The 242,886-nt window shown below is 42.7% G+C and overlaps 2 protein-coding genes and 1 pseudogene across 4 annotated transcripts; 1 reads left to right on the forward strand and 2 right to left on the reverse strand.

Annotated features, from left to right (window-relative positions):
• Positions 1 to 46,908: 46,908 nt before the first annotated feature.
• Positions 46,909 to 149,267, reverse strand: LOC148016666 (methyltransferase C9orf114 protein). Of its 3 annotated transcripts, none has more exons than XM_087664413.1 (12): positions 148,250 to 149,267; positions 148,117 to 148,164; positions 103,696 to 103,872; positions 103,518 to 103,584; positions 84,617 to 84,678; positions 51,039 to 51,108; positions 49,676 to 49,746; positions 49,476 to 49,555; positions 49,300 to 49,369; positions 49,021 to 49,098; positions 48,270 to 48,405; positions 46,909 to 48,174 (listed from the first exon to the last, which is right to left on the reverse strand). In XM_087664413.1, the coding sequence occupies exons 1-11, from the start codon at positions 149,210 to 149,212 to the stop codon at positions 48,340 to 48,342; spliced, it is 1,752 nt and encodes a 583-aa protein (XP_087520539.1). In that variant the 5' UTR covers positions 149,213 to 149,267; the 3' UTR covers positions 46,909 to 48,174; positions 48,270 to 48,339. The 3 variants fall into 3 exon arrangements, with proteins under 3 accessions (XP_087520539.1, XP_087520538.1, XP_087520537.1); XM_087664412.1 differs by having other exon boundaries at positions 49,676 to 49,791; positions 84,617 to 84,672; positions 148,250 to 149,266; XM_087664411.1 differs by having other exon boundaries at positions 49,676 to 49,791; positions 148,250 to 149,265.
• On the reverse strand, positions 86,786 to 98,352 carry LOC148016667 (uncharacterized; annotated as a pseudogene).
• A 68,002-nt stretch (positions 149,268 to 217,269) lies between the features above and the next one.
• Positions 217,270 to 237,358, forward strand: LOC148016668 (membrin-11-like). Its single transcript, XM_087663996.1, has 4 exons — positions 217,270 to 217,906; positions 236,293 to 236,413; positions 236,552 to 236,710; positions 236,817 to 237,358. The coding sequence occupies exons 1-4, from the start codon at positions 217,626 to 217,628 to the stop codon at positions 236,976 to 236,978; spliced, it is 723 nt and encodes a 240-aa protein (XP_087520122.1). The 5' UTR covers positions 217,270 to 217,625; the 3' UTR covers positions 236,979 to 237,358.
• The last annotated feature ends 5,528 nt before the right edge of the window (positions 237,359 to 242,886 follow it).

The raw sequence follows: 242,886 nt of genomic DNA on the forward strand, positions 1-242,886 counted from the left end.
TTAGGTAACATGGTTCGTTCACGTAATCTTATGGCACTGATATGCAAACAATTTTAGACAAGTTCCTTGGAAGTTAACTTAATATTAGCGTTTTAACTGAGATACAAGTCTTGTTCAAAAGGAACAATATCTGAAATCCGTGAGGATGCACCTTATTTCCTCCAAGATTCTGTCCCTTGCACTAGTAAAACAGGCGCCCTCGAGAATCTATCTCAAGTCATACAGATCCTTTGAGTAGGACTCGAAGGCAGGGAATTTATAGCTACAGCCCCCCTTGCCATCCAAGCATCCTCCTACATTCAAACCAACCCACAGAAGGACCTCTCGTCGTGAGCTCGGTCCATGTTCCCATCACAGCTATTTAGAACCCCCCTGGCTAGGGTTGGTGGCCAACTGGGGGTACGTTGGCGTGCCCTTCAAAAAGTTCAACCTAAATTATTATTCCCATTTTCTTATGAGTTTGTGGCCACACAATATTTTTACAAGCGGTGCTCCTAAATTTACAAGCACAAACAATGGTGAAGGCGAGTGCTCGGGACATCTGCTAAGGTGGAGTCCCTATCTTTGACGCTTAGCATTTTTCCTTCTCACCTTGGCATCGATTTCCAATAACCTCTGAGGTTGTTTTGGCTTTGTTGCGGCTAGATGTAGGATAGAGACCCATGAGTGATTCACTTGTCTCAAGGGTCACCCATGAATGTAACAATAGTTTGACTCATTTACTTTCAAACCCTAAATAAGTTGAGTTAAGCCCTAGCCTTATGTATCATATAGGAACTGAACTGCCTTGAGCAATTAAGTTTAGCACTTCATATGCACATCTTATATCTATCTTTTAGATGAATCCCTAGCAATGCAACAGAAACTATCCATGATGCCATGCAATGCGGAGCTTCTACTCCTGGAAATTCATTTCAATACACTTATGCAAATTATAAATAAAGACTTGTATTTCCCTTTTGTGCGAGGAACATGAAGTCTATAGGCCTAATGCAAAATGTAGGCTACTTCTCTTTAAAGGTTTATAGGAGCCTAAAACTCGGCTTAGTATTGCAATGACCCAAACATACTTAACCGTTTTTGTGGCAACTCATGATCATCGTGGACTTGATTCAAGCCTTTACACCTACCTTTCCAATTTTGCAAATTTTTTTATTTAAAAAGTATGATTTCTTCCTGATGATGACTATGCTTTATCGTCTCGATAACCCATTTTTCAATTTCTTTTACCTCTCAAGCATGCCAATGCTAGTGCATAAATCTAATGTACTACAAACACAATCATTCAAGTCCTTAATTTTAGTGTCTACCAATCCGAATCTTTTATGCAAGTTGTTTGTTCTAAAACATGCCAAAGTGCAATAAAACACAATGCTGAACATGATTTTTATAATACAGCCTAGTTGGTGGTTGGCTATCGTAGATTTTCACATGGAAGCTCCTCCGAATATAGTCGAACTACATTTTTCAAAGATTCCTACCACATTTAAGATTTATGGAATGCACCTGGTTACCAAGTGTCGCAATTCCTTGACCTACATCTCCATTGGTTGAAGTGGGACTCGCGCTCGATTGGACCTTACTTCGCTTGGGAGGCATCCTATAGTTCGGCTTTTTCTTCGTGGCTACACACTCGGGTTACAAGGGAATTGACTCCTTGTGGAAGAAAGTAGACCATGAGAACCCTCTCAAAGAGGGGGAAAAAAAGAGGGGAAGCCTGAAAGCCTCCAAGGGAAATTGCCCTTTCACTCTCTCCTTTCTCACTCTCTCTCGCCATGTCTCTCTTTTCTCTCACTCACTCTTCTCTAGACCGAACAGCAAGGGAGGGTAGTAGTAGTAATCCCCTTCCTTCTCACGCCTAAGGGGGATTTTTATAGGGATATTGGGGGGTAAATAGTATGGCATGGAGGCCTCCCCTTATCTCTTTCTAGGCGGTCCGGTGGTTGGGTGTTGAGAGTGTAAAAAGACTGAATATTTGACTGCTTTTTGTTGTTTTTGAGGTCTGAATGATTGATTTTTGCTGGATTTAGAGTGATATATGGTTGTTAATGGAAGTGTTTGAGAGTGCTTTGGATGATATTGATTATGTTTTGGAAGTTCATGATGATGTTTAGTGGAAATATAAAGCTTTGTGATGTTCTTATAGGTTGTGTTGAGGTTCTGATTGGTTTTGATTCCTTCTGTATAGCTTCTGTTTTGTGCTGATTTTCTTCTGTATGAAGTATAGATTGATGATTGATGAAGGTTGAAACATTTTGAAAGCTTATTGAATAGTTTTTGATAGTTTGTAATGGTTTTAGTATGAGTTATGAGGATTTGATGTTCTCTGATGACCTTCTGTAACCCTCTGTAAACCTTCTGTAGAGCCTCTGTCTTTGTTCTGTCTCTGCTCTATCTCTGCTCTATTCCTGTTCTGTTATGTTCTGTAGATCTCTTTTGTAAGTGTTCTGTAGAATGTATGTGTGACTTTGGGAAAGTTTTCTAACTTTTGGTAAGGATGAATCTAAGTTCAAAAGAGCTAAAACAAATGGAAGAAGTAGTTGTTGAAGATTGAAGAGAAGACTGAAGTGACAGTGATAGTAGTGAGCTATGAAGAGACACTGTAGTGGCTCTCGTGCCTCTTCACATCAGACATACCTCTTGGGAGGTGCATATATGACCTAAGAAGGATTATTGAGAGTCATTATTGAGTATTGTAATGAGGAGATGATGTACTATTGAGAGAGAGAGAGAGAGAGAGAGAGAGTCAGAGATAGCCAATTCTATCAAAATAGTATATCTGTATATAAGAGATTGAGAGAGAATTATGAAGAAATTGAAGATGAATACTATTGAGATGACAAGCTCAACACATGCGGACATTGATGATGGACCGCCTGGTTAGATGGGTCCACACGTCTACACTTAGCACGTCAGTGGTCATTATGCATCTCACATGGCCACTGACTCATTACTTATTATATTCAGGTTGTTACACCTATTTACAGCTGGCATAGTTATAGTGCCAGTCGACTAATGTAGTTGGTTAGTCATTGTTTGACTTAGTAGGCCACTTTCCTTTTATGTTGTATCTTATCTATACTTTGTGTATATTGTAAAGTGTGTGAAGAAGAAGAAGAAATCAGTAAGAAAACGTTTTGGCCTCCATCTCTCTTCTTGTCTCTTGAGTGAGCTTCTCCTTGTGCATTCTCTGTGTGTTCGGCGCAGCATCTTGAGCAACTCCCCCCACCACGCGATTCTTGACATGGTATCAGAGCCGCGCCATTGAGAGAGGCTGATTTCGAAGGTTGAAGCAAAGGAGAAGAAGCAAGGTTCGAGCAAGCAAGCCACGGGTAAGAAGCTCTCCCATCCTTCAACTCTTTCTCTTGGATAGTGCCTGTGGAGACACCGGAAGCAGGGCAGAGCAAAAATCTCAGATTGCAGTGAGATTTGGTGTGTGCGAAGAGCACAGTTATTTTGGGCATCTGAGGCCATTTCAGGGCCCGTTTTAGAGCCACAAGGTTGCGGACAGCAATTTCAGGGTACGCTGTGACTTCAACTGTATTGACTGAAAGTGGGTGCGCAGGTTACAAATTTTAGATCTGTAAGTTCAAAGGTGTTTACCAGTGAGTAAACACAAGGTTTATCTGCAAACAGGTTGCAGATTGCATGTATTGTTGAGCAGACAGTGAAAAAGGCTGTCTGGTGTATTGCTGTGTACTACAGGTCCAGCGTTGCAGAAGATTTGCTTGCTGTTGGTATTAATTTTGTGATAATGGCAGAGAACAGTGGAAGCCCCATCATTGAGAAGCTCGACAAGAACAACTACCCTTCATGGAAGTTCCGTGTCATGAACTTCCTTATTGGAAAAGGCCTCTACGAGTTCGTTTCAGGTGAAGAAAAGGAGCCGGAGATGAGTGATCCTCCAACTGCGGAAGAGACAAAGGCATGGAAAGAATGGAATACAAAGGATAAAAAGGTCATGTATTGGTTGTCTGCAGTAATTGACAATAATATGCTGGGACACATTAGAAATGCAAAGAATTCATATGCAGCTTGGACCATACTTGAAAGTATGTTTTCTATAAATACAAAGGCACGAAAGATTCAACTCAAGCAAGAGTTGAATACATTAAAGAAAGGGAAGATGTCTATCAATGAGTATGCACTGAAGGTAAGAAGCATTGCAGATGCATTGGCAGCGATTGATGCAATACCCGATGATGATGATTTGGTGTCGTCTACCTTGGGTGGACTTAACAATGAAAAGGCTTGGAAGTTTTTTGTAACTTCCGTATATGTTAGAAAGCCATTTCCAGATTTCGATGAATTGGTCTCCCTTATGATCACTGAAGAGATCAACATGCAGAGTGAGACATCTGAAAGAAGTGGTGAACAGGTACAAGCTTTCTACTCCAGTTCTGGAAGGGGATGTGGCAGGTTCTCTTCAAGAGGCCGTGGTACAGGACGTGGTAGTGACAACCAGCAAAACAGATTGAATCAGCAATTTGGCGATATGCAGGTTTCAAGAGGTCGTGGTAACTTTAGAGACAGGGGGAGCTTTAGAGGAAGAGGTGGATGGCAGAACAGAGGTTCTAACAACTCTGGTATTGTGTGCCACTACTGTGGCAAAACAGGTCATATTGCAGCCCAATGTTATGCTAAGAGAGATGATATCCGCAGTGGTAAGTTGCAGCAAGGAAACTATGCATCGTCTTCACGACAGAATGAAGACAAAAATGAACGTTTGTTCGTTATGCAGCATATGCTGAATGCTGTTATAGGAAAGGGAACACATGAAGATGTTTGGTATGTTGATTCAGGTGCATCCAATCATATGACCAGCCATGCAGAATGGTTTGAAGAGATGCAGGATTTGCAGAATGCAGGTTATGTGCAGACGGGTGATGACTCATGCCACCCAATTTCACACATTGGAAAACTTCCCTTGTCCTTGCATGATGGTAAGACAAAGAGTCTTTCAGATGTATTACATGTGCCATCTATTACAAAGAACTTGGTGTCAGTCGGTCAAATGGTAGAGCAAGGGCTGCAAGTCAGATTTAATGCAAAGGGCTACTTTGTAGAAGACTTCAATGACAAGTGCAGGTTGGTAGCAAAGGGAAGTAGAGTTGGACGTATGTTCACTCTAGATGCTGGAATTCCTACTATGAATGCTGCTATGTATGCCAAAGGAAAAGGTGTTGTTGCAGACATTGAAATTTGGCACAAACGCATTGGACATGCAAATGTACAAAGGCTGAAATTAATGCAGTCCAAAGGGTTGGTTACAGGTTTGCCTACATTTAAAGTTGCAGAATTTCAGAAGGTATGTGAAGCATGTCAGTTTGGTAAGCAGGCAAGACAACCCTTCTCACATGACAGAGATGTAAGCAGAAATATCCTTGATGTTGTGCATACAGACATTTGGGGGCCTACACAAAATGTATCTCTTGGAGGTAGTTCATACTTCGTCACATTCATTGATGATTGTTCTAGAAAGCTGTGGGTATATTTTATGAAGGAAAAGAGTGAAGCGTTTGAGCACTTTAGAACTCTCAAGGCTGCAGTTGAAAGAGAAACAGGCTTGAAAGTAAAGTGCCTGAGGTCAGATGGAGGGGGAGAGTACCTCTCAAATGAGTTCAGTGATTTTCTGAGGTCTCATGGGATAAAGAGACAGTTCACATGTAGGTATACCCCATAGCAAAATGGGGTTGCAGAAAGGAAAAACAGGCATATTGCAGAAGTTGCACGTGCCTTGATGGCTGAAAAGAATATGCCTAAGCATTTTTTGTCTGAGGCTGTTCATACTGCTGTTTATATTATGAACAGAACTCCCACAGCTGCAGTTCATGGTATGCCCCCGAAGAATGTTTTACAGGTAAGAAGCCTAATGTTTCACACTTGAAAGTATTTGGCTGCATTGCGTATGTTCATGTGCCAGATGAGTTGCGGAAAAAACTGGATCCAAAGGCTAAAAAGTGTGTCTTTATTGGATACTCTTTAGAGCAGAAAGGGTATCGCTGTTACAACCCTGTCACATGTAAGTTCAGAGTGAGCAGGGATGTCATCTTTGATGAAATGAGCAGTTGGTATGCATCTAGTGGTGATGCATTGGATTATGATGATGATCATGACACTCATGTGCAGGCTGAAAAGCAAGAATCACGAACTCTTAGCGGACCAGAGACATCATCTGGTAGTCCTTGGTCTGGGAGACTAAGGAGTACCTCTACATCTTCGGGTGCATCTAGTAGCACTACAGGTAAAGACAAAGGAAATAATAAAGTGTCAGAAGGCATTGATGCAGTTCTTGATGGAGACTCCAGTGGCTCAGAGAGCTTGGATGATGAGCTTGGCATTCCTTCAGTGAGGACTCCAGGTGTGCAGAGAGCAGGCGTTAATGCAAAGACTCCATTGAGTGATCCAGTGGTACGCAGGTCTAGCAGGGTGAGATACCCTGTTAAAAGATTTGGTTTTGAAGGTTATGCAGCTCACCATTATGCTTATATGGTGAAACTAATTGAGGATGTTGAGCCCACATGTTTTGAGGAGGTTGTTGGTCATGCTCATTGGGATGCAGCAATGGATGAGGAGATGGCTGCATTAGAGGCCAATAAGACTTGGGATCTAGTATCATTGCCAAAGGGAAAGAAAGCTATTGGATGTAAGTGGGTTTATAAGATTAAGCAAAATGCAGATGGTTCTATTAGCAGGTACAAAGCTAGGCTGGTTGCAAAAGGCTATGCTCAGACATATGGCATAGATTATAATGAAACCTTCAGTCCAGTTGCTAGGATGACAACTGTCAGATATGTGATTGCTTTGGCAGCAGCCAAAGGTTGGAGGTTGTAGAAAATGGATGTGAAGAATGCCTTCTTGCATGGTGATTTGCAGGAAGAAGTGTATATGGATCAGCCAGCACGTTATGAAGATTTAGAGCATCCCATGTATGTGTGCAGGTTGAAGAAGGCGCTCTATGGGCTCAAGCAAGCACCTAGAGCATGGTCTGACAAGATCAGAGAGTATCTTGTTAATATTGGCTTTTATGTTTCTGATGCTGATCACTCACTTTATGTGAGAAAGGGAGATGCAGGTTTGGTCATCATAGTCATCTATGTGGATGACTTGATTATTACAGGTGATAGTGATAGTGGGATTGCTGAAGTCAAGGGCTGTTTGAAGATGAAGTTTGAGATGAAGGATTTAGGTGAGCTAAGGTACTTCCTTGGCATTGAGGTGATCAGATGTGATGATGGTATATGGCTGTCCCAAAGACAGTATGGCTTGGATATGTTGTCCAAGTATGGTATGACTGCATGCAAACCACTTTCAGTCCCGTTGGAGCAGAATGTAAAGCTGAGTGCTGATGTTGGGGATGAGATAGAAGACCCTACTATGTTCAGGAGGATAGTGGGGAGTTTGATCTACATGACCATTACAAGGCCAGACTTGAGCTACGATGTTGGTCTTGTGAGTCAGTTTATGCAAGTACCTAGAAAGCCACATTTGGATGCAGTCAGACGCATATTGAGATATGTGAAGTCCACATTACATTATGGACTTTTCTATGAGGCAGGTACAGATGTACAGGTGTTTGGATACACAGATGCAGATTGGGCTGGTAGTATGTCTGATAGAAGATCTACCAGCGGATACATGTTCTCTCTTGGTAGTGCAGCAGTTACATGGAGCAGCAAAAAGCAATCTACAGTTGCTTTGTCGAGTACAGAGGCTGAGTATAGAGGTGCTGCTGTTGCAGCATGTGAGGTAGTATGGATGAAAGCTATTGGCTGATTTGGATGTGCAGGTGGAAGGTCCAGTTGTCATTTATTGTGACAACATGAGCAGTATACAGTTGGCTAGGAACCCTGTGTTCCATGCCAGGACAAAACATATTGAGGTACACTACCACTTTGTGAGAGAGAAGGTACTAGCAGGTGATATTGACTTGGTGTATGTCAGCACACAGGATCAGATAGCTGACATCTTCACGAAGGCATTGGGTACAGAGAAGCTTCAAAAGTTTCGAAGCTTACTTGGAGTTGCAGAGATACAGTTGAGCTTGAGGGGGAGTGTTGAGATGACAAGCTCAACACATGCGGACATTGATGATGGACCGCCTGGTTAGATGGGTCCACACGTCTACACTTAGCACGTCAGTGGTCATTATGCATCTCACATGGCCACTGACTCATTACTTATTATATTCAGGTTGTTACACCTATTTACAGCTGGCATAGTTATAGTGCTAGTCGACTAGTATAGTCGGTTAGTCATTGTTTGAATTAGTAGGCCACTTTCCTTTTATGTTGTATCTTATCTATACTTTGTGTACATTGTAAAGTGTGTGAAGAAGAAGAAGAAATCAGCAAGAAAACGTTTTGGCCTCCATCTCTCTTCTTGTCTCTTGAGTGAGCGTCTCCTTGTGCATTCTCTGTGTGTTCGGCGCAGCATCTTGAGCAACTCCCCCCACCACGCGATTCTTGACAAATACTATGTGATTTATTTCAATTCAAAAGTGGTGTATTATTTTATGTTCATTGTTCTATTGATGGATTCTATGAAGATGTTGAAGATTACGGTTGATTCTATCAAATCCGTGGGAGATATCTACTATGATGCTGCGTGAAGATTTGATGTTTTCTTTGTTTTGGTCATCAAAAGAATGAAATAAAAGCTTGTTGATGTTACAAGATAGATTTTCTTGCAGTAGAATCCTTTTTCCTTGGTGTTCCTCTTAGGGCTCCATGTTTTTGGTGCGCAGTCGGGGAAACTTGCCATCAACAAGCATCAGAAGAGGCTAAAAATGAAGGAAGTGGCATTGCCAAGAAGAGGAGAATTCAATGGATGTTTGCAAAGTTCCTTATTCCATTGAAGAGTTGAAGATTCTTATTGCCAAAGCCACTTTTCACAAGAATTTCATCCCACAATGGCGGAAACATATTACCATCATGATGCAAGTTCTATGCAGTGGATTGTTTCCTCTTCCTGTTGAAGTAGCAGAAACTTGCATCTTGGTGGCAAATTGTTTGGGAATAAACTGAAGAGCAGAAGCAGAGAGAATGACTATCTATGGAAGATTTGGTATTCATTGAAAAGTTTCCAGACATCATCAAGTGGGAGATCGTGAAGAAGCTTCAGGAGTCGTGGGGTCAGTGGAGGTTCATGAAAACAAGAAGGAAAAGAGTTGGAATTTGTTCGTGGATGCTCAACAGCAAGATACATGGGATGCTTGGTGTTCTGACAATCTTCTGTTTGTCCAATTAGCAACCCACTAGAAGTTGGTAGACAGAGTGTTTTTCACAACAAACACGGTTGAAACCCTCAGAAGCTGGCATTATTATAATGTTGGCACAACAACGATCCTAAGAAGAATGAGTTTTGATACTTTCAAAATGGAATATCTCCCCCTCTGTACTGGTTTGAAAGCTGAATTCAGAGATGTTGAAAAGAAGAAAGTAGAGGAGATGTTGGCCAGAGAATTCCCCAGAGACTGAAGCCCCTCTCTGATTCTATTCTATTGAGTACTGAACAATTGGTTAGAGCCAAGCCCCTGATGAATGACGCAATCAAGAGGCAAGTGTTAGAACGAGTCCAAAGGTACATAAGAAGAGAGAAGGCAAGAATCAAGGCTGAGAATGAGCTCGCAGCAGAAGCCTCCTTTGACTCCCTAAAAGCACTCTTTACAGAAGTCCCCATGGCAACTCAAGGTCCCCTTCCTAGTCAAATTCATCCTAAAAATATTAATGACAGGCCAGCAAATGTAATCCCATTGCTAACTTTTAAGGGGGAGTACAATGAAGACCCTGATCTTCATGTAGCAGAGTTTATGGTAGCATGTGTGGCTAACAATGCCAGGACCCTTGAGCATTGGTTAGCAATATTCCCCGCCACTTTCAAGGGCACATCGTTTCAGTGGTATGAGAGACAAGTAGCAGGAACTTTTGGCACATGGGGTGACCTGAAGTTTGCCTTCCTCACTAAATTCAGGGGTGAAGGTTTTGAAGAGCAGATGCAAGAGGAGTTCATGAACCTAAGTCAGTCCTCTGGAGAAAGCGTAGAAGCTTATGTCTCACGAATGGAATCCATCCTGAAGAGATGGACTAACCATCATTTGGACGAAGGCATTCAGAAAGGAGTGTTCCTCACAGACCTACAACCAGAAGTTTGCAAGTTCGTGGAATTGAGAAGACCAATCAATCTGCAAGCTACAGTGGAAGGTGCAAGATTGTATGACGAAGTTGAAGCAAGGTTGTCAATGACTCTAAGAAGAGGATTCTTACCTCCTCTCATGCTAGGAATGGTATACCCACCAAATGTAATCCTAGGGACAGTTTCCTACCCCTATCCCTAGATGCAAATAGTGCCGCAGTATAGTGCACCTAATCCACTATGGTCACCACAGACGATAGTGCCTCAAATGATGGTTCAACCACAACAACAGTGGCCTCAAACAGTTCCTCCAATGGCAACTCAATAACAGTGGAACCCTACTAACAACTGGAATCAACAACCCCAAGTCTCAACAGGAGCTTTGAATCAGAACCAGAACAGAGGACCCTCTGGATCAACCCAACCAGTGTATGCAGTAATCATAGAAGCTTCCCAAAACCCTACTACAAGTACTTTAGGAGGTGAAAATATGAAGGACTACTTATCCAACTCAGTTGCAAGTATCAAGAAAGAGCTTATGGATGTGATTACAAAGCATCTACAGATGTTGAAGGTGAATACCGCCAATATATCCACTCCTACGGGAGTTGGGAGAGATGCAATATGTTCTAATACATGGTGCGGAAAGTGCCATCAAGTGGGACATTTAGCCACTGAATGTACCCGAAAACCAACCATTCCTGGAGCCTTTTGTTCCTACTATTTGAGGAAGAACCATACAGAGGATATTTGCTCTCTGAAAGAGATGCACAAGCAAAGACGGAAGGATGAAAATGCAAGATTCAACTTGCTAGAGTCCAAAATGACAACACAAGATATTGGACCAAAGCCTAGGGATTTTGTTCGGTCCAAGGAGGTTTCCCTCTCAAAGTTACAAAGGACGACAATTTGGCGGTGTGGAGAAAAGAGTCATATCTCCCCGAATTGTCCAAACCCTAGACGATCTATGGATTACAAGCCCTTATGCAGTTGATACAAAGGAGAAGGCCACACTACAAAGGACTGTCCAAGTCCAGCCCCTGTAAAGGCCAAAGGCACTGATAGCCAACAGAAGGTACAAGAGCCTGCCTCCAATTTGGTAGAGTTGGAAGTTGGAAGTTGTCACACATGCCAAGAAGGAGCCTGTTGTTCAGAACGAAAATAATTCTCCTGCTAAGACTATGAAGTTCAACTTGTCAACAGAGGGATAGAGTAGTACAAGACAGAACAGTGTAGTACAGAGCGTTGTAGTGCCATAGAGAGTCACAAAGATAGTCCCAGGAACAGGTCCAGATGTCCAAGAGATAGATGATACAGAAGCACTTTCAAAAACACAGGAAATGTCAATGTTGCCATTGCTAGAAGAAAAAAGAAAGATGAAAATGGGTATAGCCCAATTCCCCAGCTTGCTGGAGAAGCTCGTGGATCCTATCAAAGAATATGACTTGGTAAAAGACCTAGACACTTTTAAACCAAACTTAACATTCCGGCAGTTGGTGATGCTGTCTCCCAGCTGCCGAAAGAAATTCAAAAGCATCTTGACAAGCCTACGAAGGAAGTAGATGTGACTAACGCCTTCCTAGATCCTGGAAAGCCAGAGATTAGTGTATGGATTGAAGGATGCTTTATCTCAGATGCATTAATTGATGGAGGTTCATCAATAAACATAATGACAAATGTGACAATGAAAGTGTTGGGGGTAAAGGCACCTCTGCCTAGCCGCCCGTGTATTACTATACTGATAGTCATCGCCACTGCACACTGCAGGTGGCGGGTGCCCGTCACCGTCACTTTATTCTTCATTCTTTTAGTGACAGTTTGAATAAAGGAAGGCCCGGTCACACATTGTGACTGTTGGAGTTCCCATTTCTAGTCTCTCTCTTTCTTGCTCTTGCTCTCTCGCCATAGCTCTCGAGTCCAAGCTTCAATCCGTCTCTCCCTTTCAACTAGTATTAGAGCTTGGCTTCCCAACTCTTGAGCTTGGTTTGTGGCATTCTCAGCTTCCCATCGACTTCCCACTCGCATTGGGTCTCCTTCCCAGTAGCCATATCCGACTCCTTCGAGCTCCCATCACTCCGCGGTTTCCCGAGCACCTTCCCGGCCCCTTTAGACACCCTCAAGGTATTCACACAGAGGTATTGCTTCACTCTTTACAGGGTTTACCTCAGTTTTCAGTCCTCTTGAAACAAGGTAGCCATTACACTCCCATCTCTCATTTCATATGTGGGCTGCTCTCCCCTTTTGTTGGAGCTTGTTTGAGGCCTTCCTTGGCTTTAATCAGACCCCTCCAAAGCTTGGCCACCATTTTTTGCAGCCCCGTGACCAGCATTTACAGTTGGCGGAATCATGCAGCCCTCCCGTATGTGTCTTTAGCATTGACAGTCACAACAGCAGCTCTCCCCCTCCATTGGCACTTGGAAAGGCTCCATTTCGGGCATATGAACATGCTTTGATGCTTGGTTTTGATGATTGATGTGTTGGCATAGCATTTGGACTGATTTAACACTATTTTGGGACTGTCATAACAGTCCACAGGCAGTTTATGACAGTATTACACTGACATTTGATGCTACAGCTTGTTTGGCATTGTCATTTGATGCCTAGTTGGTCCCGTTTGATGCCCGAATGTTAGGGGAATGTATGCCTATTGTTTGGAAACCATTTGGAGCTGATTTTGGTGCTGAAATTCTCAGTTTTGAATAATAAATCACTACTGTACACAGTTGGGCTGAAGTCATTTTACTCATGTATGCTTATGCCTATGCTTTTCGGGCTATGTTTTGGGCATATATGGTGATGTATTGACACTTGGGACTCGACATAGAGCTTGGTTTTGATTCGGGATCATTGGTTGAGCTTGAGCTCTCTTTGCAAAGCATTTGGATGCTCCATCTTGGTTGTACTTATGGCATGTATGTTGCTTATGTCTGACCGGTCTTGACATGCTTAGCCTATGCCATTACGACATGCTAGTTACATTGTTTGGAGCCTATTGCTACTGGAGCTCGATCTTGGCTTGACCTTGGATTCCCGGAGCTTACTTGTGCTATTTATTGGCTTGCCAGAGTTGTATCTTGGGATGTACTTGATGTCTTACATGCTTATGGATGCTACATACGAATGCTCTACCGCCTACATGTTCGGGATGTACTATTGATACATTGTCTTGGACTTATGTCATTGGCACTGTGTCTTGCCTTGGTTTGAGCTCTTGAGCTCGTACATATGGCTTTTGTGCCAGTGGGAGCATTCTTGAATGCTTATCAGACATTGAGCAGGCGGTGCCTTTATGTATTGAGCAGTTGCATGCTATTGAGCAGTTACAGACACTTAAGACTTTGGGATTTCTTACCATTTGGGATGATACAATATATGTCTTGGTTCACTGTATTCTTATGAGCTAAGTCTCATATTTGGATCCGTATCTTTGTGAGATGACACCTACTTCTGTCAAGTTTTGGTAGTGGTAGGAATACTTTGCTCGTTAACTGGGAGTGTGCCTACTCATAAGCAAATGTTTGTATGACATGGTTGGGTGTTGGATTCATTCTTATCGACCGTCATATGCTTATGTTATGCCCACATGATGCCGGCTTTGGTCTTGGCAGTATCTGATTGCCTTGGGATCCGATTTTGGCACTGTTAGCTCTCTTTTATTGAAATTTGTAATTTATTACAGCAAGCATATATGTATGGACTGACATGGATTTTTCATACTGAGACACTATGAAATGATGTACTTTCACTGGTACTTGGTGGGCAGCATCTTTGGTTCCACTTTTCTCGCCATTTTCCCTTGATTTTGGTGATTTTTTTGTTATTTTCTGCAGTAAACAGCAAGCAGTTTTGAACTGTCTACAATCTTCCAACTTGCATTATGGCGAGTTCGTCCATTGATCATGCTATTTTCAACATCACTAAGCTTGATGGTACGAATTAATCTTATTTGGAAGAGCCAGATTTGGCAGATGTTGGTGCAAAAATTGCATATCAAACCTTTGAGGTTGAGCAGGCATCCGCCTGCAGCTATGCCAGATGAGGAATGGCTTGAGCTTGATGAGTTATGCAAGTCCACTATTGTAGTCTCTCATAGAACAGGTTCATTACAATGTCTTTGAGGAAGAACAGAGTGCATGGCAGTTGTGGGATAAAATCAAGAATCTCTATGACAAGAAAAGTCCAACGAGTCAGATGTATTGGCTGAAGCAGCTTATGGATCTGTGCATGAAGGAGAATATGACCATGTCTGCTCACTTCAGCCAGTTCCATCCTATACTCAAGAACTTGACTTCATAGGATATCACTTTTGCAGAGGATGTCACTCCTCTTTTCTTACTTGGTACTCTTAATGAGTCATGGGATGTATTCCGCACTGCATTATGTGCCTCTACTCCTACCTTGAAATTATCTGATATTGAGAGTGCTCTTCTGTAGGAAGAGGATAATCGTAAGAATTTGGATGCCTCTCGTGTGTGACATGCTATGACAGTTAGAGGCAGGAATGATGGATATGGAAAGCATGGTAGTGGTAGTGGCCATGGATGGGATTCTCAGAAATCTCGGTCCAAGTCTCGTGGGAAGTCACATAGCAAATCCCGTGGCAAGAATGCACATGTTACTTGTCACCATTGTGGGAAAAAGGGCCATATTAGGCCACAATGCCATGAATTGCACAATGAAAGGCACAAAGATAAGGGGAAAGACAAAGTGCAAGATAAGTCTTCTGATCGCAGCATAGTACCTGCAAAGTCCAGTGTTAAAATTAAAGAGATCAATGTTATGCAGCCTAAGAATGTTGATGATGATGATTATATCTTAGCAGCCTCTTCTAGTGCTTCGCAGATGACAGCGATACACTCTATGTATGCACAGTGTTGGCTCTTGGACTCAGGTGCGTCCTTTCATGTGGCACCTTGCCAAGAGTGGTTTCATTCATACCGTACTGTTTCGGGTTCTATGCGCTTGGGTGATGACAGCTCTCTTGATATTGTGGGCATTGGTGATGTTAGGCTGCTACAGTTTCCTTCTGGCAGCAGTTTTGTTATGCAGGATGTATGTCATGTACCTGCTTTGACACGCAGTCTCATGTCAACTGGACAGCTTGATGACGTAGGTTATCATGTATCTTTTGGAGACTCTGCATGGAAGATCACTCGTGGCAGACCTGTGATTGCGAGAGGTGCCAAGGCTCACAGTCTCTACCCCTTGATTGTATCAGCTTCTTCCCTTGATCATGTTTTTTCTGTGGGTTCTATCCCACATGTATCTCTTTGGAATGCCCGTTTGGGCCATATGTCTGAAGAGAATGAAAATGCTTTCTAGTTTGCAGTACTTACCGCCCCTTGATTATGCATGTTTTGATTCATGTGAGCATTCTCTTTATGGCAAGCATACTAGGTCTATGCATAAGAAGTCTGGTAGGCCACGCATGAGTGAACCCTTGGCATTAGTACATTCGGATGTCTGTGGGCCCATGCCTTGTCAGTCTATGGGTGGTGCAAAGTATTTTGTTACGTTCATAGATGATTTTTCATGGAAAGTTTGGGCTTATCCCATTAAGCTGAAATCCGATGTCTTGGCCATATTTCAGAGATGGCTTGCATTGGTTGAGAACCAATCTGGGTATAGGCTAAAATCCCTAAGGACAGATAATGGGGGTGAGTATGTCTCACGTGCTTTTGAGCAGTTATGTGATGAGAGGGGTATTAAGCGTCAGTTGACCGCCCCCTACACCCCCCCTCCGAATGGTTTGGCTGAGCAGATGAATAGAACCATCCAGGAGCATGTATGTAGTATGCTTAGTCACGCAGGCCTACCATAGAGCTTTTGGGCTAAGGCAGTTAGTACAGCTGTGCATGTCATAAACAGATCACCTTCTAGTGGTTTGGATTTCCAGGTTGCAGAGGAGGTATGGACTGGAAAACCTCCCTCTTATGTGCATCTCCGTGTCTTTGGATATGAGGCATTTTGCCATGTGCCCAAGGACAAGAGAAGTAAGCTGGATCCCAAGAGTGTCAAATCACATTGACCTAGAGCTCAATGCCAAACCTGTAAGGCAAAGACAAAGGCGTATGAATCCTAATTATTTTGCTCTAGTGAAGGCTGAATTGTTGAAACTTCTTGAAGCCGAGTTCATTTATCCCATGGCTAACAGTGAATGGGTTTTGCCCATTGTGGTTGTACCCAAGAAGAACGGGAAACTTCAAATATGTGTGGACTTTCAAAAGCTCAATTCAAAGACGAAGAAGGATCATTTTTCTATCCCTTTTACAGACCAACTGTTGGATAGAGTGGCAGGCCGTGAGCTCTATTCCCTCTTGGATGGATTCAGCAGATATAACCAAGTCCAAATTGCAGAAGAGGACCAATCCAAAACAACCTTCACCACAGAATGGGGGACCTATGCCTATAGAGTGATGCCGTTTGGGTTCTGTAATGCTCCTACTACCTTCCAATGAGTAATGATGATTGCCTTCCAGAATCATCTTCATGATTTCATTGAGGTGTATCTTGATGACTTTTGTGTCTATAGCTTAATCAGTGAGCACTAGGGACACCTAGAGCAATGTTTTGACAGATGCTGAGAGTATGGGATTTCTCTCAACCCCAACAAATGTGTCTTTGGCATCTCCTTAGGAGTTCTTTTAGGACATATTGTCTATGTACAAGGGATTGCAACAGACTCCGCGAAGATTGCCGCCTTGACAGTACCAACAAACCTCAAGCAATTGAGAGGATTTCTTGGCCATGTGGGCTACTACTACAGAAGATTTATTACACATTTTGTAACCAAGGTAGCCCCTCTGCACAAGCTCCTAAGGAAATATGCAGATTTTCTTTGGACTGATGACTGTGAAGAAGCCTTTAATACCCTAAAATAGTACCTTATACAAGCACCTATCTTGCAGCCTCCTGATTGGACGAAGGAGTTTCATGTGCACACAGATGCATCAGTTGAAGGGCTAGGTGTTGTCTTATGTCAAAAGGGCCCCTCTAAATTAGATCAACAAATATATTATGCAAGCCGAAAGGTCACTGATAGGGAACAAAACTATACAGTGATAGATCTTGAGTGCTTGGCAATGGTGTTTGCACTGGAGAAGTTTTGACACTATTTATTATCAACGCATTTTAAGTTCTATGTGGATCATGAAGCCTTGTCCTTCCTGATGAACAAAGCATATGTTAAAGGACGACTGATGAGATGGTTGATCCTATTCCAAGAGTTTGATTTTGAAGTGGTCACTAAGCTTGGCAATTCCCATGTCCTAGCCAATCATCTATCACGGATCCCTCAAACTGCAAAAGAGGAACAGGATGATCCAGACCTTCTTGATACTTCATTGTTTCTAGTTGAAACAGTTACTCCCTGGTATGCAAACATAGCCAACCTCCTGGCAACTCAACAGTATCCTCCTGGCATCTCAAGTGATGAGAAGAAGAAGCTTCTGTTAGAATTAGCCCCCTACACTTTGCTAGGCGGTGCACTATACAGGAGAGGCAAAGATGAAGTGCTGTGAAGATGTGTTGCAGGAGATGAAATCGGCATAGTATTGAAAGCATGCCATGACAAACCATGTGGTGGACACTTCGCAGGAGAAGCGACAGCCAGGAAGGCTTTGTTAGCAGGATACTGGTGGCCGACCCTCCACAAGGATGCATATGACTATTGTAAGAGATGTGATGCTTGTCAACAGTGAATGGGGAAACCCACCAAAACAACTGCCATGCCATTGCAACCCATTCTTCCCCTAAAGCCATTCGAGAAGTGGGGGATTCATTTTGTGGGTCCCATTGATCCACCCACCAGACGGAAGCAGAACTGATACATCTTAGTATATATGGATTATGTCGCAAAGTGGTGTGAAGCTAAAGCTCTGAAGCGGGATGATGGTAGTAGCATAGCCTTATTCATGTATGAGAATATGATCACCCATTTTGACAGTCCCCTCGACCTGGTAAGTGACAGAGGTACTCATTTTCTTAACAAAATCATGGAGGAGCTGACAAAGCTGTATAAGATTCGCCATCGCAAGTCAACTCCCTATTACCCCAGAGCCAATGGCCAAGTTGAAGTCACCAATCGCATCCTCTGCTCGATCCTGACAAGAACGATTGCCACACATCGTCACTACTGGGACGATCAACTTACAGAGGCTCTCTCTAGGCATACAGAACCTCCCATAAGGCAGCTACAGGACAGACCCCTTTCTAGCTAGTGTATGATACAGAAGTTGTTGAACTGGAATTGCCCTCTTTGCGAGTGGCAGTTAAAGAACGCTTGGGAGATGATGAGTTACTACAACGCCACCTCCTACACTTGGAATGTTTGGATGAGATACAGCGGATGGCTCTACAGTGTATGGAAACCACTCAAGCGCGACGCAAGGCCTATCATGACAGTTTCATCAAGCACAAGGAGTTCAAAGAAGGTGATCATGCTATTTTCCAGCTTGCATTATGGCGAGTGATCATGCTATTTTCAACATCACTAAGCTTGATGGTACGAATTACTCTTATTGAAAGAGCCAGATTTGGCAAGTGTTGATGTAGAAACCGCAGATCAAACATTTGAGGTTAAGTGGGCATTCGCCTGCAACTATGCCAGATGAGGAATGGCTTGAGCTTGATGAGTTATGCAAGTCCACTATTGTATTATCTCTCACAGAACAGGTTCATCACAATGTATTTGAGGAAGAACACATTGCATGGAAATTGTGGGATAAAATCAAGAATCTCTATGACAACAAAAGTCCAACGTGTCAGATGTATTGGCTGAAGCAGCTTATGGATCTGCGCATGAAGGAGAATGTGGCTATGTCTGCTCACTTGAGTCAGTTCTATGCTATACTCAAGAACTTGACTTCGCAGGACACTACTTTTGCAGAGAATGTCACTCCTCTTTTCTTGCTTGGTACTCTTAATGAGTCATGGGATGTATTCCGCACTGCATTATGTGCCTCTACTGCTACCTTGAAATTATCTGATGTTGAGAGTGCTCTTCTATAGGAAGAGGATAATCGTAAGAATTTGGATGCCTCTCGTGTGTCGCATGCTATGATAGCTAGAGGCAGGAATGATGGATATGGAAAGCATGGCAATGGCAGTGGCCGTGGACGAGACTCTCAGAAATCTCAGTCCAAGTCTCGTGGGAAGTCACGTAGCAAATCCCGTGGCAGGAATGCAAATGTTACTTGTCACCATTGTGGGAAAAAGGGCCATATTCGGCCACAATAACATGAACTACACAATGAAATGCGCAAAGATAAGGGGAAAGACAAAGTGCAGGATAAGTCTTCTAATCGCAGCATAGTGCCTGCAAAGTCCAGTGTTAAAATTGAAGAGATCAATGTTATGCAGCCTAAGGATGTTGATGATGATGATTATATCCTTGCAGCTTCTTCTAGTGCTTCGCAGATGATATAGATACACTCTATGTATGCACAGTGTTGGCTCTTGGACTCAGGTGCGTCCTTTCATGTGACACCTTGCCGAGAGTGGTTTCATTCATATCGTACTGTTTCAGGTTCTATGCGCTTGGGTGATGACAGCTCTCTTGATATTGTGGGCATTGGTGATGTTAGGTTGCAGTTTTCTTCTGGCAGCAGTTTTGTTATGCAAGATGTACATCATGTAGCTGCTTTGACATGCAATCTCTTATCAGTTGGATAACTTGATGATGCAGGTTATCATATATCTTTTGAAGACTCTGCATGGAAGATCACTCGTGGCAGACTTGTGATTACGAGAGGTGCCAAGGCTGGCAGCCTCTATCCCTTGATTGTATCCACTTCTTCCCTTGATCATGTTTTGTTTGTGGATTCTATCCCACATGTATCTCTTTGGCATGCCCGTTTGAGCCATATGTCTTTGAAGGAAACGAAAATGCTTTCTAGTTTGCAGTACTTACCGCCCCTTGATTATGCATGTTTTGATTCATGTGAGCATTGTCTTTATGGCTGGCAGACTAGTCTACGCATAAGAAGTCTGGTAGGCCATGCATGAGTGAGCCCTTGGCATTGGTACATTCGGATGTCTGTGGGCCCATGCCTTGATATTCTATGGGTGGTGCAAAGTATTTTGTTATGTTCATAGATGATTTTTCACGAAAATTTTGGGCTTATCCCATTAAGCTAAAATCCGATGTCTTGGTTGGTTTTCACAGATGGCTTGCATTGGTTGAGAACCAGTCTAGGTATTGGCTAAAATACCTAAGGACAGATAATGGAGGTGAGTATGTCTCACGTGCTTTTGAGCAGTTATGTGATGAGAGGGGTATTAAGTGTCAGTTGACCGCCCCCTACACCCCCCCTAGAATGGTTTGGCTGAGTGGATGAATCGAACCATCCAGGAGCATGTACGTAGTATACTTAACCATGAAAGCCTACCACAGAGCTTTTGGGTTGAGGCAATTAGTACAGCTAAGCATATCATAAACAGATCACCTTCTAGTGGTTTGGATTTCTAGGTTGCAGAGGAGGTATGGACTGGAAAACCTCCCTCTTATGCGCATCTACGTGTCTTTGGATGTGAGGCATTTTTCCATGTGCCTAGGGACAAGAGAAGTAAGTTGGATCCTAAGAGTGTCAAATGCATTTTCCTTGGTTATGGGGATGCAGGCGAGATGGGTTACCATCTCTGGGATCCGCAAGTGCGAAAAGTCATCCGCAGTCATGATATAGTCTTCCATGAAGTCAAGATGCATAGGTAGCCTGAGAGAGTTGTTGAGATCCGCAGGGTCATATTTCAGGAGGAGCCGAGAGCTCCCACATAGCCAGTTGGACAGCCTATAGCTGCAGCAAATGCTCATGGTCAGGGTGTTGGACAGGCAACTGGGTAGGCAACAGAGCCTGCCGTGAGACGATCTACTAGAGACAGATGTCCACCTGATAGATTTCAGCCCTCGATGCATTATGTCTTGGTTACAGATGCAAGAGAGCCTTTCACTTATGATGAGGCTATGCGCAGGGGTGACAGTCACTCCTAGGAGAGGGCTATACAATCTGAGATAGACTCATTGCATAAGAATGAGACTTGGGATTTGGTTTCCTTGCCTAAGGGCAAGAAGGCTTTGCCACACAAGTGGGTGTACAAGCTGAAACGTACCCTTGGACACCACAAGCCGGCCTACAAAGTCTAGACTCATAGCAAATGGTTTTAAGCAGGAGCATGGTGTGGACTTTGATGAGGTCTTTTCTCATGTGGTTAAGATGACCACCCTGCGCTTAGTCTTGGCTTTGGTTGCTCAGCTTGACTTGGATTTATACCAAATGGATGTCAAGACGGCTTTCTTACATGGGGACTTGCATGATGAGATTTATATGAAGCAGCATAAGGGCTTTGTAGAACCTGGCAGGGAGCACCTAGTGTGCAAATTGAAGAAAAGTTTTTATGGCTTGAAGCAGGCACCTAGGGAGTGGTATCATAAGTTTGATGCCTTTATGCAATCACAGGGCTATAGCAGGAGTGCTATGGATCCATGTCTTTACACGAAGAAAGCCCGTGATGGTTCTTTATTGATTTTGGTACTCTATGTGGATGATATGTTGATAGCAGGGAAAGCTCATGATGAGCTAGATACTCTTAAGGCTCGGCTCAAGAAGAGCTTTGAGATGAAAGATCTGGGATAGGCCGCTCACATACTTTGGATGCGCATTAGACGCGACAAGCATCAGGGACTTCTCTACTTGTCACAGAGGGAGTACATCCATAAAGTCCTTGAGCGCTTCCGCATGTAGGACGTAAAGCCTATTGGTTGTCCATTGCCTTCTTATGTGAAGGTATCACAGGCTGATTGTCCGCAGACAGATGAGCAAAGGGCCGAGATGGCCAAGATTCCCTATGCATCCGCAGTGGGCAGTCTTATGTATGCCATGATCACCACTCATCCAGATATTACCTTTCCAGTTGGTGTTGTGGCACACTATATGGCTACACCTGGCAAGAAGCATTGGGATGCCGTGAAAGGTATCATGAGGTACCTGAAGGGCACTGCAGATATGTGCATATGCTATGGCAGCCAGGATACAAGAGTCATGGGGTACACTGACTCTGAGTATGTTGCAGCCACCACTGAGGCTTGCAAGGAGGCCATTTGGTTGGGTCATTTAGTTGCTGACCTTGGTATTGATGCTATCCCTACACTGCATTCGGATTCTATGAGTGATATTCAGTTAGCCAAGAATCTGGTCTTCCATGCGAAGACAAAACACATTGAGGTGAGGTATCACTTCATACGTGGGGTCGTTGAGGACAAGTCTGTTGATCTTGTCAAGATCTCTCTGACCAGAATCCTGCAGATCTGCTTACGAAAGCCTCTCTACAGAGCGCTTTGCCTTTCTCAGGAGGTTGATGGGTGTAAGATGAGATGACGTCTTTCCTCATCCTGTTGTACATGTGTACATGTTGTACTACCCTTTTTTGTTTTTCTTTTCACTCCTCACTAGGGTCATTTCGCCTTTAAGTGGGAGGTTTTTGGGGGTAAAGGCACCTCTGCCTAGCCGCCCGTATAATACTACACTCACACTCACCGCCACTGCACACTGCAGGTAGCGAGCGCCCGTCACCGTCACTTTATTCTTTATTCTTTTAGTGACAATTTGAATAAAGGAAGGCCCAGTCACACATTGTGAATGTTGGAGTTCCCATTTATTGTCTCTCTCTTTCTTGCTCTTGCTCTCCTGCCATAGCTCTCGGGTGCAAGCTTTGATCCTTCTCACCTTTCAACTTCATTGGTTCAATCAGCCTATAGCACAATGCTCCCAAGACAAGCGCATCATTGTTGCCATAGACTACCTCACCAAGTGGGTGAAAGCTTGAGCAACTCGCAAAAACGATGCTACAACCACAATCAAGTTCCTTTGGGAGCAAGAAATCTCACGGTTTGGTTGCCCCATAAAGTTGATTAGTGACCAAGGCACACACTTCATCAATGAATTGATCACTCACTTGTTATCCACCTTCTTAATAATCCATAGAAAGTCCTCACCATATTATCCTCAAGCCAACGGTCAAGCCAAATCCACGAACAAGATCTCAGTGAGTGTTCTAATAAAAGTAGTCCCTGGTGGTCACTTCCTCTAGGATACCTTTAGCGATATGGGAAAAATTTCAAATGTATGAGGCTCCCTCGACCATGCATCCTCCAGCAAATGAAGTTTGAGCTAAAGGATACTATCCAATCATTCTTGCTTCAAGTTACACAGCCAAAGGATATTATCCAATCATTCCCACTTCATGTTGCACAGGTACATGATCTGCTTCATCACATGCAATCCACCCTTCCCAAGGCTCATCTTGGGGGGATTGTGCTCTACAAGGTCCCTCCAGAGTTCGATGGAGTAGCCAATGCTTTGCAACCCTCGATGTTGCTTGGCAATAGAGACCTCAGAAGGGTGGAAGTTGCCCTTAATCCAAAAAATGTGGAGAAAGCCCTAGGATTAGAAGCCAGAGAAGAGGCCAAAGAGGGACGTCTATGGGATATTGGGAATGGATAAAAAGAAGGTCTACACAAATGATGGGATCAACCTGGTTGACATTCCTAAACCCACTATTTGATTGTAAGCAAAAATGGTCCATACCCTCTTCTCAAGCTAGAGATATAATGCTCTCATGAACAGAATAGGAGTACCATTGCTAGAGAGTCTTGCAGTGAATGCCCTAGACGAGGTAAATTAGAACGCCTATGTCGTCCCAAAAACAATACAGGCATCAGCAAAGGTACCAACCACAACACCAAGGGTAGTAGGAGGGGAGTCTCTGGCTACCACAGCAGAGTCAAAAAGGAAAAACCTGCTTCTAAGGATTCAACCATGGATTTGGAATACCCATAATCTAGGAGGCATTGCACCTTACATGTTCACATGTTTGATTCCATCTTGCCCCAGAATCCTTCCTACATTAAGGTCTGAGGGGTCAAGGACATTCAACGCTGGCTTACGGTGGTTCACTTCTGCGTGAGCTAATCATAGAAGTCTGGATTATATTCGAGATTAGCATAGTGGTCCATGTCAAAAGGATGGATGCCTACTTGAGTGATGTAGGTGAGAACATCCGTGAGGAAGTCATCAGAGTCAATCCTGCTAGCAATGTGTAACTCTTACCTCAATTAGAATTCGATTTAAGCATGGGTGGCTCATGACATGATCTTCTAATGAGATCGATTGTGAGTGATGGCCAATACCCTAAAAGAGGTAGGAGCTATGTAAGTGGGATCATACTCGGATGTCTTAATGGCGCATCACTACTCAGCATTAGTCATGATTTGGAAGCCTTCTTGTTCCCACTGGAGTCTAAGAGCATACCACTTCCTCAAGAATAATGAGTCATTATCTGCTAGCTTGCAGAGGCTAATGGCAGTGACTCTGCTCTTGCTGTAGGAGGTGATCAGTCATTGTTTGAGGGCTTGATCTCGAGATATCTTGGCATCATTGATCAATTCCTCTATGACAGTGGGAGTTTTTATCATCATGAATTTGTATTCCTCCGAGGTGCATAGCATGGAGCGGACATCCAACGCTAAGGATGGATCAAGCAGGCCTAGGTCCAAACTCTCATAGCTCTTAGAAAGTAAAGTGAATGTGGTATCCAAGCACTTGATGCACGTGATTAGGTCATCTCATGTGTTCTTAGCCAGGTCTTTAGCCAATGTGAGGATCGATCGTCGTTCGTAGGATGGCTTAAGACCTGCGGGTTGGTAAGGCTTGACCAAACTAGAGAATTTGGCAGCTAATGGCTGCTGCTTTGGTTGTTCTCGAGGGTGTGGTTGGTCTCCTTGTGTGATAGGCTTGATTAGAGTCGAGGGTGCCACGCTACTAGACACTAGTGAGATCTTAGGGGCACTAGTAGGACACGGTTGAGGCAGTGTGTTAGTGAAAGGTTGGGGCTTTGGTCGATAGACTTGTTGAGTCTTCGCCAGCTTCTACATTTGAGGCTCTATGGGTTTTTGCACTTTGAGTCGTTTGTGGCATTGGTACCTTGTCTATCACGTGCCTTGGTGTGGTCAATGTTGCGGGTGGCATTTGAGTAGTGCTCTTGGCCATCTTGGTTTTAGGTACCCATATCCAAGAGTTACCCTTGTAATAACCTTGCACTCGCAATAAGATCTTGGGGACCCATTGTTGATTGACTGTTCATTGATGCCTATAGTTCCTTCTCGGCCTCCTAGGTTTCAAATACAAGTTTCTAGCCTTGCGGGGTCGTGATTATGCGCTTTTGGGTGGTGGCCCTTGTTGTTTAGGCATCCATTTGAACTGTGGTGGTGCATGGGCCTTAGCTTTGATTTCAACGGTTTGTTGGCTTTGAGGTTTGGCAAGTTGTGATGAGTTACCACCCCCCTCCTTAGGCTTAGTGGTGGGTTGCTCTACCGGTGGCTTTGCAGGCTTTGATGGAGTTGCGTTGCTTGTTGAAAGTAGTGACTATTCATACATTGTTGATAGCAAGGTAAATACACTGTGAGTCATAGTCAACATTGCAAAGTGTCTCCTTTTTAAACGTACATCCTAATAGCAATTCCGTACTTGCATCCTTCTCATTCAGCAACACAGAAGATCATTGGCATGCTTTTAGACTTAAGACTACAACCTTGCACTTTCTTAGAACTGCATATGATCGACCCCCAAATGGGCTGAGTTTGGCGTCAATAGGCTGCAATTGTGGTCTGTTGATTTGAGTCCAATGATCGTGAATCAAGATATTGAAGTCAGCACGCTCATTAATCAATGCATCAATGACATGTCTTTGCTTAGTAGTGACAGTCATGTGCATGTAAGCCGGAGCTACTGCTTCCTCATCTTCATCTTCAATTTTCACGATAATGACCACTTGTACGTTGACAGGGTTAGGTTGACTATGCAAGCTCCTAGACATCATGTAGAGTGGTACTGAGGGCATGTCACTAGGCTTACCAATTGCCTTAGAGGCTTGCTCATACTCCTCATCATCTGAGAATGGTAGATCAATCGTGGCTAGCACATGCATCCAATCTTGCTCATCCTCAGGACAACGGATATACCTAGTCAGTGGCTCGTAAGATTTTCTAATTTTTGTGTCACCTTTCAGCATGGTGGAGATGGCATCCAGGTCGACTAGTATGGTCTTCCATGTAACCATCTCTACCCTTACTGCCCCTGCTCAATTTCCTAAGAAGATCAAATCATTGCCCCAGCCTTCTATGACCTGTGCATTGCGCATCCAGGGTCGATCTAGCAGGATGTCATAATCCACTCCCTTCATGACTATGAAGTTAATAAAGAAATTTGGATCCTTGCAATCTTCAATGGCCAGTTCTTCAATACTCCAAATGGCTGCACTTTCATTCCATTGGCTAGGGTGACATTGAACCTAGCACTCTCAATAGGTGGGCTACCCAAGTCCTAGAGTACCGTGTGGTTCAGCACACTAACTCCTACTTCCGTATCCACAATTCCCTTTCTCATGGTGTCTCCTAGAGCTAGGGCTGGTAAGAGTGTATGCCTTTGGGTGCCTTCCCAAGAAGCATTGATGTGTAAGGACTTGGGCATCGAGTGCAGCATCATGCTAGGTATCTAAGTTACTGTGTTGTGATCCTGTAGATTACTTGTCCCTTATTCTAGTGGTCCTTCAACCCACTCCTTCAGTTCTTGCCATAGTGTCAAATACTGCCTAAGCAAATCTCCTAGGCTTAGAGTTAGTGGGGTGGTTACTAGCATGGTGAGAAGGTTGTTAGCTTCTTGCCTCTCTCCTAACTCTGCATTTCTTGGCCATCCTTGACTGGTTTGTTGTTCCATAGTGTGTAAGCTCTGTTTAAGTGGCACTACTTGTGTATAGTCGTGTTCCTCAACTTTGGTCGTGGAGGCGAGACTGGTATGCTTACACTTGAGAGATCATCTAGCTCATCTTCCAATATGGGCTCAGCATCCTTTAGGTGCTCCTGGGCTTCTTTTACCTAGTTCTTGACATTTTCAATGGCCTTGAATTGGCGCTTTGGGTTGGGGTACTCCCCGACCTTTGCATTCCCCTTCTCGACCATCTTTGGAGCAGATGTTTCTACCTTCACGTCTGTCACCTTTTCTCTGGTAGGTAGCGTCTTAACACTCTCGATTATTAGCGTGACCTTTGTATTAGCTTTCTTTCTCCTTCGCCTTTGACTTTTCTTTCCAATTGAGGCTGCATCTAAGTTGCTGTCACAACTCTATAGAAACAGAATTTGTATCCTTTTTCATTAATTTGTCTATATAATGATTTATTAAATTTATTTCCTTTGCACTAATTAGATATAAAGAAAAGTGCATTGGAGCTGGCCACTGATGAGTGGTCACAGGTTATGGTGACCCATGCGGTGGGTTAGAGAAAAGATAGTTCACACTTCCACCTATATGGCCGATTGGGTGCCTGTGACCAAAACTCACGCATATCAGGGTTAGACTCGCACACAGAAAAGATTGATGCCTTGAAGTGTGGGCTAGATTCACCAGAATAGACAGTTACAATCAACAAGATGGCATGGTCATGAAATGCTTGTATAATGTGCATGTGTGGGCTGAAAGCTTGAAATGCACATTTCTTTGCATAGGAAAGTCACATGATGATTCTGATACTGTTTTTGCGATGTACACGGAAAAAGCTTTCATATGACACCCATATTGGGGGGGGTCCCTAAATTTTAGGAGATCCCTAAATTTTAGGAGGTCCCTACATTTTAGGAGCCTCGAATTAGCCTAAAAATGCTAGTCCTAAAAAATAGGGATATCATTCTAAAAATAGTAAGTTATGTACTCTGATTGTGCTTACTAAATTTGATTGTTCCTATTCTTGACAGTATTCAGCCCAAAAAGGAAGGCCATAGAGAAGAGACAAGTGTCAAGACACTTGTCACACAAGTTTCCAAGTGTCCCACCACTTGTCACATCTCATGACATGTGGCTAGACACTTGTCTTGTGCTACTCCACTTTTCCCTTTTGTACTAGCTCTTCCCTCTCCTATAAATAAGAGCTCGTTTTTCTTCATTCAGCATTATTTTTCTTTGCTATAAACTCATGTACAGCACCCCCAGATAGCCAGAAACTGGCCCCATCCATCCCCATCATCATTCCCCACTTCTCCATTATCAAATTCCTCCATATTCTCTCTTCTATCACTGCTGTTTTACAGGACAACAAGCCTATAAATTCATTACAGCACCTCCTTCTCAAGCTCTTTCTTCCATTTTAGCAACAAGAAGCAAGCCCTATCCATGTACTACTATTCAATGATGGAGAAAGGCTGATTTTCCCTCTTTCTTCTCTCATACTGTAAAGAAATCAGTTCTTATCATTGCATAATAGATAATGCATGTGTGTTTGTACATCTTTGCATGATCTTGTGAGAGTGAGAATTACTTCTCCTCACTCTCAGGTTGATTGTAGCTCTTCCCTAAGGGACTTGGGTTGAGCAGAAATACATTCCTTCGGGGGGGGTTGCCCATCTTCAACCCTCAATCTTGTCTCCATTACTTTTACATTTTCATGGCTGTAATTTTGTGAGTACTTTGCATTTTCAGCTTTAAGTGTTCATTCTCTTTTATATTAAATCTCGAAAACAAGCGAATATCATAATTGTTAAGCATACTACGTTGTTCGGGGCGTTTACAGTTGTTGGGTTCAAGAAGTGATATTCCGACCTGCCTTGTCTGCGCGTGGGTCATGACATATGCAATGGGATGGCTGTGTCCTCTCCGTTGAATGTCTCAACTCCAAACAGCCCCAATGATACAGAGGCCTCATTTGCTGCACCAGAGGGTGGTCTTCGTTTAGGGCATTTGGCAAACAAGTGGGTGATATCACACTCTGGACATCTAAGATTGGCATTTTCCTGCTTAGCCTGCTCCCGTTTGGGGCACCATGAGGAGATATGTCCTAAGTCACAAGTCCAACACGAGATTGGTTCTTGGGTCTACTCTCCAAAGCCTCTACCTCTACCTCTACCTCTACCTCTACCTCTACCTCTACCTCTACCTCTAATGCCATAATCGGTACAGGTCCGTAATCCATAAGGATTGCATTGCCCTCTTTGTCATACAATACATAAGGGTGCACATAAGGCTTTTGTCATTCCGCTCCTCCATGTAGTAGACTAGAGCATCACTCGGTGGATCGGTTACGTAGGGTCTAGGTGGTCTAGGTATGCATGTGGGGTTTATCTCCATCCTAGGAATGGATGGTTTGGTATCATTAGGTGCCTAAAGAACCAATGGAGCTCCCCTTTCAAAGAAGTTTTGTAGCTTATTCGCTAGGTAAGGATGTCCGTATGGTTGTGAGTACAGGAGTCTCCTCGGTAGTCGACAATGCATGACATCATGACCAAATCTACTACAATTGGCGCAAGGTAGGGACCTTGGGTCTTGACACTTGGCTGGCAGGTGGTTTCCGCCACAATACACGCATTGGACATGAGGGCATGTTGGTCATCTCCTCATTTCTTGTGATTTGGCTAGCTTCATCTTCATCTCCGCTAGCTCTCGTTCGTGCCCTTTCCTTTATCTTGAGAACTTGGGCTTGAACTTTCACTTGGCGTCGAAACTCTCTTAGAGTTTCTAGCATTTGTCTCCTCTTGGGTCGATCTCTTGGAGCTTCTCTCTTTGAGCTAGTCATCCACTCTAATTGCCTCGTCAAAGACCCTAGCTAGCGCGTCTTGTTGCAAGCTTGAATTGCCTCCCAAGGTCTTGTAGAGTTTCTCACTTCGTATCCCATTGATGAAGAATGTGGAGACAGCTCTTTCAATGGGTCACTCACCAATTGGGATCCTCTTGAAAAGACTCAGCACGTGGGTGATGTGTACTCTATTATGTCCTCCTTGTCTTTGTGCTTGATGTTCATCAACCGCACTAGAAGGTTGTCGGAGTAACCATGCTCAGAGAATCTCTTAATGAAGAGACTCTTGAGGTTATTGAAGTCAATTCGCTCTTCGGCAGCTTCTAGACTCGTGTACCAAGTCCTACCCTTATCTCCTAAGCATAGACCGAAAGCTTGTGAGCACTAAGGAAGATCAATGAGGCCATTGGCCTCGCAGACTTGCTCAAAGTGCTCTAGGAAGTTATATGGGTCATCATTTGGCTAGTACTTGTCTAGTTGCTTAGCCACGACAGGGATTCTTGATTGGCTCTTAGGGCCCTGGTTAACTTCTAAACGTGCAAGCAACAAGGTTGCCATTGTTGTGGTGCTCTACTCTGCTGACAAGTTGTCTAGCAATCGCTTCGTAAGAAGCTCACTCAATGTGAGGTCGCCTTCTAGCATTCTTTTCCTCTTTGCGTCTGGTCCTATCCTATTTTTGCTTACTAGGGCTAGCACTCGCCGAATCTCGTGCATTTCCATGTTCTGTCTTCTGGCTTGCTGTTCTTGATTGTAGGCCATTATGCCCTGCAAAGCTTCCCACGCTAGTCTCCTCTTCTCTTCGAGGTCCGCTATGATATCCTTGGACATCCTACCGTGGTGGTCTGTTCGGGTTTGTAAACCATAGTTGGTGACTAGCTATTGGATTTCCATCGAGAAACCACCTAGGTCAAGCTCTTCGTCACGTCCATGGTTAGTGCTTGCCTCTGCCATGGTTGCAGTCTCACATTCCACTGGGTTGTCGATGAGATTGATCAGGTCCCACAGATCCACTCCTCTAATGGTGTTGGTCCTTGCTTGGTCCTACGCTTGGCGTTCTTGATCACCCGACTACGTTTCATGGTCTTCTCCTACTAGTGGGTTCGTTCAGATTGTTAGGTCTGAGTAAGTCCCTTATTATTTACAAAAAGTCCTCAACTTACACTCACTTTGTGTATGTGTGTGTGTGTGTGTGTGTGTGTGTGTGTGTGTGTGTGTGTGTGTGTGTGTGTGTGTGTGTGTGTGTGTGTGTGTGTGTGTGTGTGCATGCGCGTGCGCGCGCATGCTTTTTTCCATGCACCATACGAAATTAGGCTTTCAGCTTTTCTTAAGTGCACTTCAAGTGTTGAAAATCAACATGGGTGTGAATACAAAGTGATAGTTACAGTTCTCGCACTCTCCTCTACATACTCGGCCTAATGGGGTGCTAGGCTCGATTATTGGCTGCTTCCTATGGTCTCTAGGGTATGTGCTACGACGTTTAGCTTGCTTAGGGTCAAATGGGGTCTACTAGTTAGCCTACGGCTCTAAGTGTGTTGAATATGCTTATATGAGTGTCAGCATTCTGCCTGGCCGTTTGGCTACGATTTCGAGGGTTAAAGTAGCCTATAAGGCTTTCGGGGAACTCTCCTGTTGTTGGTTGTACTTTCTATCATCCTGGACGTGCTAATCTTGTTAATTTTGATGTGTGAAAATCTAGTTCGATTCTACAGAGTCCGATTTTTGGAATCGGACGTCCAATTTGACAGGTGTCCGATTCTAACATGTCCAATTTTCGTGTCCAATTCTAGGCTGTCCAATTCTGGGAATCGGACAAGGTGTGTCCAATTGGATGGTCTGATTCCGAGTGGTCCAATTATAGGCCGATTATAGGCTATTTGATTCTCAGAATCTGACGAATCTAAGGTATTCGAGTATCCGATTGTCCAAGTGTCCAAATCGGACGAGTCCCGTGTGTCCGATAGAATGGGTTTTTAGGATATCCAAGTTCAAAAATCAAACCGTTTGATTCTGGGAATCGGACCCCGTCTAAGTCCGGTTCTGGGAATTGGACTCTGGTAACAATGTCCAATTCTTACAGGACAAGTTTCTAGGGATGATGAAAATCAACTCAATTCTAATGATTTTGGTTATCAGGGATCACACAAACTTCCAAAATCTAAGAATAGACCGTAATGAAGGATTGTATATACCTGGAATAGCAAATAAACTCCAAAATAAACAAATCAAACCCTCTTGCCCTATTAGGACAACAAAAATCCTAATGCTTGTATTTCTTTTCTTCTGTTTTTTCCTACCCTAATGTATCCAAAAATCACAAAGCAAACAGTTACACTACAACCTACTTTTCCAAATCCAAAAAACCAAAAGCTTACTTGCTAAGGAGATCGAATACCTCTTCAAACTCCCTTGCTTCCTACCTATCTATCTCAAGCACCTATTCAGGGAAAACCCTACATCAATGCTCGATTCTGAGTGCATAAGCACTCAAGGCTCAAATTCATTGGTCCCAACAACGGAACCAAAATGTAGAGGCGAGCTACCGCCAAGACACATAGACCACTTATTCTTTCAAGCATTTCAAGTCGAGCATTAATGGCTACCTCTTACATAGCCGATGCGATATCTCTCTCTACGAGTGTAATGAGCTTATCTCTATGCTCGATTGAGTTGCCTCCCCTCCCGACTCGAGCACTCTGGTAGCTCCATGATCTAAGTTCAAGCTTCAAGTGAGCTCAATTCTCAAGCTCCACACTCCAAGCTCCATTGCTGTGAGCAAGAGAAGAGAAGAGAAGAGAAGAGAAGAGAAGAGAAGAAAAGAAAAGAAAAGAAAATAGAGGAGAAGATGGAGAGCTTCTCCACCACGGTCCCTCACCCTCACACACTCACTCCCTCACACTGTCACACTCCCTCTCTCAAGCAAAAGCTCAAGCAAGCAAGAAGAAGAAGAAGAAGAATAGGAGAGCTACTTTTGGCCATATACAAGAATGAGCTCCTCATTCACTTTTCAACTTTATATACAAAACCCTAAATCCCTTTTGGGTGGTCATGCCCTTATCCCCTTTTTTACATGGATGGTCCTTTTTCCCATTGTCCTCTTATCTTCTTAGCTTTTTTTCTACCGTCGATCCACCTTTACAATTTACACAAGAGGGAGCCTGGTGCTCTTTTACAAAAAATTTTAGGGGCACCTTGCATTAAAAAATGTGCTTTTGCCTTTGACTTAGCTTTTGAGGTCGCCCTTGCGCTTTCGACCATTTCCCTTCCTGCTTCTTTCATTGTGTCTAATTTCCTTTTGGGTCACCTCTTTTAGGTCCCGACTTTCGCTTTTTCACTTTTTTCGCTTTCTTCTTGTGTTGAGGTTAATAGGAAACATGCAAGCAAATTGTTTACTCTTGATGTAAGTGTGGCTGAAATTGATGTTGCCATATTTACACAAGGGTCAAGTGTTGTCGTCGCTTATATTAAAATTTGGCATAAGAGAATTGGTCATGTGAATATATAGCGCTTGAAAGACATGCACTCAAAAAAGATTGTGGATGACTCACCCAAGTTTAGGGTTGATGGGATGCATAAAGTATGTGAAGTATATCAATTTGGAAAGCAAGCAAGACACACATTTCCACATAAAAATCATGTATGCAAGAGTCCACCTGAATTGATACATTTTGATGATGTGTCGGCTCCTACAGAGATTGCAACTTTGAGTGGTTGTATATTATATTTCCTTCATTGATTATCATACTCGCAAAGTATGGGTTTATTTTATGCATGAAGAAATTGAGGTGTTCACTTTCTTTAAAAGCTTTAAGGCTTTACTTGAGAAGGAGACAAAGTTGCATATTAAATGCCTAAGGTAAAATGGAGAGGAAGAATATCTCTCCAATGAGTTTTTTTATTTTTTGTAGAAAAATAGTAAACACTTCACAGCAAAATGGAGTTATTGAGTGTAAAAAAAAGGCATATTGCAAATGTGGCTCTACACTAATGTCAGCAGAAAGAAATTGCCTCGTTATATTGGGCTAAAGCAGTTGCTACTAATATGTACATTAGGAAGGACACCCACTACTATTGTACATGGTATGACACCTAAAGAGAAGTTTATTTGGAAGTATTTGGATGTATTGCTTATGTGCATATCTTGATGAGTTACACAATAAATTGCATGCCAAAGTAGAAAAATGTATATTTGTTGGATATTCTCTTGAGCAGAAGGGATATAGATGTTATAGCCTTGTTACACGTGAGCTAAGAGTTAGCAGGGATGTTGATTTTTTTATGAAATGAGTAGCTAGTATAGTAATGTACAAAATATAGTCGAGGTTGATGACCATAAAAGTGTGACTATGCAAAAAACAGATCAGCAGTCATAGACATTGAGTGGATTGCAAGAGTCTCCTAGTCATGGTTCTATTGATAGACCTTGGAGTGGTAGATTGAGGTCATAGGTTGCTTCACCAAGTACATCACAAATGTCAAGAAAAGGTAAAGAGAAAGCTAGGGACTCACCTATTGTGATAGATGTATCATCAAGTTTCTCTCATGTTGATGCTGATCTAGATGGCTCTAAGGAGAGCTTAGATGAGGAGTTTGGGATTCCATATATTAAAAGACTTGGTGTGCAAAAGGCAGAAGAGGATACTAAAGTACTTGTTAGTGATCTAGGTCCACCCAAGTCAAGTAGAGTGAGAAAGCCAATGCAGCGATTGACATATGATAGCTATGTAGCTCTCACTATGCATACACATCGCCAAGGTTGTGTAGGATATGGAACCCACTTATTTTGAGGATGCAGTGGGTAATGAGGATTGGGATTATGCTATGGAGAAAGAAATGGTTGCAATTATGGATAATGGCACATGGGAGTTGGTGTCCTTATCTTCTCAAGGGCAAGAAAGCTGTTGGTTGCAAATGGGTTTACAAGATCAAGCATAAGTTAGATGGATCTATTGAGTGCTATAAGGCACGATTGGTTGCGAAAGGATATTCGCAGACTCATGGTATTCATTATGAAGACATTTACTCCAGTGACTAACATGGCTAACATAAGGGCAATCATACCAATGGTTGTATCAAAAGGTTGGATCATGCATCAAATGGATGTTAAGAATGCCTTCTTGCATGAGGAGTTATGGAGCAGCTAGCTGGTTATGTGAATGAGAATCATCTAGATTAAGTATGCAAGCTTTGTAAGGCCTTGTATGGGCTGAAGCAAGCACCTAGGGCATGGCGTGACAAGGTTGTAGAATACCTTATCAGCATTGAATTTCATAGAGCATAGCCTAATCACTCACTCTATGTATGTGAGAGTGATACAAGTACTATGGTCATTACTATAGATGTGGATGATTTGATGATCATTGTGGATGATACTGAGATAAAGATTGATAATGCGAAGAGTCTTCTCAAGGGTAAATTTGAGATAAAGGATTTAGGAGAGACGTGCTATTTTCTTAGCATAGAGATAATTCCAAAGGATCTATGGTTATCATAGAGACAATATCCATTGGATATATTAAATAAGTATGGTATGGCTGATATATTGAAGAACTATGGTATGACTGATTGTAAGCCTATTTCTATACCTTTGGAAGTTAATGCTAAGCTTAGTTCACATGAGGGTGATTGGATTTAGGATGTCACTATATATCGAAAGATTGTGGGTAGACTTATCTATTTGTGACGATCATCACTAGGCTAGACCTAAACTACATAGTTGGTTTGGAAAGTCAGTTTATGTAGCTTCCACGGAGGCCACATTTGGATACAATGTGGTGCACATTACACTATGTCAAGTCCACATTGGACTATGCCTTATTCTACGGTGTAGATTAGGGTGGTAGTATTTCAAACATGAGATCTACGAGTGATTTTATGTTTTTCTTTGGAAGTGCTACTATTACGTGGAGTAGTAAGAAACAGCCGATAGTTGCCTTATCTAGCACAGAGGTAGAGTATAGAGTTGTTGCAATTGTAGCATGTGAGGTAGCTTGGTTATGCAAGCTACTTGGTGATTTGGGGATGTAGATGGATAAGAAGGTTGTCATATATTTTGATAACCTTTGTAGCATTCGATTTGCAAAGAACCTAGTGTATCATGCACAGACAAAACATATAAAGGTCTATTACCATTTCATTTGGGGATCAAGTTCTAGCAAGTTATATTGACTTGATTTATGTCAACATCATAGAGGATCAAGCTACTAACATTTTCACCAAGGCCTCGGGAGCTGAGAAGCTTCAATACTTTAGGATTGTGCTTGGAGTTCACAAGCTCATGTTGAGCTCAAGGAAGAGTGTTGTGATGCTGAGCTCTACATGAGCTAGCATCTACACTGTGTCTTGGTGATGTGGCACGATATTATTCACTAGTGTGTTAGGGGATCAACGTGAGGATATGCCAGTGACTCTGCAGTTGAACTACACCCATGTAGTCCTTGGTTATGGCACATTTATTATGCCACCTCTTCTTTCCTAGCGGGCTCACACTTAGTGATGACTGCATATGCATACATTGTGATACTTTCTAATTAGTCTTTCATCATGTTGTAAACTTAGTTCTTTTTTAAAGAATAAGAATAAGAATTCAGTCCTATCTCCCGATGTTCTCAAGTCTCCATTTCTTTTGTGTGTGTGTGCTCTTGGTTGCTTTATCTCTCTCCCCTCTCATCAATTTTCAAAACCCCCTCCCCCCACTAGTTCACTTATAACATTTGTCACCTTCTTGAGTCTAACACTCCATAATTAACCTTGCACCAACTGGGTCCAACACTTTGGGCTTGCTTGGGGTTGTACCCACCTCCAAATTGCACTCTCTCAATACACCTTTCACTACACTATAAGTTAGTCACACCCTCAGGAAGTGGATGTAGTTTATAGGTAGCCTCAAAGAGTGTGAAGAAGTTCCATGAACATCAATGGCCCTTGTAGACTCACCCTCTACCTCTTCTATGATGGTACCATTCCTTGTAGGCATGGATGTCACACCCAAGACAAGAAACATCATCCATCAAGTGTTGAAGGTAGATTCCAATCTCCCTATCCAAGACAATAATCACTCCTCTAGCTACAATTGTCATGTATGTCCCAATAAATGGCATCTATGGTACATGCTCCAGCATGGTACCATTTATGCTAAGTGCCAGGGGACCATCAGTGCTTAGAACTTAATTTAGAAAGGTATTATTATCCCTGGCACCATCCATCCATTACACGCAATTCAAATATTTCTATATGATTGTTGTAAATATTTATGTGAGAGCTTAGCTCACTCCCTTGCAAATTGTAGAACCTCTTGATGGCAAAATACAAAAATCCATTCACCTTAGGTTAGATTAACCTAACACGTACTCATGGAATGTTAAAAATGACCAATCAAAAGCTTTAAAATTGGATAGAGTGCCCAACCTTTGGGGGAAACCCTAATTCTAACCTTGACATAGGAAAATCAAAGTAAATTGAAGAGCTCATTCTTGTGTGCGCCATTTTGTGAGATCAAATTCTCTTCATTCCTTGCTTCTCCATTGCTCTTATACGTGTGTGTGAGAGAAAGGGAGGGAGTTTGAGGGACCAAGAGAGTGAAGTACAATACTCTATTGCATCTACCCTTGTCTTCTACTTCTTTCTCCTCTTGCAACACATTTTACTCAAGCTTGGGGGGAGGCTCAAATGCGTTGGATGAAAGGCTTGGCTTGCAAATGGGTACCATTGAAGACAATCTACATACCCTGTAGATAACCAATCTACATCACCATGACTAAATCTAGAATCCTAGAGATCACCATGACTTTAGGTCTTGAGCTCCTTGAGTGTCTATCATACCATCTTGATTACATATTATCCTTGGTGACACACACAATCACCATCCAAATGAAAAAACACAATGGTTATATCATTCTAGACCTCGTTGCACATTCACTCCTCACTACCATGATTAACTTGAAAGGTGGTCCACACTAGTGTGACCAATCTGAAAGGTACATGAAACCACCTTGACTAATCCAAAGATTGCCTCCATATGCAAGAATTACCATCTCCATTTAGTATGATTATCTCTTGTATACGTATACACAACCTCTAATTTAAGTGTTAGTTTAACCACCATAAATGCTAGACATCTCAACACCAAGGACCACCAACCTAAGTCATATTCTAGTATCTTGTGTCCACCTTGACTACTTTTTCTAAGTGTAATTTAACCTATGAACCTCCACACAATACCATGAGTACTTTTGATTGATCATACCCATGAGAAAATTCCCAAGAGTTGCTATAAGTATGTTCTATTGATCACCATGGATAAGAATAAGACCACTATGACTGACCCAAATCATCATGATTATAGCTTGCATTACCGTGACTAACATAGTTCCCCTCTCCTACAAATTTGGACTCATTCAAATCGATATGCATGACCTTGGCATGTAATATCCGAACCTAGTTTGCACTATATACTCAAACTAAGACCATCTAAGCATCCAATAAGTCAATAGAAGTGAGAAAGTCCGTCAAAGTCTAGTGTTAGTAATCCATCAAGTGATGTATTCAACTCTTATGCTTGACATTGAACTTTGTAGAAGAATCTTAGTGTTGAATTGCAAAGGAGTTGTAATTGAATCTTAAGTAACACTATGTTTAAGATAATTTTAAGTAGAAGTCTTAATAATAACTTTCTTAAAAGGCTAGATTCCTGGAATACATTCACTAGATTATGTGTACCTTGAGGCAAATCCCATCTTGCCGAAGAAGTTTAAGAGACTAAGCTATTTGAAGATCTACCCATTTTCAATGGTATACAAGTAACATCAAATACAAAAGAGCAAGCCGATATTTTAAATGTCATTCCATCCCACTATGTGGAGGGACCACTGGAGGAATAAATATACACGAATCCCTACGTCTCTTACAATGAAGAGGGCAATATAGTAGCCCTTAGGACTATGTAACAATTCCAATGATGGTCCTTGGATGAGAAAGACGTGGTGGTATTATTCAATCGCAAAAAGAAATATCTTCTTGGCATTGCAATCAACCAAGGCACATATTTTATCGATGTTCTAAGAAGTAGGAGCCCAATAAGAATAATAAACTAGAGAAAGGATGCCTTATATGCAACATCACACACCCTTTTCCATATTGCCCTAAGAAGACACGGTTCATCAATTAGACAGTCATACCTTTAGTGCCATTAAGCTTGTTTGGGTTCAATTCTTTTGGTGAGGATTATGGATCTATAACATGGAATGAAATGAGCAAAGCTCAAGCCAAACATGTAGCAATCATCCTCCCTAAACCTTTACTAGATTATTCATCAATTGGGAGAAACTGTTAAGGCTTCAAGCTCGATCTACTATCTTTGGTATGACCATACCCGACACTTAAGTTGTCCAGCTGTACCACACTATGCGGACATTAAATAAGTCGGTGCTTAGGACATAACTGCTTTGGTGTGAATGGTCCTTTGTGACCTTAGGTTGTACATTCACTAAGTAGTGTGTGGAATGATAATAAAAGTGAGAGAGCACTCTGCTCTGACTATTGCTTCTTCACTCTTGTCTCTGTCTCTGATTGTTAACATGGTATCAGAGCACCCATGACTGGGCTCTGTGGAGTGCATACGGGAAGAAGACCTGAAGATTGAACTGTCAGGGTTAAAGAGAACAAAGGATTGACTGTCATTTTCCTATACTACAAGGTAGGCATTATCATTGTGAATTGTCATTGCTTGAAGAAGGACCTGTGACTTGTTTGGAGCCTTATAAAGGCTTGGTTGATCATCATTGAGTGGATATACATTGAAGTGATCATCAGTGTGAAGAAGGAGAAGCCCAAATCTATCCACGCAAACTATGCCAGGTTGCTGATCTACATATGCTGGCTGGATAAGCATATTGGAAGGGAATGGAACACTTAAATGCTTGCTAAATCGTCATTGGAAGATGGATTATTGTCCTGGAATGCTAACCCTTGATGTAGAGCTCATCTATGAGCTGTGACAGTTGACCACAAATCTGAAAACAGTGAAGACCTGCTGTAATCAGGGTGTATACAACATACACTTGATTCTACTCAAGAGCTTTGAGCTTCTTGGCATGCTCATGAGAACTTGTTGAAGCATATATATGCTCTGGAAACCATATGTATTGACTGACATGGTTGTGGACTGAAGTTATTGACTGATATGCTCAGTTTTGGGAAGTCATTGGCAAGCTGAAATCTGTCATGAGCAGTGCGGGCTACATGTATCACTACACTCTGAAGTGTATCAGTCACTCTAGTTAGCTCCAGGTACACGGTGACTTGCATATGTCTCTCAAATGCTATGAGCATTGAAAAGGGAGTTGAAGCAAATGTATGGAGCTGAAGCAAGATGCTTTGACATGGTTCTTGAATGTCATGAACAGTAAATAATCAGTAAATGCCATCATTGCTACTGACTCTTGGAGACAGATCATTCTTAGATGAGTTCAAGATCATGTATTGAGTTCTATGCATGGTAGCATAAGGTTATGGCATTTTGCAAAGTCTTTGGGACTAAAATATCTTGACAGTGACTCTCTTTTTTAGTGGCTGAAATATACAACAGGTATATCTTGTTTTGTACTTGCAACAAATGCCATACTCTATGTCAAAATGACTTGACTGGGAACTCATATGCAGAGATAAATCTCTGAACTGCTGCAAGCGTTATGGGACATGTATGACATGTATACTCAATGTTTTTTGCCTTAAAATTACAGCTGGTTACTCACAGTTTACAGTTTACAGACTGTATGTATTTACCCTGGCAGTGAGGTTGCAAGAGTTTACGCTGAAGCAACTTCATAGCATATGTATTGACTGTTATACCTATGGGTTAGACCACTTGTTTGTGGACTGTGTTGAGCTATCATTGGGCTGAAACACCCTGGTTTTTTACTGCAATTAATTGCAAAAAACTGTCATAAATAGTTGAGGATTGAACTTTGTCAATCATACTTGTTGGCTTGCAGGAAGTCAGGCGCAGTGACTAAATATTGTCTGGTACAATATGGCTAATGCAGAGAGGACTAACAACATAACCCAGATAGTGGGGGAAAAGCTTGGCAGTAACAATTATGCCATATGGAAGTTTCGCATGGAAAACTTCTTAATAGGGAAAGGCTACTGGGAGTTGGTTGATTGGAGCGGAAGCTGAACTTGAGCTCCCAGATCGACCTACGGCTGACTAAAGACGATTCCATCGAGCTTGGACAGAAAGAGCTCATAGAGTCTTGCACTGGCTCTCTTTATGTATCTCAGATGCCATGGTAATGCAGATAATGAACTGCAACTAGCTCTCCTAAGAATGCCTGGGACATTTTGGTCAAGTACTATGGTACAACCACAAGTGCCAGGAAGATACAGTTGAAGCAGAAGTTCAACATAGAGAGAAAAAGCAGATCTATACAGGATTATGTCACGGAGGTTAAGACCATTGCAGATCAGCTGGCATCTATTGGTTCACAGGTTGAAGATGAAGACATGGTTGTTGTGACTTTGAATGGCTTGGGACCTGAGTATAAGTCTTTTGACACTTCTGTGTCTGTGAGGGCTGAAATGCCTGATTTTAATGAGCTAGTTGCATTGCTTATACATGAGGACGTTAAACTTAGCTTGGCTACAGGGTCAAACAGTTCTAAAAACAAGGATGCAGTTTTCTATTCCAATCAACGCGGTCGTGGCAACCATAGTAGAGGCTATGAATCTAGCAGAGGAGGCCAGCAGAATGCATCATATGGCAATAACAACCAGCAAGTATCAAACACAAGAGGTGGTGGAAACTTTAGAGGCAGGGGGAGATCTAGCCCTAGAGGCAGAGGCTCCAGGCAACAGCAACGTCCATCTGACAATAGGATAAGGATTGTCACTACTGCGGGAAGTATGGGCATATTGCCAAGGACTGCTGGAAGAAGCAGGGCAATCAGAAGGGCAAACAGCATGGACATTTTGCTACGTCTAGTCAGGAAGATAATTTCTCAGGTGATAGACTGTTTGCCATGCAGTATGTAAAAGACAAGGCTGCTGAAAAATGCACCGATGATGCAGTTTGGTACATTGATTCAGGGGCATCGAACCACATGACCCCTCACAGTGATTGGTTTACTGATATGGTGGCTGAAAAACATGGCTATGTCTGTACAGGTGATGACACGCAGCATAGCATTGAGCATAAAGGCAAAGTGCCTCTTATGGTTCATGATGGCAGAAAGAAAAATTTGCATGATGCATTGCATGTTTCTTCGACTACGAAGAACTTACTGTCTGTCGGTCAAATGACGGAGCAAAACTTGCAGGTTAGATTCAATAAGCATGACTGCTTTATTGAAAAGTTTGGCAATGGATGCAAGTTGATAGCTCGCGGTCACAAGAATGGCAGAATGTTTACTCTTGATGCTACCTTGCCAGAGCTAAATTCAGCTATGTTTGCCCATGGTTCTGGCACTATCAGAGATTTGAAAATTGGCACAAGAGAGTGGGGCATGTGAATTTGCAAAGGCTGCAAATTATGCAGAAAAAACAGCTTGTTACAAGTTTACCCAAGTTTCAATATTTAGATATTGGTCATGTATGCGATGCTTGCCAGTTGGGTAAGCAATCAAGGTTGCCATTTGTCAGGCATGTAAGGCAGAGTACACATCCATTGCAGTTAGTGCACCCTGATGCTTAGGGGCCAGCCCATAATGCATCTATGGGAGACTCGAAGCATTATGTGACATTCATTGATGATTACAGCCGCTATACTTGGATTTACATTCTGAAGACAAAGGATGAGGTGTTTGCTATTTTTCAGCAGTTCAAAAAGCACGTTGAAATGAATTTGACTGTTATATCTCTTGCTTGAGATCAGATAGTGGTGGGGAGTATGTGTCAAATGAGTTTGACAACTTTATGGCTGAAAATGGTATACGTAGACATCTTACCTGCAGCTACACTCCTCAGTAGAATGGAGTAGCTGAAAGAAAGAACATGGTCTTGATGGAAGCTGCTCGTGCCATGATGAATGAGAAGAAGATGCAGCTCTATTATTGGGCTGAGACTGTTACGACAGCCATGTATATCTTGAATCGGACTCCCACTGCAGCTATTCATGAGATGGCACCGTTTGAGAAGCTGTATGGCTATAAGCCGGATGTAAGTCACATGAAAGTCTTTGGCTGTCTTGCTTATGTGCACATTCCAGATGAGAAAATGAAGAAGCTGGATCCAAAAGCGCATAAGTGTGTTTTCATTGGATATTCACAGGAGAAAAAAGCATACAAATGTTATGATCCCTCTATCAGGGAGACTTTGGTGAGAGCAGGGATATTATTTTTTATGAGATGGGTTCTTGGTATGTATCACCGGCTACAATGCCATCGGATATGCCTTCCACTCATGTATCTACAGTTGATTTGCAGCAGAGCACTGCTATGACAGGACCTAGTAGTCAGACAGTATCTCCATGGACAAGGAGATTGAGAAGCTCACCATCCACTGACACCAGTATATCAATGAGGGGAAGATATGATGTCTTGGACAGCAAAGGAAAAGAGAAAGCTACTGAGGATGCATCTAGTATGATGACACTTGGTAGAATGACTTCTAGATATGAGTCTACTGACACTTTAGACAGTGAACTTGGTATTCCAACTGTCTATACGCCTGGCACAAGGTAGAGCAGGTACATTCCACCTCATGAGAGAGGGAAATCGAGAGTGCACCATAGCCTAAATGCTCATAGAGGGTCAGATACCCTATTGACAGGTTGACATACAGTGGCTACTCTGCAAAGCATTATGCTTACATGACAAGTGATGGAGATCAAAAAACCCAGTACATATGCTGAAACAGTGAAAGATGAAAACTGGTGTGCAGCTATGGATGAAGAAATGAACGCCTTGGCTGAAAATAAGACATGGAATCTTGTGCCACTGCCTGAAGGGAAAAAGACCATTGGCTGCAAATGGGTCTACAAAATCAAATGCAAGTCAGATGACAGTGTGGAAAGATACAAAGCCACGATGGTCGCAAAGAGGTATGCCCAACAGTATGGACTTGATTATGAGAAAACATTCAACCCTGTTACCAAGATGGCAACCATACGCACCGTGATTGCTTTAACTGCTGCTAGAGGCTGAAAATTGCAGCAGATGGACGTGAAGAATGTCTTTCTTAATGGTGACTTAGTAGAGGATGTCCATATGGTTTAGCCTGAAGGGTATGTTCACCCTGATTTTCAACATTATGTATGTAAGCTGAAAAAGGCATTGTACGGACTAAAGCAAGCTCCGAGAGCTTGGCATGCTAAGATCAGTAATTACTTGCAGAGTTTGGGATTTGTTGTTGACACGGCTTATCACAGTCTGTTTACGAAAAAGACAGACAAAGGCTTGGTAGTACTAGTCATCTATGTTGATGACCTGATAATCACAGGTGATGATGATTTGGAGATAAAGCATGTTATACAGATGCTGAAATCTGAATTTGGCATGGACCTAAGGAAACTGAAGTATTTCTTGGGCATTGAGGTAGTTCTAACTGAAAATGGTTTATAACTGATGCAAAAATATTATGCCATAGAAATGCTAAATAAATATGGCATGGCTGATTGCAAATCATTGAATAGACCTCTTGATCAGAATATCAAGCTAGACATGAGCACTGGAGCTGAAGTAGAGGATATGACTATGTACATACAGATGGTTGGCAATCTGATTTACTTGACCATCACTAGGCCTGACTTAAGCTATGTTGTAGGGCTCATAAGCCAATTTATACAGAAGCCCAAAAAGCCGCACTTGAATGCAATTAGACGTATTATAAGATATGTTGAGTCCACTGTAGAGTATGGGTTGTTTTATATCAAAGATAAGCTCTTGAAACTCATTGGATACATGGATGCAGATTGGGCAGGATGCTCATATGACAGTAGATCTACGAGTGGATATGCTTTTGAATTTGGTAGCGCCGTGATTAGCTGGAGCAGCAAGAAGCAGTCTACGATTGCTTTATCGAGTACTAAGGCAGAGTACAAGGATGCTGCATTGGCAACATGCGAGATTTCATGGCTGCTCAAGCTTATGGCTGATTTGGACATACAGGTAGATGCTCCAGTGAAGTTACTATGCGATAATCTGAGTAGTGTACTCTTGGCCATGAATCTAGTATATCATGCTAGAACGAAATACATAGAGGTACACTATCACTTCATCAGAGAGATGGTTCTTGTAGGATGAGTTGATCTCATGTATATAAAGACTGATGAGCAGGCTGCGGATATATTTACCAAGTCCTTGGGTAAAGATAAGTTCAGTGTTTTTAGACAACTGCTTAGTGTGCAAATGATGTCTTGAGCTTGAGGGGGAGTGTTAAGACTTCAAGCTCGATCTACTATCTTTGGTATGACCATACCCAACACTTAAGTTGTCCAGCTGTACCATACTATGCGGACATTAAATAAGTCGGTGCTTAGGACTTAACTGCTTTGGTGTGAATGGTCCTTTGTGACTTTCGATTGTACATTCACTAAGTAGTGTGTGGAATGATAATAAAAGTGAGAGCACTCTGCTCTGACTGTTGCTTCTTCACTCTTGTCTCTATCTCTGATTGTTAACAAAAACAATCCTCAAAAGAGGTAAAAAAGTCAAGTTGGCAATGTTACCCTAAAAATTGAGAGCATTACAATGAAAACACATGGCAACCCTGATATCAAAGTCAAAATTGCTGCCATTATAGTTGAAACAGAAAATCTCGAAAATGAAAAAATAGGTGAGTATACTAATACAAAGCATTGAGATAAAGTCATTGAAAATCTCAATGTGTTAAGGATACTCAAGAGCAATTTCAAGACCAAGAGGTAGATCTAACTTGAAGTCGCAAGGCATGATAAGCATTGGATTATAATCAGTCCCTCAAGGCATGATACAATTGGGAGATCTTTTGTCTAATCCACAAGTCAATCCAAAGCTGCCAATAATATCTACTCGAGCACTAAGTTGGATTATTTGAAAACCCAAACAAATAGGTTTGAAGACATGAATCCAAAAAACCATGAGCATGTATCTATTGAGGTAGAATTATAAGAGTTACACACGTGTATGTAATCTAGACATAATGCCAAGTAAAACATAAAAAGCACTAGGAGTTAATGCCATTTAGAAAGGAATCGAGAATGATGTATACATTGAGTAGTTACCTTAGGTCATGTAACAACACGAGGAATCATTGATATGGTGTGAAATAAATTCAATGTGGAAAAAAATGTATCATGCAAATCTCATGAACCAACATCACAACCAAGAAAATCTCCAAAACACTCTCAACCTTGCTTATTAAAAAGACTTTTACCCACAAAATCACAGATTGCATATATGATTTACGTATGAAAGTTAGAAACAATTCAAAAATCTATTTCCTGCCACACCAAGGCCTAGACACAAAGACTAGTGACGCATGGTCCATCTAAATATGCTCAATTTACAAATCATTCAAGCAAGCTAATGTCAATAATGGCATTATGCTACGGGTGCGAGAGAACTTCAGTGTCAAGGGTAGAACTTTTATTTAAAAAAATTTCACATACAAATCTTATCACACTTTTTAAGACCCATTCAAAGTCAACGAGGATGATACTCTCCACCCATATTATACACATAATGAGCATAAGCATGTTGACACCAAAGCAAAATTTTATCCCTATCTCCTCTAAAATCTCAACTTACTCCAATTTCCTAAGTTAAACTCTTAACCAAGTCTTCACTTGGATATCACAAATACTCAAATACTAAGGGTGGTAGTTGCATATGCAAATGTTGCACCTCACTATTGTACATTTGCCCTTGAATATGAGACCAACACTCAACTTCCTCAAGGTTTGAACTCAATGATGAGGGTTTTCTTCCTTTTCAAGTTTTACACCCCATTTGCAAAAATGATGTAAGCCAATTTCATAATAATCAAGCATTTCAAGTTGTCTACTAACCTTATAGTATTAAGATTCCTTGAGTTCCTTTGTGTTCATAGTATTAATAGTTCAAATCAATTTATCTCATTGTTAACTTATTGTTTAAGATTTAATCTACTTTAGACTTGTCCAAACAATATATTTTGCACAACTATCTCCAACTTGGCGAAAGGTTTGCTTCATTGTGGATGCACAAGTTTGACTGAATTTAAACTCTATGGCACATTTATCCCTTACAATTTAGTTGATGATATCCCACAAATACATGTTTTTGGATAGTTTGGGCGGTAAGTGCCATCGACATACGCATACATTTTAGCCATTTCTATTTTAATTACAACGTTTTACAAAGGCAGGGTCCTCTTTTGATGTTTAGGCATACTAGTCCACAATCCAAAATTTAATAAATAGGCAAGAAGGGGTGTTCTATGCTTGGATGATAATTGAAATTTAGTTGTTTTGGATATGCTATGTTTTAGGAAAGTTTTCTGTGATTTGGGCTGTGAAATTTGGATTACTATTTTCCAAGGACGAAGTGGCCTAGGATTTAAAAACTAATGTTGGGTTTAGTTTAGGGTTGGTAATTGAGTTTAGACATCTAGGCTTGTTACATGGATCACTTTTCAAGAAGGGAACAAGGCTTACATTTTAACACCCACATTTGGATCTCTATTTAAGGGGAATACGAGCCATTCCTTTTGCCTCTGATTGTTGCAAGTCTTTTCTCAAGTGTCGAACCAGTATGAATGTGGGCACTGAAAAATACCAACAAGCAACTACTGTAGTGAGGATGGGACCTTTGTTTCCTGTTTTCATGGAGCCCAGGAAACACCTTACCCAGTCTCTCTACCGAGGATTTTTTGCACATTCCATAAGCCTATACTGGCCCCTACCCCTTCCCCTAGGGCTTTACCAGAGTCCGTTCTACCAGATACATATAAGGAGAATACTTGGCATGGGCAGGTCCCCACCAAAGATATCATGTTGACTTTGTGTCGACTCTTGAGCTAAGCCTTGGCCTCTACAAACAGAGACTTTGATTTCAGCTCACCATGAAATTCCTTATTTCCGTTTCAAAGCTACCTCTTAAATCTGTATCACTTGGGTGATAGATTTTGAAGGAACATTGAGCCTCTGCAATTCGTCCGAACCCTTACCGCCTGGGCACCTAAAAGTATCTAAAAGCCTCTGCCAGAACTGGACCATTAGAGAAGAGGCTATGAAGGTGAAATGTTGTTAGAGTCCGAATTCATCACCTTCAGCTGAGAGATGAAGCTAAGCTGAAGCACTCTTTGACCTGAATACTTCTGTCTGCATTGTAGCCACAAACGTGCCAGCAAGCACTCTGCATCATCTCAAGGGCCTTGAACCACTTCAATTCATAGTTGTATACCCTTGGAATGCTTGAACAGCCCACAATCATGCACTTCATTCAGGCATACTGCTTCAAAAAACTTTTTTCGCTGCGTTGCCTGCAAAGCTTCAATTACAGTCGAGTAAGGGAGAGCTTGAATGAAGGCACTTGATGCACTTGAAATAAGAACAACCTTTAAGACTGTTAACTTACACTGCTCGAGAGCATGCAAAGGTCCTTGTGGAAGTGGAAGTCTGACAAATATTTGACAAGCAAAATGATCTTATGAAGAACTTAAGGTTCGTTGAATGGCTGTTTGAAGATATTGAAGAGAGATCAAGATTGCCTCCTGCCAACATACCATCAAACCTTACAGAATGCTAAACAGAAAAGCTTAAGTGAACATAGAAAAAGGTATTGCCTACAGAAATGAACAACGCTCTGGTGGTGAGATGATGTGAGAGCTTTCAGTTTCATATCCAAAATATAAACAATTGACCACATCGTTGTTTAAGCAACGCCAACACCAGAAAAAGTGAAAATATGCTCTGCTCACATTCAATATTATCAACTAGAAGGTCAAGAGTACATGATGCAAATGCCAATGGAAGAATGTGAGACTTGAAGCTTTTCCCCTCCACAATGCAACAATGATTTATTTATGATCTCTCTTCATGTCTGAGGTATGGCCTGTACAACTTGGAGTGCCACCTCTACCCATCGGATGTGATGGTATTTTGGCTTTGACCCTTTTTAAGGTTTCTGTAGGAATCTATTTAGTCCACTAAATTACAAAATGAGTAAGTTAGCCAAACAAAAACCATGGCTAGAAAGCTCAAAATGAAACTCCCTATGTGTGACAGTAACTCCTTTGAAGTTCAAGCATTCAAAGGATTCACTCAAAGAAGCTTCATTATACATTCTTTTTGAATTGGCTTTTGGCAAGTAAACAATTGACACATACCTCTGTTCGTATGGTTCTGCTACCTTGATCTGGACACGTGTTCAGATACCGGTGAAACAGACTCCCGATGCTCTTTCTCTGTGGAAGAAAGGTATGCCTCAGCCGAGGAAACAAAAACTCATCGAATATGTGTTAACACACAATAATGCATATAGCCAGAAAACTTATGAGTGCACAGGCTCTGCAAACTTGTGATAAAGTTATTAGAAATTTTATTTCTACTGAAACCAAAAAAAGTGCTGCATAACATACAGAAGCATGGCCAATATTCAAACATACCTTTAATTTGTTGTCAAGCTCCAAGCTCTCTTCCAGCCCAGCAAGGCCTCCAAAAGCTACTAGCAGATGTCTGATACAGCAGAAAGCTATCTCACTTGGCCTGCTTGTGATATGTGATATTGAAACCAACAGGAAACAGCAGCATCCCCATGAAACAAATACAAAATATAACTCACTTAGACTTCGGGATAATGAACTCTGTGGGCCCAATTTTTTCACCATGTTCAGAAGTTCCAATGCAGTAGTCATATTTTCCCTGCATAAGTCAAATGTACACTTTAAGAGCAACGCTCATTTCAAAACATACAAGCAATACAAGAGAGCTAATTAAAATAACTTATCAAAACCATAAATCTGTGGAGGGCAACCAGGGTACCTCAAAAGGGCATTCCTCAAATACTGCACTTAGGCATTTTGCATATCGCACTCTGTAGCCCCAATATATGCCTGCCTGCCGTACAGCCCCATGCTCAACTATGTGCAGTGCTCTTTCTACAGAAAATTCAGACCTTAATTCTCAACAGAACGTGTTTCTGTGTGTGCTTTACATTTCTGATACAAACTAAAAAGAAAAACTGCTAACTCCCCTGTAAAAGAGTTTTTTACGCATCCAAATCACAATCAGCCGAGATATTATGTCCAGCTCCATTTTGATCATGTCCGCTTTAGTTCTGGGCATGCCCCTTATTATCTTAACATATTCATTGACTTATCGCACAATAAGGTTCACTACACATAGATATGTTTGGAGTGAAGGCAGTGACAAACTATAGCCATAAACAACCAGTACGTTTTTCTTCATTTATCAATCACAATTGCTAGTGGAGCATTGTCTAGCTCAAGTTTGAGTCCATTTTAGTTTTGGACATTCTCATCATTACCTTAGCATATCCATTCACTTATTGTATGGTTCACTACACATAGATATGTTTGGGGTGAAGGCAGTTGCCAGTGACCAACTACAGCCATCAACAACCAGTGAATTTTACTTCACTTATCAGTCACAATTGTTAGTGGAGCATTACTTCCAATAATTGTACATCCATTGCACAAATCTCCAGACACAAAAGGATCCTACAAAGACCTATTACAGCCACCTTGAATTGTCAATCACCCAAGTCAGCTTTGGCCCACATGCAAACTTCAAAATAGTGGACTGGAAATCATGGAGAGAAAAACTCCCTCTCAAACAATGCCTATTATTTTACCAATCAGCTTTGCATTGCAGGAGATGTGAAACAAACAGGAAACTTGGAAGGTATGTTGTAGAAGTTGTGAACTTGTCCAAGATATTGTTGCCTGCTGGATTGTTGGTCCTCACACCCAAGGAAAATTCTCAACACTGCATTAGGAAAGAACTCATGGCTATTTGGAAGATATATTGCTGGACACACAAAGATCCTACTTTACCTGGATTAGATTTTGAGCTTTATGGAAAATTTGGACAGAGAAAACCATGCTCTCTTTGCCAACTCTTCCTTTCAAGCTTTCATCTTTCTTTTAGGATCTTTGCAGTGACTGCTTTATGTTTGTGCTTCCCTTGGAAATGTGAATCCCTCAATGTTTTAATGTTCTCCCAGTGTCTTTCCGATACTAGTCCCTCTGACCTTAACATAGACTTTACACACGGTAATGGTTTTACCCACAGAACAAGTGTGTAGGGGGACTTGATCACAAGACTTTCTTCTTTATGTTATCAAATAGTAAGAATATAAAGGGTTTTCGTTCAGGATGCTAACCAGTTTTAGCACGAGTCATGCCAACTGTCACACGAGTTCCAGGCTTTAAAGACTGACCAACCAGCACTACCTGTGATGATCAAACGCCTCAATTAAGAAATACTAGGCTCTTTTAAGTCAGATTTAGCTATATGAAATATTTTGGAGACAGGCAATAGAAAAAAGAATCAGTCAAGCCTAGCAGCAACAAACCCAAAGATCCGGTACATTCCAAGCACTTTAGCTACACAAATAAAAAACACCCAGAAGATTTTATGCTAATACTACTGAAGGGCCAAGTACAAACATCACAGTTGTGACCAAAGCATGCAATGACTTGCCAAGGTTGTATACAACCTATCTTTACACGATTTTTGAAAATACTTTTATTTTTATATTATTTAAAAATAAAAATAAGAAGAAAACTCTCTGCAAAAAAAGAGTCTGCAAAGTTTTAAAGAAGTATAGAGAGTTGGTATGACATTCGCAATGAGTGAAAGAATCTTTCTCAGCTAAACAAAGCAGTTTTTTAATCATGACACAAGGTTAGGCCTGTCCTAAGTTATGTAGAAAGATCAATTCAACACATTTGTAATGGGCAAAAAAGTAACCTACATCCCAAACATGACCTTGAGGTGAATCTCAGGTACAAGCATGCGAATACAAATGGTCAAGTAAATTTGAGCATGTGATATCATAGCAACAAAGTCTTCCTAGTTTAATCAGCAGGTTGGTCAAGTGGCGAATGTCAAATCTCTCAAGGTGTGTAGCCAACTAAGTAAACTATGATCTTGTAAGCCCAGTATGATGGGTGACCCACTAAAATGCACAAAGTTGTTAGTTATACAGAGTCTCATTAAAGATGTCAGAAGTACTCGGTACCCAAATCACCTTGTGTTGGAAGCAGCAACGTAGACAATTAAAGATCAAATTATCACATTACGATTGATTCACATTATAAAAGGACAGATAAAAAGTTATGCTTCAGTCAAGTTCTTTTGAGGGGAATGAACCACCCAGGAAAGAAGATCAGTAAAAGAGATATATGCAGCCCTTCATAGAGACAAGTACCCCAGCAATGAGGGATCACAAAATAGATGTGCACAAATGGGCCTTGAGTTCTATTTATAGTACTTGGCTTCCCTAACCCTAAAGTTCGCACTAAGTCACCCATGACGTAGTCATGTATTTATGAAATGGGGTTTGCGAACATGTATGGAATGGAACACCCATAAAAATACATTGCTCCATACATGGATTAAAATTTACATATAAAATCCACTTTAATAACAATGTACATTACAAATACATAAACACATGTTCTAAAGATAGAAAGTTCTATTATCATGAATAGAAATCAGTTACAAGACTAAAAATGTAAGAATCCAATCCTAAGAGTCATATCATAAACTACAAAACAGGTACAAGGCTTGTTGGAAATAAAGGCTCACTGTGCCTTTCACAGTGTTCAAGTGTGAACGCACCCCTTACACACTTGTACCTTATATATTATCTAGACCTAAAAGTGGTACACCCATTATTGTACCGTATACTGATAGTGTCGTGCTCTCACTACTGCTGCTCACTCTTTTCTATGCTTCTTCCTGCACTCAGTTTGCAGTCTCAATCCTAGCTCACTCAGTCTCGATCCTAGCAAGGCTATCAAATTGGTATCAGAGCAGGTGACAGGCGTGAGCAGACAAGCGAGCAGCTGACACTTCGACACGAGGCGTGCAAGACCAATGGGAGACGACAAACCTGGTCTGGCACAGGTGACAAGTCATAGGTCGCAGGTCGATGCCACAGGTGGCAGGTCGAGAGGCAGCAGGTTAGTCGGGGCAACAGGTGGCATGCCTGTCAACAAGCAGCAGGCTAGTCGGGGCGACATGTCGTAGGCCAGGAAGCAGGTTTGACGGGCATAGGCGGCGCCAGGCAAGCGACACTAAGCAGGTCTAACCACCGCGAGATGGGTCCTGGTCAAGACCAGGACAGGCCCATTCTCCTTTTTCTCAATTTTCCTTAATTTCTGTCATTTTTCAATCTACTCTTTGCCAGGCATTCACACGCACAAGCACAGTGTGCAATTTTGCTCAAGAAAATTGGCGCTTTTCTTGGATTTGGGAACTTCAACGTAGGACAAGACAATCCAACTCAAAAATTGCACGTTTGGTGCACGTTTGCCCGAGATATTTTGGGGCCTTTCACATTTTAGTGAAATTTCTTCAATTTCACTGAAATTTGTGCACTTTGAACCCAAGAAAATTGGGGCTTTTGCAAAATCCCTTCAATTTGTGCAACAACTCTTTGGTATATGTACATGTATCGATGCAATCTTGACGGATTACCTTCTAAAAATCTGGGGTTTTTTATCAAAATTGTCAAATTGGTGCCCGAGATGCTTTTGGACCAGAAATTGCATTGAAATTTTGGGGATCAGTAATTGCTTGAGTCATACAACAATGCACACTTTTTAATTCTAAAAATCTATTTGCAAATCTAAAATTTCTACAATCTCGGGATTTTCATTGCCGGTTGGTACTTGCAGTGTATTGTGGTTACTTGTGTGACATGTGGGCTTGCCTTTGGTGACTGCTTAGTTAATTTGGTACGGCAAATTATGGCTGGAAACAGTGACATCAGCAATCTTTTGCACATCAAGAAGCTTGAGCGTGGACATAACTTTGCAATATGGCAAACACAATGCTACAATATCTTGGTGTAGAAGAAACAGGTGAAGCCATCAAAACAAAGGGAATAAAACTAGCAAACATGGAACAAGACGAGTGGGATGACTTAGATGAGCTTGTCTGCTCTACCATTGAGCTCTTAGTGTCAAATAACTTAACATTGAGAAGCTGAATTCAGCATACGCAATGTGGCAAAGGCTTGAAGAATTGTATGCTCAAATAAATGCAGCCAACAAGGTTTCTTGGCTGAAAAAAATTAATGCGCTTTCGCATGAAAGAAGGTACATCCATGTCTATACATTTGAACGAGTTCAACTCAATTTTTAGTCAGCTGATTGCTTTGGATTTCCATATTGATGATAAGTTCAATGCTACTTTCTTGCTATGCACTTTGCCTAAAAGTTGGGATACTTTTAGGACAGCTTTGAGTAACTCAAATGCTCAGCTGTTATATTCTAATGTGGAGATTTCTTTGCTGATGAATGAACTCAATAGGCAAAATAATGCAACAAACAAGTCTTCTAATACATTGCACACTAGAGGCTGATTTCAGCAAAAGGGCAGTTCTGAAAATAGAGCACATAGCAAGTCTCATGGCAAAAATGTGGAGTGTCATCATTGTGGCAAAAAAGGGCACTACAAACGAGACTATTTTTAATTGAAGAAAGAGAAAGACAAAAACGAAAACACTTAAGACAACAAGACTGAGAAAAAGGACAGCCAGCCTACAAAGAAGAGCAATGTGAAAATAGAAGAGGTTAATGTAGTCACTCATGAGAATGAGAGTGACAGAGATGTACTTCTTACTTCTTTTTTGAGTGCACATGCATTGATTGTAGATTTTGAGGATAACACAAACACTTGGATACTTGATTCAGGTGCATCCTTTCATGTCACACCACATCATGAGTGGTTTTCTCACTGCAATGGTGGTGTACGTGGTGTTCTCCACTTTGGAGATAACTATGCATGTAAAATTGCAAGCATTGGCAGTGTGAAATTGGAATTTCAGCATGGCTCCGTGTTTGTTTTGCATAATGTGAGACATGTACCTCAGCTCAAGAAGAGCTTGATAAGCACAGGGCAGCTAGATGATGAAGGCTATCACACCACCTTCGGGGATAGCAAATGGAAAATTTGTAAGGGCTCTCGTATTATTGCAAAGGCTCCAAAAGTGATACTTTGTATCCTTTGCATGTATCTAGTGTGCAAAACCATGTAGTCGCCATAATCGAGCAGGCAAGTGTTTCTTTGTGGCATAGCCGGTTGGGACACATGAGTCAAACTAGAACAAAAGTGCTTTCTCGCTTGGGTTATTTGTTGTCTTTGAGGTATGCTGATTTTGAATAGTGTGATCATTGTATTTATGGTAAATATGCTAAAACGTCACATAAAAATTTTCTTTCTCTAAAGTCTTCACCCGTAGAGTTGGTACATTCAGATGTATGTCAAATGCTAGGATTATCTCAAGGGGGGAAGAAGTATTTAATTACCTTTATTGATGATGCCACATGCAAAGTATGGGTTTATCCAATCCGTTGAAAAGAGAGGCATTGAATAAATTTAAAAAATTCTTGGCACTTGCTGAAAATCAAACTAGCAAGACATTAAAGTGCCTTCGCTTTGACAATGGGAGGGAATATGTATCCAAAGCCTTTCAGGACTTTTGTGACAACAAAGGGATTAAAAGGGAACTTATCACTCCTCATAATCCACCCTAAAATGGTGTTGCAGAGTGTATGAACAGGACCATTCAAGACAAGGTCCGTACAATACTGTCACATGTTGCTTTACCTTATGGATTTTGGGTAGAGGCTATTATGACAACCGTACGCTTGATTAATTGATCACCAAACAGGTCTTTTGGGGGGGAGGCCCCTCAAGAAGCATGGTTAGGCAAGCCACCTTTGTATACTCACTTAAGTGCCTTTGGCTGCGAGGCATTTGTACACATTCGCAAAGAAGAACCCAGCAAACTTGAGCCAAAGTCCTGTAAATGTATTTTCCTAGGATATGCTGATGAAGGTGAGATGGGGTATCGATTATGGGATCCCGAGAAAAGAAAAGTAGTACGCAACAATGATGTTATCTTCCGGGAAGATCCCATGCACAAACAGCCCGAAAAGAAAGAGGATGTCAAAAGGGATGTATTCCAAGAGGATGTACCGGTAGGACAACAAAGAATGCCTATCAGACAGCAGTAGGTCTCGCAAGGAATAACGCAGCAAACTTGAGCCAAAGTCCTGTAAATATATTTTCCTAGGATATGGTGATGAAGGTGAGATGGGATATCGATTATGGGATCCCGAGAAAAGAAAAGTAGTACGCAACAATGATGTTATCTTCCGGGAAGATCCCATGTACAAACAGCCCGAAAAGATAGAGGAGGTCAGAAGGGTTGTATTCCAAGAGGACATACCGGTAGGACAACAAAGAATGCCCATTAGACAGCAGCAAATACCTGCTGTAAATGTCCCTGAAAATGTAGGGAATGATACTAAAAATGATTAGCAAGATCTTGCCCATGATGTACCACAAATTCAGTAATAACACGTGCCTTTCGAGCAACCAGAACTAGTTATAGAGCATGCTGAACTTGCAAAACAACAAGCTGTTAATGCAGATTTGCAAGCTGAACAGCCAGCAAATCTTGATCATTGGGTCCGTAGCCTGACCAGAATGCAAAGACAGCCAAATAGGTTCGTTCCTTGTGTTAACTATGTGGCTAATTATATGATGTTGACAAATTGCAATAGCCGCCGTGCTTCCAAGAAGCAATGGATAGAAAAGATAGTAAGAAATGGCATAAAGCAATGCTATCAGAGATGGAATCTCTCATGAAAAATGGCACTTGAGATTTGATGCATTTTTCTAAAGGGCAAAAAGTGCTACCATGCAAATGGGTTTACAAAATGAAAGTCACTTCTGGTTCTTTGCCAAAGTACAAGGCATGCCTGGTTGCTAAAGGATACAAGTAAGAACATGGAATTGATTTTGATGAAATCTTATCTCCTGTAGTCAAAATGACTACTTTGCAAACCATCTTCTTGGGCTTGGTTGCATCTGAAGATATGGAACTCATATAGATGGATGTAAAAACCACTTTCTTACATGGTGATTTGCATGAGATCTATATGCAACAACTTGAGGGTTTTACTACATCGGAAAAAGAGCACATGATATGTACACTCAACAAGAGTTTGTATGGGCTGAAGTAGGTACCAAGAGAATGGTATCATAAATTTGATACATTTACACAATCTCAAGGATTTCATCATTCTCAAGTTGATCACTGCTTATACACCAAGAAGGCAGCAGATGGCAATCTTATTCTCTTGGTTTCGTATGTGGATGACATGTTGATTGTAGGCAAGGATGTTCATGCCTTGGACTCGAAGCAGAGTTTACACAATAGCTTCGATATGAAGAAACTTGGTGAGGCCAATCACATTCTTGGCATGCATATACTCAGAGATAGATCAAAGGGTCTTCTTTATCTATCACAACAGAAGTATGTCACTAAGGTTTTGCAACGTTTCAATATGGAGAGAAGGAAAGCCATTAGTGTACCATTGCCCCCATATGTGAAACTTAGTGCAAATGAAAGCCCTACATTTGATTATGGAAAGACTAAAATGCCCAAGATACCTTCTGCTTCAGCTATTGGTAGCTTGATGTATGCTATGGTTGCTACATGTCCTGACATTGCATTTGCGGTGGGAGTGGTTCGCAGATACATGGCATATCCTCGCAAAAAGCATTGGGAAGCAGTGAAGGATATCATGAGATACCTTAAGAGCACAAAGGATTTGTGTATCTACTTTGGTAAGCACAAGTCATCCATTGTTGGATTCGTGAATGCAAACTATGTTGGCCACCCTAACTACAGAAAGTCTACTTCAAGATATGTGTCCACGTTCATAGATGGAGCAGTCTCTTGGATATCCAAGCTGCAAAAGTGTGTTGCATTGTCTACTACAGAGGCAAAGTATGTGGTTGCCACTAAGGCATGCAAAGAGACTTTATGGCTTTCACGTCTCGTGAGAGAGCTTGGTATTACAAAGATTCCTATCCTCCATTGTGACAGTCAGAGTGCTATCATGCTGGCACAGAATCCAGTCTTTCACACAAAGACAAAGCACATACAGGTGAAGTATCACTTTATCACGGATGTACTTGACAACAAGAGCATTGAGCTTGTCAAGGTACATACAGATGATAACGCTACAAACCTTCTAACGAAGGGTCTTCCAATAGAGCGGTTTACTCATTGCCGCCAGATGATGGAAATTGGATAGTATATGTGTATTTCAGCTTTGTATATACATAGTCTTAGTTGATTCTTTTCTCTACCTTCAGGCACGTTGCCTTTAGATGGGAGGTTATTGGAAATAAAGGCTCACCATGCCTTTCACAGTGTTTAGGTGTGAACGCACCCTTTACACTCTTGTAGCTTATATATTATCTAAACCTAAAAGTGGTACACGTGTTATTGTACCATATACTAATTGTGTCATGCTCTCACTATTACCCCACTCTTTTCTATGCTTCTTCTCGCACTCAGTCTACAATCTCGATCCTAGCTCACTTAGTCTCAATCCTAGCAAGGCTATCAAAGGCTATGACTATAAGAGTCCAATTCCAAGAATATTCCATTGCAAAAAGCTCATATGAAAAGGCAAGTTTCACCTTCCATGTTAAGGGAGACACCTCCTCGCCTTAGCCATGCTTGAAGATACATCCTCAATTTCATTCGACATGGAAAATTACTTATTCCTTATCTCATTTGCTCATAGTGACATGGAATGGCCATTTTCTAGCTTCCTGTCCCAGTTCCAACCTATACTCAAACCATTCCAATCTGTCCCCTTGTTAGTGCCCCCTCTAATGGTGACGGGGAATGGCAATACTAGTCCCCGTACCCGTTCCCATTCCCCTTCTCATTCCCAAAACCCATCCCATGTCACTATCCACTAGTTAGTCTTTGAGGGATTTTGGGACATGGGTAGAATTGTCTACCCATCTTGGACAAGTGAATAAAAATCCTAGTCATACTACTAGTGTAGGACTTCCCGTGAAACTTGCAAGCCCATTGATAACAATCAAACTTGCTAGACACCTTCTCAACGTTTGTGCTATAGACTCCAAAAGCCTAAGGTGTTAGAAATGCGGGATCTAGAGCATGACATAACCGGAAGCTATGGAGGATGGAAGGAGAAGTGTAGACTCATGATGGAATGGACACTGTTTGTTACACAAGTGAATTAGGTTCCAAGATTGAGACTTGGACTCATAAACACAATCTTGTGTATGTGGACAATGACATTGACACTTTACTGAAATGAAAAGAGTACTATCATTGCTTTAAGAAAGGAAGCAAGTACAATGCTTTATAGGAAAGTAGGAAACTGCAGTAGGCACTATTGTGCATATGGGATAAGTTAGCCTGCATATCCTTGACCCTGAGACTCCATACAAAGAGGCTGTTTGAGTGTGATTGCTGATTCTCAACACCCCTCCTCAATCACAACTAGGAAAGGCACAAAGTGTGTAGAGGCTGTAATGAGAACAACCTGCAAAGTGTGGGCATACCACAGACATGGCAAAACACCAGAGGCTGTTGCAGAAAAAGCTAAGTGTGGGTACCATAAACATGGTGGACATCCAGAGGCTGTAACAGGGGCCTCACAAAGTGTACAGGGACTGTAATGCCAAGTTACATAAGGAGTTTACAAAGCTTATGGCAGGAAGCATTAGGGCAAGGAAAATACAAGGCTATTAAAACAGTCTATCAGAATTATGAGAGTACAAGGACTGATGAGTCTTGTCCTTCCGATCCTGGTGGTCTTCATCTTCATCTTCTTCTTCCTTTGCTCCATTTTCTTCTTCTTCTTTGACTGCGACTAGATAGGCCTTTTGGGATCTCTTTCTTGCGTGGCAGAACTTCTCGGTGTGTCCGGTCCTTTTGCAGAAGTCACAAAAGAGCTGATCTTTCTTGCCTTTGTACCTGTTGCCAACATATAATGCATGCTCATCTCTAGAGGTACTTGGTTCTTCTTTAGTTTTTAGCTTCTTTTCTTCTTCTAACAGTGATGCCTGGATATCAACAAGTTCAGGATTTGGCATGTTGATTAAAGTTGTTGATACGTTATTATATTCAGGAGGCAAGCTCTTAAGTAGAACACCGATGCAAACATCTTCATCCATTTTAATGTTTATTCCTGCAAGTTGGGTTAGGAGTCCTTCCATGTAATTAAGATGTGTGGCAAGTGATGTGCTGGACTTCATTTCAAGCCTGAAGAACTCAATCAGGAGACCATACTTTGATGATTTAGATTGTGCACCGAACAGGGTGTCAAGTCTTTTCCATGTATCCTGTGAGGTCTCACACTTATCCACATGATGGATATAACTGTCATCTAGCTCCAATTTGATAATGGCCTGGGCTCTGTCATCATTCTTTTGCCAAGTAGTTGCAAGGTCCGCGTCCCACGGTTTCTTCTCTTTGCCATTTGTGATGGCCCAGAGACCCTTCTTCATCAGGATGAGCTTGATGCGGGTTTGCCAAGTGTGGAATCCGACTCCTTTGAATCGAGCATTTGGCGAGTCTTTGCCCATGTTGGATTTACGGGAACAGTAGCAAATCAACTTCAGACTTTATTAGATTTGAGCAACAGAAGAATTGATTGAGAGACACAAGTGCTAAAAAGCACTAACTGAGTGTCAATGAATACCAAATCTGCAAAAGTCTTTTACTCCAAGTGATCTTCCCCTTCTTGATTTGATGCTGATGCCTTCAGATCTGAGTGACAGTACTTTAACGAACTTCAGAGAGTATTGCTCAGTGATTAAAATCACTGTTGATAACTTCAGTGAGAGAAACAGTGAAAAATGTCAAGATTTTTAAGCTTTTGGCTATGGTGGAATTAGGGTTTCTGAGACAGGGGCCTGGTTTTTTGCTGATTGCAGGAGCTACAGTGCATCATTTTCAAAACTTTTTACATATCTAGGAAGCTTATGTCATGGGCTACCAAAGCCCCATGGAGATCATCAACAGCGTGGTCAGTATGCAGCGCGCAGGTGCCGCGAACAGAATCGGCGCAGATCTGGACAGCGAGGTCGAATTTGAGCAATGCTGGAGCTGTAGATCATCAATGTTGGTGTTTAAAGTGACAGGAAGCTGCGCCCTGAGCCAAGGAACATTTCTCCAGAAGAAATCGTGTTGAAATTCTGCCTGGTTGAAGAGTTATGGAAGCTCCAAGCAAGGTAGGTCCTGTCTGGCTATGGCAGACACAGAACAGAGATTGGGGATTTTCACAATGCTGAGCTCCAGATGGTCCAATGTCCTGGATTGATGTGATACAGGGAAGCTTTATGAGTTGGGGAATACTTTTCCAGAAGGAATCTCCAAGAGATTTGACCTGTGGAGTGAGATATAAGCAGTTCAATCTGACAGGGTGCTGCTGGCTATGGCTGCCATGGAAGCTTCAGTGAGAGTAGAGTTGAGAAAAGAAGTCATACACTGACACTGAGCTGGATGGAGGTTCAGAAGAATCAAGAGAGGCTGGAGAAGCAATGCCATGCCCAACTGGGCTCTGATACCATGTTAGAAATGCGGGATCTAGAGCATGACATAACCGGAAGCTATGGAGGATGGAAGGAGAAGTGTAGACTCATGATGAAATGGACACTGTTTGTTACACAAGTGAATTAGGTTCCAAGATTGAGACTTGGACTCATAAACACAATCTTGTGTATGTGGACAATGACATTGACACTTTACTGAAATGAAAAGAGTACTATCATTGCTTTAAGAAAGGAAGCAAGTACAATGCTTTATAGGAAAGTAGGAAACTGCAGTAGGCACTATTGTGCATATGGGATAAGTTAGCCTGCATATCCTTGACCCTGAGACTCCATACAAAGAGGCTGTTTGAGTGTGATTGCTGATTCTCAACATAAGGGACGAAGTAGAAAACCAATTGTCAAATTGGCTGATATTTATGCAATTTTGGACTTGAAATTTTGGAGATTTGCGCAGAATTTGATGAATTTCTGCATTTTTGCCCGTGTGGTGGCTGGTTCATGTACAAACAGAAGAGACTTATTCCTAGTTGAGAAAGAAGAGCACTGTATTTTGCTAGTTCAGCTTGTGTTTCTGCAATTTAGTGCATTTAATCTTGTGTTCGTGATAAAATGACTGCAACTTCTCCCAGTTCAAACATCAAGAGTTTGACGGAGATCAAACGGTTTGATGGTCATGGCTTTGACCTTTGGAAAGACCATAAGCAAGGCATCTTGTTCCTAAAGGATTATGAGGATGCTTTGCAGGAAGATAAGCCTGCACTAATGTTTGATGCAGATTGGGCCAGAGTAAATAAAAAGGCTCTAGCTCACATAAAGATGGGTGTCACTGATGACATCTTGATAGACATTAAGGTTTTAGATACAGGTTATGCAATATGGGAGAAGCTGAAAACTACCTATGAGATCACCACACCTGTTAATCAGGTGCATTTAATGCGCAAGTTGGTGAACATGCGACTGGATGAGTCAAACCCTACAGCTGAGCACTTGAGTGCATGCACATGAGTGCATTTACAAGGATTCTAAACCAGCTTAAAGATGAAAATTTGGACTTTGATGATAAGTTGAGGGCGATCTTTTTGACGTGACACTGCCTGACTCTTGGGAGACCTTGGTGGTTTCACTCAGTAATAACCCCAATCTCTCATATGATAGGGTGAGGGGTTCTATCTTGAATGAAGAAATTAGAGGTATGTCTAGTGGAGAAGGCAACAACTTAGCTTATAATGTAAGAGGCAGGGCTGAAAAGAAAAACGCAAATGCAAGACAAAGAAACAGGAGCAAGAGCAAAGAAAAGGAAAAGAGTGAATTTACTTACTATCACTGTGGTCGGAAGGGCCACAAGAAACCTTATTGCAGATATTACAAGAAGGAACAAGAGAGAAAGAAGAATGCAGGAGATAAAAAGAAGAAGAAAGATAAGACAGATGCATCTGAGGCAACCAAAGGCAAAGAAAAGACCAATGTGGCCTCTGGTGTGGTCATAGAGGAGCTTTCAAATACAGAGGCTGATATATTATGTGCAGTTGATTATGATGTCCTTGTATGTCACATGTAGGATATGCAGATTACCAAGGCTGATGTGATTGATGCACTCTTGTCACTTGATGATGGTGTCACTCAAACTTGGATTGTAGACTTTGGTGCCTCTTTCCATGTGACTCCTTGCTTGGAGTGTTTTGATATGTTCAATAATGCAAGCAATTATGGAAAGGTGTATCTTGGAAATAGCCATGCTTGCAGCATTGATGGGATTGGCACTGTACACTTGTCTTTAGACAATGCTCAAGAGCTTGTGTTGAAAGATGTCAGATATGTGCCTGCATTAAAAAGAATTTACAATCTATTGGTCAGCTTGACTTGTATGGCTACACTACACTGTTTGGTGGTAGTTTGTGGAAAGTGAAAAAGGGTTCCATGCTGATTGCAAAACAAACCAAGAAGAGAACTTTGCATTGTTTACACTGTAAAGCCTTGAATGGCCAGTTTCTTGCAGTTGCTGAAATTTACAGCCACTTGGAGTTATGGCATAAGAGATTAGGCCATATGAGCCAAAAAGGACTTGATGTCCTTACCTCTCTGAAGAGGGTTGATGGAAAAGGCTCTAAACTTGACTTTTGTAATGAGTGTTAGTTTGGAAAGTAAATAAAAATTTCATTTTACTCTGATGTCTCTCATAACTTCAATGTCTTGGACTTAGTGCATTCTGATGTATGTAGTATGCCCGTGAAATCGTTGGGTGGTACTGCATATTTTGTCTTCTTTATTGATGACTGTTCCAAGAAGATTTGGGTATACATGCTGAAAAAGAAAAGTGAAGTGTTTGCTAATTTAAAACTTTTCATGCATTTGTGACCATTCAGACAGGTTGAAAGCTGAAATGCTTGAGAACTGATAATGCGGGTGAGTTCGCATCGACTGAATTCAAGTCCTTTTGTGACTTGCATGGTATTAAGAGGAAGCTTACAACCCCTTACAGCCATAGTTATCAAGTACAAAAGGTACGATACGGTACAGTACGATAAAATTGTTAGATATGATCAATGCCCCACCCTCATTAGGTGCTACCAATGATCCATGGTGCTCAAAGTTGTAAGGCCCCCATTATGAGGAGAAGCCAAATGTGAGCCCGGACATTGGTTGAGTCCTGACTTGTATATCAGATGAGGTCTATGTGACCGGATGGCAAAAAGGTGACTGTTGTGGGTCTAATCTTTGGGTTAGACGGAGTGGTTAAGCTGGTAGCAACTCGAGGCACATTGCATTGAGTTGCGTGGTAAGGGAGTTAAAAGGGGCCCCTATTGTGGGGTCCGGGGGCCGCGGAAGCGGCCCCTGGCTGGGGGGTCCCAGGGGGGCCAGCGGCCCCCCTGGCGGGGGTCCGGGGGCAGCGCCCCCGGCCCGATGGTAAAGGGAATATTCCCTGGAATATTCCCTGGCCGACTAGTGGAGGCTCATATGGTAGGTCGGTCAGCAGGCCGACCTAACGACCTTCGCGGGCTATAAAAGCTAAACCCCTTCGCAGCCATCTCACACTCATCTTTCACCCAGTCAGAGTTGTTGTTCCAGCTAGCCTTAAGCTCTTCACCTATCTTCTGTCTAGATCGCCATCTAAGCTTCATTCATTGGAAGCGCACGGGTGGACAGAGCCATCTTTGTATCAGTTGTTTGGAGTTAAAGAATTTTACTGATTCTCCTCTTATCTGTTGTGTACTCTCTATCTCTTTCTCAGATTCTGTTCGCTGCGCCGTGTAATATTTTACAAAAATACGATACTAAATGGTACCTTAAGATTTTATCAGGTACGGTTCTATATTAGTATGACAAAAAAAATAACTTGATTATTTTGGACTAAAGATAATATAATAGATACTTCAAGTCTAAATAGCAATGCTATTAGAGTATATAAGATGAGTACTTGAGGGTAACATGCCAAAACCTAATGCGGAATGCACAACATATGCTACTGCTACCTACAACTTATAACTACATAGATGGGAGTGGATACATCATACATGCATGATCATACAAATAAGAGAAGTGTGAGCTTGAGAGAGAGAAGGTTGAGAGAAATTGTTTGAATCTCAAATAACCTAATCTCATGGGAGAATCATATTAATATAAGGAGCATTTAGATCGTCCCAAAGTATAGTTCGAATGGGAAAGATGGATCCATTAAGTTGGTACCTTATGGTACTAATACATAAGCTACGGTACCTAAAGTATGGTATAATATCAAATCTTTTATACGTAGTACTAGTGCAACTAGAGAGAGAAAGAGGCTAGAGAGAGAGAGAGAGAGAGAGAGAAGGCTTGAGAGAGGATAGGCAATTTCCCAACTACACAGAGAGAGAGAGAGAGAAGAGAGAGAGAGAGAGAAATCGCGATGGAGGACCGTCGTGCCCTGTCCGTGACCTACCTGTGGACGCCCGTTTCCTGAGCCGCCGACGTTGCTGCTTCCTGCCGCGGACGTTGACCTAAGCCGCCGCGCTATCGTCTCCTGCTGCCGAACGTTGACCTCAGGCGCCGCGTTTTCGACTCCTGCTGCCGGACGACGACCTGAGCCGCCGCGTTCTCGCCTCCTGCTGCCGGACGTCGACCTGCTCGCGGGCGCCTACCTGTGGCTGGTTCCAAGTCGCTGCGGACGCCCGTACCTGTACGTTCTGCCTCGTTTCTGCTTCGACGCCCGTACCTTCACGTTCTGCCTCGTTTCTGCTTCGTTTCCTGCCTTCCCGCCTTCTGCCTTGGCCATTCGCCGTCTGCCCAGATCGGAACCCTACTGTGCAAGCGTGCCTCACTGCTCTGCGTCTTGTCTGACGTCCCCCCTTAGCCTCGTGCACAGGTCGTTCTACCCTGCCGTTGTCTGTCCTCTCGACCCGTGCTGCCTCCCTGCGTGCGACCTTCCGTCTCTGTTCCGCGCGCGAGAGAGAGAAGAGAGAGAGAGAGAGAGAGAGAGAGAGAGAGCGAGAGAGCGGGCAACGCCAGAAGACAGCAGTATGGCTGGCCTGGATATGGATTTTCTCGACCGGACGGTGGCAGCCCTTGGCCCTGATTCCGATACCGAGGAGCCGGAGGATATGGTGCCCTGCACGGAGGAGATGCCTCCGGGCTCTGAACTGCCGCCTGCGGGCAAACGTTCCAAGCATACTCCTGACGAGCCAATGGGTCCTCAGGACCGTTCCTATGCGCAGGTTGCTTCTAATCCTGTGGATTCGCAGGAGATAGATTGGGAGCATTTGCTGGACTTCGCCAATACTCTGCTTGGCGACTATGTCCAGCACAACAATGAAACTTTCTCGGATGCGGGAACTGATGATGTGCTGGAAGCCACGGTGGACCCGAAATCAGTCTTGCGGTCCTTCTCAGTCTTTTATGACCGTGTAGTCATACTTTTCTTCACTGGCAGAATCCCCGTGCTTTCACATATTCGCCAGTGGCTGCATCATCTATTGCAAGGGGAATGTGTTGAGGAGATCTTCCTTGGACCTCGCGGCTTTTATGAGGTACTGTTGAAATCAGAAACCCATCGCGCTGAACTCCTGTCCAAGCTGCCATTATTCTTTGATCGCCGCTTGGTTCATGTTGTACCATGGCGCCCGATGGCCGATTTCCAGCGTCTGCTTCAACGCGAATGCCCGGTATGGGTGGAAGTGGAAAATTGTCCGGCAGTTTATTGGCCATTGTTGAAGGATGCGATGGCCATTGTGGGCACAGTGCTGGTGCCCCCAAGCCTCAGGGCTATGAATCGCAACCGTCTATGCATGTTATGGGACACAGCCAGGAAGAGGCCTGCGTGGCTTCGCCTCAATTGTTCTGGCATGCATCCCTTGCATTTTCGCTTGAAGTGGGGCAATTTTGCAGGCCACTGCTTTTCATGTGGTAAATTGGGGCATTTCATGGCCGAATGCCCTGAACGGCAATCGTCTTCCGAGGATGCACAGGCTGTGCTGCCAAAGGATGACATGGTCCTTGATGCCCCGACACAGGAGGCCCTTCAGCCGCCAAATGCTGTGGATAAAGGCAAGCAACAGGTCCTGGGTTTGGACTCTCGCAGCACTGATTGGATTGAGGCCCGTTCAAAAAAAGGTAAAAAGTTGGATGCAGGCATGGCCGATCCTGGGCCTACTGCTTCACAGGACTCCGTGCGCACGTATATGCGCAGGAGAGAAATGTTCACCTCACAGCCGGCTGCGCGTACTATCGCCCCGTCTGGCCCCCGTAATCAGTCTACAAGGAAAGCCTATACAGACGGCCCCAAGGGCCCACCTGCTAAGCTGGCGTTTGATACAAAAGGTAATGTGATTACACCCTGGGATCGGCGCTATCCCCGCCCTGCTTCCAAGGCAGTGGATTTTCCTTCTACCTCTAAAGCAGGTCGCCCGAATTCGTATGTAGTATTGGCTGATTTTCTGGATGAGGGTGTCCTAGATGCTCTCGCGGAAAAGGTACAATCGAGGCAACAGCCGCCTCGTTCCTGACTCCCTTTTTTGAAAGATATATGAAGATAGCCACCTGGAATGTGCAAGGCATTTGCTCTCGCCATAAGCAACATGCCATGTGGACGGTCTTGCATGAGAATAAGTGGGATGTATTGTGTGCAGTTGAGCACAAAAGTCACGCTGAAGCAGGCAAAATTGTGGATTGTCAGGGATTCCGTCTGTTTTATGCAGGGACACATGCTACGCACTATTCGAGCGTGCTGATGATTGTCCATGGAAAATACCAGCCTGTTCTTGTCAAAAATGATGTGCAGGGCCGCTTTCTGGTAATCGAAGTCTTATTTGAAGGAGAAATTTTATGGTTGCTGGGCCTCTATGCTCCCAACAATCCTGCCTCCCGACGGGATCTTTGGTCGACTTTGCAGGACTCCATGTCACTTGGCCGAAGGGGATTTTTGATGGGAGATTTCAATATGTGTGTTGACTCTTCTCAGTCCACTTCGGGGCATTCGGTAATGGATACGCCGGAAAGCCGGGTGTGGAATTCCTTTGCTTTGCGCGTGCTTAAACAAGATCTTTGGTCCTGGCTTCACCCTTCTTTTTCAGGCTTTACTTTTCATTCCGCACAATATGCCACTACTTGGTCGCGGCTGGACCGAATGTATATCATGCAGGGGGATGATTTTCTTCCCGAAATGCTGGAAATGAAGGTCTTGCAGCAATATGCGTTGTCGGACCATTTCCCCCTCCAGTTTGAGATGCAGGCACACTCCATTGCACCTTTTACGCTGTTGCTGGATAGGCTCCCTTTACGTTTCAACTCCTCTTATTTGACGCATCCAATTTTTCAGGGCTATATGCAGCAATTGATTGAGAGATTCTTATTGGACTTCGCCTCTGCCGGCCTGGCAGCATTTGCGCACCTGCTTTCTAATGTGCAGCGGGTTGCTCGGCAGTATGGGATTCATCGTGCCTCTTTGTCGGCGACGTCGACAGGCAGCACAGGACTTACTGGCTTTGGTCCGTCACTTGCTCGTGGATTCCCCAGATGATGATTTTCTGTTGTCACTAGAAAGGCGTTTGGCCCATCTTATTCAAGTTTTTCAGTTGAAATCTTATCAGCAGGCCAAGCTGCATAATTTGACTGACACATTGCAAGACAGTGCCTGCCAGTCTCATAAGTTCTTTCGCGCCTTGCATGCTTCTCCGGCTCGCGAAAATATGACCAGGCTCCAGGATTCGGACGGTCGCATGGTCACTGATCCGCAGACCATTGTCACCATGTGCAGGAATTATTTTATGGAACTTCTTGGCTCTTCTCCCTCGCCTTCTAGCCAGGTTACGCATGCCCGCTCGGCCTTCTATCATCTGGTCCGTCAGCAGGTTCCACTTGACATGCAAGCCACTTTGGAGGCGGATATTTGCGAGGAGGAGGTTATGGATGTTTTGTTGCATCTGCCTAAGGATAAAAGTCCTGGTTGGGATGGTATCACTAATGAATTCTTTGAGCACTCGGCCGCGCAGTTGGTGAAGCCATTGACGGTCATGTGTCAGCAGGTTTGGGAAACAGGGGTCATGCCTTCCTCATGGAAAGAAGGCGTTATCAAACTGATTCCCAAGGTCCCTTCGCCGTCAAAACTGCAACACTGGAGACCAATTTCTTTGATGGGCTCGATGTACAAAATCTTCTCCAAAGTGCTGGCGAATCGGCTTCACAAGCATCTTCCAGCTATTGTGCATCCCCTCCAATATGGTTTCATCAAGGGTCGCAACATTCTCCATAATATCTTGAATGTACAAATGGCTATTGACTATGCACGGCATTCCAGTCAGGAAGTGGTCTTGATTCAACTGGACTTGGAAAAGGCCTTTGACTATGTGGACTGGTCTTTCATTGCAGATCTCATGTCTGCTATGGGCTTTGGTACACGGATGTCCCAATTGATCTACACCATTAGTGCTGCGGCTTCTTCAAGAGTTATGCTCAATGGTGGGGTTACAGAGCCATTTGTCCTTGCTCGCTCGGTCCGACAAGGTTGCCCTTTGAGTCCTCTCTTCTTTGCCCTGGCAACTCACCCGGTCCTTTCAATGTTATCCTCAATGGCGGCTTCGGCTCAACTGGCCGGATTGTCTCTTCCTTTGGGGCAGCACTTCATTAGCCAATCTCTGGCTGATGATACTTTTATGATTTTGCGGGCAGACAAGGACAACATTCGAAAGGCATTAGATGTTTGGACACTCTTTGGTCAGGCCTCGGGTCTTCGCATCAATGCCTTTAAGTCGGCCATTCTCAGTTGCACGGAGCCTGATTTACAGTCATTAGGCTGGCAGGGTCAGGTGGTTTCCCGTGGATCCATTGTCAGGCATCTTGGCTACCCGTTGGGAGTGGATGTAAGGCCAAAGGACCTACTGGACTGGATTTCACAAAAGCTGGCAACGAAGTTTATGTATTGGAAGTCGCAAGCGTGGCCATTCCATGTGCGCCTCAAAGTGGCTCAGACCATTATGCTACCCATGCTAACGTATTTTTTGCCATTCCTGCCATGGACGCCTACTACTTTGAAGGCTCTTACTCATCCTGTTCGTTTCATGCTATGGAAGAAGGACTCCCTGCAATCAGGCATTTCATGGATTTCATGGCCGCATACATGTACCCCTAAACGCATGGGTGGCGGCGCGATTTTGGATGCAGAAACTCATATGGTGGCTCTTCGTTGGTCTCTTTTTCGTGCCATGTGTGTCGATCATCACCCGTGGACCATCATAGCCCGTTATTTTCTTGAGGACAGCGGGCTACGACATGGTAACACACGACTTCGGGCCTCCTGGTGGCATGTCCTTAATTCTGACTCTCGCTTTTCCAGTCCCTCTTCCTCTTTGTTATTGCACTTGGTCGGCTCGTGGAAAGTGGTGCTCCAAAAGGCCCGTTGGCATCCAGTAGGGGACCGTGTGCAGTCTAACTCCTTTCAGCTGGAATTGCTGGCAGTTTCCAGATTACTCTCGTGGGAAGACAAACATCAGCTCAGACCGAGATTTAACCGCATGGCCCGTTTAGGTCTGACGTCGATTGCGGATGCTACCCTTGCCACTCGCAACGTCCTTGCATCGTTTCGGACTGCTCGGAGACTCTTCAGGATCCCGCGCGGATACCGTGGTCTATGGGACAAGCTTTTATTGGAGCTTCACGATCGGCAACCCTTTCCTGCCCTGGCTGTGGATCGTCCTTGGCAGGACTGGGACCTTGCGGGCAGGTTGAGTCTGGAAAAGGCCTCTACCAATCAGATGTATCATCTTCTCATTCGAGATCACCACAAGCTGGGTGTGAAAGCTAATGCTGTTTGGGGACTGCGGAAATCGCGGACATGGTGGCAGGCAACCTTGATGGAAGGCTGGCTGAATAAGGCACCTTTCAAATGCAAGGTCTTCCTTTGGCGGGTAATGATTGGTGGTCTTCCTCTTGCCTCGGCCCTTTCCAAGCGTCGAATCTCGAATGGCAACTGTTTCTTCTGTACCACTACCGTGGAATCGGCCAGACATCGTTTTCTCTCTTGCCCGCTCGCCAAGAATATCCGGTTTCTCTTGTCGCAAATCTGGCAAGCGGTGGTGGGGTCCTCACTGACTCCTTTCGATTGGGTTTTTGTGCGCCCAAAGTACCCCACGCCGCCACAATTACATATGAAGATTTTATTTCTCTTTTTCAGATACTGGGGGTGCTGGCACATTTGGACCACGCGCAATGCTTTTCTTTTTGATTCGGCCTCTAATGTACCGAGACATATTGCCAGGCTTAAAGGGCTTTTGCATTGGCAGCTAGATCTCATTCGACATTCCGACTTGCTCCCTCAGGAGGATTTGCATCCCTGGCATATGGCAATAGCCTCTGGGTCGTTGCCATGATTGGTGTAACCTTTGTAGTACATTAGTACGCGGATTTCCCACACGTTGGGCTAGGGCCCTCGTGTCTATTGTAATCATGTCATCATGTAATCTTGTACTTTTTTCGTAATTAATACAATTACCTTTTACGAAAAAAAAAAGAAGGCTTGAGAGAAAAGAGGGTGTGAGAAGCTTGAGAGAGACAGAGAGAGAGAGGCTTGGGGGAGAAATAAGAAAGAAAGAAGAAAAAAAAAGGAAGGAGAAAGAAAAAAATAAAGTTGTAGACTTAAGGAGAGTGGCCAAGAAGTGCCCCATTTTTCGTATTAAATCGTACGGATACGTACCGTATGGATCGTACCATACAGATAAGTCCATACTATGTACGGAGACAACCCTGCTTATAGCCCTTCTTCAAATGGGGTGGTTGAAAGATATAACAAGACTTTATGTGAAAGAGTGTGGTGCATGCTGTCTACTGCTAATCTCCCTCATGAATTTAGGGGGCGAGGCACTCAAAACCACGGTTCACATTTGCAACCGCTCTCCAAATAGGTCCTTAAATAATGGCATCCCTGAGGAGGTTTGGTCTGGCAAATCAGCCTCATATGACCATTTACGAATATTTGGCGATAATGCTTTTGTGCATGTTAGGGATGAGTTGAGGAACAAACTTGACCCGAAATCCACCAAGGGCATTTTCATGGGCAATGGTAATGAGGGTGAATTTGGCTACAAAGTGTGGTTACCTCAGTCCAAGAAAATTATTCACAACCGTAATGTTGTGTTTAATGAGGCAAATTTGCTTAAAGAAGGCACTTTAGCCTCTAATGAAGATCTGAAAAATGTGAAGTTTCAAAGTTTGCAGTCACCTATTACTTCAGAAAATGAGCCTCATGGTGCTGTACCACAGGTTGAAAACAATGATCAGCCGGTTATTTTTGAGCCAGATGATGATCGATAGCAAATAGTAGCACAAGGAGATCACAAACAGCAAGATAGGCTTGCTGATTATGAAAATGCAGGTGCTGGAAACGAAAATGAAGGTGTTGTACAGCATGAACAGCATGCTGAAAATGACTTACAGCAGCCAATAAATGCTGAAAATAATCTACCTCCAGATGTAGACCCAATTCCTAAAAATTTTGATCATTGGGTATGCAAGTTTACACGCGTAAGAAGGAAACCACATAGGTTTGACCCCTCCTTGCATTATGTGATGTTTACAGATGAGGGTGAGTCTCTTACATACAAAGAGGCCAAGTCATGTGAATTCAGCACTAAGTGGGAGCTAGCTATGCAGGAAGAGATTAAATCTCTATATGCAAATGATACTTGGGAACTTGTATCATTGCCCAAGGGAAGGAAGCCACTTCCAAATAAATGGGTGTACAAAGTAAAGATAGTTGATGGAAAACCCAAGTACAAATCAAGGTTGGTTGCCAAAGGTTATGCACAAAAGGAAGGGATTGACTTCCAAGAGGTCTTTTCACCTGTTGTGAAGATGGCCACTCTACGAGTGCTTTTTGCTCTCACTGCTATCTTGGACTTAGAGCTATATCAAATGGATGTAAAAACAGCTTTCTTGCATGGTGACATTGACGAGGAAATCTACATGAAACAGCCCGAAGACATTGTAGTTCCTGGAAAAGAGCAGATGGTGTGTAAACTAAAATGCAACTGTATGTGCTGAAGCAAGCACCACCGTAGTGGTACAAAAAGTTTGACACCTTTATGCTGTCTCATGAGTTTACACGCAACCATGCAGATCATTGCTTGTACACGAAAAAGGATACAGATGGCAGCCCCATCATATTTGTTTTGTATACGGATGATATGTTGCTAGCTGGGAAAAGAAAGACTAGCTTGGATGCTCTCAAAAATCAGTTGAAATCAGCCTTCTCCATGAAAGATTTGGGAAATGCATAGCATATTTTGGGCATGAGGATTCGTAGAGATAGAATGCAGAAATTGTTGTTTTTATCTCAAGAAAAGTACATTGAAAAGGTACTGGACAGATTTAACATGGCTGAAGCCAACCCTTTTGGGGTGCCCTTACCTCCTTATCTCAAGCTTAGCAAAGCCAACAGCCCAAAAGATGACGTGGAAGTAAATGCTATGAAAGGAGTCCCTTATGCATCAGCTTGTGGCTCTCTTATGTATGCTATGGTTGCTACTCATCCAAACATTGCTCATGCACAAGGAGATCATGGACAGCAAGATAGACTTGTTAATTATGAAACTACAGGTACTGGTAATGAAAATGAAGGTGTTGTACAACATGAAAAGCATGCTGAAAATGGCTTACAACAGCCAATAAATGCTGAAAATAACATACATCCAGATATAGACCCAATTCCTAAAAATGTAGATCATTGGGTACCCAAGACTACACGCTTAACAAGGCAGCCACATAGGTTTGACCCCTCCTTGCATTATGTGATGCTTACAGAAGAGGGTGAGCCTCTTACATATAATGAGGCCAAGTCATGCAAATTCAGCAGTAAGTGGGAGCTAGCTATGCACGAAGAGATTAAATCTCTATATGCTAATCATACTTGGGACCTTGTGTCGTTGCCCAAAGGAAGGAAGCCTCTTCCAAACAAATGGGTTTACAAAGCAAAGACACTTGATGGGAAACCCAAGTACAAGGCAAGACTAGTTGCCAAACGGTATGCACAGAAGGAAGGGATTGACTTCCAAGAGGTCTTCTCAACTGTTGTGAAGATGACCACTCCACGCGTGCTTTTTGCTCTCACTCCTGTATTGGACTTAGAGCTATACCAAATGGATGTGAAAACAGTTTTTTTTGCATGATGACATTGATGAGGAAATCTACATGAAACACACCGAGGGCTTTGTAATTCCTGGAAAAGAGCAGATGGTGTGTAAACTAAAACGCACCTTGTATCGGCTAAAGCAAGCACCACGGCAGTGGTACAAAAAGTTTAATACGTTTATGCTCTCTCATGGGTTTACACGCAGTCATGCATATCATTGTTTTGTCAACAAGTTATGTCAAATCCTGGCAAAACACATTGGGAAGTTGTCAAGTGTATTCTTTGATACCTAAAGGGTAAACAAAGAAAGTGTATTTGCTATGGGCAGGGTGCACTTAGTTTGAAGGGTTATTGTGATACAAACATGGTAGGTGACTTGGACACTCGTAGGTCCACCAACGGATATGTCTTCATAGTTGCTGGTGGGACTGTGTCTTGGTGCTCTAGGTTACAAAACATCGTTGCACTCAATACCACTGAAGCTGAATACATATCAGCTACTGAAGCTTCTAAGGAAGCTATATGGTTGAGTAGACTCGCAGAGGATCTCGGCATGTCTATGGATACTGCAGTGTTGGGATGTGATAGCCAGAGTGTTGTGTATCTCGCTAAAAATGCAATGTATCATTCACGCACAAAGCATATAGATGTGCGATATCACTTCATTAGACAGATTCTGGAAGATAGTCAAATCACATTGACCAAGATCAAAACACAAGACAACCCTACAGATGTTCTCACTAAAAGTGTTACATTAATAAATGTAACTTATGGGAGACAGGCGCCAGGGATGACCGTCCGGGGGCCTTGGGCACCCGAACGGGGTCAAGGGGAGCCTAGAAAGTACGTGAGTTCCAAAAAATAGAATAGCTCACCTCAAGTTGACAGCTGGCAATCGAGTCACAATAGAGTTGGGGGGCCAGCAACTTTCTAGGCATGGTTGGGTGGTGAGACAGAGGTATCTCTCGTTTTTTTTTTGGGAACTGAGGAAGAGCGGGGCACCTTATGAGAAGTCTCCTGCACTTAATACTAGTATCAGAGGCGGGTCACGTCAGTCGTCGTCTTCTCGGGAACTGCAGCCGGGTCACGTCAGTCGTCGTCTTCTGTGTTGGCGATGGCGACCACGTTGTTCTCTGTGTTAGCGATGGCGACCACGATGGGATCTGCAGTTGCGCTACATTAATCGTTATATCTTGTGTTGGCGACCACGACGGACAGGTGCAAACCAAGCCATGCTAATCGTCAACGTTCGCGCTGGCGATCACGGTGGGACTAAGTCCCGCCTTAATATTTCTGGTCACAGCCTATGTTCCCACACGACCTATCGAGGGTGATTAATTACACCCATACCCAGCACTCCTACCGACAGGCCGTGTTCCCAGCTGCTCCGTTCTTCGCACCATCTCTACCTTACAGGGATCATTAACTTCTGTTTTATCTTTGTAATCAAGGAAGTACCTCAACTTTGTACGCAAATTTTTTATATTTGTTTTCAAATTCCAGTGTATTGATGGAGGGGAAAGAGAGAGAGGGGGTAATCGAAGGCTCCCCATGAAACGGAAATACAAGAAGAACAATGGGAAGAATTTTTTGCCACACGAGAAGAATTTGATGATCTAACTGCTCGTGTGCAAGCACAGGGGGTTCAAATGGAGTTGCTAACTCAAGCACTCACAAAAATAAAATCTCAATTAGCCTTGTTACTAGAAAGGGATAAAAATAAGGTAGAAACCTCGGACATTCCGTCTTCATCGAAAGATCTAGATGTGACTATGCGAGATCCTAGGAAACCCCACCAAAAGCTGAGGGATAACCCAGGTTAAAAGATATGAAACCCCCTCAGTTTCACGGGGTGGAAAAAGACAAAAATAAAGATACTATCTTTAATTTTCTCCAAAAATGGGAGGATTTGCACAAACTTAAGAATACTCCACCACATCTCCAAGCGCTGGAGGCCAATCTAACCTTGGAGCCAAAGGCATATAAATGGTGGAGAACTTTAAAGGAGGCAAACAAAATACCCGAAACTTGGGCTTAATTTGAATCGGTCTTTTTGAAAGAATTCCTTCCTAAAAATGAAATGAAAAGAAATTGGGAAGATTGGGATTATGTCAGACAAAAGGGAAGACCCCTGCTGACATATTTGGAGGAGTATCGTGAGATAATCCTCAAATTGGAAGGAATAGATGAATTTCAAAAGACAAGAGGATTCATAAGGGGACTAGATAAGGCCTATAAAAAGGAAGTGAAAAGGAGTTCACCTAAGACGCTTGAAGAGGCAATTAAATTTGCATTAATCAATGAAGATAATACTACTAGATATAGTATTTATTGTGATGTATGGTAATGAGCTGAAACCACCAATTTTCATTGAGCTCAAGATGATGATAATGCAGAACATGGTCAACTTTTTGCACACTATGCAAGACATGTTGAGATTTGCGAAAAAAAGCATTGAGATAACTCACGATTGTGCTACATTTTATCACCGAAATCAATACCCTTGAGAGCTCCATGAGGGCGTATGGTTTTACCTTAAAGTCCCAAAGGACTTTGATTCAATAAGTACAAGAAAATATTGTAAGTTATCTTCAAGATATTGTGGTCCTTTCCAAATTACTAGGACAATAAGCAACGTATTTTATGAGCTTGCTTTACCTTCAAAAATCCAAGTTCAACTAGTGTTTCACCTGACTCCTTGGTAAGAGCAACTAGAACAAGGTGAATTGATAGTTCCAATTGAGAAAGTTTCACAGCTTCAGGATATTACCCGCTATCCTCTACCCGAATTCGAATTGATTCTTAATCATAGGGCTAAATAAACCCATTAGATTAATTGTTTATCTCAAGTATTCAATCAACTAAAAGAATTGCTTGGAGATGAAGGCTACTTGGGAGTCAATACATTCATTGAAAAGTCGCATTTTCCACTTCATTCTTGAGGATATTGCTAAGGAAAATTATCAAGTGGATGTCTAATTTCAATACTTTGCTTAGCATTGGAATGATTGTCAAATGCAAAAGTTGTAATAAGTTATATTAGTCTAGGGAATTTAATTGGTCAATAAATGTTAGTGGTGACATTAAAACTAAGCATTAATTAATAGATTAATGCCAATTCAAGGAACAATAAATGTACAAGACCACTTGGGGTTTAAAATGGCCTAGCCAATTAAACTATGGATGGACATTTTTCTTTGCAAGGATAAAGGGCTAAATTAATTTTCAGGATTATTGATTCTGAAAATTAATTTAAAATGGCTTAAAATTCATTTGAAAGGATACCACTTGGTAGAATCTTCCCATGCAAGAGAAAGAGGTTGGTTGGAGCTAGAGAGCCTATTCTGCATTATGTAGGAGAGAAGACGAGTAGGCTGGTTGCTGCCGCCAGCGATTTTGAAGAATTTCCAATAAATTGAGCACTCATTCATTGCCAACAGCCAATCCTAGATCCTTCCTGACATCACGTGACAGCCTAGGAGGGCTGGATTCAGCAGTGCAACAGCATTTGAATCAAGCAATAGCATCCTTGTGGTCCCACGTTGCAAGTGACATTCATTTTTGGCTTTATTCTGAGTGCTGGGTGCCATCTCAATAAAATTTCTAGCAGCAAAGTAGAGACCTTTCTCTCTGCTCAGCATTCTCTTCCATACTCCAGCCAATTCTCAGCAATTTTCAGCAATTCTTCCCAACCATTCTCAGGCCCAAGTGAAGAGCAGCTGTGTCTTTCCTATTGTAAACCCCAATTTGCAGCAGAATTTAGGGTTTACCAACATTCTCAAGTCTTGTGCTCAAGAATTGTAGGCTTAGGACTTGAAATCAGCTGCTGGAAATTGGATATTTTTAAGCATTCTATAAGGTCAGCCCATCCCAATAGAATTTGGGGCTGGATTTGACTGGTCAAGGGACAATTGAAGGCCAATCCCCTATCAAATCAAAGGGCAAATTGGTTTAAAGGCTTGCTAGTCATTTATGATAGCAAGAGGAATTGGATTTCGAATAAGATTAGAGGAATATCAATGTAATTCCTCCCATTGCAGTATAAGTTAAAGAAATACCGCAAGGGCAGCTAGTTTTTGGGGCAATCGGGAGTCTATTTCCAAGATTAATCAATGACATTTGTATTTCAAATCATTTAGCACCCATCCAGTGAAAGGAGGCTGGTTTCATGATTCAAACACTAGATCTTCCCCTTGACATCCTTGTAATCATCCCCAATTGCACTACAATGTGTCAAAAGCAAAAGATACTACACTAAAATTTTTAGAAGGTATCATAGTAAAACGACATCGGCCACTATTGTTTAACCATGCTACTACCAAACACTTCTGAACATTTCCAGCCAGCATAACCAAAACACAAAAAGAATCCAAAACTACTGCCAGAACCTCATGGAATGCATCCATTACCAAAATATCATATAACCAATCAACCATTAGAACATATAGACTAAGCATAGACCATGGCTGAACTATCAATAGCATCTTATATCACATTGTTGTCTACAAGAACCAACTGAACACCATTCAGAACTTATAATCACCAACTAAAAACCAGTGCAACTAATAATCAAACTCTAATGATCAATGATTGATGGTCCATAATTGATGATCATAGTTTGATGCACAAGTACATGTGAAAAACCATACCAATTTACATACTATATATCTACAATCACTAGTATATTGAATAGTGATCCCATGGCAAACATACTACCAACAAACAATACCTTGGATGTATGCTAAAATACGTCCGAGATCCACTATACACTAGAGATGTCAATCACTAGGGGAGTGGAACTTCTAACCCCCCCCCCTTCACCATTAGCAAATGCTATGGACCTCTACTCTCTTAAGCCTGAATGAGCAATCAACTCTAGCTGAAGAGCATCAAGGTAGAACTTCAACAAGTGAGGATGGTTTGCCAAGTAGCTCTCTTCCATTCATTTAGCACCCATTGGTGAATAGTTCTAGAACTTCACAAATATCTTCTAGAAGCTCTACCTCTGATCTTTCTTTCCTTTTAAGCCAAAATTTGCTTGGGCACCAAAATCTCATCCGGTTCCTCAATCTCAAGCTGAATTTCAGCATTCATATCCTCACATACATCACCATGAAAATACCTCAATAAGTTCACATGAAAGGCATTATGTATTTGTCAATGTGGAGGCAATTTCAGCCTATATGTGACATCACTGATCTTATTCAATACCTAGAAAGGCCCATAGCAACTCATATTCAGCTTCAAATACAATCTCATCTTTGTCCTTTATTTTATTCAACCATGCCTTTTCAAAATTCAGCAATACATAATTGCCCTCTTCAAACTGCAAAACTCATCAATGGCCATCAATACCCTCTTTTGCTTCTCTTGCGATCTCTAAAGGGGTTGTTTTACCTTCTGATAAGCCACATCCATGTTCTCAACACACCAACCAGCATCAAAGATCTTACCTTTGGTGTGCAAAATAGGGGGATGATTCCTTGTCACCCTCCACAACCTCATATGGAGCCTTACCAATGAAACTATGCATTGTATTATTATATGCAAACTCAACCAAAGGCAAATAATGCTCCCACAATGTCTTATGCTTTGATACATAGCATCTAAAGAGATCCGCGACAGTGGAATTTGCATCTTTGAACTATCCATCTATCTATGGATGAAATGACAAAGAAAATTTTCTCTATCCATGCTCTGCAAAGATCAATAGCAAGCACATTAGCCTCACCACTAAGCACATCAAGGACCCAGCTGATGTTTTGGGTCTTTTACCCTTCAGATCCTCTTTGCTATCAGCCTTTGACACTTGCTATTTACTACAACTTGCCATATGCCCCTCCTACTCACAAATGAAGCACTTATTTGTAGCCCTCAATTCTTTACATGAGGCAGTATTCTTCCATATCCTTTGCTATTCTATCTATTTTTTAATTTATCTACAAGTCTTCCTCTTTTCTCAGCCTTAGAAGTCTTCTTCAATGACTTATCATCATCACCCTTGAAGCCCCTCGGCCTCCCACGTGGCAAAGCATCAGCAATCCATGTTGTTTCTATAAGTCTTGACATGCCCCTCACGATAGTCTTGATGCAAAAATCACCAATATTTTTGACAAACCCACAACGATAATATCTAATCTACTCGAAAAGAGGAACAACACGATCAGAAGTGATGGGCAACCACACCTCCCAAAACTTATTATTATATTGTTCCAAGTTTTTACTTTGCGATGCATTCAAGTTACGCCGCACAATCATTACATCGACTTTGAAGGTACTCCTCAACCATGAAGCAAATAATTGTTGGAACTGAACCCCCGAGTTGATGATGCTCTACCTTGCATCAAAAGTAATGACCACCACTACAGTGCATTCCCTTACAAAAACGTGGTTGTCTTTCATATTCTTGACAACTCAATGAAGTTTTCTCTTAGGTAGGCTGCATCAAACTGTTGAATGAAAGTCAACGCTTTCAATCTATCCTATTCGTTGTCATGAGGACAAGTATTTTTGAAACCTCACCTAACATGTGGATTAATTTTTAATCACATGATTAAGTAAATGTTGCACATGTGAGGTGCAATTGAGATTAGAGTAAATATACGAGCCCGAGACCCGAGGAAATCATAGGATATCAAAGGCAAAAGTTGCTATAAGTTATACCGCACAGGTACTTGGTGGTATCTGGTACCAATTGTTAGCCTGGGTCATTCATTTGGCCATAAGTATTAGTTGGTGACACTAGAGAAGTGGCGTTTAATGGTACCTAACGCCAATCCGATGGTCAAAGATGGCGCAAAGATAGTCGGGAATGGAAGTTGCCTAGCCAATTTAATTATTGGTCAGTCAAATTATTTTTCAGGGCACCAAAATAATTATTAGATTAATTTTCAGTATTTAAAGGCTGAAAATTAATATTTAATTATGGATAATGCTGGAAAAACCATTTGGGAAGGCTACCACTTGTCAAAAAAGCCCATACAAGTCTGAAAAACGTCTTTAGAGACTGGAGAGATGCATTTTTATAAATTCAATCTGCAAGAGAGAGAGAGAGAGGAGAGGCTGCTGGTTTTATTTGCAGCCATTGGAGGACCTTCTAAGGCTGCCAAGGGCAGGAGAAGACTAATCAACAGCAAGAGACAGCATCTACAAACTGTTGAGACAAGGCGGCATCAGTAAATGACTAATTTTCTTCAATTCTTTGCATCTACAAGCTGTTGTGGCAAGGCAGCAACTGCATTTCACTGATTTTCAGTCCTTCGTGCCTGAATTTTCTCTCTACAGCTTTCCTTCTCATCTCCCAGCCATTTCACAGCTTTGCTCCGAAGATCTCAGCATTTGGACCCTTGGAGGCTGGGAAATTTCAAATTTCTTTGCTGTAAACCCTAATCTATAGCAGCAATTAGGGTTTAGCAGTAGCCTCGGAAACGTGCTAGAAATTGGAAGCTCCAAGACTTGGATTCAACAGGGCTGAAGTTGTTTTTAGCCTATTTAAGTGGAGGAAGCAGCAAATAATTGAATTTGGGGCATTTTCCATCTCCATCAAAGTGGATGAAGGCCAATTGATTGCCCGAATCAAGGGGCAAATTGGTTTAAAGACTTACTAGTAATTCATCACAGCAAGAGGAGTTGGAATACTAAAAGGGATTGAGAGAATCCCATTGTAAATCAACTTCTTCTTCAATAAAGCTAAAGAAATACCGAAAGGGGCGCCAATTTTGGAGCCAATCGGGTGTGCGTTGTCCAAGATCAGTAGGTAAATTTGTATTTTCAGATTTGCATTAACTGTTTATTGTTGTAATTAAGTTGTAATCAAGGATTTACCACCCATCCACGGAAGGAAGGCTGGTTACATTCGCCAATGAAAACCTCAAACTTCACTATACTACTCTTATCATAGTCTTTTGCTTTGCCTTTTGATGGCAAATTATCAAAGACCAATCACTACAAAAAGATTACACTTGCTGTAGCAACAGTCTAACCAGCATTAAATGGTGGCTCCATAGATGCACTACTAAATGTACAACTTTATACCCCAGGCCTCATACCAACATTGCTATACGTTTGAGATTTGCATTCCCCTTGCAATATACAAATGCGTTGGGCCTTGCATACCCTACGTAGGTGGCTACACATTATATACATTTGCTCCCTGTATTTCCATGGCTGAAGCATTGCTATCCATTCATTGCTTGGAAAATTGATCCACCTCCAAAGTACCTCACGTGACTCACATTAGTATGCATAACTTGCTGTCCAAAAACCATTGGATTGCCACTTCCAAGTTGGGCTTGCATTTGCATCGATTGCTCCACTGGCATTGTTTGCTTTTCTTCATTCCCCACATTTGAAATATCACGAGGCCACATTGCCTCTTCTTAAGTATATCTTGTTGTCGCAAAGCTCTAGAAGACGACTTCGTCTTCCTACCTTTGCTATTCTTTGCAAAATTCCAAAAGCACATGAACCAAGTTCTTTTGCCGATTGCACTAATATATCAGTTGATGTCCTCAATTGATCTTTGAACTAGTCATCAAATTCCTCATCTTCTTGCTAATCATCAAAATCAAGAGGCCTTGAAGGACCTGCATTTTGCTCTAAACCAACATTCACAGCTTGCAACCCATGCTGAGTGTCTTGTTCAAGATCAAACAATGCATTTTCCCCAACATTTCATGAATTTTCAGACTTAAAAGGCATCATCATTGCTTGATCCCACCTCCCTATATGAAGACAAGCTTGCTATAGCACTTGGCTGATCACAAATTCATCTCATATACAATGCTTCTAACTTCCAATCAAGTGCCACGAGCCCACCAATTCAAGGGAGTCAATAGTATCCCAACAATGGAAACTGAAACCAATCTTCCTTTTCTAAAGGGTGATCAATGACCTAACTTTGCACTAATTACAGCAGGCAATAAATTCACATAAACTAAAATATAAACATTATTGATCAATCTTGGACAATAGACTCGATTAGCCCAAAAAACTAGTGCCCCTTAAAGTATTTCGTTAACTTGTATTGCAATTGAAAGAAGTACATTTAGATTGCTCCAATCTCCTTTGATATTCAATGACTCTTACTCTCATAAATGACTAGCAAGTGCATATTTGATTGCAAATGCTACACAAAGCATTAAATATACACATCCCCATGACAACAACAATCATTCATAAGGGGGGGAGTGCTATATTCTTGGACATCTGGATGGGCACTAGTAGCATTGGTCACAGAGGTCATGAAGTGACTTAGTGTGAATGCGCTAAGGGTACTTCAAGGTTCGGGCAGCTAAGTCCTATTTATAGGACTCAAGGCCCTAGGTATGGGACGAAATGCCAGCCCTTGGGACGTGGTTATGAGCCAGTTTGTTGCTAGCTCCCAAGCTCAAGGGTGAGCTCGTTTGGTTCTATGGCTGGTACAGTGGGAGCTGAGTCTGATGTCCATCTTTCTATGTTCCTCGATACAACTTGTGCCGTGTCTTGTGTGCAAGTTGGCTCCTAGGTGGACGTTTCACACGCTTCTCTAAAGTTCCCCACACAAGCTGTAAGCCAACCAACTAGAAGGAAATGTTGCTACCAAGGAAGAGATCAGCAAAATATCTGCAAGAAATGCAAGGAGAAGAGGAGGGGTAAGGACGAGGGCAGAATAGTGGCAACAATGTTGGAAGGGGGGCAGGCAATGAGAGAAAGGGCAGCAATGGCAGTGGCAGCAACAAAAAGACAACAAATAGGAGGAAAGAGAAGGGGTGGTAGAGGCAGCAAATGTTGGAAGTGACTAGTGGATGGCAGAAGAGGGGGGCAGTGCGAACCCAAGCAGAGCTGGTGGGGATGAGCAAACTGCACTGCAATGGCATGGGGAAACTAAGGTAGATTGGCAAAGGGGCTTGCAAGGGCTCGGGGTGCAGGCTGATAAGGAAAGGGGCAACCATCAGCTAGATGGTAAGTCACAGTTTGAACAGATAGTGCTTGCCAGGCTGTTGCTGAAACTACAAGGCTCAGATCTCTTGTGCATGAAACTAAGTGGTAGCAATTGGTGTACAAGATGAGGTAGCAGATTTCTCAAAGCTCCAGTTCTAGCACAACCTCAACTAGACCTCATAGAGCTCCATACAACAATAGTAAAAAACCACTTGCGGAGCCACTAACAAATGGACAAAGGTTTGCAAAGGACCTCAAGGTGAACCTTTGAAAGACCAAATGGTCTTCAAACCTCTACTAAGTGGACAGCCAATGCAGCACCACAATTCACATTTCAAGGCAATATAGTGTACCATGTAAGGCCCCGTACGCACTTGCACGGGTGAAAGAAATTGCAATCAATAAGCCTTGGACTAACATACAAGGATGTGTAGTGGAATAACCTCATAAAGACAAACAAAAGGCTAGCTTAGTGCAAATTCTAATACAAGCATTCCTTACCAAAGATCCCCATGTCCACGTAGCACATGCTCAAGTCTTTAAGATCTTTCAATGTCTATCCAGAAGAAAATTTAATAGACCAGTTCACTTAAATCACCTGAATTGATCAACCATTTATCAACCAGAAAACTAATTATATAAATGGTTTATCTAGTAATTATCAGGGACACGTGTATATAAAAACAAGGCATTAAGTCTGTGAAAATGATAAACTTTGCTGTGTTAACAGTGTTCTTTGGGCAATCTATCATGGAAAGGATGGTCTCCTAAACTCTTTCCGCAATTCTGTAACAGTCAGTTGCAACACTACTAACCTTGTCAAGACCAACATCCACATAAGAGCCCGATCCAGAAGCTTCCTTCTCAACAACTACTCCTGACCATAAAGGTAATATAGGATCAGAAAATAATATGCTGATGATGATCTTTCAAAATGTTAATTGAAGAGTTATCTGATTAGCTGAAATGGGTAACTAAAAAGCAGATACATGCTTAACAAGGTGATAAGAAAGAAATGTTATCAAAATGAAAAGAACATACATTGAACCTAGAGGGAATTACACTGATGAAAAGAAAAACCTCTCGAATAACTACTGCCATTATTTTGCGCAATCATTGATTGATCCAATTATAACACAGGCTCCTGTTGCAAAATATTCTAAGCTTCCTAGATCTACTTCCAAATCAAATGATGATGTGTTGCCATATTCCCATCAATGTCAAACATAATGCCTTAATCCAAGAATCATGCAGATCCAATAAATAAAAGGCATGCTAAGTAGTATGTTCTTTGAAAATTTAAAGTGCCTGACTTTCAAGAAAATCAAAGTTGCACAAAATCTGGAGGGAGGTCACATGCCAAGGTTGCCAAAAGTTCTCAAAAGAAGCTTTTCTTTTCAGGAGTGCTTATGGCGGATGATTTTGGACAATGTTTGAACCATGTTTGTGCATGGCTTAATCGTTTGTGCAAATGCTTCTCCAACTTGGATGGAATCATGCATTTTCCTGTTCAGGTACAGCATGCTTTGGTTAATCATATTTGTCCAGGTTGGTCAAAATCATAATCCCCTGCCCATGATTGCATCTGCTCTTTGTATTATTTGCTTAAATATACTGAAATACACACGCTGCCTTATACAGTGGATACTTTGATCATGGATGGAACTCTTCTATAGGGTCGTCCTTTCAATGTGGTAAATCTGGCCAGATGGCAAAACATAAAATACCCCCTTCACAATTATTTGATCTTTCATCACTACCCCAAGCTGAAAACTCTTATTCAAGTCAAAAAGCAGATCAGAAAAGCTTTGGTTACTTCATTGGCAAGGGGAATGCAGCCATACAAACATTCAAGCCTGTCAAGGCCTTGGGGAAGAACTAGTGAAGATGGTTGACTGATGTACCAAAACAAAGCTAGGGGGCACTTTGCTTACCAATGGAAAATCAACAGCCAAGGCTTTCAAAGTCAATGATACAGCAATTAAGGTAGCTACTTTGATCATGGATGGAGCTCTTCCACAGGATCATCTTTTAGATGTGGTAAATCTGGCCAGATTCCCAAACATAATAACACCACCTTCATAATCATTAAATCCTCCATCACTGGAAACTCCTATCCAAGTAAAGAAGCCGATCAGCAAAAGTAGATGAGCTTGTGAAAATAGAATATCAACAGGAATGCATGCTGATCAGCTCGTTTATGCCATCTGCACCTTCCTCCTATGAGGATTCTCTGATTGGATCAGTTGTATTGTTGGTTTATTTCTCTCTCTTCTCAGCCCTCTCTCCATCAAGAACACTTTTGCACAAGTTTTGCCACAAAGAAAGTATGCACTTCACAGTATGTAGCATGAAAATCTTGAGAATGTCAAGGAAACACAAGGCAAGGCCCAAAGGAATGCATTTGACAGGGATGAGAGGTTGGAGTGTTTTGACCCTTGTTTAGAGCTAGAATCTGTCGTCAGCTTGTGGTATTTTAAAGTAGGTTTGCAGGCTGATAATCAGAATTGATTATTGTACATAGTCAAGTCAATTCTTTCAACAATTTTAAGAAATACTGCAAAGCTGACATGGTTCAAACTGACAAGTGACCTCATGCATGACTCATGAGTGCGAGCATTCTAGCTCCCATGTGAGTTGATTTGCTTGCTGATTTTTTGCTTTCATTGTGTTAAATTTCTAGGTTTCTTTTGCCCTTTGGGTTTAGCAAACACCGATTTCAAGGTTCTGTTGCTAGGAACTCAGCACTATCTTTAAGGAGGTGAACTTGTGGTCATCTCGCGCTGAGAACACACCTGGGTGATTATTGTAAATAGCAGTGAGAACATGCTAAACTAAAAAGGTGCATTTCAGTTTAAATGCTCATTAGCTCATTTTATACAGGCCCAAAACTCAAAATACTACAAAGTTAATCTGTCCCATAAGAAAATACAAATGCTTCCCAGCCACTTAGTCCATCTTGTTTTGTAGATTAAGACTCTCCATCAGCTGGCACCATCCTCCATTCCTATCAGCACCCCTCCTTCAACGGATATCTCAGTTGGTGGTGCAGCAATCTGACCTCCAGCCCCTGGCAACCTGTCCACAACCCACTGCAGCTTGTCTTTGCTGCAGGCAACCTGTTCCCAGTCAGTTATTAGCATCCAGCAGCTGTCAGCAGCCCTGTAGGGCTGCATTCTCACTGTATAGGCCTGCCACTTGTTGACACCAGTATCTACAGCTGTCACCTCACCTTTCTGCAGCACCAAGAGGCTGCTTTTCCATGCAGCTGTCACCCTGATCACTGACATCATCTTCTACATGCTGCTATCAGGGTTCAGTGAATGCAAAAGCATATGACCAAACTGAAAGAAAATGAACATGAGGAGAAGGAGAGAGAAAGAGATTGTAGAATGCAGAAACCTGCTTGTGAATGAATGCTGAAATGACGAAGGCAGATATGTACAAGGGTTATCGAGTGTATCTCCACCAGAAGATCTCTCTCCACTTGAAAAGACAAGTGAGAATGACCACAATTGACCAGTCTATCAATAGGCAATAAAAAATACATTAAAATGATCAGGTCGGCCAGCTATAAGTCGCAGCAATAAAATAATCATAATACATGCTGTGCAAATAATCCGACTGCCCAGATTGCCCAGAATTGCTGGAAATAACCTAGTGACTGCATGAAACTGTCCGACCTGATCCAGGAAATGCGTAATTGTGCCCGAGAGTACTAACCATACAATAGTACACTGCTTGTGCCTGTCAAAGGGATGATTAAAACTCTAACACTCTTCTTAGATCCTGGATGCGGCACAAGGCTCAAGGATCTGGAGTGTTGTCGAAGAATGGCCTAAGGAGGAGCCTTCGTAAACAAATCTACCAAGTTATCCGCCATCATGCAATAAACCACATCAATAGTCTCGTCCAAGATCTTCTCCTGAATGAAATGGTATTGTATCTCAATGTGCTTTGACCTAGCATGCAATATGAGATTCTCTGCCAAAACAAAGAAACTCTCATTGTCACAATGAAGTGTAGTAGGACCTATCTGTGGATAGCAAACCTCTCCTAACAACCTCCGAAGCCACAATATCTCATATGTGGTAGAAGATGCCACTCTATACTTCCTCTCTGTAAATGATAGGGCAACTAAACGCTGCTTCTTACTACTCCAAGAGATGGCACCTACACCCAAAGTGAAGGAATATCTTGTCAATGATCTCCTGTGATCAAAATCTCCAGCCAAGTCTGAATCCATCCAACCCTGTAGTGGAGAGCCCACAATGCCACAGCCAATGTTAAGTTAATGCAGGGGTTGCTTCCTGAGTTCCACTCTCAATTACAGCATTTTCCCCTTGCATTTGAGCATTGGAGTCATGTCATTGACCGCTATGCAGCTCGAGAACACACTCAACGTACCAATCTCAATTTTGAGCTTCAAGAGTTTTCCATTAAGGAAGGGGATGATCTGAAAGTCAAGTTGGCCAAAAATCAGTGGTTACTCAACAAGTTTGCCACTACTAACTCCCCAAAGTCAGATGATGATCAAGTTACGTTCTTTTTGAACAAGTTGCTCTATAAATACTTCCATTTTACCCAGCACATTATCTCATTGCCTAGATTACCAACCTTCTACAAGTTTGAGTGCCAGTTCTTGGATTACGTGAGGCTACACAATCAAGTCCATAGGAAGTCGTCCACCCACATCCATTCACAGGTGTGAGGGTTGGTTGTCTCTTCTTTACGAGGGAAAACCAACAATGACAAGAACTTGCAAGATGCAAAGGCAAGCCAAAACAAGGGTGACACTACTTCCTCCAACAGAACCAAGAGACACGACCCATTTGGCAGTGAATTCCCAAGAAAAATAGGTTTTGCACACATTGCCAAAGATCGGGCCATGTGAACAAGGAGTGTCATACCAAGGCCCAAGGTCCTCCTACTAGAAAACCACCATACACTACTGTGACTACCTCTACTCCAGCTAGCCAGTCCAATGGGGCTACGTCTCTTGCTATTGCACCATCTGCTCCAAAGGTACTACTTCGGGCCATTAAGTGGGAGGTTGTTGGGTGTAAAGTCCCTTAATCACAGAACAATGCAGCCGACTGATCAGTCCGACAGGACTGCCATGCATCAATCCGACCAGACCAGACTCTGATAATCGCTAACACCCCCTCGCAGAGCCTGGGCGGGGCAGAAGCCTGAGGGATCTGGCATGTCTCCGAAGTAGAGCCTGGGGAAGCGCCTTCATAAACAAATCTGCAAGATTGTCCTCCGTCTTGCAGTACTCCACAGCTATGGTCTCATCCAGAAGCTCCTCTCTGATGAAGTGGTATTGGATCTCTATGTGCTTCGTCCGGGCATGGAAAACAGGATTCCGTGCCAAGGCAATGCAACTCTCATTGTCGCATTACAGCAAAGTAGGACGAGTCTGGGGGCAGCCAAGCTCCTCCAACAATCTTCGAAGCCACACAGCCTCACATGTGGTGGAAGACGCGGCGCCATACTCTGCTTCAGTAGACGAAAGGGCTACCGTGGGCTATTTCTTGCTACTCCAGGAGATAACACCTGCACCCAAGGTAAAACAGTAGCCTGTAGTAGACCGCCTGTGGTCCACATCACCAGCCCAATCCGAGTCGCTCCAACCTGCAAGTACAAGACCTGAACCACCTGTGCCTACTGGATTAAAAATCCCTAAGTCAGAGGTCCCCCTCAAATACCGAAGTATCCTCTGGGCAGCCTACCAATGCACCGTCTGAGGTTCACTCATGAACCCCGCCAAGAGACCAACAGCAAAACAAAGATCAACACAAGTGTTGAGGAGCCAAATCAATGATCCAATCAACTGACGATAGCGGGAAGCATTAACCAAGGGAGAATCTGAATGTGAAGTGGCCTTCCAGTTCGGATCATAGGAGTAGAAATGGTCCGACAATCCTCCATCGCAAAAGAAACCAAGAGCTCCTGTACATATCTCTGCTGAGAGATGAAAATCCCCCTCTGAGACTGATAAATCTCATAGCCCAAGAAGAAGTGGAGTAGACCCAAGTCCGTCATCTCGAACGCCTAATGTAAAGCTGTCTTCGTCTCTTTGACCTTCTGTGCATGATCACCTATGACAATCAAATCGTCAACATACAACACAAAAAGCACACAACCAGCCTTGGAAGTGTGTGCATAAAGCTGCGGATCGGCCTTGGAACGCCGATATCCCAACTGTGACTGAAGGAACGAATCAATCTTCTCGTTCCATGCACGCGGAGCCTGCTTGAGGCAATACAAGGCCTTCTTTAACCTGTAGACTTGCCCATCTGAAGATCCAAAGCCAGGAGGCAGCTCTACATAGATCTCCTCCTTCAAATCACCATTGAGCAAGGCCGACTTCACATCCAACTGATAGACAGGCCATCTCCTATGGCCAGCCAAGGCAAGAACAGCTGGAATAGTCGCCATACGAGCAGTGGGGGCAAAAGTATCATGACAATCAATCCCTGACGCTGTGCAAAACCTTTAGCAACAAGGCGAGCCTTGTGCTTGTCCAAAGAACCATCGCTAAGGTACTTGGTCTTGAAGACCCATTTGACGCCAATCATCTTCTTATTCGAGGAGCGAGGCATGAGAGACCAAGTGCCATTCCTTTCAATAGCCTCCAACTCGGCTTCCATAGCTTTCTTCCATGGTGCGGACTGTAAAGCCTCCTTCACGGAGGTGGGCTCTCGATCCTGCATAACACGGATCATCAAACGATAGTTAGAGCAAACAAGATCCGTAGAATGTGCCTGGTGCCTCCGTGACCGCCGCGGACCATCTTGCGGTCCCCACTCCTCAAGGACCCCCTCGATCCCTGAATCTCGGAGTGTGTCACGGGCCCAACGAGGAGGAGGCCGGACCTCTCCTCGTCTCTCTCCATCAGCTGAAGACTCAGGGATATCCACCGGTGGTAACTCCTCGGGGGTGACCAATGGAACAGTAGACTCTGTATCGGAATTAGAATCAGAATCAAAAGGCGTTGGCTCCAAAGAAACTGTCTCGAGAGCCCAACTCTCCCCTGTTACTCAAAGAACGGGATGCTCCCCATCCGCTGCTATGGCCGGAACCTCCACGACCCGCACATCTCGACTAGTATACACATCCCGCTTGACGGGATCATACAAACGATAGCCTTGGGATTGAGAGCTGTAGCCAACAAACACCTGTCTTCGATAAGCCGCTTCAAATTTATCACGATGAGTCTTGGGAATGTGAACATAGACATCACACCCAAAAACCCTAAAATAAGAAACATTAGGCTTAGTCCCAAAGTAAGCCTCAAAAGGTGTCATCCCATCAACGGCCGAAGTGGGGGATCGGTTGAGGATATGGACTGCAGTAGCCACAGCCTCGGCCCACAGAAACTAAGATGTCTGTCGGTACTCCATCATGGTACGCGCCATCTTCATCACACTTCGGTTCTTGCGTTCAAGAATGTCCTTTTCCTAAGGAGTGTTGGTGTTAGCAAACTCCTGGTGAATACCTTTATCTGAACACAAACGAGCAAACTCATTAGAAACAAATTCACCACCCTTGTCGGATCGCAAGGTCTTCAATCGCCGGCCTGATCGGTTCTCCTCAAAGAGAAGCCAATCCTTGAAGTGGGCGAATGCCTCTGACTTCAATTCCAAGAAATAGGCCCAAGTCATCCTGCTATAGTCATCTACGATCAACATGAAGTACGAGCTCCCTTTCAAGGACTCGTTCCTCATAGGGCCAAAAAGATCCGTAGATACAAGCTCCATCGGGGAAGTAGACCGCCGCGAAGCTTTGTTGGGAATCGCATCCCTATGCTGCTTCCCACGAATGCAGGAGACACATGGCTGCTGGCTCACCACTATGTCCGGCAACCCTCGAACAAGCTGTCCACGTGACGCCCTCCGAAGATAATCATAGTTGAGGTGACCAAACCGAGCATGCCATAGCTGTGACTGTGTCTGAGAGGTAAAAAGACGAGTAGGGAGAGCGGTAGAAGACGTCAATTTGTAGATGCCGTTCTCCTCATATCTTGATGAGAGAACCTTCCTTGACCCACGATGAAGGACTCGCACCGAATCACTGTCAAACTCCACCAAAAGTCCAAGAGAACAAATCTTATGAACCGAAAGTAGATGATACCCTAAACCTGGCACATGCAAGACCTCTGAGGTATGGGTACCACCACGTCCATCTGGAAGAAGCTGCATTTCACCCCGTCCTGCAATAGACACCGAAGAGCTATCTCCGATGAGAATCTGCCCACAAGAAGGTCGCAACTGGGCAACACCAATTGATGAAGGAGTCATGTGCCGGGAGGCACCACTGTCAACGATCCACTCTCGAGCCTGGGGAGCTGTCATCGCAGCATCAGAAGCCTTCGGTGTAGAGTCCTCAATGACTGCTAGATGAAGAAACCCAGCTGATGAGGGTGCAGCCACCGCTCCAAAATCCTTCGTGTCCTTCTTGTTGGTGTTCTTCTTGTCTTTGTCGGGGCAATCCTTCTTCCAATGGCCGGTCTTTCCACAAATATGTCATGTGGATTCTTTTTCCTTGTCGTTCTTTGACTTGTTGTCCTCCTTCTTCTTCTTTTGGTCCTTCCCCTTCTTCTGAGAGGCTTGACCTGTCAAGGCTTCCGATTTGAAAGCATGTTGTCCCTTCAGTTGTTCCTCTTGGTCCAAGACCATAGGAACCAACTCTTCCCACTGAAGAGTGGACTCACACCCGGAGGCAATAAGGGCGGAGTAGAAAGCACCGAATCGTGGCGGTAACTGGGACAAGTGTGTGATCGCCATGTCTTCGGAGAAAATCGGCTTCCCCGCATTCTGAACCTACATCTGCTGTCTAAGCTTGTTGATGTGCTCCCGCAACGAAGAAGACTTGTTCACGGACAAGGTCCGCATCTGCACCTCCAAAGAAACCCGCTTCATAAGGGTCATCCGGTTATACATCTGATCAAGCTCCAGCCATATCTCCCGAGCCACCGTTAAGTTCTCGATGTGGGCTATCACGGCTGTAGTACAAGACAGAAAAAGAAAAGAACGAATCCGAGCATTCAGTTTGTCCCAGTGAGGGTGTGCCTTGGCCAACTCCCCACGAGCATCGGAAGAGAGTTTGGACTCATCTCTCACCGAGGGCCGGTCGATCTCCTCCTGTACAAGCTCTGCCAAATCATAAGACTCAAGGATGGCCAACATCATCACGCGCCAAATGCGGTAATTGTCGCCATCGAGCTTTTGATCTGCGGAAAGAGCTTGTAAGACAGGCACCTTCCGATCCATGATCGTCTGGAACTCCAAGTCAATCTCTGTAGATATCTTCACCTGTAATGCCTTCACAAACCCAAAAGCAGCCCCCTCTGACTGTGAAAACACAGCCTGCTAGGGCTCTTTCTTCCACGTCCCGAACCTTCTTCACCCGCCGGAGGCAATGAAAAAGCAAAACCTGCACTTGAAAGCTGAAAACTCAGCCTTCCTCCTCTTCAAATAACAGTAAATAGCAGCAAATCCACCAACTGAACTCCTTTCCCGCGCGTCCGCGCTCACTTCAGCCTTGTTCCGATGCACAGCCCTCCCGCTCGCCCTCGAACACTGGAAACGCAGCCTTGTGTCGCGATGGAATCTCCTCTTCAGGCAGGTTCTTCACTCAGTCAGCCCTTCTTCACTGCTCTGTTACCATGTCAGAGTGTAGCGATGCGGAAGCGTGGGACCAAGACTGAGAGAGAGAGTGAACGCACACAGAAGAGGGAGAGAGAAAGAGACAGTGGAAGATGAAGATCTGCTGTATAAAGTGTGCTGTATACAAAGATATGCAGATATGTACATGGGCGCAGTGCACGGGACTGCGTGTCTCCACCTCGACGATGCAATCTGCTGTTCCCCTTGAAGTCCGCTGCAGTTTGCACGATCTCCAGCCTGAAATCTGCAAACAGAAGTGTGGAAAACTGTACAGAACATCAGCTATAAATAGCCAGAAATAATGCGCCCAAAAAAGCAGGTCGGCTGCATTAAATGCAGCCAACTGATCAGTCCGACTGGCAGTCCGACTGCCACGTGTCATTCCGAGCAGACCAGACTCTGATAATTGCTAACAACATCACAGTATACTAAGTCAAGAGCATTTCTTAACGACACCATAGTAATAAGGAGACTTCACAAGTTTTCCATATATGTAATCATTACAAAAGTCGAGATTTGAGCCTTTTACATCCAATCCCCCTAAAGAGGAGAGAACCTAAAGGCCTTTTTGGCTCATATGGTCAAGTCTTTTATGCCAAAGTTCCATCTGTGAATGAACTTCAGCCACAGCCAAAAACTTGCCAGCTAATGCTTTGCAATGCAAATAGTACAAAGTCCCCTTTTTACTGCCTTTAACAATCAACATAGAACCCTCGAGGACCTTCCAAGATCCACCACCAAAGGTAGTAAAATACATATCCTCTTGCATCAAGCTGCCCAACTGACAATAGACTTTTCTTTATGCCGGGTACATATCTAACATCCTGTAAAATCCGCTCTTGGCCATTTTCAAGGGCCAAGTGAATGGTACCTACACCCTCTATTTCACATACATAATTGTTACCCAAGTAAACCTTGCCTAAGCAGCTTGCAGTGTATTCAAAAAATGACTCCAAAGCATAGTAGCAATGGAATGGGAATGGGAACAGGAATGGGAACACGGGGTCCCAAGGGAATGAGAACGAAGCCCCAAGGGGAACAGGAATGTAAAGGGAATGACTTGTACTATATATATGATTTATATATTTCATAAAAGCTCTTTGAAAAACACATGCACAATTTGCAAAACATGATAGTCTTTTTCATAGATGAAAGGATGGTTACATTGGAATGGCACATAACTTATAAGATCCAAAATAGATGATAATCTAGGATTATACTACATTAAAGAGTCAAGAAGCATCAAGTAACAAGTATAGTAGACAAAATATAGCAACTTGAAATCTGAAAGTCTCTCAAAGTAACCATTGGATCATACATGGCTGCCACTAGCAGCAAGACTATCCAAAAGACTATCATCCACATTGTCTAAGAAAGCCATATCATCATCAAAATCAGCATTTGCAAGTTCCAAAGCATCTTGATCATCGGCCATATGTGTAGGCATAGGTGTCTCCCCATCCTCATCATCAGAGGACTCTTCTTCATCAAGAGCTATAAACTTTTCTACCTTGAGGGAAGCCACATCTGCAAGCAAGCGCAAGTTTGCACAAACATCAAGTCATTCACTTGTTTTGTTCCAAACCTATTTCGCTTTTTAGATGCAACATGCCCAAATACACTCCATAGTTGCTCAATGGGAGAGGAGCTTGCACCTTGAGACAAAATTCGCACTGCCAATGTTTTAAGCTCAGGTGTACATGCCCCATAATCTTCCCACCACAAGGGAGCCCCAATCTCAAACCGATCTATTTGTGCATCGCTAACCCAAACCTTCCTAACTTGTTCCTATAAAAACCAAGCTGATCTTTCCCCGATCTTCTCTTAGTATCAATGGGAACCAACCTAGAAAGCACTATGTCCCAACTCTGCATTACCTCTTCATCCTTCTCTTGACCACACCCTTGGAACTCTAGATCTAATACATATGATGTTGTATGCATAGGTGAGTAATAAGCATTCCATCTTCCCTCACATAAATCTCGGACTTCGTGATACTTTGCATCATCCAAGCCAAGTTGTCCTAGCTTTTCAATCATGCGATCTGCCCCCTCATAGACCTTTCCAATGCATGGCTCTCGTCCATCTGCAATTCGCATGAAGCGCATGATTGGCTTCATGACAATATTGATGCTTTTCAATTCATTCCAAAATGCATGATCTTGCATGATGTTCTCCACTCCTATACCAGCCCTTGATCTAGAAGTAGCCCATCCCATCCACTCATTACTTACCACCAATTGCTTCAGGGGTAAGCTTACCTTCTCAAGTCTCTTTGTCATAAGAAAGTTATAGCCAAAGCACATCTCGAAGTACTTTAAGAGATCTTTTTTAGGTGATCTACTGCAGAACTCACTAAGAATGAATTGATGGCTTTGGATGAAACTGATTATATCCTTACCCTTTTGGATGAAGGGATCAATCCATGAAAAGCTACCAATGTCTTTCAACAAATTGCTCAAACAATGAGCAAAGCATGGGCTGAATGTGATGTGCAGATATCTCTCCTCAAGTTTCATACCTAATGCCCTGTTTGTTGCCTCACCATCAGCAATAAATTGGACTACATTTTAAGGCCCAACTTTTTCAACACCTTCCGTCCATTCCTCCACAAGCTGAGCTGCACTTTTTCCTGTACTTGAGACATTATGTGAGGAAATGAATTGCATCTTTCCTCGAGAATAAGCAACCATCTCATGAATGGTTGACCGTTTTTGAGTATCACTCCACCCATCTGCTATCAAAGAGACACCATGCTTCACCCAACTTTCTTGCACAATTACCAAAGCACATTCAATTGCATCCTTTTCCTTTTGCAACAAAGTGGTACGCAGTATCTCATATGATGGAGGCTTATAGGTTGGAGCATACTTTGCAATCTCTTGGACCATCTGAAGGAAGTAGGGAGATCTTATAACATTGGATGCAACATGATCATGGTAGAAAAACCTTACCACAGTTGCATCCTCCCTGTCCTTTTTACGAGGATCCCAAGTTGTTCCCAAGGTTTGTTGCTTGTTGCATTTTCCATGATGGGATTGTGAGATGCAAAAGTTCCAAGTCCCCCATGCATGGCTCCATCACCCATGACTATATCATAGATTGTCCACTAAAAAAAGATGCATCCATTGCTTGATTTTTCCTTGCACATGCTTTGTCTTCTTCACTTAGGTACTTTGCCAAGAGATGCCTTCGCGTTTCGACAGTGGTATTCGGGCAGAAATTTATTTGGGCTCCAATGTCAACATGACATAAGCGTTGCTTCACACAAAAGGATCCTCCTGTTTTCAATTGCTCACACCTTTTGCATTTCCATTTCTTTGCACCTCCCTTTGATGCATAATGGTCCACTTTCTCAACCCCGTCCCACCAACTAGGCTGAGATCGCTTATTGCCCGAACACTTTGATCTCGAGGAAGCCATGACTTCTATAAATTCACGAATCAAAAGCACTAGTCAGTGAAAACAGAGCTGTTTTAGAGAGAGAGAGAGAGAGAGCTATAAAAACAAAGCTAAGATAGAGAGAGAGAGAGAGCTGTAAATATTCTGAAATGGGAGGGAGAGAGAGAGAGAGAGAGAGGAGACTGCAATCTAGTGGGCACTTTTCTCTTACCTAGAGGTTGAAACGAATGCACGCAAGTCGCAGCACACAGCACCCTTCTCCCAACAGTCCGATAGTTTGCATGCCAATCGCCACAATCCGAACACCTCGTGTGTCACTTTCGGTAGTCCCAACAGTACCGTCACTTTTTGAACGTTCTTCTTTGGGGAACCGCAACATCCACGTTTCCCCAATTGTTCCCCCTTCACAGGTGTTCCCCGCAGCGTTCCCCCACGTTCCCCTCCACATTCCCCCACGTAACCCCGACCATTCCCCCTTCACAAGTGTTCCCCCGTTCCTTTGGCATTTTTTTGGTGTGAAACCCGTTCCCACGTTCCCAAGGGGGTGGAACGACATTCCCTTGCTACTATGCTCAAAAGAGGGAGTAACATGAAAAGAAGCAGCATTGTCCACTATCCATGATTCGGACACCCCATCATGGGCTGAAAGTAAGGCATCAATTACCTCCTTTTTGGTGATGTGCATATTACCTGATGCTGCCATAACATCTAAATCATTGCATGAGGCTGCAACAAGTATCTCTCCAGTGTCAAAGAGCTCTTCAATGACCACACTAGATGGAACATTTTCCTTTGCAATTTCTTTTGAGGGAGAGCTCTCATCATCTTTCTTGTCATCCTTCTTTTTATTTCCTTGTTGTTTCTTTCTTTCTTGCTCTTTCTTGTAGTACCAACAATTGGGCCTTTTATGCCCTTTATGTCCACATTGATAGCAAGTAACATCCTATTATTTGCCCTTTCTTTTACTCCTGCTTTTCCCTTTATTTCCTACATTTCCCTTGTTTTCTTACATGCCTCTAAGATCATAGGCTGAACCACTACTTTCTCCACTGGACTTTCTTCTGATCTCCTCATTGAGAATAGACCCCCTAACACCATCAAAGGTTAAAGTAAGGTTATTGCTTAGTGAAACAACCAAAGACTCCCAACTATCAAGCAAAGTCATCAACAAGAAAATAGCCTTCAATTTATCATTGCAGGGCTACAAACCAAAGTCCTACAAACATACACAAAATCCCTGTGAAAGCACTTAAATGCTTTGATGCTCGCTTAGACTCATCCAATTCCATGTTCACAAGCTTGCGCATAAGATGCACTTGATTTACTAGAGTTGTATTTTCATAAGTGTCCAACTTTTTCCATATGGCATAAGCCATATTAAGATCCTTAATGTCTGTAAGTAAATCATCAGATACAACCACTTTAATGTATGCAATGGCCTTCTTACTGAGTCTAGCGCAATCCTTATCTGTCATAGTTGCAGGCTTGATTTCCAAGAAAGCATCATCACAATCCTTGAGAAACAAAATGCCTTGCATCCTATCCTTCCAAGAGTCAAACCCAATGCCATCAAACCTCTTGATATCAAGAAGGGATTTAGTGTCGCTGCTACTAGAAGCCTTAGTGGCTATTATTCAGCAAAGTACCAAGTACCAATTCTGTATTTTATGACAGTAAATATTAGGCTGAATATTCAGCTGATTTCAGCCCAAAATTTCAAGAGATAAGAGCAAGATTTGATCCAAGTTCATGTACAGAAATAGAAGGAATGACTTTCAATAATATAACTCAGATTTCAACATATAATCCATGCATACACCACTGCAAAGTGACTCCCACTTCAGCAACATCACCAAAAATACATTTGCAACAATCCCAGATCTACAAGTGATCACTAAGACTGCTGCAACATGAATATTCAGCAATATATCAACTCAATGGGAGCTGCCAAACATGTGTACTGCATATATATGTGCCCAAAAGCACTTCTGATACACAGAAGCACCAGAATTCTCTGCAATTTCTTCAAAATCTCACGACTGGGAGATAATAGACTCTAATTTCACTGCTTACAGCACCAAGATTGCTTCAACAATGTCCCCAATGTGCATTTCACTCATCAATTTTGCCAAAATTCACAAATTTCAAAAAAAACCCCAAATTTTCACTAACCAATCTGCCCCAATTGCATTAATATGTGTTCCCACGAGAGTAAACAAGAAAATTTGGCAAAATTTTGCAGAATTTTGCAAAAACCCCAAATTTCTCAAGTCCAAAAGTGCATCAATGTCAATAAATTTGGCTCAACTGAGCAAAATTTCACTGATACATGAAAAGCCCCAAAATTTTCAAGGCCAATGTGCACAATTTCTGCGATTTCCAGGTCCAATGTCATTGTTATGCATGAGGTAAGTATCAAATATGGAAAAACCCCCAAATTTCGGGCATAAATATGCACAAATCCAAGAGCTCTACTTATGCGTGTTAGCCCCCGTCAGTGAGAAGGGAAATAGATTTTTTTCTTTAATGACGGAAGGAAGCTGCTAAAGCATGACGCCCATTGACCTGCCGCCTCGCACCTGGCCTATCATGCCACGCCCAACCTGTCACACCTAACCTGTCGCACCATGCCCAACCTGTCAAGCCTATTCTATCGCTTCAAGCTAATCACGCTAACTGCCTGTTGCCTCCATCTGGTCACGACAGTTGCTGATGGACTATTGTCTGCTAAAGACATTAACACCTAGCCAAGTCAAGCACCTGCTCACGCTCCACTGGTTGAAATGAGAACTACCAAACTCCTTCACGCACGCACGCTAAACTGACACACTATCCTCGAGAAGCACACATACTCTTGCCGAAGCTCTAATACCAATTTGTTGGGATGAGTGCGCAATGAAGTGTGTGACAGAAATGGAGCAGGAGCAATGTTGAGAGTGAGAGAATCCCAAGATGAGTGTACTAGTTGAGTGTCGGTACACAAAGAATAAAATGTATTTATATGTTAGTCTTTAGAGTACAAATAAGGGTGTGTTCACACCCGTAAGTCTACACACGGAGATTAAGGGACTGTACACCCAACATTTTGCTCTTCTACCAGCATGGAGGCTTCCCCTCCCACATCGGATCGTACAGCATCTCTCTTGATGCTATCATTGCAATGTCTTCTATCCTTGCTCTTCCGATAGGGATGCTTCATCTTCATCCCCATGGTTCTCGGCACCACAGAAAGACCGACATTATCATGCTCCTCTTTCTTCTTTGACATCGATATCCAAGTTGAGAAGGGGTTCCTACCCTTCTTGGTATTTTATAGGTTTCGGCACATGTCTTCGACATCAGCCTTCCCCCATGTTGTATCTTCCCCTATGCATTCCTTGATTTCATCATCTTTGTATTAGGGCACTTAGACAAATAAACAATTTTTCCACGAGGGGTACTATCCAAGTGCCATCAACTGCATGAGCATTCTTCAGCATGTAGCATACTATGCATCCCATTGTGTAGGATACCACTAGACGGATCCTAAGTTATTTACATCGGCAGATTACACCACTATCCTGTTTCATAAGATCCTTCATCACATTTTTGCTGTCCATCTCTCCCACCCAGCAAGTACTGCATTTTCTCTGTCCAGCAAACTGTCGACATCAGCAGATACCTCTTTTGTTGTCGCATGACAATTCTCTGCATGGAGTGATCAGTCTTCAGCCTTCCTCCGCTGGTAGACTACTGCGTTTCCTAGATTTTAGTCTCTGACTGCTATGTTTTGGCGATCAGCCTCCTGCCCTTCCTTATTCACCACTCTCTCATCTCCACCTCGTGGTTACCGCACTTGAGATTTGTCTCCGACGGACATCACTCTCCGACACTGCATTGCTCTACCCTTGGGCATTCTATACAATCTTACATTCATTTACAGCATTCATTCACTTCAAAGATTCTTCTCTCTGTGCTTGAGTTTTGAGTCTTTGCATTTTGCGTTTTGTGTTTAAGGTTTGAGTTTTGCTTCTCTCTGTCTGAGTCTTTGTGTTTCAATCTTGGTCATACATGTTGTGCTTCCTCAATGCTAACCCTAGCATATCTTCACAGAATGTGCATTACATGTGCAGATAGCAACGGTTATGATGTCTATGGCATTGGTTCAGTGTTGACTACTATTGCACATGGATCAAATTCTATGCTTCAAGATGTCTTTTTGTACTACCGACAACTGAAGTCTCACCACATAGTATAGTTTCAAGTTTTTTCGCCCTTTTTATTATGCACTTCCTACAAACCATGGTCGGTATCAGAAAATGACAAACCTAATTGTTTTCCTTTGTCCATATCTCTTTCATGACACAATGCATTCATCTTTAAGCCCAAAGTAGAACCATCATGTTGCATACCAAATGTAAAGAAACTGCTAGGTTTTGCACTAAGGAAACACAAAGTGTACAACCACGACAGAAACACAAAGATACAGATAGTGACGTGCAAAACTCAAACCCTAAATGTAAAACATAAAACATGAAACTCAAAAACGCAAAAACACAAACACAAACAGAGAGAGAAGGAGAACTTTGAAGTGAATGAATCAATACAGTAAATGAATGTACGGGTGTACAAAATGCTCAAGGGCAGAGTGGTGAGTGTTGGAGTGTGACGTCCACTGAAGACAGATCCCAAGTGCTATAACCACCAATCAGAGTGTGTCAAAGGGTGTAGAAGACCAAAACGCAAATCACCAAAAGCAATAGGATGCCTTGCGACAGCAATGGAATGCATGAGGATGCTGGCAATTTTTGAAACTGGCAAAAGCAGCAAAAGAGGTATCGATTGGGGCTGGCAATGGCTGTTTGGGGCCAAATGCAGCAATGGAAGAAGCGCCAAGCAAGAGGCGGCAACTGGAAGGGCAGTCGCCAAGGGCTAGAGCAGCAAACAGAGTGGTGGCAACAGTCACAAAGGCTGGACAGCCACATAGAGAAAGAATGACAGCAAAGATCTTCACATAAACATGAAAAACCTACATAGAAGGGATGAAGATTGAATGGGGGCAGCTTGTCTATTTATAGATGTGGATGAACCATCTCAAATTAGGGTTTCACAAAAACTCTCTCGAACCACGTGCAGATTTTTCATTTTTTGTTAAATAAGCATGTTTTGGGGCTGTTTAAGAAGCTAGTCAGCATATGGAAAGCATTTCTTAGCTCAAAACCTAGATAGAAGGGATGAAGATTGAATGGCTTGTCTATTTATAGATGTGGATGAACCCTCTCAAGTTAGGGTTTCAAAAAAACTCTCTCAAACCACAAGCAGATTTTTCATTTTTTGTTAAATAAGCATGTTTTGGGGCTGTTTAAGAAGCTAGTCAGCATATGAAATGCATTTCTTAGCTCAACACCAAATATATCATTTAAACGAGCAATACCATCCTACTTGTCCGAACATTCTGCCATAAAATGACCCAAGTTGACGAGAAACAGTAGCTTGCAAATGCTCCTCATTTTAGACGAAAACTTAATGGATGCATGCCCGGAGAATTGATACACAGCTAGTCAGGATGCTTCCTAGCAGTTCCCCACAGCATGCACACTTGTTACCCAGATCACAAGATTTGTCCCCATGGTTAGTCAAGCCTTTCTTGAGACCTAAGGATTTCTTGAAACACTCTCCCAACAATGATGTGGTACAATGCTGCAAGATAGCCAATGGCAAATGACCCTTCTGCACCACATCTAATGGGTCTCCCACTCATCTTCTCATTTCATGCCTCGTGGCCCAACAAGTGTGGGCCTTTATTTCAGAGTTCAGACTTCTCTAACATATAGGCTCCCATGGTCACATTTGTATGTATTTACCTGAAGGATTATCCTCTTTTGTTGCACCTTATAGAGAAGCTTTTCAGTTGCAACAAATTCAAGCAGGAATTCTCAACCAACATTGTGCATTTATATGGGACATGCTTGAGCTTTTCCTTTGGTCTCTCTGAAATATAGGCATTACTTGTATGTATAATCTCGGGATTTCTGTCGCTAGCAAGCAAATAGACCAATCATCAGTAGACAAGCACACATTCGGGTTTTCTGTAACAACCAACCAGACACCCTAATCATGAATAATGCATAAATCTGGCTTTTTAGTGATGAAGTACTCAGCATTTATTCTTTATTTCTAACATAATCTGTTACTTCAAGCATCGTGGAAATACACACTAACAGCAGATATAGTCTGGTCAATATTCAAAACAGTTTTGCATAGAATTCATGTTTGGCTGACTACCAATTTGATTCTGTACATTCCATAGAAAGGGGGGCAAACTCAAGAACAATGTGTTCAAGCGTCTCAATTCTAGTCCATGCTTCAGCATAACTTTTTTGAACCGTTGTACAATCTAAAATGGTTGCTCAATTACACATTCCACAATCCCAGGAGGAATCAAGCACCCACCTGGACAGTCTATAGAAAACAGGCATTACAAGGCAACATCCTTAAAAGCATCAGAACCTTGAATAGAAATAACAAGTAAAAAACTAGAAATTTATATTGACAGAGTTTTCATTGTAATAACATCAGAATTTAAAGACTGAACAAGCATGAAAATAACGAAAACTGCTTTACAACAGTGCTTAACCAACTATACGGTTTAGAAGCCAACCCTCACGAAAAGGTTGGAACTCGTGCTTTCGCAAGTGATGAGGTGCATCCAGAGGAGGAAGCCTTCCCTGCATCCCAAAGAATGAAGAGTTTGACCTATGATCTGAAGGGTCCAAGCAAAGAGCTACAGAGGACCTTTTGTCTGTATAAAGAACCCAAGGTATTGACATAATTGTTACCACACTGCTAAGACTTTTGTGTCTTGGAATAAGAGCTCGCCGCAGGTACTGAGGAACCTCTAGGTACTCCAAAATCCTCACCATAAAGAGGCCAGCCATCTCTTCAGCATCTTCACTTTGAATCGTTTCAATTGTGCTTGAGTGGCTTGCTCCACTAATATCATCGAACACGACTATCTGTTAAGAGCATCTAAGCACTTGAGAAATTCACCAAAATGACTCAGGGAAATTTTCACACTAACCCTTTTTAGTAAGGCATAAAAGTAAATCTATTTTCCAACCAAGCCAATTTCTTTTTGCAGGACCAGGAAATAAACTAGAAGTCCCTATCCAAAAATGAACACATGCATAAATAAAGAATTTCCAAACCTTAATTTGTCACCTTTCCACAATATATCTTCTTTGTGTCATACTGCATGTTACAATTTTTACTATACTGGAACTACTGTTGACCATCAATCAGCATACCCTCTGCTGACCACAGATAGCCCTGATTCGTGTGTGGTTTGTGGCATAACACCCCATGAGCTGGCAAGACGAAAAAAACCGAATACAGGAACGCTCCCTCAGACTCAACTCACAAAGATGGAGGGAGAAATGAAAATGCCTAATTATCTGACTGGCTGGCTGGCTGATAAAAGTGACTGACTGATAGACTGATTTTACAACTAAGTGATATTAGACAATGATGGATGCCACCCAAGGCGCTTCAATTGTGCACAAAATGTGTGAAATAGTGGCATGCCTCCACCCTTAGACAAGATGTGCACACCCAAAATGGAGCTGGACACTATCTCAGCACCCCCCCTCTCAGCAACATTTTGGAAACAAAATGAAGATGGGAAAACCCAAACGAAGCTGAGGATACATCTGAAAATATAATACATCTGAAAATATAAAAGTGAATGTAAGGGTAAATAAACTAGCCTCCTCTCAATGCCAAAAACTGTTGAAGATCCACCATGAAGTGCTTTGTGAATGGCAGTATGAAGGAGAGAGGGTAAGCACCCCCTCTCAAAAGCTATGGTAAGTGTGTGCCCATGCTGACTCGGTACTGAAGAACCTCGACGCTGATCCTGAGACCTAGAATCTGAAACTCTAGCTCTATCTTGACCTCAAAGTAGAACTCTCCTTGAATCTCTAGAAACTCTTCCAAAAAGATGAAATAGTTGTTCTTCCAAGTGTCAAAACTCCAAAAAGATGTTTCAAAACTCCAAAAAGTAAAATAGAAAATAATCGTCCAAAGTTGTGGCAGCCCAAGAGGGACAATGATGGCCCCCTCAATGACCGGAAAGTAGATGGGCCCCTTAGTGCCCTGCTAGGACCTAGAAGTAGATGGTCTCCTTTAGGACCACACTATTGATGCCTCCTTTGGGACTGGAATGTTAGTAGCAATACATGTTGTACCTCATCTCCTGGCCTATCACTGAGACATTGGGGACATCATGAAGCTTTGATAACTATTGTTTGTTTGTGGTCCATTAAGTCATGTTTGCCCATTATGGTCAATTAAGTTATGGCCAGACACTTTTAGTATGCCCAAACAATTTGGATTGCATGTCACAAGGTCATGAATTTCTTACTTCAATTGGGACAATCAAGTTGTGCACATGCAGTGCACATGTGAGAATAAGTTGAAATGTGAGTCATAGCGATGACAAGGAAACCTAGCTAGGATAGTAGGGGAATCATTGGCAAAAGTTGTGGTGGACATGTACCAATGGTTGCTTGTTGACAAATCTTGGTCTAAGACATTACAACCTTGGGAAGACTTTTGATATCATGAGGGTAAACGAATTTTAAAAATTAATGACTTGGACTAAGGTTTATGAAAAGTTTTGGCACACTCAAATTCATAGGGCTTATGAATTTAAAATTCCAACTAGGCAAAGTCAATTCTTGGACAAGGCCAAGTATTTTACACTTTCTTGCATCAATATTGGTTGGAAATGCATTTCTAAAGGCTAAGTCCTATATGTGTCAATTTGCCACATGGCATGTGAAACATCCACCTAGGATCTAACTTGCACCCAAGAGACCATACAAACTATACACATGAACATACAAGGAGTGGACATCAAACTCACCTCCCAACTATAGAGCCAGACTAGCTCATCCCTGAGCTTGGGAGCAAGCAGCAAAATAGGTCACAACAATGCCCCAAGAGCTGGCGTCCCATACAACCAGCCCACATCATCCCAACTTACGAACATGTTGGCCTACATGCCAAGAGTCTAAGAGTAATTATCACACAATGATGTGACCAATAGGGTCTTGAGTCCTATAAATAGGATTCAGCTATCCTAACCCTAAAGTCGCCCTACTGCATTCATACTAAGTCACTTCATGACCATTGTGATCAATACTAGTACCCATGCGGATATCCAAGGATGTGACACTTCCTTCTTATAAATGATTGTTGCCCTTAGGAATGAAATAGGGAAAACGACTCTTCAATGAACGTACCAAGCCATGGGTAGCCTCCACCATTGGGCAGTTCTTCCACTTGATTGAATACTGGAGCTATCGGTCTAACAGGATTGTTTAGTTGTACGGTCAAGAACCAATTTTGGTCCCACTAGAACATTAACAAAAATATTCTCAAGCTGTCAAACTTCTTCAATCGAAACTATTAATTCAACTTGTCCTGGTCGTTCTTTGAAACACTAAGTGAACTCGAACATGCCGAGGTAAGTCTAGCTCATAAGACATGCTACTAATCTTCTTAGTAGACCATGATACCTCAAAGATATCTTATAGAACTTCTCAATAGATATCAAATCAAAGTCTTTTGGGAGTTTAAGCTAAACCCGCATGCCCTCCGAGAGCTCTCGAGAAATACAATTTTTGTTAACATAAAGCATAGCACAATCTTGGGCTGTTTTAATGCTTTTCCTTGAAACTGTCAACGTCTCCTACATATCATCTAGAGTGTCTACTATAAACTACATTTTCACCCTCTTGAGCTCGACAACAATCGGTAGTTTCGGCTCATAACAATACATCAACATGGACAGGATATATCCAATAAGTCAAATTCTTAGCATTGTTATAGGCGAAATTCATCTAAGAAAGGTAACGCTTCCAATTAGATTATCTACGAAAGATATACTATTTCCTTAGGCAAACCATAAAGTCTATATAAATGCTCTACACAGAGACTAGCTAACTCATGACTTTTAACAGTCTTCTTTATCGGAATGAATTGAGGCATTTTCTTAATTGATTGATCACAAGTTACAACCTAGATTGCATCCTATGAGAGTGCACAATGGAAGAATGAACTCGAACACTAAGAAAGAAGACAATAGGAAGATGAAGGAAGAAAGAAATCTGCAATGACTGAGATAAATGCTGAATATAAACAGATGGACTGATCAGCCCTTGCACGCAGCCCAAGGCATCAGTGAGGGCATGATAATGGCAGCAGCAACACTGGAGATGGAGTGTGCTTGTAGTCGGAGCCTGGAGGAGCAGCCTGCAAAAAGGATCATTTGCCCCAGCCAGCCTGCCTGCTATATATAGCAAAGAATGGGCCAACACTGGTCGACCAGCTGCTGGCTGACCAGCTGCAAGCTGGTAAGCTGCATTTGATGCAGTCAGCAGCGTTAAAAATGCAGAAAAAAATCAGGGGGACACGACAATGTCCAATAGAGTGGCCCAGGCTGGCAAATGCTGAAAATGTTCACAAAACTCTAGAAATACACACTAAAATGCCAGAGCTCCCATGTCTCCATCAGACTCTGACAAGAGCTCACAACTGGGAGATGACAAACTGACAACACTAAAAGTGACAGGCTAACACTCCCGCTCAGATCCTTGGAGTGTCTAGAGACCCAACATTCTCGTTTAATGAAGCATAGAAGCCTTAGGCAAAGGCTTCGTGAAGAGATCCACTACATCATCCGCTATAGGACAATAGGCCACTGCTAACTCGAAATCCACAATCTGCTCTCAAACGCAGTGGTACTAAACCTCGATGTGCTTCGTGCGAGCATGAAACACGAGATTCTTTGCCAAAGCAAGGGCACTCTAGTTGTCCCCGTGCAGCCCTGTAGGTCTTGTCTATGAAAAGCCAATCTCTGCCAACAAACAACGGAGCCAAACTACCTCCATAAGTGTAGAACAAAGGGCACGGTACTTAGCCTCTGTAGATGAAAGAGCCATAGTGGGCTGCCAGTTACTGCTCCAAGAGATAGCTCCTGATCCAAGGGAGAACGCATAACCAACAATGGGTCGCAGTGAGTCCACATCACTTGCCCAATCAGAGTCGCTCCATCCTGAAAGAGTGGTCCCCCTCTCCATACATGATTCCATAGGATCGAGTCCACTGTAGGTAGTGCAGAACGCACAAAACGGCTTGCCAATGAGCCTAAGTAGGAGTCTTCATGAAAGAAGACAACAAAGCCACTACAAAAGAGATGTTTGGCCAAGTATGGAATTTGGATCAGCCTGATGAAAGAGCCAATGAGGCACCTGTAACGGGTAGCATCACTAACGGGATCTCCTACTGCCAACAGCTTGGACTCTAGGTCCATGGGGCAAGAAATAGGCCGACTCTCGGCCATACCAAACGACAAAAGAAGCTCAAGGATGTACCTATGTTGGGAGATAAAAATGCCATGTGCCATCTGATAGATCTACAATACAAGGAAGAAGTGTAGGATCCCAAGATCCATCATGTCAAACTCTTGGCCCAATATCTATCGAGTACGATCAACCTCTTGTGTGTCGCTCCTTATAATGAACATACAAGATGACCAAGACACACTTGTCCTCCACAACATTGTAATAAATGTTGGGGTCATGATCCAATCAATGGAAGCCACTATCCAAGAAGAATCAATCAATCCGTTGATACCAAGCCCTAGGAGCTTGCTTCAGTTCATAAAGGGCGTTCCTCAACCTCTAAATGGTCCTCCTTCCCCCGCACAAGAAAACCAAGAGGCTATGAGACATAAATCTCCTCCTCCAAGACGTCATTCAAAAAGGCTGACTTCACATCCATTTGATAAATGGACCAATGGTGATAGGCAGCCAAAGCTAGGATAGCTCAAACAATGGATATCCGAACTCTTAGTGAGAAAGTCTCAAAATATTCCAAACCTCCCCTCTAGTAAAATCCCTTCACAACAAGCTGTGCCTTATGCTTGTCCACGGTCCCATTTGCAAGATACTTAGTCTTGAAGACCCACTTCACACAAATCACCTTCCACCTCTTTGAACGAGGAAACCAACTCCCAAGTCTAGTTCTTCTCGATAGAATCAAGCTCCGCATGCATAGCACTGCGCCAAACATCTTGTGCAAGAGCCTCATCAACTGTAGTCGGCTCATGGTCCTAAAGAATCTGAGACATAAGAACATAGTTCACACAGAGTGAACTATCCTACCGACAAGACTGTAACCTAACTGACCTGTGTGGGCCAAGAGGCATCTCAAGGAACTGAGTAATCCCTGACATGAGCCGCTGATACCACTGAGAAAGTGATAAGCTAATCCCACTCCGATGGAGACCAAGAAGCCTCTGGTACCTATGAAACACGTCCGTGGAAGGGACTCCCCTCACCAAGAGGAGGTGGATCCTCCTCACCCAATGAAGAGAGCTCCCCGTCTAACAACTCAATCCCCCCAAAGGAAACCTAAGGAGGCGCAAAAGGGGTAGAAATACCCAATGACAAAGTAGTCAATGAAGGAGCCATTAAGGGTGGAAGGGGAGAGGGTAAAGGTATGGAAGGAGGAGGGGAACGAGTTGAAGACAAAGAAGGGGTGCCAAGGGGTAACCTAGAAGGAAGGGGAGGGACTGATGGTGGGGGGTCAGTCGAAGACGAAGAACCACCTGGAGTAGAAGCTGTTAGCCTGCTCTATTATCATTCTCAATCTGTCATCTCCTGGTTGTGAGCTCCTGTTAGAGTCTGGCAGGAGACAGAGGAGCTCTGTCAGCTTGGTATCTGCTGTTTTTGTCTGCATTCCTTTTCCGGGAGTCACACAGCCCAAACTGGGCCTTTTGGTGTGCAGTCGGCCCAGATTTTTGGGCAGGTCGGCCAGATCTGGCCAAGTCGGCCAGATTTGGCAGGTCGGCCAGTTTTCTGGCCTGGGGCTATATATAGCAGCCCCCCAGTCATTCTCAGCATTCTCTTCTGCAGGTTCAGCACACTCTCCGTCCTCTCCCACTCCGGCATTGGTGCTGCCATTGCTTTCAGTCTGTTCTGGTGCCCTCACTGATGCTCCGGGCTGCGTGCAGGGACTGATCAGTCCATTTCAGTGTATTCAGCATTCATTTCAGTCAGTGCAGATTTTCTTCCTTCATTCCCTGCTTTCTCTCTCCCCTCCTCTGTGTTCGTGTTCTTCCGCAGCGCACTCTCACATGGTATCATCGCCTGACTGAGAGCATGGAGGACCTAACCTTGTGGAGAGATACCTCACCCATCTTCTGCTGCTGTCATCCCATCTTCAACTGCCCACACGGCCCCTCTAGGTGGCCCTTCTTCCTGCGTTTGCTGCAGACGACTTCTTCCGAGGCTGTCACGTCAACCAGCGACCCCTCCTTGCGTTTTCCATCAGGCAGTCCCTCCTTCTGCTGGGCGACACATCATCAGGCTGGTTTTGCAGATCTGATGGTCGTTTCCACTCCTGGCGGCACATCTCCTGCTGGCGACCCACTTTCAGGTTGCGTCTTGGTGCTGGCGGCTTCTTTTCTGGTGATCTTCATCAGTTATCTTTGCGTTTTGCAGATCCAGGTGTTTGTAGGCTATCACAGCCTGCGTCTTGGTGGTTGGTGACCATACTGCTGGTCATACTTCGGCTTCGGCACTGTTTTCTTTGGTGTTTGGTATTTTGCAGATTGGAAGATGTCTTACCAGTTTTCAGGCTTTGACGACTCAGAGGATGAGCTCCTTTCTCATCATTCCTCTGAGCGGAGGCGGGATTATCAGGAGTTTCGACGTCGGGAGGAGCCTCCTCGCACCCGTCCCTCTTCAGTCCATGCATCTCAGAGGATCCATCTACCGTGAAGGTGTCTTCCATGAAGACTGCTTCAGATGTGCAGATGCCTTCCTTGATTCCCTCTATTCATGTGCCGATTCTCCCTTCCTTTCCGAAGGAAGATAAGTTGGATGGTTCCAACTACTCCCTCTGGTCGTGCAAGGTGGAATGCATCCTCGATACATTCGACCTTTGGGAGCTTGTTTCTTCGCCCATCGACCGTCCCCCCGTGGATTCGTCTGATGGCACCTCTATGGACCGTGCAGCCTTGTGGGATAGGCTCAACTCTCGAGCCCATTCCTTTCTTTTTATGAGTCTACGTGATTCCGTTCTTGTACATGTTCACAGGTTACAGACCGCGGCAGAAGTGTGGAAGAAGCTTGCGTCTTTGTATCAGCACAAGACATTTGCCCACAAGATTTCCTTGGAGAAGAAGTTGCGGATGCTCAGTCTTGATGATTCTTCTTCCATGAAGAAGCACATCACGAAGATGGAGGACATGCGAGGCGAGTTGGCCTCTCTTGGTCGTACGATATTGTCTGAGGATATGGCGATGATTCTGTTGACTCAACTGCCATCACCCCGTTATGATGTCTTCTACACCAGCCTCATCACCTGGAGGACCCGTGAGAAACTCCTATGGGAGGAACTTTCCCCGCTTGTCTTGGAGCATGACGAGCGACTCAAAGAGGTGGGTGCCAGTGGCTCCACCAAGGCTTTTACGGCAGGTACAGGTGGCGGCAAGAAGAAGAAACAAAAGAAGGAGAAGGCCAAGGACAAGGAGGAGGAGGAGGAGGACAAGAAGGATGCGAAGGAGAAGAAGCCCAAATGTCCCCACTGTGGGAAGGGTACTCATCCCGAGGAGAAGTGTTGGCAGAAGTACCCCCATTTGAAGCCCAAGGAGAAGGACTCGAAGGCGGCCCCAGCCACAATAGAGTCTGCGTTTGTGCATGTCTTTGTTGAGGAGGATACAGCCCTAGCTTCTACCACTCTGGAGAAGCCTTGGCTCATGGACAGTGGAGCATCTTCACATATGATCTTCCGGCAAGATTGGCTTCAGGATCTTCGTTCCCGAGGGGGCACTGTCACCATTGGTGACAATTCTACAGTTCCTGTTCGAGGCGTGGGGACTCTACCTATGTTTTCTGACAGGCGGTCTTCCTCCGCCAAAGTTCTCTATGTCCCTGATTTGGGTTTTAACCTATTGTCTGTGCATGGCCTTACTCAGCTAGGTACCCGAGTCATTTTTACTCAGGATGCAGTCACAGTGGAGGATGCTTCTACAGGTGATCGGTATGGTCATTTGAACCTCGATTCTCTTCGGCGGGGCTTCTTGGAGGAAGATGGTGGAGGGACTTCCAGATTTCCCTCCTCTTCATACTTTGTGCCCTAGTTGCTTGAGGGGCAAGCAGCATAGGCAACCTCACCCTCAGGTTGCCTCTAGGAGGGCTACTTCTCCGCTTGAGTTGGTTCACACCGACCTTTGCGGACCTATGGGCACGGCCTCTCTTGGGAAGGCTAGGTATTTGATGCTGATTGTGGACGACTTTAGTCCTTATGTGTGGCCTTATTTCTTGGAGTACAAGAGCGAGGCGTACTCCCGTTTCTGCGAGTGGCAAGTGTTTGTGGAGACCCAAACAACTTCCAAAGTTTGTGGCGTTCGAGCTGATCACGGTGGCGAGTTCACTTCTCACCTTTTCTCTCAGTTTTGCAGGGATCATGGTATTCGGGTGGAGTATTCCCATCCGAACACACCATCCGAGAATGGTGTGGTGGAGCATGCGAATCGGACCATGGTGGAGATGGCCCGATCTATGCTGGAGTATAGGAGTCTTCCTCATTTCCTTTGGGGTGAGGCGGTGGCTACAGCGGTGCATATTCGCAACCGCTCTCCGACTTCGGCTTTACAGGACATGACTCCTTATGAGGCTTTCTTTGGGAAGAAGCCTTCCATGTCCCACTTTCGCATCTTTGGGTGCGATGCTTTTGTCCATGTGGACAAGAAGAAGAGGAAGACGAAGTTCGACTCTAAGTTGAGAAAGCTTATCTTCGTGGGTTATAGCACGACCACCAAGGGATATCGGCTCTACGACCCGACGGCACGGAAGGTTGAGGTGAGCAGGGATGTGATCTTTGATGAGGCTTCGGCCTCTGAGGATCCGATTGATGGTTCTATTACAGGTGCTTCTTCAACATCGCCGGACCCCCCCCCCCCAACCTTCTCTTCCTTCCAGGATACCCCTTAGCACCCCACCCATTCCTCCTACTACGGCTTCCCTTTCCCCTTTGGCGGATGTGACTCCTTCTTCTACGAGTTCTTCCACCCCTTCAGCCTCCCCTCAGGAGTCTTCTCGGGATACACAACCTTCTTCAGGTGCGGAGGATCTATCTTCATTTGGTGAGGGGGAGTCCCTCTCCGATATGTGTGCTTTGCACGTTCCGGAGACTACTCGGTCTCCCTCGCAGCAGGAGGAGTCTCTTAGGATTCCCTTATGGTATCGCCGGCTCATGCAGGATTCAGGTGTTACTCACTTTCCTGCTTCTTCTACAGGTCCACGTCGATCAGCCCGATTACAGGCCCAGCGGGATAGTTCACTGTGTGTGAACTATACTCTTATGTCTCAGATTCTTCAGGATTCCAAGCCTTCCACTGTGGAGGAGGCTCTTGCACAGGATATTTGGAGACAGGCTATGCAGGCCAAGCTCGATTCCATCGAGCGAAACCATACTTGGGAGCTTGTACCGCGTCCCAACAAACGGAAGGTGATAGGTGTGAAATGGGTCTTTAAGACCAAGTATCTTGCAGATGGCTCCTTGGACAAGCATAAGGCTAGGCTTGTTGCCAAGGGTTTTGCACAGCGCGCAGGATTGGACTACTTCGAGACTTTTGCTCCTACAGCTCGGATGTCCACCATTCGAGTTATTTTGGCTCTTGCAGCTCACCACCGTTGGCCTGTTTATCAGATGGACGTCAAGTCAGCCTTTCTGAATGGCGTCCTTGAGGAGGAGATTTATGTTTCACAGCCTCCTGGTTTTCTTGTGCAGGGGAAGGAGGATCATGTCGACAGGCTGCGGAAGGCTCTTTATGGCCTGAAGCAGGCTCCTCGTGCTTGGTACCAGAGGATTGACCGCTTCTTTCTACAGAGTGGCTTTCAGCGCTCCGCTCATGATCCCAACCTCTACTTACGGGTTGTGGATTCTCTTTGTGTTTTCCTTATTTTGTATGTCGATGATCTTATCATTACAAGGAGCGACACTCAGCAGGTGGAGCATACTCGGTCCATTCTTCAGCAGGAGTTTGACATGACGGATCTAGGGATCCTTCACTTCTTTCTAGGACTGGAGATCTATCAGATGGCACAGGGCATCTTTATCTCGCAGCACAGGTACATCTCCAAGCTTCTTTCGGAGTTTGGTATGGTCGCGTGTCGGCCTATTTCTTGCCCCATGGACCCTGAGTCCAAGCTTTTGGCAGATGGAGTCCCCTTACAGATGCCACTCGTTACAGGTGCCTTGTAGGCTCTCTCATCTGGCTGCTTCACACTCGGCCGGATATCTCTTTTGCGGTGGCTTTGTTGTCTTCTTCTATGAAGACTCCTACACAAGATCACTGGCAGGCAGCCTTGCGTGTTCTTCGATATTTACAGGGGACTTGATCCTTCGGGATCATGTATGGAGATGGGATCACCGTTTCTGGATGGAGTGATTCTGATTGGGCAGGTGATATGGATTCGAGACGATCCACTACAGGTTATGCTTTCACCCTTGGATCCGGTGCCGTCTCTTGGAGCAGCAAGAAGCAGCCTACTGTGGCACTTTCTTCTACAGAGGCTGAGTATCGGGCCCTATGTTTGACCGCTATGGAGGCAGTTTGGCTCCATCACTTACTGGCGGAGAGCTGCGCGTGGACAACCAGAGTGCTCTTGCTCTGGCAAAGAACCCGGTGTTTCATGCTCGCACGAAGCACATTGAGGTTCACTATCACTATGTTCGAGAGCGGATCGTGGATTCGAAGCTGGTGGTGGTCTATTGTCCTACGGCGGCCAATGCGGCTGATCTCTTCACGAAGCCTTTGCCTCAGGCTTCTTTGCTTCATCACATGCGGTTCTTAGGTCTTCAGACCCTCCCAGGATCTGAGAGGGGGTGTTAGCCTGCTCTATTATCATTCTCAGTCTGTCATCTCCTGGTTGTGAGCTCCTGTCAGAGTCTGGCATGAGACAGAGGAGCTCTGTCAGCTTAGTATCTGTTGTTTTTGTCTGCATTCCTTTTCCGGGAGTCACACAGCCCAAACTGGGCCTTTTGGTGTGCAGTCGGCCCAGATTTTTTATCCTACAATGCCAAAGTAGGTGACCTATCGCAAATATGAACTGCAATAGCCACAACCTCACCCCATAAAAAATAGGGAAGACCCATGTCCTCCAACATCGATTGGACCATCTCAAGCATGGTCCGATTGGCACGCTCCACCACACCATTTTCAGATGGTGTGTTCGAATGGGAATATTCCATCCAAATACCCTAATCCCTACAAAACTCAAAAAATAGATTAGAACAAAACTCGCCATCATGATCAACTGAAACACCACGAACTTTGAAGAAGGTTTGCTTCTTCGTAAACACCTTCCACTCACAAAAATGGAAGTACGCTTTACTCTTGTACTCCAAGAAATAGAGCCACACACAACGACTAAAGTCATCAACAATCAGCATAAGGTACTTGGCCTTCCCAAGGGAAGCCGTGCCCATAGGTCTACAAAGGTTAGCATGAACCAACTCAGGCAGTGTAGAAGCCCTCCGAATAGCAACCTATGGATGCGGCTGCCTATGTTGCTTGCCCCTCGAGCAGCTGGGGCAAAGTGTGTGAACAAAAGGGAAATCTAGAAGTCCCTTCACCATCTTGCTCCTCGAAGCCCGCCGAATAATATCAAGATTCAAATGCCCATAACGAGTATACTAAAGCAATCCAAGCTCGTGTGAAGATCCCGCAACAAGGCTGTGAGTGTGTAGAGTCCACCCTCCTCTATACCTGTCCAAAGAGTAGCTCCTAAAGATGCATCCTCCACTGTAACTACATCCTAGGTAAAGATGACTTGGATACCTAGTTGTATAAGACCGTAAACAAATAGAAGGTTAAAGCCCAAATCTAGTACATGGAGAACTTTGGCCAAAGAAGAATGCCGATCGGGAACAAGGGTATGGTCCCCACTCCACGCACAAGGACTGAAGAGTTGTCACCAATGGTGAGGGATCCCCCTCTGGATCACATATCCGGAAACCAATCCAGGTGGTAAGTCGTGTGGGAAGAGGCCCCACTATCCACGAGCCAAGGCTTCTCCTCAAAAAAAGAAGCAAGAGTCATATCCTCCAACTCAAATAAGTGTACAAAGACAAACTCATTGGTAGCAGGTGTCACCTTTAAATCCTTGAACCCCTCCTTAGGCTTCAAATGGGAGTACTTCCGCCAATGCCTCCTCAAGATGAGTACCCTTCCCACAATGTGGACACTTGGGCTGCTGCTTCTCATCCTTGGAATCATCCTTCTTGTCCTCTTATTTCTTAGCTTGCGGCTTCCTCTTCTTTCCACCCCCAATACCCACAGTAAAAGCCTTCGTGGTGCCAGAACCACCAGTCCCCACCTCTCTAAGATACTCATCATGCTCCAAGACAAGCGATGAAAGCTCCTCCCAAAAAAGAGTATATCGGGTTCTCAAAGTCAAAAGGCTGGTATAGAAGACATCGTACTTAGGAGATGGTAGCTAAGTTAATAGAATCATAGCCATATACCCCGAAGATATGAGGGATGCAAGCTTGTCCCACATATCCTCCAGTTTGTTGATGTGATCGTCCATGGAAGGTGAGTCATCAACAACGAGCATCTGAAGATTTTTCTTGTAGGAGACCCTGTGGGCAAACGTCTTCTGATGGTAAAGAGATGCAAGCTTCTTCCACACCTCTGCCGCAATCTTCAATCTGCGAACATTACCATGATAAAATCCTATAAACCCATAAAGAGGAATGATCGAGCTCAAGGGTTCAGCCAATCCCAAAGGACTACATGATCCATCGATGACCCATGTGCGGGGTCTTCCACGGGCCAAAAAGCAAGGAGAGAGAAACTCCAAAAGCTCCAAGGTGTGGAGAATACACTCCACCTTACACAACCATAGAGAATCGTTAGAACCATCCAACTTGTCTTCTTTGGGCAAAGAAGAAAGCACATGCACATGCCATGTAAGGCATCTTCAGGCCAGTAGACTACACCTTGTGAGAAACATGAAGAAAGGGAGGAGGAGAGGAGTTCTCCTAACAAGCAGTCCACACAAGGGACTCAGACCTTTGATAATCACGCCATCACTCAAAAGAATGATGAGAGACCTCATCCTCTAAGTCACTAAAGTCGAAAAATTGGTGTTGGGACATCTTCGAGAACGTATTATTACCTCAAAATATATGTTTGGCTCACAACACGGGAATAGGAAGAAATCAGCGACAAAAGCCTATGCAAACTGATGAAAATATGTTGTCGCTCGCTGCAAAAGGTGTTGTTTGACTAGAGAAGACTGTTGTCAACCTGCGTTTGAAGCCAATAAACTGTCGCGAGCAACCACCAAGTAGGAATATGCTCTCACTTTAGTCCACATACAATCACCTCATGCAGTAATAAATGCGTTTGCAAAAAACACAAGGTTTGATGCCTACATTTTGGGGCTGGCTGGTCTCCGCAACAGATAGACTGCACTATGTCATAGAGACAGGGAACGCCCGTTCCGGCACATAGGAACGAATTAACGCGTTCCGAGGGGTTCGGGCCAAGGAAACGCTGGCGAAACGTTCCAGCCCGTTTCCTGGCCCGTTCCCTCCCGTTCCAAGTCCGTTCCCTGGCCGTTCCAGGTCCGTTCCCTGTCTAGAACGGCCGTTCCAACTCAAGAGTTTTTTAGTTTTTTTAATTTTTAACTTTTAAGTTTTTTATTTTGTTGTCGTTGCCCGCGCTGCCTTGAACTGCCCGCGTGTCGCCCGTTTCGCGCCCGTCTGTCTGGACTCTGTCGCCCGTTTCACCTCGCCTACGTCTGTCCTCGCCTACGTCGCTGCACTCCCGTTTCGCGCCCGTCTGTCCTCGAGGCTCGCCTACGTCGCTGCACTCCCGTCTGTCCGTCGCCTGCGCCCATTTCGCCTGCGCCTGTTTCGCCTACGTCGCCTGCGCCTGTCCGCCCAGTCCGCCGAGTACCTGGTCCGCCCAGTCCGCCTGCCGACTGTCCCCGCCCACTCTGCCTGCTCCGCCTGCCCTGCCGACTGTCCCCGCCCACTTCACCTGCTCCGCCTGCCCTTCCGACTGTCCCGCCGACTATCTCGCTTGCCCCGCCTGCCCCCACTACCTAGGCCCTACTCCCACCTGCTCTCGGGACTCGTCTACCTCTCCCACCTGCCTAGCCCGCCTCTCTTGCCTGGCATGACTTCTCCCCGGGATCAGGTGAAGTCTCAAGGTCCGAGGATCATTATCTCGATTCTCAAATTTGTCATTGTCCCAAATTTGGGAGCTGAAAATGCGCCAAATTTTGGGGCATTTTCAGCAATAAATTGCAGGCTGGAATGCCCCAAAACTGGGGCATTTTGAGTCTGTCATTGCCCCAAGTTTGGGAGCTGAAAATACTCCAAATTTTGGGGCATTTTCAGCAAGGGAATGTTCAATGCAGGCTAGAATGCCCCAAATTTGTGGCATTTTCAGTAAAAGGAATGCAGGCTGAAATAGCACCAAAGTTCTGGCATTTTTAGCATTGCTAAAAATTTAACACACACATGTTGAAATTTTGGCTGCAAATTTTTGCAATTTTATTGAACTTTACTGATTATGTGTCACTTTTATATAGATGGCAGCATTGACATCTATGGGATCTTCATCATCCTCAGCAGGTACTTCGTCAACAACTGGACGAAGTCGAAGCACTACTTGGTCATGGTGGGATGAGGTAGATGCAGGGGTGCCATTGAGAGGTGGAGGGGCTCGCCCTTGGAAATGCAAACTTTGCCCTTATGCTCGCACTAGTGGGGCTGATAAAGTGAGCGCCCATCTTCTACATGAGGAGGGGAAAGAGGTGCGTTTTTGCACCAATGTATCAATTGAGAAAAGGCAGGAGTTACTTGACCGCATAGCCACATCTATGGGGATTTCACATGCCAGGAGGACGCCAAATATAGCAGTGGATCCAACAACATGGACTCCAAGACCAGCAGGGCATGGTGCTTCATGCAGAAGACCACCAGGATTAGTGGCTACGCAGCCTTCTCGTGGGCCATCAATGGCAACAGGTCGTGGTGCTAAACAGAGTTCATTGCACACTTCATGGGAACCAAAGAAAAAAGAGGAAACAGATGCAACAATGGCACGCTTTTTTTACCATGACCATATTGCATTCAAATCAGCCAGGCCACCTTATTTTTTAAATATGGTGACAAAGATTGCAGAGTATGGACCCACATATAAGCCCCCTTCATCAGAAACTATCAGGACTACATTGCTTCAAAAGGAGAAAGTAGCCATAGAGATTGCAACAGCAAATATTCGCAATCAATGGGTAAGAAATGGAGTGACATTGATAGCAGATGGATGGAGTGACACACGCCATAGGTCCATACATGGTATTGTTGCATATTCTCGTGGAGATGCATACTTCATTGGTAGTCATGATGCTTCAGAGACTGGAAAGAGTGCAGATGTATTGGCATCCGAGTGGTGCGAGGCAGTGCAGGCTGTTGGGGCAAAAAATGTAGTGCAGTTTGTGGCAGATGGTGAACCTACAAACAGGGCAGCAGGAAACATTTTAATGGCAATGTATCCACATATCACCTTTAGTCCATGCATGGCGCATTGCTTGAATAACTTGTTGAAGGATATTGGGGACTTGCCATGGATTGCATCTCTTGTTGCGAAAGGCAACAAGATTATCACATTTATATGTAATCATCAGTACTTGCATGCTGAGTTTCGCAAGAGAACTGACAAAGAACTTCTTAAATACTCGGATACACGATTTGCATATAACTTTCTTATGCTTGGTCGATTGCACTATTGCAAAGGTGCAATTAGGGAGCTATTTGCTAGTGATGAGTATGAAAATTGAACTGGGGCTGCCACTGCTACTGCTGTGTTATGTAATGCATATGTTTCTGATAGAGATTTTTGGGATGAGGTTAATCGCACCAACCAAATGGTTGATCCTATTATGCACATGTTGAGGCTTGCAGATGGCATGGATCCATGCATTGGGAAGATCTATGAAGGTATGGATCGCATGATTGAGAGGTTGGAGAGTTTGGAACCAAATGCAGATAGGTATGAGCAAATCAAGGAGTTATGCATCAGCAGATGGAATGAGTATGACTCTCCTATGCATGCTGCAGCATATGTGCTTGATCCTGAGTTTCAAGGAAAGATGCAAGAAAGAGACCTTGAGGTGGTCAAGGCTTGGAATACATTGCTTGCAAGGCTTTATCCTAGCCGTGAAATGCAACGCAAAATTAAAAATCAGCTCTCTGTATATCGACAAACATTAGGGATGTTTGGTACAGAGGATGCACTAGAGGACAGGACAAATATTGGGGCTGCTTTATGGTGGGAGGACTACGGGGCAGAAGCTCCAGAGTTGCAGAGTTTGGCTATTCGTATTCTTAGCCAAACAATTAGCTCTTCTTGTTTAGAGCAACTATGGAGCTCCTTCAATCACATTCACTCAAAGAAGAGAAATCGTCTTGGTACAATGAAAACGAATGACCTAGTTTATGTGAGCTCCAATCTTCGCTTGCTAGCTCGTACATCAGTTGCAAAGGCTGATTCTTTTATATGTTGGGAAAAAGATGACGATGATGATGATGGTGATGATGATGGGCAGGATGTTGCTCAGCAGGATGAGCATTCAGGCACAGTGGAGCCATCTTCCATGAATCAGAGCACTTAGTAGCTAGCCTTTTGGAACTTTAGAGTATTGACTTGGAAATTGGAGCTCTTGTAACTTGGATCTTTACTATTTAGGCTTTAAAGTTTACTGTTTAGTGCATATTTTGTGTTTTTGCAATGCACACTTGTTGCCAGTTGGACTTACGCAACATTGTTGATTACAGTGTTGAATTATGAATGCGACAATCCATTGCTGGTTACAATGTTTTGAATCTTTATTATTGTTGAAAGTTGAAACTTGATTATTATGTCTCTAGAGTCTAATTTCATGAATTATAATTCATGGTTGATAATAGATATGATCTGTCTCTCTAGATTCTAAGACTAGTGTTGACTCTCTCTCTCTAGAGGATATATATATATATATATATATATACCGTTCCCTCCGTTCCCGTTCCCTCGCTTTGGGCGTTCCCCCCGTTCCAGGGGGTCCCGTTCCCGTTCCCGTTCCCCGTTCCTGGTAACTATGCACTGTGTACTTGGTTAGGTGATGATATCATGTGAGAGTGTGCAATGGAAGAAGGAACTCGAACACAAAAGAAGACAGCAGAAAGATGAAGGAAGAAAGAAATCTGCACTGAATGAGATAAATGCTGAATACAAACAAATGGACTTATCAGTCCTTGCACGCAGCCCAAGACGTCAGTGATTGAGGGCACCAGATCTAGCCTGAAATGATGATGGCAGCAGCAACACGGGAGATGGAGGAGTGAGCCTGCAGCCGGAGGAGCAGCCTGCAAAAAGGATCATCTGCCCCAGCCAGCCAGCTTGCTATATATACAAAAAATGGGCCAAAACTGGCGATCAACTGCTAGCTGGCCGACTGCATTTAATGCAGTCAGTAGCATTAAAAATGCAAACAAATAAATAAATACAGCTGACGTAGGAATAAAATCAGGGGGATAGGACAATGTCCGACAGAGTGGCCCAAGCTGGAAAATGCTGAAAATGCTCACAAAACTTGAGAAATGCAAACTAAAATGCCAAAGCTCCCATGTCTCCATCAAACTCTCACAGGAGCTCACAACCAGGAGATGACAGACTAACAATACTAAAAGTGACAAGCTAACAGATCCATACACGATAATCCTACTACAAAATCCATAGAAACACTACTCTTCTTATCGAGAATTTCTAAAGGATGTAACATCCCCATGAGCTTGGATGCTATGTAGATCAAAGAGGGCATGTGGCTTTTGCTTCTTCCACTTGTTGGAGAAGAGAGTCACTTGTGAACCCTCTCTTTTGGTGGCAAAATTTTGAATATGTGCTGCAAACTCTTCAGCCCTTGGCCATGAAAGTCCTTACCCAAGATTGCTCTTTGGATGCATGTGAGAGAAACTGGAATGCCGATTCTCTCATTCATATGAAGATTCGCAATTGGCTTAGCACACAACAGTTAGAGCGGGTAGTCTATTGCCGCGCTAACTTGCACATGATGAAGGCCATGATGACCATGGGTAGTCCGAAGAAGGTAAACACTTATCGTTTTGCTTAAGTCAAGTTTAAATTTGTTGTTTTTAATTTTATACTTAATAATTTCGTATTTATAATCTTACGTGCATTGTGTAGGTGAATGTTGATACATTCAAGTTAACGGGCAACACTCTTCAGAGTGTATACTAGGAGGTTAATGACATACAGGAGTTGATCTTTGTGGAGCTCTATAGAGAGCTCATAGCAGCAAACACTCATAGTCAACGTGCTTGTGGGCAAGGAGTTTGATTAGTTCAAGGAGTTCGAGTTGCAACAGTTGCTAGCAGGGGCATGGTCATTCAGCGCCTCCGAGATCAACGAGGGATGGTTCAAGTGGTTTGCAGACATATGTGAGACGGGGCTGTGGTAGAGCTCATCAAGTGCCTGATGATGACATCCCCCCTTGCCAATAGTTACACAGCCATTGTCTAGGGAGCCATCATTTGATGATGACAACGGCACAAGGATGCAATTTTCTATTCCAATCAACGCGGCCGTGGAAACCGTGGTAGAGGCTATGGATCTAACAGAGGAGGTCCGCAAAATGCATCCTATGGCAATAACAACCAGCAAGTATCGAATGCAAGAGGTGGTGGAAACTTTAGAGGCAGGGGGAGATCTAGCCCTAGAGGTAGAGGCTTCTGGCAACAGCAGCATCCATCTGACAATCCGAACAAGGATAAGGATTTTCATTACCGCGGGAAGTATGGGCATATTGCCAAGGACTGTTGGAAGAAGCAGGGCAATCAGAAAGGCAAACAACATGGACATTTTGCTACATCTAGTCAGGCAGATGATACTTCAGGAGATAGATTGTTTGCCATGCAGTATCTGACAAAAAATGCATAATTGTGCCCAAGAGAACTAACTGTACCAACCATAGCTTGACAATGTCAATCCAAGGGATGACTAAATCTATAATTGTACCAACCATAGCTTGAAAAGGTCAATCCAAGGGATGAATAAATCTATAACACCCCCTCTCACATCCTGGACATGACATAAGGCTTAGGGACCTGGAATGACGTCGCAAAACAACCTGAGTGTTAGAATTTGCCCAATGTAATTTGTGTGGTATAAAAACTTATTAAGGTGTCAATGTAGGGTGCATACACCTAGTGTCTTAGGACATTATAGTGCCCAACGTAATTTGTGGTGTGGACATTCGTGTGGTGTAGACACTTACTAAAGTGTCAATGTAGGGTGTGTACAACTAGTGTCTTAGGACATTAAAGTAGTGACACTAGGCTCTAGCGTAAATAAACCTAACTCTAGTTAGTTGGTGGAAGGCTGGTTAGGTCAACCCTAGACCTAAAAATTAGTTGTACTTTCACTCTATCTTTTTCAATTCAACAAGCATACTCTTCTTGCTTCAGCTCACACACTGTCATTGTCTCTCGTTTCTCTCTCCATAGCTGATGCCATTTCTCACATTTTGTATTAGAGCAGCTTCTATGTGCACATTCTAAATAACAACCATCAGTCAGTGCTGCTCTTCCAAGGTCCTACTGCTACTAGCTCTCAACCCAAGTAAAAAAGTCAGCCACCATTTGCCAAGGAAGGAGGAGGAGCTGCCGCCACTACTCCACCAGTTGCACGCTACCCCAGCCAAGTTTGGGTACTGCTGTACTCATGCCCAGCAACATCAATGCTGCCTTGTCCACCTATGCACCACCAGCAATCTGCCTACGCCGCTTGCAGCTGCGTCGACCAGTTCGCCACCTATGCTACTCCTTGCGCCTCCTGCGCATTGCCTAACTAGCATCTCCACCTGTCTGCGCAGTGCATTCTGCAGCAACACCGTTGCTACTCTGCCAGCTGCACCACTCTACAGCTCTAGCTGTTGTCACCACTACTCCTACAGCACCGCCTAGCCTGCCACTGCCCTGCCTGCTCCGCCATCCCTGCTTCTGCAGCGCCGCTCCTGCCTGCATACTACATCGCCAAGTCTGCACCCGACATTTGGGGCTTTTACCAAATCTGTAGTCCTACGCCAGAACCTACACCGAAAACACCGACATTGCACAATTTCTTTGAGATTTGTGCAAGAATTTTCGGGCTTTTCAGTTTTTTGGCTCCAACCCACAAAACGAGGTACATTACAGCAATGACCAGAGCAACATCCTAGGTGTACAAACTAGATGGAAGCAACTACCCTCTATGGAGCTTTTTGGTGTGTAATCTTCTTGTGGCGAAGGATTTATGGGACTGTCACTGGTGATTTACAGGCACCTCAGACACCTCACCATAATGCTAGAGGAAAGGTTGCTAGTGGTACTAATGTTGCACCCCCTCCTACAAATGATCTGCGGAGATGGGACTCAAAGGATGCACAGCCCTATCTTTGATTGCCTTGTTAGTAAAGAGAGCAATTATTCCACATATTTGGTCTTGTAAGACCTCAAAAGCAGCTTGGGATATACTAGAACGTATGTTTGCATCACATAATGAAGCCTGGATATCTTATCTATAAAGAGAATTGGCTAATGCAAATATGGATAAGGGTGACACTATGACTGATCGCCTCACACACATACGAGATTTTGTGAACAACTACTAAATGTTGATGAGGTCATTCAAGCTGCATAAATGGTGAATATTACACTAAACTTGTTTCTTGAGTCATATCTTGGATTCCACACCTCATTGATGTTGTCTTTTTATTTTCTTTTTTTTTTGGGTTTGGGGGGGGGACTTCATAGGAGTGAACATAGGTTTAATATGCAAGATTGCAAACCTATGTGCACTCCTATGAAGCCAAGTCTAAAGTTGTCTATGCACGATGGTGAAGAGATGTTTGATGTTGCAATTTATAGCTAGGCTATTGGCTATCTTATCTATCTTTGCAACACACGCCCTAACATTCAGTATGCAATATTGCAAGTAAGCAGGCTTATACATAGCCCACAGACCATACATTGGCAAGCTATTAAGTGGAATTTCAAATATTTGCAAGGTCAAATATCTGCAAGGTACTCAATCACATGTATTATTATTTCCCTTTGGGGGGGGGGTTTTGGGGGGAAAACTTGCATCTACAATGATTCAGATTGGGCTAGTGATTCAGACATTAGGCAGTCCACTAGTAGACATTGTTTCTTTCTGGGCCATTTATGGATTTCATAGCTAAGTAAGAAACAACCTACAATGGCTACCTCATCTTGTGAGGCTGAGTACAAGGCAGCCTTCATGGCAATGGTGGAATGTGTACAGCTGCATAGATTGTTGATTCATCTACATATATCATTGGAGGATTCTATGCCCATTAAATCTAATAGTCCGAGTGCTATTGTAGTGGCATGGAATCTTGTGTTTCATGCTCACATGAAACACCTTGAGGTGCATTGCCATTATACTAGAGAGAGGTGCTGTGTAGAAGAGATGAACCTGATGTATGTTCCCATAGAGGAAAATATTGTAGACATTTTTACCAAAGCGTTACCGTGCAATAAGTTTGAGGCTTTTCAAAAGTCCTTGAACTTATTACCCTTTGGTGATTGATCATCCTTGTACTTCATCACATTGGCACTCCAAGGGAGTGTTAGAATTTGCCAATTCTAGGCAGTGCCTAATGTAATTTGTGTGGTGTGAACACTTGTTAAAGTGTCAATGTACGGTGTATATGTGAGAGTGCACAACAAAAGAGAAACAACAACACAAAGAGAACGAGAGAGAGAGAGAGAGAGAGAGAGAGAGAGAGAGGAAGTAGAAGATGAAGAAAGAATATTGCACTACTGAAGAAGGATGTTGATACAATGATGATGGACTGATCAATCCCTACATGCAGCCCAAAGCGTCAGTGAGGGAACCAGAATAGGCTGATGATGATAGCAGCATCAAGCACGAAGAGTCAGAGTGTCGGAGTGTGCACCTACAAAGTGAACACAGAAGACTAAAGAGAGAGTGTGTCTGCAAAGTGAGGGGGATGGCTATAAATCGCCATAAATGCCCAAATCTGGCTGACCTGCATAAGTAGGTGCCAAAAAAGTTGACTGACCAGCATTTAATACTCATCACTAAAGAAAAATGCCAAAAATTTTAGGGAAGACCCCAAAAAAATCCTCGATGACAATGATAATGTCCGCCAGTATAGGCAGATTGTGAAAAGCAAAAATTGACCTAGGAATACACACATGAAACCAATAAATAAAGAAAATGCACCCAAACTACTAGAGCTCCTATGTCTCTATCAAACTTTGATAGGAGCTCACAACGAAGAGATGACAGACTAACATAACTAACATAACTAACATAACTAACATAAGCAGGTTAATACCCCCTCTCAGATCTTGGAATTATCTAAAGACCCAACAACCTCATGTGATGAAGCATGGAAGCCTGGGGAAAAGGCTTCATAAAGAGATCAGCTACATTGTCCTCCATGGGATAGTAGGCCACCGCTAACTTGGAATCCACAATCCACTCTCGAACATAGTGATATTGAACCTCGATGTGCTTCGTGTGAGCATGAAACACAAGGTTCTTTACCAGAACTACAGCACTCTGGTTGTCAACACATCCCAGGCTAAGGAAAGCCAAGCTCTACCAACATGAGGCTAAGCCAAACCACCTCCATAGCTGTAGAATAGTAGCTGCTTCTTGCTGCTCCAAAAGATAACTCCAGATCCAAGGGAGAAGGCATAACCTATTGTGGATCGGCACAAATCCACATCATCTGCCCAATCAAAATTACTCCAAACAAAGAGAGTAACCCCCTCTCCATACATGATCCCGTAGGATCAAGTCTCCTCTAAATAACGAGGAATACACAAGGCTGCTCTCCAATGCTCTTGAGTGGGAGTCTTCATAAAAGAAGACAACAATGCCACAACAAAAGAAATATCCGACCAAGTGTAAATAAGCTTAAATGAGGGAACCAACAAGACACCTATAACGGCCCACGGGTAACATCTATAAGGGGAGCTCCAGCTGCCAAAAGCTTAGACTCTAGGTCAATGGGGCAAGACATAGGCCAACAATTGGCCATACTAAACCCCTAAAGAAGCTCGGAAATGTACCGGTCTTGCAAAATAAAGATGCCTTGTGCCATTTGATAGATCTCCAAGCCAAGGAAAAAATGTAGGATCCCAAGATCCATCATGTCAAACTCCTCTCGTAAAATCTTCCCTATACAATTAACCTCCTAAGTAGAGCTCCCTTTAATGATAAGATCATCCACGTACAAGATGAGCAAAATACACCTATCACCCTTAACCTTGAAGTATAGGTGTAAAGAAATACTCTAAATGCAAAAAACAAAAAACTAATCATATGACAAAGAACAGATTGATAACCACAAAACACAGTTAGGGTTAGGGTGAGTAGAGCTCCCTTTAATGATAAGATCGTCCATGTACAAGATAAGCAAAACACACCTGTCACCCTCAACCTTGAAGTAAACGTGTGAAGAAATGCTCTAAATGCAAAAAACACAAAACCAATCATACAACAAAGCACAAATTGATAAACGCAGAACATAGTTAGGGTTAGGGTAACTGAGACAATGAACACAATGAATAATGAATAATAAAGTGAATGAATATTGAATATACAATGCTCATGCAGCAATCACACTATGCACTAAATACTAAACCTCGAACGCTCATATCTCTAGGATCAAGACAAAGGTTATGAGGTGTAGAGTATATTGTACTCTGAATAGATCCCAAATCGCAAAAAAGGCAGCCTCCATGTGTCAAATACTAGCAAACATAGCCAAGGAAAAATAGATCTAGTGCAGACAGCAATGCAAGAGAGAAAAAGATAAAAAACACAGATACCTTAGAAGAGAGAAATTTTGAGAAATAACTATTAAGTGCAAACGCAGCATGTGGAGAAGAGAGAGAAAATAAGGACGACAACTCTAAACTACTAGCGACAACTCCCCATCAATCTAAAGTAGTAGAGAAGGGTGTATTTAAGCTGATCCGCGGTAAAAGATACTATAGAACCGGCCTATTAACAGCCATGCCCAAGGTATAGAGGTAGCCTCCATGGGAACACTGGGTGTCAGGATCTCCTATCCACTCAAAATCAATACACCCTTGCAAGCATCAACCATGACCATAAGTTAGTCCGTAATTATAGATACACCTTAAATATCTCAACACACAAAGACGAGCAATCTAATGAGACATTCTAGATACATTAAAATACCGACTAATCAAACTAACTAAGAATGCAAGACCTAGCCTACTATGAATCAACCAAAATAGTTTTCCTACAACAGATCGATACGTGTGAACATCAAAAGGCTGACCCAAGGTATCCTTGTGCAGATGAACAGTGGGATCTAAAGGTGTGGCCATTGGCTATGTCTAATCAATGCAATACTAGTCCACCAACTGTAGGGAGTACTTATATTATGACAGCAAGATACTTCCCTCACATCTAACAATATCCATCCCTATAAAATAGGACAACCAACCTAAGTCGATCATCTCCACGTAGAGCAAAGCTGTGTCTTAATTTCTACTAGCGCCACAAAATTTAAGCCAGTGACTAATATATCATCAACATACAACAGGAGGGTAGAATGGTATCCATTAGTCCATAAGAACTCGTCCATCCTGTGGTATCAGGACCTTAGCACTTGCTTCAATTCATGAAGAGCTTTCCGCAAGTGAAATACCTTGTCAATCCGATCAGTGCAAGAAAAGGCGCGAGGCTACTCCACATAGACTTCCTCCAAATAGCCCTTTAAAAAGGAACTTTTAACGTCCATCTAATAGATTGGTCAACCGTGATAAGTAGCGAGCGTAATCAACAGAAGAAAAGATGTCAATTGGGCAATAAGCCTTGCATAAGCTCTACAATAGTGAAAGCGTTACCAACCTTTCATCAAGGGACGACCTCGTATGGAATAGGGGCGGCTTAGGTTTCAACCCCTGCACTAGATCCCGTAGGTTCTAAGAATCTATAACATACCTCATCAAATTTGACCAAGTGGTGGAGTTTGACCTATTGAAACGAGTCTTGTCAGTAAAGGCATACTTGGCATATGAGAAGCTAGAACCATGAGGTGTCTGGGAAGATGAATAGATGGGATAAGATGAAGTATGAGATGGTGGTAGTCGAGGTGGATAAGAAGCAAGAGGGAGTAAAGGTAGATAGGCACAAATAGGCTACTGATGTCCAATGAGTGCTAATTGCTACAGAGGTATCACAACAAACATAGGTCCATATGATATTGTAGGTGTAAGGGGAGGCATTGGAACATGATAGCATTGTCCAAATCTGCTAGGACACAGCATAATGATCAGATAGTCCACTAGGTAATGCCATAGAGGCAAAATACGATACCAAACGATTCACACTTGAGTATATCTAAAACGCACTCCCAGAGGGATAACCTGAAAGTGTGTGTGTGGGGGATCGCGCCTTTCTCACAGGTACATCACCCAAAGACTAGTATGTAGAGGTCCTAAAGACTGTGCCTAAATGTGCAAAACCCCCGATGTATTCTGTGGTGGATAATGTGGTGCACTTAATGGAAGCGGAAAAAAAGATGCAACGAAATATAAGAGACTGAGTGGAAGTCCAAATGGATTTGTGATGGATGTTGTTGTGGGAAACATGATTGGTTCGTTTTGTCCACTAAATGCATTAGATGAGAATGCACCTACTTCATATTGAACATGAGACATAAAATCATTTGAAGAAAAAGAAAGGAACGATATACTTACAAGTTCTTCTTTTAGACTCTTACCTAGTCTTAAGTTCATAAAGAAATACTTGTCTTTCTCATTACTCACAAACCAACATAGAATTTGAAATAATAGGGTTCATACTGGCATTGGAGAAAAGAAGTACTGTGGAAGTGATGTGTAATCCGAGCAAGTTCCACTTGCAGATGGCCAGTCCAGAGTGAAGATTCCCAAGGTCCTGCAAAATCATTAGTTTTGGGCACCAAATCTAAAGGAGAAAACTCAAGCTTACCTTCAACCTCCTACTAAGCCCTATACATAAGGATAAAATCATACTCAACGGCAAGAATTTAATATGGTCTGTGGACTCCATGGTAGTCCGATGATTCTCCGTCCATGTCAAATCGAGCAATAGCAAGTTAAGAAACCCACTCCTGTTTGTTTTTGTCCATGTTTTGCTGTGGAGACTGGAGCAGTGATGTGAATATGTTCAAAGTTATCTAACCCTTCATTTGTTCTCGCTTTTGCGAATGAGGTTTTTAATCAAGGGCCAAGTTTTCTAAGAGAGTACCTAGCTCTAATACCATGTGACAAAATGCTCTAAACAAAAAAAACACAAAAACAATCATACAACAAAGCATAGATTGATAAACACAGAGCGCAGTTAGGGTTAGGGTTAGGATAACTATGAATAGTGAAGTCAATGAATATTGAATATAAAGTACTCATGCAACAATCACACTATGCAGTGCATACTAAACCTCAAACTCTCGTATCCCTGGGATCAAGGCAGAGGTTATGAGCTGTAGTGTGTCACACTTCGAGTAGATCCTAAATCGTAGCAAAGATAGCCTTCGTGTGTCGAACACTAGCAAACGCAACCAAGGAAGACTAGATCTAATACAAACAACAGCAAAGGTAGCCTTCGTGTGTCAAACACTAGCAAATGCAGCCAAGCAAGACTAGATCTGATGCAAACAACAATGCAGGAGAGAGAAAGACTAAAGATGCAAGTACCTGAGGAGAGAAAAAACAGGGCGACAACTCCAAACTGCCGGCAACAATTCCAAATGTTGATGTTAGCATCAAACGCAGTCGACAAACTGTAGGCGACAAATCCAGGGTACCAGGCAACAACTGCAGACAAATAACAAAGATTGGAATCAAGTGCCAAATGGTAGTAGGTGACTAGGGGAAGCCTTGACCGCGATATTTTCTGCGAACAAAGTGTGAACAGTAAAGATACAGCTTATGAACCTACAAAAACAAGATTGAGAGAAAGTGGTGGCCTACATGCCTATTTATAGAAAGTTTGGGGCACCCAAATTAGGGTTTTGCATATGAGACATAATAACTCTCTAGGATCACATTTATTTTTAAAATAAAAAGGTTTCCTTATTAATTTAGCATGTTTTTGGGCTATTTAAATCAGCTAAGACATTTTTTCTTCAACAATAGGTTGGAGTCATGAGCTGATCAATACAAGCCCCTCTATAGAAAGAATCAATCAATCCTCTGGGACCAAGCACGAGGAGCCTGCTTCAAGCCATAGAGGGCCTTCCTTAATCTATAGATATGGTTCTTCTTCCCCTACACAAGAAAACCTAGAGGCTATGAAGCATAAATCTCCTCTTCAAGAACACCATTCAAGAATGGCAGACTTTATGTCCATCTAATAAACAAGCCAACAGTGGTGGGCTACAAGAGCCAAAATAAGCCGAATATTAGACATCCGAGCCATATGTGCAAAAGTCTCAAAATAGTCCAAACCTACCCTCCAAGCAAAACCCTTGGCTACAAGCCTAGCTTTGTGCTTGTCCAAGAAACCATCTACAAGGTACTTGGTCTTATAGACCCACTTCACACCTATCACCATCTACTTCAAGGGATGTAGAACCAATTCCCAAGTCTAATTATGCTTGATACCGCTTGCATGGCCTGACGCCAAATATCCTGTGCAAGAGCCTCCTCAACTATAGTAGGCTTTCTGGCATGAAGAATCTATGGCATAAGAGCGTAGTTCACACAAAGTGAGCTCTTCTGTTGGGCCTGTAAGCAAGCTAATCAACATGGACCTATAGGGGAAGCAAAAAAGTGAGAAACCCGAATAGGCTCGTCCTATTGTGAGGGAAATTAAATAGCCTAGAGTACTTGTAATGCACCTATCTAGGGTAAGGATTTCCCCTCACACCAAGGGAATGCAAATCCTCCTCATCTAAAGACAACTCCGCCTTTGACAGCCGATCAACCCTAGAAGACTTTGAAGGCGAGGCTGAAGCGATGGAAGTATGCAACGAAGAAGTAGTAGTTGCATCCGTCAAAGGTGGTAGAAAATCTAAAGCAAAGAGTGGAGGAGGAGGAGGGGGAGGAACCAAAGACAAAGATAGGATACTAAGAGGCAACCTAGAAGGAAGTAGAGAAACTAAGGGTGGGGGAGGGTCAATCAATGACGAAGAATCACTTGCAATGGAACCATCAATAGGATCCTCGAAGGCTGAAGGCTCATCAGAGATCACATCCCTGCTCACCTCAAGCTTTTGTATCATCGAGTCATAAAGGCAATAGCCCTTCGAGGTAGTGCTATAGCCCACGAAAATAAGCTTCCTAAACTTCAAGTCAAGCTTCATTTTCCTCTTCTTCTTGTCCACATGGACAAATGCATCACATCCACATATACGAAAGTGAGACACGGAGGGCTTTTTGTTAGCGATCAGATCCTGTCCTGGCAGCCAATCGGACTGGTCAGTTGGACTGCCACGTGGCAGTCCGACCTGTTACTGCACCAGTCAGCTGCATTTAATGCAGCCGATGTGCCTATTTCTGGCGCCTATTTTGTGGCTATTTATAGCCAATGTCCAGCAGTCTTCTCCTATCACTGATCGCAGGTTTCAGGCTGGAGGCTCGTGCAGATTTCATCTCTGTCTGCAGATTTCAGGTTGGAGATCATGCAGACTGCAGCGGACTTCGAGGTGAACAGCAGGTTGCATCGTCGAGGTGGAGACACGCAGTCCCGTGCATTGCGCCCGTGTACATATCTGCGTATCTTTGTATACAACACACCTATACAGCAGATCTTCATCTTCCACTGTCTCTTTCTCTCTCTTCTCTCTGCGTTCTCTCTCTCTCAGTCTTGGTCCCACGCTTCCGCATCGCTGCACTCTGACATGGTATCAGAGCAGTGTAGAAGGGCTGGCTGAGTGAAGAACCAACCTGAAGAGGAGTTTTGATCGCAACACAAGGCTGCGTTTCCAGTGTTTGAGGGCGAGCGGGAGGGCTGCGCCTCGGAACAAGGCTAAAGCGAGCGTGGGCGCGCGGGAAAGCGTCCAGTTGGGTGGATTTGCTGCTGTTTGAAGAGGAGGAAGGCTGACTTTTCAGCTTTCAAGTGCAGGTTTTGCTTTTTCATCGCCTCCGGCGGGTGAAGAAGGTTCGAGTCGCGGAAGAAAGAGCCCTAGCAGGCTGCGTTTTCACAGTCAGAGGGGGCTGCTTTTGCGTTTGTGAAGGCATTACAGGTGAAGATGTCTACAAAGATTGATTTGGAGTTCCAGACGATCATGGACGGGAAGGTGCCTGTCTTACCGGCTCTTCCCGCAGATCAAAAGCTCGATGGCGACAATTACCGCATCTCGCGCATGATGATGTTGGCCATCCTTGAGTCCTACGATTTGGCGGAGCTTGTACAGGAGATCGACCAGCCCTCCATGAGTGATGAGTCCAAACTCTCTTCCGATGCTCGTGGGGAGTTGGCCAAGGCACAGTTTCACTGCGACAAACTGAATGCCCGGATTCGTTCTTTTCTTTTTCTGTCTTATACTACAGCCGTAATAGCCCACATCGAGCACTTGACGGTGGCTCGGGAGATATGGCTGGAGCTTGATCAAATGTATAATCGGATGACCCTTATGAAGCGGGTTTCTTTGGAGGTGCAGATGCGGACCTTGTCCCTGAACAAGTCTTCTTCATTGCAGGAGCACATCAACAAGCTTAGACAACTTCAGATGCAGGTTCAGAATGTGGGGAAGCCGATTTCCTCCGAAGACATGGCGATCACACTCTTGTCCCAGTTGCCGCCACGATTCGGTGCTTTCTACTCCGCCCTTATTGCTTCGGGGCGAGAGTCTACTCTTCGGTGGGAAGAGCTGCTTCCTATGGTCTTGGACCAAGAGGAACAACTGAAGGGACAGCATGCTTCCAAGCCGGAAGCCTTGACAGGTCAAGCCTCTCAGAAGAAGGGGAAGGACCAAAAGAACAAGAAGGAGAACAACAAGTCAAAGAAGGACAAGGACAAAGAATCCACATGTCATATTTGTGGAAAGACTGGCCATTGGAAGAAGGATTGCCCTGACAAAGACAATAAGGACACCAACAAGAAGGACACGAAGGATTCTGGAGCGGTGGCTGCACCCTCATCAGCTGCCTTTCTTCATCTAGCTGTCATTGAGGACTCTACACCAAATGCTTCTGATGCTGCGATGAAAGCTCCCCAGGCTCGAGAGTGTATCGTTGACAATGGTGCCTCCCGGCACATGACTCCTTCATCAGTTGGTGTTGCCCAGTTGCGACCTTCGCGTGGGCAGATTCTCATCAGAGATAGCTCTTCGGTGTCTATTGCAGGACGGGGTGAGATGCAGCTTATTCCAGATGGACATGGTGGTACCCATACCTCAGAGGTCTTGCATGTGCCAGGTTTAGGGTATCATCTACTTTCGGTTCATAAGATTTGTTCCCTTGGACTTTTGGTGGAGTTTGTCAGTGATTCGGTGCTAGTCCTTGATCGTGTGTCAAGGAAGGTTCTCTCATCAGGATATGAGGAGAACGGCATCTACAAATTGACGTCTTCTACCGCCCTCCCTACTCTTCTTCTTACCTCTCAAACACAATCAGAGCTATGGCATGCTCGGTTTGGTCACCTCAACTATGATTATCTTCGGAGGGCGTCACGTGGACAGCTTGTTCGAGGGTTGCCGGACATAGTGGTGAGCCAGCAGCCATGGAGGCGATTCCCAACATAGTGGATGCGATTCCCAACAAAGCTTCGCGGCGGTCTACTTCACCGATGGAGCTTGTATCTACGGATCTTTGTGGCCCTATATGGAACGAGTCCTTGAGAGGAAGCTCGTACTTCATGTTGATCGTAGATGACTACAGCAGGATGACTTGGGTCTATTTCTTGGCGTTGAAGTCAGAAGCTTTCTCCCACTTCAAGGATTGGCTTCTCTTTGAGGAGAACCGATCAGGCCAGCAATTGAAGACCTTGCGATCCGACAAGGGTGGTGAATTTGTTTCTAATGAGTTTGCTCGTTTGTGTTCAGATAAAGGTATTTACCAGGAGTTTGCTAATACCAACACTCCTCAAGAAAATGGCATTCTTGAACGGAAGAACCGAAGTGTGATCGAGATGGCGCGCACCATGATGGAGCACCAACAAATACCTCAGTTTCTGTGGGCCAAGGCTGTGGCTACTGCAGTCCACATCCTTAACCGATCCCCCACTTCGGCCGTTGATGGGATGGCACCTTTTGAGGCTTACTTTGGGACTAAGCCCGATGTTTCTTATTTTAGAGTTTTTGGGTGTGATGCCTATGTTCACATTCCCAAGCCTCATCGTGATAAATTTGAAGCAGCTTCCCGAAGACAGGTGTTTGTTGGCTACAGCTCTCAATCCCAAGGCTATCGTTTGTATGATCCCGTCAAGCGGGATGTGTATCCCAGTCAAGATGTGCGGTTCGTGGAGGTTCCGACCATAGCAGCGGGTGAGGAGCATCACATTCTTGGAGATCCAGGGGAGCGTTGGGCTCCCGAGACAGTTCCTTTGGAGCCCGCGCCTTTTGATTCCGATTCTGTTTCCGATACAGAGTCTACTGTTCCACCGGTCACCCCGGAGGAGTTACCACCGGTGGATATCCCAGAGTCTTCAGCTGATGGAGAGAGACGAGGAAAGGTCCGGCCTCCTCCTCGTTAGGCCCGTGACACACTCCGTGATTCGGGGATCGAGGGGGTCCCTGAGGAGTGGGGACCGCAGAATGGTCGGCGGCGGTCACGAAGGCACCAGGCACATTCTACGGAGCTTGTTTGCTCTAACTATTGTTTGATGACCCATGTTATGCAGGATCAAGAGCCCACCTCTGTGAAGGAGGCTTTACAGTCCGCACCATGGAAAAAAGCTATGGAAGCCGAGTTGGAGGCTATTGAGAGAAATGGCACTTGGTATCTCGTGCCTCGCCCCCCGAATAAGAAGGTGATTGGCGTCAAATGGGTCTTCAAGACCAAGTACCTTAGCGATGGTTCTTTGGACAAGCACAAGGCTCGCCTTGTTGCTAAAGGTTTTGCACAACGCCCAGGGATTGATTGTCACGATACTTTTGCCCCCACTGCTCGTATGGCAACTATTCGAGCTGTTCTTGCCTTGGCTCGCCATAGGAGATGGCCTGTCTACCAGCTGGATGTGAAGTCGACCTTCCTCAATGGTGATTTGAAGGAGAAGATCTATGTCGAGCAACATCCTGGCTTTGGATCTTCAGATGGGAAAGTCTACAGGTTGAAGAAGGCCTTGTATGGCCTCAAGTAGGCTCCGCGTGCATGGAACGAGAAGATTAATTTGTTCCTTCAATCACAGTTGGGATATCGGCGCTCCGAGGCCGATCCGCAGCTTTACGTACACTTCCGAGGCTGGTTGTGTGCTTTTTGTGTTGTATGTTGATGATTTGATTGTCACAGGTGATCATGCATAGAAGGTCAAAGAGACGAAGGCAGCTTTACATCAGACTTGGGTCTACTCCATTTCTTCTTGGGCCATGAGATTTATCAGTCTCGGAGGGGAATTTTCATCTCTCAGCAGAGATATGTACAGGAGCTCTTGGTTTCTTTTGCGATGGAGGATCGTCGGACCATTTCTACTCCTATGGATCCGAACTGGAAGGCCACTTCACATTCAGCTTCTCCCATGGCGGATGCTTCCCGCTACCGTCAGTTGATTGGATCATTGATTTGGCTCCTCAACACTCGTGTTGATCTATGTTTTGCTGTTGGTCTCTTGGCGGGGTTCATGAGTGAACCTCAGACGGTGCATTGGCAGGCTGCCCAGAGGATACTTCGGTATTTGAGGGGGACATCTGATTTAGGGATTCATTATCCAGCAAGCACAGGTGGTTCAGATCTTGTACTTGCAGGTTGGAGCGACTCGGATTGGGTTGGTGATGTGGACCACAGGCGGTCTACTACAGGTTATTGTTTTACCTTGGGTGCAGGTGTTATCTCATGGAGTAGCAAGAAGCAGCCCACGGTAGCGCTTTCGTCTACTAAGGCGGAGTATTGGGCTGCGTCTTCCACCACCTGTGAGGCTGTGTGGCTTCGGAGATTGTTGGAGGAGCTTGGCTGTCCCCAGACTCGTCCTACTTTGCTGCAATGCGACAATGAGAGTTGCATTGCCTTGGCACGGAATCCTGTTTTTCATGCCCGGACGAAGCACATAGAGATCCAGTACCACTTCATCAGAGAGAAGCTTTTGGATGAGACCATCACTGTGGAGTACTGCAAGACGAAGGACAATCTTGCAGATTTGTTTATGAAGGCGCTTCCCCAGGCTCTACTTCGGAGACATGCCAGATCCCTCAAGCTTCTACCCTGCCCAGGCTCTGAGAGGGGGTGTTAGCGATCAGATCCTGTCCTGGCAGCCAGTCGGACTAGTCAGTCGGACTGACCAGTCGGACTGCCACGTGGCAGTCTGACCTATTACTGCACCAGCCGGCTGCATTTAATGCAGCCGACAGCCGACCTGCCTATTTCTGGAGCCTTTTTTGTGGCTATTTATAGCCAATGTCCAGCAGTCTTCTCCTATCACTGATCGCAGGTTTCAGGCTGGAGGCTCGTGCAGATTTCATCTCTGTCTGCAGATTTCAGGTTGGAGATTGTGCAGACTGCAACAGACTTCGAGGTGAAGAGCAGGTTGCATCGTCGAGGAGGAGACACGCAGTCCCGCGCACTGCGCCCGTGTACATATCTGCATATCTTTGTATACAGCACACTTATACAGCAGATCCTCATCTTCCACTGTCTCTTTCTTTTTTTTTCGTAAAAGGTAATTGTATTAATTACGAAAAAAATACAAGATTACTTGGTTACAAGATACATGATGACACTAAGCCATCATGTGAAGAGGTTCTCTCTCTCTTTCTCTCTCTCTTTCTGATTACAAGAGACACGAGGGCCCTAGACCAACATGTGGGAAATCCCCGTAGGAATGCAGTAAAAAGGTTACACCAATCATGGCAACGACCCAGAGGCAATTGCCATATGCCAAGGATGCAAATCCTCCCGGGGGAGCAAGTCGGAGTGTCGGATGAGATCTAGCTGCCAATGCAAGAGCCCTTTAAGCCTGGCAATATGTCACGGTACATTAGAGGCCGAATCAAAGAGAAAAGTATTTCGCGTGGTCCAAATGTGCCAGCATCCCCAGTATCTCAAAAAGTGAAATAAGATCTTCATATGCAACTGTGGCGGTGTGGGATACTTCGGGCGCACAAAAACCCAGTCGAAAGGAGTTAGTGAGGACCCCACCACAGCGCGCCAAATGTGCGACAAGAGTGACCAGATATTCTTGGCGAGCGGGCAAGAAAGAAAACGATGTCGGGCCGATTCCGCCGGTGTGGTACAGAAGAAACAATTGCCAGTCGAGATGCGACGCTTGGCAAGGGCCGAGGCAAGAGGAAGACCACCAATCATCACCCGCCAAAGAAAGACCTTGCATTTGAAAGGTGTCTTATTCAGCCAGCCCTCCATCAGCGTTGTCTGCCACCATGACAGCGATTTCCGCAGTCCCCAAACAGTATTAGCTTTCTCACCCAGCCATTGGTGATCTTGAATGAGAAGATGATACACCTGATTAGTAGAGGCCTTTTCCAGACTCAACCGGCCTGCAAGGTCCCAGTCCTGCCAAGGGCGATCCACAGCCAGGGCAGGAAAGGGTTGCCTACCCTGAAGCTCCGACGAAAGCTTTCCCCATAAATCACGGTATCCGCGCGGGATCTTGAAAAGTCGCCTAGCAGTCCGAAACGATACGAGGACATTGCGAGTGGCAAGGGTAGCATCCGCAACCGACGTCACACCTAAACAAGCAATGCGGTTAAATCTCGGTCTGAGCTGATGTTTATCTTCCCATGAAAGTAGTCTCGATACTGCCAACAATTCCAGCTGAAAGGAGTTAGTCTGCAAGCGGTCCCCTACTGGGTGCCAACGGGCCTTTTGGAGCACCACTTTCCAAGAGCCGACCAAGTGCAGTAACAAAGAGAAAGAGGGACTGGAAAAACGAGAGTCAACATTAAGGACATGCCACCAGGAGGCCCAAAGCCGTGTGTTACCATGGCGGAGCCCGCTGTCCTCAAGAAAATAACGGGCTATGATGGTCCACGGGTGATGATCCACACACATGGCACGAAAAAGGGACCAACGGAGAGCTAGCATATGAGTTTCTGCATCCAAAATAGCTCCACCACCCATGCGCTTAGGGGTACATGTATATGACCATGAAATCCACGAAATGCCTGCCTGCAGTGAATCCTTCTTCCATAGCATGAAACGGATGGGATGAGTGAGAGCCTTCAAAGTAGTAGACGTCCATGGCAACAATGGCAGGAAATACGTTAGCATTGGTAGCATAATTGTCTGAGCCACTTTGAGGTGGACATGGAATGGCCACGCTTGCAACTTCCAATACATAAACTTCGCCGCCAGTTTTTGTGAAATCCACTCCAGCAGGTCCTTTGGCCGTACATCCACCCCCAATGGGTATCCAAGATGCCTGACAATGGAGCCACGGGAAACCACCTGGCCTTGCCAGCCTAATGACTGTAAATCAGGCTCCGTGCAACTGAGAATGGCTGACTTAAAGGCATTGATGCGAAGCCCAGAGGCCTGACCAAAGAGCGTCCAAACATCTAATGCCTTTTGAATGTTGTCCCTGTCCGCCTGCAAAATCATAAAGGTGTCATCAGCCAAAGATTGGCTAATGAAGTGCTGGCCCAAAGGAAGAGACAACCCTGCTAGCTGAGCAGAAGCTGCCATGGAGGATAACATTGAAAGGACCGGGTGAGTCGCCAGGGCAAAGAAGAGAGGACTCAAAGGACAACCCTGTCTGACCGAGCGTGCAAGGACAAATGGCTCTGTAACCCCACCATTGAGCATAACTCTGGAGGAAGCCGCAGCACTAATGGTGTAGATCAATCGGGACATCCGGGTACCAAAGCCCATAGCAGACATGAGATCTGCAATGAAAGACCAGTCCACATAATCAAACGCCTTTTCCAAGTCCAATTGAATCAATACCACTTCCTGACCGGAGTGCCGCGCATAGTCAATAGCCATTTGCACATTTAAGATATTATGCAGAATGTTGCGGCCCTTAATGAAACCATATTGGAGAGGATGCACAATAGCTGGAAGGTGCTTGTGAAGCCGATTCGCCAGCACTTTGAAGTAGATTTTATACATGGAGCCCATCAAAGAGATTGGTCTCCAGTGTTGCAGCTTTGACGGCGAAGGGACCTTTGGAATCAGTTTGATAAGGCCTTCTTTCCATGAGGAGGGCATGACCCCTGTTTCCCAAACCTGCTGAAACATGACCACCAATGGCTTCACCAACTGCGTGGCCGAGTTCTGAAAGAATTCATTAGTGAGACCATCCCAGCCAGGACTTTTATCCTTAGGCAGGTGCAACAAAACATCCATAACCTCCTCCTCGCAAATATCCGCCTCCAAAGTGGCTTGCATATCAAATGGAACCTGCTGGCAGACCAGATGATAGAAGACCGAGCGGGCATGCGTAACCGGGCTAGAAGGCGAGGGAGAAGAACCAAGAAGTTCCATAAAATAATTTCTGCACATATTGACAATGGTCTGCGGATCAGTGACCATGCGACCTTCCGAATCTTGGAGTCTGGTCATATTTTCGCGAGCCGGAGACGCATGCAAGGCGCGAAAGAACTTATGAGACTGGCAGGCACTATCTTGCAATGTATCAGTCAAGTTATGCAGCTTGGCCTGCTGATAAGATTTCAACTGAAACACTTGAATAAGATGGGCCAAACGCCTCTCCAGTGACAGCAAAAAATCATCATCTGGGGAATCCAGGAGCAAGGAACGGACCAAAGCCAGTAAGTCCTCTGCTGCATGTCGACGTCGGCGACAAAGCGAGGCATGATGGATCCCATACTGCCGAGCAACCCGCTGCACATTAGAGAGCAGCCGTACAAACGAAGGCAAGCCCTCAGAGGCGAAGTCCAATAAGAACCTCTCAATCAATTGCTGCATATAGCCCTGAAAAATTGAATGCTTCAAATAAGAGGAGTTGAAACGTAAAGGGAGCCTATCCAGCAACTGCATAAAAGGTGCAATAAATTGTGCCCGCATCTCAAGCTGGAGGGGGAAATGGTCCGACAACGCATATTGCTGCAAGACCTTCATTTCCAGCATCTCGGGAAGAAAATCATCCCCCTGCATGATATACATTCTGTCCAACCGCGACCAAGTAGTTGCATATTGTGCGGAATGAAAAGTAAACCCTGAAAAAGAAGGGTGAAGCCACGACCAAAGATCTTGCTTAGTACGTGCAAGGCAAAGGAATTCCACACCCGGCTTTCCAGCGTATCCATTACCGAATGCCCTGAAGTGGACTGAGAAGAGTCAACACACATATTGAAATCTCCCATCAAAAACCCCTTTCGGCCAAGTGACATGGAGCCCTGCAAAGTGGACCAAAGATCTCGTCGGGATGCGGGATCATTCGGAGCATAGAGACCCAACAACCATAAAATCTCTCCTTCAAATAAGACTTCGATTACCAGAAAGCGGCCTTGCACATCATTTTTAACAAGGACAGGCTGGTATTTCTCATGGACAATCATCAGCACGCCCGAATAGTGCGTAGCATGGGTCCCTGCATAAAACAGACGGAATCCATGACAATCCACAACTTTTCCTGCTTCACCGTGACTTTTGTGCTCAACTGCACACAATACATCCCACTGGTTCTCATGCAAGACGGTCCACATGGCATGTTGCTTATGGCGAGAGCAAATGCCTCGCACATTCCACGTGGCTATCTTCATATATCTTCAAAAAAGGAAGTCAGGAACGAGACGCCTGTTGCCTCAATTTCACCTTTTCCGCGAGAGCATCCAGGACACCCTCATCCAAAAAATCAGCCAATACTGCAAACGAATTCTGGCGACCTGCTTTAGAGGTAGAAGGGAAATCCACTGCCTTGGGAGAGGGGCGGGGATAACGCCGATCCCAGGGTGTAATCACATTACCTTTGGTATCAAACGCCAGCTTAGCAGGTGGGCCTTTGGGGCCGTCGGTATAGACTTTCCTTGGAGACTAAATACAGGGGGCAGATGGGGCCGTAGGACGCGCAGCCTGCTGTGAAGTGACCATTTCTTTCCTGCGCGTATACGTGCGCACGGAATCCTGGGAAGCAGTAGGCCCAGGATCCGCCAGGCGTGCATCCAACTTTTTACCTTTTTTGGGACGTGCCTCAATCCAGTCAGTGCGACAGGAATCCAAACTCAGGACCTGTTGTTTGCCTTTATCCATGACATGAGGAGACTGAAGGGCTTCCTGGGGCGGGGCATCAAGCACCATGTCATCCTTGGGCAGCACAAACTGCGCATCCTCCGAAGACGGTTGCCTTTCAGGGCATTCGGCCATGAAATGCCCCAATTTACCACATGAAAAGCAGTGTCCCGCAAAGTTGCCCCATTTTAAGCGAAAATGCAAAGGATGCATGCCTGAACAATTGAGGCGAAGCCACGCGGGCCTTTTCCTGGCCGTGTCCCATAACATGCATAAACGGTTTCGGTTCATCGCCCTGAGGCTTGGGGGAACCAGCACTGTTCCCACAACCGCCATCGCATCCTTCAACATGGGCCAATAGACCGCCGAACAATTTTCCACCTCCACCCACACCGGGCATTCTCGTTGAAGCAGACGCTGGAAGTCACCCATGGGGCGCCATGGTACAACATGGACCAAGCGGCGATCAAAGAATAGTGGCAACTTGGACAGGAGCTCAGCTCGATGCGTTTCCAATTTCAACAGCACCTCATAAAAGCCGCGAGGTCCAAGGAAGATCTCCTCAACACACTCCCCTTGCAATAAATGGTGCATCCACTGGCAAATATGCGAAAGCACTGGGATCCTGCCAGTGAAGAAAAGTATAACTGCACGGTCATAAAACACCGAGAAGGATCGCAAGACTGATTTGGGGTCCACCGTGGCTTCCAGCACATCATCCGTTCCCGCATCAGAAAAAGATTCATTATTATGCTGGACATAATCGCCAAGCAGAGTATTGGCAAAGTCCAGCAAATGCTCCCAGTCAATTTCCTGCGAATCCACATGATCAGAGGCCACTTGCGCATAGGAACGTTCCTGAGGACCCATTGGCTCATCAGAAGTATGCTTGGAGCGTTTGCCGGCAGGCGGCAGTTCAGAACCCGGAGGCAGCTCCTCCGTGCATGGCACCATATCCTCCGGCTCCTCTGCATCGGAATCAGGGCCAAGGGCTGCCACCATCCGGTCGAGAAAATCCATATCCAGGCCAGCCATAATGCTGTCTTCTCGCTCGCGCTCTCTCTCTCTCTCTCTCTCTCTCTCTCTCTCTCTCTCTCTCTCTCTCTCTCTCTCTCTCTCTCTCTCTCTCTCTCTCTCTCTCTCTCTCTCTCTCTCTCTCTCTCTCTCTCTCTCTCTCTCTCTGTGTGCAAGTCCCGCAGACCTGTCGGCCTCAGCCGTGGCCTATCCCGAGGGAGTGTAGATAACGCGTGGGTCAGGGCGCAACCCTAACGGAGCAGGTTCAAGAGGGCGAAACACAGGGCCAACGGGCAGTGACAAAGGCCAGAACGCTGAGGAGGAGGGCTGGCAGGCGACGGCAGGGCTGAACAGTCAGCAACAGAAGCGCTGCGGAGCAGGGAGCAAGCGACAGTCCACCGGGCCCAGGTCCGACGGCGACGGTAGGAGTGCTGACACACAGGGCAGACGTGCAATGACCAGGAGCAGAGCCCGCAGGTCAGACGGGCGACGACAGGGCGGGGCACGCAGCCAACGGGCCTCCAGATGCTGGCGACGGCGACGGGGCTGCAGACGACGACGACGGGGCACAGGCGACAGGGCTGCAGGCGATGGCGACGGGGCACAGGCGACGCATCTCTTCTCTCCACTTTCTCTCTCTCTCTCTCTCTCTCTCTCTCTCTCTCTCTCTCTCTCTCTCTCTCTCTCTCTCTCTCTCTCTCTCTCTCTCTCTCTCTCTCTCTCTCTCTCTCTCTCTCTCCTCCACTGTCTCTTTCTCTCTCTTCTCTCTGCGTTCTCTCTCTTCTCTCTGCGTTCTCTCTCTCTCAGTCTTGGTCCCACGCTTCCGCATCGCTGCACTCTGACACTTTTGATCCAAAAAAGCCTCATAGGAAGTCATATCCTATAATGCAGAAGTCCGAAGTGGCTGTAGATGTGAGCCGCAGTAGTCACTACTTCATCCCAAAGAATACGAGGAAAACCCCAATGCTCTAGCATCAATCAAGCCATCTCTAGCATGGTCTGATTCGCACGCTCCACCACACCATTCTCGAAAGGTGTGTTCAGATGGGTATACTCCATCTGAATGCCGTGATCCCTACAAAATTGAGAAAAGAGATTAAAAGTAAACTCTCCAGTACAATCTACTCATACGCCACAAACTTTCTCCCTCCACCATCTTCTTCCGAGAAGCCCGTCGTACAACGTTAAAATTTAGATAACCATAACAAGCATGCCAAAGCAGCCCAAGCTCATGTGAGGACCTCACAACTAAGGTTGTGAGCGTGTAAAGCCTACCCTCCTCGAATCCTATCCAAAGTGTGAGAGAAAGAAGAGATCGAAGCTCAGCTGAGAGTACAATAGACAGTGTAGAGTGTGAGAGCACGACACCCAATGTAATAATCTGAAGTGTAAGTTGCAAGTACAAAGTACAAACCTTAAACCTTAGGGTTGTAAGAGGGTGTTCACACCCAAAGAGTGTGAAACACGATAAGTGCCTAAAACTGTGTAACATATGCACATAAAATAAAAGAAATAAATCTGGGGAGAAAAGCCTCTCGTACGGAGAGTAAAAAAGTGCTCCAGTGTCCTATTGAAGATCACCGACACTCCTCTATGAGAGTAGGCATGAGTCAAACCCAACACAAAGGACGGCACCAATAGAAGCATCCTCCACTATCACTGCATCCTGTGTAGATACCACATGGGTACCAAGTCGTGTAAGACTGTGAACAAACAAATAGGTTAAAACCTAAATACGGTACATAGAGAACTTTGGACGAAGAAGCCTGTCTATTTAGCAACAAAAAAATAGTCCCCACTCCTCAAACAAAAACGGTAGAGTTGTCACTAATGGTGACTGTATCCCCTTTGGTACTCAAATCTTGAAGCCAAATCATGTCTATACGTTGTGTGAGAAGAGGCCCCACTATCAAGGAGCCAAGGCTTCTCCTGAGGGGAAGAAACAAGAGTTGTATCCTCCTGAGCAAATACATACACAAAGACAAACTCTATCGTCACCGAGACAACCTTTGTATCCTTTAAATCCTTCTCCTTTAGCTTCAAATGGGGTACTTTTGCCAGCACTTCTCTTCAGAATGAGTGCCCTTCCCACGGTGTGGAAACTTGGGCTTCTTCTTCTTCTTATCCTTCTTATCCTCCTACTTCTTGTCCTTGGCATGTGCCTTATTCTTCTTCCCTCCACGTATACTTCTAGTATTGTCTTGGTGGAGCCAAAACCATTGACCCCAATCTCTCTGAGTCGCTCATCATGCTCTAAGACAAGCGGTGAAAGCTCCTTCCACAAGAGTCTCTCGCGGATCCTTGACGTAATAAGGCTAGTGTAGAAGACATCGAACTGAGGAGATGGTAGTTGAGTCAAAAGGATTGTAGCCATGTCTTCACAGGATATCATTTGACCAAGAGAGACAAGCTCACCTCTCATGTCCTCCATCTTCATAATATACTCCTTCATAGAGGAGGAATCATCAAGACTGAGCATCCGAACTTCTTCTCAAGAAAAAACTTGTGGGCAAACATCTTGTCCCGATACAAAGATGCAAGATTCTTCTATACTTCCACCACGGACTTCAACCTACGAACATGCATAAGGACAGAATCCTACAAACTCATAAAGAAAAAGGATCGAGCTCAAGAGTTAAGCCGATCCCACAGGGCTACTCAGTTCATAGAAGTCCCATTCATTAAATCCTCCTTAAGATGCGGAATGGGCTCTGAAATGAGAGTCCAAAGATCAAAGGTATCGAGTATGCACTCCACCTTACATGGAACTACCGAGTTTGTCTTCTTTGGGTAATGAAAGTAAGACAGACACTTGCACGGAGGGTATCAATGCCGACATCTTCACAAAGGATGGAGCCTTCTCTGTGATAGATGAATAGAAGGGGAACGGGTGCTAACGAGGAACACCTCTCGACAACTATAATCATGATAATCGCGTCTATGTTCAAAAAATTATTTGGAAAGAAGCTCCTTCTCTAAATCATCAAAGCGTGTGAAATGATAAGACATCTTTGACCCTACAATCACCCTGAAAGCTGCATTTGGCAAAGAAAGGTTTTTGCTCACCACCAAAAGGGGATCGCCTGCACTAGGAGGCTCTCACCTATACCAAGCTACCACCTGAACCAAAACGCTACTGCCTTTAGAATGCAAATTTGTGTTTGCTACAAAACACAAGAGATAGAGGCAATCTGATGCCTGGATGCTATTGTTGGGTCCTGAATGTTGTTGCTTGGTTATCGGGAAAGTAAAACAAGCAATGGGCCACATGTACAGGAAATAAATGCATGCTAAAAATCTGTGTTTTGAAAATTTGATTTATTCTCCGCGATGAAAATCTGCTCTTCTGTAAGAATCTCTAGATTGTGCTCTCAATTAGGCAATGATACCATGTGAGAGTGCGCAACGTAAGAGAAATACAAACACAGAGAAGCATAGAGAGAGAGAGAGAGAGAGAGAGAGAGAGAGAGAGCAAGCAAAAGATGAAGAAAGAATATTGCGCTGACTAAAGAAGAATATTGATACAATGATAATGGACTAATCAATCCTTCCACGCAACCTAAAGCATCAGTGAGGGCACCAGATTAGGGTGATGATGATGGTAGCACCAAGCACGAAGTATCAAAGTGTGAGAGTATGTACCTGCAAAAGGAAAACTAAAGACTGAAGAGTATATGTCTACCAAGCGAGGGATTTGACTATAAATAGCCATAAATGCCCAAATCTAGCCAACCTACTGGTGCCAAAAAAGCTGGCTGACCAACATTTAATATTGGTCACTGCAAAAAAAATACTTTTAAAAATAGCTGAGACCCCAGATAAATCCCAAATGATACTGACAATGTCCAATAAGTGTAGGCAGACTGTGAAAAGCAAAAACTAGCTTAGAAATGCACACAGGGAGCCAACAAATAAAGAAAATGCACCTAAACTACTAGAGCTCATATGTCTCCGTCAACTCTTGCAGGAGCTCACAACCAGGAGATAGCAGGCTGACATAACTAGCATAGGCACGCTAACAGTGTACACCTAGTGCCTTAGGACATTAAAGTAGCAACACTAGGCTCTAGAGTAAATAAACCTAACTTTAGTTAGTCGGTGGAAGGCTAGTTAGGTCAACGCTTGACCTAAACATTAGTTGTACTTTCATTCTATCGTTTTCAATTCAACAAGTACACTCTACTCTTCTTGCTTCAGCTCACACAATGTCACTATCTCTCATTTCTCTCTCCTCCATAGCTAGTGCTATTTCTCACACTGAGGAAGTGCCTTCATAGACAAATCTATTAAATTATCCTGTCTTGCAATATATCACATTAACGGTCTCATCCGAGATCTTCTCCCGAATGAAATGGTACTCTATCTCAATGTGCTTCAACCTAGCATGAAATACAAGGTTCCGTACCAAGGCAATATAACTCTCATTATCACAATGAAGTGTCATAGGACCTATCTACAACATTGGTTATACTTTTTCACATAGTTCTCCAAATTCACATACTTGAGACTTCTAAGATGTCTTGATTGAAATGAAGGTTTCCTATCAGAGTGAACTATTGGTATCTATGGAAAAAAACAAGTGACAATATATTCATGAGTTTAGATCTTAACTTCATTCCGTAACTTCTTCTGAAAAACTTGAGTAATGTGTAGGTGCATTAAAGTTTGAGCAATATATAACTCTATTACTGCTTGTCAAGACCTAAAGATTGTTTATTTCATTAGATTGCTTGTTTGTTTGACATATCTTAATCCCTTGAGATAGCATTCAAAATATTGAACCCGCATACCTCATCTACCCGGAAAATCACAGCTGCTCTTGCAATTTGACCTACTAGCTGCAACAAAGGCAAAATTTGCAACTTAGCAAAGAGTCTTGACAAAACCATCTGATTGAGCTTGATGTGTAATAACAGGCAATACCATGGTTGCAAGCTCAAGTGATTGAGCATTATCAACAATGGACCCAGCAACAGCTATGCTGATGGTGTGGTCTGAAGGGGTTGAAGGTGTCTGAGAAAGTTTTCTGTCTTGCTCCTGCAAATCGATCACTGAGCTTTTCTCGTCAAACCTTTTCACTTTGCTATTTTCTTTGCAATCTCTGTGATATACTTGCTTCTCCAACACCTCTGCATCTTCACTATGCAAGTTGCTGGACAGCTTACCATTGGCCTGCAATTTGGTCTCTCCAATGTCTTGTGAGCCATCAGACAATGCTGCGTCCACAGAAGAAGTTACAAGCAGGTTCGCACTCGCATTTCTCTCTCCCTTCTGGCATCTTGGCTCATCCTCTACTCCTTTGTTCTTGCTCTTCTTTTTCTTATGTTTCCGGTCCTTGTGAATTTTGTCCTCGACAGGCAGACCAGCATTGTCACGAATCAGCTCCCATTCCGATAACTTACCATTGGCCTGCAATTTGATCTTTCCATTATCTTGTGAGTCCTCGGGCAATGCTGGGTCCACAGAAGAAGTTACAAACGGATTTGCATTAGTGCTTCTCTCTCTCTTCTGGCAGCTTGGCTCATCCTCTACTCCTTTGTTCTTGCTGCGCTTTTTCTTATGTTTCCGATCCTTAAGTATTTTGCCATCATCGAGGAGAGCGGCATCGTCACGAACCAGCTCCCGTTCCCTCTTCTTTCCCTGTGGCAGGGATGAAGCCCGCTGGTAATGCTCCAGAAGACAGGCCTCGATCTCAACCTCCTCACCAGTGCTTTCATCCAGCTGCCGCTTCTTTTGTCTCTTCTTTTCGTCCTTGTCCTTACTACTATTGTGAACATGTACCTGAAGCTCCTGACAACCGCTAGGTTTTGCATTTTTCTGCTTCATCGTCTTTTCTTCTGTGCCCGTCCCCTTCTTTTCCCCTCCTCGTCGTCTCGACTCCTGCATGCCTACGTGTAGCAGTGTATTCAGTCGAACAAGCTTTCAATTCTCTAATGATGTGGTACCTTATTGTACGCTTTTATTCAAACATTAAGACACTCTCATCATGTAAAAAACTCTCAAAGAAGTTAATAGAGTTGGAGTGGGCGAGTTATATCCCCATGTGGTTTTATTGCCCTTTAAAACTTAACATGTGGCCATCCTCCGCATGCAATACACTCTAGGGGACATGGATGTTTAACCATAACAGAAGCCATAGCCTTTTGAGCTTCAAGCTCACAAACTCACTTCATTTTCTCACTCTTCTCACTCCATTGGAAGGTTTTGCCACTCTGATTTGAGCTCCCAACTCAGTTTCCAGCAAGGACTCAAGTTAGAGGAAAAGACAAGCATCAAATAATCACCATCAAGAAGGAAGAAGAGTCAAGCTTAAAGACCAGACATAGTATCTTTTGATACTACAGAGTGTGCATTCACATTACCTTGCATTTGTGTCTCTTGACATATCGAAATACAACTCTTTTGTTGAATAATTGAAGCTTATCAACATGGCAGAACTTGAGCAAATAGCAAAGTTTAATGGAGAAGGTTTCCATGCCTGGAAGGAAAAGCCCATGTACCACCTCATGAGGAAAGACCTCTGGGATCTCTTTGAAAATTATGAAGGTGATGTAGATGACAGGGAAGAAGATTCAGAAAGTGGGATCCTTGCAATAACTTCATCAAAAACCAAAGAATGGAAGAAGATGAATAACAAGGCACTAGGCATCATTGCCTGGGTACTAAGTGATGATGTCCTACATCGTATCTCTAGCATTAGAGATGCTAGAACCGCTTGGGAGGAACTTGACAGGATGTTTGGTACCCAAGCAAAGAACTCGAAGGTAAAATTACTTATGCAATTTTATAAGTTGGATGTAAAAGACAGTTCATCTATGACTGTGCACATCAATAAGTTCAAGAGCCTTAAAACTCAGCTAGCAACTCTTAAAAATAACATTGATGAGGGTGAGGCAATAGCAGTGCTACTTGCTAGTGTTGATCATGAACCTTATGAGAACCTTGTTTCGACACTAAGTAATGTTTCCAGTCTCTCACTCAAAGACATTGAGCACTCACTGCTTGATGGAGAAAGCAAATTTAAAAGCAAAGATGTAAAAGAGACTACCTCAAGGGAAAATCTCCTATACACCAAAGGAGCTACTGAACCCAAAGGAAGAGGTCGATGATACAACACCAATAACAAAAGTCGGATAACATGTCATTATTGTGGTAAAACTAGCCATATTGCCAGTGAATGTTTTCACAAGGAAAGACCTTAATGTTTTCACAAGGAGAGACCACATCAGATGCAGAATGACCACCATCAAAGTCAATTTATGAATGAAGGAGAAGAAGAAGATGCTTCTGCTACCATCAACAACTCTAATAGATTGTTCTAAGGAATTTGTTCTCATAGTGGAACTGCTTTGTAAAAACCCTTGTCAATATGTAAAGTCTCAAACTTTAACTGGACTAGGCTGCCTATGAGCTAGTCTCCCAAGCCATGTTATCATATAAGGGGGGGCAAAAGCCAGCAAGTGTAGGGACTCATCATTTGAGGGGGGGTGTTGAGAAATAACAAATGATGTCTGCTCCAAGAAGAGATGTCATGAATCCCATATGCACTGTGAGGAGAGTGGAGAAGCTGAAAAGCTATAAAGACATGTACTTGGCTCACTTTTCAAGGCAATGCTATTTTGTACTTTGTACTTCATTCTGTGTCTCTGTCTCATGATCAACTCAAGATTGTGTTTATGAGTCCAAGCCTACATCTTGGAACCTAATTCACTTGAGCAATAGTTTGTCCTCTTGTCTATGTCACTATGGTCTTGTTATTGACTTCCATCCTCCATAGTCAATGATATGCTCTAGATTCGTGTTTTTTAACAACACCTAAACAATATATCAAAATGCAATCATGAAGCCATGCAAAAGTTATTTTGCCTCACTATACCAACAAGAGGGCCATTTCTTGTCGCATGCAGCCAATGTCATACTACAACCAATGGAAAGGGTTGTCACACCCTATGACATCAAAATGCTACTAAACGATCTCAGAATTGAGGAGTTCGAATCAACACTAAAAACTCAAGAAGAAGGAATCTCCAAGGTTTGATAGTCTTATTGTTGAAGCTACACTGCATTTTTGCTGAGGTCGTAGAAGGGTCTAATGAAGTTCATCAATAAATATTGAAATGAAGGGGTGGTCCTCATTTCTTAGACTAAGTCTATTATAGCATAGTCTCCAAACAATAGTAGTGTACCCAACTCCATCCCTCCCATCCTATCGCTCTGCTTGGAGTTGCTTACAAAATACACACCAAAGCACTTGGGCAAAGGCTAGCTCCAATGCTTGAAAGATGCATCAATCCATGTACAATCATGTACGTTAAGGGAAGAAATCCAATATATAAGGGATTGAATGTCTTGTTAACAAGGGAGTGTGTCAAGTCCACCAATCAATTAGTGGTCTTCCTACAAGTGGACATTGAAAAGGCATTTGACTTTATTTCTTAGGAATATCTTAGAAGAACAATGCACAAAATGGGATTTGACAAGTGGCTAACCAAAATTCCATTCATGTTAGCCTACAAAGCTTGGGCATGTCTTGTTGTGAATGGGGATCTATTGGAGCCTTTCAACATTCTACATGGAATTAGACAAGGTTGTCCCCTCCATCCCTTACTTTTTGCAATAACTACACATCCTCTCTTCAACCTCATGGAGGATCTGGCTAAGAAGGGCACGCTATAAGGAATAATATACAAACAAAGGTAACCAATAGGCCAAGGTTTTGCAAATGACTTATCGATGATTCTCTAGGCCAATAAACTAAACATGGAGAAATCTATGGAAGTGCTCAAGGTGTACAAGGAAGCAATATGATATAGAATCAATTACCACAATCCACGTTTATCAACCTCACAAAGGAGAGGTTACTTGAATTGGGATGGATGAGCAAAGTTGTCCAAAGAGGCAAAACGTGTAGGTACTTGGGCTTCCCATCAGGAGTTGGTATGAGTGAAAAAAAAAAGACATAATGGGTTCTAGATAAGATGAGAAAGAAGTTCATCTATTGGAAAACTACTTCCTAGGCTCTTTATGTAAAACTCAATATATTGAGAATCTTTATCTAACCCGCCATGAGGTTCTATTTGCCCTTACTCTATTGGAACAACAAAGCCTCTAACAATTGGGACTCAATTATATCAACAGTTTCTTATGGGAAGTGTGGAAGAGTTGTTACCTAGTGCCAATGAGTTTAAGTAATCCTAAGAATGACTTGAGTACAGGAGGTATGCAAACACTTAAATTTGAGGAGGAAATAGATGCTCTAAGAGCTAAGCTTCTCAAAAGACATTGGCAACAATGCACTCCATGGTCCATGATAATAGAAGATTATATTTACAAGAAGAATAGGGTGCTATGTGATAAGTGGAAATTAAAGCAAGCAATGATCTTCAAGCTAGTCTTCAAGTTCCAATTTGTATTCCAAGTTAAACCATAAGAAATCACAGGTAGCATCATCGAGTCATGGAAAAGAATCGTAAAGTTTTGCAAAAGTAATAGCATCATTAAGTCTAAGGTTTTGCAAAATTAATAGCTATATTTAACATCTTTGTGTACAAGACGATGTATTTTGGACTTGGGATTTCAAGCCATCTTTGGTTGAAGAAGAGTTAAATCTATCCTAGACTTGGAAGCCTTCTAGATTCAACACTAGCTTGGCACGAGGGGAGAAGTGCACATTAGTAACTCTTGTCAACTTAGTCTAGGGTTCACTAAAGCTGATAGGCTCACATGGGATTATATTGCCCACAAATTGCAATCACTTACACTGATAGATGGAGTTTGGTGGAAAATGTGTCTTGGAAGCATTGGGTACAAGCATGATCAAGAGCTTGCAACCAAAAGGAGAAAACCACTTGTGCAAATTACTATCTCACAAATAAGAACATTATTTATGACAAAATGGTAATGCATCTCAATGTGCTTTTTCTTGGCATGGAACAGGGGGTTCCTAAACAATTGTGTGTTTCCCATATTGTCACACTGAATGACAATTGGACCATCTACCTACACATCTAACTCTCCCAATACCTTTTGCAGCCATACCACCTCACATGCTACTATGGATGCATCCTTGAATGCAAAAGAGCAACCTCGAATGGAACAAGTGCAGGATCAGCTTGGGGTTCCAACCCCTACACAAGATCCCATAAGTTCTATGAGTCAAGGGTTTTTCTCATCAGGTTTGACCTAGTGAAGTTCGACCTATTAAAACAAGTATTGTCATTAAAGGCATGTTTCGCTAATGACGAGGAAAAACGAAGAGGTGTCGAATGAGTGGAATAAGATGGATAAGGGGAATGAGTAGAAGATGGAGGACATGGAGAACATGTGTAGGTAGAAATAGGCTGATAATGTCCAATGGGTGTCGATTAATGTGAAGACACTAAAACATGAATGTTTTAATAAAGTATTGGTGGAGATGGAGGCATCAAGACACGTAAGTCCTATCCGATGGTTAGTTGCGGCACCAAAATTTGACCAAAAGGTGCACTAGGTAATGCCATGGAGACAAACAATGCTACCAACTAATCCACACTCGGTAATGGCTAGGTGGCATTCCCAAACTGTGAAAAACCCAAAAGTGTGTGGATAGAAGGACGAACCTCCATCATGGAGACACCACCCAGTTGAGAGGTCTGAAAGGGCATGCTTGAGGATGAAGGACCCCCCAACAAGATGTGCGAAGACATGAAAGGTGCACTTAATGGAGGCAAATAGGAAGATACAACAGAACTAGTGGATGGTTGTTTGCAATGATGGATTGAACCACCTCCCATGTAGAGATTTGCATGAGGAGGGGGAACATGGCCATGCAAGTAGCTTGTGTGCACCATCCACACAGTCAATTCACATGAGTGCAAAAAAAGATTGCAAATTTGATGTGGAATATTTCGTTCCACTCTAGTGTCTCACATACCTCACTAGCTCAATAGTGAGAAGAGTTCTAAAGCTTATTCTTCTTCGTTGTGAAGCAAGTGTGATGATCATAGCTTTAGAGGTGGAGCTCATTCAAGGAGCATTGCTTGAGTTATGGAGCCATCGGCAAGCCTTCTTCTTTTGTCCATAGGTTGCACTTTGATAGCTTTTGCAACCACTTGCAACTGTTGTTATTTCCTTTTCTTCTTTTTCTTTCTTTTGGATGATGAAGGTTTGAGCGTAGAGGCTCAAGGCATTCAACTAGTCTAGTTGTTGAGTTGCTTGGCTGCTCATTCTTGTTCTCCTTTTCTTTCATCTCCTTGTGGGGCTTCTCTAGGTCATGTTGAGAAACATCACTACACTGCAATGATTCAGTTGCCTCTAGTTTTGGAGAATCTAGCTTTTCAGTTGTTCCTCTTCTGCTAGGTGCTTCATGAGTTGGTGTCGACTATTGGTCTTATTTATTTGTGGACTCTAGGGTTTTCTTTTGATAGGCCAAGCGTTGTTTGTCCTCAGGGATTTTGGTAAGCTTTGTCGACGTCATTGGTCCATCTTTTTTCCTAGTTCTTTGTTTGTGCTTGATTATTCTTCATCAAGGGGGCATTTGCATCTTTATATGGTATAATAGAGGTGGTGCTACAGATGATTTAGGCAACCACTTGGGTATGTTACTCATGAACATATGTGTGCATCACGTGGGTTCAAATAAGGGGATCATATATATATATATATTGAATAGAAAAGGATTATATTTTATTCATGAAAAATTCATAAATAAGGATATTTATAAATAGGCCTTGAATGCGCGTGATGTAGAGGATATACATATAGTAACTTCCCTGAGCGCAACCATAACTAGCAATTTCCTAGATAATATCCTTGAGGATGCAAGAGGGACTTTTAAACCCATCTTTTTGTTGTGTTAGCTCTCTATTGACATTTTCTTCCACAAGCTTTGGGTATTTTCCTGCATTTTTTATGAGCCCTTTATGACTTACTTATGGTGGTTTTAAAGGTTTAGATCCTTGACATCATTCATTAGATTATTTGCTTGGGAAATGGTCGTGCTAATTGGTTTCCTTCTTCATTGTATACCTAGAGCAATTCCTTGAGTACCTCCTTGCTCCCCTCACTAGATATTTCTTTCGAGCTAGGGATTTCTGTCTTGTCCTTCCCTAAAGTTTTGGTGATATTACCCTCATTGAAACGTGTAGTTATCTTGACATTCAAGAGTGTTAGATATAGTCTTTGTGCTACATCATCAACCTTACATTTTGTTAACTTGAAAGTTCTTTCAAAGGAGTATTTCCTTTCCCATGTTTTCGCATTTTGGGAAAAGGAATAAAATGGGCAAGCTTTTAGTTTTGATAGTTGTGAGGATTCAACATTTTCTAGAAGAGAGTATGAGTTTCACCCATAAGGACTAAGGGTTGCATTAGTTGGTGTGAGTTCTAGACCTATTTCAATCCACACAAGGCATGTAAGGACATTTAAGTCCATTCCTTCATCAATGAGAGCATTGTAGTTTGCCCTCCTTTCAAGAAAACTTAACCTTAAGATAGGCAAGTGGTAGGAGCTCATCATCTTCCTTCATGGCTCATCCATGTAATGCTTCTTTTAGAGCATTCAAAGCGAAGGTTTTTTATTTCATTCATCTTGTTGTGATTTGTTCCAAATCTCTGCAGTTCGAAGAAGCTGCATAGATATTCCTACATGGTTGAATTGCCCTGGATGACTAGCAAGTCACTTTAAGGATCTAAGGTCTCTTTCTTTGTTTGGGTGCGAGGTTCCCTTGTTCCTAAATTTTATTGGTCATATTTGGTTAATTCTCAAGCTTGCACTTTGAAGTCACTTAGGTAGCCTAACTAACCCAATTTTTGTGCATTTCACTTATATTATGATGTTTGCTCCTAGCTCATGTATATCTAAGTGTATCTACTTCATCTAGGTTTCTCTCTCTTGCAACCATTCTTGGTGGTTGATTAAGCACTTAGGTGGCTATGCATAACATCGTGATTTTTATATTGTTTTGGTATTGGTTCACATTTCTAGGTTCGCACTTTATTTTTAGGTTTCGTGCATTATAGCTTGATTTAACTTTCCTTTTTGTAGTTCTCTTTGACCCCCCTTATTAGATATGTTCTTCCACAAGTTGAAATATTTTTTTCCTTAGATCATCACTATAAGTGAGTGTGTGCACAATATAAATCCCCTCAAATGCGCTTAATTAACACTTAAATGACTTAAGGGCATGTGTCAACCAAAGTTTCAAATCCTCAAGATGGAGTGTATGGAGCACAACGAACACATTCTTAAGTACAATTGCTTGTTCTTCACTCATTCAAATTGCCTCTAGATGCCTCAATCTATTCATAAGGTATTATTCCAACTTGCCACTAGAGTCTACTTATGGCTCAAGAAATATCATTTCCTCTTGTCACATTTGAAATCCCACGATCATGAGAACTCCTTCATACAAAAGTATCTCAAATGTAGGTTATGGGAGCTTCTTGCTCTTCCATCCTTAGTTGGTTTAATACTTTTTAAATCATTTGAAAGGTAGAGTACAAGTGGAAGCACACAAGTAGAAGAGAGAGAAAAGCAAGAACTATGGCAGATGGAGCAAGAGAGCAAGAGAGAGACACTGTATGTGGGAACTTCATTAGTCAATGTGTGACTGGCTTTTCCTTATTCAACGGTCATTGAAAGAATAAAGAATAAAGTGATATTGATAGGCACATGCCACCTGCAGTATATAAGTATGTGAAGTAAATATAATGTGGTGTAGATACAAGTACCTTTATCCTCGATAACCTCTCACTTAAAGGTAAACGTGCCCCTAATGATGAGAGACCAATTTTTTTTTTTTAATGAGAAAGTAAAAATGCACATAGAGTACAATAGGATGAGAAAAGACGTCATCTCAGCCAATTTTCATCATCTTCCTAAAGAAGGCAAAGTGCTCTATTGAGAGACTTTTAGTAAGCAGATCTACAGGATATTGGTTTGTGGAAATCTTGACAAACTTGATGGACTTGCCCTCAATGACTTCTCTGATAAAGTGATAACGCACCTCAACATGCTTGTCTTCGTATGAAAGACCGTATTCTTGGCCAATTGAATAGCACACATAGAATTCAAATGCGGTATAGGGACCACATTAGTAATACCAAGGTTTGCTACTAGACAAATTGCCCACTACGAATGCATAAGGAATCTTGGCCATCTCGCCCTTCTCCTCATCAAACTGTAAACAATTGGCCTAACTGATCTTCACATGAGAAGGTAAAGGACAATCAATAGGCTTAACGTCATGCATATGAAATTGCTCAAGGACCTTTTGGATGTACTCCTTCTATGACAAGTAAAGGAGCCCCTTAGAGTGATCACATACATGATGTGCATCCCAAGAATATGTGAGGCATATCCTCTATCTTTCATCTAAAAGCTCTTCTTGAGTTAACTTTTCAAGGCATCTAGCTCATCATGAGCACTCCTAGCAATCAACATATCATCCACATAGAGTACCAATATCATAAGGTTGCCATCATGGGGCTTCTTTGTGTATAAACACAGATCCATATCATTACGGATATATCCGAGTGAATGCATGAAAGCATCAAACTTGTGGTACCATTCCCTAGGTGCCTATTTAAGGCCATAAATAATTAGGTGTTCCCAACCTTTTTTTCTCAAAGCCCTTAGGTTGCTACACATAAATCTCATCATGCAAGTCTCCATGCAAGAAAGCCGTCTCGACATCCATCTAATAGAGGTCCAAATCTAGCTACGCAACCAAAGCTAATACCAAGCATAGGGTAGTCATCTTGACTATAGGAGAGAAGACTTCATCAAAGTCAATACCATGTTTTTGCTTTAAACCCTTAGCAACCAATCTAACATTATATGTTGGCTTGGAGTGTCCAAGGATACTCTACAACTTGTGCACCCAGCTACATGGCAAAGCACGCTTTTCACTAGACAAAGGAACCAAATCCCACATATGATTTTTCTATAGTGAGTCATACTCTAGTTGCATGGCCCTCTCCTAAGAGTGACTATCACCTCTACGCATGGCCTCCTCATAAGTAAGGGGCTCACCAGAATCAATCACTGTAAAATAGTCCATGGATGGCTCAAACCAATTAGATTAATGTCATCTCTAATAGATCATCTTAAAATAAGTTATGGAGCTTATACATCCTATCCAACATCATGATCATGGACTACTGGAACATCAGTTGTAGGCTATCTAGTTAGCTGTATGGTAATATAAGATTCCTCTTAAAAAATCACATTGTATACCTCAACTACCTGCTTAGGCTACTTATACATCTTCTCCTCATGGAAAACAACATCATGGCTACGAATAAACTTCCTAGCCTACAGATCCCATAGGCAATAGCCCATCTCACTTGCATATCCATAACCAAGACAGATGCATTTCACTGATTTAGGATCTAGCTTATTATGTTTGTCCTTGGAAACATGGCAAAAAGCCTCACATCCAAAGACACACAAATGAGCATATAACAGAGGTTTTCTAAACCAACCTCATCTACAACTTGATAATCAATAGCAATGCATGGGGATTTGTTTATCAAGTGTATGACAATCGTAACTACTTCAATCCAAAAATGCTATGGTAAGCTTGCTTACCTAAGCACACTACAAAGTCTCTCTTGAATCGTCCTATTCAAATGCCCTGCTCATCACCAAACTACTCAAATGCTTTAGAAACATATTCACCCCCATTACATGACCTTAATCATTTCAGCGTATACCCAGACTGGTTCTCAACAAAATGAAGCCAATGGTGAAAGGTAGCACAAATACATCCAATTTTTGCTTTATGGGACATCCCCAAACCTTATGCAAATAATCATCAATGAAAGTCACAAAATACTTCATGCTACCTAGTGATTGATAGGGCCTGGGACTATATACATCAAAATGAACAGGAGCTAGAAGCTCACCCATGCATGTAATGCTAGGCTTCTTATGAGAGCTATGCGTTTGCTTGCCATAAACACAATGATTAAATAAAATCAAAACATTCATAGTCAAGGGGTAGAAGATATTGCAAATGAGAAAGCATTTTCATTCCTTTTAAGGACATGTGCCCAAGGCGACGATACCAAAATGATACATATGGTATATCAACCACAACCAAAACATGGTCAATAGACCTAGATATAAACAAGGGATAGAGGCTGCCAACCTTGGCATGATGAGCAAGACAAGATTTCCGTGGGTAATCTTCCATGCAGAATCACCAAAAGATACATGATATCCTACATCATCCAAATGTTCAACAAAGAGTAGCTTTTTGGTCAAGGTTGAAACATGGCATACAATATATAAAGTGTTGTTTGATAATATCACAAATACCATTTCCAATTCCAAGCCATTTCGTAATCTCAAAGAACTTGTCATGCTATGATTGGAATGAAACCAATCCCTATGCAAGGTAACATGGAAAGAAGCCTTGGAATCAAGTAGCCACAACATTGAGCAAAAGTGGATAAGAATTGACTAACATTAAGAGAAGAAGCTGTCAATATGTAATCATGATCAAACTCAGGCTCTTAGGTATTTATCTCTTTCATGTTGGAATTACTATGAATAATGCTACGATCATCAAACTTATCTTGTACTTTGCCGTTGTCTTTCTCTTTGCGCTTATCATGGTGCATCTTATGGCACTATGGTCGAACATGACCTTGCTTCCCATAATAATGACATGTAAGAGAGGCCTTATAACCACACAACTTACTCCGAGACTACTTATGAGATTGAGGCATCTGTGAGTCGCTACCATGGTGGTCATTAGTACTCTTAACATCATGTCTACCCCTAACAATCAATGCATGAGAAGTACAGACTACATCCACATTCATTCTATTTATCTCCTCAATGAGTGAGACACCCTCAACATCCTAGAGTTTAAACAATCCTTAGGCATATTAGCAAACATGGTAGTACAAAAAGTATTCCATGACTCAGAAAGTGTTGCAAGAAATAATAAGGGAGAGAGATTATCCTTGAACTCAATACCCTACGAAGTCAACTAGATTAATATAGAGTGAAATTCATTTAAATGGGTGGACATACTAATCCCTTCCTTCATGCAAAGGTCCATGAGGTATTTTAACTAATACATTTGTGCAGCAGGACTTTGTTTGTCTCCTAAATATTGTATATCTTTTTCCATAATTGCCAAGTGAAATACGAGAAGGATTGAAGCTTTCTTGGAAGAGCTATGGTAGGAGAGCAAGAGCAAGAAAGAAAGAGAGACAAAATGGAAACTCCAAAAGCCACAATGTGCGATTGGGCCTTCCTTTATTCAAACTATTACTAAAAGAATAAATAATAAAGTAACAGTGACGGCACCCGCCACCTACAGTGTGTAGTAGCGGGTACTATCAATGTACTAGCACACGGGTGGCTAGGCGAAGGTGCCTTTACCCCCAACAACCTCCCACTTAAAGGCAAATCTACCCCAGTGAGGAGTGAAAAAGAAAAAGAAACGACAGTATAATGTACACATGTACAACAGGATGAGGAAGAATGTCATCTCATCCAATGCCCATTAATCTCATGAGGAAGGCAAATCACTCAGTAGTGAGGCTTTTTGTGAGCAAATCTACAAGATTTTCGTCAGTGGAGATCTTGGAAAGGTCAACAAACCTGTCCTCCACGACCCCACGTATGAAGTGATACCTCACCTCAATGTATTTCGTCTTCGCATGGAAGACCAGATTCTTGGCTAGCCGAATAGCACTCATAGAATTTGAATGCAACGTAGGTATAGCATCAATCCCAAGGTCATGAACCAAACAACCCAACCATATGGCCTCCTTGCAAGCCTCAATGGCTGCAATATACTTGGCCTCAATGGTAGAGAGAGGACCTTGGACATCCAAGAGATAGCACCTCCAGCAGCATAGGTGAACACATAGCTAGAAGTGGATTTCCTACTATTTGCATGTCATGCATAATCGGAGTCTATGTGTCCCATAACTCCTATATCATGGTTGCTATAGCAAATATAGATATCTGCTATGCACTTTAGGTATCTCATGATACCCTTCAAGGCATCCCAATGTCTCTTGCTAGGTGTAGCCATTTAGCATGCCACAATACAAACTACAAAGGCAATATCTAGACGAGTGGCTATCATGGCATACAACAAACTGCCCACGGCTGATGCATAAGGGATCTTGGCCATCTCGGCTCTCTCCTCATCTGTTTGCAGACAATCGACTTGTGAGACCTTCACGTAAGAAGGTAATGGACAGCCAATAGGCTTCATGTTCTGCATGCGGAAATGCTCAAGGACTTTATGAATGTACTCCCTCTGTGAGAGGTAAAGTAGTCCCTGATGCCTGCCATGCTTAATGCGCATACCAAGAATGTGAGAGGCCTATCCCAAATCCCTCATCTCAAAGCTCTTTTTCAAATGAGATTTGAGAGTCTCCAGCTCATCATGAGCTTTCCCTCCTATCAGTATATCATCCATATAAAGTACCAAAATAAGCAATGAGCCATCACGTGCTTTCTTCGTGTAAAGACACGAATCCATAGCACTCCTGCTATAACCTTGCGATTGCATAAAGGCATCAAACTTATGATACCACTCCCTAGGTGCTTGCTTCAAGCTATATAGACTTTTCTTCAACTTGCACACTAGGTGCTCCCTACCAGGTTTTGCAAAGCCCTTAGGCTACTCCATGTAAATCTCATCATGCAAATCCCTGTGCAAAAATGCAATCTTGACATCCATCTGATACATGTCCAAGTCAAGTTGCGTGACTAAGGCCAAAACCGAGTGTAGGGTGGTCATCTTGACCACAAGAGAAAAGACTTTATCAAAGTCAACTCGACGCTCCTATTTAAAACCCTTAGCCACAAGTCTTGTCTTATAAAACCGGCTTGGGGTTTCCAAGGGTACTTTTAAGCTTGTACGCCCATTTGCATGGCAAAGCCTTCTTGCGCTTTAGCAATGCAACCAAATCCCAAGTCATATTCTTATGCAGGGAGTCTATCGGAGTCATTAGTCTGCATTACATTTTATGTACTCCCCATCGGAGTCATAAGTTTGCACGACATTTATTTTCTCAATTTTCACACTGGATTTCGCAAGTACCATGCTACGATCAGAGGAATTTTCTTGTACTTTTTCTTTCTCCTTTTCTTTGCGCTTCTCATTGCACAACTCATGACACTGTGGGCGTATATGACCCTTCTTGCCACAATGATGACATGTCACATTAGCATTTCTCCCACAAGACTTGCTGCGCGACTTAGATCTAGACTTTTGTGAATCTCTGCCACCACGGCAATTCCCATGGTCATTCTTTCCATTACCATCTCTGCCTCTAATAGTACACACGAGAGACATCCAAGTTCTTATGATTGATCTCTTCATGCAAAAGAGTACTCTCTACATCAGCCAAGTTCAAAACAATAGCAGGAGGACATAAGGCAGTGCAGAATACATCCCATGACTCACTCAAAGTCACAATAAAAAATAGTGGAGTAACCTCATCATTGAAGGTAATGCCTTGCGAAGTAGTCAAGTCCTTGAGGGTAGCATGGAACTGGCTCAAACGAGCACACATCATCATATTCTCCTTTATGCATAGATCCATAAGTTGCTTTAGGCAATACATCTGACTTGCTAGACTTTTCTTGTCATAGAGGTTCTTGATCTTATCCCAAAGCTGCCAAGCACTCAGTGCTTCCTCAACCACATTGTAATGCACCTGTTCAATGAGAGACAAGACGAGGGTGGACTTGCATAACTCATCAAGCTCTATCCATTCATCATCAATCATAGTTTTAAGCTGCTTTCCATGCAACCTTAGTGGTTTTATCTACGATTTCTGCACCAATACTTGCGAAATTTAGCTCTTCCAATAGGCATAATTTGTACTATCAAGCTTAGTGATGTTGAAGATAGTACTGTCGATGGAAGAAGATGCCATACTACAATAGTCCAAAACTGTGCAGACAGTTCAAAACTCCTTGTTGTTTTCTCCTATAAACACCCAAAATACCATTAAAACCAAGGCAAAATGACCACGAACTGATAGCTAATGATGCTACCCACAAAGTATCATCAAAAGTACATAAAATCAGGATGATTCAACATGAAAAATACATCACAGTCAATGCATAACTGCTTGCTGTAATAAATTACGGCTAGGTACAACGAGAGCAAATTGTAGGCAAAATGAATGCAAGAAGTTAACCATTGACTGTCAAAGCATAATTGGCATCAAGCGGGCATAAATCAACAAGTGACAGTCATACAGACATTGAGCAAACACCAAAGCATGTCAAATGAATTCGTCTGTAAGTCAACACACCCCCTGTGTAATAGAGCAAAGTGTACATAACACTAGCATGACTTGACACAAATAGGTGTATGCTTAAGGAGTGCAAAGCCCAAATCAATCCAATTACATATGTGAGGACCATGGCATATCAACTATGTAACATCTAAGTGAAGATCCTAGTCTTAAGTATCTAAATGCTCAAGTAGCATAAACTCACCTGCTCTATGTCTGTCAAGCGTATCAAGATGCTCCCACTGGCACAAAAGTTGTAAATACTCAAGTAGCATAAACCCACATGCTCTATGTCCGTCAAGTGTATCAAGATGCTCCCACTTGCACAAAAAGTCGTAAATGTCAAGCAAGAAAGCTCAAACAAAGCATGTAAGAGTGCACCAATGACAAGTGTCCAAAATCAAGCATCAAAGAGACATTATGAGCATATAGATTCTGTAGATCCATACATAGCATCCATAGATATCAAGTATATCCAAATTGTAACTCTACCAAGCCAAGAAATAGCAAAAGTAAGCTCCGGGAAATCAAATGTCAAGTCCAAGAAGCTGCAATAGCAATCAACTCCAAGACAATGTAACTAGCATGTATAGGAATGACATAAGCCAAGCATGTCAAGACCGGTTAGACATAAGCAAAGTACATGCTATAAGTACATCAAAGATGTCAATCCAAATGCTATGCAAAGAGAGCTCAATCTCAACCAATGATCTAAGAGAAAATCCAAGCTCTATGTCGATCCCTGAGAGTCACTACATCAATGTATACATCCAAGTCATAGCCTGAATCCAATAGGCATATCCAAACATAAGCAAATGAGCTTCAGCTCTGAATATTCCAGCAACAAATAAATGTCCAAAACTGAGCAAACAATGGCTCAATCCAAGCTCAAAGCCATAGGCAAACCATAGGCATACTTTCCCTTATGTAGAGGCACCAACCATGCATAATCAGGCATCAAATGATCATGTAGCATAAGCATAAAATGTAGTGAAAGGGGGCTGCCCTATTTTGGGCTGCCTGTGGATTATGTAATATAGTCAATGGCTAAGAAAATTCAGTCCCAAAAGCATCTCACATCATAGGCATACATTCCCCTAGCATTTGGGGAGCATTCGAGACCAATCATGCAACCAATGTTAATACCAAAGTGGTCCAGACATAAAATGCTAATGTAGTACTACTGTGGGATACCTATAAATTATGTATAACAATCCCAAACTTGAAGTAAATCACATCAATGCTCAATGAAAAGGCTCAGGATCAAATGGCAAGCATAAACCAAGTGTATAGTGCCCAAATGAGGCTACCAATGACTAGGATGAGCTGCACAGGGGGCTACCATGTGAAAGGGAAGTGGAACCCAGGACGAAGAAGCTTGGTGGTGAGAGCTATGGCAGATGGAGAGCAAGAGCCAAGATACAGAGAGACTCAAAAGTGGAAACTCCAACAACCACAATGTGTGGCCGGGCCTTCCTTTATTCAAACTGTCACTAAAAGAATAAAGAATAAGTGACTGTGACGGGCGCCTGTCACCTCCAATGTGCAGTGGCGGGTACTGTCAGTGTAGTAATATATGGGCGGCTAGGCGGAGGTGCCTTTTCCCCCAAAGGCGAATCTGCCCCAGTCAGAGAGAAAAAGGAAAAGACAATACAACATGTACACATGTACAACATGATGAGGAAAAAGACATCATCTCATCCAATGCCAATCAATCTCCTGAAGAAGGCAAAGCGCTCGATAGGAGGCTCTTCGTGAGTATGTCTGTAGGATTTTGCTTAGTTGGAATCTTGACAACGTCAACACACCTATCCTCAACGACCTCGTGAATCTTCGCATGGAAGACCGAATTCTTGGCCAATTGAATGGCACTCATGGAATCCGAATGCGGTGTAGGCATAGCATCTGTCATACCAAGGTCAGCAATCAAACGGCCTAACCAGATAGCCTCCTTGTAAGCCTCTGTGGCTGCAATATACTCGGCCTCTATAGTAGAAAGGGCCATACAATTCTGTGCCCTAGCTGATGCATAGGGAATCTTGGCCATCTCGGCCCTCTACTCATCTGCCTGCGGGCAATCAGCCTGTGAAACCTTCACATGAGAAGCTAATGGATAGCCAATAGGCTTAACATCCTGCATGCAGAAGTGCTCAAGAACTATATGAATGTACTTCCTCTGTGACAGATAGAGTAGTCCTTGAGATCTATCGCGCGCAATGCGCATACAAGGTATATGAGAGGTCTATCCCAGATCTTTCATCTCAAAGCTCTTCTTGAGCTGAGCCTTAAGAGCATCTAGCTCCTCATGAGCTGTCCCTGCTAAAAGCATGTCATCCACATAGAGTACCAAAATCAGTAAAGAACTGTCATGGGCTTTCTTCATGTACAAGCACGGATCCATAGCACTGTAGCTGTAGCCTTGTGATTGCATGAATGCATCAAACTTATGGTACCATTTCCTAGGTGCCTGCTTCAAGCCATATAGACTCTTCTTTAGCTTGCACACTAGATGTTCCCTGCCAGGGTCTGGAAAGCCCTTAAGCTGCTCCATGTAAATCTCATCATGTGACTCCCCATGTAAAAAGGCCGTCTTGACATCCATCTGGTACAAGTCCAAGTCAAGCTGTGCAACCAGGGCCAAGACTAAGTGTAGGGTGGTCATCTTGACCACATGAGAAAAGACTTCATCAAAGTCAATACCATGCTCCTACTTAAAACCCTTGGCAGCCAATCGAGCCTTGTATGCCCGCTTGGGGTGGCGAGGGGTACTTTTCAGCTTGTACACCCACTCGCATGGCAAAGCCTTCTTACCCTGAGACAAGGAAACAGAATCCCAAGTCTGATTCTTATCCAATGAGTCAAGCTCAGACTGCATAGCCCTCTCCCAAGAGTGTCAAACACCCCTGCGCATAGCCTCATCATAAGTAAGAGGCTCTCCTGCATCTACAACCAATATGTAGTCCATAGAGGGCGGAAAACGGTCAGGAGGTCATCTATCTCTAGTAGAATGCCTCAATCCAGGCTCTGCTACCTAACCAACATCCTGTCTAACATCAGCATGTCTACCATCTGGGCCATGAGTATCATGTGATGCTGCATGCTGTCTAGCTAGCCGTGGCAGGCTGAACGGGAGCAGGTGCCTCCTCCTGAAAGATAACTCTGCGTACCTCAATCACTTTCTCAAGCTGCATATGCGTTTTGTTCTCATGAAAGATGATATCATGACTGTGGATCACTTTCCGCACTTGTGGATCCCATAGGCGATAACCGATCTCTCCTGCATCTCTATAACCAATAAAAATGCATTTGACACTTTTAGGATCTAGCTTATTACGTTTGTCCTTGGGCACATAACAGAATGCCTCATATCCAAAGACACGCAAATGATCATAAGAGAGGGGACTTTCCTGTCCATACCTCCTCTACAACCTAAAAGCTAATGCCAGTAGAGGCGACCTGTTAATGAGATGCACTTGAGTAGTAATGGCCTCAACCCAAAAGTGTTGCGGTAAGCCAACCTGGCTAAGCATGCTACGAACCCTTTCCTGAATGGTCCTATTCATGTGTTCAGCCATATCATTCTGGGGTGGGGTGTAAGGGGCGGTCAACTGACGCTTAATACCTCACTCATCACAAAATTGCTTAAAAGCACGTGATACATACTCACCCCCATTATCAGACCTTAGGCATTTTGCCAATGCAAGCCAACGTTGAAATGTGTCTAAGACATCGGAATTTCTCTTTATGGGATAAGCCCAAACCTTACGTGAGTAATCATCTATGAAAGTAACAAAGTACTTCGCCCCACCAAGTGACTAACAGGGCATGGGCCCACATACATCTGAGTGCATAAGAGCCAAGGGCTCACCCATGCATTTCTTACCAGACCTTTTTATGCGTATTTCTAGTCTACGTGCCATATGAACAATGATCACAAGAATCAAAATGCAAAGAGTCGAAAGGCGGAAGATATGCAAAGCACAGAGCATTTTCATTCCTTTAAGAGACATATGCACCAAATGAGCATGCCAAAGGGATACATGGGGAATTGATCAGCTACTATCATCTTTAGCATATCATTTTTGTGTTTCCAACACTTTTCTTCGTGAGTCTTTGCTTCAACTAGTTTTAGTGGACGACACACATTGACACCTCCCTTAGCCTGCTCAAATCTCTATTTTACTAATGTAATAAAGATTTGACTATCTCTTCCCCTTTCTTGGATTATCTTTTCTTCTGTTGAGTTGTGCATTAGGATTGTGAGTCTTACAAGAACACATGCACAAGGGTCGGGAACACCCAGAGAGGTGGTTTGGGTTATGCAGAGGTCCCACAGACAAAACATGATCCAATGTAGCTCCAGATATAAGTAAGGGATAGAGGTTGCCAGACTTGGCACCTCTTGCAAGTACAAGCTTGCCACAAGTAATCTTCCATGCAGAGTCTCCAAAAGACACAAAATACCCTGTATCATCAAGCTGTCCAGCTCACATAAGGATGCGAGTCAACATAGGTACATGGCATACATCATGCAAAACAAAAGAGTTGCCAGAAGGAAACTGCAGCCTAACGTCTCCAACGCCCACAATGTCAAGAGACCTATCATCACCAAGATACACAGAACCAGACATGGTACGATAGGTATGAAACCAATCTCTACAGGGTGTCACATGAAAGGACGGACCCAAATCCAAGAGCCAACACTGCGCATATATAGAATATATCTTAGAAGTTTGTAAGGCATTGCATGAACAAGTTGCAAGTATCTAATCATCATTTGAATCAATGGCCTACATGACATTAACCTCTTCTATCTTCACACTGGACTTTGCAGGTATAATACTGTGCTGAGAAGACTTTTCCTACACTTTTTCTTTTCCCTTTTGTTTGCACTTATCATTGCACATTTTATGGCACTGCGGCCTAATATGCCTTGCTTTCCCACAATAATGAGAGGTAAGATCAGACTTCCGTCCCACGAGACTTACTGCGACGACATAACTTGGACCTGGACTTTTCTAAGAGTCCATACCCTTATGATCATTATCATGTTTGCCATGTCTGTCACCCTAATGGTCAATGCATGTGAAGAGCGAGAAGCATCATTGTTTCTCCTGTTGATTTCCTCAGTCAATAAAGCACTCTCAACATCTTTGATTTTCAGCCCATCAAGCTTGTTCGTGCATATGGTAGTACGGAAGACATCCCATGATTCAGGTAAGATACCAAGCATAAACAACGGGTGCAGGTTGTCTTTGAACTCACTACCCTGTGACAACATACTCTTCATGATACCATGAAACTGAATGAAATGAGATGAAAGGGAGGTCCCCTCCTTCATGAGAAGGTCCATTAACTGCTTGAGCCAATACATCTGTGATGCAGGACTCTGCTGCGCATAGAGCTCCTAAATCTTCTCCCATAAATCCCATGTACTTTGATTTTTATCTTCAACAACATTATGGTGGACGTCTTCTGAGAGTGACAAAATAATGGTAGACTTGCATAGCTCATCAACTTCCATCCAAACATCATCATCCATATCCTTAGGTTTAACACCCTTGAAACGCAAGGGTTTAATTTGTAAGTTCTACACCAAAACCTGCCATATTTGGGACTTCCAATACCCATAGTTGGTACCATCCAACTTGGCAATGTTAAAGAGAGCTGTGTCTTTTAGATGACGAGCCATACTATCCCAAATCAATGCAAAAAAGCAAAATTGCAAGTTGTTGTAATTAGCATAAAATGCACTAAAATCACTGCTAAAACTAGCTGAAAGAGTGGATTTTACTAAGAGAAGCGTTTGTCCACCAAATATGACCAAGATAACATCAAATAGTAAGCATTGCCCTCATAGGAGTGCTCAAAATTTGCAAATTTCAGCTTGCTGTAATAAATGACAGCATTATGTGAAACTGTCCCAAAATGAAGCAGTCACTAATACATATGTCACTGCAACTACTAGGTAGCAAGTTACATCCAACAGTGACTTTCCAGGGGCAAGAAGGTTCCAAGAACTGTCAAACTAATAACCTGTCATGCAAGAGACATCTCATAGGTCCAGAAGTCATGCATGTGATGGGTCTCGAGGTAAGAGAAGAGACCAAGCACAAGCATAACTGATAGAGCAAGAAGCTCAATACATAACCATCCAAGATGCATACAAAACTGACAAACCTGTGACAGAGATAGGTGTCTGTCCCAATAGGCATATCAAATCAGCCCACTATAAACAAACTGCAGACATAAAGCTCTCAAGAGAGCAAATGCATGTAACTGTCCCACAAGCTCAAGCTCATCCGTAAATAAGACTCTATGTACATCCGAATATACTAAGAGGCTCCCACTGGAAGTGAAGTCAGATGCAAAGAGATCAAGAAACGCTCTAATACATAGCATCAGACATGCCAAATCCCAGTAGAGTACATCCAGAGCATAAAGCCCAAGCTATCTCAGACCCGTAAAGCATAAGCCCGAAAGCATTCAAAGAGCATGTAACTGACAACCAAATGTAATGCCTAGTAGATCCAAAATTCTCAAATACATCAGAAGGTGAAGCTGCCAGTAATTGTCAAACATGGGCAAACCAAGTGGCATCCATATTTGACCAAGGCATAAATGTAAGAAGCCTAAATGTCAAGCAGTGACAATAGGCATAGACCGGTCCAAAGCATGCCAATTGAAGTCAAATGCCAGTGATGATGACTAAGTCGGAGCCTAATCCAAGCTCAAAAGCATTCCAGAACCAAGAAGAAGCATTTGACAACCTCCAAATACATCGGTATGATCATTCAAACCTCTAGGAAGCACCTCATATCCATGAACCAATGCATACACCAAGTAAATGAGCTTTAGCCCATTGTATTCTAGCAAGCAATTTACTGTTATATGAAGCTCAAATGGTGCTCAAATCTGCTCCAAATCAGTCCCAAATCATAGACATAGCATCCCATAACATACGGGCATCATCGGGCATCAATAAGCATCAAACGGGCAATGCCAAGAAGCATTAACCAGTAAATGTCAAGTGCTGCCAACAAAGGGCTACAGGGGAAAGCACTCAAATCGATCACCACGAGTCAACCACCAATGCCGGGGAGTCAAGCAATACTCGGGAAGGTTGCCAAGAGTGCTGGGAAGCCAAGGAGGAGCTGGGAAATGCCGGCAAGCAAATCAGCCCAGCCCCCTAAAAATGCGTCGAAAATTGCACTGGCTGTTCCTAGGGGCTAGGGGATCTTCAACAACCCTTGGGGGCACTTGGCAATGTCAAGGGGGCTCCAATGTAGCCTGGGAAGATGCCGATGAAGGTTTGGAAGCTCGGGGAGGAGGCGGGTGATCAAAACATACCTGCAAATGAAAGTGCTATGGCTGCCATTGAAGCTCAGGTTGAAGCTCTTCAAATCCGAGCTAAAGAGAATGTCGAGCAAGCTCCAATGCCTTTGCTCTAATACTAGTTGAAAGGGAAGTGGAACCGAGGAGGAATAAGCTTGGCGGTGAGAGCTATGGCGGATGAAGAGCAAGAGCCCAAAGAGAGAGAGAGAGAGAGAGAGAGAGAGAGAGAGAGAGAGAGAGAGAGAGAGAGAGAGAGAGAGAGAGAGAGAGAGAGAGAGAGAGAGAGAGAGAGAGAGAGAGAGAGAGAGAGAGAGAGAGTCAAAAGTGGGAACTCCAACAACCACAATGTGTGGCCGGGCATTCCTTTATTCAAACTGTCACTAAAAGAATAAAGAATAAGTGACTGTGGCGGGTGCCCACCACCTACAGTGTGCAGTGGCGGGTACTATCAGTGTAGTAATACACAGGCGGCTAGGCGGAGGCACCTTTACCACCAACACCATGAACTGGCACAAATTCACATTGATTGTGTGGAGTTTTTGCTCACGTTTTTGTGCTGGTCAGGGTGGTAGGAAGCTCAAGGGGGTGCCAAAGAAGGCACACAACAAGCCTAATGTGTCCCACAAAGGCCTATGTCAAGATATGAAGCTAGTAAGATACAATTGTGCTACCCCCTTATTCTTCTCAGACTTGTAGACTTGTAATCAGCATGTAACCTTGAAGAAGATGAATGAATACCTTTATTGGAATGCCCTGAGGATGGCCAAGGGGACCGAGAAGGTGCTCGGGAAGCTAAGGAGTGATGGGAGCTTGAGAGAGTCGACTATGGCTGCCGGGAAGGAGACCCAATGAGTATAGGTAATCAATAGAAAGATAAATATGCCACGAACCAAGCTCGAGTAGTCATGAATCAATGCTCTGATACAAATTGAAAGGTGAGAAGGATTGAAGCTTGCTTGGAAGAGCTATGGCAGGAGAGCAAGAGCAAGAAAGAGAGAGAGACCAAATGGGAACTCCAACAGTCACAATGTATGACCGGGTCTTTCTTTATTCAAACTATCACTAAAAGAATAATGAATAAAGTGATGATGATGGGTGCTCGCCACCTGCAGTGTACAGTGGCAGGTAATGTCAGTGTAGTAATACACGGGCGGCTAGGCGGAGGCGCCTTTACCCCCAACACCAAGCATTATCCTTAGGTGTCGTAACATTGAAATAAACCTATTTTGACAACGATAATATAAAAGTGGATTTACATAGCTCATCCTAGTTATCAATGCCTTTGGCTTTACACTCTTGGTCTTCAATGTCCTAACTTACTTCTTTGAGCTAGTATCTGTCATATTTGTATCTTCCAATATGTAATCTTTATGCCATCAAGCTTTTTAATATTGAAAATAACACTATCATATTAAAAAACGACTAATGGTTAATCAAAGAATGATGTATAGTATGTAGATTTAGGTGCCTCTAACCACATAACTTCTCATGGAGAGTGGTTTAGAGAGATGCACAGTTGAGAGTTTCGGGCTACGTGGAGATAGGGGATGATATAACTCATCCCATTACTCATGTTGGAAATGTTCCTTTGAGTGTGCAGGATGGCAAATTTAAGTACTTGGCTACTGTGCTACATATACCAAATATTACAAAAAACTTCATTTCTAATGGTTAGATGGTAGAACCAGGATTGCAAGTTTGGATCACATATGATGGTTGTTGTATAGAAGATCTAAAGAATGATTGTGGACTGACTGCAAAAGGAAAATGTACCTAGTAGATTGTTTACTCTTGATGTAAGTCTATTTGAAATGGGTGCTACCATGTTTGCACTTTAGATGTTGTGGTTGATACTAAAATTTGGCATAAGAGAATTAGTCATGTGAATGTGCATTGGCTGAAAGATATGTAGTTAAAATAGATTTGTGAATGGCTTGCTTGAGTTTAGAGTTGATGGAATAACAAAGTATGTGAAGCATGTCAACTTGGGAGACACATTTTCGCATGAAAAGCATGTATGTAAGAAGCCTCTTGAATTGATACATTCTGACATGTGGGGTCCTACAAGGATTGCAACTTTGAGTGGTTACAGGCATTATGTTTTCTTCATTGATGATCATACTTGCAAAGTATGGGTTTACTTTAGATGTCAGAAAACTGAGGTATTTACTCACTTTAAAAGCTTTAAGATATTGGTTGAGAAGGAGACACAAGGTTGCATATTAAATGCCTAAGGTTGGATGGAGGGAAGAATATCTCTTCAACGAGTTTTTTGATTTTTGTAGTAAAATGGTATAGAGAGTCAATATACATGTAGATATACTCCATAATAAAATGGAGTTGCAAGTAGAAAAACATGCATATTCCAGAGGTGGATCATGCACTAATATTAAAAAGAAACTTGTCTCATTACTATTGGATTGAAGCAGTTGCTACTGTTGTCTACATTATGAACATGACACCCACTGCTGTTGTACACGATATGACACCTGAAGAGAAGTTTACGAGTAGAAAGCCAAATCTATCCCATTTGAAAGTATTTGGATGTATTGCTTATATGCATATTCCTAATGAGTTGCACAGTAAATTGTATCCAAAAGTAGAAAAATGTGTATTTATTGGATATTCTCTTGAGCTGGAGAGATATAAGTGTTATAACCTTGTTAGGCGTGAGTTAAGAGTTAGCATATATGTTTTTTATGAAATGAGTAGTTGGTATAGTAATGTGCAGAATGTAGTTTGAGTTGATGAGTATGAGAGTTTGGATGTGCAAACAACAAGTCAGCAATCAAAGACATTTAGTGGACCACAAGAGTCTTCTAGTTATGGCTCTATTGATAACCTTGGAGTGGCAAATTATGATAATAAATTATGCCACCAAGTATGTCACAGATGCCAATAAAAAATAAAGAGAAAGTTGGGGACTCACCTATTGTGACAGATGTTTCATTAGGTTTCTCTCATGTTGATACTCATTCATATGGCTTTGAGCAAAGCTTGGATGAGGAGTTCGGGATTCCATCTTTTAAAATACCTAGTGTGTCGAAGGCACAAGAGGATGCTAAAGCACCTGGTAGTGATCCATGTGCATGCATGTCAAGTGGAGTGAGAAATCCAACACATCGATTGACATGTGATGGCTATGTAGGTCATAATTATGCATACATAGCTAAGGTTGTGTAGGATGTAGAACCCACTTGTTTTGAGGATGTAGTGGGTAATGAGTGTTGGGATCATGCTATGGACGAAGCTACACTTATAGATAATGACACATGGGAGTTAGTGCCCGAGAAAGCTATTGGTTGCAACCATGTTTATAAGGTCAATAAGTCAAATGGATTTATTGAGTACTATAAGGCACAATTGGTTACCAAAGGGTATGTGTAGACTCGTGGTATTGATTATGAGGAGACATTTTCTCTAATGGCTAAAATAGCCACTGTAAGGACTATCATAGCAGTGGTTGCATCAAAAGGTTAGATCATGCATAAAATGGATGTTAAGAATGCCTTTTTGCAAAGGGAGTTACAAGAGGAAGTTTATGTGTAGTAGCCATGTGGTTATGTGAATAAGAATTATCTAGATTATGCATGCAAGCTTCATAAGGCCTTCTATGTGTTGAAGCAAGCACCTAGGGTATGGCATGATAGGATTGTAGAATACCTTGTCAGCATTGGATTTTACAAAGCACAGGATGATCACTCACTCTATGAATGTGAGAGTGATGCAGGTATTGTAATCATTACTATATATATGGATGATTTGATCATTTTGGGTGATAGTAAAACAATGATTAAAAATGTGAAGGTATTTCTCAAGGATAAATTTGAGATAAAGGATTTAGAAGAGCTACACTACCTTCTCGACATAGAGATAATCATGACTCCAAAGGGTATATGATTGTCACAGAGATAGTATACATTTGGATATGTTGAAGAAGTATGGTATGGCTTATTGTAAGCCTATTTCTATATCTTTGGATGTTAATTCTAAGCTTAGTGCACATGAGGCTAACTGGATTGAGGATTTTACTATGTGTTGAAAGATTGCAATAGCCTTATCTATTTAACGATCACTAGGCCAGACCTAACTACACGATCGTTTGGAGAGTTAGTTTATGTAGCTTCCACAAAAGCCAATTTGGATGCAATGAGGTGCACATTGCACTATGTCAGGTCCACATTAGACTATACCTTATTCTATGATACATGTGTACCATTAGAGTTGCATGGTTACAGAGATATAGATTAGTCTGGTAGTATTTTAGATAGGAGATCTACTAGTGATTTTATGTTTTTCTTTCATAGTGTTGCTATTACTTGGAGCAAGCAAGAAATAGCCAACATTGCCTTGTCTAGTATAGAGATAGAGTACAGAGGTGTTGTAATTGTAGCATGTGAGGTGGCTTGGTTACGCAAGCTACTTGGTGATTTGGGGATGCAGATGGATAAGAAAGTTATCATCTATTGTGATAACCTTAGTAGCATTCATTTGGCTAAGAACCCAGTGTATTGTCTGCGGACCAAATACATAGAGATCCATTACCATTTCAGTCTTGAGAGCAAGTTCTAATAGCTTGATATTGACTTGGTTTATGTCAGCATAGAGGATCAAGTTACTAATATTTCTACCAAGGCCTTAGGAGCTAAGAAGCTTCAATGTTTTAGGTCTATGCTTGGAGTTCACAAGCTCCTATTGAGCTCGAGGGTGAGTATTGAGATATCGAGCTCTACATGAGCTAGCATCCACTACATGCCTTGGTGATGTGTCATGCTATTATTCACTGGCATGATAGGTGACTAACATGACAATATGCCAGTGATTCTATAGTTGGGATACACCCATGTAGTCCATCCTTGGTTATGAAACATTTATTGTGCCACCTCTTCCTTTCTTGGTGGGTTTACACTTAGCGGCTGCATGTACATACATTGTGGTACTTTCATATTAGTCTTTTATCATGATGTAGACTTAGTTCTTTTTATGAAAAAGAAGAAGAATAAGATTTCAGCCCTATCTCTCTATGTTCTCAAGTCTCCATTGGTTTTTTGGATTTGGAAAGGTAAGTTGGAGTAGTGTAGGTGTTTTCTTTGTGATTTGGATGCATTAGGGTGGGAAAAAACAAATGAAAAATAAGGAAAAAAGGCATTGGTGTTTCTGCTATCATAATAGGGCAAGAGGGTTTGATTTGCTTGCTTATTTGTATTTTGGAGTTTATTTACTATTCCAAGTATATACAATCCTTCATTAGGGTTGATTCTTACATTCTGGAAGCTTGTGTGACCCCTCATAACCAAAATCATTAGAATCAAGTTGATTTTCATCATCCCTAAAACTAGTCTGCATGAATCGGACACTGTTACCAAAGCATGATTCCCTGAATCGGATTCAGACGGGTCCGAATCCCAGAATCGGATGCGGACACGGTCCGATTCTCAGAATCGAATGGTCCGATTTGCGGAATTGAACCAACCCATCCTGTGCGATCGAACATACCCTGTCTAATTTTGAAAATCGGGCATCCCATAATGGGACACAAAAATTGAACATCCCAAAATCAGATGCACCAAAATCGAACCATCCAGATTCGGATGCTCAAAATCGGACTACTCGGAGTTGGACACTTCAAATCGGACACCCGATAATCAAACGTCCAATTCCAAAAATCGGACGCACGAAAATCGAACCAACCCATGATCAGACCACCTGAATCGGACCCAACCAAAATCGGACACCACTCGAACTCAGATCATCTAATCGGCCGATTGGACCAACCTAGAATTAGATGTCTGATTCTGATAATTGAACTCTTGAGAATTGGACAAAAAACTGTCAAAATCAGAGAGGTGAATAGAATATAGATTTGACACATCTAAGCCTTGAAATTGACCCCCAGAGACCGTATAGAGCCGAAAGCACATCATAGATATATCATCAAGTTGAAATCTAGAGCAAGTAGTTCAAAACTTGGCTACGAAGGGTCCCTCAAATCACACATGGTGTTTAGCGTAATAGCCCTGCGGGCCGGGGGGGCTACCCTCTCCCCTCCCGAACGCCCACAGAGGGGACTCTGCCCCCTCTGCATCTCCCCCAAGTAGGCTAGAGAGAAAATGCGCATTGTGACAGGTCCTCAAAATTAGATCCTTATGTAGTAATGGCTCTGCATAAGCATAGATTCTCACTTGCAAAACAACAACCAAAAGCCCATACCCAAAGGAAGACAAACAAAGATCCTAGAACCTCAATGCGCCAATCTAGCCAACAAGGGCAAAAAGGCCATACCACAAAAACGTGTATAGGTTGAGTGCGGATTGCATCTAGTCTAAACAGAATGCAACAACATCAAGATGCAACTGTGAGGATGACTAGACATGACATTCCTGATGATAGATGCACCTTGAATGGCATTGCACAAACAACCCAAGATATCAGTAGAGAATCCACATTTGGTTGTGCAATTTGGGACTCATCATTGTCCTGCCCAATAGCCTGACCAATCCCTATAGGGCTTGTATTCACCTTGATAATAATGGGCCTTCCACTTGCATAATCAATCATTCTCAAGGTAGGTGTAGTCTTCAACCATCTCTTTAACTTCCTCATAGCCTTTATATACATTCTATCCCACTAAAATTTTACTGTTTTCTTAAAAAGACAAAAAGCATTTACAACATGCACAAAGTGAGGAATCTTTGCACTACTAAAATTGATGAGAAAGTCTCTTCCATCCTATCAATAGCATCCACTTTTGCTAGGGATGGCCATTTGCCATACGGACCACACATGTGACCCACGATCAAAACCTCATTTATCCCAAAAACTAACTTTTACCCTAAAACTAAGATTATCCTTTTCTAGGCCAGTCAATATCTTTTCATAGTCGATAATGTGCTCTATAACAAATCTACTATGTCCCTTTTTCCATTCAATTCTTCCTTTCTATCATCTTATGTATGCCCTTTTACTGAGATGTCATTTAGAAAAGGTAAACCGAGATGTGGGATATAATCCTAGAATGCTTTATTCATTGCATTCTATTGCCGATTGAAACAAATCATAACCAGAAGATAAGTCACCTAGATAGTAAGTAGCACTCTTGGCAAAACCCTCTACAAATTCATCCACAACTAGACTTTCCCCTACAATTCAGATTCTCGCTTTATTAACCAGCTTCATATCCTAAATAAACCTCAATATACCATCTTTATTGGGCACTGTAAGCTATCCATTTGAATAAGGTGGTAAGGAAGGCTCCAAAATCCCCATCTTAATCTTTTCATTAACAAATCAATGATCTTGGATAGATGAGCCATTGGCATTGGAATCAGCTGCATAAATAGTGAAAATAACTATAGGTGTAATGATACCTAGATATAGGCAACCAATCTCATGTAGGTGAAATGTGCCTAGATAGCACATCTATAAAACATTGCTTCTTCATAGGTGAAAGACAATCATCAAATCTAATATTTAGTTCCTCGAGAGACTCTGCTCCAAATCGATGCCTAATCTTTCTCGAGTCTCTCAAATTCGACTCGTGAGAAGTCAGTTCAGTCTTCTCCTCATTATCCAAAGGCAATGCAATAATCCATGTTCCTTCATGTCTTATTGTGCCCTATGAATATATTGTTTTGCAACCCTATTCATACTTTCAATGCTTTGGAAACATATTATGCTACCTATTGAAAATGCATTGAAAATCGTAGAACAAGTATTTGAGCCTAGTATATGAAGCAAGAGCCTTTTTGATCTTGCATCATCATAGTCTCACTTTACAGTGGCATCTCCTAAAAACCCATTATTTTGCTAGAATCCTTGAAATCTTTCAAATTAGGAGGCAAAGGATACTCTCTCAGACCATCTTGATTTCTTATATAACTAACACAAACAACCATCATGGCTTTTAAATCTTGCATATGTTGAATCATCATCATCTAATACTTTGTCTCCATTCATACTTCTATAATGTATGGCTATCCATGGATAATAGGAGAGGAATCATGAACAAAGAAGTATTCTTCATCTTGGACATCCCCAATAGTAATATTTACATTAGGACAAGCTACAGATAAGTCTCCATGATCATTGTTAATAGCCAACATTCTCCATCCATGCTCCACATTGATCAGCCGTATGGTTTTCTCATATAAAAATTTGACCATAATATTGATTTCAAATCCTTGATTAATTAGATCAATGCAAGATGCCTCAAGATCCCCAACTTCCATTCTTATTTTAGTGGTTACTCTAGCCAATGATTTCGTGTATAGTGGCTGTGGGAGCTTTCGCTCAACCGCCGAGACCCTCGGACCGCTTATTGTTTCAAGCGTTCCAAGCTGAGCACTAATGGCTACCTCTCACATAGCCGACGCACCATCCATATCTACGGGTGTAGTGAGCTTACCTCCGTGCCATTCGAGTTACCTCCTCTTCTGCGCACTCCGGTGGCTCCACGATCCAAGTGCAAGCTTCAAGCAAGCTCCCTCCTCAAGCTCCACGCTCCAAGCTCCATTGCCGTGAGCAAGAGAAGAGAAGAGAAGAGAAGAGAAGAAGAGAGGAGAAGATGGAGAGCTTCTCCTCCTCGGTCCCTCACCCGCACACACTCACTCCCTCACACTCTCACACTCCCTCTCTCAAGCACAAGCTCAAGCAAGCAAGAACAAGAAGAAGAAGAAGAAGAAGAGGAGAGCTACTTTTGGCCACACACAAGAATAAGCTTCTCATTCACTTTTCAACTTTATATACAAAACCCTAAATCCCTTTTTGGGCGGTCATCCCCTTTTCCCCTTTTTTACATGGCCGGCCATAGCCTAGGCCCTTTTTCCCATTGTCCTTCTATCTTCCTAGCTTCCTTTCCACTGCCCATCTACATTTACAAATTGCACAGGTGAGAGCCCGACGCTCCTTGAATTAAACCATGATGCACTTGCGCTCTTTTACAAAAGTTTTGACTTGCGCTTTTCCTTGTGCGCCTTTCTCCCTCATTTAGGACTCTTCTGCTTGTGCGTCTTTGTCTTCCGTTTCTCTTTGCCTTGGCCTTTGTCTTTGTCTTCTACGTTAGCTTTTCTGGATTTTCCACCTTCGTTCGTTTGAGGGTTAACATTACCCCCCTCCTAGACGAGTGCCAGTCCCATGGCACTCATCGTCGTAGGTAGCAAGCGTTTAGCATGCACCGAAGACGTGGGTGACAAGGACGCCTGTGGTTTCCGTGGAGGAGTGTTGGTGGTAGTGTGGCAGAAGGTTCTGGGGGACGTGTTGGTGGCCAAGGTGGCTGGTGAAAGGTTGTTGGAGTTGGTGGTAGGGCTAGTCTGTGTTGGGGATTGCATTGATGGCCAGCACGAGTATTGGTTTGTTGGGGATTCTGCACATGACGATTCTTTGCAGGCTTGTCGGATGGTAAGGGATAAGCATTCAGAGTTGGGTGGTGATGAAGAGCGAACGACACTTTCGTTGGAGTCTTCAACACCTGCAATTGAAAACCTCTCATGTGGTCTCTCCCTAAGGATAGTGGTAGTCTTCTCTATTGTGCACAAGACATAGTGCAATTAGTTTGGGAGACAGGTCAAACTCTAAGCAAGCTGAGAGTATTGTCCTGCACTTGAGGACCCAAATTGTGTATATACTTCGGTGCAAGTATTATGTGAGTGCTTGTGCATACTTAGATATTACTTAGTTAGAAGACTATCGGCCTGGTTCCTTGTATGGCAATGGGTCAGTGAAGCAAGGGGCTAAGTTGATGGAAAAATTTGTCAATGAAGACGGGGAGTACACTTGAAGATTGCTTGAGACATCATTATGGTCTTGTCAAGGCAATGTAGCATAATTAAGCTTCTAGATGTCTTAGCTGTTGGTAGCTAGTGGCTACTTGTAATGCTTGGAACGTATGGTGTACTTTTCCGTTGTCTTTCAAGCCTTGCTTACCACTGCTGATTGTAATGGCATTGAGATGGAGTGTAAAAGAATTGTGCAAGTGTTTCAGGGTGACAGGTCTAACCATAGACGAGGTGAGCTCCCTAGGTATGTCCTGCCCTTAATGTGCCCTGAACAAGTGTGGGGGACATACAAAAGGCTAGGGGATTAGGGACGGAGCCAGGCGACTAAGGTCACTAGACGTACCTAATTTGAGGACCCCTAGGTGCTCTGCTGTGATCGTGGGTGCTTGTTATCTTTTCATTCGTTTCTTTTCTATCGTTCTTCCTTTCTTTCTTTTTTTCTTTTTTTTTGACCTGCCTGAGTACAACCATTACAATATGTTGAGGCTATCAGCCTTTCAATGGGTTGGAAAATGTTAAGCTTCGAAGGCTCAGAAAATGGATAGTACAATGATGATTGTGCCCTAGCCTTGTTGTTAGAGAAGCAGTTGGCGAAAGGGGGAGATACACTTGAGATATTGCAAACCTCCTTGCGGCACATGCGATGTTGGTACAATTGAGGTAACGACTGCCGTGAGGAGCCAACTATAGAGCTTGACCCAGGAATGTGTTTTGGGCCATGCAATGTGGGTGGTTGGCAAGGGTGATTCGTGATTTCGGCAGCGTGGCTTTGCCGCGGCTCCTTGGAGGGTCGATGGTCTTGCGGTGATCGGGCATTGAACATTTTTGCCCAAAGATCTGTCTCATCCTGTATCCACTTGTCGCATCATGAGAGTACATGCATGGCATATGCCGCAACTATAATAAACCAGTGCAATGCAAGGAGACACCACTTATCTGAATTCTATGGTGTCGATTTGGACATTTATCACCTGCGCTTAATTAGCTTTTTCTTTGCAAAAGACGTGAAATACATGAAAGTCCGTACAATTCGGGGACATGTCAACACTTAACCATTTAAAGACAAAAAGTTATGGCCAGGTAGCATTTGATGAGCCCTTTATACGACATGGGGCTACTCTATTTGTACGAAGCGGGGCGAGTCTGGGTGGCCAGTTGATTGGGGCTCTGCTGGCGTGGGGCTCATGTGGGGTTGGGTAGGGAACATGTCGGCCGGGACATGAATGGTGTAGTCCCGGGCCGCTACCGTTTCCAGAATGTCTTTAAACAATTTATTGAATTCTTCCCTTTCCCGAGCTGCCCTTTCTGCCCTTGAGCATCTGGGGCCCGAGCGGGAGCTGGGGGTTCGTGTCACTAGTGCTGCCACCTGTTGCGCGTTTTGAGTCTCGACTTTCTTGACTTGAAGGTTCTTTGGCCTTCGCCCTGGACAGTGTCGCTTAGGGCCTCGCTTTTTGGCATACCTCTTGATGGTGGGCACATAGCGCTCCGCTGGAGGGGCGCGTGCCACGTGCTCCCGTCGTCTGTGAAGAGCGTCTTTGCATGCCAGATGTCCATGGTTCTCCATGTGTTCCGTCTGGAAGCCTGCAAGATGCAATCCAAGGGTTAGACCTTAATACAGGATACAACTGTTCGTATGGAAGGGATTTTAGTGTGGTTTATCAAGCGCTTGTGACAAGAAGGGGAGGGGTGAGGCATGCAGTGTTTTGTCGTAAAGGGATGGCCCCTATGATGATGTTCATTTTGCCGCCAGCCATTAGCTGATATTGGCTTATGCTAAGTTGTGTGGACTGGTTGTCATGGAGTGGGATAGGGCACATCCTCGGAAGGGTAGACAAAAAAGGGAAGAAGGTGTATAGAAAGGGACTACACCCTGTCTACACCATCAGAGTTGTTGATCAAGGCTTCCTATGGCGGTAATGTGGGTTGCATGCCCTTCACTTGGAGGTGGGGATGGTCACATGACTTTTAAATGTGTGATGAGAGGAGGGCTTGAGGAGCTTAGCCTGTCAGACCCAACTCTTCTCCTTGCGCTTGACTATCATTACTTGTGTGTGCTGATATTGTTTATACAAGGTGACACAAGAATTAGTGTTTATTTATATACATAATGTCACTTCACAAGGATAAGAACCAATTGTAGAACTCGGGGTTGTACTGGAGTGTGGCACATGCATCCAGCACTCGTGGCAGCTTACTTAGTACCAATAGATATTTTGCCACATCAAGTAGCATGGAACCTTGTCCGAGTCTACTGGCAATATGTAACTCCTCCTCAGTGAGAACCTTATCAACCAGAGCGTTCTCTTGGCTAGTTCCAGCTAAGTCCATACCCCGAATGGCAGTCAGCACTCGAAGGGAAGTTGGTGCCACATAGGTTGGGTCCCTTTGGGATCGCCATTTGGCCAATCGCTCCTCAGAGACTGTCATGATCTAAGCCCCTAGTTCGGCCATTACAACGCGGTTTTCACACCAACGCTGTTCAAATTGACTTCGGCCTGCTGACAATCGCTTTAGTTGCTCTATGTCTATGAGATTCGGTCAGCAGAGCACTTCATTGAACGTGATGGTTAAGTGCAGTTTGTTAGCCTCCTCGTCCGAGATGAGTTGCATGCGTTCATGTAAGAGCTTGTTATAGTGCTCATCAAGATGTTCTTGCTCTTCCCAAGATAAGGGGAATGGCAAGTATTCTTCAAGCTGCTCCTTAGGGCATGCGCCCATGTCCGCAAGGACATAGATACGTGCGAACACTTTGAGCTTAGCATCCAACTCAGTTAAGCATTCTGCGACACTTCTATGTTCAGCAAAGGCTTGCTCGGTTGCCATCTCATGCAAGGTTCTAGGAGTTTGCTTGGGATTTAGCATAGCTAGGGGCTCAGGCCTAGATGAGCAAGATTGGTCAACGTTGGGATTGCTCATGCCCTTGGGGTTCTCAGGTTTCTCCTGAGGTTTTGCTGCTATTTTGTCATGGTTCTTCTCGGATGTGACTGGTAAGACCTTGTCACCCTATTGTGACAGCGTTGTATCCACTCTTAATTGATCGGTGCGAGTCCTATTGTCTGTGGATTGAGAGTTGAAAGCAACTGTTGATGGCAACGGCTGCTTTGATTTTTCAGAGCACACGGATGTGTCTGAGGTTTCATCGCTATTAGGGGAGACATCTATGGGTTTATTGGTGGATGGACTCGATGCTTTATTCATCAGGTCTCCCTCGCTCTTGGTCTCAATGCTCTTGGGGTCCACAACCACCTCTGATTGCTGTTGTCTTCGTTGTTTTCTCTTCTTTTTCTTGGTCTATGAAGGTGCATCTCTCAACGACTCAGGACCCTGGACTAGGTCAACCGTTGATGTGCTTGGTCGGGCCTCAGCATTCTCTTTCTCTAGTGTGTCCTTATGGGACATGGCTGTGGCCTGCTGAATAGCCTCGCTAGGTTGTGAGAGCACAACTACCTCCTTTCTCGGAGAGTCTAGCTCTTCAGGCGACTCCCTCGTGTTTAACTCCTCCAACCTAGTCTTTAGGCACTTTGAGAGTGCTGGAGTTGTCGAGGGATTTGGTTGCGACACCTCCTCCTCCACAGGTAGACTACTAAGGACACATTCTGCAAGGGCCATTGTTACGGCCAAGGGCTGTGACTACTGTGATTTCTGCGTGGAAGTAGCAGCGGCTAGTCCATTGGGCTGGCTACTCTTAGTGGATTGTGGTGTGAGGTCCCTGGGGCGATCGAAGGTGGTCGTGTCTTTTGTTGCCCTTTGAGCACTCATCTGTGTAGATCGAGCATGAGTTGATCTAGTCACATTAGGTTGCACAGGCATATCCTTGGGCCGAGAGCTACAGATGGCATCATGTCCCACCTCTTGGACATTTGGAAGCTTAGATGGGGATGGAGATTGGGATTGAGCAGCCACCCTTGACGACTGCTATTGTGCTTCCTGTGTCCGTTTGGTAACAGAGGGTGTAGGAGATCTAGGACTCTTAGGTGGACTTGGCACTGGCTAAATGATTTGCTCGAGGCTATTAGACGATTGTGCCATTTGCTTTGTTGAGCAATTAGCCTTGCCTTGAGCAATGTTGTGCCTATGATGCTTGCTCTCCCCTTAGGAAATCAAAGGCTCCTTGGGCACTAATGATTTTTGTGCATGCTCAATGGCTACATCTGATGTTCGCTTGTCAAGCACACTAGGCTGAGGATCTACTTTTTGATAGGCCATGTTTGGTTTCTTGATTTCAGGAGTGAGGGGCTCGATCACTCCAATATTTTTGGTTCGAAACTTGGCCTTTCGTTTAGTTTTCCTCCTACGCCTCTTTGCTTTGGACATAATTTGGGCTTCTGATAGATGTGGCTTAGCAGGGAGTTTGGGTACCCAAATCCAATGATTGCCTGCATAATACCCTTGAGCACGAAGCAACGCCTTGGATATCCATCGCGGTGTTGTATTGGCCTTCCATCGATGCCTGCGTCTATGAGGCTTGGGCTTCTTTTGGGGTCTTCTACGATATTTGTAAGTCCAGAGCCCATCTTTGGCATTATCTCTTGACCTCTTTTCAGGTCTGGCCTCACTCACTGGTTCTTGTTGTTCGACCTGTGCTTGTATCAGTTTTTCCAACAAGTCCTTACTCTCGTTCGTAGGCTTGACTATTACGTCAGCACCTTGCTTGCCTTTCCCTCGAGGTTTGATGAGGTCACCCTTGCTAAAGGTTGTGACTATCCTCACACTCGGTAGTATCAGGTGTATCCTCTGTGCCACATAGTCAGCCTCACACTTGGTCGCCCTTTTGAAGGGTCTTCCGAGGAGGGTTTCTTTCCCGTAGCTAGCACTATTTGGAGGAACATGAAATATGATAGGCAAGCTTTCCGTTTCAATTGTCACAAGGATTTTGCACTTCCCTATGAGTGCTTATGGGTGTCCCCCATAAGGGCTAAGAGTTGCACTAGTCAAAGTGAGCTCTGGTTGGCCTAGTAGGGTCCATGATTCATAGGTCAAGATGTTAAAATCTGCTCCTTCATCAATCAGAGCATCAATAGTGTGCTCTCTTTTCGTGGTGAGCTTGACCCTAAGATAAGCAGGTGGTACTATGTCTTCATCTTCCGGGTCCTGGCTTGTAAATTTGAGCCTTCTGACAAATGCCCTTGAGTCCCCACTTTCATGACCAGACATGGATTCTCCACCAATGTCTTGGATTGTCTGTGCAGTGTTGCTCAAGGTACATCTCTCGACAAGAGTGTCATGTCTAGTCATCTTGGCATTTGTAGCTTGCTGATGTTGAATTTCACTCTGACTAGACATAGTATGAACACAATGTCTTTGTGTTCTCGTGGTGTGGCCTCTTTGCCCTTGATGGCTAGATTGGCCCATTGATGTTCTAGGGTCTCTGTTTCTCTCTGTTCGGGTATGGGCTTTTGGCAGCTCTTTTGCAAGTGAGAATCCATGCTCGTGTAGAGCCATTACTTCACTAGGGTCCAAATTGGAGGGCCTGTCACGGCGCGCGTTTTCCTTCCAACCTACTTGGGGGAGGTACAGAGGGGGCAGAGGGGGCAGAGCCCCCTCTGCGGGGGTCCGGGGGGGCAGTCCCCCCCGGCCCGCAAGGCCGTTACGGTAGACGCCATATGCAATTTGGAGGACCGTTTATAGCCAAATTTTGAACTACATGCTCTAAATTTTAGCCCAGTGAGGAACTGTGATGTGCCTTTAGCTCTATGTGGTCTTTGGGATCAATCTTGGGGTTTAGATGCGTCAGAATTTGTGTTCTGGATACCTATCCGATTTTGACAGTTTTATGTCCGATTCTCAGATGTCCGATTCTCAGATGTCCGATTTTCAGGAGTCCGATTATCACAATCGGACGTCCGATTTTGGGTGGGTCCGATCGGACCAGTGGTCCGATTTTGGTCACGTCCGATTCTAGGAGTCGGATCAAAAAGTGGTCCGATTTTGGGAATCGGACCGGATAGGGTGGTCCAATTCTGGCTGGTCCGATTTCAGACTGGTCCAAGTGTCCGAGTGTCCGAGTCGGACGGGTTGGTCCGAATCTGAGTGGTCCGAGTGCCACGTGGCACGTCCGATCGGACTGTCCAATTTCGTGAATCGGACAGGGTTGGTCTGACTCCCTCAGTCAGACGGTCCAATTCTGAGAGTCGGACGGTCCGACCCCAAGACTTGGGTGGTCCGATTCTGGGAATCGGCCCACTGTGAGTTGGTCAGACTACGTCGGCGGCGGGTGCGATTCCCGTGCATTTGAGCCGCGATTCCGGTGCGTTTGACCCCTCCTTACTGTCTGCTGCACACAATCACCACAGACTTCCTAGATCTGATTAGAGCACTTATTGGAAAACACTAGACTCGCCTGGAGCAGCACGAATCGCTGGCGCCTAGAAATCGGGGTAGCGCTTCCTCGTCCTATGAACCAGAAGCTCTCTCTCTCTCTCTCTCTCTCTCTCTCTCATACAAGGCCAACCGAGGAAATGTGGTCTGTCTTGGCCTCCCAGGCCTCTTAAGGTCCTTTCCCAGCACTGCAGAACCTTACAGCTAGTTCCCTTTCCCTGTCTTACCCAGAAACTTGAATCTGGTCCCTTGTTTCCCTGTTTTAGCCTGTTATACAGCAACAGAAAACCCTACTGTTTGCTTGATTTTTCTTTGTTTTTTCCTATCCTAAATGCATCCAAATCACAAAATGAATATCTATACTACTCCATTCCACAACATAAATCTCAAGAAAGCAAAAAACCTGCTTGCCAAGGAGATCGAATACCCTCTTCAACCCCCTTGCTTCCTACCTATCTACCTCAAGCACCAGTTCGGGGAAAACCCTACTCCAATGCTCGATTCGAAGCACGCAAGCGCTCAAGGCTTGAATCCGTTGGTCCCAGAAACGGAACCAAAATGTGGGAGCTTTCGCTCAACCGCCGAGACCCTCGGACCGCTTATTGTTTCAAGCGTTCCAAGCCGAGCACTGATGACTACCTCTCACATAGTCGACGCGCCATCCATATCTACGGGTGTAGTGAGCTTACCTCCGTGCCGTTCGAGTTACCTCCTCTTCCACGCACTCCGGTGGCTCCACGATCCAAGTGCAAGCTTCAAGCAAGCTCCCTCCTCAAGCTCCACGCTCCAAGCTCCATTGCCGTGAGCAAGAGAAGAGAAGAGAAGAGAAGAGAAGAAGAGAGGAGAAGATGGAGAGCTTCTCCTCCTCGGTCCCTCACCCTCACACACTCACTCCCTCACACTCTCACACTCCCTCTCTCAAGCACAAGCTCAAGCAAGCAAGAACAAGAAGAAGAAGAAGAAGAGGAGAGCTACTTTTGGCCACACACAAGAATAAGCTTCTCATTCACTTTTCAACTTTATATACAAAACCCTAAATCCCTTTTTGGGCGGTCATCCCCTTTTCCCCTTTTTTACATGGCCGGCCATAGCCTAGGCCCTTTTTCCCATTGTCCTTCTATCTTCCTAGCTTCCTTTCCACCACCCATCTACATTTACAAATTGCACGGGTGAGAGCCCGGCGCTCCTTGAATTAAACCATGATGCACTTGCGCTCTTTTACAAAAGTTTTGACTTGCGCTTTTCCTTGTGCGCCTTTCTCCCTCATTTAGGACTCTTCTGCTTGTGCGTCTTTGTCTTCCGTTTCTCTTTGCCTTGGCCTTTGTCTTTGTCTTCTGCTTTAGCTTTTCCGGATTTTCCACCTTCGTTCGTTTGAGGGTTAACAGTGGCTTCTAGGTATTTCATTTGCAACCTCTTCTTCACTATAATGCGCATGACATACTCCCCTTGATGTATGGCTGAAAATCACTATATTTTCACCCTTAACAATTGCTTTTTCACCATCAATCATTATATTTTGAGCATCCTTATCATCATGTATTACTTGTATGCCCTGGAATCACAGCTTTTCTTCTTCTCTTCAACCACAACATGCATTGGATCGCCAACAAACTTCTGCATTCTCTTTATGATACCAATTATATTTTCATCAAATTCTCTCTTAGAGCATTGCCAAAAATCGCTCCAATGGTAAATTTCACTTTACTATTTAATATATGTTATTCTAAAACTTCTTCAAGTGATGGAAATCTCAATATTAGACTTCAATTTATAGCTTGGCTATTTCTCCATTGGTTTAGCACGTTTCTACTTCTTTTATTTTGATACATCATCCATAGAATACTCATGCGAAGGCTTGGATCAAACTCAGACCTACCACTCTTGTTTGCTACCCTATTTGATGTACCTAGATTTTCATCACCTCTCTTGCTCTTTTCTTCTACAATAGTCTTTGTGTCTTGAGCCTTGATAACATACACATAAACAAAGAAAGAATCCACTAGAGCATCCCAACATGCTTTCTGTCAAATACCATTACCTGCCTCACTCAATTCATGTTTAGAAATCTTTCCTTTTTGTGCAGCATGCATAGCATGTGTCTAAAGTTCCATTTTCTCACCAAGCATAGAGACACAACCAATATTTTTCTCAATTTTTAAACCAAAGGTTGCTGTTTCAATTGTAGTATATACATATTTTTACAACCATATCATGTACTAGTCTTTGCATTCCACCCTTTTCAAAATTCAAATTGAGTGGCAATTCTATCTCACATAGATTAAATTTTCCCGTCCTTAAAGAAGATTAGATTTTTGTTCAAATCATCTTTATACATCTTGCAAGCTTTATGTTTATGCTTTGTGCTATCACAATGGATACATCTATGCCCAAAGCTTTCTCAAAATTGAGCCCTTGGTCTTGTGGACTGCCCTTTTGCTTCTAGTTTTGTGAGTTTTAGTTGCAAGTTACACATGCCTAACTCATCAATCACATCATCTTTCGCTAAAGTTGTTGTAGAAACTAGTTGCTTATTTACATGTTTAGTTGCCTTACTTGAAGATGAAAGCATAATGCCAATATATATCCTAACTCTTCTTCTTTATTGTTTAACAAGCATAGATACAACATCTTTTACATCCTATCGATCTATCTTTAGTCCTTGTTATGTGCTTCATCCTCCAAGAGCTCTTTAAGGCTTAACTACACTGCTAATCTCCAACTAATAAATAAATAAATAAATTATTACTAATACTAGCCAATATATTAGTAGTTATTAATTAGTATTAGTTAGTATTAATACTACTTTCTTAGCTAGTATTAATAAGTTAGTACAAACACATCAAAATGCCTCTTCTTCGATTTTACAAGTCCCCTCTCTTAGATAAAGGAGGGTACGTGGAATTAGTTTTCACCGAATAAGGAGCTATTAGTAGCCCTTCTTGGCCAAAAAAAAATCCATAGGTCCTTTGAGAGTTGAAGGATGGGACTTGTGGATCACCCTCTTTTATCTAGGAGCTACCTTCTTGATGGAAAAAAAAATAGACATATCGCTCTCTCTATCTATCTCTCCTCCAAGAGATGAAGGATTGGACTAGCAGAATTTAGCTTTGCCAAAGGGACTTGTGAATTTATTTTTCACTCAAGAAAGGGCTTCTCAACAACCCCTTTCTAACGTTTTTTTTTCACAAATCATATTATCTCTCTCCTCCTCTTCTCTCTCTTTGTCATCCCTCTTTCACACATACACACACTCTCTCCCCCATTTTCTTTCTTCTTTACTTATAAAGGACCCTTCCCCCTATCCACATTGCAATTTTGTAAAGAAGGACAAATCTAACAATGGAAATGAATAGGAAATCAAATTATTCTAAGCTACTCATAGCAAGAAATGTAACAAATTGAATTACAAGCATGGCCATGCCATGGAACATCTTCTATTACCATACCATAATGTAGCCATGAGATGTTAACCAAGTACAAGAAGATGAAAGACAAGAAGGATAAAATTGTGATAATGCCAAAGAATGATGCTACATTAGCACTTCTTGCCTTTTATACTAATTCCTAAAGTCCTCTTTTCTCTTGGCTTTTACAAAGTTTATAATTGGAATAGGCTTCAACTCTCCTGCTGATAATTTGCTTCATTACAAATCATCCCCTCCTAGAGATGTTTTGTCCTCAAAACTGAAGATAATGACGTGATAGGCAAGTTATTAATGAGGCAAATTATGTCGATGAAGATCCATAAGCATGTGGAAGCACTTTGTGTGAAGAAACATCACAATGAACCTCTTGATTTCTTGTTGTCCAAACAGGGTTGCCTCAATAAAATTGGCATAACTTTTGACTGGAGTGTCCAAATTCAGTGTTTGAAGTGTAGAAATGAAATACACAACCTAAGGCATCATGGCATACCATCAAGACCACTTTTTGATATCATTAAGGTAATTTAAATCATAATAGTATTTTAAAATAGCAAGATGTCCTTGTACAGACTATCATCATTCATCTTGCAAAAGCCATGGAAAAGCATCCAAATAAGAAGAGGGTTGCCAAGTGGACTCTTCCATAGTAGCCCCTTCCATTTGATAAAAAATTCAATGAGAGTTTGGTTCCTGATAACCTTTTAACGCTTCTCAATAATCTTCTCAGGTTCATAGACAATCAGTCTATCTTCATCAAGTGGTGGAAGATCCTCAATAACTTGTACATCCTGCCCAACATACTTCTTCAATTGTGATACGTGAAAAACATCATGTATGCGAGTAGTTGAAGGCAGTTGGAGCTTATATGCAAGCTCTCCAATCTTTTCCAACACCAAATATGGGCCATAAAATCTGTGAGCCAACTTGTTATTTCCACTGTTACAGGATGCATAATGATTCTTGGGCACCTTCAAGAAGACCCAATCTCCAATATCAAACTCCATGTGCCTCCTTCTATCATCAACATAGGACTTCATGACATCTTGTGCCTTCCATATGTTTTCTTTACATTGCTTCATAAGCATCTCCATTCTTTCTAACTCATCATTCGCTTGTGGATTCACATCTTCATGGAACATGGCTGAAGGATTTTGAACCTTGTATCCATAGAGTGCTTCAAAAGGAGCTATCCCAATGCTCATATGATATGTATTATTGTAACAAAATTCAGCAAGGTGTACCCAATTATCCCAAGATGATTGCGTGTCATGACAATAATGTCTTAAGTATACTTCCACCCATCGATTAACTCTTTCGGTTTGACCATCAGTTTGAGGGTGGTAAGTGGTACTTGGGGCAAGAGTAGTACCCATGGAAGTAAACAAACCCTTCCAAAAATTTCCCATGAACCTAGTGTCTCTATCCGACACTATCCTCAAGGGCATACCATGTAGCTTGAACACTCCTTCCATGAATTGGTCGGCTACTAGCTTTGTTGAAAATTGTGTCTTGGTTACAATAAAATGGGCTGATTTGATAAGTGTGTCCACCACAACAAAAATGCTATTCCAACTGTGCCTTGTGGTAGGGATTCCTGTAATGAAGTCCATTGAAATGTCAGCCCATTTTCCTTGTGGGATGGGCAAGGGCTGAAGGAGATTGACTGGCAATAAAGATGAATCTTTATTTTGTTGGCATTCCAAGCAATGAGAGACATACTCCTTCACATTCTGACATAGGCCTTTCCAATAGAAACTCTTGTGAACTTTTTCAAAAGTCTTAAAGAGACTAAGATGACCAACCAAGGGCGAAGAATGCATTTCTTGAAGAACTTTCAACTTAAAGTTGCTTTGAGGGATCAAATAGATCTTTCCCTTGTACCATAAAAGTCCTTTATGCCATTTAAAGTTTGGATATTCTTCATTTACCTCTTGCTGTAATTTCTGCATTATTGTGGCAGCATGTTCCTCCATCATATATTCCTCTTGTATGTCATTTATCCAATCTTTATATATAGTGGAGACGGTAGATACACTACATGCCCACATCCTAGAGAGCGCATCCGCCACTGCATTGTCTTTTCCAGCCGTGTATGCTATCTCAAAATCATATGATTGAAGAGTTGCCAACTACCTTCTTTGCTTAGGAGACAAGTTGTAGTATAGCTAGCATCTCTTACTCATATACATGCATTTGCCTCTATTTTTCATCAAATTCTCTACTCTCATATGCAATGATACCATGTTCTTGGGCTAAAACAACCCCCAATCCTCTCCCACTAGCATCCACTTAGATCACAAAGACCTTAGAAAAGTCGGGACAAACCAATATAGGTGCTGAAATGAGGGGTTGCTTCAGCTCATTTAAACTTTTGTTGGCTATTTCATTCCAAAAGAAAGCTTCTTTCTTTAACCTATCAGTCAATGGTGCAACCACATGAGTATAATTCTTGATAAATCTTCAGTAAAAAGAAGACAAACCAAGAAAACCCCTCAATGAAGTAGTATATGTTGGAGTAGGCCAATCTTTCACACATTGGACCTTTTTGGGTCAACCTTGATGCCATTTTCTCCAACAATATGTCCCAAGTATTCTACTTATTTGACCATGAATGTACATTTGGTTGCTTTAGCAAACAACTTGTGACTCCTCAATATGTCAAAAACTTCTCTAACATGCTGTAAATGCTTCTTCTTTTTTTGTCATTGCTATATATCAATATGTCATCAAAGGACACCAAAATTCTCTCGAACAAAAGTGTCTCAAGTATTTTGTTCATTAAATCTTGGAATGTGGCTAGAGCGATTGAAAGACCAAAGGGCATAACCATGAAATGATACAATCCCCTCTCGGTTCTAAATGCAATCTTGTATACATCCCCCTCCTTCATGCGTATTTGGTGGTATCCCGATTGCAAATAGATCTTTGAAAATACCTTGGCTTCAATTCTTCCAATAGATCATCAATCCTTGGTATTGGATACCTATTTTTGAGTCCTGATAGTCTATGCACATGCGGAATGAACCATCCTTCTTCTTGATTAAGAGAACAGGAGAAGCAAAGGGAGATTGACTTGGTTGTATAAGACCCATTTCAAGTAGCTCCTTTACTCGGTGCTCAACTTCTTCTCTTTCCACCTTTGAAAGGTGATATGGAGGCTTATTGATAGGCTTGGTATTTGGAAGCAAGTCGATGGGGTTAGCCACTTCACGCTTTGGAGGAAGAGAGAAAGGTGGCTGAAATAAATCATGATACTCTTCCAACAATTTACAAAGATAAGGATCCATATCTTTTGAAGGAGTAGAGGGCTGATTTGAAGAGGGCTTATCCTTATCAATCTTTGATAAGAGGAGAGCAAACATACATGCCTTTGCATTGATCTCTCTCTTAATCTTCTTGGGGCTGATCACCTCTAGCTTCTTCTTGTCAATTCCTTGAAGAATAACTTGATGTCCATGCCATTGAAATTCCATTTGCAGCCTATTCAAATCCATGGCAACCCTCCCAATACTTTTTAGCCAATTGCAGCCAATTATAGCATCAATGGGATCCATCTCCAAGGCAATAAGACTCACGGACATGTTACAAAATGACAATGTAGTGATGGGAACATTAGAACAAATCTGATTATTGCTCTCATAAGCTCCATTTGCCACTTGGATTCTTAATGATGAAGGCATTTCTTGAGTGTACAACTTCATTCCATCAAGAGACCGTGTATTAACAAAGCTATGTGTACTCTTGGTGTTGATAAGAATATGGGTAATTCTTCCATTGATATAGCCTTTAAGGTGTAATGTATTGTCCCCTTTGGAACCATGCATCACGGGAGATAGAACAAAGCTTCAATGAATCCAAATTTGTCCAAGGATCATCCATATAGTAACCACCTGGGTCGAATGGAAAACCATCCATAGGGTCATAAAATTCTTCATGGCAATCATCATCATGGTCATGCATCTCCTCGAGAGTAGGTAAGCACTCAAGCTGAGATAGATTACTTTCATTTGTCTCAACATCCAATTCCTTTTCAAAGATCATGCTCACTTTGACATTCTTGGCTTTGCAGTTTGTATTGTGGTTGGGAGACCATTTCTCTCCACATTTGAATCATAGACCTTTCGCATACAAGTCCTTCAACTTGTCATTAGACACACGCTTTCCTTGCACCATAGGAGCTAAGTTTTTACTACCTATTTTAGTCCTCTTTTCATCTGATCTATTTTCAGCATTAAATCTCAAAATTACTGCCTTGTTTTGATCCATAAACCAAAGGAAATGTAAGAATCTTGTTGTAGGCATTTGTTGGCTTTCCTCATCGCTGAAATTCAGTCTTTGTTTACCCAGAATTTTTAGTTGTTCTAGTAGAATGGTTTGGCTAAAAATATTGCCATGTTCTTTGCTGAAAACTCTTATATTTTTTACCATACCTTTCAGCCAATTGTATGGCAGCTTGTAAAGAGGATGGTTTCATAGCTCCCACTTCGAGAGATAGAGAATATTCAAGTCCAAATATATACTTATTCAGCTTGGCATTGTCAAATACTCCATCCACATACATGGAGAGGTTAAGGAATTGGTTAGAATAATCTCTAATCGTTAATCCCCTTGCTCAAGAGCATACCACTTCTTCTCTAACTTCTCTTTTTCAATAGGAGACACAAAAACTTCGAACATTGCCCTCTTTAATGCATCCCATGTCAATAATTCATTACCAATCCTTGACATGTATTGCCCCCAAGTGTGTGCATATCCCTCCAAATGTAGGATTGCAAATTTAATCTTGGCATTCTCCGATATAGGATACAAAGAAAAATACATCTCAAGCTTGTCAAACCATTCTTCTAATTCAGCAGGGGATAGATTTTCACCCTTGAAATTAGAAATGGTTATTTTCTCATTGTATTCCCACTCATATTGATGAGATTGGCCATTATTGTGTTGCCATCCATTAGAGTTTGGACCAAAATAATTTTGCTTTTGAACATCATTACTCCATGCTCCATGAACATACGGTTGTTGATGTCCAAGAGCATGTACAAACCCATTTGACTGATTATATTGTCCTTATGGCAGAAAGAGAGAGTTGCCAATAACATGAGCCTGTCCATAGACTTGATGTTCATACAATGGAGAGTGTATATTTGTTGTGTCATTCATTGGTGGTTGCTGTCCATTTATTTGATGAGGCCAAAATTGATTTGAATGAGGACCTTGTTTAGAAGGCTGATTATCTACACGATTATTGTTGGCTTGATATTGCTGTCCAAAAGAATTTGGAGCTGAATTTACATGACCATATCCATTGTAATGGTGTTTCCCCATAAAAATTATTACCTCCACTTGCTTGACCATGATAAGACCTTTGTTCATGATCAACTTTCTCTTCATGTGTAGATTTAGGGATAGTAGATTGTTGTCCATAAAAGACTTATAAAAAGGATGGCATCCATGTGTATCATCATCGAGCCTTGAGTTAGCACGAATCTTATCTTCCAAATCCTATCCATGAGGGCTAGTGTAGGTCTTGGGTTGATTTTAGGGCTGAAATTGAGGCTGAAAATGAGAGGGATGAAGCTCTTGATGGCTCTCCAACTTCATAGTGTCCAACAACCTTGGGAGTCGTGGTCTTTGGTTGTTCTTGAACAATGGGAGGACTTGGAGCATTTGGAATTGTCGATGCCTGACTTCATGTCCTTTATGCCATTGGAGAGTTGTTGAAAACTGTTAGAATCAGTAGAGACATGAGTAGTGCCAACCCCATTCACTTGTTTGTTTACTGTAGCATGTGTTGAACTTATCTCTAGCTCCTCATTATCATGGTTCTCATGGTAAATAGCCTCTTGTGAAGCTTCACTCTCTTTATCTAGCCTATAGTCCCTTAAACCTTCACTGATGGTATCCATAATGGGTTTCTTTCTTTTATTTTTAGCCATAGACGATGTCCTATCCTAGGTATACAACAGAAGAAAAACTCAAATAACTTGAGCTCTAGTGATCCAAATGACTAACTTTTTGGCTTTCTATAAAGCTTAGGATGTCCCATTTCAATTGAGCTATCAATTATTGAAAATGATTGAGTACAGAAAATTTTGTAGACAATTTATTGTAGCTGTCTGGAATTTCCTACAACCTGTGAATGCTTTGTCTTGGTCATTAAATGACTTGTACCATCAATTTCATGCATGTACAAACTATGTAGACCTGCAAAGGAACTCCATACAATTGCAAAACTGAGATTAACCTCTGCAAATAACCAACGGATTGAATAATCCCAATGTAAGCTGCAAAATAAGGATTCAATGAATGGGACCTTGTTTGCACACCCTGCTCCAACTCTTAGTTGCTGACCCAAATTACAAATGCCACAGATAGCATACATTTTGCTCAGCATAGCTTTGTCCAAATTTGCCAATTGCATTGCATTATGTTGTCATACATTTACCTTTTTTTTAAACAACTGCCATGCATTTGCCATTACATCATGAAACCAATGCCAATTACATCATGCTATAGACTGAATTATTGTGCCTTTGAAGTGGTACATGCACCCAAACTTAAATGTGTGGGATCTGAGTCTTGAGGGGTGTGCAAATTTCCCTCTCAAGTCAGGTCGTGCTTCCCTTCAGGGTCCTCATCAGTAGAGGGGAGGGTCACTTCTCTTTTGTCATACCAACTCGCCCGGCATCCACTTTTCCTCATGGGTATAGACATGGGAAATCGATGCTAGGGTAAGGAGACAGTATGAAATGCATGTATTGAAAGGAATTTGATTGCCATTTCATGATATGCAGTAACTTGGATGGAATTGGGCTGAAAATTGAAATGGGAATAGGTAAGGAATACTTGGAGCACTGAGTCGCTGCTTTACAATTTTATTTCACTTACCATTGAGTATAATTTTTCATTCATGGCAATTAAACAAGAGGCAAACAATTCACTGTAAAAGTTAGGGCAAAATGGATGAGAATTAGAAGCATTGAAAGTGATTATTTTAGCGAATGAAAGCGATTAAATAGTGATTAATCACTAAGGTAGCTCTATGGATTATTCATGAAATGCATTTGAGAAAATGATTGGGATTCTTGATCATTTTAATCCCTCTTCCATCAATTGGATTCAAAAGGGAGAGATTAAAGATAATTGAGAGTACCTCTTATGATTGTATGTGAAGAGTGTAATTGATGAAGAAACCTCTCACAAGGATAACTCGTCTTCAGCTTCAAATGATCCAAGGATGACCCAATTTAAGCTTGCTTCAATATGGAATAAGGTCTTAGGTTCATACTCTTCTTCTATCAACTCCATTGTTGCTCCAATGCTTCAAGTATGGTTGATGAAGGTATAATCTTCTTCTATTTGATGTAGAGCTTGAAAGATGATAATGAACAACTCCAATGTAGACTGAAAACTCAAAAAATTGAGAAGAGAATCAAGGATTTCAATGACATCAAAGATGCATGCTATCCAAAGCTTCCATAGACCAATATATGCCCAAAAATTCTTCAATGTTGCTTCAATGTTGTCAGTAAATTGAAGCCACGTGTATAAGCAAGCTCAAGGAGTGATTTGCCACCAAGACTCCCCTCATTTGCTTCAAGAAAACTGAGATTCTTTGTTGCTATCCAGAACTATCAAGAATAGGGTTTCATGGGAGAGAAAAGAGTCCAAGAATAAGAAGAAATCTTGCCCAAGCTTGAAGAAGACCACTTCTTAATGGTGTTTGTGCATTATCCATGGATTGATTGATCTCCCTAGTTCATTTTCAAAACAAAACAGGCCTGAATGTACTACATGCCCAATTCACGCTACTACCTACTCCTCACGGAAAGAATGAGGCAAAATGAGCCAAACCACTACTCCATGGAAAGCTCAAGAGGTGAAGATCAAGGTTATGAAGTCCATTGGCATGATAGAGATCACGGACAAGAGATTTGATTAGTGTTTGGCCATGGATTCATGAGGCCAACTTGAAAGGAAAGGGAAGAACCCATGTTCTTGAAAAGTAACTCAAGTTTAACCCATACTAAATCATGTAACCCTCATTTTGTCCATCTCTCTTCATTTTTGGGCCAAAATTGAGCCACGACCTGCTAAATTTGACTAGAGCCTACCATTATCCACCGGTTCATGCCAAGAGCCTCCATCTTAGCAATGGTTTGTGACAGATCTCCATGTTAGACCATGGTTATGGAAGAACTGACTCCTCCGACTAATTTTAACTACGGTTTTCACTCCCTAGTCACTGCAACTAGATCTAGTGCATGAAAATGACTTCTAATAGGATCTAAACTAATGCTCTGATACCAATGTAAAGAAGGACTAATCTAACCATGAAAATGAATAGGAAATCAAATTATTCTAAGCTACTCACAGCAAGAAATGTAACAAATTGAATTACAAGCATGGCCATGCCATGGAACATCTTCTATTACCATAGCACAATGTAGCCATGAGCTATTAACCAAGTACAAGAAGATGAAAGACAAGAAGGATAAAACTGTGATAATGCCAAAGAATGCTGCTAGATTAGCACTTCTTGCCTTTTATACTAATTCCTAAAGTCCTCTTTTCTCTTGGCTCAAGTATTTACAAAGTTTATATTTGGAATAGGTTTCAACTCTCCTTTTGATAATTTGCTTCATTACAGATTTGTTTTCACGACTTACTTAAATCACATTTGATTATTGATGGTTGAAATCTAGGATGCAATATACATGCCAAAAGTAAATATCAAACCCTCCATGATAGTGAGCAAAAGACAAGATCATGTCATCCTTTTCAAAAGAAATCAAAGCATAAGAGAAGGCTTGGCCCGTAGATGTTCCCCTTGCCAAGCTTGTTCCTTGGACGAGTGGGAGTTCTCCTCATTGTCATGCATCGGAGAGGTGTGAAGGCCTATGGTATAGTGACTTTGAGGAAAACACAATTGTTCAATGGCCTATCGAATTGACGATAAGTACCCACTCTCTTGATTTTTACTATGGCTGATTTATCACCCTCTCTTATCTTATTTTATGTATGCGGTGGACCGTTTTCTCATATGCCTTATGTGCTAAATGTCACCCTCCTAAATAAATGTGCTTTAGACCCTAATATAAAATGTATACAAGTTGGCACAAAAGAGAATCGTCTATACCTCATATTTAGACCTTGTTTGCAAAGCAAGAATGCTAGAACATGCTAACCTACTCATCTATTCTTGATAGGTTAACTAATAATGCAAAGGTATGAGTACAAGCACACAAAAAGCTAGCACCCATTCCTACATGGTACAAGGCACTGTTGATCTCTCTTCCCTATGCCATGTGGAAGGTAGGTAGTTCTTTAAGCTAATTTAAAAATTTATTTTACCCTCATTTATTTTTTCTCAATGTAATAACATTGTCCTTAGTTACAAGTGTTAATGAGTATGATATGGTGGTGCAACCAATCGAATAGAAATAGATGCAGCTCTCTGACTCTGAGTTTAGAACCAAATGGGACGAGGTGTAATACAATGTCAATGAAAAGCTAGTTAAGAAAACTTGACATTTGCTAAGAGTTGCAGATCGTAGCCTTGAAGAGAAGTGATATCAATAAGTTGCTATCTCTCTATACTTGCATGTTATATGTATTCACACTACATTTGTCTGAAGTAATTGTGTTTTTACCATTGTAGAACTATCTCATGCTTGGAGTGGGGCTCCAAGACTAAGGGTGTTTTGAATGAGTTGAGAGTATACACATTGGCATCTTGAAAGCTAAACAAGGCAGATCACATAAGGATATTGAAGGCCATGGACAATTCTAACAAGAAAATTCAAACGTTGATGGGCATCCATGAATGTTGTTTTTCTTGGTCATATATAATATTTATATCATAAGTTTGATACGTTATTATTAAACAACATAACTTTTATTTGAGGAGATGAAAATGCACATTTTCAAAGTTGGGTGAGACAATAGACCTTTTGGGTCATGTTGCACGATAGTGGAAGGATACTACTCTCTAGTTGGGAAGCCTATTATAACATTCGAGTGGAACACGATCAAATACACACAGGAGATAAAGAGAAAACATAGAGAGCAAATGTTATGCATCGTCTTCCATGATTTCAAGCTAGATGAAGATACAAAGTAATAGAAGGCATCCAAGTTGGCAACATGGAGGCTTTTTTATAGGCAAATCACAATATCCTTCTCTAATAGCATGTTTGTGATGCTATCTTACCAATCCATTCCAAAAATGTAATGGTGACTTTATCTGATAAGCTCATGTATGGGCAAATCGAGATGGGGATTATACAAACTAAACTGTGAGAATATGAGGACTAGGCAGACTTACATGATGAATAGTGTATATATGAGGATTACTAGATAGAGCAGGAGTGGGACGAGGAGGTATATTGGAGATATCCTATATTCCTCAACTATCCAGATGGTGAATACCCCTGTAATGAGAAAGCTGTGTACCAAAAATACTTAAGGAAAAAATAAATGCAAGAGACACAAGGTTCCAAAGCCATGGTAAGTAAAATAACATGCATTCTTAGGAGTATATTGCACTTTGTTGTTTCCTAGTGAAGATACTATCGTTGATTTATAAGAAATTGATACCAGTAGTGCGGTAGTCAAAAAAGGAAAATAGAAAAGCAAGTAGACACCTAGTATTGTTGAAGAAAGGCTAAGTGGAGATCCAGTCTCATCACCAATTAACTTGGTTTCTCTATACTCAAAATGTTTAATATTTTAAAGTGTTGTAGTTAAGACATCTCTTGTATTCTTATAGTGAAAATATATAATTGAATATGAATCGTAACCACATGACAAGTAGGCCCTGTGATTGATACCACTAAAGAGTATATCATAATTCCACTAGTGCGACAAACAATGCACTCGAGTAGTAGAGGTATGAAGATAATTGGAAGTTTCGAGTTTGCCATCTATTACATATTCATTTAGATTGTTCCAAAGGATCTATATTATTCCATCTCTTGGCATGTTTCCAATGGACTTAATTTGTAGTGGACGGCACCATCAAGGAGGTCCGTATCATTGGTACGGATAGAAGGATAGAGCAAGTTTGTCCAAATCTTGCGATAAAGATGCTTACCTATCAATAAATAGTCATAAACCCACTAGCATGAGGCTAGCACCCCCTTTTGAGGGGAAGATACTAGAGGAAGGTTGGGTCTAAGATAATCCCCTTCACCCTTGTACCACAAGGTGCGAGCATAGGCTTAGTTGGGGGAGAGGCATTTCAATTAGGACCTCAATTGCTCGGATTTTTACAAGCAAAACCTATTATCACATGGTTACTTTCTTCGACTCACAAAAAGGGACTTCACGCCTACTTATATGCAAAAGGTGAGGTTACTTCTTTTTCTTCACTAAAGAAGACTAGTTGCACATTTAACACATAATAAATGGCATCCTGTACACAGAAGTACAACAATTGCAATAGGTAAACAAATGTACTTTTAATAACTCAAATTTCCCTTCCAAATTATTTATTTCTAAGCAACAAAAGGAAACATAAAAAGAATATGAAATTGTGAGATGTTCAACATAGGTTTTATGATACATTTAAAGTATGATAAACCAATTACTTAACTTCAAATGGTAAAAGAGAGAAAGTAATACAGACTCAAGGGAAAACACCACCAAACACATATCATTTATTTGTCTACCAAAATGAGTTTACCTACACAATGAACAAAAATAAATGAATAAATATGTAAGAGAGGTGGATGATTATCATTATACACTCACCTCTCTCTCTCTCTCTCTCTCTCTCTCTCTAAACTGTACTATGCCTATATATAGGCCTAAAGCAACCTATTGATTTAATCATCTATTTGACTTGATAACCATTCTGTCTCTTGATTATAGTAGTTGTCAAGGGGGCAACCATGGAGAGGATAGGAATAAAAATAAAGTTTTCACAAATATTGCTTGATGATACTACAATCTCATTTGTTTTCCAAAAGTCAAGATAGTTTAAGTTGACAAAGCATGTCAATAATCCTACTAAGCTCTACAATCTCTACCCCTTGCTTATAGTTCCTTGCCTATTTTTCAACATCTTCAAATCTACCATGCTTGTCCACTGTAGTCTCTTATAGCCTCATCCATCATGCTATCTTCATCTTCATAGCATGCTTGTGATAACATATCAGACACTACATTGTTTCTCCTTGCAATATGTTATAAATATCATGTACTACTTCTACCTTCTCCTTATTTGTGCATGCATCCTCCTCAAATACATAAGATGAACTATCCTTTCATTGTAGTACAAATCCAAACCTTCACTGTTACCAAAAATAGGAGAGCAATCATGCAACAAGTACCTTTCTCAATGTAGCCATTACTATGAAAAACCTCTATTAGCACCATTATATCTTCCACTCTTAGTTTGATTACCATTATATTGGCTATTAGTAATGTTACTATTAGAATCTTTGCTATCACCAAAAATTTTTGCCTATTAGAGTTTGCAACCTGTCCTCTTTGACTCCCCCTTCCTCGATACTATCCTCCTCTATTTTGTTGTGCATCATAACCTTGATCACGACCACCATCTTGGCCTTTGCCACAACCTCTAACTTTGTTAGTAGAGTAAAATACTTGTTCATACTTCTTTTTGCTTTGAGAAGAAGAGGAATCCAAGCCAAGGTCCTTCTCCTGAAGTATCAGCATAAAAATCAAGTCTACAAAATCAAGGATATCATCCCTTGCATTCATAGATGACCTAAAGCTCTCATATTCATCTCCAAGTCCGTCTAAGCATAAACACACAATATCATCATTATTAACTATCATACTGATAGATCCATGAGCTTCCACAATACCATACCCTCGTAGTCTAGCCCTCGGTATTCTCAATGCTCATGCTGCAATCATTGTCATTGATCTTATTCACCCATACCCCATTGTTCTAACATGCTAGTACAATCCTACTCATCTACATAGGAGAATATATGCATTAGCAAACAATGAAAGCCTTGATTATGGTTGTGCTATAGTAGAAGAGCATGATGATACCTATGAATGTACCAATACGCACCCTACAATAGTAGGCATTAATCTTGAGATAGAATGCTAAAAAATTATTGTTGCTCCTACTTCATCAATAGTAGGCATTAATCTTATTTTTTATCTACATGTTTGAGATTCTCATTTTGTGACTCTTCTTGATATTGTGAATGCCATACTCAAGCCTTTGTTGGCACCTATGAATGCACCATAGGCCTCCATAATCAAGCCCTGACAAATAAACAAAGGGAGAGAGTCGAGCCTATATTGTCCTGCTATCTACCTTCCTCTTGCAAACCAAGTAGCACTTGCAAGAGTCAAGAGAGAGAAGCAAAACCCAATGAAAGGGGCACAATAATGGGTCGACCATAGCTCTCCAAATATGCAATAAGAGAGTTTAGATTTTTTTGGCCAAAGGGTAATAAATAAATCTATGATGTGAGAAATCCACATTAGTCATGCAAAAGAAATAGTTACCATTCAATATTTAGTGTTTTGAAAGAGCCAAAGCAAGGGGCAGCAGTCTACCAATGATCACTTGCCAAAGAAAGGCCTTAAATTTAAAAGGTGTCTTGTTTAGCCATCCCTCCATCACAGTCATCTCCCAACAAGCCTTGGATTTATCCATACCCCAACTCACATTGGCTTTTGTGACTAGCCAATGATGATCCTTAATCATGAGATGGTACACCTTGTTGGTTGAAGCCTTTTGAAGTTTGAGACAACCAATAATATCCTAGACTTGCTAGGGATGATTGATTTAATTTGTTGCTAAATTATGAGCTGATGGGTGCAAGAATAGTAAAGACCATTGGTACATCACATGGACAGAGGGAATATCATAGTAGGCACCAGGCTATATAAGGGACATACCTACCTAAGTAGAAGGTTTGGGAGATGATCGAGGGATCAAAGCTTGACTATTAGATTTTCTACATGTCCCTTTGATGAGTCCTTTGACTGGCATGCTGAGTGCTAGCAAAGTTATCTCTTTTGTATATCTCAAGTCATGATTGTTGGCAATAGAACTGCCATTGTCTATGTATCAGTAGTTATCTAGAGTCCATGAGATTTAGTTTTCCCACCATCGATTGTTCCTGTGTATTTTGTCACTATGTTTTTTGTCTCTGTCGAGACTATTGTACTAGATTCATCTAGTAATACACATTTGGTAATTTCCTTGGTTGCATACCTTGGTATATGTTTTCATTGCTTTGACTATGTCAAAACTCTATACATTGGACGTTGACTATAAAATAGGATGTCGACGTCCACCTGTGTTGGCTCTAAGTATGACCGCCCTTTGTGGTGGTGGCGCTTGGACCCAATTATAGATGGTGACCATGAACATTGTTCCTTCACATGCTAAGCTAAATGCATACGCATTTGCAAGGTCCACCGAATGCAATTTCAGCTTTAGGCCAAGCATGGTGATCTAGCTCTGATTAGGGCCAACAAACAATACCATCTCTTGAGGCTTCTTCTATTCTTAGCGATGCATCCTAAGTGCAACAACCCTCTTTACAATGTGTAAAATTCACATTCTCATTACACTCCACCAACTAGTCTTGCATCCTCACTTCCATCAGTTGCTCCCACTACTCTACTACACCTAGTAGATTGTTTCTTGGCTTTTGTTGAACCAATTGCTATTCCACCAATACCCCTTCATACATCTTCACTTCCCATCCTAATAACCCATCCACCTAGCATTTCATTTCCAAAGTTCTCTAGATCTTCCAATGAGGATCCAAATACTTTCATTTGCCAATTTGATGTTGCTTACATGGTCAACTTCTCTAGTCAAGTCAATGAGTCTCACAAAGTTGTTGTATTTGAATCTTCAATGCAAAAAAAGGCTACAACCTGGCTAGTGGCAAAGCATGGATGGCCAACTTGGAATGATGCACTCAATGCATTCCATATTAGATTTCAACCCGATTGAATGGATGCATAGAAGCTGGAAAGGCTTTGCAATCTTAAGTAAAGTGATAGATATGTCATGTGATGACACCAGTGATTCTAATTCTAATTCCAATCTAGAGGCAAAATCCAATCATGACAAAACTAACTCTGAGAATAAGAAATAAAAAAAGGTTAGCAAGAGTAAAAATAAAAATAAGGGTAAGAAAACCTCACAAAACCCTAGCAAAAATGACATTTAAAACCTATGGTGCACACAATGCAATAATCTCAACCACGTTTAGGCTGAATGTGACCTAAATTAGAGGTGGTGTAGTATTTGTAACATGGCTACTCATAACACCAAGTATTGCCAATATAATGGCAAGTACCAAATCACCTGCCCAAGAGGATGGCAAGGTACTAGAGCATCCTCATATGGCCAATGAATCACCATTCTGGCCAATGAAGCTCAAATACCCAGAAATTGTTTACACAAATTAGGAGTACCAATAACCCGATGGTGGCCATGGTATGCATGGTAGAGGAGGAAAAGTCCATGGAAATATTTGTCTATTCTCTAAACATTGTTTCTTTTATATGTAGGAAGGACACTAGAGATCCAAACGTTCAAAAGCTCATGTATATGATGCCCAGAAAAGGCAAGGACAAGGCCCGGCACCCATGCTTGGAGCCAACACAGTTGAAATCAAGGAACTAATCAAGCCAAAAATTCATGTGGCAACCCAATCTAAGAAAATGTACAAGGAAGGCACTTTATGGCTAGAGCAAGAGGAAGTTCGCCATCAAGTGGCAAGTTGGTCACCACAAGAGCTGGCTACGATGAAATATCAGCCAATCCGAAAGCTAGACCCTGCAGTTGGTCTGGTAGCTCATGCATGGAGAAGAATCCTTTTCATCACAAGGATAATCGAGATGCTAAAATCGTGATAAGAATGAAAGGAAGCTGCATTGTGATGAATTATCCCCAGCATAATTGCTCGGGATGCACATACCCTGCTAGTATAGGAAGTACAACAATGTGTGAAGATAAACCTAAGTTTGGATGGAGTCATTCAACCTCGCAAATGACCATAGGCCTAGAGTTTGCGAAGTCAAAACCACAACTGAAATATGGAGGAAGTAGTTCCAACCCCAAAATAAGAAAAATGAGCAAGTTGTGAGAGAATATCTGCAACCCTACTGGAGTTAAGAATCTAGATAATCAAACCTACTAGAGTTAAGAATTTAGTTAAGAACCTACGCGAGTTAAGAATATAGTTAAGAACCTAATGGAGTTAAGAATCTAGATAGTCACCCTAGATTTTATGAAAGGAATTAGCCAAAGGTTTATCCTAGCAAACAAAAGAATAATGTACTGGACGCTCATCCCAAGAAGGAGCACACAAAGAATGTGGAAGATCAACCCGAGCAAAGACATGGTAAGACCCCAGAGACTAATCCCAAAGGCAATCGAAGCCATAAAAATGACACTAGGCCTATAGCACAGAAGGGAACATGCTGATAGTTTCTACTATTCCTAACTCATCCAAAGGATCAACCAGATGGGGGCCAGTTGAATATTGCTATTCCATTAGGAGATCTCTTGAATCTTGTATCGACTTTCAAGGATCACATATTGAACATGATTCATCCAAAGTGACCAATGTTACTAGAACCTGAAGTAGTGCTAATGATTGCTAACACTCTAAAGGTGACATTTCGAAGAATCCAAAAAGTGTCAATACCATTAGGTCCATTGTCTTATTCGAACATTCCGGTAATTCCTATGTGGTGCAAGGACCATATGAACCAAAGAATCCTACTCGACAATGAATCCAATGTCAACATTGGGAACTAGTCCCATTCCTAGTAGTTAGAATGGTGAATCAGCAAAGGATGAGACCACTCACTATCATACATTTTGTACATTTGAAAATTGCTACAATTCAATTCTTGGTCTCTTTAATTGTGTTAAATATGGAGCATGCAGGGAAAGATTACTGCCTGTTGTTGGCAAGGCCTTGGCTCCACCAAGTAAGAGAAACCCAAAATTGGAATAAGGACAAACTCATAATTCGCATTAATCAGCATAAAGTGACTATTTTCTTGAAAAATGTTACCATGCCCTCACCACGATGTAAACTATAAATAGCCAATATGGCTGAAGGCTTAAGTGATGAGAAGGAGGAGAAATTTCTAAAGACTAATGCCAATTTATAACTGTAGTATCTAATTCATATTTTGTAGATCAATGAACAGTATATGTGGCCACAAAGGTTACTTGTCAAAACCTTGAAGAAGAAGGAGAAGGACAACACTCCAAATAGCTCTAGAATTCAAAATTTGGACTATGAGAAGGAAGATGTTGATATTGATGATATTGTTGATGTTGAGATAAAAGAAGTATTGAGATAAGAGCAAGAGTTTGAAGTGCAAATGCAGAAGGTCAGAAGAGTAAAGGAAGATGAATTAGACACAGTGTTTCTCGATCTAAACTAGTGAAGATCAATGCTTGACTAGATCCACAATTTTGCAAGAAGCTCATCAGTTTACTAACTGAGTTTAAAGATGTGTTCACTTGGGAGTACTTAGAGATGAAGAGACTAGATTCTCAATTCTATTGGCATCAGATTTCTTTGAAACCGAATGATGTTCTAGTCTAGATGCAGCAATACTAGATGAATCCTCACATGACCAAACATGTCAAAGAGGAGTTGGACCAACTACTATAGGCCCAGTAGATCAAGCCAATTGGATTTCTCCGATTGTCATAGTCCCAAAGAAGAACAAGAAATTGTGGATTTGTGTTGACTACAAAAAGCTCAATGTAGCCACTATTTCGAATTCGTTACCCATTCTCTACTTGGATACTATTCTGAATGAGGTGGCTTGCTACAAGATGTACTCCTTTCTTGATTACTTGAGTGGCTGCAACCAAGTCCAAATTGCCCCATAAGATCAGCCTAAAATAGCTTTTATCATTGCATGGAGTGTGTACGTCTGTACGATAATGTGGTTTGGCCTCAAGAATGGTATGACCTCTTTTCAGAGAGACATGTAGAAGATATTTGGGCCTTATCCAAGTGATTTTTTGAGAGCCATTTTGAATGACTTTAGTGTATTTGGGAGAACAATATTATATTCGATGGACCTCTGTCTCTATCTAACATGCTACCGAGAGATAAGCTTAAGTTTAATTTTTTTTAAATATGTGCTTGCTATTTAAGGAGGAATTTTACTGGGCCATGTTGTTTCTCAAGATGGCATTTCTATTGAACCCACCAAGGTGATAGCAATGATGCAAGCCATAGTGCCAGATTTACTATCTCCACTATTTTTATTACTGGGGAAAATCCAATAGCATGGTCGCCATTGTGACTTTTAGTGTACTTTGCCATTGCCTTGAACAAATTGGGATGTGTAGCCAAAGTTATCTTTTGGTGGAATCAAGAGGCCAACTTAGCATTTTATTGCCTCCAACCATTAATTTCTAGAGCCCCAATCATGATCCCACTGGATTGGGAGAAACAATTTCATGTATTTGTTGACACCTCTAAGATGGCTAGTGGCAGTATGCTGATGCAGGAAGATGCTAGTGGATGGTTCTACCTAGTATTTTATGCAAGCAAGAGTTTGTCTAATGCAGAAAAGAACTACTCAGTCAAAGAAAGAGAATTCCTTGGCATTATCTATTTCATCAAGAAGTTTCAACACTATTTTCTCAAACATACTTTTGTTTTTCATGTGGATCATTTAGCTTTAGTTTAGTTGGTTAAATAGTAGAATCTCACTAGGCAACTAGCCCAATGGATTCTTATGTTATAAGAATTTGAATACAAGGTGATACATCACCCTAGAGCTCGTCAACTTTGTATCATGCCTTGATTTTGGAGAACCCCCAACTCTTATCAAAGATGAGCTTCTAGATGCCCATTTATTTGCAACCACAAATCCAATAAGCTAGCCTATGGTGGTTGACCATGCATAGTGATACATGTAAGTGGGTCCAATAGTGAGACTCCTCTCAAATTTTGTGGTGAACTTTTGGCACTAGAGATCGCTTGCCATTCCAATCAATCCTACCTTTGGAGCCCTTCCAAAAGCAGGGTCCAAACTTTGCTTATTTAAGAAATAAGTAAATCCTAATAGCCACTAGTTATTGCAGGAAATGGGTAGAAGAATGGTCTCTCTTAGACAATGCTACCAAATCGATTGTTAAATGCCTATTTAGAGATATCTTCACAAGGTATGGTACCCCTATTGAATCGGTCAATGATAGAGTTCGCATTTTATCAATAAGGTCATCAAGAAACTCGCCTCATTTTTCCTTATTGTGTATACAAAGTGCTCCCCTTATTATCCACAAGCTACTAATGGCTTAGCAAAATCAACCAACAAGGTGATGTGTAGAATTTTAACCAAGTTGGTAGATCAGAACAGAAAAGATTGGGTTGCCAAGCTTATCGCAACGCTATGGGTCTTTTGCACCTCCTTCAAGGCCACTATATCGGAATGACCCCTTACAAATTAGCATTTGGCCTAGAAGCCATTACACGTTTGGAGTATGTAGTAGTATCCAATTTATGGGTGTGGTACAAGGTTAGCTCATTCCAGAGGAATCCCTTCCTTCCTTTCTAAAGGAATTAATTCCTTTCTGGATGCAAGCCATCACACAACTTAAATAAGATTGAATCCATATTACCTACATTTTATCCGAAGTCCAAGCATGGCAAAAGCATCAAGTGGATAGGCTTTCTAAGAAACCACTTTTCCAGAAGAGCCAACTTGTCCTTGTCTTTAAGACCTGGATGGGCAAGCTTTTGGGAAAGCTCAAATTCTGATGAAGTAGTGCTTTTTGGGTCTTTCATAATTTCAAAAGTAACTCTTTCTATATCTGCCCAATTTATAAGGTGAACTACTGCCAAAGCCCATCAATGGATTCTCGTTGCATCATTATTATGCTAAAGGCTTTTGGTGCCCATTTTCCATAAAATCATATTCCATCACAACTCCTTCGTGCTCGAATTCCAAATATTGTCTTTCACTAGTTTCCCACATTAACTTAGATTCAAAGGTTACCAATCATGGTGACATGGGATTCATTTATAAACCCCACTCATTTGTTGATACCCCCGACAGTGACATGGTATGTTGTAAAACCCATTTTCATCGTGCCCTTTTACGGTCTATTTTGCTGATGTGGCGTACATGCGTTGGTCGTAGTCTCTTCACATTAACTCAATGGCATTTTAAGAATGTTTTTCTCTTTCAACGCCCTTATTTGTTATCTAACACTTGTGCTCATCACCTTGTTTCACAAATCTGGTTTCACTTCTGGTTACTTTCTAGCTTACAAGAACCCTCCTACCCTCGAGGCCCTTGCCAATGCATAGCCTTGGATTACTCCCTGTAGCTTATCAATTTTGAGAACCTACCATGGAGCATAACCCTAGTTTACCTTGCCACCCAATCCATCCTAGAGCAACTCCTCTCAGGCTCCATAATCCATGTTCAAGGTCACAAATATACCCTATCCACCAAGCAATTGTAGGAGGAGTTGTGCCTACCTAGCCATGGCAACCCCAATTCACAAACGCTCTCCATTGCATCCATCAAAGAAGTCTTTAGCCCCATGCTGGATAAGGAATACTGGCTAAAAAACCTTGTCAACCCCCACAAATCCAAGCACAACACCTTGAAGTTTTTGGTTGAAGCCCTATGCCTACAAGCCATTGTAATGAAAGTGATTGTGAGAGAAAGAGAGAGAGACAATGAGACAATGAGATGGAGAACGAATCACACACATGTATTGCTTGCTTGCTTACACACTTGCATTGCAATAGCTAAGAGCACACACATATATACAATAAAGTTGTGGATATAGTAAGTTTTCTTGCTAAACTATCCTCCACGTGTTATATATCTATCTTATCTAGTTTTCCTAAATATCTAGATATTGTCTTCCTAGATATTTTCTAAGTACATGTTCATATGAGTACATTCTAACATTTTAACATTCCCCCTCTCTAGAAAAGGTTAACAATATATCTTAACATTCTTTCTCCCTTCTCAAAAGAAAATAGGATGTCCTTTTGCAGTACAATGACTTTTTGCTAATCATCTTAGCTACAATACTAGTAAGATTACAATGATAAGTATAGCATGAGACCTTATCCTTGTTGTTGTAGAAGATATACATCAATATTTGCTTGCAATGATTTAAGGGATGTAAGTTGATGATGAAATCTTTGGGCTTTGGTTGATGGATGCCTTGATGAAGAGTTGATCACCATAGTTTACTTCATGATAGACTTCATAAGAGATGGGCTCATCATGTAGATAGATGATGTATTGCGATTGGAACTTGACAGTGATGGAGTGAAACAATGGTGAGAGCATGTTTGTAGATGAAAATATGATCCCAATGTTACTAGATATCATAGTAATATAGAGATTGAGAAGGTGGTTGTAACATGATGTTTGGGAAGGTTGTTGATGAATATGGAAATGTAAGTAGCAAGTGATTGATGATGTATTTCAAGTATGATATCTTTGAGAGGACTCCGAGAGTTGTGCATGAGAGGACTCCAAGAGTTGCACATAATATCTTTAGTAATACTCAATGTCAATGTGCTCTTTTATCCATACAAAGTAGTTTGTGCAAATATGCTCATGTATTTCTTTGAACTTTTTGAGTTATTTTCCCCTCCTTTGGAAGGCCAGTATATTTGGATGATTTGAGAAATATACATATTAGGACTTGAATAACACTATTTTATACCTTAGAATTAGTGTGCATGTAGTCTTTTGGATCAACACGTATGAAGCAGGCTTTATCTTTTGTATGATCTTTCACCTGAAAGTCAGGGCGCAAGTCTAAAATGCCAGGTAGTTGTATTCAAGCAGTTGTTGTATGATCAAGAATGAAATATGATTGGAGATAGCGCCCTGAAATGGCTGCCGATGTTTGATCCTATTGTTATTTGGTTGTTCCCTGAGTATTAATGTTGATCTCTTTCAAGTTATTCAACTAATGATGGCTATGGTGATAGTAAACAATGTAACATTTGATTGACAACATTTCTATGTTGCTGAATATGATATGTGCTTCATGTTTGGATGTATTTCCTAAATGTTATATGGTATCAATAGCTTCAAATTTATTCACGAAGTTATTTGCAAAAATGTGGTGTTTTCAAGCAGAATAATGTGTCTTGATTGTTATGGCATTCTAAGAAGCCATAACACTTTCGTGATCCTACCAATCTCAAGAAAATGATTTCTTGATTTAGATGTAGATCTGGAATCAATTCCTAAGAGATTTAGGCGACACGAATGCTGATGGCATTGACGATGTATCATGCGCCTTTTATGGGTAGCATTTATGTCAGGCAATTACCCTTATCATTCCAACCCTATTCTTACTAAGAGCAGATCATGAGAATTAAGGGAGGCATTAGCAAGGCAACAACAGTAGGAAGTCTTTCTTAATGATGCAGAGGTTGTTGCAGCATTAGGCATGCTGGATGAAGAATAGGCTGTACCTAATAGTCAGGGTGATCAGGATGTGGGTCCCTCTAGGGGTACAACAACCGTTTATAATTCTCCTGATGGTTCTGAAGAATCTTTTCCAACTCATTCGACTCCTAAAGTTTCACCTAATGTTTCGAAAGACGAGGAACCATCATTACCACCTAAAGATGAAGAAACTCGTCCTAAGCATGCACTCAAAAGACTGCAACATAGAGTGCTTAGGAGATTAGTTTTACTGAGAGGTACAACCCTTCAATCTAATAAGTCTTTAAAATTTAATCCTCTACTACCATTGCGGAGGCCTCATAAGCCAAACATAATGAATTGAAATCAGATTGTTAACGCAAAGGTTAGATCCTCTAAGTTTCTAGGAAACAAAAAAGAAGACCCTGATTGTCATGTGGCCCAATTTGAGACTAGGTGGACAACAAGTGGATTCAACCAAATGTATAGGGATCATTAAAAAAAGCAACAGTTTCGTACCACCTTCCAGGGAAAGGCTATGGATTGGTTTGCCAGTTATGGTATGGTAACCTTCAATTCATATGATGCTTTAAAAACAACATTTTTAGGCAGGTTTCATAAGGACAAAACTCCAGGAGATATTTTAAGGAAGATCAAGAAGATCAAACAAAAGACTATGTTAGTGGAGGACTATGCCCAGAAATTCGGAAACCTGTTGAATAGGTTGGATGCTAATGATACACCTTTAGTGGAAATGCAAATCAACTACTTTATAAAGGACTTGAGAGGTAATATTCGGAATCCCATTGCCAATGTTGAGATGGGTCAGAATGATACATTCGATATATTGATTAGGGCAGTTATGAGAGTGGAAAAAAGACTTGCTACCTCTACATCTAAGAATAATAAAGATGTGGACTCTTCGAACTTAGATTCTGATGCAGATTCAGAATCAGATTCAGACATAGATAGTGATGATGAGGATAGTGATTACAGCTCAGATTTAGACGATGATTCAAGTGACTCTGATGAGGATAACTCTAGCAAGAGGAGGCATAAGAAGAAAAAGAAGAAATCGGGATCAGCCAAGACCAAAAAGAAGAAGCCAAAGGATAAAGATAAGAAGAAGTCAGAGGATAGCAAGTTAGATAAAATGATAAAACAAAAGCTAAAAGATTTGGGTATTTCTCAAAGTAAGAAGAAGGAAAAACATTGTGAGATATGTCAGAGAAAGGGCCATGAAACTAGGACTTGCTAGTATAATCCTAATGTCAAGATGGCACAATGGATGCCAGTGATGCAGGCTAGACCAAGACCTATATCAACCAGCTGTAGTAAATCAAATTATATCAACTAGTTGTAGTAAACTACCCAAACGGGAGCATACCGCTATTATGGAGGTCAACGACACTTTGTTGGACCAAACTGTGAACTTTGGGCAAGGAATAGGACTGAGAAAGGAATGCCAGCAAGGTCCCACAATGATAGAAGACCTGCAGGAGCATCTCATCAACAACATCCACCTGGCCCGACTGCAACAGTTCTTATAGAGTCACCTAGCCAAGATGAGAAAAGGCAAGTCCCTAATGGTACAATAACTACTGGTTGTAGGAAAATTCGGCAAGAGAAGGTTCAAGAAGAGGCAAAGGAGGTGACATGTAATATTAATGTTGCAAGTATGCATGTTCATTTTGATTGTTCTAATTTTCTTGAAATAGAGGAATGTCAAGAGGAACCAATGGTCTTAGCAGTAACTAGAAGTCAAGCTGGTATGAAGCTTAATTGGCGGGAACAAGAGAAGATAAGGAAAAAGGAAACAAAGCAAGTGAGAAAGATGCAAAAACTTGTTGAAAAATGTGAAGCTGATCAAGTAATAAGATAGTCTATGTGTGTTGGCAAAAAGTAATAAGATAGTCTATGTGAGTGAGGATAAAATTAAGACAAGGTTTGTGGATAGGGATAAATAAAAGTGGAGGAAAATGGGAGGTAATGTAAAGGCTCGAGGTAGATTAGAAATGGGTGATGTATATGTGGCATGGATAGCTCAATGTCTCAAGGTGAAGAGGGTGAGTTTGGTTTAAGAAAGGATAGACAATATGTGTGTGTGGAAGATCACTTTAATGGGTAATGGATGGGTGGGCTAGAAATGAGGGTGAGAGAGAAGGGGTTTAGACCTTAATATGGCAAAGGACCAAAGGGGTAGGAAGGTAGGTAGAGAGAGGAGATAAGATGAGGTAAGGATAACAACACTAATAAAGATGACAAATATCTCACTCACTCTTAAGAAGAGGTAATAATAAAGAATACGAGTAGATGAAGATGATAAGAATAGACAAGAAGTAGGTGGACATGATAAAATGAGATAAAGATAATGAGGATAAGGTGCACGTGGACAAGGTTAGTTTACCTCGACGTAGATTCAAATCCTACTAATCTACATACAAAATAATTGATTTTGGTTACATGAAAGAAATAAATCTAAGGATTAATTCAGTAGACAAAAGTCGGGAAGCTAATAACCTAGGCCCTCAAGAGCTTGGTGTGCTCTTGAAACCATGTAGTGAAAGTGATTGTGAGAGAAAGAGAGAGAGATAATGAGACAATGAGATGGAGACTGAATCACACACTTGTATTGCTCACTTGTTTACACACTTGCATTGCAATAGTTGAGAGTACATATATATCCTCCACATGTTCTAGATCTATCTTATATAGTTCTCTCAAATCTCTAGATGTTGTCTTTCTAGATATTCTCTAAGTACATGTTTATATGAGTACATTATTCTAATAGCCAAGGTGTCCAATGTCTCCAAAAGGTAGCCTCTCTCTTTTTCTCCCCTTCTTCTTCTCCCATTACCTAGGCCCATGTCTTTCGTAACCACCTGCTTGTCGAGGTGAAATGTCTCGCTGACCGACCATTCAATATCAAAACCATGAAGGTGATGTACAAACAACACTTTACTCTCTTATTCCCCCCACCTGCTCTCCTTACTCCACCTTGTTAGCTCTCGATACTTGCAATGGCTGTTGCCCAGTCTCAACTTGAGATTGAACCCTTGCACAGGCCCAACCCCAACCCTCACGAAGACATGGTGGAGGAGTGCCTTGAAGGCTAAGTCCTCAAAAAGGAGGACCAAACAGAGAAAGACACTGACAAGCAGGCCTCGGAGCAAGACTAGCCACCCCAGGAAGCCAATCTTCCAAATCACCCAAAAGGTTTATCTTTGCCATGAATCTCTTCGCCAAAGTTGCACTCCTCAAGTTTAAGGGCCAAAAGAACCAATGGTGGAAGGAGGAGCCTCAAGAAGACAACAAGCCTCCTAGCCCCACTCCGGCAATCCTCAGAAGCCCGGACAACACCTCCTTTGCTACCACACCGCCCTTCACCAAATTGTCCTAGCTTGCCATCTACTTGTAAAAGCTCATGGCCGAGCTTATCTTCCACAACATCCTGCACCCTCCCCATTGGACTCGGATGGATCTCTAGTTGCAGCATCACCACCTCCAATACAACCCATTCTCCTCACGATGACCCCAACCTCCCAGCTTTGCAGCACCTTGCCTTTGGTCTCCCCCCAATCCCAATCCACCTCACCTCTTATTGCCTCCCATCCCTCCTTTGGCCCTCATCACCCCACCTTTGCGCCAAGATCAACTCAAACAAGATGATGCACTTGACATAAAGGATGAAGGCGACATTAGTGAGCGACAAGTTATTTCTGTGGGTCTATGTCCACTATGCATGCCAATGTTGAAGGCGACGATAATAGCAATATCTAAAGCAAGGACTACCAGCAACACATTTATAAGCCTGACAAGTGCAAGAGCAATTGACACGGTATATGGATGGAGGGAATATTGTAGCAAGTAGCAGGCTATATAAGGGAGAGACATGCCCAAGCAAAAGGTTCGAGAGAAGATCGAGGGATCAAAGCTCAATTGTTGGATTTTTAGTGTGTCCCTTCAACCAGTCCTTTGACTGGCATGTTGAGTGCTACAACAATAGCAAAGTTATCTCTTTTGTATGTCCTGAGTCATGACTTCTAACAGTAGTACTGTCGTTGTCTATGTAGTATCACTAGTTGCCTTGAGTATATGAGATTTTGTTGTCCCTTTATCGATTGTTCTTGAGTATTTTGTCACTATCATTTCTGTCAGTGTCAAGATTGTTGTATTGGATTCAGCTTGCAATACACATTTGAGAATGTCCTTGGTTGAGTATCTTGGTGTTTGTTTTCATTGCTTTGACCTTGTCGAACACTTTACATTGGACGCTGACTGTAAAGTAAAATATCGACGTGTACCTGTGTGGAGTTTGAGTACAACCACACTCTACTCTAGGGCAGTGGTGTTTGGGTCCGATTACAATTCCCTCGTTATCCTTGTAGATAAACTCTACATGCAACAAGGCTACGAGGTGTAGCCTCAGGAGCTCTGCAATGACGCTAGGAGCTTGGTGGCCAAGGAAAAGTAGTTAAAATCCTAGGTGGTAGGCTGTAACGCGTTCGAAACGTAGAAGCCGAGACGAATCACCAATAAGGCTTCCCGGCATTGTCGGACAAAAAACACACAGTTTACGTATAGTTTGTTTGTCTGACTACCTCTTTGGAGCTACGAGGTAGTGGAAGACGCGATTCCTCTTTCGTCTGCTCGCAGATTTTCTCCTTCCCGTTTCACAACAACATCTCACGACCCAGGTCGGTCCTGAAGAAAGAATCAAACATAAGACAAACGCAAGGCAAGCCCGTCTCCCACACACATGTCAGGGGCCACGCTCTCTGAGGTTTATCAGCAGGCCAAGCACTCTCTCCTCTTCCTGCGTGAAGGCCTCGAGAGGCTAGAGAGGCTCGAGCCGGCGCCTTCAAGCATCAGCGGCCGGACTAGCAGCTCCAGTGCCGGTAGCCTTATCGTTCAGGATGGATCTCAAGATCTCTCCCAGCAGATGAAACGGGAACTCACAAAGTTGCAACAGTACAGTGCGGACATGGATCGCCTGTGGCGCACGCAAATCGCAAAGCCCCACCGTGACCTCTGGAAACGGTTGGTTTTCATTTTCTCTCTTTCACTTTCTCCTTTTTTGATTTCTTGTCTCTTAGGTTATGCGCATGCTATGAGAACTGTTACGGAGATAAGTATCACCAGATCTTCTGTAAAGAAACCAAATTGCACCTTGCTTGACAGAATGTGTCACTTTCTCTATTCCAACGTGTCCTCTTCGATTTCTTGTTGTTTTGGTATTCACGTGCTATGAGAAGTCCGCTCACAAGTATCATCAGATCTCTTGTAAAGAAACCCCATTGCAGCTTGCCATGCGAAATGCGTCACATTCTTGGATTCCATTAATAGTTGTGCATTCTTGCGAGCTTGGATGAGTCAGATCTGGTTGCTAGTTTTGTCTAATGTTATAGAGAGGTTTCTTTAATAGAAGAATCTAGATAGATGGCCTTGTGCAAGTGAAAGCCCCTGAATCTCTATTGGAGCTTTGAACAGAGCAAACAATGCCTGGGCAGTGGGAAGGAGGGACTTTGAGCAGATCTTTTGAAACTAATTTGCAAATTGGTGAGGTACTTGCTTGCATTTTTTGCATTGAGAAAACTGTAATGCCTACTTTCACTTTTCCTTTGCTAGCTACCATATTCTCTACTTTGTAGGCTTTCTCTACTCACGTGTGTTGCTGTGAGCTTGTTAAAAGGTTGGTGCCTTGTAAAGGAGAGCTTCCCATCCAACCTTCTCTAGGAGGATTGGAGTTGTAAAATGAGTTTATTTGTCAAATTGCTATAGCTCAAATACGTGGTCGTTGGGAGTTTCTATTGAGCTACCTAAAGTTGCCTCCTAAATTATCATATTTCTTTTGGCTTGTCGAACAACTCCAAAAATGCATTTTTTCTGGCTGTAATGTGTCTTAAAAGTAGGGACTCAGTGTGCATACCACTTTCATTCCTTATCCCACATTCACGGCCATTACCTCATCATTTGCCTTCTATGTTAGGCCCAAAAGCTGCCATCCAGCTGTCCTATGTTCTCACCCATGCTGCCAGCCTGCCACACTTGTTGCCAAAGCTGCCGCCAGATGATCGGTGGTTCTTCCTTACTCTTGCTGTCATTCTTAAGCCTCTGGAAATCTGCATTTTCTGTTTGAGGCTGCTGTCCAGTTTCCTCACATCAGCTACAATAGTTGTCACTCTCATGTTGGCTGCATTTTTCTTTTCACCTGCTCCATAGCATCATCTTCATCATTGACCGGCTCGTGACTATTGCATTTTCATCACCCTCAACTCTAGTCTATTGCATCGACGCCATTCTTGGTGGTTTTGTTGCACTCTAGATACACCGAGGATGACACTCTCCAACACTCTCCTCAAGCTCGCTTCCATGAGAATCAATGATTGTTGGATAGTGCCGCTTCTTGAGGACCCACACATTTGTACTCTCTTCATTCATTTCATTTTAGCATTCCTTCATTCATAAGCTTGTTCCTCTTCTTTTGTGTTTTGCATTCTTGTCCGAGCTCAATGTGCTTTAGTTGTTTTTGACTCTCAATGTTTTCTTAGTAACTCGCAACATATCTTCACATGGTTTTAGAGCCAACGCTCTTTTGAAATGTATCTTACATGGCTATCACAACTAATGGATAATGTCTCAAGCACCTCTTCCTTGGAAGCATGTAGTGTCTTCTTAAGTCTCTCCTTCATTGGAGGCTCTTAGGCGTCATTTTTATCTCAAGATTGATCCGGTCTTGAGTTATATGTGTTAGATAGAGCAACTAAGTCGGTAGTAACTCGAGGCCCAATACATCGAGTTGCAGGGTGTGGAAGTTATCAATGACCCCAATTTTGGGTCCAAGGGGGTTGGGCTAGCCTATCTTGGTAATGTTTGGGGGTAGCATCTCCAATCCAACCTTAAAGGAAATAATCCTTGGTTAACTAGCAAAGGTTAATAATTTGGTATGTTGGTCAGGTTGGCTCACCATCTTCATAGACTAAAAAGAAAGCTCTCTTGGAACCATGATTATCCATTCGCCCAAAGGGGGTCTTAGTTTTTTCCATATACGTGCAATTTTTTTTTCATATGTTTGTATATATTTGAGCACGGTAAGTATGAAAATAAATTTTATATGTTGGATAATCCTAAAACAAATTTAGGTTTTTTTGTGGGGAATTGTGGTACAATAAGTAGTGCAACATTCAACAGATGTGATGAACAAGGCATGATGAAGAGATAATTGAAGCACGGTGTTATCGGTACACATTACAATTCTAGGTTGTAAGCTCTCTCTCTCTCTCTCTTTGTGCCCCTCTTTGTTTCTCTCCCAGCAGCAACGCCTTCACTTTGGGAGTTTTACCTCTTGTAGGAGTTGGAGAAAGTTCAAGGAGAGTTGGCATCAATGCAACAAGAAATGTTCAAGAAGGGGAAAAAAATTATAAGAATAGTTGCAAGGCATGAATAACAAACAACAAAAAGCAAATGAAGAGTCCATATTAGAGTCATTATAAGCAGAATTGGCTAACTAGATACAACAAGTGAACTCATTTGATTCAACGCTTTTTTGTGAAGACGTTATGTCAATAATCAAGGAGAATGAGAGGATTGAAAGTAACAAGAGAGACAGAGATTAAGATTGTTGCTCTCTCAATTGGATGGGATAGGGAGAATTTTGATGTAGAGCTTGAACAAGATTTCATTCTAGAAATAGACATTTAACACAGTTAAGCAAGGTTGTCCCTTTCTTAGATTTGGGAGAGCCGATTAGCATTATCCCAAAAGGTGCACAAGGAAAAGTCAGCTATATGGATATGCCAGCATGGATATGATAGAGAAGGTGGTTGTTATGAAGAAAACTAAGTCCTTTAAGGGACTCAAGTATAGATAGTGGATGAGTTGACCCCACTCTAGCTTAAAAATTGACCAATAGAATTAGCCAAAGTCAGAGAGACATGAAGAAATAAAAGTGGGAAGTGAATCGAGGAGAAAAAATAGACACTTGGGAGTTCTACACCCCACTTTCCTAGAAATAAATGTATCTTGTAATGGGATTTAGTTATCCTCTATTTTTATAATGGAAGTCTGTGTTGTAATTATAGCTCTTATGAGTTGTACGAGCTTAGAGTTTATTCCATCTTAGTTTTCCTTTTTTTTCTTGTTATGAGATTGTCTCTGAGATTGCTATGTGCAATGCCTTGAATATGGTGGATCTAGAGTCGACGACTCTCAAGACTGAAAAGAAATAAATGTAATCATAGTCCATACAACAAAGAACCACCAGAGTAGAACCATGGATACCCAAGCACTGGGTGATCAAGCCAACACGAAGGTGCCTTGGAGAGAACGTGATGTCTATTTCGATTGTACTAACTCCTCAAAATAGAGAAGAGTCATAATATATCTTTGTGTTCATCAACAATGTCATGCAGGAGCATACAAGACTATCCTGTCAAAAACGCCTCTGAACATATGTGACCATGGATTCTCGCCTTTAGCCAAGAGCGCCATAGTGTCCCCTCATGTGAGCTTGGACTAGGAGCCAATCTTGCCCTTGGCCATCGTGAACTTGGACGTCAATCCTAGCTTTGCGAAACTTTGGTTGATGCATTGGGGATGTCCCTCTCTAGAATCTGTGCACCTGTATACCTGTATAGATAAGGCTCGGCTGTCCCATCTCACCACCCTCTCACACTCCCCCTCTGGCACTGGAGAGTTGTGAACTTGGCTGGAGGATCGAAGTCAGAGTCTGAGGAAGAGGACGACTCATTGGGGGAGTCCGCATCTTGCTTCTTCTTCCGTGAGGCTACTAATTCCTTGCAATCCTTCCACAAGTTTCCCTTCTTACCATAGTGATAACATTGGGCCTTTGACTTCTTCCTGTCACCCCTCTTTGAAGTTGTAAAGGCCTCAATGAAACCTCCATAATGAGACAAAAGCCTCCCTTATAAACACAAAGAGGCCTCATGCTCAAGCCGCATTGAGGACATATGTGTAAAGCTCACAGGTGTAGATGAGATCTGCTCCCGATAAACACAAAGAGGCCTCATGCTCAAGCCGCATTGAGGACATATGTGTAAAGCTCACAGGTGTAGATGAGATCTGCTCCCGCAAAGCATTGGCCACTCCATTTAACTTTGGGGGAAGCTTATAGAGTACCATTTCCACGAGATGTGCCTCTAGAAGGGTAGATTGCATGTGTTGAAGCTAGTCTTGTACCTATGTAACACGGAGCAAAAAGGACTGAATGGTGTCCTTAGTCTCAAACTTCATCTTTTGAAGCTTTCCATAAAGGGTCACTGCATGCATGGTGCAAGGTGCCTCGTATAACATTTGAAGCTTCGACCATACTTCGGGAGATGTCCTACAAGAGGTAACCGCTGGTAGGACTTCTTTAGAAATACACCCAATCAGTGTAGAGTATGCACATGCTTTGTTTGAATCCCATGTAAGCATAGCTTCCTCATGGTTGTCCTCATTAAAATCTTTGGGTAGAGAAAAAGGACGCTAAGGCCGAGGAATAGCTCCACATACAATGTACCAAATCCGCTTCTGCACAAACCAGCCTTTTATCACATCAGGAAAAGGACGCTAAGGCCGAGGAATAGCTCCACATACAATGTACCAAATCCGCTTCTGCACAAACCAGCCTTTTATCACATCACTCCAGGTAAGATAGTTAGGTTCATTTAACTTATCATCTGTAGAAGTGCATGGAGGAGCCATAGAGAGGAGAAGAGAAGATAGAGGGTATACGGAGAGGGAATATAGCCAAACCAACAGCAAAGACTTCACAAAATGAGAGTTCACTTACAATGTAATAAAAAATCTGGTCAGAAATGAAGGGCAATTGCTGAAAATGCAGATATGCTGAGCAAAAATTATAAGTGTCAGCAGTGCAGGAGCTGCCGGGGGAAGAAACAGTAGTGCAGCTTGAAAACACAGGTATTGATAGGGTAAATGCAGGCTGACGCTGCATTAAATGCAGCGAATGCAGGTTGGACAGGCAGCACACAGGTCGGGGAGTAGCAGTAGACTGCCACTTGATCAGCAATGAGAAGGGTAAGACCTGAAATCAGCAGAGAAACACAACAGCATGAGCCTAGATCTTGCAATCTGATACCATGTCAGAAGTGGTGCAGCAATGAAATAAATTGCTGAACACAAGATAGAAGAGAAAGAAAACCGAGGAACATTGCAAAGGAAGAGAACTCATAGATGTGCTCGGGAAATGGAATCCATATACCAAACACGAGAATGACGCATACAACAGTGAGTCACTGGCTGCATGGGCACTGGCATTAGCTCCTCTCTCCAAGAGGAAGACCACTTGAAGAATGATGATGACTGAATGGGAGAGGGAGGAGCCTTGTTGGCCGATTGGCATAAAATGCCACAAATGCCACACAAAAATCACTAAAATATTGCCTAAATAAAAGGCAATGTGCCCAACCTTGATAGGCATGCACTGACTCACACATGAGCTGACAAACTTGGTAATAGAGCTTGCCCCCCTTCTTGTATGATCCAGACAGAGAGGAACTTGATCATTGGGCAGGACCTATGTTGGAGACATACATACGAGACTTGCACTCTTGATCCCCATCCCACGAAGATGCAATACTATAGAGATCTTTTCACGAGTCTCATCGAGGATGGATTCATTGTCTAACTCTTGTACATGGATTGTTACATACCACATGCCATACAAGTTGCCACAGGCCACCTTAGTTTCATCACACCAACTCGAGATAGAGGTAAGTAGAGCTTCATGAGTCCCCAAGAAGGAGAGGATATGACTATGCCTTGAGGAGGTAGAGATGGAGGAGCATTTCTTATGCAAATGTAGTGCATATGCCCAAACATGAGAGATATCACACATTGTTCTAGGGGCAGTAGATCATATAATCAATGAGGAGCACACTAGATTAGAGATTGGACTGCTACATATTGAAGATCTAGAGAGTCAGAGCATCCTTACTAGTGGCAATTGCACAGGATAGAGTACGATAGATCGTGCTAACAAAGTATTATCAAGGGGAAGTATTGGTTCAGGGACATACAAACATAGGGATCATGAGGCCAAGAGCGGTATCCGTATAGAGGGCATATGAGATCGGTTTCACTCGACGAACCAATGCCTTTAGTTAGTGGCAGTTCTACTCACACTAGAGAGAGGTCACTTGGATTGGATAGCAACATGAGATGCACTTAGCTCACCGTGCCAGCCCTTGTACCGAGGAGATACTCAAGAGCTTGTCCCCCTCGTCAGAAGTGAAGCAATCAATAGAAGCGTAAACATATGCTGTAATAAATTGCTGAAACACAAGACAAAAGAGAAAGGGAAAGAAAGAACACTGAAGAACACAATAGAGATGAGAACTTAGATGTATGCTCGGGAAATGGAATCCATATATCCAACACGAGACAGTCGCATACAACAGTGAGTCATTGACTGCGTGGGCACTGACACTGGCTCCTCTCCCGAGCAGAAGATCCACAAGTGATGATGAGTGACCGATTGATTGAGGAGGAAAAGCTTGAATAAATATGACAAAAATATGTCCTCAAAATGATTAGGTTGGCCAGCAAAAAAATGCTCAATATGACCATAAAATGACACAAATAAAAATGCCTTAATATCCTAAATAATATCCCTAGTCTCTGCATGCACAGACTCACACATGAGTTGACATGTCTGCAAACACCCTCTCTCAGATCATGGGTAATCTGATACAATACAATGGTACGATGAGAATGAATCATAAACCATACAATATAGAACCATCAAGTAGAACCATGGATACCCAAGCAGTGGGGGTGATCAAGCCACCACCAAGGTGCCTTGTAGAGAACTTGATGTTGATGTCGATTGTACCAAGTTCTGAAAATAGAGAAGATCATAGCATATCTTTGTGTCTATCCCAATGTCTTTGTGTCTTTATTTATTGCTGTAATTAAGTGCTTAATCAGGTTAAACCACCCTATCCGAGAAGGAAGGCTGGTTTTAGTAGCATACATGACCATCTTGTCGAAAATGCCTCTGGAACATAGGTGACCATGGATTCCTCGCCTTTGGCCAGACCGCCAAAGTGTTCCCTCGTGTGAGCTCAAGACTAGGAGCCAAGCCCACTCTCTGTCAAATAAACAACCCATGAGGAATGTGGATGTCAATGCTAGCTCCAAGATTTGAACCTGTTAGACTTCAATCAATGCGTTAGGGAAGTCCCTGTTTGGATCCTATGCATCTGTATAGATGTATAGATTAGGGGCGGCTGTCCCATCTCACCACCCTCTCACACTCCCTCTCTAGCACTAGAGAGTCGTGAGGGATGTCATCATCACTATCACTAGAAAGTAGCTGAGGAAGGGGCCATCAATCCCTTCTTGCGATCCAAAGAAGCTGGTCCTTTCCACGCCTTGGACTTCTCCTTGGCTGGAGGATCGGAGTTTGAGTCAGAGGCACTTGATGACTCGTCGTCGGAGTCCACATCCTGCTTTGTCTTCTTCTCCTTCTTCTTGGAAGCTGCTAACTCTTTGCAGTTCTTTCGTAAATGATCTTTCTTCCTACAGTGGTAACACTGGGTCTTTGACTTCGTCTTCTTCGAACCCCTCTTTGAAGCTGTAAGAGCCTCTCTAAAACCTGATGAAAGCCTCCCCTGTAATCGCAATGATGCCTCATGCTCAAGCAGCATCGAGGTCATATGTGTAAAACTAACAGGAGTCGATGATGTCTGGGTCCTCATAGCATTCGCTACTCCATTGAACACCGGAGGGAGCTTGGAGAGTAGGAGTCCAATAAGATGAGCATCTGGAAGGACAGAGTGCATTTGCCGAAGCTAGTCTTGGATTTGGGTCAGATGAAGTAGAAAAGATTGAATAGTATCTTTGGCCTCGAACGAACTTTGTTGGAGTTGTCCATAAAGAGTGATTGCCCTCATAGTGGAAGGTGCCGCGTACATTAGCTGCAAGTTCTTCCATACTTTAGAAGATGTCCCGCAAGAGGTAAGCGCCGATAGGACTTCTTTGGAAATACACCAAAGCAAGGCCAAGTAAGCACATCTGAAAGTGTTTGGAAATACACCAAAGCAAGGCCAAGTAAGCACATCTGAAAGATGTCCCGCAAGAGGTAAGTGCCGATAGGACTTCTTTGGAAATACACCAAAGCAAGGCCAAGTAAGCACATCTGAAAGGTATCGCTCTTGCAACCTCTGGCAATAACCCTAGATCCCTTACAGATCTTCCATTTTCCATCACCAAAGGTGGTATGAAAACCATCATCATCTAGCTGCCCTGTCCTAATCAAGCTCTTTTTGAGCTGAGGTACATGCCGTACATGTTGAAGTGTAAAGACAGAGCCATGCTGAAATTGTAACTGCATACTGCCAATACCTGCAATCTCATATGCGTAGTGGTCCCCAAGATGGATAACACCGTGTTGACCCCTTGTATAGGCGGAAAACCACTCACGATGAGGGGTGACATGAAAGGGAGCACTTGAATGAAGAATCCAGGTATGCATGTCATCATCTGTATCTGCAAGTAGAGCATGTGCACCAAAATGTGAGGAGACAGAGTACATCACTCCCACTGTCACTGTCATGAGTGACTACATTTACCTCTTGAATTTTTACACTGTTGTTCTTAGGCTGACTGTCCTTCTCTTCCTTGCAATCATCTGTCTTCTTGCCTTTTTCTTTCTCTTTCTTCCATTTGTAGCAGTCACGTTTAAAGTGACCCTTCTTGCCACAATGATGACATTCAACATCTTTGCCACGTGATTTACTGTGTCCCTTGCCATCACATTTGTCCTTTTGCTATGATCTGTCCCTAGTATGAAAAGCACTGGAAGACTTACTGGATGCATTGTTCTGCCGATTCATCTCTTCCATAAGTAGAGCACTCTCTACATCAGCATACAAAAGGATCACATTAGAATTGCTCATAGCAGTCCTGAATGTATCCCAACTCTCTGGTAGAGTGCAAAGCAAGAAAGTAGTCTTAGATTCCTCATCAATCATGAACTTCAAGGCAACCAGCTGGCTGAAAATGGAGTTAAACTCCCTCAAGTGAGTTGACATTGCTGTACCTTCTTTCATACGCAAATCCATAAGCTTTTTCAGCCAATACACTTTACTTGCAGCACTCTTCTATGCATACAGTTCTTCCAGTCTAGTCCATATAGCATATGCAAAATCCAAACCTTCAATGTTGAAGAGCAGGGCATCAGAAATCGATAGCTCTATGGTTGAGCGTGCAAGCTCATTCAACTCATCGCAATCATCCTGATCCATGTCCGCGGGCTTTGCCCCTTTGGTTTTGATCAGCTTTGCTTGCTTCTTTTGTAATAGGATATTGTAGCACTGTTTTTGCCAAACTGCAAAATTATGTGCGTCTTCAAGCTTCTTTATATGCATCAAATTACTGCTGTCATAGCTGCCAGCTATGGTTTTCAGCCCAAATGTGACCAAAAAACCAGTAAATGCAGGCCCAAACTGTTACCCAAGTGACCAAGGTACAAAAAAGTACCAATTAGCAATAAATGACTGCGCAAAAGTACAGATTTCAGATCTGTAATTAAGTTTTCAGAAGCACCAAACCAAGTGCTACAGCATTATCCAACTGATTACAGCTGTTCCAAAGGGCATGTGCATCACATTACATGAGAAATCCCAAAATTTCAGCTGCAATGTCTGTTGTACATGTATCCACGGGCATAACCCAAAATTCTGTGCTCAAAGCGTCAAACACACATCTGCATTTCCTCTGTCATGCGTAGGACTGTCCAATTTTGCCTAAATAAAGCAATTTCAGCAAAACCCCCAAATGTTACCAAGTGTTGATATCCAAATTGTGCGGAATTGAACCTGCATGTACATAAAATGACCAAATGCTGCAGAAAATTTGCCCAAATCGCAAAAGCCCCAAATTGCACGGGGTCCAATGTGCCTCAATGTCGAGAATTTGGGTCAATTTCAGTCCAATTTTGCATGTACATGAAATGCCCCAAATGTCGGGGACAAAATGCCACAAATTCCTGCAATTTCTGAGACAAATATCATTGTTGCACCTTGCTCGCACCAAAATTGGATAAATTCCCAAATTTTCCAAGTCTTGCGTACACTAATTTCAGTGAAATCTAAAGAATTTCACTAAAATGTAAAAAGCCCCAAAATTCCCGGGCAAATGTGTACCTACTTTGCAATTTCTGAGTTAGATTATCCAATTCTGTGTTGAGATCCCCAGATTTGAGAAAAGCCCCAAATTTCTGAGCCGATTTTGCACAGATCTGAGATCTTGTGCTTACGCGTGCGAAACCCTGTTAGTGGGTATAAGAAATTAAAAAAAAGGATTTTTTTTTGAAAAGTTATGACGGGTCTGTTGACCTGCCAGGCGTCACCGTGAGCCAGGAACCCCATTGGTTGGTCGCGCTCGTCAACGCCCGCTGTAGTCGCGTCGCCTGACCGTCACGCCGCCTTGTTCGCCGTTCACGCTGGTTGCCCTTGTCGCCCGTCATGCAACTGCCGCGCCCGTCACCAGTCACGCAGTCGTCACGCGCTGAAGCCGTCAGCGCCCGCTGAAGCCGACGACTGTTGTTCTCGTGTAGTTGTTGCCCGCTTGGTCACGCGAGTGACCTGTCCAGCTCGTCGCCTGTTCACCCAGCTCGTCGCACGCTCATCAGTCTGTCAACTGGCCGTTGCTCCTGTCGACTTGCTCTCAACTGCTACTCGTCGAACCTCTGCAGTACCTTGGCTTTCTCTTGCCAGCTCTGATACCAGTTTTTAGGGTGATATTAGTTTATAGGGCAAGGTTAGGCACGGAGATCGAGGTAGACAGTCGTTGGACGTTGTGAGAGAGACAGAGAGTGCAAGAGAGTAGAGTTGAGGGTGAACACGTTTTTCGGTACAATGACGAGTGTACCACTTTAGGTTTTTAGATAGATATATGTATGAAAGTACAATGTGCTAAGGGTGTGTTCACACCCGTGCACATATAAAAGGCACGATGGCCCTTTATTTCCAACAGAAAGAGCCCTAGCAAGTTGCATCTTCACAGTGAGAGGGGGCTACTTTTGCGTGTGTGCAGGCATTTTTGGTGAAAATGTCTAGTGAGAGGGGGCTACTTTTGCGTGTGTGCTGGCATTTTTGGTGAAAATGTCTACAGAGAAAGATTTGGAGTTCCAGGTGATCATGGACATGAAGGTGCCTCCCCTACTGGCTCTTCCATTAAATCAGAAGCTCGATGGTGACAATTACCGCATTTGGTGCGTGATGATGGTGGCCATCTTGGGTTCTTATGATTTGGCGGAGCTTGCGATGGAGGAGATTAATCGGCCCTCGGCGAGAGATGAGTCCAAACTCTCTTCAAATGCTCGTGTGGAGTTGACCAAGGCCCAGTCTCACTGGGAGTAACTGAATACCAGGATTCGTTCTTTTCTTCTTCTGTCTTGTACTACACCCACGATAGCTCACATCGAGCACTTGAGGGTGGCTCGAGAGATGTGGCTGCAGTTCAACTAGATGTATAAGCGGATGACCCTGATAAAGAGGGTTTCTTTGGAGGTGCAGTTGCGGACCTTGTCCGTAAATAAGTCTTCTTTGCTTCGGAAACACATCAACAAGCTTTAGTAGCTTCAGATGTAGGTTCAAAATGCGGGGAAGCCCATTTTCTCCAAAGACATGGCGATCACTTTATTGTCCTAGTTGTCGCCACGATTCGATACCTTTTATTCGGCTCTTATTGCATCAGGGTGGGAGTCAACTCTTCGATGGGAAGAGTTGGTTCTTATGGTCTTGGACCAAGAGGACTAGTTGAAGAGACAGAATGCTTCCAAATCGGAGGCAATTGGTTGGTCAAGCCTCTCAGAAGAAGGGGAAGGACCAAAAGAAGGAGGAAGACAACAAATCCAAGAAGGACAAAGAGAAAGAATCGACATTCCATATTTGTGGTAAGACCGGTCATTGGAAGAAGGATTGCCCTGATAAGGACAAGAAGGACACCAAGAAGAAGGACATGATGGATTCCGGAGCGGTGGCTGCACCCTCATCAGTTGCTTTTTTCCACTTAGCGGTCATTAAGGACTCTACATCTAAGACTTCTGATGCTTTTTGACAGCTTTCCAAGCTCGAGAGTGGATAGTGGACAGTGGTGTCTCACGACACATAACTCTTGCGACAATTGGTGTTGCCCATTTGCGACCTTCGCGTGGGCAGATTCTCATTGGAGATAGCTCTTTTGTGTCTATTGCTGCACGGGGTGAGATGCAGCTGATTTTAGATGGACGTGCTGGTGTCCACACTTCGGAGGTGTTACATGTGCCAGGTTTAGGGTATCATTTGCTTTCGTTCCATAAGATTTACTCTCTTGGTCTCTTGGTGGAGTTTGATAGTGATGCCATTTGAGTTCTTGATCCTGGATTGCGGAAGATTCTCTCTTTAGGGTATGAGGAGAATGAGATTTACAAATTAAAGTATCTTCGGAAGGTGTCGCAAGAGGATCGCTTGTTTGAGGTTTGCCGGACGTAATGGTGAGCTAGTAGCCATGTGTCTCGTGCATTCGTGGGAAGCAACATCAGGATGGGATTTCCAACAAAGCTCGTGTCTATAGATCTTTGTGGTCCGACGAGGACTGAGTCCCTGAAAGGGAGCTTCTACTTCATGTTGATCGTAGATGACTACAGTAGGATGACATGGACCTACTTCTTGATGTTGAAGTTGGAGGCTTTCTCCCACTTCAAGGATTGGCTTCTCTTCGAGGAGAACCGATTTGGCCGAAGACTGAAGACCTTGCGATTTGATAAGGGTGGTGAATTTGTTTCTAACGAGTTTACCCGTTTTTGTGCAGATAGGGACATTCACCAAGCTTTTGCTAATATCAACACTCCTCAAGAGAATGGCATTTTGGAGCGGAAGAATCGAAGTGTGATCGAGATGGCAGGCACCATGATGGAGCACCGATAGACACCTTAGTTTCTGTGGGCTGAGGCAGTGGCTACGGTAGTTCACATCCTCAATTGATCTCCCACTTTGGCTGTTGACAGGATGACACCTTTTGAGGCTTACCTTGGGACTAAGCCTGATGTCTTCTATTTCAAGATCTTTGGGTGTGACACCTATGTGCACATCCTGAAGACGCAGTGTGACAAGTTTGAGGCGGCTTCTCGACAACAAGTTTTTGTTGGTTATAGCTCTCAGTCTCAAGCGAGATGTCTAAACGAGCGGAGATGTACGGCTCGTGGAAGTTCCAACTACAGAGGGGAGTGAGGAGCACCTCGCCGTTTGAGATCCAGGGGAGAGTTGGGCTCTCGAGACAGTTCCTTTGGAGCCAGAGCCTCTTGATGGAGATTCTTTTTCTGATTCAGAGTGTTCTTCTCTTCCACCGGCCACCCCAGTGGAGCTTCTGTCGGTGGATGTACCTGAGTCTTCAGCAGATGGAGAGCGACAAGGAGATATCCGACCTCCTCCTCGTTGGGTCCGTGACACACTCCGAGATTCAAGGATCGAGAGGATCCTTGAGGAGTGGGAACCGTAGGATGGGCTGCGAAGGTCACGGAGGAACCATGCACATTCTATGGAGCTTGTTTGCTCTAACTATTGTTTGATGACCCGTGTTAGGCAGGATCGAGAGTCCACTTCCGTGAAGGAGGCTTTGCAGTTTGACCATTCTTGGAGAGCTATGGAAGCCAAGTTGGAGACTATTTGAGAGGAATGGCACTTGGTACCTTGTGCCTCGTCCCTCTCACAAGAAGGTGATTGGCGTCAAGTGGGTCTTCAAGACCAAGTATCGTAGCGGTGGTTCTTTGGACAAGCACAAGGCCCGCCTTGTTGCTAAATGTTTTGCTCAGCACCCAGGGATTGACTTCCATGATACTTTTGTCCCCATTGCTCGTATGGCGACTATTCGAGCTGTTCTTGCCTTGGCTGGCCATAGGAGATGGCCTGTCTATCAATTGGATGTGAAGTCGGCCTTCCTCAATGGTGACTTGAAGCAGGAGATCTATGTAGAGCAGCCTCCTATCTTTGGATCCTTGGATGGGAAAGTATAGAGATTGAAGAAGGCTTTGTATGACCTAAAGCAGGCTCCACGTGCATGGAACGAGAAAATTAACTCGTTCCTACAGTCAACGTTGGGATATCGGTGCTCCAAGGCTAATCCACAACTTTATGTACACACTTCCGAGGCTTTTCGTGTGTTGTTTGTGTTGTATGTTGTTGATTTGATTCTTACAGGTGACCATGCACAGAAGGCCGAAGAGAGAAAGACAGCTTTACATCAGACGTTCGAGATGATGGACTTGGGGAATCTTCATTTCTTCTTGGGTCATGAGATTTATTAGTCTCAGAGGGGGATTTTTATCTCTCAGTAGAGATACATTTAGGAGCTCTTAGTGACTTTTGATATGGAGGCTTGTCGAACCATTTCTACTCCTATGTATTTGAACTGGAAGGCCACTTCACTCTCAGCTTCTCCCTTGACGAATGCTCCCCGCTACCGTCAGCTGATTGGATCCTTGATTTGGCTACTCAACACATGTGATCTTTGTTTTGTTGTAGGTCTTTTGGTGGGGTTCATGAGTGAACTCAAACAGGTGCATTGATAGGCTGCCTTGCGGATTCTTCGGTATTTGAGGGGGACCTTTGACTTAGGGATTTCTTATTCCGTAGGTACAGATGCTTCAGATCTTGTTCTTGCAGGTTGGAGCGACTTGGATTGGGCTGGCGATGTGGACCACCGGCGGTCTACTACAAGCTATTGTTTTACCTTCGGTTTAGCTGTTATCTCATGGAGTAGCAAGAAACAGCCCACGATAGCCCTTTCTTCTACTGAGGCGAAGTATTGGGCGGCGTCTTCCATCACATGTGAGGTTGTGTGAGTTCGAAACTTGTTGGAGGGGCTTGGTTTCCCCCAGACTTATCCTACTCTTCTGCGGTGCAACAATGAGAGTTACATTGCCTTGGTACGAAATCTTGTATTTCATGCCCGGACAAAGCACATTGAGATCCAGTACCACTTCATTTAGGAGAAGCTTTTGGATGGGACCATTGATGTGAAGTAGTGCAAGACAGAGGATAATCTTGCAGATTTGTTCATGAAGGCGCTTCCCCAGGCTCTTCTTCGGAGGCATGCTAGACCCTCAGTCTTATGATCTATCCAAGATCTGAGAGGGGTTGTTAGAGATTGTCAATTTCTGGACAGCTAAGAGATCAGAGCACGACAGTGCAGCAGGCAGGACACGTCATCAGCCAGCATAGATGCCATGTGGCAGTTTGTAGTCATACAGATCAGGTGCAGTTGGACAGATCTGTATCAGTCGCCTGCATTTAATGCAGCGGATCTGGTCATTATTTAGCCTTTACTGCTATTTATAGCAGCCCTTCTAGCAGTTGTCTATCACTTGTATTTGACAGAGATAGCCTGCTGGTGACAGACAGCACTCGGGCTGATGGAGATGGAGGTCCTCAAGGTGGGGACATACACAGATATTCTCTCTGCACCCGTGTATAATTCTGCATTCCTATACAGCATTCTTCACTGCAGATTTTCTGCGTTTCAATATCTCTTTCTCGCTCTCTCTTCTCTTTGTGTTCACTCTCTCTCAGTTTTGGTCCCACGCTTCCGCATCGTTGCACTCTGTCAGAGGAGTGCATAGTTTGAAAAGGGGGTGGGCTAAAGTATCAAAGGCTTTCCACAGTGGCCAAGAACGACCCATTTTTTTATACGAAACCATACGGATACGTACCATAACCTACTACGTACGAGTGCAACTATGGTAGGCGCAAAGGTCTTAAAGTAATCCAAGCTTGCCCGTTGAGAAAAGCCCTTGACAAGAAGTCTTGTCCCAGCCTCGTCTCCAGTGTTGCAGTCATCATCAGCCTGATGTGGTGCCCTCTTTGGTGTTGTGGGTTGCATGTAGGGACTAATTAGTCCTCCTTGTGTATTCGACATTTGTTCCTTATTCAATGTAGATTTCTTTCTTGTTCTCTTGCAATCTCTCTTTGTTCCTTTGTCTCTATGTTTATGTTTTCTTTCCGCTATGTACTCACATGGTATCATTGCCTAAGAGAGAGAGAACTGATTTCTCATGGAGACCACTCCAGACTGTGAGGTGCCCTTGACACATCAGCATTTTGCTGAAAATGCAACCTTTTGCTTGGAGATGATAGCTTTTTTGTGCTAAGAGACAGCATTTCTCCCCCAGGCGGACCCTATACATCGACTTCCTTGTGATCTTGTAGCCGTTTTCTCCTGTTTTGGGATTGCCTACTTCCCAAACATAGATTTCTTGTGGGTGTCTTGTAGGATATTAAAGATGTCTTACAACTAGTTTCGTGGCTTTGATGATAGAAAACGAGGAGCACTCTCAAAACTCCTTCAAACGGTGGCAAGATTATCGTGAAGATTATTATGTGGATCTTGAACAATGGAGGTCACCTAGCCTGTTTATTCGAGAACCCTCTCCTCCCTGTTTTCTCCATCTTTTCTAGAAGGCCCGTTTTGCTAGCCTCCATATGCCATCCATAGCACCCTCTATACAGGTGCTGATACTCCCTTTTTTACCCAAAGAAAACCGGCTTGATAGTTCAAACTACTCGCTTTGGTTGTCTAAGGTAGAGTGTATCCTTGATATCTTCTATCTTTGGGAGTTTGTTACCCACCCTATTTCCCATCCAATGGAGGATCCCATTGTTGGATAATTGATGGATCGTGCGGCCTTATGGGATCGGCTTAACTCTCAAGCTCGATCTTTTCTCTTTATGAGCTTACAAGCTTTTATCCTAGTGCATGTATACAGGTTGTGAAATGTAGCGAAAGTTTGGACAAAGCTTGCTTTTTTGTACCACCAGAAGATATTTGCCCGCCAGATTACTCAAGAAGAAATTGCGGATACTCGTTGTTGATGATTCTCATTCCACAAAGGATCATATCAATTCTTTTGACTCAGTTGCCATCTCTCCGGTTTGATGTCTTCTACACCAACCTTCTTACATTGAAGATTCCTGAGAAGCTTCTATAGGAGGAGCTTGCCCGCTTGTTTTGGAGCACGATGAGCATGCCAAAGAGGTTGCTAGTAGATCCACCTCCACATGAGCTTTTGTTGTAGGTTCGAGAGGGGGGAAGAAGAAGAAAGGGAAGTCAAAGGCTAACTACATGAGAGTCTTCCAAGATTTGACTTTGACTTGGAGAAGCCTAAATGCCCATACTGTGGGAAGGGGACACATCCAGAGGAGAAAGGTTGGAAGAAATACCCTCACCTTTGTTTGGGAGTGAAGGATGGAGCTAAATCATCTGAGCCTTCTACCTCTACTCTAGCGGTTAACCATGAGTCAGTGTTACTCCAGCGGTTACCCATGAGTCAGTGTTCCCTCATACTGGGAAGGAGAGGGCTGTCGTAAAAATGGACTTGGTGACCTCTATGCTTCTCGGTTGTGAGAATCCTCATGATAATCTGGTCGTCTTTCAGAGCAATGATGAGAATGCTCATAATCTGAATCATTAAGCTTGCAAATTGGTGATTAGACATCTTCTACGACTTGCAAAATACCTAGAAAATCCGTATTTGCTGTAGATAGCCCTTCAAACAGTGGAAATCAGCTATAGGATTGCAATGGAGCCATTGTAGATGGTCCGCTTGGTGAGAAGACGCAATTGCCTGCAGAAAAGAGCCTTTGTTTGCAGCAAAACATTGATGTTGAAGGCTGTGTTTTCTGTCTAGAAGGGTCAGATCAGCTTGAGTCACCTCTGTGTCCTCTCATTTGGCGATGATACCATGTGAGAGAGTGCAATAGAAGAGGAACACAAACATAGAGAGAAAGGAAGAGAGAGCCAGCAGGAAAGGAAGAAGGAATCTACATTGATTAAAGATTGATGCTGTATACAATAGTGTGGGCTGATCAATCCTTGCACGCAGCCTGAGGCATCAGTGAGGGAACCAGATCAGGCTGAGAATGATGAGTAAGGGAGGGATCAGTAGAAAAAAAAGAAAATGGTATCTTTTATTTGCCATGTTTCCATGCAAATGGCCTGCTGAAAGTTTTGATTTGGCTGTCAAAACTTTCAAATTCTATGGGCTTCCCAAGCTTTGGCTCAAAAGATTTTGATGGTTTTAGCCCAAACTTTCTCATTAACCCTTATAGCCCTTACTTGAAAGTTTCTTTAACCTTTGGCATTAGAATTCCAAGGTAGGTTCTGCCTATGCTGATGTGCAGCTAACGGAATGTCCATGGTGCTTGGAGCTAAGAATAAGTTCACATGCTTGTGACAGCCCCACAGATTCCAACTTGGTATATCTGCGGGTTGCATAGTCTGGGAAATTTTTGGGCAATTTATTGGTTGAGTGGAAAGAAGGTTCCTGAGTTTATTTTTCAAAGTGGAAAAATGGTTCTGTAGTTGTTAAATGCCACTTTAAACAGTGACAAACTATAGTTTCCTGTTGTGAATTCATGCAGAAAAGTGGAACAAGTTGCTGAGGAAGCAGATGCCCTGAAAGCAGGACTGGATAAGTATCTACTTAGGCAGCAACGTCGACAAACAGAAGCAAAGGAAAGAGCAGAGCTTTTTCAGAGAACGGTAGTTTTATTTTCCATGGTCTATCTTGGCTAATAAACCTACTGAACTTGTACTGTACCGTGGGCAGAGAATACTGCATCTGAATTTTCAATTGCTGGACTGCTATCTTATGATGTTGGTGCTTCTTTCTCTCTGCAGAGTGGGGATGGAAGTGAAGGAGCTCAAATTTTGCAGGTGTATGATGAGGAGATGCAAGCATTACAGTCAGCAAGAAACTCTACTCAAATGCTGGAAGAGGCATATGCAACAGGGGTGGCAGTCCTATCAAGTTATGCACAACAACGTGATAGGTTAAAGGTATGGTATAGTTGTATCAGAAAGTTTCTTCAAGTTTGAGCCTTGCATGCTTAGGTGTTTTGTAGTTTGTGAGCATGAATTGTTTACAAAAGGTCTGTTAGTGCAGCGTGCTCAGCGGAAAGCTTTGGATATTTTAAACACAGTGGGTTTGTCAAACTCTGTGCTTAAGCTGATCGAGAGACGGCACAGAGTTGACAAATGGATATCTTATGTGGGGATGCTTGTCACAGTGGTCATTGTCATCATGGTGTGGTTCTGGGTACGCTGATTTTCTTATAATTTTGGGAAAGCAGTAATCCGATGACACCATTTCTTCAATGTGTATATCCTGTGCATGAGTCAAGACGAAGCACCTTCCTCGAGCACAGGTTTCATGGCACTCTTTGCGACGAATTCATTTCAATCAATGTAATAAAAGCTGAGCTTCTGCAAGATTTGATTAAAAGTCCGAGCTAGTAGTGTATATGAAAGAACCATGTAAGTCAAGATTCTGCAGGCTTGATCAAAAAACGTGAGATAGTGTAAGAGGGGCCCAAACTTCTTGCCGATTTTATGTCTGTAAAGCAGGGATATCAGTGACAGGAGCCGCAATGGAAGGGAAAAAGATCTGTATTTTTTGAAATCTTGAGGTCTGCAGAAAAACCCAAACCGCCTCTCTCTCTCTCTCTCTCTCTCTCTCTCTCTCTGTGGCTTGTAACGAGAGATGATGCATACTACAAGCTATCATCTTAAACAAGGTGATGTAGTCACAACGGCTTGATAAGATAAATAAAAGTTTAATGAAAGGGAACGATTTACCTGAATATAAATAAATAAAAGGTCAGTGGCAAAGATGGTATCTAGATAGGATTTAAGCGCCACAACAGTTGGAACTAAGATGGCAGAAATGCTCGGAGTGAGAGGAGCTCGATAATTACAAGCAGCAAATACTTAAAAACTCGGAAATAAATATTGTACCACTTCTCAATCTTTCCCAAAACTTGCTTCGCTTGTTGTATTTCTAAACTTCTTTAACTCAAATTCTTAGGTTTGTGATTTGCCGTTGCTTGTCTCACGGCCCACAAGCTAGTTAGTTCTCCTCTACCTTGCATGCCAAGTTCTCTCTTTGCTTGACAAGTGACACACCTTCTAATGAAATCGGAGTGTCTGTAATTTGTTGTTGCTTGTCTCAAAGTTGATTTGATAGCCAACAAAATGCGCACAATAGCAATTGTGGTGGTTGGAATGGCCTCACTCCAACTAGCCAATCTTAGCTAGAGCTTGGATGCTAAGTTCTCTCTTTGCTTCACAAGTGACACCTAATGCAATCTCAGCTTTTTGTGCTCTTAATTTCCAGCAATTAATTGGTTGTGGGAATTGAATAGTCTTGATGGCTCATACATGGCAACAACACTTGTAATAAAAGGACATTATTTTATTGTCTCATTAGAAGACACAAGAGGTACTTTATTCTTTATTCACAAGGGAATTGTTGAAAACTTGAAATCAGAAGTCAAAGAGGTACCACAAATCTTATCTCTTTGGAAATAGAAGAGGTAGCCATAATGAACTTGGATGTACAATGTACTCTTTACTTTTATGGCTCTTATGTGCTTTCTAGACAACTCTATTCTCTAAATTTGGGTTTTGATTGGTTAGAAAAAGTGACCGGAAATATAGACTTTAATGACAAAAAACTCAAACTTTCAAGTGGTAAATGGATTGCAATTCAAAAGAGTCACTACTTATCTTCATTAAATAGAATCACCACAAAGTGACTACCTCTACCTTTCCTTCTATATATTTTGCTCCAAATGCATCACATTAATACATTAAACCATGAATTAAGTAAGATGACATAGCATAGATCTTCTTCTTCTTTTTGAGCTAGTTGTATAAGAGAGATTAAGTAATGGGATGAATCTAGCCGTCAAAACACCCTTCTAAACATTTGAGCCATGCTTATTAGAAAAGATTCAGGTGGATAATGTTTTTGCATTTAATATTAATGTCCACTAATGCGATACCTCAATATGACATACTCATTAGAAAAAGATTTAGGTGGAAAACGTTTATGCATTTAATATTATTGTCTATAAATGCGATACCTCAATATGACATGTATTTCATGCCTAGAACAGATGCTTTGATAAATGAGTTAAGACAATCAAAATATTTTACATCTTTATTGATGAATTCTAATAAGTGAAAAATATTTTAAAAATGTAGATTTTCACATAGCAAAAGGGCTATACGAACTCAAGGTGAGAAGCATTTGGTCTTTTGGATGTTTTCATAATCTAGTAGATAATTTATTTTCTCACCTTATTGCCAACAACGTATCTAATATTTTATTTAGATGTGATTCTGATTCATACAAGGCTACTCCAAACATCTAAAGGTAATAAAATAAATATAACTATTTTAAGAAATAATACTAAAACTTGAAAAGTATAAATGAAATCAACCTCAATTGAAAGTTTTAGGATTTATAATATCCAAAGAAAATGATAACAATAAAATCATTTTTCAAACAAGAAATTATGAAACAATTATAGTATGTTTAAGTATGATAAGTTTTTTTATAATTTTTAACCATAATTACCAAAAATAAAAAGTCCATTACCAAGATAAATAAAAGTTGGAATGGAATGAGACCATTTAAAAAGTTCTTAAACAACCAAAAGGATGAATCTCTAAGGTAATAATATGGAAGTATCAGAATTTGAGAAATCTTTTCTTTTGAGAATAGTTCTATTCAAGTATGAGAATATGCGTCGTGTTATTGCCATAAGATAAATATTATCAATGGAGACCAAATTGTGATAATTGTTAATGCCTTACAAAACCAAAATCTAATTGCTCCACAACCAAAAAAGAACTAGGTATTGTGTGGTTCTTACAAAAGCTACATTCTTAATGACACAAATTGATACAAATGGTTGAAACAAGTCATGAACCATTAATATAACTAATTAAGAAACCTCACCCAAGATGTCATCTAATGGATTCTAGTGTCAAGGCTATGAATTGTAAGGGTATGGATATGCCAATGCTTGGATTACACACCTTCAAAACACAACGATAGAACATCTTATGTGTATACAATTAAAGATAGGACTTCAACAAGATGATCTAGTCTTACAAAGAATTACTAATGAAGTTTAAAATGACAATCTAAGAATATGAAGAACTTATTGTGTTCAAAATCATGTAGTATATTATGTAGACCAACATAAAGAAGCTAAAATAATAATCCTCAAGGCCCTACAAAATAACTTCATAAACTATTTTCAAGCCCATCTTCTATTCGGATACTTACAATTCTACAAATGTTTAGAATCTATAAGTAAGGATACCACAAAAGTTCAAAATTTATAAGAAAGTAATATTATTGGCCAAAAGCACTTCATTTTGTAGCTAATTATCTAAAGACTTTCCAAAAGTTTCAAACATAATTCTACAAATGTTTAGAATCTATAAGGAAGCAAGGATACAACAAAAGTTCAAAATTTATAAGAAAGTGATAGTATTGGCCAAAAGCACACCATTTTGTACCTAATTATCTAAATACTTTCCAAAAGTTTCAAACATTAAAACTTCTAACATGTAAACACATAGGATCAATAGAAACATTACACTACCAACATAGATATCTAATATGATGGTGTGAAGTTGAAGCATTACTTAACAAAATGACCAATTCATTTTATGTTGTGTCCTTAAGCAATCACTAACAAAATAGGGGAGAAAACATTGCTACAAAAAGGATATATAAGAACACAGAAACAATCACACATGTAACAAAATAAAATAAGTGTTCCTTATTTTGATGATGGTGTAATACACGAGGACACAAAAAAGGAAAGAAGAGATTAAAGCATCAACTTCAAAGCCAAGCACAAAATTAAAAGAAGGCATGATTACAAATTGGATACCATTTGCACTAGGGAGAGGTGTGGCACATGGCCCCGCCTAGTGGGCCACCCAATTATAAGGCCACCTCACACATGTTATTCAAAGGAAGGACATAATGAAGGAGTTAGGCCTGTGCATGTGTTTGTGCATGTGCACGTGCACGAGCATGCGTGTGTGCATGCCAAATAATCTAGAGATGTAAATATGCATGTGCATGAAATGGTTATTGTCTATGTGCATCAATCTATGTGTAAATCTTTGCGAGTAAATATATAAACCTAACTCATTATGTGTTGACAAATATATTTGAGCATGCATGCATATAAGTAGAGGTGGCTACACATAAAAACTATGCATGTGTGTGAGTGAGAGCACTTGTATTGCTTGTCTATACATGTTTCTAAATTATGTTGATGTTTTGAAATATACACAAGGAGCTACCAATGTCACACCTTTTAAAGGATAGGAAAACATATGGGTTCTACCTATATTCATGAATGCATAGAAAATTAGTCTAGCTAAGTAGGGCTATGTGTTAATCATCTTCCTTGAATTTGAGAGTTTGAGAGAGAGAGAGAGAGAGAGAGAGAGAGAGAGAGAGAGGAATATTTTTCTTATTGAAAATTCACTATTAATATGTAACTTTATGAGTTTGTGGCAAGCAAGACCTAAAATTAGAGTTCAGAACACAAACAATGTGCAAAGCAAATGTTTCCATATAAATTCAAGAAATTAGTTCCAAGCATTTCAAGCAAGCAATTAATGGCTATCTTTCACCTAGCTCTGCATGCTCTCAATCCTACGAGTGTAATGAGCTTACCTTGATGTCCGCGCGCAAGAGAAGAGAAGAGAAGATAATAGAAGAAGAGAGGAGGAGATGGAGAGCTTCTCCACCATAGTCTTTCACCCTCACACACTCACTCCCTCACACTCTCACACTCCCTCTGTCAAACACAAGCACAAGTACAAGCAAGGAGAAGAGAAGAAGAGAGCCACTTTAGCCACACACCAAGAATGAGCTCTTCCATTCACTCTTTGGTTTTTATACATGCCCTTATTCCTTTGGGCATCCATCCCCTTTTTACATGACCAGGCATCTTCCCGAGGTCCTCTTTTCCTATTCCCTTTTACTTACATTATCCCTTTACTTATACCTGTCTACTTTTTACAATTTGCACAGGAGGGAGCCTAGCGCTCTTCTACAAAATTTGGGGGCGCCTTTGCATTTTAAAATGTGGATTTCCCCTTTGCCTTCTTTGAGGTTGCCTTTGCATCTTTTGCCTTTTCTTCTCTTGTTTTTTCTATTGGGTCTACATTTTTGAATTTTCTTAGATTTATTTTTCCTTTCTTTTTCCTTGTCTTGCACTGGGGTTAACATTACTCCCCTCCTAGTGGAGTGCTAGTCACATGGCACTTGTGGGTCTTTGTTGGTAATGGCTCAGTGATTGAAGGGTTGTCATGTGGTTGATGATGGGGCTCTTGCGGGGATTTGAAATAGAAGAGAAGCATGTAAGAACAGTCCAGGCTTTGGAGATCGAGGGTATATTGATTGGTTTTTGATAGGGGCCTCTGAGGTTGGTATGGTTGATTAAATTCGCATTTACCTAACAAGGAAAAGAAAAGTGCATTGCCTAGGGGGTGTGTCTACCTTACCATGTGATGCATCGTGTTTGTGCTAGTGGAATTGGGAGGTGGGTCGAACCACAGGAAAGCCTAGGGTGTTGTCCCACACTTGAGAACCTAGTTCATACATAGGGGAGGTGCGGTGAGTGTAGCTTAGGGAGACAGAGGTCTAACTAGAGGTTAGTGTAACCTCCCTAAGTATGTCGTGTGGGAAAACATGGATCTAGAGCATATCACTAACTATGAAGGACCGAAGTCGGTAACAAGACTCATAACGACATAGACAAGAAGACAAACTATTGCTCAAGTGAATTAGGTTCCAAGATGTAGGCTTGGACTCATAAACACAATCTTGAGCTGACCATAACAGATACATAGAATGAAGTACAAAGTACAAAATAGCATTGTCTTAAAAGTGAACCAAGTACATGCTATTATAGCCTTCTAGCTTCTCCACTCTCCTCATTGTGCATATGGGATTCATAACATCTCTTCCTGGAGCATACATCATTTGTTATTTATCACCCCCCCTCAAATGATGAGTCTCTACAGTTGCTAGCTTTTGCCCCCCCTTCATGATAACATGGCCTGAGAGACTAGCTCATAGGCAGCCTAGTCAAGTTAAAGCTTGAGACTTATAACAAATTCCTTAGAAC

Source organism: Lygodium microphyllum, chromosome 23, assembly GCF_053477565.2.
Source record: "Lygodium microphyllum isolate KBCC chromosome 23, Lygodium_microphyllum_v1.1.10, whole genome shotgun sequence".
NCBI lineage: Eukaryota > Viridiplantae > Streptophyta > Polypodiopsida > Schizaeales > Lygodiaceae > Lygodium > Lygodium microphyllum.

Excerpts from the sequence above, each read along its gene's own strand:
- LOC148016668 (XM_087663996.1), top strand. The coding sequence starts at position 217,626 with ATGTCAGGGGCCACGCTCTCTGAGGTTTATCAGCAGGCCAAGCACTCT. Across the intron at positions 236,414-236,551 it reads CAGAGCTTTTTCAGAGAACG|AGTGGGGATGGAAGTGAAGG; the intron begins GTAGTTTTATTT and ends TTCTCTCTGCAG. Across the intron at positions 236,711-236,816 it reads AACAACGTGATAGGTTAAAG|CGTGCTCAGCGGAAAGCTTT; the intron begins GTATGGTATAGT and ends CTGTTAGTGCAG.
- LOC148016666 (XM_087664411.1), bottom strand. The coding sequence starts at position 149,212 with ATGCAGGAGTCGAGACGACGAGGAGGGGAAAAGAAGGGGACGGGCACA. Across the intron at positions 103,585-103,695 it reads ACAAAAGTCTTAGCAGTGTG|GGAAGGCTTCCTCCTCTGGA; the intron begins GTAACAATTATG and ends TTTGGGATGCAG. Across the intron at positions 48,406-49,020 it reads GCAGAACCATACGAACAGAG|GAGGCAATCTTGATCTCTCT; the intron begins GTATGTGTCAAT and ends GTATGTTGGCAG.